Consider the following 288358-nt stretch of genomic DNA (forward strand, 5'->3'; position numbering starts at 1 on the left):
TTTGTTCCTGGCTGTAGAAAAGAAGATGTTATTTTCTGATCTAGACTATTTCATTACATCAGCGACATTCTTACCTGGACGTGTTGAACATGACAGAAGATCTGACCGAGAACGAAAAGGATCTCCTGACTTGGAACTTGCTCGGCATTCTGCGCACCTTCTCTGAAATCCTTCAAACAGTCCTGGGACGTTTTCACTTGGGCGCAGGATACATCTGAGACTTTCGTTTGCGCGTCACGTGCTTGAGGCGAGAGAGCGGCAGATGCGGGTAGGGCTAATTTGGCTCTCAGCGAGTTCATCACCTCCCTCATCGTGTGGGCATATAACCTGGCGACGTGAGCCCAGCTGTCTCCTGTCAGCCAATGAGAACAGCTGGATCCACAGAGCAGCTGCAGGACTCGGAGCATGAGGACCGAGAGGCAGAGTTCATAGGAAAATGTCCTCAAATCCAGGAGGGGCAAGAATTCCACATACTCCAGCGAGAACGGCACATGGAGGCGACGGGAGGTGATCAGCTCCTTCAGGGCTCCAAGCAATCTGCCCCATTGGGGGACGGAACACCATGGCATGGTCTGGGCTAGCGCCACCAGCAGGCCTTTACTGAACATGCTGATGTGTTCTGACTGGCGCTGGTCCAGAGCCAGACAAGACAACATGGTGGACTGGAGGGCGTCTGACAATGCGCAGCACTCCATCCACGCCAAAAGGCCCGTGCCGTGTCCGTACTGGGGAAGGTTCAGACCCGACCACTCCTAAAGATGATGGAAAGATCATTGAGTTGTTATAACCCCTGACATATCATCACTTCCGACAGAACTCCCACCTGCTCAGGAAGATCACACACTGCCAAGAGAGACGAGGGCACTTCATTTTTGAAGTGTTCACCCCACACGGGTTTCAGGTGGAAGAACACCGTCCAGTCCAGGCCCCTCATCTTATCGTAGAGCCAGAAGAGTGCTCTGGACCAGCGACTTGGGGTAGCTTGCACCTGGGTGCCGACCACCTGTGCCAGTGTGATCAGCACTGAAGTCAGAAGCTCTTTGCTCTCTATGGACCAACGGTGCTCCCAACACCTTGCACCAGACAAACAGTCAGCAAGAAAACAAGGGTCAACGAGGCGTGATTTCACTTAATGGTGACGGTCCATGTCGGTAAGCAAATTAGAAATGATTTTGTTTTTACCAGGGGTGTCAAAATTAGTGCGTTAATTTGGCGTTAGTATTCCAGTCGCAATGTCAAAATGTAGCAGAAATAAATTTAATAACAATGCATATATTTGCGGAGACTGGGGTCAACTTGTATTGTGACTTCATGTTAAAGATTAGACAGCTCTTAATATGAAAAGAAAAATTCACTCAGCTGTCACCAACGTCTTACAAATGCAATCTAGTGGCAGAAATATAACCAACACAAATCAAAATCACTCGTTTTTTACAGTACAGTACATCTTTTTAATGTTAACTCAATTTTATGAATTATTATGAAATGACTGTATCAATGACTAAAAGATGCAGTCATATTTCTATTAGTTTAACATTTTTCCCCACTTTTCTGTTAACAAGAGTATGATTTGTTTTTGTTTTATTGTACATTTAAAACAGATATAAAATTTTAACTATTGAAGTCATGCGATTTATTACGATTAAAAATTGTACTCGCCTGACACCCCTCATTTTTACATATACACATATTGCTGGAGTCGGGTCAAAACCTCATAAAGTCACAATTTGGTAAATGTAATATTTTTTCAAAAATCTACACTTTTGGTCAGTCCACGTGTGTGGGTGTCATTTTTACAAATTATTGACCAACTAAAAGTGCTGAACATAGCTTGTTCCCTTTGATGATGAAATGTATTTTGGCGATACAAGGTTTTAGGCCGACGCCAGCGACATATACCTTTCATGCGACCAAAGGACACTTGCATATTGCCACATTTGTAAAAAAATTGCAATGACTTGGGTTTTATAAAAAACATTCTCAAGAAAACACTCAAACTGAACCAAATACTGAATATATTATATCAATTCATTATTATATTATTTTAATTAATATAATATATTAAAAAAATAACTATGCCATTACTTTTCAACAAGGTAAAAATGTAATGTATTTTAATGCATTATTTTAGTAGTTGAATTCAAAAAGTGAAACTCACTTAGATTAACTACAGAGAGAGTGAAATACACGATTTTTCCATTACAGTATGTTGCATGTGCCCCCACTAGACTAGACATAGCATTCTGATTAATATTGCATTTGTGGAATATGGATTAAGCAGCAAAATCCATCAATTTTTTATCAATCTTAGGCAGCAGCTACTTTGCAATTTGCCATCAACTGACAATGACATCACAGTTGCTCAGGGCTCAGGTAACGACCAATCACAGGGCAGCTTAAAAAATAAGGCGAGCTGTGATTGGTCATTACTTGAATCCTGAGCAACTGTGATGTCATTTTCAGTCATTAGCAAGAGGTAAAATGGCCGCCTCCTGAGATGGATAAAAATGGATGGATTTTGCTGCTTTATTCATGTTCCACAAACACAATACTAATGAGAATACCGTGGCTGTTGACTCGTGGGGCTGCATGAAAATATTATTGTCAAGAAAATTCCTGGGTTGACTTCACTTTAAAAACAAAACATTTTGTTAATTACCGGTATAGCTTACAGCTAACAAAAACCCACAATTTACAGTCTAAAGACATTATACCATTACATAAGAACCAATTGACTTTAATTAGTTTGCATTTTAGTTTTTTTTTCTCAACCTTAATCTGCATATTTTTACAATTCTATTATATTTACTTCTCCAAGTACAGTATTGTATTTTAAGATGCCTGCTGTATTTACCTTTTTATTGTTTTTTTTCTTGGTTGTTAATTTCCATTTTTTTTAACATACTGTCACCACCTCTAGTGCTACACAGCTGATATCGTTTCCTGACAGTTTTAATTGAATATTTTCACTTAATGTTGCCCACTTGTGTGTCTATTAGTTTACCTTGTTTTTATTTTTTTTTTTCCTGTTAGATTTTGAAGTGAAGTCGGGGTCCATAACACAACATTAAAATTGCTAAAATGAAAGCTCTGAAGACCCCTACCTAGTAAAGCACGTAATAATAATAATAATAATACAGTCACTAGTCATGTGACCAACCTGAGGGCCTGGTCGTGCAGCTGAGCCAAGACGAAGAGCAAAGGAAATGGTGAGCAATCCAGCACCCAGTGGGCTGAGGAAGCGGCGGCCACTTCCTGAGCATCCACACACAAGGCAGCATGGAGCAGTTCCAGGCTTAAAGTGAGATCAACGGAGTTGTTGCCTGAAGGGAATATAAAGCACATGCTGAATTGGACATCTGGCATCGGAAAAAAAAGGAAAAATAGAAAACAAATTAAATGATTCATAGTCAAGCTAGAAATGAGTGAAATTACTTTTTGTTTTTGACAGGTTATCAATTGATTAGCATAACAAAAAAAGACGATATACGTGATAAATACACTGACGTGCGAGGGCGAGGTTAGGCAGGACGAAAGTGTTGACAAGCTCCTGAGGTGACAGAAGCGTCTCTTTTTCTTCTCCACCTGTCGCCACTGGCAGCATCAACAGAGCCACAAACTTGAGAAACTGTTCCTTTTCATTGTCTGACAGTGACCTGCTGCTTACGACTTCCTGTAGACACCTGCAGAGTAGCCGTGTTGGATTTCTTCTGCCGTCGCGTTCCTCTTTGCTTTCCGCCCAACCTGCGAGTCCGGACAACTGCTTCAGGATCTTACTCATGAGAGAAAACGCCCCTTTATTGACGAGGGCAGAATGGCAGCAGGATCTCAAAGTGGCCTCGGGGTTCTGGAAGGCAACTCTGGCGACTAAAGACACCGCCGTGCTGAGGTTGCCCTCCGCCGTTGGAGCCCCGCCTCCTCCCTGGATGATGCAATTGAAAGCCATGTTGAGCTCCTGCTCAAAGCTGGCGACCAGAGCGGAGCTGCTTGAGCATCCGAAGAAGCCCTTGCTGGATGATTGGAGAACGGCAGCCAAAGCTTTATTCTTGTCTTCCAAGGAGAGCGCGGTGAAGACGGCCGTGACAACTTTGAGCAGCCTCCTGCCCCGGTTCACATCAAATTTTTCGCTGCGGAGCTGACTTGTGAGGGTGGAGGCAAGTTGGATGAGCGCGTCACACCGCTGGAAGGCCGCTTGGTTCTTTTCGAGGCACTCCAGCCACTGCTCATCACGGGCCACCCAGCTCTTCTCGCCGGCAAACAACTCGGTGACATCGTGAAAGTCCTCCAGCCGGTGACTGATGATTGTCACGGCAACCCTCATACTAACCTCACATGAACTCTCTACAATAGGGAAAGCCATTTCCGCCAGTAAACGGCTGAGTTTATTCTTCTCAGCTTCTTCTTCTCCTGTCATGTTGACGTGTTTGAGAGCCGCCAGCATTCTGAGGACACTTTGCTGTAGTTTAAAAGTGGCGTAGCTGACAGGGGAGCTCCTACACGCTTTCAGCAAGTCACGGTTTTGCCACAAATGGGTGAGATCTGACACACTCTTTAAGGCTTCACGCAGGCTCAGTCTGCTGGGCTGAAACTGGGATGGGGTGGAAGAGGCTCTGAGGTCTCGCTGAGACTCCTGTATAAGCTCTGAAGTCAGCTTGTCACCGTTCTTCTCTCTGATGCTCATGGCTTTGGATAGAAACTCCACCTTGTCTTTGATAGGAAGGACGACTGAATGATCCGTGAGGAAAGTTGTGTAAAGCGCATCAAGACAATTTGAGAGAGCATGGAAGCAGTCCTCCGGTTTAGATATGACATCGTTCACATCCGTGAGCGTGTGAAGGAGAATGTCTAGGACGTCAGTGTTGTTCGATAATACTGATGAGTCCAGTTTCAGCCTCTTGGCAGCATGATGAGTCAAACTAGCAGGCTGAGAAGTAAGACGAGCAACCTGGTTGGCAAACGACATTTCAATGCTATCCTGTCCCTCTGCAAACTGCTGATCTCCGCCTTTCCACAGTTGCCACCACAACTCGAGAAAAAAGTGGACATCATCTTCACCCACAGGGTTGCTCTTCAAATGTTCCGACCACCGTTCCAGCTCAGAACACATTTGACGCAGAGGAAGACAAAGTAGAAAACGAGCAAATGTGTCTACAGCTGACAATGATTTGAGCAACTCTATCAGGAGAGTGTAGTTGACCTCTGGGAGGGGGTTCTGCAGAGGGAAGAAGGGGCTCTTCCTCCATGCCTCTTCCACATCCTCTTCATGCTCCTTGCTCAACAACTTCAACCACACGACACAAACTAACTGTTTCTTCCAGGAAGTAGCCTTGCTTTTGAGATGACCGCCAACATCCTCCTCGCCACAGATTTCCCTCACCGCGGCCAGGACTGGATTGCACACCTTAGGCCAGTCACATTTCTGGAGGGTGCTCAGGGACGACGGCAGACACAACTTTTCAGCCAAGAGGAAAGATCCCTGAAGAATGGCCCAGTCTGAAAGAAAAATGACAGGAATTCAGGCATTTGTGCTACAAAGGCTACTCAAATTCTTACACAAACTGTTAATTTTAAATGAATGGTGAATAAACAGTATTTTAAAAAGTGGATTTGCGTTTCTCAGTTATACTGAATATTTAAAGACAGTGACATACATGTGGTAGAAAATAATTTGCTTTTGTAGTGCGAGATTGATCTGGAGGCAACATAAAAACAAAACAGATTTAATATGTTCTCCCTGCAATACTGAGACAGTAATAAATGGTACTTAAGTGAGACATCAGTCATTCCTTCCCTTTGCAAACACATAAATGTTAATAATTTCCACGTTTAAGTACAAAGTGTACCATGCGTCATATTGTACGTAAGATAGTACGAGCACTGAATTAATAGACAAACAAGATAAATTGCCAAAAAGTATTCTATATAATTGACGGTAAGTGTCTTTAGTTGTGTGCTTAAGTACATTTACTCATGTTTTTTTTGTCTGAATAGATTAAATACGTCAAAGTAGATCTTCGTGACAATTTTACCTTTATCCATGATCATGTAGGTTGTTGAAAGTGGCGTCAGTCAGTATTATAATTTGAAGCCAAAATGTGTCAAAACACAACTGTAGTTAATTCCGTATCACACAAACAGGATCTTTACTGTCATCTTCATGACACAAAACACTCAAATCGTAAATAATGTCAACATTTCAAGTATGCGGGAAAAGAAACTTCCGCTGTCTCTACTAGTCAACAAGGCCAGACAAGGAGCGATTTCAAGTGCTAGCACTTGCCTACAGCGCTACTCTACTGCTTCTTTGAGTACTACAGCGAGGACAACGTACCCGGAAGTACTGCCGCCAATCGTCTTTTCTTTTTCTTTTCTTTTTTAAACAAGCAAAGGCACTACTGTAGTGGATTGTAATGTTTTTATTCGAAGTGTACCGGCGTACCATCATGTTTATCACCCCTTTCAAATACTACACACACCAAACTCATTGTCTATCAAAATCGCCACCCCCCTCCCCCACCTCTCCAAAATGAAAGTGAAAATAAGCCGATACATGACGCTTGTAAAGCAAGTCGGGGACGTTTTACCCTCAGAATCATGTGTTTGCTAAAGCTATTAACTTTATTCTTATTTCTATGTGTGGGTAAGTGAGTCAACGTTTAAAGTTTTTACTCAAGAAATAGATTTTCGTACTAATTCGTGAGTCTGCAAGACTGCATAGACTGTCATTCCATGCCGTGTTTGTCTTTTCCTCAGTGTCGTAACTCCACTAGACGGCCGTTTGAGCATTTATTTATTATCCTTGATGTCCATCTGAAGGTACTACTGGTACTAGTACGCCCACAAGTAGGACTTTGTCATACTAAAATGACAACTTAATGTTCCTAGCGAGGCAAAACTGTGCAATAATTGACAACTGTGGGCTATTTTGTCGAGCTGATGTAAAATCCTACTAGTAGTATATATTACTAATATCGAGCACTTCACTGGTAATACGAGTAGCATGCATATATCAACTAGTATACAGTTTTGTGACTGGAGCGGCCCTAATAGTGGGTCAAAGGTTATCCAAGTAGTGAGCAGAAATGTCATAAAATAGTGACTGGTAGTAGTGGAAACACGTTTGGTAAGACGCAGTACTAGTGTGTTGACCAGCTTGACTTAAGTGAGTACTAGTATGCCGCCGCTCTGTGAAAACAAAGCAAACTGTTTTCTTTAAAATGATAGGCGGCACCAACTGATATTTTTGTTTTTTTGGGCAGGTGTCCAGGATGCAAATCCTCTGACATGGCTGCCCTGTACGTTCAGTGACTATATTATGGTCGTCAACAATGATGGTGTGCGTGACGTTCAGCACCTGCAAAAGTCCAGCATCCTGCAGTTTGGTCAGCCGGGAGACAGTCCTGTTAACCCTCGCGTCGTCACTTTCCTTGTTATTGGTGAGGGCTTTATTATTTATATCTCAGCAATACACCTTGAAAAGCACTTCTTGACTCTGTTCTCTGTCAAGAGTCCAAACTGGACCTTCGGCACTATGTGGAGGACATGGAATCGGATCTTGTGGCTTGTGACATTCATAGATCCAACACGGAGGGTGTCCGGGTGGAATGGCCGAGCCAGAAGTCCCATGAGTACAACTCTTGGTTCGCCGTCACCCTGACACACACCGAAGGCTTGTTCACTGTCTCTGGAGTCCTCAGGCATCCATGTGAGCCCCCTCCTTCGGGACAGCAGGATGTCCGCAATTGGCCTGCTATTGTGGACAGTCAGACCCTCATTACGAAAGGTATCAGTCTACAGTTAACTGTGATGTTACTGATTATCATTCTGCACAAAATTGATGCACAAGAACTGTACGCAAAGAGCCCACATTATCCGCCATTGCTTTTCACGGACATGAGTGCTGTAACTGTTCGCTTTCACACAGAGACGCAACATCCCGCAATCAGATAATTCGATGTATAACAACTTCAGTGCCAACATTTAAAATAGACATAAAATATGCTTTCAACGCAACAGGGTGGCGAAAATCACTCTCAAGTGCTAAACCTGGAATACCGTTCTACACAGGTGGTGTTTTGCTCCTACAACAGTGGGTGGAAAATTCCCTTGTTGACCTCTTTATTTGTTTGAATGCAGTGGACAGGGATATGCTACAACCAAAATTATAACATTTGCTCCACAAAAGTATATGAATGTATTTCCGACAGTGTATTCTCTTCGGGTTGTAGCGTTTCTTTCGACTGAACTGCTTCTACTACTGTATATAATATACTGTAGATGTTGGACTTTTTCAGATTTTAGTTTCTATGTGCGACCATGCCAATGTAATGATTGGCAGCCAGAGGACTTCAGAATTGATAATGCTGGCCAATGTAATCTGAAGTATGTTAGCAATTGGACTGTTTCTTTATCCACTCAGGTTTCCAATTCATCCTCCATTGGCCAGCGAGCTGTATTTTCCATCCTCTGATTGGTTGGTCAGAGCAAAACTTGTTAGGGATTTTTCTTTTTAGGCTGATGCTGATTTTGATATTCTGCAGAAAAAAATTCCCATAACTGATTAATTGGCCACTTACTGGTAATTTAAAACAAATATATGTGACCAACTCTAGCTAAATGGTATGCATGTCAGCAGGTACAGTTTTGCGTAATTGACAAATATAGATCAGGTGGTAGAAAAATTCCATTTGGAGATTTCTCTAAAAATAACCTCCTTAAGGTCTCTGTTTTCATTTCCCAGGAGGCCAAGGGTTAAAATTGTAGTCAAAAGTGTAAAAAAAATAAGACACTAATGTGCATCATTAGCTAACGTGTTTTTAACTGACTTGGAGCGAGCTCGTCTCAGGAAACCTGCCTCGAAATAACCCGGAGTTCCTCACCTCTAATGTCATTTCACAAAAGATTGATATAAATGCATATAGCAACTAATAAAAGTCGTCAGTACACCATAATGTCACCCTCCAGCACAAAATCAAATGGAAGACAGACACATGTACCGCCATGTTGCCCAACATCGGCGGTAGGTTTACCCGTCCCGCAATTGCCATTCATTTGCTTCTGGAACACAAACGTAACACGATCGCTAATCCAAAATTGTCAAACAACTGGGACAACCACGTCATTATTCAGGAAAGATGATAATTATGTTGAATTGGAGTCAGAGCTCCAAATGGTGGACAAACAAGTGCAAGGGTATCATTCTGTGCGACTCCAACACATATTGACTCATGAAAAATTTAGAATATTTTGGCGTTTATTCTACAATTTTTCATTGGATTATGATTATTTTGAATTAAAAAATAATAATTCCAGATTCATCTGTTGGTTACAGCCAATTTTGATTAGCAAAGCACGTTTGTAGCATTTTGCACATATACATGCATTTTTAATCAGCATATCTGGTAAGTATAACTTATTTTATTTTATAGTTTTGTTTTTGTCAAGATTCAGATTATGAAAACTTTTTTAATCGACATTGGGGCAATTAGTGTAACAGAGAGCAATGTTTTATTTTGTAACTGCCATACAAGTGGAAAATATATGATCTGCTATTGATTACAAGAAGATCAATATCTATCCTAACCTAATGACTTGTCACATTTGCATTTCAGTTGCAGTGATGATGAAAACACAAACGCCAACGGTGACATCAGGGCTGGGGTTCCAAAAAAAGCTCCACTGCCAGTTTGCTGTGGACCACAAGAGACCAAACGTGAGCGTGCAGTGGCGCCAGCAGTACCACGGCAACCGGCGCATTCTCTTCAGTCATGCCAGCCACTCTGGGCAAGTTGAGGGGAGGGGAGTCGGACTGAGCAATCTCGCAGGTGGCGACCTTTCTTACAACCTCCCCTTCACTCAAGTCAAACATGCGGGGACATACGTGTGCACCGTGTCAGTGTTTCCACTGTCTTCCAGCCTTGATATAAGTCTACAAATTCAAGGTGAGGACATTACACAGTATACATAATTTTGATTTCAGAAATCTGCAAAATTATGCTTTTTATTTATGTGTTTATTTATTTCCCAGAGTCCCCCCAGGTGTCCCTCAATGTTGGTCCCACACTTACATTGCAAGAAGGCGAAGAGAAGAAGCTGATTTGTGAGGCGGAGAACTACTACCCTCTGGACGTGCACATAGTCTGGTATAAGCAGGACCCGGCGTCCTCCGGCCAGAGGGTCGGCGCTCCTCTGCCGAAGGCGCTCGACAACATCCTCCTCTCCAGTCACAAAAGCAACATGGACAATACCTACTCGCTGTCTGGTTTCTTCTACCTCCAGGCTTCGCACAGACACTCAGGGCGTCAGTTTACATGCACAGTCTCCCATCAGTCTTTGCGGATGCCCATTAAAAAAAGTTTCATTCTGACAGTTGAAGGTGAGTCAAAGGAATGGTGTCACTACACGGCTGTGGCAGCAGAAGAACATCATCTTGTCTCCATTTTGTCCTTCAGAACCTACCGGCTGGTTGTTCATGCTCACTGTTTGCAGCGTTTTGCTCATATTGTTGACTATCTTGTATTTTATGCTAAGATACCTCCACCAAGGTGAGTGTCGATTGTTTCGTCTGACGCATCACCACAAGTGGCTGTATGGGCTGAAAGATATTAAAATGATTCACTTTCTTTTCCCCACAGCAAGAAAATATTCACTGCAGGTAAGATGAGATTTTGAATACAGTTCGGTGTTATCAAGTGACAAAAACAGAAATGTCAGTGTATGTTTGTGTGTCTGTTTTGTGCAGAAAAAGCCATACTGATTGGACCTCGCCACAGAGAAGAACACACAGAAGCAGGCAAAGCATTTTCCCTTCATTTTACCAATATAATTTTAAAAAATACGTTTGCATGGAGAGATTACTGCTAAAAAAAAGAAAAGAAAAGAAAAAAAAGCAGTGTTTGGCAAATCTTTTCCTCCAAGTGCTATCATTATGACTAACATAAAAATACAGAAAACCAAACAGCTTTTAGTCCTAAAATGTGTAGTTATTTACAATTTTTGATTGTATTATTATGTGCAATTTGAAAAGTAATAGTATCATATAAACTGTACTTAAGTAATGATTCAAATGAAATCTACTGCATATAAAAGCAAAATAAAAAAATGTACCTAAATAAATGTGTTTAAAAAAAATACAGTTCTTAAAAGTTGCAATGCAAATGTGTGAATTTAAACATTAAATACAACAGGAGGGATTATTTCACATACCACTAGAGAATTGCTATCAAACATATGGCCCGTGGGCCAGAACAGGCCCGTCAGTGGGTCTAATCTGGCCCGTGAAGACAGAACACAAACTTCAGTTTTTTAGGAAAATTAACTGTTGTTGCTTATTTTGTCCACTGGAGTTCGCACTGACAACCACTCAAATGACATTCTGAAAATGTGGGTCTTACTCAGGATTTGATGCAAATATTGTGTGCTCATTTTTATTAAGAAATGTACCATTACTCTGCAACAAAATGAAAATAAATGGGAATATTTTCTGAATGTATGTGTAATTATTTGCACCCCCAAAAAAGGACAAATATTTTTCACCTGTCATTATTATTTATAGTTTATGAGGCCACGGACATACTGATCTTTCCCACTTGAGATCAAATTTGAATGAAAGTGGCCCCTGAATTAAAATGAGTATGACACCCCCCGCAGTAGAGGGAGCCACTCTCCCACTAGTCAAGCCAAGTGGTACCACACTGATGAAGAAGGTTTTTTTTCTTCAATAAATACTTCTTTTGAAATGCAGTTTTCCCTGAAAATGTTGCTTGAGCATCAATTTGTAAAATTTTGGGGTCTTTTTACATTAAGTGTTGTCAGGCCCTTTTCACAGACATCTGTAAAAGGATTAACGAAGGGGTGACTTCACTTCTTCACTTTCAGAATCTGTTTAAGATGTTATAGCAGCAGATGCTAATGTTATAAAACTGTATTTTAATGGGTGCAATTCTTACTGCCTTAGACTGTGAAATATGTCCCCTGCGTTTACACATCAGGAGCTTTTGCCTTTCTTCTGTGTGAATGTTTATTGGCGTGTGCTAATATCAACGGAGCATAACAAGTTCTAGAAGAGATAATCTGCCTCACACCTTCATTAAATAAACACACCAAAAGTCTTCCATGCGGTTCTTTACTATCAGATAAATACACGTCATAGTCCTTTGGGTCCACTCGGTCCAGATGGACATGTATAAGACATCTGTGTTATCGCATCATAACGTATCCTAATTGTTGTCGTAAGGGGAAGCAATCGCCATTCCAGTGTCACTTAACATGAGTGTCAATGACAGCAACAGAGTTCATACGGCTTAAACATAACTGCCTCATTGGCTACAGAAAAAAATTGCATGGCCACGAGACGTAGGACATGCTTTACAGCTCGGACCACCACAGTGAAACAAATCAATTAGAGGTGTCAAAATTAATTGATCAATTGACAACTAAATGATCATCAATTTTCTTTTATGTCTGTAGTGCTTTGTAAAAGCAGGCTAATTATCTTTTGTGGTTAATCAAAACAGGATGTTGCAATAAGACAAACAAATAAGATATAGTTGCTTTTACTTTGGCAAACAATGCACAACATTTTTCCCAATTTTTTGAGACATTACAGCCCAAACTGAATCCTAATGAATTCATGCAAAAATTGATAGTCAGTTTACGCTATTGTGAAAATCATCATTATTTGAAGCCTAGGGCTCGTTTTTCATGTGCAGTGCAAGTCTAATGCAAAGCAGTCTTAACTGTGGGTGGAATTTTTTTCTTTTAGTATTTACAAATACAATTTATTATTATTATTATTGTCCTTGACTTTAAACAGGTAGAATGGCATGGAAGACCAAAATTGCCAAATTTAAAAATAAATAAATGACAAAATAAATGAATAAAAGTGAAAATAAAAACGGATATAAGAAAAATGAATTAAAATAAATAAATAAAAAGAATAGAAATGGAAATAAAAACTATATATATATATATATATATATATATATATATATGTATATATATATATATATAGAGAGAGAGATATTAGAGCTGTCAAACGATTACATTTTTTAATCAGATTAATCACATCTTAGAATTTTGATTAATCACGATTAATCGCTTGACAAAAAAGGCTTGTTTATCAACATTTTTTCCCGCCAAATTTGAAGAGCACCAGGTTATGTGTTAACTATTTTGACATTTAATGTTTTGAGGACGTCTTCAACATTTTTTGATCCACTGCACACGCTCATCCTCCTCTTTTTCTAATCAGTTAATTACTTGCATAATTTAAAATGGGGAAAAAATGACCCCAATATTTTGACATGAACAAATATTCCAAATGTGATACGCAAACATTTATTAAATGCTTTACTTTAATGCATGTAATTATGTTTATTGCTCAAACACAACCTGTTCTACCTTAAACATAACCATCCACTGTCACGCTAAAGGATTATCTATGGTCAAAATTAATAGTGTGATTAATCTGCGTTAATTCATGATTAATGCAATATTGTTTTGTGATTAATGAATCAGTTATTGCTTTAACTTTGACAGCACTAATATATATATATATATATATATATATATATATATATATATATATATATATATATATATATATATATATATATATCCCAAAATAATAAAAAAAAAATACAAAAATAATTCAAAAAATAAAAATAAATACAACAATAAATATATAAATAGAAATAAATATCAATCAATAAATAAAAACGCTCTGCTCTCACATTTATTTATTTCATACTGCAGACGCTCAGTCAGGTCGAAATGTTATTCAAATGAGGGGACGGTCTTAAGCGTGTCTTGGGTTGGGCTCTGCCGTTGCAAGGGGTGTTTTGAATGTTGTCCCCCATTGTGGGATGGAATGCAGCTGACACCCAGCCAATCGAAGCGGCTCCCCTCATTCCTCTTAAAATCAGGGCCGTGGTAGCACACATTGCAGAAGCAGAAATTGACTCACTGGGGTCCACGCACTAAGTGCGTTTATTTTGGTAAAGTGTAAGATCTCCCCTAGCAGATGATATAGTTGGCCACACATGTGACATGGGCAATTGGAGAACAACCTTGCATCCCCGATCGTGTGTAATGTGGCATCTTTCCAAAAATATTCGATAGTGACAGCCCGACTATCAATCGATATAACATTTGCAGCTACTGTCTGTAATATCATTGTTAACCTGTTGCAATTGGGACATACAATTATTTTTATTACCTGGGAAACGATAAACAGAATAAAACTAAGAGAATAAAAAGTACATTCATTAACACAGTGTACACCAACTTTCAAGTAGAAAATTAGGACATCTGAATGTCCCTTTCTGCTGTGAGCCTTAGCACAGCAATAAACCGAGAGTAAGTGTTGACCAGTTGCAGATGTTTGCGTTAGCCGGTTGCCAGCACCAAGTGCCTCCATGCAGGGCTGAGGCACAATGTGTGCAGCCCATGCCGGTTCTCAAGTGTTCAGAGAAGACAGACAAAGCAGAGCAGGTGGGAAAGAAAACACCAAATGATGCAACAATAATTGGTCAACTTGTAGATTTCCACAAAACTGTTTAAATGTTCCAGATCATGGCCAAATGTGTTAGTATCAAGGTTATTTTAGTTAACAAAAACTAACAAAAAAACAAAAATTAAAAAAACAAATTTATTAACTAAATAAAATAAAAACGAAAATGCTTTTTAAAAAACGAAAACTAACTGAACCTACATTTTATATTTACAAAACTAACTAAAACTAACTATAATTATAGCAAAAATGTCCTTCGTTTTAGTCTTTGGTAATCAATTTAATGCATGAGCCTTTGGGGATGATTTATTTTGATATAAACCGGAATAAGGACATTTGAAAGTGTGTCATACAAAAGTGACGTCATCTAGCTGCAGCCAATAGAAAAGCACCTTCAGATGACGTTGCTCCCATGGTGTTTTAAGTAATACACACTTTAAATAAAAATAAACTAATACTGAAACTAACTAAAACTAAGTATTTATGAAATAACTAAAACTAATAAAAACTAACAGAACCACCCTGAAAACTAATTAAAACTAACTAAATTTAAAAACCAAAACTCAAAACAAGATAAAAACAAAAGTGAAAAATTCCAAAACTATATTAACCCTGGTGTATGCACTCATCATGGCCAATGTGAAAATTCTGGAATCTGCCTGTGGGAATTCTTATACATTGATAAAAGAAATGTTATAAGATCTGGGAGATGGCTCACAATTTTTCTTGTAGTTAATCCCAAAGGTATTGTTTCAGTTGAGAAACGTCTCAGCCCAAATCAGAGGGAACAGTCGCATGTGCTTCTCTGCTGTACTATTTGAAATGCTGTCTTCCCTCGTTGCTCGTTAGAGAATGTTAGAATTACCTTTAAATTGGCTTCAAGCCTCCCTATCATGTTTCTCGGCTTTGTATCTATCTGCTTACCGCGTTTCTCTGGTATGGTTGCCGAGACTAATCCTCACCAGTATTCACACAACGGGCAGGACGTGACAATGAGAAGACAAAATAGGCTCAAATGTATTACCAAGTCAGCAAGATAAGTTAATAGGTGATGTAAACAATTAGCACAATGTGCCTAGATAGAATACGGCAATTAACTTTGATGTATAATTGTGTAATTTTGAACAGGAAACGACATCCAACGCCCAATTCACACGGACTGCGGAACGGATGCAGAGCGTTTTCCACAAGGCCGCCGCAAGGAATAGAAAGCATTCAAGTCTGCGTGTCAATTCACACCAGCTGCAGTGCGGTGCGTATGCGTGCGGTTCAGAAGCGGCGCTGCAGAAGGTTTCCGCAAGCTTTCAATTTTTTCCGGATTCCGCATGCGGATTTTCATGAAGCTGAAGAAATTACACGAGCCGGACAGGAAGTGAGGCGTCGGCATCAAGGTGGAGCCGGTATATTTCAAAATAAAACCATTTTCGATTTTTTTTTTTTTTTTTTTTTTTGCTAGCTACGTTGTATTTCAAATGTCCGACACGAGTCGGACATTTGAAATACAAAAAACAACAACCTCAGAATACATTAAACATGACAAAATAACACTATTTAAACACAAACCTTACCCATGGTCCCACAAATAATGTCCAAAAAGCATGTCATCGATGTGACAATAGAAAAGCATGGCTATTGTTTACAAATAGGACTCTCTATACACTGTTGTTATAGTGTGAACTCAACTCTCCAGCATTAACCCCCGTAATCTTGTGGTCTGGCGGTTGCTGATTTCCGGACATGGACAGCTCACGCAACACACGCGGTGTGAAATGCAGGCCGTGCGGATGCCGTACGTAAAACTTTCCGCAGTCAGTGTGAATTGGGTGTTACTTACTGTACCGTATTTGGACAGGCTTCCTCCCACATTTCAAAGACATTCATGTTAGGTTAATTGAAGACTCTAAATTACCCATGGACGTGAATGTGTTTGTCCCTATAACCCTATAAGCCAAACGTATCATATTAATTACAATACATTTTTAGCCCTCTATTTCATGAGTATATTTTTTCCCTAAAACCCTGTCATATATGATCTGACTTATGCATTTCATGGATAATCCATTAGAGGGCAGTATCACCTAGATGATTGGCTTTTCCAGCGACCTTGCAAGATCACCTATACTTATTAATAGTGGGAAGTATCCTTTCAGATTTTTGGAAATACTAATATGTCTGTTTATTATTATATTTTTGACAGCTATGAATGCACAAATTAAAAGCATTGTGACCGGATGTATCAAATATGACACAAATCAAAAGTCATATGTGGAAGTTGATTTTCACACCAAATTTTTTTTTATATATATATATATATAATAAATGCTCTATTTACAAAGAATATGAATTTGATCTCATATATTTCGTTGTCCAGGCTGGTTAAGTGCAGTGCAGTTGGCTAGTGACCAGTCAAGGGTGTAGCTGGCCTCTCACCCAAGACCAGCTAGGATAGGCTCCAACTCACCCGCAACTGTAAACAGGATAGATGGTTTAGATGAGGATTTATGGATGGAAAATCCTTTGCAGTCAGATTGCATACACAACACAAAATTCAGAGTTTTTAGTCTGCTGGACCTGAAAGCCACTTTCGCTTATTTGTTTGTGGGTCTTGCTGTTTTGTTTTGTTTTCTTCAGTGAAGTATGACAGCTATTGGAAAATTTGCGTCATGTTTTGTGTTTTAATGTGTTGTGGGGTCTTCATTGAAATTCTCATCTTCCCTTCTTCCCACTTGCTCTGCCCCTCTTTAAACAACCTCTTTAAATAACCACCCTCTGTAATGATACTGCTTCACTTGACTAACTCTCTTCTCTGAGCTGTTGTGACAGATTTGTTATAACACTGGTGGGATTCTGAAGAAAAGCTTGTGTGGAAAAACAAAGCGGCTAATTGCCATCTCTGTTCTGTTCTGTTCTGTCTGGTGGACCTCTGCATACGCACTGCACTTTGTGTTCCTGCCAATTTCCCTGGTGAGGTCATATTGCAAATCTCTCCAAAGTAATAAAAAAAAAGGGGGGGGGGGTTGGCGACAGAGAGCTCAAGTTAAAAAAAGAAAAAGTTCATACAGTTTCTGGCCTGCCTGGATAATCTCATTCTAGCCAGCAGCTCTGGTTATGGACCTTTTTCCAGCTAAATGGGAGCAAAATATAAATGTGATTTATTTGTTTCAAACCAGCACATATTTAAGTCTGCCCATAAAAAGGGTGTCAGAGCCATGTCATTGCATAACTATGCAGGAGTTGATTAAAATGTTGTTTGCAGTTCTATTCACATTAAGAACATCTTGCTTCTTAAATCTCATTCACTCCTAGCCATTTTCACTGAAGCGACCTCCTTCGCTCCCGGCTGTTTTACTGAATTTTTGACTGATTTTGCAAGGTCCACAGAATATTGTGTTCTATTGATATAAAAACATGGAACCTACCATAAGAAAGATTAGAGTCTCTTCTTTCATCAGGAAAAAAAGTATATTTGTATCTGTTTCCTTTTTGCAGCAATTATCATTAGAATATAGCTAAGTTTCTTCATTATTCACAAACCTGTTGAAAACACTGGGGGAAAATAGCTTTTTTGCAACATGACCCTGGTTGATCTCTTATACTCTGCTGCCACTTGCTGGACGTTTTTTGTAATAACTATCATTGCTTTAGGTGACTTCTTCAGGTCAGAGGCTGCATCAAAGCCTTCTGTATGCTCTAGCATAAAAACATACAAATACGTTTTTGGGTCCATGGCAATATTTAAAATAGAACGTTTTTAGGCTGAGGTCAAATTTTGTTGTTGGTCCATATAATGTGAATGTGAATGGTTGTTTGTTTGTCTAGGTGTACCCTGTAATTTGCTCGTGACCAATTCAGTTCAGTTATTTTGAGGGAACAATACATTTATACTGTTTATATACGCTGTATACTGACTATTTGTCTTTGTGTCTATAGTTGTCCATAGATAAGATATAATTAAATATATGAGGGGTGTACTCACTTTACTGTATATGTGCAATAATACTGTATATGGACTGAGACACTGGATAACATTTTATTTGGAAAATTAACTGTGCACTAAGTGCCCCATATTGTGATTAATGACTGCAAGCTGCATTGCTCGCCTTGTGTTTACATGAAAACTGCTGGTAATTGATCGTGACCTTCAGCGACTCAAGTGCTTTTCACCCGTTTACTCGTCCTCTTGTATACACTTCTCAGTCCCATTTTAAATGTCTTCAGCGAGTGCTGTTCCCCTGCAAGGCAAGGTCACGCACACACGTGGCACTTTGTGTGCACACACTGGCTTTCAAAGTGCCATTGGCATCCACGGAAGGAAAAAGTCTGAGCGTGAAGTGACTCCATGGTTACAACGTTCTGCTTTAGAAAGTGTCGTGAATGACACAGTGACAAGTTGTGTGTTCACCATCAACATGCAATTTGATCCTCCACAATTTCAGTTGAGCCGCACCACAAACATCACACATTTGTATTCATTCATTCTTGTAGCAGTTTTTCTAACCAATCACTTTTAGGTGCAGCACATCTCTTTGTCATGTTGTAGTTGTGCTCTTATTTTTTGTACTACTTGTAAGGAGGTTGTGATTTGGTTTACGTCTACATTGAAGGCTGGAGAAAGTAGTCAACACAGTCAACTCACCACCAGGGTTGGGAGGGTTACTTTTAAAATGTAATCCATTACAGTTACAAGTTACCTGCTAAAAAAATTAGTTAGTAATGTAATTCAAGTACCATAATATTAAAGTAATGTAACTGGATTACGTTTAGATTACTCCAATATTGAGTATGCTCATGAAGACAAATTAAAAATAAATATCACCACAATATATATTCTATACAATGTGCCCCTGCTATTTGCGGGTGATAGGGACCCGGGCAGCCTACAAATAGCAAAAATCTTTGTGTAATTAAAAAGCATGTAGGCTATTGGTTGATTGATTGATTGATTGAAGGCCATATGCTGTTTTCGAACTGTCACTGAGAGCAACCACACCTCACAGTTTGATAGATGGATGGATGGATGGATGGATGGATGGATGGATGGATAGATAGATAGATAGATAGATAGATAGATAGATAGATAGATAGATAGATAGATAGATAGATAGATAGATAGATAGATAGATAGATAGATAGATAGATAGATAGATAGATAGATAGATAGATAGATAGATAGATAGATAGATAGATAGATAGCTAGATAGTCATCCAATAAGGATGACGATGTGTGACATCAACTGCAAAATTAACTTTTATCCCAGTCACAAGTTTAGCCGTGATTATATGTTGTGTATGAAGTTTAAATAGTGAATTGGTGGGAGGTGTAACTCACATTATGGTTGTAGGCTAGCGGGCTAGCTAGCAAGAAGCCACAGCGCGTAGCATGCCGCTGGACTCTCAGCTCAAACTTTCGCTCCGAGTAAGTTCCAGTGAATACCGGTCGCCATTTCCTCCTCCCATCCGTGAAGCTTTTTCAAACTGCCCGCGTGTGGAGGACACGACTCATCAGTTTGTTCGTTCCCACCTCCCCGACATGGAGCACTCGCAGGGGCATGCACGTGCTCTCTCCTTCTCTCTCTCTCTCTCTCTCTCTTTTGCACTCTCTCTCATCGTAATTGTAATCCCTCAAAGTAATCCCCATTTTAAATAAATGTACCTGTAACCTGATTACATGTTTTTTCCTGTAACTTTAATGGAATAGTAAAAAAAAAATTGCAATCTGATTACGTAACAGCGGTACATGTATTCCGTTACTCCCCAAGCCTGCTCACCACTCACGTCAGTATAACTCCTAGGAAATATGTTGACCTCCCCTTACCACTAAATCTGTTTTTCCTATTAAATTATCAAAGAAGTCTGGTCAGCTCTTCTCACATTTGAATTATAACCACCCCCGGAATGGTGGTCTCTTCCGAACAGCACCTTCATGTACACTATAATTTTGAAGCAGATGTCAAACTGCTACTTAAAAGCAAACCACAGCTGACTTTGGAGGAGGTGGTACCCAGGATACATTGAGATGGAGGGTCACCCAGTTTCTGTTGGGTAAAAAATCACTCATCAGGCTAATTTTTTCACTTGTGATGACAGACACATTCATTGCTTGCCCCAAGGAAATGTGCAAGCAAGACTATCATTACGGTTATTTATGCATAATCAGCAACCCCTGAATGACACAAAGGTGTCTAATCTGTCGGGATGAAGATAATTTATACAGACAGAAATCATGGTGATTTTTTTTTTAATTGACATGACTCAATGTAAAACTACGACAGCGTATTAGGGCCATGTAAATTTGTTATAATTTTTTTTAGAGGACGGGCGCAATATTCCGCGAAAATAACTCGCAAATTTGCCACTTTATATAGTGGCAGATTTGCGAGAAAAAAAAAATATTTTACGAGAAATACACATAGCGTACTACTCGACTGTTAGTGCCAATACTTCGGGTTTCCAAATAAGGAAATAGTAATTGCTTTAGCATAGATTAACCATATCATTTTAAGCATTTGCCTTTTGAACCGTTGTGTACGGCCACTGGCCAGCGACAAACCCGGACGATCAAGCATTTAAGTTCTCGTACATTTATGTTTCCAGAATTATTATTGACACATTCATACATTTTGGTATTGGCATTTTGGTATACATGGTATTTTTTTGTACAAGTATCTAAATTGATGTGTCGAATCTGCTGCTCTCTGTCATTCACTTGCGTTAACCTATGGTATGCTAGCATCTGATTGGTTAGTGTTAGTCAGCTGATAGGGGATCAGGAAGTGTTGTCGCTCTGAATGAAGAGTAAAGTTTTAATTTAAGAATGAATCCGTCTCCATCCTGCCTTTTTTTTTTATAAACAGTGTCCCATTAACCACCAACGAATCCTCACATGATTAGACTATAGCTACGCTACGTGTATTTCTTGTAAGTTTCTGAGTTTTTTTCTCGCAAATCTGCCACTATATAAAGTCGCAAATTTGCGAGAAATTTTTCTCGGAATATTGCCCCCACACTCTAAAAAAAAATATTTATATGTGGCCCTGATACACCGTCGTTGTACAACACTGTCTTTCAATGTTTGTAGCAAGCGCATATCCACTATCCAAGTGTGTTTACATGAGTTTAAAGGCAGTGCAGAAATCCTTGCAGTCTGTTTAATCATGATGACGTACATTCTTCTCTGCGGGACATACCTTTTAATGTTTATGGTCAGTCAGCAGCAGTCAGGACTGCGTGTTTTCATATGCTGGCGTGGTCATGTAAGAGAGTGAAAAGGAAGTGTTGGTGTGTGTGTACCCTCACCCTCCAAATTAATGCATATTATGAAGGATGTGGGTAATGATGAAGGAAGAAATTACAGAGGAAGAATGTGGTTAGTTTGACAATACTGTTGCACTCTCCCCAGCTTTGGAGCCTGTTAGATTCAGTCTTGGTTGAGAGGGTGAGCAGTGGTGGTCAGCATGACAACATATGAGCTTACAGTCACATTCCATTTATATGAATATACAGCGGAAGTGTATACAACACTGTTTAAATGCCATTTTTTTGTAAAAAAAAGCAATCAGATAGATTGATCTTTATTGGCCAAGTATGTAAGAACACACAAGGAATTAGTCTCTGGTAGTTTGAGCCGCACTAGTACTAATATTACAGCAACAAATGAACATTTAGGACATAACACATAAGTCGAGAGAGTCGTTAATCAATGTATGGACATCATTATTCGGTAGACCTGAACAATGAAGAGGTGGTGACCAGGATTTGGAGGGTCTGAGAAGATTTGATTTGCCCTTGTATTAGTTCTTACAGTGAAGTCGTCAAGAGTGAGTAGGAGAGGAATCAATGATCTTCTTGGGAGTCCTAACTCTCTGTTGAAGTCTGATTTTGTCTCTTTTATTTGTGGTAGCACCAAACAAGACAGTTCATGAATGAACACAGGATTGATTGAGTGGCTGCTGTAAAGCACTGTCTCATCAGATCCTGCATGCGGCAAGCCGTGCTTCCTCAGCAGTAGCAGGAAGTACACCCTCTGCTGTGACAGACAAGCATTCCCAAGAACTTGAAGGTCTCGACGGATTGACGTAGAGCAGTTGCACAGTACGAGGGACAGATGTGGCAAAAGATGTTTCCTGAAGTCCACAATCATCTCTACAATCTTGAGCGTGTTCAGCAAGTTGTGTTGGCCGCATCAGAGCACCGGTCACTCCACTTCCTGTCCATATGTCAACTCATCGCTGTCATTGACGAGTCCGATGACTCTAATTTACTTCAGGAGTTTGAAAGCTGGGTGCGCCGAGGTGCAGCAATTAGTGTAGAGTAGGCTTGCCCAATCCTGGTCCTCGAGGGGCGGAGTCCTGCAGGTTTTAGATGTTTCCGTAGTCCAACACACCTGATTCCTATATTCAGCTCATCAGCCAGCTTGATTACAATCTTGAGCTTTAGAATCAGGTATGTTGGAGGACATCTAAAACCTGTAGGACTCCGGCCCTCAAAGACCAGGATTGGGCAAGCCTAGTGTAGAGGCAGAAGAGCAGCAGAGTGAGGACGCATTCTTAGGGGCTAATGGTTTTACATTTTAGGCCACATTCATGGTTAGAAAAGTTTTTATAATGTATCTTGGTAGAAACCCCCCCCACTTAAACAGGCCAAGGCGGCTTTACAGTATTTATGTAGCACATTTGATACACAACGTAACTCAATGTGCTTCATATAATCAAAAGTCCAGAATTTAAAAACAAATAGTATAAGACATTTAAAAGAAAAAGGAAATAAATAAAAAAGAGCTTTATACAATTACTATTAAAAACATGAAGTGGAAGAACAACATTTTGGATTGCAAAAATGCTTATCGTAAGGGGGTCATAATATTAAACCTGTATTCAAAAGCATTTGCACTTTGGGCTGACTTAATTTCTGTTGGCAGCGATAATATGCATGCAGCATAACAGCTAAATACTGCTTCACCGTGTTTGCAATAAAACTCAAACCTCAGAGCCTTACTGGGTTTATAGTCAATTAGCATTTATTTAATGTACAGTATTCAATGATTTATAGACCAGGGGATATATATATATATATATATATATATATATATATATATATATATATAAATTATGTCATGTTAGCTTTGCCCTGCTCCTTATGTGTCGGCTAACATTTGCCACCTTTGTGTACTCAGCTGCATCTCACCTTTGAGATGAGTCTGAAGGTTTTGCTGCCCAGTTTCATTTCAGTCTAGCTGGATGTGTGTAAATCTTGTCTTGGGTGTGTTTTTTTTGCAGGTGTGTCATTGCTTCTTCTTTCTTTTTGGAGACTGTCCGCCGTCCACTGGAGTCAACCACACCTCCCACAGATCAGTGGAACCAAAAACAATTATTTGTTGTTTTCTGTGCACCACTTATAACATAGATCCACATTCATGTTCACTTGAGAAAGTATTTTTTGTTCAAATAAAGCAACAATATGTCTATATCATACCATAATAATAATCAAAAATAACTTTCTTCTTGACCTTACTGTTGTTATTCCTTGTTGAGATATTGAAGATTTGAAGATATTGAAGTCAGCTGGGATAGGTTCCAGCTCACCTGCGACCCTAACAAGAATTTTTCAAACATATTTTAAATCATGGAAATACATTAAAATAAAATAAGCACTTCTGCACCACGTGTTTAGAATGTACAGGTGTTTCATTTCCATTCTTCTCCTCTTATGTGTTGTTGCAACTGCCGCTCTAGTGATTTCAGAGACATCTTAAAGGCATCAAAAATTAAAACATCCCTTTTCACCTTTTGCTCGGACTCCGATATCATTGTTTTTGTCCACATGTTGCATATTTTAAATCCCTTACAGATCTGCATGTGACCTTCCATCATACACTATGGATTCAAATGTTCCCCCATTATCAACACACACTTCTGGAGGTCAAAAATCGTACTAAACTAAAACTATACCCTACAACCTATTCTGTTTGTAGTTCCAGTAATCGTGTTAGATAAACAGAAAGTATGTTTTTGTCAAAGTGAATCATATTCACGTTGTCCAAATAATCTCAAATTCAACTTGGACGGCAAGAGACATTTTTGACAACATCTTGGGATTTGATTTCATCCCACACTGATTCAGGCAGGTCATTCATAGTACCCGCTGACTCATTGTTACTGGAAAGAAGGGCTTCTCAGAGTGGGCCCGCAGTAGTCCTAATCTAAGCGCCTCAAGGGATTTCAGTAGTTTCATTTTACAAATAAACTCAAACTCATTTTGATAGCTCAGTGAGTCATGATCGAGTCTCAGCGTGAGTCACAGAAGTGCTTTACAAGAATATCACATCATGTTTATACTACTTTTATGAACTGTGTTTGATACAAAAAAAAACATATAAACAATGAAAAGTCTATTTTTTAAAGATAGATTTCATGTCACATTGCAATTCACATTAGATCACAGTGGTCCTTTTTATTGTATGCAACCAAAACACCAGCAATTTGATCTCATTGTGGTTCACATGTTACATGAGTGTTTTGTGACAATGGGGTGGGGTGGAGGGTGGGGGGGGGCTGGAGTGATAAGACGGCTAAGTCTTACCAGGGCTCCAAACTACACTACACTGACATATGAGACAGAACAAATGCTTGAGACAGGGTGGTTTGTGATGCCATTCCGAGTAACAGTTCCCATTAGTTTTTAAGCCTTCATTGACTTTGTGGTACAGATTGACACCCGTGTATTGCAAGCATGAGACTCACATATCGGAAAAAGAAACCTTGATGACTGATGAAGCAAATACTTCATGACCTTTGAACTCCTCTGGTTCGTTGCTGTCTGTATCTCAGCCCCCCACTCCCCTGACTTCCTCCCGCATGCTCACAGAGGGAGTGAGCGAGAAGGGGGAGTGGGTGGGGGGGTTACAATATTCCAGTAAATCAGTGACGGGACGACACGACACGTTAGGGGTACTGTTGGGATCGGGCCTTACTGTTTTAGACACTCGTTTTACTACACACAAATACACGCATATATGTCCATGCACAAATACACACACTCATTGACATAATGGATTTCCTAGCCCCTTTCCCTAACCCCAACCATAAAAAATGATTGCCTACCCCTATTCCTTACCCTAACATCAACCATAACCCAATTCAAAACTAAATTCTAAAACCAAGTCTTGACCCTCAAAAAGAGGTCTAAACACGTGGGGGCCAGCAAAATGGCCCCACATGGACGGATGGGACCAAAACTCTGTGAAATCCTGAAATATTGGCCCCATCATCTAACAAACGGTACGTATACGCGCACACACACGCGCACCCCCCCCCCCCCCCCACACACACAAGCACTCACTCACTCACTCACTCACTCACTCACTCACTCACTCACTCACTCACTCACTCACTCACTCACTCACTCACTCACAAAGGCTATCCCGTGTGTTGAATGTTTGCTCTGTCGGAGTCCAGTTATAAGGGGGCGGGATCGCTGGCCATCTATCTCATCAAACACTGACATCAAACATGAGTATAATGGAAAAGTACAGGTAATGAAATCGAAGTGTGAGGTACTGTACATTTAAGCAAACAGAGACATCATTTAAAGCCACCCTGATACACTTGAAGGGATTTACCGTCATTGCACTGAAAGCTTTTCTCGCTCGACTCCAGTTGCACTATTTATCTGAACAAAACACTGTCAGGCCAAGTGGATGGACAGATAATGATGGCAGAATGGCAGACAGAAAGCAGACATAACAGCAGCATGGGCAAGGTGTTTATGCTGACCGTTTGACTAAAATAAACTGATAGCGATGGTGCTTTACATTCACATTGCAAATGAATGTGCGCCTTATTGTATTTAAAGTTATATGGACTATTGAATTATTGCAAAGCTACAATAAGAATGGAAAATGGGCTACGGTACTTCATTAAGGTCTTTTTTGATTTATTGTCTGGGTGTGACTCTCAAACATGGTTATTTATAACGGCATCTATGCAATTAAAGTGTGTATTTGTGATAAGTCGTCACAGAGAATGTTGTCCTGCTTAAACACAATAGTAGCGTTAACCAAATTAAGCTAGCATTAGCACTGTAAACACTCCGTTAGCAAGCCAAGGCTTCTACACTAGTAGCAATAGTTCTAATAATTCTAATAAAGAATTACCATAACACTAAATGTATCCGTTTAAATTTTTAGATTTTGGAAGGTACATTCAATTAAAAATCAAAAAGAGGTGATAACGTACCTGCAAAGCGTAAATGTTGCTAATTCTATGTTGATTATTAATCATGCCAGCTGCCTAAGGTTCCTCAACTATGCATCTCTTTGCTAATCTTATACCTACTTGTTAGCAAACAAGGAATGAGCATTTAAAAAAATATTTATTTTCCAGAGATGGATATTCCAAAATACTTCCAGAAAAGCTCTGAAGACCAAGCTAGCAGGTTAGCGCGAGACTGCAGCACCGCAAATGATTGTCAGTTTTGGTTATTTATTTTACACAGTGTCATGCTCAGTGATGTATCAACATATTGTCATAGGTTTTTCTACAAATGTCCCACAAGTGAGAAATCTGAAAAAAAGGAGGATAGTCTTTCCAATAGTTTACAGAGTGCCTATAAAAGACCCCCCCCCCCCACCCCAAGCCAACCACTCTCCCCTCCCTGAAATTTATTACCCTCCCCATGTTTCCTCACTCCACTGCCATCCTCCTCCTCCTTGTTCCCTCCCCTTCTGCTCCCTCCTCCAGACAAAAGCATTGCTCAGCCTGCACGTTTAAACAAACCAGAGCCGGCAGTGCAGAGCACACACACACACAGACACACACGCGCACACACACAATGTCATACAGCTGTGATGTGTAACACAGAATGAGGCTGAGGTAAGTTCGCTGCAGCTGTTAGTGAGGATTACCTCATCGCAGTGTTTTATGGCAGTTATGAAACATAAGAAGAGTTTATGTGAGTCTTTAAGAAACACATGTTGCGTTTTCTTTGGTGTGTTGGGGCGTTGTGTTGTACAAAAGTTAAGTGATCCTCTGAACGGGAGACCGTAATGCAAATCTCACTAATCTACAGGAATTGTCTGCAAAAGGTCAAGTCTTCTTCTTGTTTCTGTCTTGTACTCTTCCAGAGGACACGTCCACACCTGAAGAGCAGAGTTCTCTGGAGAAGAGGCGGCTCATGACAGCATTGAAGGAGACATTAACCAGATCAGACCTTCATCCCTCTCCCTCACCTTGCACCTTCTGTTCGTCAGTCCCCTCCCCTCCAGCCGGTCCTTCAAAAACACTGACGTCCAGACTGAAAGATCCTCAGCAGACTCAATGGAAGCAACAATCTTGGCTGAGATGGGAGACTTGTGTCATCCTCGAGCCTCCAGCCCCGATGGGGAGACGGTGTGTGAGGCTTTGGCCCGTCATGAGTGCACTCTGAGGGAGGCCATCAGGGAGATCCACATGGATGTCAGTGGCTTTAAGCTAGGCGTGGAGCATCGCCTGGAAGACGCGGTCAGCCTGAGTGGGACTCTTGGGCGAGCCATGACTCAGCTCCAGCAGGAGAACCGAGAGCTCCGAACTCAGCTGCAAGCTCTAAGCCGGCAAGTGGAACTTCTCAGTCAAAACGGCAAGAACCATCTCAATGACATCCAAGCCAACCACCGGGAGATCAAGGAGGTGATATACAGGAAGTCTCCCACTCAGAATGTCATCCATCCCTGCACCCAGGGGAGTCCGGCACAGACCTGCAACGGCCACAACGCGGCATCCGCACCTGCGACGTTCTCCTCGTCCCCCAGCTCCGGCAGTCCTCCAGTCGCGTCAAGAGTTTCTGCCATTGTCACAGGTCCTGTTTCCAGTAGTAGCCCGTCCACTGGCCGCTTCTCCAGCCGGGCCACATTTGCAGTCTCCAGCAAAAACAATGTAAGTCACCAAACATTCATATTTGAACACTTTTTATCTGACAAACAGCCCACACATAGTATGTTGCATTGAGCACTTCATAATTTGCAAGCCAATAATTTGAGTTGTGTTATGACAAGAAGCCATATTTGGGCAAATGCAAAATCTAGTAGCATTTTTATGTCTCTTCTCCACATGTCTGCAATTTAATTATATTTCATTTTATTTTAGTCTAGCTACTGCACATTCTTCTCCAGGGAGCATAAGTGCCCCTGCCATTGCGTTATTGCTCTTTGCCATATTTGTACTGACTGACCACAATCGAGTGATGACAATTTACCAAACAATACCCCTTTGCTACTGTAATTCTAACTCCAGTAATTGCGATGCAATTTTCCAAACTGGGAAAGGGCTGTTGTGGTGAAGAGGCAGATTTTGAGTGGAGCTGGTGTTGTGTTTGTGTTGTGGTTGCACGGATGTGTCAGTGAGGTTGGAAAGCAGCACTTCAGGGTACTGCAGTTGCATGTGAGCTTTTTCAGTCTTGAGTCAACTATGTGAGACTATTGTCAAGCATTGTTGCCATGATCTGTGTGTGACTCCTGTTTTTCATTCTAAAATAATGTAGCCGTCAGATTCCAATTCAGGAACACTGAAACCTGGACTGTCTTTAGTGGTTTTCTGTTTCATTGTCATGTTGCGTTTGTTTATCTTTTCCAAACAGTTCTATCTTTACCAGATAAACAGCTTCCGTGTAACTCTACATTATCACGTTGCACACTTACTTATTCACTAACAAGAACTGTCATGTTTCTCCCTGCTTTGTTGCACACAAACGTCACATATTTTTTCTTAACCTTTTCAAATCTTCAACTCTTCTCATTAGCCCAATTTCAATCACAGTCTAATAAGAAACTAGTACATGTCTGACTTTCCACTCTTTTTCTCCCAGCTTAAGTGACCATACACTATTATAAATAGTTGAGGTCTGCCCGGTTTGTTTGCAGTGAAAGCTCAAAGCAGATTTATCATCGTTCTCATTATTTTATATATACTTGGTAACTTTATCCGTGTACAGTATGTGTATTGTATTTGTGTAGACTAAGTACCTTGCATAGCTTGGCATATGAAGTAGGAAACTTTCAGAGAGAACAGTATTGCGTTTCATTTGGAATTTTGCATCTAAAACCCCCCAGTCCATCCTGAAAGTAAGACTAAAAAACGGTACAATCAGGCATGAAAATGGGTCAGATCTGAAAAAGGTGAGAAGGACTAAGGACCAAAATTGTGGCCGTTAATATCAAACCGGGGACATGCAATTGTGCATATCCGATGAAAAAATATTTCGGGTTGGTGTGGGGTTAATGTTCAAGATTTTATGGCGTCAAGAAAAACTGTTTGCGAAAATGCGAACGTCTTTGCTACATTTATCGGACCGTGGATGGATGTTGAAAAAAGAGCATGCGCTGCATTCAGGTTGGGATGGGTACCTTTTGCATTTGAACCGGTTTGGTTCCAATTGTCGGTGCTGGGGTATCGATACCGGTACTGAACAATACCAATTCTCGGTAATTTTGTTATGTTGTTTGTGGTCATAAATAATAATTTATTTTATAATAAAATAATAATAATAAAAAATATCATTCACTTTAACAGCCATAAAAAAAATCGAGATATAACATTAATAAAGTATAAATAATACAATTAATTAATAAGCAAAGTTCTTTACAATGAACAACATAAAGAACAAAATTAAGCAGTAATACAAGAACAGACGCTAAATAATTGTATTAGTGTTATTTTGGTTCTTTGTGCAGTTTTTCAAGAACGTGCATGTGCACGCAGCGCGATGAATTCGATCCCAACTTGGAGTGAAATCTCGCAAAAAAAATAACAGTTGGAAGAGGACATAAACGACAAAGAAGAGAATAATTGGGACTCGGACTGTATCCAACGTGGTATGTAATGTTTGCTAGTGCTACAGGTTGGCCACAAGATGTTGCAGTTTTATCGTTACCCATGAAATTATAGATATGGTATAAGTAATATATTGTAACAATGGTAAAGGCACACACCTTATAACATGATTTATGATGATAACGGACATCTGCTATGTCCGCGGTGTGGTCCGCGCCGAGGAGAGGCAGGTGTCGCTACGGTGCTCCCCGCATATGGCGAGCCGATGGCGGGGACTTCCGAGCCGCCGCTCGGCCTCAGCACCAGGAAGTCCACGCAGGTGTGGGGCACCACCCTCAAGCAAAGTATGCTAGGAACCACAAAACGCTTGCTTATCAACCCAAATCCCAAACCCGAAAATGCATTTTAGCGTAGCGTGAATAAAATCTAGCGCGAGTGGGTGACGGCAGTATGCTGGCTGTGTGTACACTGCTGCGTTCAAGTGAGCCATAGAAAATTAACAACACATCCCAGTGTAGACAGCTACAACTTAAGACATGCTTCGGAACGTGGCACCGTTTGATTTAACGTGGATCGGTGCCGTCTTCGGTACCGATCCCACCCGGAGTTCACTGATGCACTGACTTTCTGGTTATCCACCCGAACCCCCCTACCCACCCCCCACACCGAAATATTCTCTCATTGGATGTGCACGATTCACGTTGGTGACCTATTTTGGATTCAAAACGGTGAATTTCACCGAAAGGCAAGGGATTTTCATGCCTGTACAGTCCAAAGGCAGAGATTTGAGAACAAGGGAACAGACAATCAAAACAGGGTAATGATGCTGTTAAATTCAATTCAATTTTGGAAGTCATTTCTGTGGTCAGAAATTACAGAAACGAAAAGAAGTGCTTAATTTATTTGTTCACGTATAAAAATGTTCTATTTTAAATATTGCCATTTTCCCAAAAACGTATTAATATGTTTTTAAATGTTTTTTTTAATGCTCTAGCATACAGAAGGCTTTGATGCAGCCTCCGACCCGAAGACGACGCTTAAAGCAATGGTAGTTATTACAAAAAACGGCCAGCAGGTGGCAGCAGAGTATCAGAGATCAATCAAGGCCATGTTGCAAAAAAAGCTAATTTACTCACAGTTCTAAACAAATTTGTGAATATTGATGAAACTTAGCTATATTCTAATGCTAATTGCTGCAAAACAGAAACAGATAGAAATATACTTTTCTTCCCTTGATGAAAGAAGAGACTCTGATTTTTATTTTGTTTTTATAGCAATAAAGCACAATTTTCTGTGGGCCTTTCAAAATCAGTCAAAATCAAGTAAAACAGCCAGGAGCAAAGGGGGTTGCTTCAGTGAAAATGGCTGCTCATTATCAATCACCACGACGGAGAAAACAGGACAATAATACATTTAAATAAAATTTCCGAGCATTAACTGAAGATGTTTATGAACAGAGCTATAACTAGAGGCCAATATTTGTATCAATGGTCTTCGTTTCCTGTTTCACAATCCACCTTGATCATCTATTTGTATGGAGTGAAACGGTTTTGTCATGACATTCTTAATGTCTTGTTAAGTTGAACTCTTTCAGCTTTACCTTCCAAAATGATGCAGCAAGACTACAACTAAGAATTTGATTACTTGAGGCAGAAACATGGTCAACACTTCATTGTTGTCAGTATCAAGCAAATTTTAATTTCACCTTTTAAGGTGACTGTTGCCTCACTGTATAGCCTTTGTGGCTACATCACAGGAATGCTATCTACTGTGAAATCATGTGGCCAAAGCAAAACAAAACAAGGGCACCTTTGTTTCCGTGACTCTGTGGGAGATCCCCCTCCTGTCGGTCAAAAGTTGCACGGGAGTGTGCTTGGCTACTCTTATTGGAATGGTTCATTTCATTGGGGGGGTTTCTCAACAAGATTGCCAGTCTTGCTCTTCCCGTCTGGAGGATATGTGGATGACGTAGATGCAGTTCACTTTGCTGTTCAGACAGGTCTCTTAGGCTTGAAACACTGACAGTTTTACACACAGACTGCAAGCATTCTTCAAAATGATGTGCACAGGCCTGTTTGTTTCCGGCTCACACACAAAAAAAAGGTGGACATTTTAAATTAAGTTGATTTGATGTGTCTGACGATTTGATCAATAACAACCAAACCCATATCAATGCACACCTTTAAATTGATTACTGCAGCAGGGTAGGGGTGACCTCTGATCTCCATTAGCCTTCAAGCTAAGAGTTGTGATAAAGTAGAACACAGAATGTGAGCTATCAGAAGCTTTGCTTGTTTGGCTTGACAGAAGTTGTTTTGAAATCAAAGTACAACATTTCTACACAGACATTCTGGAATTTTACCGAAGTCTTCCCAGAAGGGCAAAGGGAGCATCAATTCTATAGTTTCAGTTCTTATACATGGCCAGATTTTTCCCCTTCTCTGTATACTAGTGATGCACCGTATATTCCGCCACTGAAAATTTCCGGACAAAAATTGCTATTTTTGACATTTTCGGCATTCGGACGAAATAAAATTAAAGCCGAAAGAATATGGCCGAAATAGGTTGTGGTGACGCAAGCGAAAAACCGCTGCAAGCAAGCATCTGTTTGAATTAAACAGTGAAAGCGGGGGTGAGTGTCCGCCTTTTCTTCTCGCTGGCTTTTCACCGTGTGTTTGCACTGGTCGGTCGCAGCAGCTCCCGTGGTTATTGCGCACACTGGAGAAGAGGGGCGTCGCTTGGTGTACAACATTTAAGTGGGTCGAAAAAAGACAGAACTGCCATGTACTGCAGTACAGGTAAGCCACTCTTTCTCCCGCAGCGCCTTCCCCTTTTTTTTATAAGAGCCCCTCGAACTTTTTCACCGGCATCTCGCCGGCCATGCTAAATACTTTAGCGAATGCTAGCACTATTGCTTTCAACTGTTTTAAACACGAAAAATTACAACTCACAATAACATTTGGATGTAACAGAACATAAAACATAACATAACAGCTTTTAATAATCCAGAAGAGAAAATTCACTGTGTATAGTGTAGTTTTATGACATGCCAAATTCTTATTTAATTTGCTATCCCCATTATTTTGCCAGACAAACACATGAAACACTTTTCCCCCAAAACGCTGAGTCCATTTACATGACCCCCCCCCCCCCCCCGAATAATCTAAATTGATTTAAAATTAATTAACATGAAGACTGCTAATCCTGTTAATACAACTGAATGCTTCAGTCTGAACAGAAGTTTATAAGGTCTGTACACAATTGTCATGACATGATCAGTCATTTTTAAATTTGGCCCATTACCCATTGAAAAACTCTTTATTATTATTTACAACTGTTATCAGATGATTTTGACGGCACTCTAAATCAATAGGTTTTCTTATGTGTCACACGGGTCCAGCTTTAAAGTAGTGTGTAGGGTACTTGGCTATTTTCCAAAAACATGTCCTGCCCACCCCACATGCGTTTTGTCAGCTGGGATAGACGGGCTGGAGTCTATCCCAGCTGACAAAACTCAGTAACCCTGCAAATGATAAGCTATACCTAATGGATGGATATGTGTGTTCTTTGGACAGGTTTTCATTAGCATAACGTCAACCGACCGATAGAAAGTCAAGATTAGCCTTCCCAGGTCAGAGGGCTATCTACTGGTCTCAATCAGAATAGAGTTTAGATGCTCTTGATTTCTGCTTCAGTTACTTGCATTATATGTTACATAAGAGCTGATACCCTGAGAAGGAAAAGTTGAGCTTGGGGGCAGTTTTTATCCATCCCTTAACCATTTCTCACTATTATTACACAACTCTTATACCTGATGCTTATCTACGCACATGTAGCATACACTAGCTTGTCACTAGCTAGTCGTGAAGATGGATTGGTTGTGTTCATGTAACTTTAATGTACTGATTTCAGTGGAAAAATAATTCTTTACTTGGTGCTGTGCAGACACAGAGTCGCCAGCATATGGTCTTTGGACTTAATAATTAAAAGAAATTGGAAGGTATCTTAAATACATCAGTAGGCGATGGCAGCCGCTCTCAACCATTTGGCCAATACAGATCTTTCAATAGTCAGTAATTACCTTAATGTAGTGGTTCATGGGAAAACTTTCATGCTGCCGGCATGGGATCGATTTCTATTCAGACTGTTGGTGTGAATGTGAATGGTTGTTTACCAAATATGTGTGTAGTCTGCCTTTTACCCATAGTCTGCCGGTTTAGGCTCCAGTTCACCTGTAAACCTCAACGAGATAGAGAAGAGGAAAAGAAAATGCATGGATGGCTTTTGTATAGCCTTGGCCAGTTCTGGTGGTTGATAAATGGACTTTGCTACGCCAATCAGCTATTTTGTAGCAAATACTTGATACTGTAGATGCTGCATATTCACCATTTGTCTTTTTATACAGTATGTAGATCATTTGGTTTCTTCTTTCAACCATCACCTCTCCAGGATAGAGACAAACAACTAAATGACAGAGAAGAATCAATCACATACTGTAAGCCAGCAGTGTCTAACACTAAACTGCATGTCAGTGACTTGGGTTTTTCATCCATCCTCCATCCATCCATCCATTTTCTATGCCATGTGTCCTCTTTTGGGTGGTTGCAGTTGTTTTTTTTCTTGCAAAAAGAAATTCATAGTAAGCTGAGGTGTCTTGATAGTGAATAAAAACAACACTCACTATAATGATGTGTGTCATGATCTAACCAAACCGAATGATAGACAAAAAGATATAGTGAAGCCTTCAATTGGCCGTCGACCATTTGAGGGTGACAAAGTGAACTTGGATTGGCTCCAACTCACCCGTGACCTAAATAAGGATGAGCTCTATAGAAAATGGTTGGATTGTACAATTAATTCAACACTTTATGATTTGTAGATAAGGCATTTTAGACTTTCTACATAAAGAACAAAGGATTGTATTCTACAGGTCAGATTTTTGAATGAAAGAACACTTGCTAGGTGTTTCAGTCATGGACAGGTTCCACTGCTGAGCAGGGAATGAGCGGTAAAGATATTAATCACCATAAAAAACAGAAATCTGACATTTCCAAACTGTCTGTAGAGACTCCCCATATAACTGCTGACCTGGGCCAAAATTCATCCATCCTGTCTCTGAGGCCACCCTCCCCCTTACCTATGAGATTGCCAAATGCATCCAAATGTCAATAAACTCACTTTTACGGCTATACTTGTATATACAAAAATGTGTAAAATGGAAGAGAAAAAAACACACCTAAGCCTATTTTGAGTTTTGATTCGCAAAATGTCATGCCAATAAGAATCACACAAGGGTGGCCATTGTGATAAGTTAGAATCAAATTGAATGGCAAAACTGAGACGAGCGTGGATGTGTGTATACTTGGGAGGTGTGGGTGGGGGGCAGAGGTATGTGGCTACTCCCTGGCTACCCTCGGCTCTCTTAATGACTTCCAGACAATAGGCTGAGTTCCCGTCATCATCGCTGTGGAAACAAGTTAATAACTGACCTGCCGGTGGGACACCTTGAATGCCTTCTGGAGCCACTACTGCGAGACAACACCAATATATCCAATATCGTCGTGGTCAGCTGCATCAGTATACTATGACCTTTTCAACAACTTCAGTAAAAGTGGCAATAACTGTGAGGGGAAAAATGACTTAACAATGTCTGGGGTGAACTGAAGCTTATTGCGAACATACCTCTGTGCAGACAAAAATCAATACATTCATCTTCCAGATCTAAAAACACATCACTTAGTGATTCCAGATGGTGGCCTGCTATAGAAGTATGACTGTTTCCACTTGATTTTTGACTCGACTTGTGACCGCATGTGCATCTTGTCCAACTTAAATGTGTTTGGCCTAAGGGCTGATGTGATGTCAGCACTTTGTGGCCCTAACAACAAAGTCCTCTCCAGCTGAGTGCATGAAAAATAGCTTTGTAGTTAATCTCAGTCACGTGGCTTCACATCAGGCCTCAGTTTGTCAAGTGGGGGGTACACTCAAAGCGAGCATGAAAACAATTTAGAGAGGTGCTGATTAGTGATCTCACCTGCTGTGGTTTTTGGCAGGCATGAAGATTTCGCAAACATGTGGTGGGAAAGAGCGTAAACTCTGCTGGAAATTAATAGGTGCCTCAGCGTGGTTGTACTTTGTTGTGTTTGGGACTTTTTGGGACTGGTTGAACTGAATGTAACATTTAACCCTTCTCAGAAATATACAGTAAATAACACGTATTCACCCTTCTGGGGCAAGCTGGAACGTATCCCGGCTGGAAGGCAGACGACGCGATGGATGGTCAATCAAAAAGATAATCAACCTCCAACTGAACCCACACTGTGAACTGCTACACCATGACTGACTACATGATGATTACATGATTCAAGTAACCATTGAATCTCGTCTCAGGTCCTCCCTGTGTGGACTTTGTGTGTTCTCCCTGCGCTTGTGTGGGTTTTCAAGCGGTATAAAAAATAGGTTAGTACATTGTACACTGAAAACTTCCAAAAAGCAGGCTAAACGCATCGAAAAACTCACTAAGCCAACCAGTATAGGAAAATGTCATGAGTCAAATGAGAGAAAACCATTCATATTGCCAGGATGCAACCCTTATGGAATTAAACAAGATTTGTACAGTGGAACCTCAATTTAATGGACTAATGGGGGGAGTTGTCATCTGATTGTCTGTTAAATTGAAGCACTTTAAAAAAAAAAATGTGGTGTGCTTTTGTATTCAGCACCCCTGCGTGAATACCAGTACTTAGTAGTTAGTAGAGACATGTTTCCCTGTAATTACAGCTACAAATCTTTTGGAGTACAGTATTTCTCTACCATTTTTGCACATTAAGACAAGGGGGGGGGATGAAGCTCAACCTTATTTGATGGAGATCTGGACTTTGACCAGGCCATTCACTTAGGCCAACACTCAACAGCAATGTCTTGATAGGTTTGTCTTTGTGCCATAGTCTTACCATTTTGTGGTGATTGATTGAACAACGCTCTTTTAGATGTTCAAATCTTGTGATATTTTTTTCAGAATTTTAACCAAGCTCTTAACGTATCCACAACTTTATCCATTACTTGTCTGGTGAGTTCCTTGGTTTTTATGTATGGGGGACCAAAACTGCCAAAATTAAATATAAATAAGTACATAAATGACTAAAAGTGAAAATAAAAATTTATATAAAAAATGTAATTAAAAAAATTGAATACAAAAAATAAATATAAATGGAAATAATATATATATATATCCATAAATACATAAATAAAGTAAAATTGAATACAAAAATAAAAATTGAGATTCAAAAAATAAAAGTATAAAAATAAATGTCGAGATAAATGCAAATATAAATATATTTATTTATTTCATGCTGCCCACGCTCTGTCAGGACGAAATGTTATTCAAATGTGGGGGCAGTTCTAAGCGTGTCTTGCATTTCGACCTGACAGAGCGTCAGCGGCATGAAATAAATAAATGTGAGAGCAGAGCGTTTTTATTTATTGATTGATATTTAATTATATTTTGTATTTATTTAGATTTTAGATTAATTTTTTGAATCTCGTTTTTTATTTTATTTTTTATTTTTACTTTTATTTATTCATTTATGGATATACAGTGTTCCCTCGTTTTTCGCTGGGGTTAGGTTCCAAAAAATACTCGCAGTAAATGAAATCCGAGAAGTAGTTAGCTTTATGTTTTACATTTATTATGACTGTTTTAAGGCTCTAAAACCCCTCACCACACAATTTATACGCTTTTCTCATCGAGGCATTTTCATTTCTCACATTTCTCTCTTGCTTAAACATTTTCAATGTTCAAACAAACCTTCATCAATTTGATAAAATAGGTACATTAAAGTAAAAAAAAATGCATAAAAAATGTCACCCAAAAAAATCCGCAATACATGCACGAAAACTGAACCGCGTTATAGCGAGAGAATGCTGCATATATTTTTTGTTGTTTTTATTTACATTTATATCTATTTTTTGTATTTAATTTTTGCATTATATTTTTTTATATCCGTTTTTTGTTTTCACTTTTAGCCATTTATTTTATTTTATTATTTTTTTTTGGGGGGGGGGGCAGTTTTGGCCTCCATATTCATGATGCTATTGTTCACTAATCTTCTCTAACAAACTGCTGAGGCCTTCCCAGAACGCCTGAGAGTAAATTACATATAAGTGGACTCTATTTACTAATTAGGTGACTTATGCAGGCAATTTATTGCACTGGATTGCATGGAGCTGAATCCAAATACATAACCACACTTTTCAGATTTAAATTCACTTAAAAAAAATTAAATTGTATGTCATTTTCATTCCACAGTTATGTGCTACTTTGTGTTGGTCTGTCACATAAAATCGCAACACTCAAGTTTGTGATTGTTTGGTAACAAAATGTGAATTTTGCTAGTGCTTGAATTGACTGATAACGACGTGCAACTGGTCGTATGCATTCATTCTTTCTTCACCTCTGTTACGATTAGACGCCATTGAGAAGGGCTTGACAAAATTAATTGTGTACTGTACCAAAATCAGTGCAGCGTGTCTGTGAGTTGTGTACACTACAAGCGCTTGAGTAAATGCTAAATGGAGTGCACTTATAGCTTTATCTACACCATATGGCGCCCAAAGTGCTTTACAAAGAGTAAATAGTAGCCTTTGATATGAATAGGTAGATATGATGCAGCTTCTTTTTTTTAGCTTCATGCCTACAGCAAGGCTAAGCTAACGGCTATGTGGTGGTAACATGATCCCTCCTATCAACATGGCTGCCTGCCACATAGGCAAAATTGTTAGCCTAATCTAGTCTGTATCTATACGTGCTCTACAATGTGATCTAGCAGCCAATTCTGTTGCTAACAGACTTGGACAACTGCTGTAAAAATGTGTGTTTTTAGTGAACTGGACACTATTTCCTGCCCATTAAATCCAAAGTCCGTAAAAACCGGGGTCAAGGTTAGCTCAAGGTTCAACTGTTTGTGTTAGGCAATGCTTTTACGTGAGCGAGGCAAGCCACTCCTTCTTTTCCCGTATCCAAGAGGGTCCACGTTTGTCATACTTTCCTGACCTCTCACCTAGCATGTCAGACTCCCCCTTAGCTTATTGCATCACTGCCAGGAACTGAGAATCACAGGAGTGAAGGCTGGAAGGAGGGATGTGGACTGCCAAGATAGCCTAGATAGCGGAGTTGCACTCTATTGTTGCCATATGTTGGAGATACAGTGTACTTGTAGGGAGAACTGGAGTGGAAAATGAACAGCAAGGAGGAGACACAGGGCCCAATCTGTTCTGTACACATCATGAACTAACCTACAGTACACAATTTGGAAATTAATACAAGCATTTCTAGCAATTTCACCACCGTGAAGAGCTTTTTCAAAGCTTTAAATTACACAGAAGCGTAATAATGATAATGAAGCACCGATTTAAAAAGAAAGGCTGCAACAGATGCTATCACGTTTGGAGACAGAGGTGAAGCAATCTTCTGGGGTAAAGAAATGGGGTCAGAAAAAAATACCAAACTTGGTAAAATGCCACAATAGTGATATTGTCATTTATGTTTCTGCGGCATAATAAAAATGATGAAAGTAGCAGCTTTGTCAGTGGTTAGTTTGGAACCAGGAATGCCTATCACGGGCAGCAGAGACAAAAAACTGAAACATTTATAAACGGCATATCAACATGAAACTATAGTTACGGCACATTATGGGGAATCCCTCATCAGTCTTAACCTATGCCAGCATAGTTTAGAGATGATTCACAACAAGCCTGAGCCGGCCCAAACTATGAGTTCTATCAAAAAAAGAAGCTTAAAGTCTGTCATTAAGTATGAAGAGATTTTGTTCATGTTCCGCGGATGATCCTCCACGTCTCAGTATACATTCGATAGAAGACCGCATATGAAATACCAGTAATAATAATTCTTATTACAAGGCTGCACGGCAAGAGGGCTTCTCCTTTACCAACACAAACATCTGTAGGCAAAAAGCTCCGTGTGCTGAGCTCCACGTTTATATATCTAGCACATATTTTCCATCTCAATGCAAAGTGTTGCTAATTCCTACACTTATTTTTCTATGATAAATTGTAGGTTTGTGCGAATCTATATTTTTTTAACGGTGATTAGAGAGTGTTGGATTCCTCTTTACACTCCTGGGAGGAGATTACGAGACCACGTCCTCATTTCCCCTAGTGTGATATCTTCACAAGAGTGTGTGTGCGCATGTGTACGTGTATTCTTCAGCTGTAGCTACTGTTAGAAAAAGGAGGAGGATTAACACTAAAAAAATATAGATGTACAATTATACTTTCTGGATGACACATTGATTATCACATATTTATATTTTCTTCAACAAGTAGCCTCCCTCATCAAACATCCCCCCGTCGTCCCAGCTACGAGAAGCCCCCATGCCTCCATGGAGATACCTGTGACAGCTAAACAATATCCTCTGACTAAACAGGATGTGGCACTCACCATGTACCCTCATACTGCCTGTTTAAATAGAAGGGTTGCAAGTAATCCCGTAGCAACAGGAACTATTGTGACATTTGCAAACAGTCTGCTACATGTTTGGTCTAAACTGGAGATACTCTGAAAGGGATGGTTGATTGATGAACGTAATTAAATGAGATTTGAGACTCTCGAAGTAAAAGTGTTTGCAGAACATATTTCATACTGGGAATGACATGTTTATACAAAGACTTACCCATTGTACTTTAACATGTAGTTGAAAATGGTCAAATTTAGAGTCTTACAGATCGGGGGAGATTTTAATTCATAAGTACATTTTATGTACCATTTTTTTCTGTAGGAGAACAAACTTTATTGCATTGAACCTGGTAAATACCAACTTCATAATTGACAGACTCCAATCTAAACTGACGACCACAATCATTTCAAATGTTGGGTCAATACGATTATTGTTTGTAATGAAGAAGCTGGTTGATTTTGGGATCATCTTGATGTCATGAATTATACTATACTTTTAGCTACTAGTCAACAGATGGCAGACACTCCAAAAGTCTAATCAGAAGATTTAATGATTGTTACCAAAACACAGCTTCATTTAAACAAACACAGAGCACAATGGATTTTTGTATTGTAAACCATGCTGATGCATAATAAAAACAATACTGGATTGACCCCGGGGTAACTGTAATTCTGCCAAACACATTTGTCTAATTAAAGCATATAATTATAATTACGTTTTAGTGTAACTACTACACTCTAAAAAGAGAATTCTTAAACCAATTTAAGATTACAAATTGAATTGTTGACCAACTTTAAACAATGGCTTCAATTGGTAACACACGATTGAATTAAGATAATCTAAAGTGAATATATTAACCCTATAAAGCCAAACGTATCATATTAATAAATACAAGACATTTTGAGACCCTCTATTTCATGAGTACAGGGAGTCTTCAAGTTATGGCGGAGTTCCGTTACTACGCTGGCGATGTAACCCAAATTTCGAATTAAGTCGGATCTCCCCATTAAAGTCAATATTTACATCAAAATACGTACAGTAATTAAAACAAACATATTTGCGCGACCCAGAAGAGCCGGAAACAATATTTTGTGTTTCCGCACAGATATTCATTGCTAACGGATGGCAGAGCTGAGCTAATTCAAACTTAAACACGGATATGTGACACGCCTGATGGCGAGCCGACCTGCTGATGGTCGTCTGTTGCTGGAGGTAACAACAACACAACTTTAAATGCCTTAAAATGGCGTGATGACTGTGAGAAATTAACGAAAAAGAAGGTGCTATGGATGAGGCACGGGCGCCGTAAAGTCGGAATGACGTAAGTCGCGTACGACGTAACACAAGGACTCCCTGTATAAGATTTTCATTTTCCAATTAAAACGCTGACGTATATGATCTGAAACATGCATTACACGGATAATCCATTAGAGGGCAGTATCCAGAGGGGCCATCCATCTGATGGCTTTTCCAGTGACCTTGCAAGATTGCCCCAATTGAGAAAGGAGAGACACCTATACTTATTAATAGTGGGAAATATTTTTTCTGATTTTTGAAAATACTAATATGTTTGATATGCCTGTTTTATTTTATTTTTTATTTTTTTACAGGTATAAATGTATTAATTTAAAGCATTGTGACCGGATGTATCAAATATGACACAAATCAAGTATTTTGTGGAAGTTCATAAAAAAAAAAAGTTTGTTCAAAAAGACCAATAAATACTCTATTTACAAAGAATCAGAATTTTCTCTCACATATTTCATGGTTCAGGCTTTATAAGGTTAAGTTTAATTTATTATGAGTTCATTAAACTTGAATTAAATTAATCCAAAGGTAATCCAAAATTCATTAAATTTAATACATTCACTTTTGATTACCTTTGGATTAATTTAATATATTTACTTTGGATTACCTTTGGATTAATTTAATTAAAGTGAATATATTAAGTTTAATGAACTCATAATAAAACTTTATATATTCACTTTGGATTAACTTAATTCAATCGTGTGTTACCAATTATTTTTTTTTTTAATTGGTCAACAATTCAATTTGTAATCTTAAATTGATTCAACAATTCTCTTTTTAGAGTGAACCAAATGAATGTTGAATATAACATTTGAATTGAGAGAGATCCCATCACGTAGCAATCATCATGTGTGTGTGTGCGTGGGGGTGTGCGTGTGTGTGGGGGGGTGTGCGTGGGTGTGTGTGTGTGTGTGTGTGTGTGTGTTGGGGGATGTGGTGGGACTTGATGATAAAGTATGACGTTCTGTAACAGTGACATATATTTTCTTTGGCTTGGGATAATATATATAAATATATGTATATATATATATATATATATTATTATTATTATTATCATTATTTTCACTTAGTCACTTTTGAACATGTAAACTGTGCTTAACGATGACTTGACTACTAATGTGCTTTCTCTTTAAAATCATTTTTTTTCCATTGCAGAATTTCCAGTTACTTGTTTTATTTATATGTTCAATAAATAAACAAAGGAGCAATTACACATTGATAGCGTTTCACAAGGGGCAGGCAGATGCAAAAGCATTTCTGGAAGCCTTCTGGAAGTATTAAAATTGGACGCCGTCCACCATCTATTATACTTTCTAAAATAGCTTGATTGTACTCACTCTAGTAAGTTAATCAGGACACTTTCCGAACTCATGAGAGGATAATGTTGGCACATGTGATGGGTGTGGCTGCGGCATTACCTCAGGTGTCCCGTCAGTCGTGTGTTCCATGTGAAGTGTTGCAGCATGTTCTGCCAGCAAATCACAAGTGCAGATAATAGAGAGAGTTTACAGGAAGTGGAGCAGCTCAGCTATCGTGTTTCCCCCCACTCTCTGACCCATATTGGATTTTAGGGAAGCTCCCCTTCCCACAGAACAGACATTCAACAGTTTGTCTCCCTCCTCCTGCTTGATACTCAGCTGTTTCCACTTCACCACCATGTGGCTCCGTCTCACTTCTCATCATGCAATACACAACTCTATAATTCTGCCCCCCCCCCCCCAACCTTTAATGAATAATGATTTACTAAGAGTCCTTGCTTGAGGTCACTCAAAATGACACAATGACTAAGTTTGGTGATTGGCCAACTGTGGTGTACAATATTAAATTGGTTTAACATTTATAGTTGTTGGTCTGACAAACATAACTCCACATCACTGGATAGTTAGCAACAATTGTGCCTTTGCTATCTGAAGCCTGGTTCACATGGCAAGATTTTAAAATTGTTGATTGATTTCCAAACTGTGAGCATGCGACGGCACACGTGACGAGAATTTTTTTTTTATGGGAGTAACCGTGTGTGGTGTGCAGCCATACGGCATAATCAACACATCACACACGAACCAATTTCATTCATGAATGTTTCCTGGTTAGACGGGAAATCTCGCAAAACCTCTCAAGATTAAACGTGACATCAGAGTAAACAAACATGGAGGACCAGTGTTGAAACTTCCTGGTTAGTTTTTTGACAACCCCCAAGCAGCACACTTCACAACGGTTGATTTGCAAGACCCCGTGGAGGGAACTTGAGCAGGGTATTTTGCTCAGATATTTTTTAATGCGAGAGCTTGATGTCAACCATATGGAAAAGCCAAACAGATTACCGGTACACTTTGTAATTGAAACACATATGTACATTATGTTACATCATTTATACTTCTGAGAAAATCCAATGCATACTACTGGCAATATGGCAAATGGCCAGAGGTGGGCATCGTCATTGACTGGAATTGACGATTGATGGAAGTGCCCACCTTTTGGCGTGTGCTTCAGCACTTTCAGCGAATGCTTGATAATGCGAAAAATACACGGATTGAGAAGGACCGTGTGCACTCACCGCGATCGTAAGAAAAAAATCCTGCTTCACTCGGTGCTCAGTCGGTGCATTTTTTCAAGGCTTTGCTTTATCAAGCATTCACTGAAAGTGCTGAAGCACACGCCAAAAGGTGGGCACTTCCATCAATCATCAATTCCAGTCAATGACGATGCCCACCTCTGCAAATGGCAATAATTATTTGATTTATCTTGATCTATTTGTGTTTCCCATATTGGTGTGGATGATGGTATATAAGTACAGTAGTGGCTCTGTGTTCCCTCTTTTATTCTGCTGGCAGTTAAGCTGAATAGGTTGGGCCTGCTTCAATGCACAGGCCCCTGACACGGATGCTTTGATTGTACGCATGGTGACACTGCAAGCCCAGTGGTGAAATGGTCCAGTAATCTCCGCCAAACACATTCAGCTCCACTCTGACAGTTTCAAACACTAGCAGCTGTTAACTTACTTCATCACGGCTACCTGCGGTTTTACCACTTGCGTCGTCTTGACGTGGTGTAACGTTGCGAAAATGTGCACAGCTATCACTTTCTCCATTGACTCCTGTAGTGCCAAAGCGGTATATAATCATGGGAGTGTTTGACATGGAGGTCCGCGCTCCAAAGTGCTTAGCTGTGGCATTTATTTGAAAGATATTACGTTTGACATCAGTCACTTTTGGTTTGATCTATTTTGGCAGTTTGCATGTTTATTAGAAAGAGTCGCCACAGCAGGGATGAAATATAGAGCACAAGCTTTTCCACTTAGAAAGAAGCCTGGCTCAAACATTGAATGATTAATTCATGTGTTTCATTACGATGTGAATGTAGTAACGCAATTTGTATGATCCAAATATGACGCACATGCAACATTCTTTCCACATTTCATCCATCAATTGCATCGCTGGAAGACTGGATGACTACACAAAATCTGGAGTCTACTGACAGTCCAAATTGCATCAGTTCCCCTTGTTTGCAATGAAAGTCATAGATGACTCCACACTCCCTTAAAAACAACATGGTAACTGTGTAATACTATGTGTGTGTTTCAGAGTATTGAGCGAGAGGAGCCAATTGAAGTGGACCCGACCCCGACTCATGCGGGCCTGGAGAACGGACACACTGCATCAGGTGTTTCTCATCATGCTAGTACAATCTGTTCTCAAACTCAAAGATCAAGCAAAAAAGTGACGTCAGGCTAATTAAGTGAAAGACTTAAAAAGAAAAAATCTTTACCGATTTTACTGCTGAGGGTCATTTTACACGGGGATGTTGAGTGCTAGCCTGTTAAAGTAGTTGAGTAATGTTTTCTGTGGTTCTGGGAGAAATTTGTCAAGTCTGGCAGATTAATCCCAGACTATTTCACAGTGATGTCATCACTGTCAGTTCTCTGCTAGTTCTCACTCTGTTTGGTCAGAGAGGCTCAAACAAAAAAACTGTTACTGGACTCAATGATGGGAAATGTCAGTACTAGTGAAGATTCAAAATGTTTCCATAATGATGACATTTAATTCAATCTGATTTCACCATACAGAAGAGCTCACCTTTCTCTCTGTGGTGCTTTAACATACAAGTGACCCAATATATGAGTTTTTTGCGAAATGAGTCATTGCATGGCTGATTTTTGTTGCTTTGACTTGAGAGCAAAAATGTGAGATACAAGAACTGCTTGGTGTCTGTAGACTTAATTCAACAACTCACTTCACAAAAAGCAGGGCCAGTAGTGTGGTCTTCTAAAAGAGAAGGACAAAAAAGGACCAATAGGAAAGTACCGGTAAAAGGTACACTTTACCTTGTGGAATATAGATTTATCAAATCAATGTTAAGACAACAACATAAAAAGTGACACTGTGTAATCTTTAGCACCATCTAGTGGTGAACTAATAATTCATTCAATTGAAAAAAACATACTATTGATTTCAATAACATGCAAAAAATATGTTCTTCTCACATCACTATAATTTTTTTTATGTAATTGCAGGGCTGGGAATCTTTGACTGTCTCACGATTTGATTCGATTCCGATTTATTTGTTTGTCTGTGATTCGATTCAGAATCAATTTTCGATTCAGAGAACGATATTTGATTCAAAATGATTTGATTGACAATGATTTCTGCTTCAATTTATAGATGTGCAAAAAATCGGTACAGTCTGGTTTGCAAGACAGAATGGGCAAATGGAGACATTAAAATGTCTTATTTTAAAAAATAAAATAAAATTATTGACATTTATTAAGTTTTGAATTGAGTGAGAGTGCCTTTTTCCACAAAAACAGTGTGTGAACCACAACTGCTACTCTATGTAGCTAGCTATAAATTTGATAGCTTTTACAGTCTATTCTGCCCTCTCTGGGCAGACTGAGTACAGTTTAGCAGAGAGCGAACAGTCCCTCAAAAAGAGTTTCACCCTGTTCCATTGTCACTGATCATGTGGACGATTAAAGCTGTGACTTGTATTTATTTCCATAACTCAACACAGTACAGTACGTTATTCCTGGCTCATAGACACTCTCGGTCTACCTCGGCTGTAGTGAGTTCTCACACTAATCAGTCCACCAAGCAACATGAACTCAAACTAACAATACTATTGTTACAATATCAAGCCGTTTATTACACTCCAGTTGAGGTTAACTGTGAATCCAAACACACAAAATGAAGAAAATTGCACACAGTACACACTTAAATGCAAACGCACTTTGTTTAGCTTGTTTCCCAAACGTATAGCTAGCTGAACGCTAACGAACAATGGAAAGTGCCATTGACTCGCTAACGGTAATTAGCGTGCATCACGCGGCACTTTTATCACTCAAAAGTACGGCTATTCATACAAAACGCTTCAGTAATGTAAACAGAGAAGCATCTTAACATTACTCGCCGACATATGGTTTTCCTACGCTGCAAAAAAACTTTATTGGCATAACTTGATCATGACTTTTTCCTTCTACTCTCTAATGTGGCTAGCACTTAACAGTGTATCAGAACGCGTGGAACCACACTGCCCCTAAGTGGCCAAATTGTGTACAACATGAACAGCGCTCCCAATAAAGGAACACAGAAACAAGGACAAGACAGTATAAAATATTTTAAACAAAATCGATTTGGGGACATTTAAAATCGATTTTGAATCGTTCTAAATGAGAATCACGATTCTTATGAGAATCGATTTTTTGGGCACACCCCTACTAATCATGTTACATGGCTGCAGTCTCACCTTACCAGAAGCTAACATGTTTCGCCGCCATCTTCCTGCTACAAATGCTCAAAGGACAACTTCGCAAACATAGTTAGCCCTGGTGGTGCTTGCATCTAATGTCAGAACCAATGGGTCAACCACCGCTTACCTTCCATAGCTGGGGCCTGCAGGTGGTCGTGGAGTCCCATGATTTGGGCTCCCAATGCAAGGTTTTACAATTTTCTTTTTGTTGTTTTTACTTATTGATCACAACAGCAGATTCACAAATGAATGAATGTCACATGGCCACTCCAGTAAAGCAGACTAGATAATGGACTGGCTGTATTTGAATGAGACTTCCTACGGTTACGGGTCAATGAGGAAAAAACTCACACTATTGCGCGCACACACACGATCCATAGATTCTATGTTAAATACTCCGCTTCTGGAGCCGCACGTGCCATTGTGCATGCACCCATCACATGAGCTAAGCTTTGCAAACAACATCATTCAAATACGCAAAAAGTTAATAAATGATTAAGACACTTAAATTACGAAGAGTAATGTATTTCCTTAAACAATAAATGACTTTGTGGGACTTTGGACTGAAGATTTTCAAACTAGATGTTCATCAATTACAGGCGGGCTGATGTGGATTCCCTGGTATTGATCCAATTGCCTTTCATCTAGGTCTAGGTCAATAGTTGTTCATTTCTGAGCAATGGTTTTTGAATTAAATACTTGAGCAATGTTCCCAGGATCTATCAACATGGATTTCATTTTAAAATCAAATCTCTTTATTTTATTCTAATCAGAACATTCCTTGCTGGTACATGGAAAGACGTCTCCACCCAGAGACTTCCCACATGAACACGCAGCCCCAGTCGCCATGCGGATGGCCCACTTTCCCATCACGGCCACCACCAAGACAGCAGAAGTCAAGACTTCTCCAGACTCTCCCAGTAGCCCCACTTCTTCTAGTCCCCCTCCAGTCTCTCCAGTCGCTTTCCCTCCCAGCCAATCAACAGCCAGCGCCATCCAACCGCAATCAAGTGCAGACTCCCCAGTTCAACCAGGTAACTCTGTGACAACCACAACAAAGTATTGTATCTACTTGATTAAACTCCAGACTAAACATTTGGTTTGCTGTTAGTGTCTTCTGTGAAGACGTGGACCCCCACACCCATCAGAGCTCTGGGAACTTCACGCCTCCAAGGTGAGGTTTACACGCAGACAGAAACTCACAGTTACTATTGATATCAATGATTCACTGTGACTGTCTTTGCAGAGAAGACGGTTTCTCCCACTGCTAAAACTGTGACTTATGCAGGCTTACCTCAACATGACAAGTTAGTTCAAATTCAAGTAACATTTCAATTCTAAGCTTGGGTTTGGTTAGTGTAAGACTGTGTGTTCCCTGCAGAGATGACAATGATGAAAGCAAAGAGCGATCTTTCGCGCATGGAGGAGAAAGGAGGCGAGAGCTGGTGAGGTCACAGACTTTACCAAGAAATATTGGAGCTCAAGCTCGGCGGGCAGTCTTTGAGAGGTTGGACACAGACATCAGTAACAGGTAAATAATCAGATACTGTTTATGCGTTGGGTGGTATGAAAATGATGGAAGTGTAATGACAAATGTTGGCTTGTTGATTGTGCAGTCGCCCCAAACTAGTGGAGTCCAAACCCAAACTGAAGCGCTCCCAAAGTTTTGGAGTTTCCAGCGCCAGCAGCATCAAACAAATCCTTCTCGAGTGGTGTCGCTCTAAGACCGTAGGCTACCAGGTAATGTGCTAACTAAGTATCATCATTTTGGGTGGGCAACCAGCTATGAAATATGTGAACCCACATCGAGTGAGGCAGTGGTTTATTTGACGACGTAAATGCTGGTCTGCAGGCTAACAAGCTAGCTGACTAGAGGGTCTTGCTAGCCTGACGATTGGCGTCACCGTCAGCCAATTAGTCACCGCCTCATTCAGTTTTGTGTTATGTGTAAGTCCACATAACAGAAGCACTTTAGTTTATTAAACAAAGCGGCAGACATTATTCAACATGTTGCTCACACTACAGTAAGGTGACCATATTTTCACAAATTAAAATCCGGGGCACAACAGTTTTGCCTAAAATCAAATATACAATACAATTCTCACCAGGAACTATTTATAACTCAATTTAATTGCAAGTTAATCTGGTGACAGGTAGTTGTGCTAATATTTTAGAAAATGCTAAATGCTATCTTGGTTGAGAGCTCAACAGATGTAAACAAAGCAATGCACTCACCATTATCCAACCTTTTTTGCTCGGTCCTGGTAGCTATCGGAAGCTAAATGTGCTGTTCACCTCGCGCCAGTCCCACATTGTAACATTGGAAATATTGTCAGAAAAGCTCAGCTTGCGTTGGGTGTGACCGGCGACTGCAGCATTAGGCTAGTAAGACTACATTTCCCATGATTCTGAGACACGGAAGCAGGAAGTAGTTCTAGTTCCAGCATGACGAATACGCGCCTGCTAGCGATTGGATGCCAATTTGAATGAGGACGCAAACGTGAATGTGAAAGTAAATAGGAAAGAATTTAACAGCTCAATTACTTTTTAATTGGTTTATTATAATCGCTATGGAAACTATGTGATTGACATACACATGGCCTTGCAATTGGCTTGCTGACTGCACTTAAAAAAACAACAACGAGATATTGAAATGGACCCTGCGTAAACGTGGGACTAAATTATGGTGCTGGTGAAATCTGCTGAGACTTGGGACACAAGGCTTAAAAAACCACGGGACTGTCCCCATTAACGGGACATATGGTCAATCTTTAGTTTCAACAACCGACCTCTAATTTTTAGCACTGCAGATGAGAAGCAAAATTTAAGTATTCATATGAGTGTGACCACTGCCCACGTTTCTATTGTTTTAGCTGTTTAGCAACCCAATAAACTTAGTGATAATTTGTTAAATTAAACTGCACTGCATGGAAATAAAAGTGGTTGGGTCCAAGACAGTGCGTGTTCTTGTAAATGTGTGTTTCTGCGGGTACAGAGTTTGAGGCAGTTTAGGTCAGGGCTAAGCGTTTTGACACGTTGCTGCACTGTTACCCAGCAGCCCATGCCAGCGGCTCCATGTGGCTTTAGTTATTGTCGAATTACTGGCTAAGAGGAAACACTCTATTGTTCATCTGATGACCTGACATGTTCCATTTCACTCAAGCATCATGTGCACTTGAGACCAGTCTGCAATCAGTTAACATTCACTCTGAAGAATCATGCACATTGAAGTTGAACTTGAACACATGAAAGGGGTTTTCCTTGCGCCCAACAATTATAATTTATGACCTGTGAAATAAATGTCTAGATGATTCTTTTTTAATTATATGAAACATTCTTGGACATTTTTTAAATAGCAGAATTCATTTTGTGATGCTGATTGGCTTCCACATTTCAAAACTAAGTTAGCCTTTGGAATTAATGCAGTGAAGCAATTAGTAGAGGCTCAAACTACGGAAGAGGATTAAGGCCAGTGAAGAGAGAAAAAAATGTTTGGCAGGATTCTGACTTTAAAGGGACAATTCTGACTTTAATCTCAATATTTTGACTTTAAAGTGAGAATTCGACCTTTAATCTCAAAATTCTGACTTTTAAGTGAGAATTGTGAGAATTCTCACTTTAAAGTCAGAATTCTGAGATTAAAGTGAGAATTCTCAGTTAAAAATCCGAATTCTGAGATTAAAGTGAGAATTCTGACTTTAAAGTGAGAATTCCGAGAATAAAGTTATAATCCTGCCAAACTTTTTTTTCTCTCTCTTTACTGGCCCTAATCCTTTTCAGTATCAAACTGTCATCTGTAATCTCCTTCTTCTTTTTTTTTAAACAACTACTTTACAGGAAAATTTACATGTACGGTAACATTTTAAAGAGAAGCGTAGTGGAGATGGAAGCAGAAGGTGTTTGCAGAGCAAAACTGGCATTTTATTGATTGGATTCTTTCAGCAGGCAGCATAAGAACTGCTTGGTAAAACTAGACAAAGTGCAATTTCTGCAGAAATTGCGTGGGAATGCTGAAAAGATGAATGCTAAGATTTGAATGTATGTGCTTATGAAGTAAATTGAAAGATAAATTATGTGAAAATACAAACTTTTACTTGTAGTTAAATGACAAATTAATGAAAAGAAAACTTGAACTGCAATCTGTCTAAAGTGGGATTTAATCATTTCAGAGAAATTATAATCCATTTCCTGATCTGATAGGCAGTTCGTATCGAACCATCGGATGTACTAAAATGTGGTCCAAGCGGGGTTTGAACCCAGGTTCTCCACCATGGATATATTGGTGATGTACAGTCGGAGGTGAGATCCAAACCTGCAACCTACTGGTTACTGGACAATGCACTTTACCAACTGTGCCACCGAGCAGTATCAGACACCTGGCAATGATGATCAGTTTTATGTATGGGAGTGGGCGTGGAAAGTTCAATGTCAGTCCCATATGTAAATTTGTGTTTGTTATTTAATGAAATGTTCAGACAGAGCAGCCAATGTCAATAATCATTTCTAGTTGTGATTGTATCACATGTTTCCTCTCTGTCATCACTAGCAACATTTTGTGATGGCATGGCAAAACACACACACACAATTGCATACATCTGGGACTTTTACTTTGAAGATCAGCAGACTTGAAAAAGCGATTTTTTAAAAATTCACAAAAATTAAGATGAAAGTAGAGCGGAACTGTTACATCCATCATGTTTATGTGAAAGTGGGGATAGTTTTATAGCCAGACTTGTCTTCTTTTATCTTCCATTGACAATTTTTAAACTGTCAGTTCTTTTCTTTTCTTTTTTATGTTGTGCACATACTTGGAACAACCTTACTTAGCAGGCGTTCATTGTCTCTCTCTATCTGCAGAACATAGACATCCAGAACTTCTCATCCAGTTGGAGCGACGGCATGGCGTTCTGCGCTCTGGTCCACTCCTTCTTTCCCACAGAGTTCGACTACGAATCGTTGTCACCGGCCAACCGCAAGCATAACTTTGAACTGGCTTTCGGGACTGCAGAGTGAGTGGCAGCATTCAGACGTATTGTCCTCAAGAAGTACACTAAGACAAAAAAAAAAACAAGTTAACAACAATAAGGCTTTATTTTTTGTATTTTTTTTTAACACACCAACAAAATTTGGTAACGTAGTGAGCCAGTTACACCTTAAATGCTCACTTTAACACAGAAATCACAATTCTCCGTCAGACCAAAGTATCACTCTCTTCCACAAACATTCGTATCAAACCTCCGTCAAAGAAATGCCTTGTGCTGTCTGCAGTTGAATAAACAAATGCTCAGACGACTATTTTAGACAAAACCATTGCTCATTTGCTTCTTCATCTACTTTCCTTAAGTGGTACCTTAACTTACGAGTGACCCGGCCTTTGAGTTTTTCGAGATTCAAGCCAATTTTTTGCGTTGATTTGTAAGCAAAAAATTGACATATGAATGCTAGATTGTGACAGCAAACTGAACTCACTTCACAACAAGCAGCAATTTGGCACACAGTGAAATATTCTGCCAAAAAGAGACTTTCAGCTGTTTGTTGTCACTCACAGTTGAAGTTTACTGTCAAATAAAACCTAAAACAATGAGAATCGCACATTGTCTCAAACAGTCACTTTGAATGTCCGCTAGTTTAATGCTAACAGACAATGAAAAATACAAAAGGCGGGCTGACGAATAGCATCTATTTTATATGGCAGTGTTATAGTGCTTTAAGCAGCAGATATTTGAACACAAACAGTGCAACAACACATGCAGACAGACAATATAATAATACACACAGGCAGAAATGGCTATAGTTACTGCAGTTTACTGAGTAATTTACGGGCATATTGTCATTTTTAACTAATGGATCAGAACCAAATATGAATTCAGGCATGAGCATAGTACAATGATTAAAATACTTTTATTGTATTTATTAAATACAGAATGCAGCGCTCCTTCAAAGTAAGCTGGTAAGAGCTGTGCACGCTACTGGGGCCGATCAGTATATGAATTCCGGAGCAATATGCAAGTGAACTTCATATTTGAAGTGGGAAATATGGATCTCTATGGAATTCACGTCTTAGGAAAACGTCACATTCCAGGACTTGCAGGCATCCTCACAATTCAATGGGTCACACCTCTTCAGTGGTGGCGGCAGTTTTCATCGGTTATGTGGGTAGGTGTGTCAAAAGCCTAGACAGGAGAATCGCCGCTCATTGAAAGTGCATCAGGAAGGCGCGTAAGAAATTGACTTAAGCGTGTACAGGAGAATATCGTCAACCTCTTAAAATAATTGCCCAAGTCATTCCCCTAAATCATCTCCTCATGATGCAAATGGCTAAAAAAAAATGATGTTTCTTGAAAAATATGAAAAAATGACTTAGGCAATTATTCTACAGTAAGAAGGCGTCGATATGCCCCCTAGTGGTGAAACTCTTCTTCGTTATACTGCCCGTGGTGGCCAAGGTGCAATTGGGAATGATGAGATGAAATAGTTTTGAGCTATAAAACATGGTCATGAAATTGAACTCGCAACAGTAATATAATTTTTTTCTTTCTTTTTTTTTACAAAAAAATGAAAGGACCGGCTCAACGAATGTATCATAGTTGTCCCCAGATTTTGAGGGCATACATGTATCCACAGAGTACCAACAAAGTATTCATAGAATTGTTCATTGGCTTGTTTACATTATGTTTCTTCACATACACAAGATGTGTGCAACTGATGTAATTATTTTACTGCAAATCTGTAGTAAACAAGCCATCCATCCATGTTCGGAACTGCTTATCCTCATTGGGGTCACGAGCGTGCTGGAGGCTAACCCAGCTGACTTTGGGTGCTAGGAGGGGTACGTCCTGAACTGGTCGCCATTCGCAGGGCACAAATAGACAAACAACCACTCACAGTCCCATTCACACCTATGGACAATTTAGAGTCTTCAATCAACCTACCAACCATAATGCCATGCTATATTTTATATGAACCTCACCTAATTAAGCTCACATTGATGTACCAGTATTATGAATATTCATGCTCTGTTATTTCTCTGCCTTTATTGTCTCCAGATTGAAGGCAGGCTGTGACCGGCTAATCGAAGTGGATGACATGATGATCATGGGTCGTAAACCAGATCCAATGTGTGTATTCACCTACGTTCAGTCCCTCTACAACCACTTGCGCAAATTTGAGTGACACTACATCCACTGCATATTGGAGGCGTGACCTTTTCCACCGCCACATTGCCACTGAGCAACATAAAGGCATTTCCTCTCTGCCCAGGAGACAAGTCAAAGACTGGGCTGCCCTCGTGTGGTAAATTGGAGAACGTTTGTTCCTATTTTGGAGGGCTAAACTCATATTAGTGATTGCGTGTGTGTGCGCGTGTGTGCGCGTGCGTGTTAATCCATCAAGACAACACGTTATTGAGTTTGCCTACTATATTTAGTTAATTTGTTGCTTGTAAACCTTTATTATTCCCACATGTTGAGTATGTTAACCACTGACACTGCACAAGAAGGGATACGATTTGCAACATTAGTGAAGAACTAAAATGTAGGCAATCATTTTTAAAAGATGATTGATTATGAAATGTATTCAAATATTGTAGAGAATAATAAATTGAATGCTTTTTAAATGAGACTGAATGATGATGATTTATTCTCACACTGTATGTAATGATGAGCATTTAATAAAACCGTCAGGTGAAAGAAAAAATATTTTGTTCTTTTTTTTCCAGATTTTACTTCTTATTAAGCCCAATTTGTTACAAATTAGATATAAGATGACATTTACTAGATAGATAGGTAGGTAGATAGATAGATAGATAGATAGATAGATAGATAGATAGATAGATAGATAGATAGATAGATAGATAGATAGATAGATAGATAGATAGATAGATAGATAGATAGATAGATAGAATATTTATTATGTTTATACAGTGTATACAGTATATACATTTTTATCTAACTTGATCAATAACGGTAAAGACATACTCTACTCATTATTTATTTTTGGGTTAGGGTTAAAAATCGATTAATTAAATCAATTAAATAATTAAGTAAAAATTGTTTATGAGAAAAAACAATCTTACAATCTTGATTGTTAATACAGTATTGTCAATCTATTATGGAACTTGCAAGACAGCATGATTTGATTCTCAGTAACTTGAGATTAAAGTGAGTGGTGTTTTAATACCTGGATTTCCTGTGTGTGCGTGTGGGGGGGTGCATGTGCGTGTGTGTGTGTGTCTGCGTGTGTGTGTGCGTGGCGGGGGTTGCGGGGGAGGTCTCTGTGGGTATAAGAGGTGGTCCCCCATCCTCTAATCATGCATCAACTGTCAAAGAATCAGTGGGTGACAATGGCTTTGTTCACGGATGTGGATTTCTCATTAGTAAAGCAGAACCAGCAGGCTGATGTGGTGGATTTGACAGGGTTATTTGGGGAGCACGAACATAGTAAAGGTAAGCCAAAACAACATCTGCAAATGAATTGGTATGTTTTCAGAATTATTGGAGGGGTATCATTTCAATTCTTATCATCCCATACTGTACATATTGAAGACCATCAGTTAAAATGTAAGAACATACTGGGGAAAAAATATACTTCTAAATCCTACGTAAGGCATAGAACTATCATAAATAATTACAATTGATTGACAAACTTCTTTTCCCTTTTGCTGAAGACGTTCACAATGAGAGTGCCCCGTCCGCCACAGAACCGGATCGAGGAGCCTGTCTGAGCGAGGGTCCGAGAAAGAGGAAACGGACCATCTTCAGCCGAGCTCAGCTGTCCGAGCTGGAGCAAGCCTTTGCTGTCACTCCTTACCCCGACATCACCCTCAGGGAGAGGCTGGCCACGCGCACACACCTGCCCGAGAGCAAGATACAGGTGGGTGAGCTCAACAGGGGTCTCTTGTCATAAAGGACTGACTTCAACTGGCTGGCCACAACATTAGGTACACCTGAGTTGTCTAAAGACAGCACAATATTGAAAAAAACTTGCATACGACTACATATCGCTACACTTAAAGCTACAATTATGCAATCAAAAGAGAAAATCGTGTTTGTAAAAGAGGAATTTTTGATGGCGCTTTATTACATTATATATTATATTACTAGATCAGGGGTTTGTAACTTGCGACACTGGAGCCACTTGTGGCTCTTTGGTCCCTCTATCCTAGTGGATCTCAAAAAGAAAAACAAAACAAAAAAAGAAGAAATTATTTTTTATTGACATTTTTTTTTTTAGATATAATATTCTTTAAATTAATTCATGATTTTGAGAAAAAAAATAAAAAAGAATAATTAAAAATTCACAAAAATTCACAGTCCAAAATTTTTAATTGTCAGTAAAAGAGAGACTAAAGGTAGATTAAAAAAGTTTTAAAATAACCTAAAAATGTCAAAAATGTGACCATACAATGTCCAAAAAGGAAGAGGAAAAGTAAAAAGAATACCATAAAATGTCCATGAAATTGCCAAAAGGGTCAGAGATTGATTTAAAAAGGCAGAAAAGAAAATGTTCAAAAAGTAACCATATAATGTCCACACAAAAAAAACTAAAAATAAATCCTCAAAATTACCACTAAATGTCTTTAGAATTGCCCAAAAAAGTAACAATGATTTAAAAAAAAAAAAGGCCAGAAAATAACATTTTTTAAAAGTAACTATAAAATGTCAAAAAACAAAAGAAGAAATCCCAAAAAATATCATAAAATGTCCACAAAATTGCCAAAAAGGTCAGAAAATTGGTAGCAAAAAAAGTTAGAAAAAATAATGTCAAAAAGATATATAAAATGTCATTAAAAAAGAAAGAAAGAAGAGAGGTAGAAAATTACCATAATATGTCCAGGAAATTGCCAGAAACTTGACAGAACGGCAGAAAAGTCTAAAAATTTATGAAAAACAAAGTATGGAAAATTACCACCCCAAAAAATCCAAAAATGGAAGACGAAAGGTAGAAGAAAATGAATCTCTATGTAATTCATGCTGCTTTCATATTTTTGTGTTGTGGTGCAGCTCTAATTGGGGCCCTCTGTACATTAGACAAACCCTACCCACTGTTTACTTCATTACAATCTTCAAATTATTTGGCCTAAGACGGCTCTTTTGACCCGAAAAGGTTGCTGACCCCTATACAAGATGCTGCTGGTGTACCTGATAAGTGACGTGAAAGTACATTACACATTTTGTCTTATTATTTTGCCTTCGTGACGGTCTGCGTTCTGCTCATTGTTACTACCTGCATCATCATAATGGTGCCAAAACAACAAATCTATTTGTGACATTTTTGTACAGCACAAAGCAGGTTCTTCCATTGTATGTCTGTTTATTTTTCATGTAGTTTCCATTGGTGATTGATCATACATTAGAGCGGTGACCCCCATGACATGCGGAGTCCCCCAGGGCTCGATTCTTGGACCACTTAAATTTAGCCTGTACATGCTTCCACTGGATCAAGTCATTCACAACAGTAATGTTGCCTATTACGCAGACGACACAGATTTACTTAGCAAAGTAAAAGTCCCAGATGTACTTACTTAGCAAGCTGCCTTGCCTTGATAAAAGCCTACATACTTATTGTTATGAAATCGAGTTGAGACTGAAAATAGAAATCTTCCACAGGTGTGGTTTCAAAACCGAAGAGCCCGAAGTATCAAGACTGGAAGACTGCCCAAGTCCAGCAAACATGCTGGGACAAGTCGGGGGCTCGCAGAACCTTCTGGGCTGGTGACCTCGGCTTTCCCTTCCCCAGCCACCTTGGCAGACATATTCCGACCGGAGCAAAACCAGCCCTGTGACGACATCCCACAATTCTACTCTGACTGGATCCAACTTTACGGCAACCAGACACCATCCACCTCATCACTCCACTCGCAGCCCCCCCGTGGCTCCCCAAAACGTTCGGAGGCTCATCTCTGGGAGGAGGAACGTCATCAGCGGCAGCAACTGGGAGCGACCCTCCCGACTTTTCTTCCTGGTTCGTTTTCACACCCCATCAACAGGCAACCCCACCACTCTGCGTCCAACCACTCCTACCAGGCCCTCAGGAACTTCAAAGCCCAGAGCCTGGTTCAGTCTGGCGCTCATCAGGCTATATACGGGGGCGGAGCCGGAGGCCACGTTTCTGTCGACCAAGTCGTTCCTTCTCACTCTCAGTCTGCGTACTGGGAGGTAACTCAGGGACAAGGACATCATCATCATCATCATCACGCACAAATGGGACCACAGACTTCTATGGGTTACATCTCAGACTTGATCTACAATGCTGCTATTGTCACCAATTTCCTGGAGTTCTGATTAAGTGTACTGTAAAAATCATTTAATTTCCCTATTATGTCTTATGTGTCTAAAAACTCCACTTGTTTCATCAAACTGAAATGACATCTGAAATAATGTATGATGTTCTTGCTCTGCTCTAGTGTTAATGCATGAATTATTTAAATGTAGTTTGATTTCATTTCCTCAGAAATGTATATTTATTTATTTATTTATTTATACCAAATGTCATGTCATCAGTTAAAATTGTACTAATACTCAACTTGATGAACTTTAAAGTGTGCAATAAATGACGGCAAATTCAACAAAAGTACTTCATCATATTACTGTGCAACCTGCAAAATTTAATGCAATCCATCAAGTGACATTGGGTGACTTTCAAGCTCTCCCAGGAAATAAAATTTAATGAATTCAAACCAATGTGATGATGTTTTGAGGAACATTTAATCACTGTACTGTAAATTACTATACTCACATACAGAAAAGATATCTGCAGCATAAAAGGAGCTGTAACATATCTATGAGCCCCGAACGACCGCCAGAGGCAGTGCTTAATAGTACTCCTCTGCTGTTAAGCACCGCCCCTGGCGGTCGGAGAGGGATGAAATAGAACTAAATACAGTACAAGAAAAGTAAATCAACTCATCCTTTCACAGTGTCTAATGGCCACATAAAGAGGGTGTTAGAGTGATACTGTTACCATTTACATTTACTTTTGCCTTGTAAAATCAATGTGTCTATTTGATATAATTACATAACTCATAGTGTACTAAGCAAACAAACAAAAAAGTAACTACTGTATGCCACTGTAGCTACAAGTTGGATGGTTGTCATGCATTGCCTTCCCATTCTGATGGCATCACAAAAAAGACAAAGAAAAGGTAAAACATTCAACATTAGAACTTTAGTTGAGTTAATCATTCAGATGAGTACAGAGCTGAAGTCTCATGACAAACTGACTTCTCATATGTTGGTTTGAACTCCAAGGGGTTTTATTTTCATGGCCGCCATAAATCCGTGTATATCTGCGTGGATGCGGGTTAAAGCAGGTTTTGTTTAATTTGCAAATGAGCATAAAATGACATAGGTAAAAGAGTTAGGTCTGCGCCGCTGTGTGAGTAAACACAGCCGACATCAATCATGTGTAATCAAAGTGGCTCCTCATATTCTTTTTAAATGGAAGAGTCTAAGAGATCAGCTTGCAAATGTCACATGACCAAACTCAGAAAACAGGTGAGCCGTGATGGCGCTCAGTGCTTATATAGTGTGGGAAGGATAGGGGCCAAAGTGCGTCACTGGGCCCTGTTTTAACTACATCCCAAAAATCTGCACAGTTGAGAAGTTGCAAAGGATTTCTACGACAGTGTATTTGGACCACGTATAAAAAAAATGATTAGAGGGCAGGGTCAATATTCCGAACTTGTAAATTTGCCACTTTATAAAGTGGCAGATTTGCGCCAAAAAAACTCAAAAACTTACGAGAAATACACGTAGCGGAGCTATAGTTTATTGTGAGGATTCGTTGGTGTTTAAAGGGACACTATTTGTAAAATGAAAAGGCAGGATGGGGACGAGTTTTCGCAAATTTGCCAATTTATAAAGTGACAAATTTACCACTTTATTAAGTGGCAAATTTGCGAAAACTCGTCAATTTAATAATTTTTTTTTTTTTTTTTTATTGTAATCCCTCTAAAAATATATATTTAGTCGTGGCCCTAATACGCCATTGTAAATTTCTCTCAAAAGTATTCAGTATTAAATTGTTCTGTCTGTGCACGTTTTCAACACTTATCTTCCAACATATTTTATTTAGTAACAAATCATGAAATTAACTTAAAGTAGCACTAAGGAACTTTTCAACCTTAATAAAATGTTTTCATAACTCTTCTGATGAAACATCGACTTACAAGACTTAAAACTAGTTGAATGGTACCTTTGCCATGGCCTGAGGGGGTCTGTATCAATTTTACTGACACTAAACATTTTTGAGGAGGATGGTAGGAACACTGCCGCACAAAAAACTACAAATGTGCTGACTGCTTTATGGCATACGTCACTTCCACCTTTACTCATTTGTTACAAAGACGGAAGTCAATTTGAATGTCGTCAGCTCAAAAATGACAATGCGCTTGTCCTCATGAAAAACGTGGTCTTCCTTCAGGCATAACGTTACCGACTTTGTCCATAGGGCGGCGCCATAATCAACGTAAACTGAAAGTTCCATAGTGTTGCTTTAACAGGGTCATTAGCATGTTTTCAATTCAATTGAATTCTTTAGCAAGAAAAAAAAGATATGAAAGTCAGCAGCGCTGGAATTCCTACACCTCGGTTCTTGTCATCTTTATAGGTGATATTGCATCCAAATGAAATTCTGATACACTCAACTTGTCTTTGAATATAGTTAATATAACAAATATGAAATAGAAAAACTATGGTCGAGCAGAAACAGCAGCGCTGGGTCGTGTACTGTAGCCACTATGTCTGTCTCCTGTGGAATCAGGAAGTCAGGCGACCCCTTCCTTATGAGATAATGAGTTATAAATCAGTGCCAGCCCCTCCTTCTCAGGAAGCGCGACTTAGTCTATAACTTACATGTCTTTATGTGATTGCATTATTATTTAGTGTCATCAGTTTTATCAAACAGCTAATGTGCATGTGTGTGTGTCTGTGTGTCCTATTGTGCAATGAAAGCTGCAGCATATGAATATACCTATAATAGGTATTGTAATCTTCATTGCAAGATGAAAATGTTTTATTAATATTATTATTATTACATTATTTTAATTGTATGCCCTAAATAGAAAACTAATTGAGAAGGTAGCCCATAAACACAACACTTTCACGGTAAACCTGCTTTTCTCCACTGTGGAATCAAAGCTATACAGTATATTGTTTTCACAGCAGTCAACTCTTGTTATTATGATCTAAGATGAACTGTGCCGTGTAACTATATATTACAGCCCTCTGAGAAATATTTCAAAACATTCTGATTAAAATCATTCCTTGAGCAGGGATACCATAAAAGAAATAGTTGTTTTCTAAATCTCTCTACTCTGTAAGTATCATGAGGGTTATAATACAGTAGGCAGGCGGAATAAACTAATGAAAATTAAAGCCAAAGCTTTGGGGTCTATCAGCTTACAGGTCCTGTAATTATGCTTGGATTTAAGTTTTGAAATATTACATGAGAAGTATAATACATACACGAATATGACGGACGGACAAGACAGTCGTGCAGTGGACAGTGATCTCCGCATATCACAATCATCTTTAATACCAAATAATCTTTCAATAAACCTTTAATCCGGGTGTCAAATCTCAGAATTCAGGAAAATTCTTTTTCCCCTCCAGATGTAGTTACATCTTTTAATCCTCCCATTTATGTGATAGAACCAAACAAGAGGACACCGTCATAAAAATATGGCAACAAATAAATAAATAAATATATATATATATATATATATCTAGAAGGGATCAGAGAAGACTGATCATCTGAGTCTTGTTTGAACTGTTTTTAAATTGTTGATCATGGACAGTAATCTTTTTGTACGTGTTGTTTGTGACATCTGACATGAAACATGCACCGACAGCTTGTCAACCAGTTTAAATATTTGAGAAGGGTGAAAATAAACATAGATTTGTGTGAATATCTTTGACATGGGGGAACCTGGTTAAAAATGCACAAGGTCAGACGTGCACATAACTATTTTGGTCTGGTTCTCAAAGGTTGTTGCTTATTTTTTCCTGACCCACCAACCTCACTAGTCACTGGCAGTGGTGGTTCAAGGATTTTTGTATGATTAGTTTTACTATTTATTGCGTGATTAACAGATGTAGCCAACAGCAATAGCTTGAGAAATGTTTTCATTGTACTGTGTAACTTTATACGGCCCTTACCGGGGAAAAAATTAATAGAGCTGACGAAATAAACATGCTTTGGTTGCAAGATACTTGTAACAAATGGAACATACAGTAATAAAAATGATCTTACCTAATAGAATATGACATCGGTAATGGGTCTCAACACACATTTTTCACCGGACTAAAACTAGACTAGACTAAAACCCTCTTTATAAACAATAACTAGGTCTAAATCAGGATTCATTTTCATCGACTAATGAAGACGAGACAAAAATGTACTTCACTTCATAAAAACTGGACTAAAATCTATGGATATTTTAGTTCATGAACAAAAACGAGACGAAAGTTATATGTACATTTGTAAAATCTTTTCTCTGCTAATCCGTCACAACTGTGGCACTGTCATGTGATACACAGTGACACCCCCTTTCAAATCTGCAGCTAGCAAGTGCAACATGCAGAAAAACATGGAACAGACAGGCGGTGGATTCACGGTGAAGGTAAAAAAAAAGAGAGAAAAAAAAGAGGAAATTATATTGTATTATATATTATAATAATTTAACATTAATCCAACGGCTACAACGTTCCAACAATACTGCTAATGTGACCGCTACCTAATGCTGGCTAACTTACTGGTTCATTGCATGGAGCCATAGTAGCCAGTGTAATTGTGTGTTAAGTTGCTTTTCATCAAAAAGATGAGAGAAATTATATGATTATAGTTTAGATCCGAAATAGCTTTAGATCAGAAACGTTCAACATAAACTGCTGACAAAAAATATATACAGGGGTAAAATTTTTGTCCTGACTAAAACTAGACTAAAACATTGACAGTTTTTGTTGACTAAAACTAGACCAATAAAATTATGTTTTCTTGGATTAAAATGCTACATTTAGAGTCGGGTAAAAATGGACTAAATAAAAACGGGATGAGGTTGGCTAACTGTGATAAAAACGAACAAGCGTGACTGAAATTGGACTAAAACTGAGACTACATTTAAAAATGGCGGCTAAAATTAACACTAGTATGGAGATAACCTGTTTTTTTTTCTGAAGCAACTCAATCAACTGCTATCACCATCATTCAACACATTTTGTAATTACTGACACTTTAAAAGGTAAGATTGATAAATAACCAGCAAATTGTAAAACAAAACAATGGCAAAACAACAACAAAACAGATACAAGTATGTATGGTTTTATTAATATGAAAATGAAAATCATTTTATTTTGATGTATTCATTAAAGTCAAATATTTTGGCTTCTGTGAAAAGATGGAGATAATAAATAAGTTAGTAGTAAAAAAAGAAAAGAAAATGTAATTTGAAAATGAATCACAGTAAGTACAACATGATGTATAAAAGGAGCATTAAATAATCACAGCTGGTGTAAAATCACTACAGAAGGCATTAAACAGAGCAGACATTTTATAGAGACTGTACAGGACAATATCTATAAAATGCCTGCTGTACAGTGTACAGTGAGTGAACGCCAGCTTTTCGCGATTCACTATTCCTGAATTCACTTCTTGATTATAAAGGAGACTTGGATGGGAGATATAAAGGCAGAATCAAATTGTGGTTATTGTGCTCTTTTGGTAATACAGGTAACGGCTACAAGATGCTATTTTTTTTCTGTTTGTTTATCGAACATATAAACCAGTAACAGAAATATTGTACAGTAAAAAGATGTAAAAAAGAAAAGAGCGTTTAAAAAAAAACATTTTTTATTTCATACATAGTCATTATCCACAGTTTACATGTTGAAAAGGGAGTAGGAAGAAGTAACAAACTTATAGTCCTACCCCTTATCGGAACAACAAACAAACAAACTTGCACATACAGTATAAACAACTGCACTTATACATGCATACAAATGCCAACAGCATTGTGCATTGAGTTCATAAGACAACACGTTTACAGATGTATAAATCAGCACAAAGGCTCACACAGACATTTTTCATTGCAGTCTATTTTCTACATTTGTACTGACTTATACCGGATTTAAATATTTTTGTTGTACTTTGTTGTTTTTTTAAACACAGCCTGTGATTCACACCTTTTCAGGTTAATTCCAAAATTGTTTCACAAATTTACACTCATAATAGAAACGCCTTTGCTTAATATTTGTTCTCGTTTTGATTTTTGTTTTTAAATAGATTTTTAAGATGGCGCTATATTAGCCCTGGCTAATAGCTAAGTAGTAATTGGTGTCAAGAAAGTATGTCAAATAGATACATCTTGAGTGAAGGACTTTGTATATGAGGGAGAAGCTAAATTTAGCTGGGGCTGTTAGCAGAAGTTATGGAGAGTCATCGCCACGTGTGTATAATGATGGTCTGCTGAGTTGCTAGTGAAAAGCTAAATCATCTGTCAGTCATTTATTTGGAAGTATAATGGGTTTGACATGGCATGACATTGTGGTATATTCATGGTTTCAGCAATTATAGGCATTTATAGTTTTGTATGGCTTTATTTCTCGTAAAACACTGGACCAAAAAGCAATAACCATTACTGCTCCTTTTATTCCATTTAGAAATTCTGATCGTTTTGGTCCACTTTTCAATTCAATCTAAAAAAAACTTCCAAAGAAAGTGAAATGTTTAAATGTGAATGCTCTGTGAGCGCCAACAATGCTTATACAGTATGACCTTATTAGAAGGCTGCTGTTAAATAGAGCTTTTCTTTGCTGACTTTGGTGTAGTTCCCTTGTTTGTTACTGCTAGGGTTCCCCGAGTTCCCCCTCCATGGTCCGGACCAGAACGTACAGCTCAGCTAGCCCGACTACAGATGTTGCGATAACAGCAGATATCACTCGCTGGGAACAAAAAATAGGTCAGAATTAACAGGCCTTTTTTTTTATTACAGAAAAAAAAAAAAAGTCATAGTTTGCAGTAGCAGATTAATACAGAACAAGACAAAATCTTACCGCTGTGGTTTCTGTGAATAGGTACTGACTGCCCATATAGGAGCAGGCAAACGTAGCAACTACTGTCACCAGGAAGTTGAAAACAGTCACAACCACAGCTTTGGCTGATCGCACTTCAGAAAAAAGAAAACAGAAAAATGTGTACTGTTCATAATGTATCATTATATGACACAGACAAAGGGGACATATTCAAACATTTGTTTCACTATTTAAAACATGACCAGATGCCTTAATAGCAGAGGTGGGCATCATTTCGGGCTGGCGCACATGGGCTCTGGGCTCAGTCCGTCCCTCGTTGGCGACAGCAAATCGACGTCGAGAACGTACTTTCGACATCACACGCAAGCAGGCACATGGACAAATAAATAACTTATAAGACAAATAAAATAAAAACAAAGACACACAGTGTGGTGATTGGTGGAAAAACAAAAACAAAACGGGACAATGTCATTGCAGTCTGTGGGACCGAAAGGTATACAACACCTATTCGTACTACCATCAAGGAAATTCTTGACGCTGATTGGCTGTCGCAGACTGACTGGGCTGGCTTGAAATACTAACGGCAGTTGACTAACGATTGATTATTGCCCACCTCTATTAAAGCAACACTAAGAAACTTTCCGTTTACGTTGATTATGACGGCGCCATATGGACAAAAGCGGTAATGTTATGCCTGAAGGAAGACCACATTTCCCATGAGGACAAGCGCATTGCGTCGTTTTTGAGCTCATGCCAGCAGATCATTGACTGTCCTTTTGTCAGGGTAGCTTCCCTTTTTCTTTTTTGTCTCCTCAGACAAAACTTGTCAGTTGTTTTGCAGCTTCTGCCATGAAAGCAGTAATCGTGCGTAGACGTCCAAATCGACTTGTTTGTAACGACTTCGTAAAGAGGGAAGTGACGTATGCCATAAAGCAGTCAGCACGTGTAGTTTTTTGTGTGGCAGTGTTCCTGCCATCCTCCTCAAAGTTGCTTAGTGCCAGAAAAATTTATACAGACCTCCTCAAGCCATGGCAAAGGTACCATTCGACTAGTTTTAAGCTGATGTTTCATCAGAAGAGTTGTGAAAATATTTGATTATGGTTGAAAGGTTCCTTAGTGCTACTTTAACGATGCCCACCTCTGCTTAATAGCATGTTCTGTGGCATGCTTTCAACAACCCTTGTTTCTATTCCATAAATGTAAAACATTGAAACAACATGAAATGGGCCGGTACCCTTCTTGGGCCACATGATGATATATTCTTATGTAGTTGCATAAACTACATAATTGTATTATATATTCCATATTATACCATTTGTAAACTCAATACACCATACAACAGGAACCGCTCGGAAACTGAGACCTTCCCCAAGCAATTACAAAGAGAATTTTTGCATAATATGTCCCCTGAAGTGATGTGAACTGTACAACACACTAACCTTGCTGTCCAAAATCTGCCAGTGTTCCATTGCGGTTCATTTCCTGCACAGGAGTAGAAACATAATCATTAGGCATGAGTTTACAGTGATGACATGGGTTTGGGGGTTCTAGGTGCAAAATAATTGGGGAGTGGGGGGCAAAAGCTTAAGAAATAGGTAGTAAAGGTAATTTAATTTACATTGAAAGGTGCATTGTGGAATGTTTCACTTTTTATTACTCCTGACTGCCACGTCTGGCCTAAAGTATAACTGCAGCCTCTGTGTCAAGCCCGTGCATGGTGCACGTGCGCTCAAATAAACTCTGAGTCCGAGTTGGAATTTGGGCTGTGCTCGAGTTGTTTTTTTCTGTTTCCATCCCAATTGTGCTGTACGCTCGCTAACACAACACTACATGTCCGCACCGACCAAAATGACGTCACCCTCATAGATATAAACACTAGATGTCTCAAGGCGGAGTCGGCAGTTTTGTCACTGGTTGGTCATCTTAAGACGAGGCTACTCGGGTGCACTGTGCTGTAGTCAGTGGTAAGGTGGATGATTTACGCACTTAAATACTCATAACTCACTGAATTCTTGACGGATTAACAAACTGATTTATTACAATCCTTACTAACATGGCTATAATTCAGGCTGAATTTTGTAATTGCAGATTTAAAAAAACAAACAAACAAACACGATATAGTTGTTTGTGTCATCTCTTGTAACATAACTAAAAACACAAATGAAAACCGGTTGAGAATTTGGGAGAGTTGAGCAATCAGCAACTATTTCAAAGTCCGTGCTCCATTGACTGTAATGTTAAGGCCTAGATACACCAATCCGACGTCGGGAGTCGGACAGCGTTGGGCCGAGGCATGCGCCGTCTGATCAGTGTATAAATTACTGGTCGTGAAGTGGGATCGAGTGGGGTAGATGCCACGGACTTCCGACTTCCGGGTTTTACACATCAGCGTCGTTTCCGGCCACTGCTGGCCGAGTTCCAACACTCACACCCCCACCCCTGCACCCCACAATCGTCTCGGCTATCTGAAATGCTTCGGACACTGAGACAGACACGACACACTCGCAGCCTCGCACCTGTCGACGGGAACGCGCAACCGAGGGGCACAAAGGCACAAGTACTGGGACGCGGCCCACACGTCGCAAACCGGAAACAAAGTTGATGGGTGAAAACCCGGAAGTCTGAAATCCCGCCTCCTCCGTTGGAATACGTCGGGGGAGCGTTTCCAGCAAATTCGACATGTGGAATCAGCGTTAAGGGAATTTGATCACTGTGATTGGCTGTTAGCTAGCGAATCAGCGCACGGGGCAAGAAGAGCAAGTGACAGCGCGGATAAACAGTACTAAACTCAACTCAACTTTATGGTTTTTCAGGACAGCACACTTGAATATTAAAGTCCCCCATGAAGAGGATATGATCATATTTCAACATAAATTTGGCAAGAAGATTTGCAAAGTCGTTTAAAAAGTCCTTATTGTATTTTGGAGGTCGGTAAATGACACAGTACAGCACAGTGACAGTTTGGCCGACTTCAAAGAAGGTGGCTTCAAAGCTGTGATCGATGTGGTAAATAGACATCGTTTACATTTAATTTTGTTTTTTTAAATAGTCGCCGTTCCTCCACCTCGGCCCGACGTCCTTGGAGCGTCCAAGTAAGCACAGCCAAATTCAATCATAGTGGTGGACTCACCAGCGACAGTCCAGGTCTCCGTCAGGTAGAGGAAATCCAAGTTGTTGGAAAGGAAAAAGTGCCTCGAAATAAACGTTTTGTTTGTCAATGACCGCGCATTTAACAGCGCAATCCTTGTGGGAGCAGCAGTGGTGCATGGCCCTTCCGTCCGGCGGTCTCGAGGAAGCTCCTTCAGAAGCTGGAGGTCGGCACCGCGTCCAGAACACGGAGGGCAGCACGACCAAAGCTTTTCGGGTGAACGAACGATCGGTAGCAGCCAGGAGTCGACAGGGTACAGGATACGCCACAACGGAGTACAGCCATGCGTTCAGGAACGAGAAGGGGACGAAGCTTGTTCCAGCGCCCGTATTTGCTTCCCTAGATGGCCGCCGCGGTCAACACTGGTATGAGTTGTTTACGTTTTTATATCCCGCCGCCGTAAACAGGTTGCCAGTTGCCTTTAGGAATGATGACTACCGCCGCCGATGGTACGGAGGGAAATTACTTCTCGTGCATGTGTTGAAGGTTCGTAATAGTCGGTGTTGTGAGGTGTGTATTTACGTAATTTTTCTACACGACTTGTCGACGTCTGGGCCAACGCCACGGTCGGCGTCGGTCACATTTGGCCGAAGTCGGATTGGTGTATCTAGGCCTTTATGAGTACTTGATCAGTCCTGTCCCAAAACGGCTGCCCTGTGATGGGTTGCTTTGCATTGGCTCACAGTGCACATGAGCCATCTAGTGTTTGTATGGTCACCCTCCACCCTTTCCCACCCCCAAGAAACTGTGGGGTGTTTGTCCCACTGAAAGGAAGATACAAGCTCATAGGCGCAGTCACAGTTAAAAAATCAGGGCTCTTTGTACTCATCTCGGCATTGATGGAGCATGTAAAATGTAGAAAAAGCTTTAACATTAACATTTTAAACTTCACAATATACCTACACACATATATATATATATATATATATATATATATATATATATATATATATATATATATATATATATTTATTTTTTAAATCTTATTTCAGAGTTTCAACGGGTGGATTAAACTAGACCACTAGATGGTTGTTTCCAAAATGTCTGATGTATGAATTGCATTTATTTCTTTATTATATTTTTTATATATTATTCCAAGGCCCACTCAGAGTGTGGCCGCATGCGGTCCACCAGTTGCCCATCTCTGCGCTAGGGTAAAATATTTTAAATGCATAATGAGAAATCCTGTCCCCTTTTATATGATCACAATATTATTTACCTGATTGTTTACATTACGAGTCATCTTGTTGTATTCCTCGTTTGCTAGTCTGGCTTTAATGATTTCCAAGCGTGCAACCAGCTCAGGGTTCTGGAAGTACAAAATCATCACATTTGTGATCACTGTTCAGTTAGCTCACTCTTTGCTTTAAAGACAGCATTCACCAAATAATTTGTGTAGATGCTGAAACATTTCATCACATATTCACTTATTGCTGCAACACCAAAAAAACGGTCTGACTTCAGGAAATTTTTCTGACTGGGTCAGTTGAAAAATTAAAATAGGGAATTAAATTTTTTGTTAAATATTAACATTTCAAATTTGATCAAGTTCAACTGTAATCGACTTACTCTGGGGGGCTTCACAACCTCCGGCAGGTGCAGTGAACTATCCTCCAACAAGTCATGCAAATAGAATGGATGCCCTAGTGGGGAAAATGAGCAAATAAAAGAATAAATCCACATACATACAAAAGTAGAAATCTACATTATGTCATTCATTAATATAAGCCTGGGCGCCACTTCGGAGAAACGTACTTTTGTGCTTTCTTTTATTAAAAAATATGCTAGCGTTGTTAAATTAAAACAAATAACTGTGTAGGGGGTGGAGCTTGCAGAGAGGGGAAAATAAAAGAAAAAAACATGCTTGGTAAGACGTTACCTTTATCCTGAAGGAACTTTTTCAATTGTCTAGCTGTACTAAAGGCCAGCGTAATTTTTCCTTCCTTTTCAAAGAGAGCCTCCAGTTGCGTCCTAAGCTCATCAGGCAGAGAGGAGTCCGTCTGTTCCAACAGTTCTGACACCCTGCTTCTGAACTGATCTCCGATCACGAACGCCGAGGCCATAATTTTATCGAACGACGAAAAACAACGATACAGCTGTTTTGTTGGAAAGCGGACCAAGAGATCAATATAATTCCATGCAAGCAGCCATGTTTTAACCCGTGACCACATGACGTAAGGCTCACGTGATCACTTGTGTAAACTAAATTTTAAATTACACATTCAAGTACACAGCATCATTTTATAATGTTTTGTAGGTTGTTTTATTTGATTATGTGGGACGAAATTAACGTTCATTTTTGTTGGCAAATTAATTTCATAGGTACCACGTCTCATCCACGTGAATGTTTATGGTGCCTTCAAGTTTCCCCGTGTTTTAAAATCTTGATATATATATTTTTAAACTTTTTTTTATACACTCAGAACCCCCACACAAACCCTGTCAAGTTAAATCGTACTCAAAGAATGCAGTTATGGAAGGTGTAACTTGTTTTTGGCATGAACCATCCCTGCATTATTATTATTATTAAATATTAAGAATGAAAAATAAATAAGTAAAATGGAAAAAATCTTAAGAGTTCTTCACAGACCTAATAACTAAAACGTTTTCTGAACAAGTAAGTTAACTACAGACGTCAAGCCGCACAGTGAAGGCTGTCGAAACATGTCAGTGTAAAGGACGTTCGTAATAAACATATAATCCAGTTCGTACTATTTTCTTTGTCCCTGAAGGCAGCATCGGTACTCTTTACGTACGAGCGTGTGTGCGTAGCAGCGTGCCACCCAACACCAACAAAGATGGCGGCCTGTGCGTTGCGTAGAGGTCTGCTGAGCACTTTCAGTAAATACAACAAAAAACACGCACATAGATTATTAAGTGTAGCTGACAGCAGGTTCGAAACGTATAGGCCACAGTTGGAATGCCGAGCCTGCGGAATGTACGGTGTCGCTCAGCAGCGGAGGTTCATGTCGTCACGGTAAGACACACCGCCAGTGTCCTCCTCCTGTCAGTGCTAGCAAGCTAAAGACCTAGCTCTGCACGACTTTCTAAAGAAGGTATTGTGGGGGGGAAAGCCAAAAACCGTTGTCATGTGTTAACATTTACATGTGGTAGACATATTTTAAAATAATTTATAAACATGACATCCCAGGGGCTGTAAAATTTTATAAAATTGTGGCGTAGCTGTTTTGTGGCATTCATTTCATTGGCATTTCTCCAGCGCTGATTTGGTAATGCCTGAACTGAAGCACCTTAACCATGTGTTTTCCCAAAGTTCCTTTGTATTAACTTCTTTAAATCATACTTTTACCAATAGCATTGATAGTGGTGGTTAGGTGTTTCCCCCCCATTCCACTGCCCAATATATTCAAATATGTTGGTCATGCTGTTACATTCTATGTATAGTGTATCTCACATGTGGTTGTGAGCGATCTGTAGAATTTAGTGATGGGCGAGTACCAATACCAGGTATCGGTATCGGGCCGTTACTTACTGGTCTAATTTAAGGTATCAGGTACTCGTGGAGGCTGCCGGTACCAGCCACTGATATTGAAGGGGGGGAATCTGACATCAAGTCCTCCTCTGCAATAGTTGGCACTATACTATGGCGTATTTAAACATAGGCGAATCATCATCTGCATCATTATTGTGTTAAATGAAATTCTAAACTAAAATTCTTTGCATACTCATGTTAATACTTGGGCTGGCCACCACCCAAGAAGTTTTCAAGAAAATGTAATAAAAAATATCAAAAAAAAAATAATAATAATTGTGACCAGATATACTATGTATGTAACATTAGCTCGCCGTCACTCACTTGTGGATCATGAGGTTAGAGGTGACGCAAGTAACAGGACTGAGAACCCATCCCCCAGTCCACCCAAGTAGATTTCAAATCTGGGCAACACGGCAAAGAGTCAATACTCATATAATCAATCTGATCAATCAAATCATCAATCTGAAAAAAGAGGTGTTGAACATCACTACTAAAAGTAAAGCTAGTGTCTACCTGGGTCTTTTATTAGCCTGATGGCTTGCTAGGCTTTTAATAGCAATAAAAACCGAAACAATAAATATCTTCTGCCTGTGTGTGCGTCAGCCTCTTAGTGGCAGTGTGGTGCCTTGCATGCATGGAGTAAATATTTAAAATGACATAAGAACTCAACTTTATTTAAACAACCGTAGCTGCTTATAAACATTATAATCAAAGAAAAATAAAGTGCTGAACATTGTGATTCTGAAACAATTATATATATATATATATATATATATATATATAGATATAGATATATATAGATATAGATATATAGATATATATATATATATATATATATATAGATATAGATATAGATATAGAAATAGATATATAGATATATAGATATATATATATAGATATATAGATATAGATAGATATAAATTAAATTATATATAGATATATATATAGATATATATATATATAGATATAGATATAGATTTTTGAAAGAACTCTAAATGCACCATGTTACTTGTTCAACAAATGGGATTTTTCCCTCCCTGAGGGTGCTTTAGTCTGTTTGATGACACACCAGTTGGAGTCAGCTGTAAAACTAAACACACAACAAAGAATTACATACATTGATTGTATATTTAAATACAAGATATTGCTTTGTTTTAAAAACATTGCCAGTGCTAATGCTTAAATCAATGTAAAATCCTATTGACATGCTAATCTAAAATTAGCATAGACTTCATATGTGTGTGTTATTCCTTCAAATAATGAATATTCACACACAAACACTGTAGTAACACAGACAAGTAATATAACAATAAAGGCAATAAGGCACCTATTGTATTCTTCCCAATCTGTGAAAAACGAGTTATTAACTCATTCACTCCCAGCCATTTTTACTGAAGCAACCCCCTTTGCTCCCGGCTATTTTACTGGATTTTGACTGATTTTGCAAGGTCCACAGAATATTGTGTCCTATTGCTATAAAAACATGGAACTTATCAAAATAAAGATTAGAGTCTCTTCTTTCATCAGGAAAAAAAAGTGTATTTCTATCTGTTTCCGTTTTGAAGCAATTAGCATTAGAATATAGCTAAGTTTCATCATTATTCACAAATCTGTTTAAAACTGTGGGGAAAAGAGCTTTTTTGCAACATGGCTGTGGTTGACATCTTATACTCTGCTGCCACCTGTTGGCCGTTTTGTAATAACTACCATTGCTTCATGCGTTCTTTTCAGTTCAGAGGCTGCATTAAAAAAAAAATCATAAAAAACATACAAATACGTATTTGGGAGCATGGTAATATTTAAAATATAACTTATTTATATATTTTTGGAAGCAAATGAGTTAATTGGCAATTGCGAGCTTACGTCACAAGTCCAAATGGTGGTCTTACTTGGTGAAAGGAAGCTCTCCACTCATTGAAAAGCATTGGATTCTGCATCGTTGTAATTTGATTTGTGAGGATTATTTTGATTTCAAAACGTGATGAAATGTCATTTGACTACTGCAACAATATGCTTTCTTTGTATGCTAGTCACAGGCAAAAGCAATGCAAATACGTTGTTTGTAGGGATGCACCTTAATGAACATGGTTGGCCAAAACCGAAACGCCGCAAAAAAATTATGCCAATTTTTACTATCATTGCATTTTTTATAATTAATTAATATTATAATATTATTATAAAATATTTATTTAGCACTGGCATTTTAACCAAGCACAATATATATTGAAATGTGCCCAAACCGCAGACATGTTGGCTATTGGTACATTAAACACCAAACGAGGGTTGAGCATTTTCTGGCAGTGCGATTGCAGCTTATAGTCAATGTAGTTCGCACAGGTCGGCACGGATGCGTGCGGCGGAACAAGGAATGAATAAATACATTTGTTCGTACCAGCTAATCGTCTTTGGGAACGGACTGCAAAGTCACACACAGCGTCCTGTACAGGTCTGTCGCCACCCGGAGATAGCGTTAAGTGTTTCCGTGTTTAAAACTGTTGATAGCAATAGCGCTAGCATTAGCTAAAGTATTCAGCACGGCCACCGGGATGCCGGTGAAAAAGTGGAAGCGTTCAAGGGGCTCTTATAAAAATAAAGGGAAGGCGCTGCGGGAGAAAGAGTGGCTTACCTGTACTGCAGTACATGGCAGTTCTGCCTTTTTTCGACACCCTTAAATGTTGTACACCAAGCGACGCCCCTCTCCACCGGTGTGCGCAATGACACCGGTGTGCGCAATGACTTCAAACAGACGCTTGCTTGCAGCGTTTTTTTGCTTGCGTCACCACAACATCCTATTTCGGCCATATTCTTTCGGCTTTAATTTTATTTTGACTGAATGTCGAAAATGGCAAAAATAGCCATTTTCTGCCGAAAATTTTCAGTGACCGAATATTTGGTGCATCACTAGTTGTTTGTTTTTCACCCCGTAAAGGATGCTTTCGCATTGCGTTGTATTGCAGAAATATCATAAATCATAAATGCCCGGATGTTCGGAATTGTCGATGGAGCTCAATCATCACTCATCGTTAATGGAAACATCACTGACACATTTGTGAAATATGTCAACAGATATTGAAATAGAGCAGTTGAGTTCTTTCAGTGGATCATCCCTTTAAACCCATGCTATGTGCCAGACAGGGAAACTCTGTGAGATAACGCATTGTCTTTGTTATGGTTTGCGTCCCGTCACATAATAGCTTTACTGTCTTGGCAGCCACCAGGACTATGCGTATTGCTGCCTTCATGTGACTTTTTGTCCTGCAACAGCCAGTGGAGGAATGAGAACATAGTTTTGTTTTTTGCTTTAGCTTTCTCAAGGTAGTAGTGTTAAAATAATTCATAGATGGGCATTTGACTAAGCTGAATTTATTGTCTAATGGGAATTTATCATCAGTTTCTTTTTGGGTTGTATGAAAGCTCCCTCTGTGGTTGGATTGACAGCAATGATTCACCGCCTGCTCCTTTTTCTAACTTGATCTTATGCAACTTGTTTATGTCATTTTCTTTTTGCGGGTCATTCCTTGAGAAGTTAACTAGATGAGCATTTCAGAGCTTGTCATTGTTCATATTTAGCACTGGCAATATCACAAAGTGGTGCTAAAAAGAGCTGTGGTCTGTATGCAGGAATACAGTACAGCTACATGCAAAGCACAGTGACATAAAATAAATCAATAGTGAATAAGAGAGTGTGTGTTAAGTTGTGGTGTTCCGGTCAGTGTTTTATTAGCAAACATGACAAGGAGCAGCAATCTTGGTGGAATTTTCTAAAACAAACAAAACAAACTTACTGTAATTTGCACTGCAAATCCCCCACAACAGATTAATTCACGAAAATAAATTGCTGACTGAATTACATGACCTTTTCCACGTTGTGACTACAGGTCCGTCCACATTCAACTCAAGTATTGACGTAAAAGAATTAGCTTGAATACTACTACTCACGTTGTTCAGCGAAATATCGGCTGTCTTGAGTAATGTTTTGACGAATGTCTTCATTTTGCATGGAGATATACGGACCCGATGGAACCGAGCTGTCATGTTGCTAGTTTTATCCTGCAGATTCCCATTCCGATTAGTGAGATCGTCTGATACTGGTTCTGATACCGATCACATGGATTTAACTGCTAATTTTTCAATTAAACAGCTGCTCACTAATGATTGTTTTTTAATAATCAATCTGTCAGATTTTTTTCCCATGAATTGATGACTCTGATTACAAATTGTATCCAAATTTCGATCCCTTTATTATGCAAAATGCAGGACATTTTCTCAAATTAAATACACAAATTATAGTTCAGTTCCTCGTGTGGTGCGACCAATAGCAAAAAGGCTTCTAGAGAAAGTCTGAAGCTGGAGTAAACTGAATGAGCTTTACTGTCGTCTTTCTCTTAATAGTATATTTTTTTAAAGCTTATGCTTTTCCAAGGCACAAACAGAGAGAAGCAATGGTAAGAAACTGATCTTCCACAATCTCTGGGAGTCTACAACAGGAGGTGTCACGCGATTAAATTGGACCATCATTACATTGCTATTTTGGGTGTGTTTCAAACATATTGGGAATTACTGGTAGGCTTTAACAAAGTGGGAAATATTAATACTTTCCACTGTGCAACGTAAGCAACATTTACATCAAACTTTATTCACTTTTGTTTGAACTGATCAAACACCAAATTGAAATATTTTTCTGTTTGCTTTACATTTTCATCTCTTTATCTGCCGTGAAAAGTCTCGACTTCAAACTAGTTCATCCTGATTTATTACTTGGGGCTGCCAAGTAATAAAATCCACTTTGCTACCATTGCTTCAAGATGTCTGTTTGACTCCCCGTACCCATGTCTATATGTCTATATTGTACTTGGGGATCTTGCCACCTCATGAATCAATGAACGGTGCATAGGTCTACAATCGGATCATCTTGCCGGATTTTGAATAATTTTATCTTCTTATATGTGACTACTTATTACTTTGAAAACACACAAATGAGCCAAATTTCCAGAGGCTTAGGGTACTACTCCCAAAGGCAACCTTTTGTTATGTGCAACAGACTATCCCACTCACTGTCCCGCTGTTCGAAGTTCCAAATCTATGAATTCGTTTAGAATCGTTTAGAACAGGGGTGCTCAAGTTGGGTCCTCGAGAGCCCCTATCTAGCCTGTTTTCCATGTTTCTCTCCACTAACACACCTGATTCATGATCAGGATCGTTATCAGGCTTCTGTAAAGCTTGCTGGTTAGCTGATCATTAAATTCGGCTGTGCTACAGGAGGGAAACATGGAAAACAGGCTGAATAGGGGCTCTCGAGGACCCAACTTGAGCAACCCTGGTTTAGAAGATCTTGTTTTGCATCTAAAAACATTCCCACCATACTGTATTGGTGAGCTGGTGTTCACTATTCAAAGCAAATGTAAAATTCATAACACAATGGTTGATAGGTATGTGTTGTGATGTTTAGCATTTTATTTTATCTCAGCTTTTTCCTGTAAATAATACTTTTGTATCGTCCAATGGTATGAAACTAACCTGAAAGCAACAGACTGTAGTATTAAATTAATCCCTACTCGAGCTCTTTTGTAAAGATTAGCTTTGTAGGGAGCAGAGAAGTATGCATGTTTGTGACCAGCTGGTGTTGTTTCTGTGGGTCCGTCCGCTTAAGTATGTTCTCTATGTGTTTGTGAAGGCGCAGCATTGGTGAGCTAATGGAATTTGTGACATCTGACAAGTCAAGGTGTTCTCCGCAATCTTGTCAAAGTTATGATTGAGATTACGACTAGCAGCAAAGGCTCAATGAGGAAGCGGGTTTTACACTCCTGTAGGGATCATGTAGATTGTTTCTATAAGAGGGTATCTTCTTGAATAAACAAAGAATTGTCAACACTTCTGTGAAACAATGGAATGAGAAGAAGACATAATAACAGGAAAATATTTCATTTAAGAGGGTTGTTTTCACAAGGCTGACAGTTTACATGACAACAGTGTTTTGGAGTGTGCAAGGATTCTAAATGTACGTAATTGAGAATGGCCATGGAGACTCATGTTCAATTTAGGCATGCGGCAGTATGTCACAACTAAAACCGCAATGGTGGACCACAGCACTATTGTAAAGTTTTTGCTTTTGAACATTCTTTAGCAAAGTGTACATCTACTGTACCTGGACTGTGTCCACTTAATTGCATATACCGTGTGTCAGTTAGACATTGGGGTATGGACAAAACCGTTGGTGTGCTTGCACTTAATGTTTATTTGCAAAGCAACATCGCCATCTACTGAAGAAACATAATTTCTCTGCTCCTTTTTAAGGCTTGTGACCCCACAGTTTGCATTTACTTAACTCTGACTCTGTAAACACTTGCATTCCCTTTATCGCCATCCAGTGGATGTAAAAAAGTGACACACCCGTGCTCAAATGTCAGGTTTTTATGATATAATAAAGAGATGAATCATTTCTAAACTTTTTTTCCCTCACCATTGTGACCTATAACATGTACAAATCAATAAATAAATAAAAATCAAGACTCTTAAGAAATAAAATTACTTACTAAGATAGCTGTTGTTGCACACACACACCCCCTGTTGTTTTTGTTTTTAAAATCACAACAACCTGGCATTTCAACAAGAGTGTGTTGACTTTTTATATCCACTGACTGTACAAGGGAAAGCTATTAAGGTGACAAAAGAAAATATATTCCTTGTGTTTTGTTTTGTTGTTAAATAACAAAAGACCAAATTATATCCCACTCTTGGGGAGGGGGAAGCAGAACTATGGACATCTTTATGAGGTCAGGCCAAGTTTATATTACCCTCTGATTACTGGTCATCGCCAGTCTCGGGCAATATCGTTTGAAAATCTAAAATGTTGACTGCAGTACTCAAATTGCTGATTTTTTTATTTCTGTTCAGCTGTAACAGCGTTTTAAGATTTTTGTCAAATATCAATTTTAAGTATTGTCTTTAGGTTTGTTTGTGTTTGCTTTCTTATGTCCTCCAAGTCCTTTGATTTCTGTTTAAGGATGAAAGAGTGTAGGATCTTGCGTAAAATGGAAAACATTTCAGAAACTGACATAATCACCATCTATTGGCCCGGCATACATGTACTGTTTTCAGGCTTGACAGGTGTTTTTGACAACGTTGTCTGAAAGTGAATGTTTTTTTAAAGTTACTTGAACGTAGAATATTCCATTTCGAATCGCTACTGCCACCTGCTGGCAAATGAAACTGCACATACCGTTATTCACATACACACCACGCACATTACGTCACATCCGCAGACAGGACTCGGGAAAGTCTAACCCGAATCCAGTCTGAAAACTATTGGCCAGAAGTTTGCAGGAGTACCCATTGTGAACAGCTACGGTGTTAATCTACTAATTAGAAGGCACTTCAGTCATAAATGGTCAAATAAAAAGCTTATTGTAAAGCTATTTTTGGGGAAAAAGTTCCATATTGCAACTTTAAATACTGTACGTAACTACTCATTGTTTTTTTGTCAAATTCCAAAAAGAAAGACCATAGCTGCTATGTTTGTACAGGCAAACTATTTTTACTGTGTGGCTCTCACCCCCAAATTATCTTTTTGAATTCTGAAATGAGTTAGACGTAAAACCAAGCCATTCTGTATTGACGTTGCCTGTATTTGGCAGGAACAGGCCTGAAGGGAAGGTTTTGGAGACCGTGGGGGTGTTTGAGGCTCTGAAGCAGCACGGCAAATACGAGACGGGACAGGTACAAAATTCAATAGTCATCTAATGTTTACTTGCCACACTTTGGATTATTTCAACAAACACATTCTAGGTCCATACTGACACAATTTGATTTTTCACAATTTCATTTTAGCATTGTGATATAAAGACTTTTCAAACACATTGGTTAATTTTTAACACATTAGTCAAAGACATTCTATATAATTTGTTTTATGATGATTTGATGTGACATTGTCAGCTCACACCTCTTGGTTGTTCTTAGCTCTTTCTCCACAGTGTCTTTGGTTATCGAGGAATTGTCCTGTTTCCATGGCATGCCAGACTGTACGATAGAGACATCACACCTCCCGTGTCTGACAGGTAAACCTCACCTATTCTAGATGACTGGTCTCTGATCAATGAAGACTTTCCGGAGTTTGCGGGTTTAGGCTACACATTACTCATTTGTAAGCAACCCTCACATCTATTAATATTATTATTATTTTGCTTCTAGCAAACCAGAGCCTCCTGGTGCCCATGGCTCAAAGGAAGTGAAGGGGAAGACTCACACTTACTACCAAGTTCTGATCGATACTCGAGACTGCCCTCACATTGTAAGTCACCATGTTTAGCAATTTTACATTTTCATTCAGAACCATAGAGGAATAAAATTCTTGAAGTGTTACATTCTTGCTTTTTTTTCTGGAAAGGGTATACGGTATGTCTTAACTAACATCCAACGCAGTTTTGATTACAGTAATTTCTGGACTACAAGGCGCACCTGACTATAAGCTGCGTAAGCTAAATTTGGAGAATACTCGAGTTTCTTACACATATAAGCTGCACCCTACTATAAGCCGCAGGTGTTTTAATGTTACCGCACCCGGTTCCTGCTACTTTCTTTTCCATAATGAGGGTGCAAATTGTCTCGCTCTCGTTCGGTCTCTCCTACTGCATTTGGGCTCACTTGGTTTGTTTTGCCTTGCGCGACGCTCTTGCGCCTCCTTTATAGTGCGCCACCTTTTGATCTGATGGATAAGCCGCACCTTAGTATTAGCCGCAGGGTCGAATGCAAATGAAAAAAGTAGCAGCTCATAGTCCAGAAATTACTGTAGTTACTTTAAAATGAATCTTACCTTACATTGTAGAGTGCCACATCTCATGAATCACATTGCATTGTGTGGAATTTTCTGACAACTCGTGGCTGCACATTGCGAACAACTCAAAACTGTTTCTAAGCTTGTGGTTTCAACTGTATCTTTGCTTTGTCATTGTCTACGACCGCATGCAGGCACCCACTTTACTTATTTCTACATTGTATTGATAAGTGTTGCTTCTTGTTGCATTTGACAGTCTCAGAGGTCTCAGACTGAGGCGGTGACGTTTCTGGCCAACCACGATGACAGCAGAGCGCTTTACGCCATCCCGGGTATGCACCTATGACATCTGTCATCTATCTGGCTTCTGAATTACACTGCATGATAAGAAAGAAAGTCCAACTAAAGATAAAGATGCAATAATCCACCTTGGTGTGAGATCACTATACATTTTTTGGGGCGTCTCTCTTTCCGGAAGGTCTGGACTATGTGAGCCACGAAGACATCCTGCCATACAACTCTGCAGAGCAGATCCCCATTCAACATGAGCTGTTTGAACGCTTCCTCATGTACAACCCTGCCAAATGTAAGCATTCACCGCCAGTCGATGGTCTCTATTTAGCTGCCAAGAATGTTTTTTTTTCTTGTGTACTTCCTCATTTTTATGACTTGGTCATTTCTCTTGTCTGCTTTGATGTAATGTAGCTTTGTTCCTCAGTTAACTTGTCCTTCTCGGTCCATCGTAGCTCCTCCATTCATTGCCAGAGACACGCTAAAAGCGTGGCAGGAAAAGAACCACCCCTGGTTGGAGCTCTCGGACGTCCACAGGGAGACCACTGAGAACATCCGGGTCACCGTAATCCCTTTCTACATGGGCATGAGGGTAAATAATGAATATGCACTACAAGTCGCATGGTAGAAGCCGTTACTGGACCCTCATGTTACCATTGTCATGGTGGTGCTTTGGGTTTCCACTCTCAACCTTTAGTGTGTGGCAGTGGAAGTCTAATATCTGTCTATCTCTATCTCTCTTTTCAGGAAGGTCAGAATTCTCATGTATACTGGGTGAGTAGTGGAAAATACACAACTAATACCCAGATGCATACAATAAAGATAAATAACATTAACTTCCTTTGAGACAGTTTAATGCATCTACTTTGTCGTAAACCCCCCATGTAAAAAAAAAACGGGGGGACGATTTCACGTTGGTTTACATAAAAATAAAATAAAATAAAACAGTATAATTCATAATTTCACTTCCACCACTTGAACTGAATTGTGCAGGTATAGCTTTTTTTAAGATAGCCTAACTTAATTTGATCTTTTACAAAGAAAAGCTTACCTTTTAATAATGCGTATGGTCAACTTTTTTAGCCATTGTAATATACTGGCAGTGTGTGTACTAACTGTGTGTCATCCTGTCAAGTGGCGATACTGCATCCGTTTGGAGAACATGGGCAATGAGGTGGTTCAGCTAAGAGAGAGACACTGGAGGATCTTCAGCCTGTCTGGAACCCTGGAGACTGTCCGAGGTCGAGGCGTGGTTGGCAGGGTCAGAGAAACGCTCACTCACACTCTGACTGACACACAATGGGTTCATAACAACAATTCCAAGGGCCTAACAAAATATGATCAATTCACGTCATTGTATTGGTGGGGGCCCAAAGTGATTTGTTTTTCAAGGGGTCCGCATTTTGAATTCATACAGACCTGCTCACTGTTATTGGCACCCCTTCAATTTTTGCATGATCTCTACAATATATCTGGAAATGAATGCAAATGTACCAAATTTATATCATCAGGACCTTTTAATTGGATTTCCAAAGTAATTCCACAAAGGAAATAGTTTTTCAACTTGCATAATGTAATTCCAAAGAAGAAATAGAAAACACAGCATTAGCAGCAATAATGGCACCCCTCTTTGATATTTGGTTGCACACCCTTTGGCAGTGATGACGGCTTCCAAACGCTTCTTATAGCCATCTCTAAGCTCTGCTGGTATTTCCCCCAACTCTTCCTTTGCAAATTGTTCAAGCTCTTGAATGTTTACAGGTTTCTTTTATCAATGGCACATTTCAGCTTATATCAAAAATGTTCAATCAAATTGAGATCAGGAGTCATTGTTGGCCATTATAAAACATATTTTTTTCCTTTTTTAACCATTTCTGTGTGCTTTTGGATGTGTATTTTGGGTCTTTGTCATGCTGGAGGACCCATGACCTTCGACACGAACTAGGTTGTCCAACACTTGGTAGGGCATGTCCCCCTAGAATGTGTTGATAATTCTCTGATTTCATGATTCCTGTGATACGATCAAAGCCTCCAGTACCAGATACAGCAAACCAGCCCGATATTTCTATATGGATCTTCCACCATGCCTAACTGTAGGGAGGGTGTTTTTTTCCCTTGGAAGCTTCATTGTGCTGTCTGTAATAAAACTGTTGGCGTGCATTGCCGAAAATCTCTATTTTTGTTTCATCAGTCCACAGAACATTCCCAAAAGAATTGTGGTTTGTCCGGTTAAACCTTGGCAAAGGTTAGCCATTCTTTTTCATGTCTGTCTCAGGCATGGTCTTCGCCCATGAAGCCCTACTTTTGGTTCAGTGTGTGGCATTTAGTACTTCTTGAAACCATGATCCCAAACTGTTCCAGGTTGGCTTTCAGGTCTTTGGATATTTAACGTGTTTTTTTCCCCCACCATTTGCACCAACCGTTGAAGACTTCTGTCATTAATTTCTCTCGTCCCCCCATGTCCATGGAGGTTCTTGACATTTCCATGCTTGTCAAACTTCTTAATAACATTACACACTGCTGAAACAGGACTACCAAAATCTTTGGAGATGGCTCTATACCATTTGGAGGTCTTGTGTTTGTGAATAATTGAACTGCTGATGTTCTCAGACAGCTCCTTTGTTTTGATGATTGTTACAAAGCAGAAGGGGATAACAGGTGGCTTTTTAAAACATCAAAGTTATCATTCATTGGTTAATTCATGTCAATTGGGCACAGACAATTTAGAACAGGGAATTCTCTTTTATGATTTAACAAAGGTGAGTCACAATGTGTTTCCATACTGATGTACAGGAAAGGGTGCCAATACCAGTGACAGGACGTTTTAAGTTGGGTTTTTTACGGCCATTGTTTATTGTTTTTTTATCATTTGATCTTTTATATAAAACACAAGTTCTCCATAAAAAAAATACGTTTTAGTTAACTATTTTTTTTCAGACGATATTCCACATTATGTGCCAATAATGGTGACCAGGACTGTAAGTTGTCTTTTTTCCTGAAAGATGCTCTCCTTTATCACTTGACTGGGGCTTTGCCAGAACACAGTTATTTTATCACATAAAAACACAACACCCAAATAAATGTTATGAAGCGCTTGAACACAAGCGAACACGTTTTATTTATGTGCCTCTGTTTCTATCTGGTAACAGTTCGAGCTCACTCAGTTTACTTCCTTGGCTATTGTTCTGTTTGATGAACCAATAAGGATTTGCTGCAGAAATATTGAACAGGGTTAACATTTACAATTGGCCAAACTTTTTCTGAAAAATAACAACCCACAACACAGGATCTTTTTTCAATCTGGTCCTTCTGGGTTTCTTGTGTGATTGAAGGAGCCGGTGTTGTCCAAAGAGCAGCCAGCATTTCAGTATAGCAGCCATGTCTCTCTACAAGCCCCCAGCGGTCACATGTGGTGAGTTTTTGTTCCATCCGTGATGTAAACTCCAACGTTGAGTTTTCAATGCAATACAGTACTCCTTTGTGCGATTAACATCATTGCCTTCCTATTTTTTGTTGTTCAGGGGAACATTTCGTATCGAGAGGACTGATGGCTCCCATTTCGATGTTCGCATTCCTCCTTTCTCCCTGGAGAGCAACAAAGATGATAAAGCCCCCCCTGCAGGCTACACATTCTAACTGCGAGCAGTCGCCCCACCCTATCGTTTACCTCTCTGCCTTCGGTATCAGAAAAATGAGTCGGGTTAAGTAAAGGGACTATATAGCATTTATTTCCAGATCTTCCAAATGCACACCTACATATCCCATCTTCCTTGTTGAGTGAGTACAAAAACACATGGCAAGGTTAACTTGATTTAAAGCAGACTCAACCTGCATGGGGAAAAAAACAGGGAAGTGTGGGGGGAAACATTTGCTGCAGAGCTGGTCATGCTTGGCATTAAATATCTGAAATATTGACCAGTTTGTGAGCCCTTACATCTGGGGTTGTGTTCCCAAAGAGAGCAACTGCAACTGTGGAGCATCATACATTGACTTCACTCTGCTGTTTTTGAAAACACAATGCTCACAATGTGTTGATTCCTGTTTTTCCCGTTAACATTTCTTCACACGGCTTTTCTGTTCAGTTATGCCTATCTGGTCTTTTTAATAAGATGGTTGTATGAACAGTTTACAGAATAAACACATTACACTTTACAACCTTATTTAACAGTTACCAGTTTAACAGTCATTTTCAAATGAAAAAATAATTATTTAAAAAACATTTTGCAGATTGATCCTAATCTAGTGTCGTTCAAATGTGTAAAACCCTCTTTAAAAAGTCTCAATGAAATAAGCCCTGTGTTTTCTGATGTGACAGCAGTCAACTTCTCCAGTGAGTACAATGCAGGACTTTAATTATACATGCACAGATTCGAGATAAGTCATACTTGGATATTGTTTCTTTTGTTTGAATGGAGTCTAAATCCTATCCACTGGGAATCACTGAAGTATAAGAAGACGGTGTGTCAAAATTGCAGCAAAAATTTCTACATGTGGCAGTAAGAAGCAGTGTTTGTTTTGGTTCCATTTTTAACAAGTGCACCATGGATGATGCGAGCAGGGGGCAGCAATACTCCCGCATTGTGTGAATGTGAAAAATCGATATTTTTATCCCTGCAAAAAGTGACGTCTGCTTGTAGACACACAGAATGTCTTGCATTTAGGCCAACTGCTTGACATTGAAAGAGACAAGGACTCTTACATAATTGCGTTTTGATAAGTAATTTGAAACTCCTTTGGTTGGAATACTGTAAATAGGATTGTAATTAAAGGCAAATAAATATGTTTTGAAAAATACTTACCTGACTGCCGCTTTTCTTTATAAATACGTAAAATAGTTTTTAACATTGTGATACGTTTTGCGACCACCAGGTGTCATGTCATTGCATACCGTATTTGTAAGACCATGTACATGTGAACTGTGATTGCATTATTCTGACATTATGGTCACTTTTGATCAGACGTGGCGATCACGTACTCGCCCTTTGCGTCATCTTAAATAAAAGTAAGTAGTAAGTACATATACTTGATGTAAACTGCAGGACCACTCAACTGTGACGCAGACATGTAAACCACTGGAACACAATGCTGCCACATTCAAATATTCTCTGATTGTAACAAGTTAGCTTTTTCTGGTGTCTTGACACTATAACTGTATAGCATGCAACATTATTGATATCAATATTTTGGAGGCTGCATACAGAGCTCAAGGAAAGTACCTGCACCCCTTCACTTGTTACACAATTACAGCGAAACTGAAAAACAAGGGTTTTTTTTCCTCCCCATCAGAATTCTATGGAGAATAACAAAGTGCTTTTTTTTTTTTTTACCAGAAACTTTGCAACTGTATTTAAAATAATCAAATATTTCACATATACATATGTATTGGTTTCATTTTTGTGGGGGAAAGGGGGCGGGGGGTCTCGTGTATTGACAAACATTGATTTTGGGGATTTATTTTATTTTTTGTTTTTCAAGAGTATTTTTTCTGTTTTTTTACCCTGTTTTCAGATATTTTTTCCGGAATTCTTTTTTGGGTTTTCAGAATATTGAATGAATGAATACAATACACGTCCGTAACTGTATTTTATTTCCTGGTCTTGTGATAGGCAACTTGTTGCTAGGCAGAGTTCATCTGCTCAATCAACGCTGCCCATAGGCTAATGGTGAATTAGCATTGCTAACCACGCCCGCTGCTGTTAGAAAACCTAAACTAGGTAGGTACTTGGCACTGGACAGAAACATCACACGGAGGCGAATTTCGACGAGTTGATTTTTTACACGTATATTATGACATCACAGAGGAACACCGTAAGATAAGGCCTATTATGATAGAGTAACACCCCATAGTAAAGAAGAGTCGCCACTGATTTGTGTTCGTTAGTTCTAAAAGGCAGCGTACACCTGGTTGACAGGTTATCTGTTTGAATATACATTCTACAGCATATATCATTCGAACCCTTAGAAAGCCATCCTTTTGTAAAGAGTAATGGGGTAATAACACGCTGGAAACTTGGCGGTGCTCTCTGCCTGAAGGCGGTTGGGGGGCGTGCTTCGAGCACTCGTAACGGAGAGGTTGTCGTCCATAATTCAGTTCCAACCCAAGCAAGGCAAGCAGGCAGGTACTCCTCCGATCCTCATTGGACAGACGTTCAGCGTCGTTGCCACACGTCTACACCCTTCTGTGACAGGCGACTGGTGAATTCCGCGGCCGCGGGTGAAACACGAGAGTTGGACATTGGCGACGAATAGACAGTCGATGGTGAACCGTGGACGTAAACATTGCCATGCCCTGACTGCTTCCTGCACCACCACCTCCTTCTGTACTCTGCTCCAGGACGGGGCTCTGTTAAGGTGGGTGAAATGAAGGGCACAACAGCAGCAGCAGCAAAAACAACACGTCGTCCCCGGAGGTAAATCAAGGTGGAGACGCGGTGAAGTTGTGTTTGGGACAGGAGACTGCGGCGGTGTTTAGTTGTGCTGTGTGACGGGTGCGTGTTGAGCGGCCATGCTGCAGGCAGCATCCTCCGACCTCTTCCCCACTTGAGCGGCATAAACTAATTCCTCCTGTTCTGCTTTGATATTGTTTACTACTCTACGTACGACAATGCTCTATCCATGTGGATTAAATCCGATTTAATTGCTGGCAGTGCTGCATATGCCCCCTAAAGTGTCCAGACTGTAAAGATGTGATCAGCTGCAGGCGCTCTGATGGAAACATCCAGCAAGGCTGCCTCTGCTTGAACGACTGCCCGGTGGGATCAGGCTTGTTGTTCACATCTTCCCCTCACACAGCACCATGGGGGGCAAACAGACCAAGGGTCACGATGCTGGAGGAGCCAGCCCTCAGCACAGCTGGAGGCGGACCCCCACCAAAGAGCGAGGGGACCTTTTTGCATCCCTCATGCTAAGGTCAGGGGACAGGCTGAGCCGTGGTGCCACCCCGCCTCCTTACCAGCGGCGAATCGGAATGATCCAGGAGATGATGCTGATGGCCAAGCAGGGCAAACACGACGAGGCCACAGAGATGCTGAGGACACTACGGCAGGTAACTCGAGTTCTCGTTCAAATGGCAATATTTGCGTGACTGGCGTGTAAATCCTGCATGGCGAGGGGTATAACATTAGTCATTGCTAACCAAAACAGTAGCACCAAATCACATAATCTTATGTGAATTGAAGTGTGGTGTCTTACTAAATGCAAGAATGACCCCATGATTAATTTGCATATGAGAGCACTAGATCATGCAGGAAGAATAAAAAAAAGAAAGGCCTTTTCCCAGACAAAATCCGATTGACTTGATTGATTCAGTGACGGTGACTGATATTGATCAAATAGTGTGTCGCAATCCTTTAGTCTATTAAATGTTTAAAATAGTGTGTCTCAATCCTTTAGTCTATTAAATTCCTTCCAGACTTGACAGTGACTAAGTGTGTGAGATGATGCAATGACCCTTGTTGGCGCTTTGACTGAGCAACAGTGTAAGTGCTCAACTGGTCAGTTGTGTGCAGTCTGACTGCAGTGGAGCTGATTTCCAGGCTGCCCTTATTTGGCGAGCTTGTTTCTCGCTGCACGTCGTCTGCTTGTTGCTGCTCTTGTGAAAGAGTAGAGGGAAACCCCCTGTACAGACTGAAGGCATCTGGTGTGCCAAGAAACAATTGTAGGAAAATGAAAGACCATAATTTGAAGTGTTGAATTGCAGAGAAGGGCATTGCAACAACTACAGGAAGTATAAAAACAGGTTTAGCTCACCTGTATGGAGCAAAATCGTTTTTTTTTTAACTTGGCCTTAAAATTTCCACATTTTGTTTTATTTTATTCCACCAAAGTGTTGGGTCCAGTGAGTGTAGACGTTCAATTTTGAAACAGCAGTCATTAAGGGCCCAGTTACACAAGACAAAAACACAATATTGTGCCCTTTTGGCAGTTTGATTACATGGCAACGCTATTGTGGAGCCTGAAAATATAAACGTTTAAAAATGGTGGACTACACTTTTAAAAAGTAGTCAATTAATGTGAAATTAATTGGTAACGTAAAGGGAAAAAGTGGCGTGAGTTGGTCATTATTCTCAGAATTAATATCACCAAAACTTCTTCAGATCAAAAGTTATGAACATTTTAGTGTACAATGTGTCAAAAAGTAAAATGTATCTACTGTGAAGCTTCTATGGCTCAGGTTTTGTTTGTGAGTAAAAATAGAGACCTGACACTAAGATGTATAGAATATTGTTACCTTGAGTATGTTAGCTTGCTTGCTAATTACAGTATTTGAATGCTAGAAATAACCCAATTTTATTTTCTGCTTTGAATTTGTGCACAGTCTTTGCACATATTTAATCAAACGATTACACTCCAACTTGTGCCTTACGTCTATTTTCTATTTAGAAATCACAAAACTTAATTGCAATATATAACATCCATATTTTAAAACATGTGTAGTACCGTACATAAGTAAATGGGCTGATGTAATGACCAATGTTTCTTGTTCGTACTTTTTTTTCTCTTTCAATATGTTAGTGTCAGTATTATTGACAGTAGATTGATCGATAAGATTACGTGTTTACATCAAAGTTCAGAATGAGTCAATTGGAGTGATAGATAATTTGCACTTTTACATTCCCTTGTTGACATGTACGTATTCTGGTCGGGGAAACGATATATTTGGCCGTTATCGACCTTAGTCTCTTCTGTTGATATATTGGTGGGTTTCCAAGGAGTTTCAATTTCAAATTTGGATCAGACTCTTTTAAATGTTAAGAATGACTGAGGTAGTGTTTGAAAATACGAAAAATGTTGATCAGTTTTCCCAAGTTCAAGCTGATGTACATGAAGGTGTTGTTCACACAATGTCAATTTTTCTGCTTCCATGGAGGACTAACTAAGGAAATGAGTAAATACTCACATCTGAGAGGCTGAAATCAGAGGATTTGAACTTCCGTCTATTCTCTGTATCATTAATCCTCACGGGTATGCTGGAGCATGTCCCAGCTGACTTTGGTAAAAGGCGGGGTACATCCTAAACTGATTACCAGCCAATTGCAGACAAACAACCATTCACACTTACTTTCACCTGAAAGGCAATTTAAAGTTTTAAGTTCTTACACATCTAATATAGTACACAGTATGATTCAGTTGTTATGTTTGTAAATGGGCCATTTGGGATTGAGCCCTACGAAGTCTGCCTAGCAACGGCATGCTAACATGTAACGTAACCATAAAAAACTAATACAAGGTATATAGTGTTGCTGCTTAAATGTATTCCATCAATTTTATAAGACTCTCATACCAACATTGCTGAAAGAATAGAAACTGACAGCGCATCAGACATTAACAGAGAGCGCTGTAGTTTTCCTGACATGTTGATCTTTTCCTAATGACCACTAATGGATCATTCCCAATTATTGCTGGAGACGGAAATGTCTGTGAGCTGGATGCACGGCAAATAACACATTTAACAATGAGGTGGGATTACAATTTAATGCTGTGTTGTCTGATTTGGCCTGAGGTTTGTACATGCATACGGAGCGAAAGAAAATGTGACGCTGGTTACTAGGTTCCCTTGTATGTTGCCCAGGAACAACGGCAACCCTAAGTAGACACTGATTAATCATGAAGCAGGTCTGTTAGCAGCTAATGATGAGGCCACCTTCTTAATCACTGCACTGCAATGAAGCCACAGCTACCATCTCTACGCCACTTCCTTCTGGGTCTCAAACGTGAACCATAACATCCGCTTGTGTGGGAACCTCCAGCTTTTAATTTAGACTCCCTCAGTGTTTGTCCCATTGGGTTCTTGTTTGCTATCAACAACAAAAAGAATGACCGCTTTTCGGCCCTTTGGTGCAGTGACTCATAGAAGCTACTTTAATTGTGTCATACAATAAGATAACAATTCACTTGTTAAATGTTAACAAAATCCATCAACAATGCTTTTTATTATGATTACAGATGATTCCCTTACCCGCTATAACTGTAAAACTATCACACAAAACAAAAAATACATTTATTTATGTATCTAAGCACCAAATTGTTCAACTAAACCGTATCATTTTGTCTGAGTCCACTAACACATTGTTTCCCACAGATTTGAAATCTACTTGGGTGGGGGGCTTCCTTGAGGGTTGGGGTGGGGGTGGACTCGACTCCTGGTGTTCTCAATCCTGCTACTTGCGTCTCCTCTAATCTCATGATCTAGTGAGTGACGGCGAACTAATGTTATATGCTGTGTATTTGGTCGCGACGCATTTAAAAACATTTTTTTATTACATTTTCTTGAAATCTACTTGGGTGGCCCGCCCAAGTATTAACATGGTGTGGGAAACTGACATCATATGAAATTCTGTAAATGGGCTGAAATAAATTAGCATGACTGCTACAGTAATTATAAACATGCAAATAAATGACACTTTACCACTAAGAGCAACAAACAGAGCATGAAATTCAATAGGCAAATATTGTTGCTGATCTTTGGGAGCAATTAATATTTAAATGGAAATTCTTGGTACTGTACTCACTGATCTATATATATGACTGGATAGCCGACAGGCCAAGACTTTTGTAGCTGCGAGGCCGCCATATTACCAAGAAACGTTTCTTGGCATACGATCCTATACATTAACAGTATGGAATTTGGAGAACATTTGAGACAGTACCTAGTAGAAACAGCATGATTTGTGATGTTTTAAATTTATTAAACATAAACAAAAGGACTTCAGGCATTTTACAACTTGCCTTAAATAAATGTATAAATGATATGCTTAATGATGTTTACAGGGGGAAACTTGTATATTTTTTCATTAAAGAATTCTAACTGTAATTTAACAAAAGATGCCTATGCTAAATCCAATATTGGGGTCTAAGGATCTGAGCAAAAAAAGAAGTTGGTCTTCAAAGCAGCACATACCGTCCACTTATTAATTTTTATTTAATTTTTTTACTTGTTCAAAAATAGTGACTACCCCGCTACAAACCCCCCAGCCCCCTGCCCTGTACTAACTGCCTACGAGCTGTCTGTCTAATCTGTACTTATACCGTATAGTTTATACAGTAGTCTGCTCGCGAGATGGGAGGAGCAAAATAGCCGCCCTTTGACTTCAATGGCTTGCACGGGCTATCGGCTATCTAGTCATATATTCAGATCAGTGACTGTACTACACTTACTCTGAAGGGGCATCCTCTTCTTCTTCCTCTTAATAACCCTGCATCTGTTCCATTAGACGGCAGTGCTGCCCATCATGTTGTGGCAGATTGAGGTACTGCACAAAAGGCACACAACTCTAAATTTGGAGTTTTGCCTGAACAAGGTCATAAGCAAAAAACGATTGCTTAAAAATCTGCTACATAGTTGGGATGTGAAAGACAAACAGTGGGGGTTCACTGTAAATATTTTTCAAAATGCAATAAACATATTTGTTAAATGTTGTTGAAGGTTGTGGCTAGGGGTTGACCCAATTAGTCAACATATACTTTACCACTTCACAATGATGGTTTGAGCCTGAAGTCAATTAATCAGCAATCACTTATTTTGGCATCAACAACATGGATGTCTGCGCACTGTGCGCAGCAAACTAGCAGCGGAGAGCCTTAAATGCATGTAAATGTATGTATTACTAAAAATTAGACAGGTAGCACATAACCTTCAAAATATGCTATAAGTCTACCCTCAAATATTTTTAAAATATATATAATAAAACGAGGATGAGCGGTGCTCGGTCAACAACTTCTTTATTGTGAAAATGAAAAGTTATTGTCGATCGTATTTACACCCCCAAAAAACAACCAGCTAGTGCTAGCGACCCTGCAGGTGTGTTATGTGATTTGGAGTTAGAGTTACTGTATCTAAGTTTGGTCACGGTGTCTGAATGTGATTGGATGAGCAGGTTGGGGGTAGTGGGGCGACCACAAACTTGTATTTGAGAGCTCAAGGCACTGGTAGAGAGTTGACTACCCAAAACATTTTTACGACATCATCGATTACTCAAAGTCAACTCGACTATCATTGCCTTTGCATTGACCACAGAAAATTAGAAGTAATTCAACCTCTAGTCTAGTTGTTGCATACAATATAATAACCAGTTGTTTTGTTTCTGTCTTGAGCTACGTTCACACTGCAGGGCGTGATGCCCAATTCCGATTTTTTGTTAAATCCGATCTTTTTACGTACCGTTCACATTACAAAAACAAATGCAACATCTAATGTGAACACTACGCGCCCGTGGTGCGACTCGCACCCAAAACGTACACCCAAAACAACAATGTCACGTTGCGGTGTTTGCAGAAGTAAATATTGTCCCGACTTGCAACGTTTTACCGCCAGGCAAACCACTGAGGCAAGCGACTTTTATCAGTGTCATATGCAAATTTAATTGTGCCAGCGCACGCTACAGATTGGTGGACTGGTGGACTCGTTTCGTGGACGTGTTACGAGTTCGATTCATGTACCTTGTCTGCAAACATTATGCAAATTTAGCTGTGCGAACGCCCGCGCTCCTGGTTGGTGGACTGTTTTAACGTTCGCTCCTGGTTGGCTGCTATCCTCGGCTTCCTCTTGCGTCAGTTTTGAATGTGCTGTTTGCAAACAGCAACAGAAATCCGCCCGATTTATTTTTTCATCTCATGTTGCCAGAGTAGCGAGGCTGGAAGAGGTAATTTGGAGGAAATGAGGGTACACTCCTCAACCTCCTCATTTTATTGAGAAGTCTACCGAAGATGACGTCTCGTCATCGCCGGTCGTGATGAACCGTCTGCAGGGCTGAATTTCTGCTATCACCACACGTCAACGTCATGCTACATGTTTCAAGTGTGATTAAATTAAAGACAAATAAGGTAAAACTGTTACTCAAAACAGATTTATATTCACAGATGTGTCAGTAGTCTTCCTTCCAAGCACTCTCTCCCGCCAGCGCAGAGCGCATATCAGGCTTTTGATGACGTATTAATCGGACGCGTGCGGACGAGTGTTCAGTGCAGACACATCGCATACATATCCGATTTATATCCACATACGAAAGAGGCCCAGGCCGAGTGTGAAAAAATCGGAATTGAGCTGCAGTGTGAACGCAGCCTTGGTGGCAGTAGAAGAGCGGTGCATGTGAACATGGTACTAGGTGTTTTACGGACTGATTCTGCATAGTGTTGGTTGCACTTGAGATAAATAATTCAGGATGTTTAACATGCAGACATATTTCATCTCCTGGCCTGCCACCATGCAAGTCACAGCATTACTGTAGCTGGAGCTATGAGACTTTCCTGAAAGCAGGTTTGACTTCATTAAGTGCTGTGCAGTGCAAATGCTGACAATCAAGACAAAAAGCATGCCTGACTGCGTCTCATGGTGATTAAACGCTGATTTGTGCACAATGTCTTCATCACGTAACCATTTTATCACATGGGCGCGCTAGGTAACCTTTCCCATACTTTCATAAAATAAACACATGTGCAAACATCACTGACAGCTACATTACATTTGATTACATTAGCCTACCATAATACATGGACATTGAGTTTGTGTAGGACAGTGTGAACTATACTGGAGCATACAAATAACATTAGGTAACCTACATGTGCACATAATGGGATCCTATACAAGGCCGCTGCAGAGAAGAAAAAAAAACTGCCTTTACAAAGAAAGCTATGCTACATTTTGATAAACACTTATAGAAGTATTAGTTTGGGAAATTTAAATGATGGCTAACATTTATGGTTATCAACAGACAAAGATCCATCTAAGTATTTAGTTGGACTCCCTGTCATCTGATCCATCTTTGGAGTGTAAGTACAATTAAGTCAACATGGACTTTTTATAATGTTCTAATTTGAATGTTTTCAAATTTAAGACTTCAGCATGGAATGGATGGAAGAGATCAAGATGATTGATAGTCATAATGATCTAATATCTTGTATGGTAGATTAGATGAATACCAGGTGAGTATGTGATCTTTAGTAAAGGTCATTATGTGCTGCAGTTATGGATTCTACTATCCACCTGGTCTTTCTCTGTCTGTGTCATTCTTTATGTTCAGACCAACACTTTGATGGTAACCCTCTCTAGTGATGAAGGGTCAGGTCATGCTTTTCTCCCCTTACCATAATTAGTTATTTTGCATTACTACTTGGTCCTTGGCATGTATATTTCACGAGGGTTCAGTTAATAATGTGCTACATAAACCATTTGCACACTCTACACACGTGAATCAAATTGATTGCACCCTGCACACAGTGCACCGATTCAAGACACTCTGTGACGATGTAGTAAAAACAGCCCCATATCATAACCGAGCCTCCTCCATGTTTCCCAGTAGCTACAGTATTATGGGTTTTCTCGTGTGACAATCTTTATTTAGAAAATGCATTTCCATGGGGACAAATAACACCATCTTAAAATAATGACTGTGTTTACCATTCAGTCAAAGCTGCTGTCATTATTTCCCGTGCCTCACAGAGCATTCGGCGGCATAGAAACAAACGTCAGTGAGTCATACCTTTTCTCGTAGGAGACTGAGCAGCTCGCCTCCTCTGGCCCGCTCTGTCTTCAGGGCGTGAAGACAAGAGCTCTGCTGCACAAACACACGCACACACCAAGACACTATAAACTTGTTCAAATGACCCATAAATAAAGCACATTTAGTCTGTTTTAAAATCGATACAGTACACGTCGCCTGTATTTAATTTATGTATGCATCTGGTGTTTTTATGGGAACAGTTTAGGTGAAACTCATGCAAGCCTTAAAAAGGTTAGCCCGCTCATATCAAGGAGAGATTGTGTGATGTAACAGAGAATGAAATTATCATGCATTCAATTATTGGGAACTCTTCTAAAGCCTGGCTGCCTTTCGTTTCAAGTGAGGCATTATACAGGCTTTTTCAATTGAGGCCATCATATTCATCATTCATCATATCAGTGTATAATGTTTATTTTGTCAATCCATAATAACCATCGATCCTCTGCAGTGGATTTAAACCAAACCATTTGCATGACAATCGAACATCTCCATCCACCAATTTGGTTGAAAGCTTCGGAAACCTTTTTGGTAAATATCAGACTTGCACACAGCAATATGAAGCAAATTCTAAACTGAGCATTAAATGTGATTAAGATAAAAACACTTTTTACATCTGTACACATGCTTTATATGAAATAAGACTGCTGCATTTAGCACAGCAGGCACACAGCATGAATGACACTCTGGAGCAACAGACAGCTGTCATTTCAATCAAAGCTGCCCTTCAGTCGTGAAGGATTCTTAAGCACTGTGCCATGGCCGCATCAACCACATGATCATTATTTGCTTTTTCTTGAGGGTATTGGCAGACGGACATTTTCTATTTACCAATGCCAATTGTTGAACCAGGTGTTTTCTTTCTTTATTATCACAAATTGTTTTTAACTTGTCAGTTTTACTAGGTAACTAGAGAGTACTTCCATATTTTATTAAAACAATACTTAACAATTTAAAATGGTATTTAGCCTGTAGATGTCGATGAAAGAGTGAAGCGTGTAGACTCAGTGGTCAAAATGCATGCAAGTACGTAATGCACATTGAATGGAATGTGCACAGTGGGGGTAAAGAGAGCAAAGATGATTGATCAACTGCAGGTGGCCCCACACAGCCATTACCAACTGAGTCCGCATCACTGCAGTCTGTCAATCACCCGCTTCAGTCTTTCATTTTCCTACCAGTCGATTTTCAAAGAGCAGTTTTTCTGTTTCGGCATCTTAGAAATGGTCTTTCCCCTAATATAATTGAAGGAAAATACAATATAAGAATAAAGATGAAATAAGGACATTATGCCACAAATCGACCCAAGGATCGTTTCTATTTTGTGCCTCAACTACGCTGAAGAGTATTTTAGGTAATCCTAACGGACGTCACGTTGAATATTAATCCTAACCAAAGGTCACTTTGTTTGAGATGTTGGTTTATTTTCATTTGACTTAAAAAATAATAATCCATGCCTTCATATCCTCAGCATGCACTGGGATTTTACATTACTAATAGAGTGAGGACATTAGCTTTTTGAATGTACTGTACTTAATACACGCATGTGCTTCATATATCCTCTTTGTGTATATTTTATAACAAAGCTGCCTTTTAGGATGATTTTATTTTATTTTTTATTTTTTAAAACAATTTGGTTTTGTGCAAACCTCCTGTCTAATAATGCTTGGATGCCATATATGCATCCTAAATTTACAACATAGAATAGGATAGGTAGGTAGGATGTGAATTGTGAATGAAAATGTGATTATATCCTAGTTTTGATTGACACTGCCGTAGAAAAGCCAAAATGTAAAAAAAAAAACAGTGTGATCAATGCCCACATATGTTATGTGCTCTATGTGCTTATATTTATATATACTGTGACAGTGTGTTTTCTTTTCATGTTCAGTGACTCATGAGGTTTCCTTACTGTATGTGTGTGAAATGTGTTGCATAACTACGATGTCTTTTCTTCCCTGTAAGATGGCTGATGGTGTATAATGTGCTGTAGCCAATATATGTTGTGTGTGTATGTGTGTGTAGGACCTGGGCATGGAGTCGACATCTCTGGATGATGTATTGTACCGCTACGCCAGCTTTAGAAACCTTGTTGACCCCATCACGCATGACTTGATCATCAGCCTGGCTCGATATGTACACTGCCCGAAGACGGTAAGACACACATGCACACGCATGCATACACATTGACATGTATCGTGTACTTCCCAAATATTGCCAATCACACCAAAACCTCCTTTGCAAAACCAAATGGGCTCAAGTGATTCATTGCTATCAGCTGATCTCTTGATTCATTTCGTCTGACGTTATTAGATTAGAGAATTGCTCTAAGTGGTTGTGTAGCAGTGTGTGTGCGTTCATGAGGGAACTGCAGGTTTTTGTGTTTGCTCATTCATGTCGTTTGGGATGTCGCTGAGCGAGAGTGAAAGCGTGACAGCAACCCCACCAGAGGAAAAATGCGGGAAGGAAGAAGGAGTCTTATGCTATTACTGGCTAGTGTGTGATGGTCTTACAGGAATGCCCCAACGCTGACATAGCAATTTCAGCATGGCGGCATATGGTCAACATGACCTAAGAACAACAAATCATCAGGGTCATTTAATCGACATAATGCTGTGTTTGGGCCAATATTAATTGAATGTAAGACACTAATATTGAAATATAAGTGGAAATTAAAATGTTACATCACAATGAAATGTCTTAATTATGTGTGTGCACTGTGCAGGTGAGTGTATATAATGGTTAGGGTTAGGGTAGTACAATTGGCTTGGTGCCCTCACCAGGTGTGAAAATACCAATGAGGCTTTTGCTGTCTTTGTGTGTGTGTGTGTGTGTGTTTTTTTTACTCAGAAAAGGAAGCCGTACTCACCTTTGACCTCGCATTTGAGGGTGACGAGGTGAGCAATGGCTCATTTGCATTTACCTTTAATTTTCCCATACTACGCAGTCATTTGCCCATCCCTAATGGCCTATATTATCTTAGTAAGTACTTTGTTTTAAGATACAAAAAACTGAAAGCTGCCTTTGACATTGTAGAAAAGAAAGAAAACTTTCCTTTGAATTTAAATTGTGTTGAATATACCAAACAATCACTTCCGTATCATCAATACAATCAATATAATCAATGTAATGCTGGATCTACAGATGGAAACTAGCATTGTGCTAAATCTGGTGCAGCCATCTTTTTAATGTTACTGGACACTGTGCTTCTAATAAACTCAACTCAACTCAATACAACAGATGTCTTGGAACCAAGGTTATTTTAGTTAATGAAAACTACCCCCCCCCCCCCCACTAAAAAACTTTTTTGTTAATGAAATAAAATAAAAACGAAAATGCTTTTTTAAAAACGAAAAATAACTGAAACTACATTTTATGTTTACCAAACTAACTAAAACTAACTATAATTATAGCGAAAATTACCGTTTTAGTCTTTGGTAATTAATTAAATACACACCTTTGTGGATGATTTTTAAATGTGATTTTAAGTATATTTATTTCAATATTAACTGAAATAAAGACGTTTGAAAGTGTCACACTGAAGTGATGTTTCCATTTTACCATGGTGCTTGTTAAATATTGTGTACAAGTAATAGACATTAAAAAAAATAATACTGTAATTAAAAAACAAAAACTAACTCAAACTAAACGGGAAAAAAAAATCTTTTTTTTAAATAACTAAAACTAATTAAAACTAACAGAACGACCCTAAAAACTAATTAAAACTAACAAAATTTAAATAACAAAACTCAAAACAAACTAAAAACTAAAATGAAAAGTCCAAAACTATAATAATCCTGTTTGGAACAAAAACATTAAATTATTGTGTTTTGTATATGTGCCAGTGTGATTTTGTGAAGATTACTATTAAGGAAGGCATTAATCAATCAACATTAATCAAACAAACAAACAGCTTTGACCTCACAAACGTGTACAACAAAGATATTATATTGATTTGTATTCCTTAATCATTCATTAATCCCCTAAGTGAAACTGTTCACAAATACTGGAATGTACAGGGGGGTGGCTATGGGTGCTAAATTTTCCCTTGGTGCCCAAAGTGCCCTTTTGCCCTTTAAAAAACGAAACAAAACAACAAAAAAACGTTCTTGTTTGTGAAAGTCTGTCTGTGGCCTTTTAACAGTAAAATGCTTTTTTCCCCCCTCAATCATTTCGTTTCAATCGTTTTATTGGTTGAAAAATATAAGATAAGAAAAAAAAAAACTCCAAAGAATATATCCATTAACATTTGACCTTACGATCACAAACTTGAGTTTATTTTGTTGAGGTTTTATGTGATAGACCAACACAAATTATTATTTATATTATACGGTTTTCACAATTGTAAGAAAATATAAATCTGCAAATTGTGCTGTGCATTTGTATTCAGCCCCTTGTACTCTCATACCACTAAATGCAATCCGGTGCAATCAATTGGCTTCTGGGATCACCTAATTAGTAAATAGATTCAACGTCTACTAGTAAACAATAGCACCATAAAAAAACTAGAAACTTACCAGACAGGTCAGTTGCAGAGAAATTTAAAGCATGGCTAGATTATTAAAAAAAAAAGAAAAAAAAAAGCTTTGAACAGCTCAAGCAGAACTATCGGAACATAAAAACATGCCAAACATTCTTTGTAGTGAATAAGTAATTTTCAAACGAAGTTAAGGAAATTGTTTAATTTCCTTTTATACATTTAGTCAGGAATTACTCTAGATTTTATATATTTTGATGTTGTAGGTGTTATATACCTTGTCACTTAGTGTTACCCGTCCCGTGACCCTAATCATAAAGCTGTCAAGTTTGGTCATGCTTAAATTTAAGAAATAGATTCACAGAAACACACTGAATTGTGCAGTGAAAAATATGTGATATTAGCAGACTAGCTTGGGGGGGATGGAGGCAAAACTGGATGTTGAAGGAGTACAAAAACAGAGCGAGGGATGGGAGAGGGGTCATTGGATCTTTTGAAATGGATGGATTGATCGATGTGTATTCTATCAATAATTCAAGAGGCCAAGAAGAGGAAAGCATGTGGAGGTGATGACGCATAAAGGCAGAGAGAAGGCATGGGAGAAGATGAAAGAAAAGCACAAGCTCCAGTCAAATACCACTACTGCTGCTTTCAACGGCCCAAGATCATTCTCATTTATTTAATTACAATTCACTTGCTGCAGCTTTAACAACACAAAAGCATTTACCCTGAGTGCCGGCGGTATAAATAATATGTCTCACTCAGGCAGACACACGATACAAGAACGTGTTAAAAGGTTGAGATTTGAAATGACAGACGGTACCTGATTATAAAATCACAATACAAAACCCCACGTCTGGAAAAATCGAGTTTACCAGTACTATTCATTTATTGGATTAACTGTCTTTGTTTTTATGTCTGATTTGTACTTTATGTGGAGCACTTGGCTGTTTTAAAGTGATCTATAAATAAAGTTAAGATGAGTTAACTATCAGGCTATTTAGTTGAACGCAAAGCAGATGTACTTGCAGGATTTGAACAAACACACACAGACTAACAAAATGAAAATTTTCTGGCAGCACATCTGCTGATCTCTCATGACACTAAATGAATTTCTCTAAACTTGCATTCTTTTCTCTCCATTGTCTCTCCTCTCTTCTATCTTGTGTGAATTGCCTCTGCTAGATTTCTCACAGGTACGAGCCATACTCATTGGTGTGTGAAGTGCTGCTGTCATGCACGGTTCACAAAAGATACACTGTGTGATACCAGGCATTTCAGGCTCTGTGTGCCAATGACGCAGACATCATTCTTCCTTAAGCTAAAGTACACAAACTTTCAAAAGTATTCAAACAGTGGGTCCAATTCATTTCCTTTTGCTGAATGAAAACATTTGGGTTTGACATCAATACAGATGTGACATCAAATCAACATGTATTTGTGTTGTGTGTAATCAACTTGAAAACTATCCACAGGTGAAAAATTAACAATTAACTTTTTGCTTCCAAAAACGTATAAAAACGTTTCTATTTTTAATATTGCCATGGTGCCAAAAACTTATTTATACATTTTGTATGTTTTTATGCTATAGCATACAGCCTCTGACCTGAAGAGAACGCTTAAAGCAATGGTAGTTATTACAAAAACGGCCAGCAGGTGGCAGCAGAGTGTAAGAGATCAACCAGGGCCAGGTTTCAAATAGCTCTTTCCCCTTCTGAAAATTCACAGATTTGTAAAGAATGATGAAACTTATCTATGTTCTCATGCTAATTGCTGCAAAACGGAAAAATATAGAAATATACCTTTTTTTTTACGGTGAAAGAAGAGACTAATCCTGTTCCATGTTTCTGTAGCAATAGAACACAATATTCTGTGGGCCTTGCAAAATCAGTCAAAATCCAGTAATACAGCCGGGAGCAAATGGGTTTGTTTCAGTAAAAATGACTGGCAGTGAATGAGTTAAGAAGCAGAAAAAAATGGAAACCCAATCACAGCCACAGCCAACATGTGCTTAGCCACTAAAACTCTTATGAAGGTCTTGAAAATGGAAACCACTGGTGGAGCATACATCAAACAGGTACACCAAGCTCTGTCCTAGCCGGGGTCTACGGCTCCCCTCTTTGGTGGAGGTTTTCATGCATGCCAGATCCACCGCACCAGCATCTACCGAAATTCAAACACAATCTGCTTCTTCCACTGGCCGTTGAATCGGTGGAGGCTGATGTCTGTGGATCTCACTCTGCTTCATCTATCCTTCCTTCCTTTCCTCAGTTTTTCCTTTGGTCTCTTGAGGTCTCCCTAATTTGTTGGATTTTAGATGTTTCTGGAGTTGGTGAAAGATTCTGGTTGGTAACCCGATGGGTAGTAGGGGATGTCTGGTCGGTGCTGGATTCACTTTTCTTTCTTTTCTTTGATCCTTCCTCGGGTCTCTTGACATCTTCACGACTCTAGCGGGATTCTGAAGTATTCGATTTAGGTGAACGGTATGGGATTTTTAATAGTTTTTAGGTGAATTATTGAGCACACACGCACATACAAAATAAAAGAGCAATGATGATGACATGTCGAATCGGTAAGATTATTGAATGAACAATACTGAGATCTCTCTCAACCCCCCCCCCAAAAAAAAAGGGGAACACCAAGGACAAGAGCTGCAGTTGATGACAAACGGGCCTCATTCACTAATACATAAATGTGTAGACATTTTCATAATGTGTCATGCTCGTCCCTGCAGACATGTAGTGTTGTGTTAGCTAGCGTAGGACAAAATTGGGATGGAAACTAAAAAATAAAACCAAGAAGCACAGCCCAAACTCCAGCTCAGATTCCAAGAAAACTTAAAAAAAAACGAAGAGTTTATTCAAGTGCACGAGTTTGACTAAGAGGCTGCAGTTACACTTTAGGCCAGAGGTGGCAGTTGTGAGTAAAAAAAGTGACAACGTCTGCAATGCAATGTCCCCAAAACATTCATAACTTTCTTAATCATTTCAAAATGTCTGTACTGAAAAGCTTGCTGAACATAGCAACTTGCACCATATAATCATGATGTCAATAATTTTTAATTAATACCAAAGTTTAGTTGCCTTTGATCTTTGACAGTTCTTGAAATTTTGTTCAGGTTTGTATTTTTGTAGCATGCAGTAGCAGTTGATCAACACAAAAACTTTGAAACCTTTGAATAACCAGTTTAACTATTCCGGATGCATGATTAAAGCACTCACACAATCTATCCGCTTTTTTCAAAAGCGTAAACACTGTTAAGATTGAGACCCAATGTGATACCACAAAAAACTTGTAGTTACATCAGCAGCAGCCCGTGAAAGACAGGAGTCAAGTATTACAAACTATTGTTTGCAGAAAACTTAATGAACCAAAGAAGGCCGACACCAGAAGATGCAAACCGCACATTTGCCAGAAGGGTTTTGCCAAAAAGATGAACCTTTACTACTAAAGTAATGTAAAGGTTTAGTATGGAGAGAGCCAGGATCTGCTCATGATCCCAAACATACAAACTCATCTGTTAAACACAATGGAGGTGACGTCATTGGTTGACTAGCCTTTGTCGATACAACAAAATCAACTCGTATACTGTATGTACTTAAAAGTTTTACATTGCCATTTTAAGAAGATTAAATTGCATCTTTAATTGTAAATGAATGTATTTAATGTTGCAAAGCATGAAGCCACAGTGATTAATTAGTCAACCAACGCTCCGTGAAGCATTGAAATCCCCATTTTTGCATGAACGTGTGTGTATCACACCCCCCCCCCCCCACACACACACACACACACACACACACACACACACACGCGCATGCTTGGCTGACAGATGTATTTGCCAATTATTTGCTCCAATAGTGCATAAATCCGGCTTTTCATAATCTCGTCTCTGCAGTAATGTCATGCCCATTATGCCTACCTTTGTCAATCCCCTATGAATTAGACAACTCGCTTACTAGACTTTGATTGGCAGCATCACACTTTTATGAATATGGATGATTACTTCAAACTCTATTGTACGAGGCCACATGTAATTTATATTATTTTGAACACATTCAGGGTTTATTCCATTGGTCCAAATAATAATAAAATAAGTATTTTTTTCCAGTGGGTCTTGCTTAACACGTTTTACCATTTTGGCAAGTAAACCAACAAACGTTGATCAACAAAACTTAAATAACAATAAACAAGCTTGCCAACCTTATCTTTTTGACTACCACATTTGGTTGTAAGTTCAATTTGTGCTTATCAACTTTCCCATGTGATAGCCTGTTGTAGATTAACAATATAGTTACACGTTTTAACAGATTTCCCGTTACTCTCCTATTTAGCGTTTCAGGTAACTTTCAAAAGTTCTCCATGACTTCATATCGTTTGTGTCCAATAGGAGGGCGACTCTCTGGGGGCCATGGAGAAAGTTTGTCGTCAGCTGACCTACCATCTCAGCCCCCACTCCCAGTGGAGGAGACACGGCCTGCTCAAGAGGAAACCCCAAGCATGGTCAGTACTTGGCAGTATTTTAATGACAAATTGTCAGTTATCCTTTTTCTTTTTTTTCTTCTTTTTTTTTTTGCTCTGGCCTTTAATTTCATCGATTTCTTACAATTGTAACTTTACTCATTTACTCCCAAAAATGTATAACTATGTTCTATTTTAAATATTACCATGCTCCCAAAGACGTTTTTAATGTTTTTATGCTAGAGCATACAAAAGGCTTTGATGCAGCTTCTGAACTGAAGAGAATGGTTGAAGCAATGGTAGTTATTACAAAAACGGCCAGCAGAGTGTAAGAGATCAACCAGGGCCATGCTCCAAAAAGATCTTTCCACTTCTGGATATTCACAGATTTGTGAATTATGATGAAACTTAGCTATATTCTAATGCTAATTGCTTCAAAACGGAAAAAGATAGAAATATACTTTTTTTTCCTGATGAAAGAAGAGACTCTAATCTTTCTTTTGATAGGTTCCATGTTTTTATAGCAATAAAACACAATATTCTGTGGGCCTTGCAAAATCGGTCAAAATCCAGTAAAACAGCCGGCAGCAAAGGCAGTTGCTTCAGTGAAAATGGCTCGGAGTGAATGAGTTAATTATAATTGAATGGTTTAGTCCCTCACAAATTGTTCAAATGTGTATAGTTGTAGAGGCTGCAACTTTCCGGCATGCTTCTTCCAACTTTAAAGGTGTATTGAAGGATATTTTGTCCCTGCGTCTTCCAGGTAATGATTGTTTCGCGATTCTGTCAATCAATCTGCCGTAACAACGTCATACGTGCTCGTTAACTCATTCACTGCCACTGGCGGCTATAGACTTCAAAAATTCATTTGAACTATTTCTATTAGTTAATTTTTGTTTCCACTTTTGTTAAGAGTATGAAAACCTAGAATTTTTTTAATTGTACATTTAGAACAGATATAAAATTTGCAATTAATCGTGAGTTAACTAGTGAAGTCATGCGATTAATTACGATAAAAAAATTAATCGCCTGACGCACCAAATTTTTAATAATCTTTTCTTTTTTAAATTGTGTCGGGCGATTAATTTTTTTTATTGTAATTAATTGTATAACTACAATAGTTAACTCATGATTTTTTATATCTGTTCTAAATGTACAATCTTTTTTTTTAGGTTTTCATACTCTTGTTAACAAAAGTGGGGGGGAAAAGTTAAACTAATAGAAACAGTTCAAATAAATTTGATTCTATAGCCGTCAATGACAGTGAATGAGTTAATAGCTGCGCATGCGCACTTCAAGTGTTTGTAGCATGTACCTGGTGAGTTTCGGATTCAGCCATTCATCATTGTAGCTCCACCGAGCTCACCACGTACTTTGAAAATAGCTGAGAGCCGCAAGAGGACATCCATCTAAGAAGTGAGGCCCGCTGCAGAGACAGATGAAGATGATGATGAAGATTAGCTTGCATGTTAGCGACATTTGAGAGGCGTTTCCCCCAGACGAGCAGGAGAGCTGGTAGCATGGTCTTCCGCATGCACTTTTTTTTTTAAACGTGACACGTTTGGTTTCTACTTTTCGAGAAAATCCTTGAATACACCTTTAAGCTTTCCTCTAAACTTCAAAGCGCAATCAAGTTAGCGAAAGGCAAAAGACAGGTCGCCTGGTACATTATAGTCTTGGGAGGGCTCTGCTTTATCTGATCTTTCAGGGAATTATGCTCTTTGTTAGAGTAAGAGCCTTACTAATCATAGCTGATGTGTAACAATTTTAAATAAGCTCCTTTGAGCCAAGAATTTTATGGGCAGGCTTTAGGAAATGTGTACTTGTGGGTTTGGTCAAATTTGGGGTAAAATGAGGTAAGATTTTTTTTTTTTGCAAGCTTGCGTGACAGAGAATGTTGATTTGTGTCCCACCACTAAAATCTCATAATTTGCCTAAATGGTTGGATACTCAGTTAAGATCTTAATTTTCTGTAAAGAAAAAAAAAAAGCTTAATTACAATATGTATGACAAAAAAAGAATTTTAAGTGGTTAAAGGGTCACTTTAATACTACAGTCACACTTCCTGTGACCTGCAACTATGTTCACCATGTAAGCATCCTGATATGAGCAGATAGTAGAGAAACGATATAGTGACAGTAATCACAATATCAGATTAAAAAAAGAAATATTTTCTGATTATGTTAAATTATTCTGCACTGATGAGCAGGATTTAATTAATTCAGTGTTGCAGGTGTTAATGAGCGACAAGACAGGGCTCATTTAACTCCAAAAGCGTCATGAGATTGTTTATGGGCCAAACAAGTACAAATGTTCTCTTTTCATTCTGTAAAATATATGAACGTAACATGATTTATGTCCCTCCCTGCTCCTCAATTATCGCAATGGCAAAGTTTGCTTTGTATTGTAAAGCTTTGTAAGGACAAGTGGCAGCATTCTTTTTTCACACTGTTTGCAAGTGATTGACTTAAGTCTCCTAATTTTCACATGCTTCCATGGCAACACTTTGTAAATGAGAAAATACATTTGAAAGCAGTGTCGTGAAATTATAATTTTATTCAAATTTAGTGCTGATGAACTAGAGGATTGGTAGGCTAGCAAATAGCAATGTTAATGACTTCAAGTTGATAGCATTTTTTTTTTTTTTAGGAGGCTGTCATTCTGTTTACACGGTCATCTCTGTAATTAATTTTTTTTGACTAAAGATAACTTTCAGAGCACTATGAGTGTTGTGTACCACTCAACCATGACTCTAAAAGTCTTTGATGTAAATTGAAACATAAAACCCGATTAGATTAGATTGCACACGTCCCCATTGTGGGACTAATGAACGTTATCTAATTTAAATTGTAATTTGCCATGGGTAGAATTGTACTACTGTTTATTTGCATGGGTCCAAAACAAATTGTATCTGCTGGAAATGTTTACTAGTATCCCAAATAGTAGCTGTTCTCATGTTGATTTGGCAAGCACTGAAATGTTTCATCTTGTTGAAGGGCTGAGTGATCATAAAAAAAACTCAACAGAGTTTAGGCATGACATCATGCAACAATGCGCCAGGGGGGTAGTCAGACCTGTCCGCACACCTCAGATTTAGGGGGCACGTATAATCCTTGGGGGGAAATTATCATGAATACCTTACAGACAGTACTTCATTTGCTCCATATTTTTTATGTTACTCGACTCTGTTCTCCCTTTGTGACAACTGCTGGCAAGTATTACCATAGACAACATTTACAATACATAGCCTGGTAAGCCACACCCATTTTCTTTTTGAAGTCCGGACATAGACAGCGATTCGGCTCCGTCCGAAAACAAGACAAAAACAAGACGACCCAATCATATTCGTCTATTTGCGTGACGTCGTCTTTGTGAGCAAACGTCACTCTTCAGCCATCAAGTTTTTCCCGCAACAACGACATTCAACAACATCGTCATTCACTACTGTCTCTCTTCGGCTAGTAACCATGTGGGATTTTTACTTCATCTCCGCAAAAATAAATAAATAAATACTTCAACGAGTCGCTGTTCTGACATCACGTCCGCTCTTCGATCATTGGTTCAGTCCACTGTCTGTTAGTTTAGGTTTGCCCTGCCTCAGAAATGCGACAAGATAGGGCGGTTGACCAGACTCGCTCTCCGGCAAAGCTGCGAGTGTGTCTGGTTTTCCAGGCTAGACCCCATTAGGGGTGCAGCAATTAACCAGTTTTACGATGTCAGGATTAAATAACGTAGCCGTTCAACAACACTGGTTATTTCCGCTCACGTGCGGCGCTTGTATAGTTCATAGCTCTTCTGTTTCTACGTGGCCCATTTAGCGGGCGCACAACAACACAGGGCTCAGCTTTGAACGCCGCCCGGGTAGAGTTGCGTACCCGGCGGTGTGGTTAGGGTTCCGGCCTGGACCGGGTTGAGTGGACGAAGGGAAAGGGGAGGCCATCGTCGCCGCTGGGAACCACCGAACTCTGCGTCGCCACTGGCCGACCGCCGGCCGCCTCACCAACCCCCGGGGCTCCGATCCGCGGCAGGGCGGGATGCTTCCGCGAGCCCCACCATCCACGGCCGCCCGCTGGAGAGGCCATGGGCCGAGACTTTTGAAGCCGCGGGGCTGCCATCTTAGGACTCCCAAGAAACCTATCTCGATGCCTACATGTGATGTGTAGCGGTAAACTGCACAAATTGCCAGTTTAAAGGCTGTGAACATTTACCTGTAAGTATGGTTGAAATGGAAAGAAATTGAAAGATGAAAGAAAAAGAGAGTACATACCGTCCATTTGTTATACATAGTGCCATATTAATCGAAAAACCGTAAAACCGCTGGGTTTTTTTTCTCGTACACTAAAATCTGAAACTGTTGCACAGCACCCCTAGACCCCATTTTAAGTACATCGTGGCAAACTGAAGCCATTTGTGACGATGCCTCGTTCACTTGCTTCTTGGAGATATTTCATCAACCCAGAACTCATTGCATTGAAATTGAACCGTTGCTATTGATTGTACTGTCATTGTAACTCAGTTTTGTGATAATTTTTGTCAATTTTATGGCTAGTAGATTTTTTTGGGCTTCCGATCCGATGCAATTTTTTTAAGGCGTGCTCTTTCTGGTACTGATCCGAAACGATCCCTTTTTTTGGAGTGGAAGGAATCATACACGGATTGAATGGATTGTTGTATAGGTCCGGTAGCGCCATCGCTGTAATGTAGTGCCGAGAAGGAAGTTGGTACTTGGCTCCAAAAAGTCCATTATACAACGAAAGCTAGTGTTTTCCATGAAAATCTGTAGTTGATCATCGAAACGCACTCACTCTCGGCCTCCGTTGGTCTATGATGACCATGAAAGAGAATCCTAAACGTCGGCTGTACTGGAACAGCACCGTCTATGGCTGAATGACAGTCCCTATCACACGGGTCACACTTGTGGGTGGTCTCTTTGGTGCCGGCCTGCCGGGTCAGTGACGGTTCCTCCTGTGGGGCCCTTTTCCCATCTGCTGCAGTAGTCAATCTCTTCTAGCCCACCTCGAGCGGTCTGGCCAGAGTGTCTTTCCATTCGAAGTGGTGCTTTGCAAGCTCCTCCCAGCTCTGTGGTGATCTCCAGGGCTTTCATGTCTCTTTTGCAGACATCTCTAAAGCGCAGCCGTGGGCGGCCAACATCTCTTCTACCAGTCGCTAGTTCTCCATTGAGGATGTCTTTGGGGATTCAGCCATCCTCCAGGCGGTTTAACGTGGCCTAGCCACCAAAGCCTGCTCTGTCTGTGTAGAGTGGACATGAAGGGAAGGCCGGCGCAGGACAAAACTTCGGTGTTGGGCACTTTGTCCTGCCAAGATATGTCCAGAATGTGGCGAATGCAGCGCAAGTGGAAGGAGTTCAGTCTCTTCCTGCCGGGCGTATGTTGTCCACGTCTCACTCCCATAGAGCAGTGTGCTGATGACGCAGGCGTTGTACACTGCCATCTTCGTCTTGACAGAGAGTTTATGATTCTCCCACACTCGTGTGGTGAGGCGAGTGAGAGTGAAAGCTGACTTTCCGATCCTCTTGTCGATCTCTATCAAGGGAGAGGTTGTTGCTGATCGTGGACCCCAAGTACGTGAATTGATTCACGACTTCCAGCTCGTAATCATCGATGGTGATGGTTGGTAGTATTTCCATGCCAAGCCCGAAGTCTTTGCATGCTTGGGAGAAGCGGTCCATCAGGGTCTGAAGCTCTTGCTGTGTGTGGGTTGCAACTGCAGCGTCGTCTGCGAACAGCATGTCTCTGATTAGAGCCTCACGTACTTTGGTCCTGGCTTTCAGGCGGGCGAGATTGAAAAGCCTGCCGTCAGATCTTATGTGCTGATAGATTCCTTCTGTTGCTGTGCTGAAGGCATGCTTCAGGAGCATAGCAAAGAAAATCCCAAAGAGGGTTGGCGCAAGTACGCAGCTGTTTCACTCCGCTGCGTATGTTCAATGGCTCTGAGACATTGCCGTCATGCTGCACTATCCCCTGCATACTGGTGTGAAATGATTCAATGAGGCTTTGTAACAACTCGTGCGTATACTTTGCCAACAACGCTGAGGAAGGAAATGCCCCTGTAGTTGCTGCAGTCGCTTCTCTCCCCTTTGTGTTTGTAGAGGGTAATGATCTTGGCGTCCGTCATGTCCTGTGGTACAACACCTTCCTTCCAACGTTGACAAAGGACATCATGCAAGGGCAGCAGTAAGGCGGTCTTGCAGTGTTTGATCAAGTCTGGGGGTATGCCACTGCCTGATGCCTTGCCAGCGGCCAGTTTATCAATGGCTTTACTAAGTTCATCAATGGTTTGGTCGGCGTCAAGTTCGTCCATGGATGGCATTCAGTCGAGCATCAAGGGCTGACCGTGCCACGGTGAATGGTTTGGTCGGCGTCAAGTTCGTCCAGGGATGGCATTCAGTCGAGCATCAAGGGCTGACCGTGCCACGGTGTTCTGTCTGGAGTAGAGGTCGCAGTAATATTCCACCCATCTCTCCATCTATTTATTCTTTTCCGTGATAATCTCCCCAGTGGATTATTTGAGGGGGGTAATCTTGCTCTGAGCCGGTCCAAGTGCTTTCTTGATGCCATCGTACATACAACGGATGTTCCCTGTTATGGCAGCTGTTAGGATGTCTTGGCAGAGCTGTGTCCAGTACTCGGCACAGCGCCGAGCCATCTGCTGAACTTTGCTTCTCACAGCTCTGAGTTTCTGAAGATTCTTCTCGTTTGGGTACTTCTTGTACTCAGCAAGTGCTGAGCGCTTGGCTTTAATGACGGGGGTCATCTTGCTTAGCTTGGCATCAAACCAGTCCTGTGACTTCAAGGTCTTCCTCCCAAAGGTGGCCAAGGCTGTACGATGGATAGTTCGCAGCTCTTCCCACTTCTGCCTAACAGATTCTCCTTCTTGTGGTACAGCTAGTTCCTTCTCAAAGGTGGAGGCAAATAGTTCAACAAGTTCTGGTTGGGCCATTTTGCTGGTGTCGATCCGTGCCTTTCCAGGCAATTTCTTCAGCTGCAGCTTGACCTTTCAACACACCAATGAGTGGTCTGTCACAGTTTGCAGTCTGAAATGAACGGGTGATTAGCACGTTCTTCAGTGAAGTGCGCTTGGTCAAAATCAAGTCCAGCTGGTGCCAGTACTTTGAGCGCAGATGCCGCCAGGAAACCTTATTTTGGGGCTTGAGCTTGAAGAACGAGTATGTGGTATGTGAATTGTTCAGAGTTGGGGATGTTCCTAACAGTTGTTGAGAGATTGTCATAGAACTTGTCCTTTGCCTCTGGTGTGGCTGTCACTGTTTGGGCATAGACGCTGACAAAGGTGACGGGCCTTGAGTGGAGTTCAAGCGGAGGGATGAGGAGTCGGGCAGAGCCATTGCTGCCTGGTTCCGCCATCTTCAGCAAGGTGTTTTTCACAGCAAAGCCCACTCCGTGTTTTCTTTATTCGTTACTGCGCTTTCCCTGCCAGTAGAACATGTAGTCCTTCTCTCTCAGTGTGCCAGCTTCAGCCAGCCGTGTTTCCTGGAGAGTGGCGATATCCACTTCCAGTCTCTTCAGCACATTGTTGATGATGGCAGTCTTTCTGGTGTCATTGATGTCCTTGAGGTTAGCAACGAGTCTTGTCATCATAGTGCAGACATTCCAAGCTCCCAGTTTTAAAGTTGCTCTCTGTCTTAGTTTTTTTGTCTTGCCTGGTGCAAAGATTCTCAGCCTGCTGTTTGGATTTCTTCTCATCCCCATGCACCCAATGAGGAACGCACACTGTGGCGGGACAACACCTTATTAGCTGGAGGCTGCCGAGCTTGAGGCGGGCGGTAGCTGTCCAAGAGAGCCAATGATCACTCCCACCATAGGGAGCAACGCTCTACACTAATTGAGCGATGGCTTATAACCAGTAACTGTCATTCCCCGTGTTTTGTCTACGCCAAAGGCGAGGCTGGAGTGTTCTCTCCAGTGATCCGATGCTACGTTTCAGTGTTAGGCGTCGGTAGGATTCAAGCCTGGGCAGGGGATATGGGGGGGCAAGATGTTGCCCATACAGCATGCCCCCCCCCCCTCTCCATGTCACTGATGGATCTAAAGGAACAGCAGGACTGCTACAGTTTGGCACCAGTGCCGTAGTAGGAGCTGCCAGAACGATGTTGGGCACAACAAAGAACTGCCTTATGGGCTCCGACTCCGGATCTTTCCTCAGGGTTGACTCCCGAAGCCTTTCCCATGACCGGGTATACCGCAAGGCAGCGGAGGTTTAAGATCAGGGTTTACCTCCCCCTAGATGGGTTACCTTCCCAGGTTAACAAGCCACCATCTTCCCGAAGCATCTAGTTTTAAGGCACCAGAGATCCACCCTCGCCCCTTCTCCTATTAGTAAAAGCACTTCCGCCGGGCTTACATGTATACACTAAACCACACGCGCAGACTAGGAGTTGGACTTGGTTGTCAGAGGCGTTTTGAGACGCACACCGTAAGGAGCATTTTATGAGCACTGGGAGCTTACCCCATTGTTGCTCCTGGCTGTGACAACCTTGGAACCAAGGTTGCGTTTAAATGCAATGAGTTTGAGAATCCTCTGTGTGATTTCCTTGGACCTGTCGCCATTTTGAGGTAGCTTTTCTCTTCTTTGAAATGCCTCTGCAAGTGTTTGCTGCTGTGGCTTTGCCGCCTTGTGGTTGTAATGGGCTCCACAAACGGGAGACGTAAAGCGACAGCGAAATACGTACCTCGTCGCCTCCCAGGTCTTCAACACACGGGACGCGATAAGCAGCCGCAACGGCGGCAGCAGAGGTCGCTCTTTTGTTACAACAGATTTGATTGTCTATTAAATTGGAGGGAATCTAAATGTTTTCAATGTGAACACAAACGTTTCACTACAATACGTAATTCCAGTATGAAGATCCATCCATTTCCTGTATAATTTATTTATTATTATATATTTATTATTATTATTAACTGTTACAAAAACGATAAAGAAAACTTACTGGACAAATTAACCCTGTACTAAGAAGCTCTCATGCACCGGCCTTTATGTTGACGTCACGGAAGTATCGTACAAAATGATAGTTTTTTTGTTTGTTTTTTTAAACAAAATGATAGTCATACACTGCTAAAATGATTTCATCCATTTTGCGGGATAGCCCACTGTTTTGCATGCCCTGCGTTCATTGGCTCATCAATGAAACCTTCGCTGACTGGTTGAAGCACCGGCGGCAGCGACAAAAGTTGAACATGACGTCGCGGACCTGCGTAAGCGCGCGATTTTTCACATGCACGAATGTCGCATGTCGCCTTGTTGCCCTGCTTCAATAGGAAATGAATTGAGAGCGAGAGACGTCGCCTCCTGTGTGCAGAGTCCATAAATCTCAAACTAGTCCAGATGATTCTTTTGTAAGTTACAAATACAATTATTAGTAGTATTAACCCATTAAGGGCGGGAGCGCGCAAATGTGTTTCGAGCGCTCCAGCACTCTTCTCCCTTTAAAGCCAGGAGAGCGGATAAATCATTTTGTTTTGTTTTGACCAATTTTTGATCTCTTAGCCGATGAAATGCATCTGAATATACACATGAGGGTGACGTGGGCCTCGTAGCATGTCCTGGAATTTTATTCAAGCATTTATGGCTTACGCAAGTTATGAAATAAATTATGCGATTGACGACGGTGCGGAGGAATTCGAATCACTGTAACCAGTCGACATTGTATTGTTAATAAATATGTTTGTAGACAATGAGGATGTTGAAAAGTTCAGCAGCTTTGTAACAGAATGACGACGAATAATTACCACTCGAGTCCCCAAGGTTATTACTATGCGCTACAGTGTTGAAGGTAAATATACCCGCAGATGCGACATTTGTTGAAAAAAAAAATATTGAAGGTTTATAATAATAAACGTATGTTACGCCACAGGTGTAAGCTCTGAAATGATTTTGGAATTATGTTTCTACCTGCTTCAGGAGCTGAGATATCAATTATTTTTAATATTGTTGAATTTCCAGGAAAACTTCAGGTTTTCGGGGGTGACTCTGAAGTCACCCTTAGGTTTTAGAGACATGTTTTGCCAGGCGCTTTAGGCTTTAACGTGTTAAAGTAAGCTCTGCTGGTTCCTCCATTAGAAACCGCTTGTTTACAGCAATTGCATTTTGCGGTTTGATTGCATTTTATTGTGGTGAAAAGGACAGCAAGACATCACATCCAATGCAAGCAAATTTCACCTGACCTGAGCTCTTTCTTTCTTTCTCTGTTTGTCTGTCTGTATGTCTGTCTGTGTCTTTCTTTAATATAGCCATATGGTTAATATTTACTTGTTGTAATGACCTTGTTTCTGTCGACTGTGCTTGGCTGACTGGCTGGCCATTGCTGTCTCACTAACAAATCGTATTGATTGCCTCCCACCTACGGTATGTGCAGAATGACTCAGGATGTTTGCAACACTCTGTGCTTTTATAGCCGGATATATATAGTGGAACGTCTAAATCAGAATACCCAAGTAAATGTACAATTCATAGCACAAAAGGCGTAGTGTAAATGTGTGATGAAAAATGGAAAATAATTTTTTTTGCTAAGTGGTAGCATACAGTCAACATGGCACACATGTTGAGATTTATAAAATATAATAAAATAATGGAATGTTTGCATTGAATTTTTAAACATCTGTCTCAAGCATCCTCCCTCCACATTTGCATATTTGTTACCGTGTCTGTTAAGTATGAATGTATCCTTAGAAAAATATCTGTCTGACATAAATTGAAAGGTTACATTTATTGTCCACGTTCGTGATGTGAAAGTCAATGCAGTTGGGTGAGACTGTCGTCACACCTGAAAGCATTCCTTTGACTTCCTATGAATAAATGTAATTGAATTAAATGAAACATGAAAGGATTCTTCAGTCACATCCACAGCACAACAGCATTATTTTCATCTCACTGTGACTCATGTAAATTCCCTGTGGAACGCTGACCCCTTGTCGCTGTATGAATCATATGGTGTTACCCAGCTGAGCCTCCTGCTGCTTACCCGAGTAGCACCTTTTTTTTTTTTTACAGTTCCATTCTAGATGATGTTTTTGCTAATATTATCGTAATCTTTCTGCACACTGGATAAACCTGTTTTTATTTATTGTTTTTATTTGTGTTTACTGATGACACCTCTTTAGAGTGCATTAACTGTAGGTCACTCATTTGTTTCTAATCAAACAGGAAACTGCAAGTGAAATCATTTTGTGTGACCACGGCCAAAATAATTCATAATCTTGAGGGTTTTTCTTAGATGTGCTTCAGCAGGAGCTGCCATTGATGACAAAGGTGCAGTGTCTGTATTAGCACGCTTAAAGTAGATCATGACCGCAGTTGTGTGCCATCAATTTATGGCTTGTTTGTCGAGAGGCCAGGAGCCAGATCAGTGTTTGAGCGCCAGTGTAATGGTATTTGCTATATTGTCATGTGGGAATATTTTTTTAGTAAGATTCTGACACAGCACAGAGCAGCTGTCAGCAACTGTACATCCTTCTTAAGGCACAGCCAATTTTATTTTATGTATTGCTTATTGTGTATTGCCTCTTACCATGATTATCCCCTCTGATTATGTAATATGGTATGGTGAGGTGTGTGTTAAAAGTGAATTTTCCTCACGGATCTGCTCCAAAATCAGTCTGGTCAACAATCACAAATGACAAAACAATATTTACATCCTTTTTTTCAGTGTGCAACATAAAACACAATACTTGATAGTGGCATGAATGAGGCAATAGTCAAACAATATCAAAACGATTTGAAGCTAGCGTTCTTGCCAGACTCAAATGAAGGAGCAAGTAGTTGTGTCATTCACCACAGTCAAAATGACAAAACAAGTTGGCAACTGCAATGTAGTTACCAAATAGGCTAATGGTTAGCCTAGCATCTTCTATTCCTTCTTCTATGCATTTTCTGGTTATATTGTTGTTATTGTTTTATATAGGCTGGATGGATGCCTTAGTGGCACTCTGCTGTTTCTCATAGGCCAATTTTGGAATTACAACTGGTTTGGGCGTCGTGTCATAATTAAACGGTATGTGTGTCATATTCTTTGTTGGTCAAACTACGCTACACTATAAAAGCAGTAAATACATAGCCTACTTTCAGGCTTTTGTCCTTGATAGGCATCTAAACTCTGAAATTCCTGGAGCTTCCCATTGAATTAAAAAAGCTCAAAGTAAGTCACAACAGTTGGACAGTCTCCATTTCTCTGAACTATGGCTTGAGTCATGCATGCGTGTGTTTAAATTAGTGTACGCTTACAAACTACAAACGTTAAGTCTCTCATGTCCATATATGAACAAAATGAGCACAGTAATTCCTGATTTGGGTCAACTGGCATAAACTTGCTATTTATGAACAGATTAAATCAAGGACAAAAGTGTGACAAATTCTGCAGAACTTCCCATGAATCCAACGTATAGCTTTCTTTGACAAACATTACAGACAAAAGACTCATGTGGAACAATGATCGGAGAAAACATATTAATTTGTCTTCTTAGAAAATTAACATATATAAGAACATATTTGACAGTAAAGTCGCCCATGTTCTCTCGCCTCCACTGTCCAATCAAGGAGAGGAGAAGAAAGTGGCTTGGGGAGCCAACTGACTGCATGATACATGATCTTGGAGAGACACAGAGGACGCAGCAAACCATCCAGAACACAATAGGATACAGCAGAATTATGAAGTTCACCTTCAAAGTCACTGAGGTGTCATATACTACAGTTTGTAATATTAGATCAGTGTCTCTGTCATCGGCAAGGCGGCCCTGGGTCATCGACCTTAATAGTCTATTGCCCGTTTTTCATTGTACCTTTTCTACAGCGAAATAGCCTGGCTCTGCCCTTTGTGGTCACTTTTTTGTTACACTTTTACGTGGTTGCAATGGAAGCGTTGCTCAGAACCTCTTTTAACCTGGTTGTCAAATGCAGGCCGAGGAGGGCCGTGACGTCATTGTCCTCTTATTGATGATTGATGTAGGCGTTTCTTAAAGTGATGAGGCAAAAAAACTCCACTGCACACACCCATTTCATGTTTTTTAACGAGCGAGACGCAGCTGGCCGCCAACCAATCATAAAAATACAGTATATAAAGTACACATTAGTGTTGTTCCGATACCGATACTGGTATCGGCAGAGGCCCCGATACTGTATTAAAACAGTGGTATCGGTGAGTACTAACAAGTAACATGCCGATACCATTAATTTTGACGCTAATATAGGATTTGGGATGCAGCATCTTGTGTCTTGCTCATGCACGACATTAACTGATGTGTGACATGTTCACTGCATGCTGAGCTAACCTTGAATGCTCTGAACCAATTGCAGGACAGCTTTTTCATGTTGAGAAAAAAAAAACTTTGGTATCAGCATTGGCCGATACTGCAAAGCTCTGGGTATCGGAATCGGTATAACAACACTAGTACACATATATTTTATTGTTTGTTTTTGACAACAATACCTAACTCATTCACTCCCAGCTATTTTCACTGAAGCAACCCCCTTCGCTCCCCGCTGTTTTACTGGATTTTTACTGATTTTGCAAGGTCCACAGAATATTCTATTCTATTCCTATAAAAACATGGAACCTACCAAAATAAAGATTAAAGTCTCTTCTTTCATCAGGAAAAATATATATTTGTATCTGTTTCCGTTTTCCTGCAATAAGCATTAGAATATATCTAAGTTTTTTCATTATTCACAAACCTGTTGAAAACACTGGGAAAAAGCTTGTTGCAACATGGCTATGGTTGATCTCTTATACTCTGCTGCCACCTGCTGGCTGTTTTTTATAACTACCATAGCCTTAAGTATTTTCTTCAGTTCCGAGGCTGTATCAAAGCTTCTGTATGTTCTAACATAAAAAAAAAACATTACAATTTTGGGGGGAGTGCAGGACAAAGTATTAAACATATTTAACTCTTAAAATAATTGCCAAGTCATTTTTTGGAATGGGCTTCTTATATATGTATAATGTTTCCGCTAGTGCATTATTTATAGATTTGTTATTAATTTTTTAAGTCAGAAGCACGTTTCTACCATTTCCTCCTGACGTTACCTCAGCATTTAGGAAAAGTAAGGGAAAAAAAGGTATTACATGGATAGGCAAAGCTACTGTTGGAAGGGTTTGCAGAAGCATATAATACTTTCATCAAGTCATTTTTGATTCCCTGTTGAGTGAGTGCGACATGGACACCACTTCATGTAACTGTTTCAAACGTTGTTTGCCCATGTTTGGTCTGACAGTTCTATTTAGTGGTTAACTTCACCTTCATTTCTCCATGTGGTCAAACACGTCAGTTATGAAGGCGATGAGTTGTACCGGATTGTTGACAGCAGATTCATCATCTCTATTTGATGTGCAAAAAACTTGATTCATTATGACAGCAGAACTGTAGATTACTGAGTGAGGATTTAATAATAAGATTCGATTTTCTTTCCCACACCAACAGGGATTATTATGCAACATTTTTAGAAATGCTTTACCTTCACCTCAGTGACATTACATCTAGACATTGCTTAAGCATGCAGAGTGGTTTGCATTTAAGCATGTAAAGATCCTTGACAGACTGTCTTTCCGTGTGCCTTGCCTATAAAATAATGTTATTTTTCTACAATAAATCTAGAAATAGAAAACATATGAATGTTCTTCATAATATTATGTCACACTAATTATGTTTGTGACATTTTTAGTGGCTGTGGGTGTATCTTTGTGGCAAAATATCCTAAATCCGTCTGTCTGTGGGTGTATTTTGTCACAATGAGTTTACGCAAACAACGTGTAAGAGACTGCTGTGAGTAAGTGTGAGTGAGATCTAGAAGAAAAAAAACCTTGAAAACAGATGTGGGCTAAAGGTGCTGTATTTAGGGGGCGGGGTAGTGGGAAGCTAGGTTTTTGACAAAAACATTGATAAAAACTGAAACAAAGTATAGTCTTTCATTCCTTCATCAGCAAGGCATGCACAAATGACATTCGAAAAATGAATGATAGAACAAGCCTTTATTCATCCCAAAAGGAGAAAATCAATTGACACATAAAATTGCACATTTTGGATGCTTGCATGCATTCGGTAGAGTGAACATCAGAGTGAAGGGTGCACTTGTGCTGACAGTTGAGTTGGATTTGGTTCCTCATGAATACCTGCATTTATATATTCTTTCTTGTTTGCAAGTGTGGTGTTGGTGAAGTATGCCGTTTCTTCACCCAGGGCCGTAGCCAGGAGAAATTAAATTATAATTTTTACCAAGGTTCTTAATGTTTGACTCTCACTTCAGTAACACAAATGACTTTTAGGACATACAGTTGAAACTAAATATTTAAAAAGTCAAACAAATCCATCCATACTTGAATTTTCATTTCGCCAGTTTAGTCAAACCAGACTCATCACTCTACCAGCGAGTGAGTCTGAAGGACACAGTCACCATCAAGTGCATTTCTAATGTTGCATTTGAAGAAAGACGGACTTTTCCCACTTCATACCAGGAAGTGTGTACGGGAACGCCCTCTTGAACTCGGGAATCCCACTTGCGAAGTCGAACGAAAATGTGACCTCACTCACTCTATGGAAACACAGACCGTGAATGGTAAAACACAATTTACTTGAGTATAAAACTAGATAGCTTTCTTCATTCATAAATATTCAACATAACTTCACGTGGCACCATGTTCGTGACATTATGCGGGTATCTCTGGGCATTCAATTATATGGTGAACTACTGAGCTGTACGGAATGCTTATGAAATAAGATAAATAATGAAGGCAAGTTTGCTGGAAGTTAAAAAGTATTTTGAGGACCAAGAAAAAAATATATATTTATTTATCACTATCCGCCATTTTGGTTGTTTACTTTCGCCTCAAACACTTTTAGGTTGGCACTGGGAAAATTCAACTGGGTTAATTCTGACTTTTGACCTTCCCCGAATGCATCATCAGAATACATAAGGAAATCAACAATTAGGACGTTGTTACCATTATTATATGAGCTTTCAATAGCAGCCACTAATTACTGAGTGTCTGAAGTTGCCGCAAGTTCAAATTTAATTATGGAATGCTTTGGCACTTTTACCTTTTAAATTGATCAAATAATAAAAATAAATCAATAAAATAAATGTGTACATAGTTGTTAACGTCGCAAACGCATTCTGTGTAGTGACGTAGAATGGCCACTCGCTCTCTGCCGAGCAATGCGAAACGGGTATAAAGAAAGCAATTCATTCAAGCAGCACATTTCCCGAATGCTTCTGAGTGTTGTTAAAAGGACAGGTGATGTAAAACAGTAGTAAGCATGCCCCCGTCCAAGCTTTTTGGGGGAACATGTTGCGGGCATAAAATTCAAATTGAGTGAATAGTTACAAAAAGAACCAACGTTCATCAGTTTGAACATTAAATATCTCGTCTTTGTCATGAATTCAATTGAATATATTGCAAATCATTGGATTCTGTTTTATTTACATTTTACACATCTTAACTTGATTTTGAAATGGGGTTTGTATATCTACAAGAATGCGATCACCTGCCCTGTTCATGTATAGATTTTATACATCAAACATTCATAAATTATACTTACATTGTTTTAAGATTCTGCATGAACAATAAGATACCACCATATCAAACTTTAGTTGTGAAGCTGTCGGCTAACAAATATTAAATTGCACATTTTTCAACCACAGCAAGGATCCATTTTCACAGAACAACATTTAAAACTGCCAGTGCACAATGAAATAAATGCCGTTCAGTCACAGCAGCTGCTAAGAACCACACAGTATTGTATTAGCATCCGAACAGACGTTGAAAGGATGAGTGACCGCGATGGATCAACAATCTCTTTAATGCACACAGGATCGGTCTCTTGTCAGTCGTAACCTCATCAAGATAATGAACGTAACTTTCTGTTTAACCTTCTGATTTCTTCCTTACGCAACAATCATAAATGTAAATATCTGTGTCAATTCACATGCAAAAATAGAGGGAAGGGAACACTGTAAAAACTAAAATCTTAAGTAAGATATAATTTCTTAAATTTAACCTAAATGTGTGCTTATTTTGTTTAAGTTATTTTTACTTAAAATGAAAAGATCATTGTGCTTATTTTAAGATACTTATTACTTAATTATCTTATTTGAGCAAGCAGTCTTGGCATTGAGTGTTAACAGCCAGTTTTAAGCACTGTGAGGATTAAAACAAGCATTTCAAGATGACAACTAACCAACATCAAAGGCCCTGAACTGGGGTTTTATGAATTCAAGATTTTGCATAATCTAGTAATAAGATAAAAGGAAAATAATACAAGTATGAAAACAGACGAGTGCAATATGTTTCATTTCGTTATAATTACTAAGCTCATTTTTCCTTCTTTCACTACCAGCTCAGTGGTCTAGTGGTAGAGTGCCTACCCTCAGTCTGGAAGGTTGTGGGTTCAATTCCTGGCTGGGTCATGACAAAGAAAATGGGACTTGTTACCTCCCTGCTTGACTCTCAGGCTAAGTTATTCAAGCATAAAAAATACTAATTTCAAGAAAATAGTTCTATTTATTACAGGTTGAAAAAAGTTGACATTACAATTATTTTCAAGACCGCAGTGGTTGATATGGGCCTAGTATTATTTTCTTATTTTTCAAAATCTTGCAGGTAAAATTAATAAAATAATTTTGCTTATTTAAAGTAATAATTTTATTTTACTATATTTTTTCTTAAATTTTCTACAATCCTTTTTTCAGTGTATGTAAAGGTATCCATCCATCTATTTTCTAGAGCACTTGTTCCGAGTAGGGTCGAGGTTGAGCTGGATCCTATCCTATATGGCTAATTTGCATATGTATTTAATTTGACATTCACTTTGTGGGTGCTGCTGGGTTTTGGGGGGTTTTCAGCCCATGAAAAGTCAAGTGTTCCGCTCAACCTTTTCATTGAGCAGACCAACCCTTTGTGTCTAGCTCACTTAATTCTCTGCCAAATCCAGTTGTCCCAATGGGTTTATTTATAGCGCAGACCATGCAGTCGGAGACTACACTTTTAAGTGCTACTCAGAAGCCATTTTTCATCTGCAAAATTCAGCATCTTAAGCTCTAAATCCCCTTCGTGGCAAACTGTCTACATGTCCCCACAGTTATTCTCAGCTGCCATATTTCTGATTTATAAATGTACTGTTTCTATTAGCAATTGAGCCTCAAAGCTTGACCTATAGACCGTTTGTCTCATTAGTCTCATTCATTTGTGTGCTGCCCAAAGATTCCTGCTATAACTCATACAGTATGTACAGCAGTGGTGAGCGGTCATAATAAGCTATGATTGCGATTTTATTGAAGGCCCAAGCCCTTTAATAAAATCATTGAAAATATTTATCAGTCAGTGTCCTCTATTATACAATACCTTATTATACAATACCTTAGTTCTACTGCTTTGGTCTTAAATTCCTGTTTAATTTGTCCTGTTTGGTGGAAAGCCGACAGCTTGTTTCGCGCATGAGCAATGAGAAATCAAGTTGTTAGTTCCGAGAGGTTGTTTCTGTACGTACGCCTTTTGAATGGCAAAAAAGCTGGCAGTAAAGAAGCATTGACAACGCGCATGCGCATAATTGGCTTATTTGACTTATTTGACTTGTTCTCTAGTAAACAGTCAGTGATTGAGAAGAAGGCCAGCAAACACCGGATTTTTACCCGGGATGGGAACCATCGCCAGCAGGGTAAATTTTTTAAAATCCTTGGTGTCCTGGAGGTCTTTGGGCGGCCGTATCTCCTACGTCCTACCGCGGACATACGGGCATCCCCAGATTTGTCTCGATGAGACCTTTCCAACGGTGTATGGCCCGGAGATAGAGGGCCGGCAGATGCCAGATTTCATGCCCAAGAAGGCTCCAGCGTTCTCGGCCGTGCTCCGCAGGCCCACGGCCCACTCCGCGGTCCTCTGGCCATGCCCAGGAATGCTACAGCGAGGATATAATTTCAAGCGGTCGTCCTACTGAAGTAGCCTAATCATTACGAAAACGGGGAAGAATTTCGCCCCTCATTTTCAAGCAAGGACGTATTAGAAACATAAATGGCTGTCCACAGGTTAGCAAACTTTATTGTTAGTTGAAATCTCTTGCGGCTCTGCTGCGATGTCATTTTTTCCTTTCCCTGTGAAGCCCACTTCATGGGCATGAGCCAGTTCCAAATATTGTATATTCAAACGTATTGGCAAATTTGTGGGCGTGTGATTTTGTCATTTCACTCACCACAGAGCTGGTTACATTACAGTGTGTGTGCATCAACCTGCGTCAGTCCTGAATATTTTCACTTTAATTTTATACCTACACATTGGTATGAAATAATAATTAAATTATATTTAATATTTAATATTAAAATTAATAATAAAAATATCCCCAACATTTTTATGCTCGCGCCCAAGCAGGCGTTCGCATACGTGTCACTACAGCATGCCCACTCTAAAAGTTCATGGTCTACAGTATTCTTTTATACTCGCCAGACACTTCATTAGGTACACCTGCACACTAGACCTGTAGCAAAAATCCAAACCGGTGTGGTTAGTTTTGAATAACACTGTCAGATGTTTAACTTCACCATGTATATTAACTGAACATTCATGTGTAAGTCATATATACTGGAGTTGCAGTCGTGTACTGTAATTGTTTAAGAAGTAACAATTGTAACTCATTCAAACCCAAAAACGTTTTTACACGTTTTTAACACTTTGTCCTTCACTCCCCAAAACGTGTTTACACGTTTTTTAAATGTTTTTTTTTTTTGCAAGAGCATATAGAAAGCTTTGATGCAGCTTCTGACATGAAGATGTGGCAGCTTAAAGCAATGGCAGTGATTTAAAAAAAAAAAAAAAAAAAAAAAGGGGGAGCGGCCAGCAGGTGGCAGCAGAGTATAAGAGAACAGCCAGGGCCATCTTGCAACAAGCTATTTTTGTCAGTGTTTTTTTTTTACTAAGAATGTGAATATTGATGAAATTGAGCTATATTCTAATGCTAATTGCTGCAAAACAGAAACAGATACAAATATACTTTTTTTCCTGAAAAAACAAGAGACTCTTTAATCTTTCTTTTGGAAGGTTCCATGTTTTTATAGCAATCCAATAAAACAATATTTTGGAGGCCTTGCAAAAATCAGTCAAAATCCAGTAAAACAACCGTGAGCAAAGCGGGTTGCTTCAGTGAAAATGGCTGAGAGGGAATGAGTTAAGGAATAAATCGTGTCATGCAATTTGTCTGTTTCTAGTTTGAAGGCGGTGCTGTCCACACCTCCATCCAGCGGTGCGCTGGATCTGTCCGGTATCCCTCTGGTTGCTCGCGACATGGAACGTCTGTGTGCGCACCTCCAGCATCACGCTTCCACAGTGGTTAGCTTGGAGCTGGGCTTCACCGAGCTGACCGATGAGGCCTTCCTCCTGCTCGTGCCCACTCTGGCTGCCCTGCCTCACCTGGAGACGCTGGCAATGAATGGAAACCGGCTGACCAGGACTATTTTGAAGGAGCTGACCGATGCCTTGAAGGTGACTTCAGTGTTGTTGTTTGCTATTTTTAGAGTATTCACATACACATTTCTGTGATTCTTTGTGCAAGAATCACATAAACAGTATTTCTGTGCTGATATTTGAAGACGGATTATAATAACATTTGTTCCAAAGCACAATTTTCCATATCACCCTATATTTAATAACCACTACTTATGCACTTTCCAAAATACTGATTCATGTTAATGATTACATTAATTATCATCAATGATTTAATAAGGTAGGTAACATACATATCACGGTATGAACCTAAAACCTTCAAGGTAACAGTATATATACCAGTCATGTTCTGCCTGATTTGTGTTTTGTTTTATCGCTGTCAGCTGTCTCTTAAGGCTGCGTTCAGACAGGCATATCTGAATCGGATTCCTCCTCAAATCTTGATTTTTAGGGCTGACTGTCCAGACTGTGTTTAGCAAGTGTTCAAATCCGATCTGGCCCTGTTCAGATGGAGCCACATTATTGACCCATCTGACAGGTTGCTGTAGTAACGACGTCGAACGGAGGCGGCGCCCAGCGCGGATAGTGTGTGACGCTATTTACCGCTCCGTACTTCCCGTTTCTCGCAAGCGTGTTAAACGGTTTTATTTTATTTTTATTTTTATTTTTATTTTTTGTTGTTTTTATCGACCATATGTCTTTGGCTACAGCCGGGCACTTATATTCGCTATTTCCGGTTGCGCGTGAAGAACTGACGCGGTAGCGAGACCTGCTTCAGCGCAAGTAACGTAAACTGTCACTGTATTTCCGGTTGAGCTTGACGGGAGCTGACGGGGCAGTGGAGCCATCAAGTTGTTGACAGCCGGGCATGCGAGAAACCAGCTGGGCAGCAGACCGATTGGATATTGACAGCAAGGGCGCATTGGTTTTTGCAGTCAAATCTGAATAGATTGAGACGCATCTTGTCCAAATCGGATATGAAACTGCATCCCGCATGTAGTTTCAACCCGTCCTGCAAAAATTGGATTTCATGTGCTTTGTGACTGTTCAGACTGCAAAAGAGCCATCCACTTTCAATCTGGATGGGCTAAAAGTCGGATTTGGGCTGCCAGTCTTAACAAGGCCCAAATTATTCTTTTTTCCTTTGGGGGTGCGCAGTGAGCTGGGAGGTGTGAACAAGGTGGCGCGAACCTGGGAGTGATTGCCAATTAGCTCCAACCCTTGCAGATGCGCATCTGGGAGTGACTGGTAATCAGCTCCCAGTCTGAAGAGCTGTTTGCTTGCCAGGGAGATACCGGTGTTCAAAATACTAATGTTTTTCTTGTATCTGCTTTTTGCCTTGCATCTGAGTTTTCAGTTAATCTCTTTTCCTATTAGTTTAGAACATAACACTCGGTTCTTCAGTTTGTATCCCTTTTTTTCTCTCTTTCATTTAAAGACTGTTAAATCACTTCCTTGCTCTTTTCCGGGGTCCAACTTGTCACAAATATTCACAATATCACAATATAAACCCAAGTGCAACAATTTTATAATGAAAGTATGAATGAACTCTGAATGAGTAAGGGCTGAGTGGTCCTTAAGCAAAGCTAAGTTGTTGTTTTTTAAAGAAGAAAAAGAAGAATGTAATGTTGAAAAACATTGATTGTGCAGACCTCAAAAGTCAAAATCAAAACTCAGCACTCAATTCTACAAACTAGTGACATTTCTGATATTATGCTAATAATATACTTTGAACCTTATAGGCAGCTCTTCTCCGCAGACGTAAGTGATCATTTATTCAATCATTTCCAGGTGTTGCACTTGTCCTATAAATAGCTCCTACGTCATACTAATTTATTGTTCATAGTTGGTTATTCTTTGCTATCACGCGGTTCCAGACAGACCTCAGTGAAAAGTATACTATAGCACTGTACTCTGGTGTTTTGTGACTGATCTTTTCCTCTTAATTACTTCTCATCTTCCTTTCATGATGACAATACTTGTCAGAAAAGTACATCTTAATCAATGACATGGAGGAGATGATTAATACTTTTAGAAGAGCGGCTCCGCGCCATATTTAGTCACGCTAGCTATCTTAGGGTGACCAGATTGTCAAAATGAAAAACCTGGACACTACAATTCAGCTGAAAATAAAATACACAATAAATTATTATCAGGTACTATTTATAACAAATTGAATTACTAGTCAATCTGGTGACCGGTGCTTGTGTTATTATTGCTTTAGCTAATGCTAAATGCTATCTGCTATTTACCTTGCGCCAGTCCCACATTTGTAACATTGAAAATATTGCCAGAAAAGCCTTGCTTGTGTTGGGTTTAAACGGTGACCACATTAGTGTAGTAGTAGGACTACATTTAAGATAGTCTTTCATTACTAAGTAAGCTAGCCAGCTGTAGAGCTGGAGGAGTTGCCCGCACTGTTGACAAAGTCAAAATGGCAGTCAATTCGGTGAAAGAAAATCTCTCCGCTCATTGAAAAGCATTGGACTTTGGATCATTGTAATTTGATTTGTAAGGATTATTTTGATTTTAAAAAATGTGATGAGATGCCGTTTGACTGCTACAACAATCTGCGATAGTCACAGGCAAAAGCAATACAATCCGCCGTTTGTTTTCACCATATAAAGGAAGCATTTGTATTGCATTGCATAAGGGAAGTATCAGAAATGCCCGAATATTCAGAATTGTCAATAGTCAAACGTGCGTGAAGCCATTTTTACATTGAGGAAGATGCAATGACATCAACAAACGTTATTGTGAATGGTTGGTAGAGTCCAAATCTATACCCTTGGCCAAATTGATTGAAAATAGTACGCTAAATACTGCACAACCCTACGAATGTGTTCATTTCATATTTATGAAATATGCGATGTACTCCAGGTTCCCCCACATCCATGTGCTATTGAATAGCTAAACACAAACAAAAATAATTACCACAATTCCACTACCGGTAGTTCAAGTTGGCTTTTCAGAGCTTGTCATAAACAGATTTAATTTCCAGAGCATAGATTTTTTATTTGAGCAAGTATTTGTAAATAATGCTGATAGTCAAGTCTGTCAGTTTAAATATGTAGAATGTTATGATATTTTGATACCACTTTTTGTTGTTGTTGTTGCTGTGATTACATTTTAACTAGGGGCCTTAGGCGAGTACAATTTTTCATCGTAATTAATCGCATGACTTCAATAGTTAACTCATGATTAATCGCAAATTTTATATCTGTTCTAAATGTATAATAAAATGTAAAAAAAAAAATCTAAGTCTTTATACTCTTGTTGGCATAAAAGTGGAGAAATTTTAATCTAATAGAAATATGGCTGAATCTTTTAGTCATTGATACAGTAATTTATTAATAATTTTTCTGCCACTAGATGGCATAATTGCATTTGTAAGACCTTGGTGACAGCTCAGTGCATTTTTCTTTTCATATTAAGAGCGATCTATTTTTTAACATGACTTAACTTGTGAAATTCTGCACATTTTCAAAATTGTGAAATATAACATGACCCCAGTCTCCACAAATACATGCAATGTCAAATGTATTACTATACTGCTAAATTTTGACGTGCGCATTTCTGCTGCGTCGCGACTGGAATTCCCCCAGTACACGCTTTCCTAGTAAAGGGCGGTCATTAATCGCGCGTTAAAAAAAAATTGTGGCATTAAAGGAACTTTAAATTAACTCAAAATGAATGCATTTATTTGTTTTTACCTGAGAAAAACAGTGATAAGTATCGGTATTTTTTATCCCTACAGGATCCCAACAGTTTCCCAAGTGTGACATGGATCGACCTGGGAAACAATGTGGACATCTTCTCCCTGCCACAGCCTTTCCTGGTCAGCCTGAGGAAGCGCTGTCCCAAGCAGGGCAACCTGCCCACCATCCTGGAGTTTGGCGAGAGTCAGGCCAGCGAGCCCCCCGAAAGACTGAGAGGTATCGGCGAAGACGAGGAGACTGACGACACCAACAGGACTGAAAGCATGGGAGATCTGCGGTCCGAGGTGGAGGAGGAGCTGGACGGTGAGCTGGAGATTGAGGAGATGATGGAGGAGCTGCTGGACTTCGACAGGGAGGCGCAAGGGAAGGAGGACGAAGACGAAAGTATGTGGACGGTCGAGGAGCAGAGGAAAGCGAGGAGGAGGAGACATGAAGAAGAGCTGGTGAGGAAAGACAGGCTGGGTCGGACGGCGGTGATGGCGCAGGACGAGGATGACACACAGAGCCACTCTTCCCCGTTGTCTTGCTCCAGCCAGTCACAGCACTCCTCTGCAGCTGCAGAGCCAATGAGAGCAGAGGAGGATGATTTTGACAATGTGACGGACCAATCAGAGCACTTGACCTGATTGCTGCTCCTTTCTCCTCTCTGCTTAAATGATTTCTCCTGCTGTGGCGAGGTACACGTGGCAGGAGGCAAGGGAAAACTTGCTCCCAGCTTGAACAAGCCAGATTTAACCAGCTGAAGCAAGGTGGCAAGCGATTGGACAACAACTGCCCTGACATAGGATTGTCAGTTATAAATTACAGAGGGAGCCTAATGCATAAAACCACTACGTAATTAATAAGCTTTTTATTGTAACTAATCCTGTTCAGGGTTTGAATCAGGACCTTCTGGTGACATCATAGTACCTTCATGTGCCTAGAATGTGTCCCATTAATGGTTAGGTGTCTGTGTTGAGAAATATTTAAAAAATAAAATAATATCAGGCTCTTTAAAGACTGTTGAAAATGCTATCCACTTTAAATCAATGGATAAACAGATAGATTAGAATGACAAGAATCAGAAGTTAAAGTTAGCTTAATGAGATTGGTGGAAATAAAACGAAGTACAAGGGAGTCCTCAAGTTACGGCAGAGTTCCCTTCCTATGCTGGCGCCTGGCAATGTAACACGAATTTCGACGTAAGTCGGATTTTCCCGTTAAAGTCGATGTTTACATCGAAATACTTTGCACAATAATTTAAAAAAACATTTGCGAGACCCGGTAAAGCCGGAACCAATATTTCGTGTTTCCGCACAGACATTCATTGCTGACAGACTGCAGAACGGAGCTAATTCAAACTTTAACCTTAAACCTGCTCGATGGGCTAACCCAGAAACAACAACACAACTTTAAATACCTTAAAATAGCGTTCATATTGTGGGAAATTAACGAAAAAGAAGGTGCTACGGACCAGGCACGGGCGCCGTAAAATAAAGTAAACCACGTCGGTCGCGTACGACGTAACTCGAGGACTCAATTGCAAACAGCTGATTGCTTACTGCCCTCGGCTGACAGTTTATAATCACATTCATGCATGCTAGCTTGTGGATTTCAACAATTTGATTTTTGCAACCACGTTACCTGCATTCAGTTCTCAAATATATATATATTTTTTATATATATATATAAAAATAAAATAAAAGCATATATAGTGTTGACTGATATGTTAGGTTTGGATGTAGTCTGCTCGTAATTGTGGACTTCAAACAGTAATTAGATCCCATCCAGATGGGATGTTATAGGAAAATAACACTGACAGTTGTGCTGATTGTAATGCTTCCCAATATTAATCAACCTAATATAAGCTACCAGTACTCCACGCTTTGATACAATTAAATTGAGTAAGGTGCTCATTGTACTTTATATAAAACAAAAAGTTGAGACATTTTGAATTTGGTAGATTATTTCTATTGTAGCAATACTTCTTGTCCATACTTTTACAGTATAGCATTGAAAAGCCTGTGCCCCATTTTGCATTTGTGGGATGAACAGCAAAACTGAGACTGTGCATTGCAATGTAAAACGTGCCAAATATTTACTCTATGGTGATTTTAAGGAATATAAACCAGCTTTCTAACAGTATTAAGCATAGTGGAAAGAAGTGCTGTTACAACTAAGAAATAGACATCAAATACCATTTTCGGAACTTTTTGTAACATGGTTTTATTGTTTTGGAATACGTCCTCTTACTCTACTCTTACACTATATAGTGCATAGGATAAGCTTCTTTCATTAATTGTTCTGTAATCATATTCTAAAATAGTTACGTTGTGTGTGAGCTTTATGTGTGCGTAGATTCCCAAACTTTATGGACAATCTAGTCATCAGTTGTTTTCAGCCTTGTTCACAAGAATCTGTCAACCCCTTGAGGTTGATCTATCAGGAAAATTAATGTTCCAAAAAGAGCCACAATAGGAAAACTGTCCGTCTTGGATTGGTAGCAATGTTAGGTTCGCAGAGGATTACTGCTGTACGTAGCTGATGTTATTTTGTCACCAACAAGTTAATGTGCAGAGAAAAGAGAATCTTGAATCCAGTACTGACATCGATAAATTTGAATATTAATGCTGCTCTTATTGTTCTTGTTTTAATTGAAGAACCCGATACTTGTAGATCAACACTTTGTCTAAAGCTTTATCATACAGTCGTGGCTTGTACATGTTTCTTCTTTTTGTGGTTTTTACTTAAATCGTGACAAATCAAGTATTTCAGTGCAGTTCCCTTTTTCAATGGGCTGGAAAAAAAGTTGTACAATTCCAGTGATGTACTCTACTTGAATCTAACTGCAAAGATTATTCCCTTTAACATGAGAGGCATGCAACCGTTTCCTGTCAAAATGTGTTCACAGTGAGCCCTTTAAAAGCTATTGAACGTATCCATTTCGAATCGCTACTGCCACCTGCTGACGAAAAATTAAACTGCACATACCTTTCTTCACATACACATCACGTCACATCCGCAGACAGGGCGCGGGAAATTCTAACCCGAATCCAGTCTGAAAACTATTGGCCAGAGACTTGCAGGAGTACCCATTGTGAACAGCTAAGGTGTTCATCTACTAATTAGAAGGCATTTCACTCATAAATGGTCAAATAAAAAGCTTGTTGTAAAGTTATTTGGGGGGGGGGGGGGGGGGTTCCGTATTGCAACTTTAAACAGTGTCATGTCATGATTATGATAAATATTTGTGAAAATGTGCATATAGGCCTACTGCAGATCAACAACTGGTGTGTTAAGCCCTTTTCACATTGCATTTAGCAGTATTACGTCAGCACTTCCAAATATGGGCACACTGGAAACTGGTCACTGCTGTTGCCAAGCGATTCGTCAAATTCCAAAAGTCATATCAATTAATTGCCTCTTAATCGACGCAAGAGACTCTTATCCTCAGGTTTATTATTGTTTTGACGATGCGGGTGAGACAGTTGAGTAGAGTTTTGCCTTTATGCGACTGTCAATCAAATATGGACCTCTTGTGTTTGCGAGCATGTCAGTTAAAAACCTGCTTTTAATTTACTTGTGTGGTCCATATTCAGAGGTGTTGAAGTGCTCAACTGTCTTGAGAAAATCGGGGTCCAGTGCCTTGTGCAAGGGCTCCACAGCAGTGCTCAGGAAGTCAAATTGCCTCTCTGTAGCAAGCGATCCCCACCTGTCATTTATTTTGGAATGGGCATAGTCCAGGAGTAAACCGCCGCCACCCAAAATGGTCTCAAGATTAGATAAGCGTTTCTACGTTGACCAGTCAGTCAACCGTCTTTCTACCATTTGGTGATTTTTTCTCTCTCCCATGCTGCATTTTGTTTACTCGTTTCACCAAGGTGGCTCAAGGCACAGCAGTTATAACCTAACCGCGTTCATCACCACAGACAAAATGACTAGACTAGTTTATTATTGGAAGTGGTGAAATGACTGTGATGTTTACCTCAGATGTACATAGAAGGTATGTGAAGGATTTATGGAATGGGTGGTGTCACGATGCACTTAAGGTGCACAATCTAACGAGATCCTATGTAAGAGCTTTATTAAAAATACGACCTATCATAATAATCATGTTCAGTTTTGATGTACACTGTCATAAATCAACGATATTTTGTTGCCCCGTGTGGGTCTATTTTACAGTGGTATGGACCTTGGTGTAGTGCTTGGACCCAATTAGAATGTGCCACAACCTAATGAATTGTGTAAAAGCAACATTAATTTCCTTTGCACTTTTGTTTGTGTATTTTCACAATCTACCACTCACCTCTGCTAGAGTATCTATACAGCTTTTATCTTTCCACTGCTCATACTGATCTTTGATTTTTGTGCCACATTCGAGAGCTACTGGAAATGATGCCATGTATTATTATTGATAAATTGTTACTCAATGGATCTTAACAATAAATAAGATGGCAGGAAAACAGACAATGTCTTGCTAGTCTTTCATAGGGCTTATGTCGCATATATTGTACAGACAAGTTGACAACCATTCACACTCACATTCATAAAATTGGATGATATATGGAGTCTTCAGTTTTCCAAACTGGAATGCAAGCAAAGCCCAGAGAAACCATGCAAACTCTACAGTGAAGGTATACATTCTCTAACACCAACCACACACCGCATAGGTCCTTAATAAACAGTTATAAAGCAGGATAGCTCATTTAAATCAGCAAGTATAGTAAAGAATAATTTTTAAAAAATTACCAATTTTTATTTTGATTTATTATACAGTACATCCATCACGTTGAACGATGAAAAACGAATGTTACGGTCTCTCCCTCCCTCTATCTATCTCTCTCTCTCTTTTTTGTCTTGGGCTGACATCTCGTGGTAAAATGTAATAATTGCAGTTGAGAAAAAAACGTAAATTAAAATAATTTTTGTAACCGGTTAACTAAGCACTTTCATGTTAAATTCAACCATGCTGTAGAGAGTAATCTGCTATTCTGATTAAAAGATGATTGGAAATCAAGCATGTTGTCTATTATGGTCAGATCATATGACCACCCAAAAAATATTACTATTATTATTATTTTTTTTAAATACAAGGTAAATTATGTTATTTTATGTTGCAGTTTATTTAACGTTATCTTGCCACTGATGCAGCAGTAAGCAGATTGAAATGAAAACGTCACATCCGGTAGCGGGTCCCCCCTTTTTTTTTGTTTTCCCGTATCCGCCATTTCAGTTTTTGAACTTAGTTGTCATCGGCCGTTATAGTATTTGTGAAATTCTGGCCCTTAAACTTATGCTATTTCTAACAGTTGGATAAGAGTGGTATCGTTAAGGCACCAAGAATCATTTTGTTTTCGCGCCTGAGGTTTTGTGGCAGCAAATTGATGCGCAAAGGGCCAGCTGCGGATGTCGTGTGTTTACTAAACGTGCTCGAGGCGCTAAAGTTTTGTATGAGTTGAAGGCTTTGCGTGTGGATCGCGGGAGGGAGAGCAGGGAAGGCCCAACGACGCCTCGGCTTCGGAGTGCTTATCATGGCCGGCAATTTTGACGCGGAGGACCGCTCCAGTTGGTACTGGGGTCGCTTGAGCAGGCAGGAGGCTGTGTCGCTGTTGCAGGGGCAGAGGCACGGCGTGTTCCTGGTGCGGGACTCCATCACCAGCCCCGGCGACTACGTGCTCTCGGTGTCGGAGAACTCCAAGGTCTCGCATTATATCATCAACAGCATCAGCAATAACCGACAATCCGGTCCAGGTAAGACTATATGATGTTATATCCCCACCTGGGCACCTGGTTTTATAAGGAAGGCAGCTCGCTTGCATGACTTGCACCACTGGAGATGCACATTAGTATCAATTCACCGTTTAAAATATAATCGGCTCTGCTATTATATTCATTCAAACCACACTGTCGTTTTTTGTTTTTTATAACTAAAAGTGTTCAAACTTTCTTCCATGGGCTGCATTCAGAGAGAGAAAATACAAGGGCCACTATTTATTTATTTTTACTTTTGATTTGTTACTAACACTAAACAATAGATGTATAATAAACCACATCAGTGTACGTAAAGCAATATAAGTACATATAAATGAATACATGAGACATGTATATTATATACACATATATAGGTTATTCGGGGTGTAACAAAAAACAATATGAATCGGTGTAGGTGCATCAAATTGTTCCACTTTAAAATACATTATATCAAAAAGTAATTTATTGGAGAGATACTGTATATCTTTGAAAGATATGATGTATAATAAACCACATCAGTGTATGTAAAGCAATATAAGTACATATAAATGAATGCATGAGAAATGTATATTATATACACTTATATAGGTTATTCGGGGTGTAACAAAAAAACAATATGAATCGGTGTAGGTGCATCAAATTGTTCCACTTTAAAATACATTATATCAAAAAGTTATTTATTGGAGAGATACTGTATATCTTTGAAAGATATGCCACGTTTACCGTAACGTACTGACAAATTATTTTGCATTGTAAAATGTCAACAAGAATCTCATTCTCAATGCCTCATACCCTCTCAAACTGAGCCGTACCATGTTAAATCGAATCGTAGTACCACTGAATCGTTCCACTTTAAAATAAACAACCATAGAATAGTAGTGTACTCCATGTGCAGTATTGAGATTGTTATAGAATTGTCTATTGGAGAGATGCACACTCCTAATAGATAGATGGGTAGATACATATAAATATATTTACACACACACACACAATCGGTAAATTGTGTATAGCAAAAAACAAAATATGAAGCAAAAGTAAAGGATTTTTCAGTTTAGGGTGGCCGGTTTGCAACTGAAATGGAGCAGCAACAGAATCCCATCTCCACATTCACAGCCAAAACAAGAGCAATCTGTACCAAGATGATCTTGACACTGTGCAGAAAGTGGAGCAAACAATCGCGTCTTACTAAACGTTACATGATTGGTCGAAAACGACGATGTGAAAGTTGAGAATGACTTTCTTCATCTGATCCCCTGCCTTGCCACCAGTGTTTGAAAGAAGTAGTAGAATGCTGGCAAACGACTTATTGTATATGCCATGGCTGCCGAAAAAAGGCTGAGCTGTAGTTTGAACACTGTTGTTTCAACTATAAGAAACGTATAACGCTAGATTAGGTTTTGAGCTAAATGCTAACGTGGACTGATTGGGGTCTGTTGCTTTGTACTACTGGCTCCACTCATACTGACTGGAAGATGCTTTCTTTTTTAGTTTATAAAGTTGGATCATAACAAGTGTACCATTTTTTTTTCTATCTTCCATTCCAGCAAGTTTGTCGTATCCAAGATTCCGTATTGGTGACCAGGAGTTTGACGCACTCCCTGCTTTGCTGGAGTTCTACAAAATCCACTACTTGGACACCACCACCCTAATAGAACCCATCAACAAGTCCAAACACACGTCTTTTATCAGCATTGGCCCCGGTGGTGCCCCTCCACCTCGCCTGGAGGATGAGTACGTCCGAGCGCTTTTCGATTTCCCTGGCAACGACGATGAGGATCTCCCATTTCGGAAGGGTGATATCCTCCGCGTTCTTGAGAAGCCCGAAGAGCAGTGGTGGAACGCTCAGAACTCTGAAGGTCGAGCAGGGATGATCCCGGTGCCGTATGTGGAGAAGTACCGTCCGACGTCTCCGAATTCGGCGGCTGCTCCCGGTGTGCCTGCTGCGTGCCCGTCAGGAGGAATGGGGATGCTAGGGAACTCTGACGGATCTGCGGCCCAGCCCGGTGCACCACTAATGGGAGATCCCAGCCAGTATGCCCAACCTACCCCCCTCCCAAACCTCCAGAATGGACCTGTCTTTGCCAGGGCCATACAGAAGAGGGTGCCTAATGCATATGACAAGACCGCCCTGGCTTTGGAGGTAACTCTTTTGCACTGGTGCGCCCTTCTTCTTTTTTTCGTGGATGCACCAGCACGAAAGTTAGGTACACCAAAAATGTTGACTGCATCACATTCAACACCGCAGTTTTACAGGTTTATATTTTTTAATAAAATAAAACAAAAAAGTATTTTAGACTATGTTGACTATTCTGGTCAACAAAGTATTTTATTTTAATAAGTACAATTCCACAAGATCGGTAACTTATTTTTAAGACTTGGCGTTTGAAGTGCTACTGCAGTGCAGTAACGAAAGGAAAGCAGATTATTGACACAGGTGGGGGGCTGCCATGTGATATAGCTGAAAAGTTGTTTCACAATATAAGTAATTCATAGTAGTTGATATTGGTAAGCACTGTTTTAGGGATGTCCCGATCACTTTCTTAGACCCGAGTCCGAGTCACCTCATTTTGAAGATCCCGAGCCGATACCTCAGCATTGTATTAAAAAGATACTTGACTCTTTGAGCCATTTTCAGCATTGAAAAGTTCATATTTTGCCCAGAATGACTATGATAACTTCGTTATTTTTCATGTACAATTAATATCTTTAAAAACAAATGTTTTCACTTGCTGTCAAGTCGACTGGAGATGACATCACCTGTGCTGAGGAAGTAGGTAACGACCAATCATGGCTCACCTGTTTTCTGGGTTTGGTCAGCAAACTGAGCCATGATTGCCTACTTCCTCAGCACAGGTTATGTCATCTTCAGTCGAGAGCTAGTAGTAAAATTAGTTTTTAAAGGTATTAATTGTACATAAAAAATTATGAAGTTAACACCTTAATTATAGACAATATTAACTTTTTACTGCTCAAGGAGTCAGGTATCCCTTTAGGGAGGAAAAAAAGTGTTTGTATTTAGTGTTTTAAACAAAACTACACCAACACCTTTTGTATGGTGAGTGAAGCAGTGGTTAAACTAAGTAAAACATTCAAACTCCGACTTTTTTTTTTTTTTTTTTTTGCATATCTATGAGTTACTCAAAGGGCTATTATCAACCAGTGTATTAATTTTTCACAAGAGCTTTATTTTAGAGAACCTACAAAATTTGCCCCACCTTGGTGGGTGTGACAATTAGTGGTACTTTAACTTTACTGTAGCCATTTTAAAGCATGCTATACTTAACACAAATTGATTGGCTAACCTAATGTTATTCTTTAGGAAGAAAATATACAGCATATACATGTGCGTGAAACGAGCACAAACGCAGCAACATACGAATTGTGTAGTTTTTGGTCCGTTTCTCGTTGGTGGGGGGGGGGGGGGGTGCTTAGTGAACTCCGGATGACCAAAAAAAAAAATTGCTAATAACTGCAAAACACTAGCAGCACAAACGAAACTTTCTATTGTACAAACTGGGGGTGTTAAAAAAATCGATTCTGCAATATATCGCGATATTATAGCGCGCAATTCTTGAATCGATTCGATTCAATTCTTGCCAAATCGATTTTAAAATTAAATTTTTTATGGGAATATTCAACAAAACGTCTTACTTAGGGTTAGGATTCACACATTAAGCATGGAAGAATGTTATATTAATGGAACATTAAGCCTTAATATTTTATTTCAGTGCTGTTCAAACATGAAACAGACTGCAACCTGTTTGCTAAATGCAGTGGCTCAGTTATATGCCTGAATTTTCAGATAAATAAATAAATTTTCATACAAATTTTACAGTGTACATGTTTACTGATTAGTATTTTCCAAATTTGAGTTTAATAAAATCACAATAATCAATTTATAGATTTGTATCGTGATTAATCGAATCGAATCGTGATACGAATCTAATCGCCAGGCAATTCACACCCCTAGTACAAACAACTGTTTCCCTCCTTGGCGCGGGGCCTGTTGACTGGATTTTCTATTGAGTTAGCCTATAAACATTTGAGTCCGCCCACACAGTTTTTACAAAATGGTTTCCCAATTTAAAAAACACATTTAGATTTAATGATGCGCCGTCTTATGACGTTATGTTATATATGGGGTGTCGAAAATTACAAACACTCAACCCACAGTCAGTCGGGGCAGAGCTAAACGGTTTGGCGAAGTTGCTGCAAGGCATAGGAATACATAATCACACCGCACAAGATGGCACGCGCAATTAGCACCGTACAGTGTTTTTCATTTCATTTTTTTAAATGCAAAAATTAATTTATTGTACTTATGACTTCACCGCCGTAAAGAAAGTGCAAACTACTTCGGGAGTTAGTTCTTTAGCTGCTCATTGAGCTGACATGTCATGCGATGTCATACATAATGACGGGTCAAATTCTGGATTTTGTGCAGCCAAGTGTTAAAGGTGTATTTTCCGTGGGTAGGTTATTTGAACTCTCAACTGACCTCAAATTGAGAGCGGCATTGCGTGTGTACTGTAAGTGCCTTTAGAGCAGTTTGTCTTTGTATCAGGTGAGAGTGTGATGTCCAAACAACAAAGTAACCTGAGCTCAACTCTTGGTCACTGTGGCTGAGCTGCCCAACTGTCCGGATGCAGCCGCAGTGCTCCTACTGAGCAGGCCATTGGGTGGAGGAAATAGTTTTTGGTTGGGGAACGAGACCGTTTCCTCAAGACTCTGTGAAGTTGGAGCATGACTCAGAGATTAGTTGAGATTGCTGGAGACACCAGCATAACAGCTATTGTTATATATCTCAGTAGTGTGCATAGTACAATTACAAAACATTCTCAACAACTCATTTTATTTTAAAGAAGCTCCGCTCAAATGTGGTAGCTTTGACTTCATTTAGCAGGTCATTTTATCAGCTTAGTTTTCGTACATTTCTTTCGTAAATTGCTTCAGTGGAGTGAACGAAGCTTCATTTACAGTAACTTGGAGCTGAGCTCACTGCATTTCACCAAGTAACTTGCCCAACATTGGTCCTGTTGGACAATCTAGTGATACCGCTCCCTCTTTTGTTCAATTCTTCTGGCTTTACCTTATACACGGTTGCTTGTTGTGCTTTCTCCAGTAGGTCAGAGAAGTGACTCAGCATGGATACGCTGTTAATTATTAGCTCACATTTCCTTGTCTTGGATGTCTTTGGCGTCAGACTTTTGTCTCTTAGTCACTCTTTTTATTCAATTAGTGTCAATACTGTGCAGTTTCTAGTAATGCTCCGTTGAACTGAATCATTTCTCTATTGCAGTGTGTTTTGCAACAATCAACTCCATTTGATGTATCTTCTTCTTCGTCAGCAGAAAACTTCCTGCTTCTTTTTATTTTGCGAGTGACGGGTCGTTTGGATAGTGTCCATTCTTTTCGCAGAATCGGAAGTAACAAAAAAAAAAAAGAAGAATTGTGGGATATATTGGCGCGAACCAGTGGCGTAAACGGTGTCGTTAACAAACAGCGTGACTAACCATGTTTTGAACAATGCATATTTAACGCCTGTTTAGTTAACGGCAAGTTAAGAATTTAACCGGCGGTTAGGGGTTAAACAGTGGTTAAAATAACAGAGAATTAAACAACCGGTCCCAGGACAGTGAGGTTTGTCGGGTAAAACAGCCACACCCTCTTAGCCACTTAGCAGAATCAGTGTGCTCTGCAGGATATCCTCTTGGGGCAAGCAAGTGCAGGAAACACCTAACTTGGTCATTTCACTCTCACTATGAGTGTGGTATGCACTACCGGACAAATTATGAACCCCTGTAATAATTCAAATACTTTTTCTTGGTTGAATTTAGTAAGGCCTTCAGAGGACTATATAAACTGTTCTCCATTCCTGTTAGTGTTTCACCCAGTTCACACTTATTTCTAGGGATGGGCAAGTACCAATACCGGCCTTATTTTAAGATATCAGATACTCGTGGAGCCTGCCGATTAGGGATAGACCAATTATTGGCACCGATATTCAGCATTTTGACGAATATCGCCATCTGCCATTTTGAAGAATCATATGGCCGATAATTAGTGGTGCAACAGATCCTTGACTACTAATAAACGGTATCGGCACTGAAAAACCCATATCGGTCTATCGCTAGTGTCGATACGAGCCACCAATGCTTAAAGGAAAAAAACATCACAGTGATTAAGTCCTCGGCAGTGGTTGACACTACGGTCACACTTCACTACACTACACTGTGACAGTTTGACACATTGGTGAATCATCAACTTGGCTTTGTTCACAATTCTTTGTCATAGTATTTTGTTTTTTAAATATAGAAAGTACTAGAGGTATCACTGAATACTCAAACAAAAATTATCGTACCGATATCAAACATTCCTACTCATTTCTAGTTCTTTCCGTATTTCATTATCTTGATGCTCACAATTTGTCTCCCTCTCCAGGTGGGCGACATGGTGAAAGTGACTAAAATAAACGTGAACGGCCAGTGGGAAGGCGAATGTAAAGGCAAGCGCGGCCACTTTCCTTTCACACACGTCAAACTGCTGGACCAGCACAACTCCGAGGATGAACCCAGCTGAGACCGGACTGGCGGGTGCAAACTGGACACTAGATTAGTTAGATTGACCCTGCCTCACACCCTCGTTTACCCTTTGCCCGTCATGGTCACCACCTCACGTCTGCTCTACCTGCAACCAAGTCAAGTTCCTCACAATCACGCTCAAAGACAACCAACAGACCCCACCGCATATTTCTGACAGCCCCTCACCACCGTTTCCTGCTCTGACTGACTCAATGCAAAATGGACGATGGGCTGGAAAGGCTTGTCCAAGGATTTTGTAACATTTTATCCTCATCACTATTCAGGACACCACTCACCGCACAACATGGCCATTTCCTCATCCTGTGTTTGAGCATGTAGATAAAAACTCAGCACTGTGTCATTTTTAATCCTCATGACTGCATTTAAGAATGTGTGGAAATAACAAGTTCAAAGGTAAAGACGTTTCTGAAGTCACTGGTTCCAACGAAACTGGTGAATTTAGCTCTGGGTCCAGCCCCCCCTCCCCTCCCCCTTTCTTGGAAACACTGCGAGTTCAGAATTTCCCCAAATCTTTAGTATATGATATGTTTTGAACATTTATTTTTATTTTTTTACAAAAATGCAGCCTTTAGCAGCAGTTGGGTGCCCACCAAGGTGAACAATTATGTGATTCAAATTAGCATTGTTCAGCCTTGGCAGAGGTCCGACTGCTATTCTAGCTACTATTCAATTCACAGGATTAAGACAGCAGCATGAACAGAGCATAGCTCAGTTTTCTTATTGGCAGGATAGTTATTAATCATCACAAAAACTTTGTAAACCTTGTGACTTACTGAGCTAACGTCAGCTGCCTGTTGACCTAGTGAGTGTTGAGTTTTACAAGGGCTCAGGTAAAATGTAGCCAAATGACCTAAGAATGCTGAATTCAATCGGTCAAGTAAGCCAATTTAACAATGTGAAGGATTTATTTATTTTGGTTGCAGAATGATTTGATTTCTTGCCCGGTGAGAATAAGAGCAAGTATAAAAATATGTAAATCAGTCACCAATTAACTCAAATTTTAAAACTGCGATGGATGGTGGCCAGTCTGGGATAGCTAGGTTAGGCTCTCGTACGTCCGCGGCGAGTCTGAGGACATGTAGAAAATTGATAGATCAATCTTTAACAACTCCTTAATTGTATCACTTAATGCTACTGTGTCAAATACATTGATCCTTCCCTGTCCCAAATTAGTCCTGCTTGCATTTACACTTTTTTCTTTTTTTTACTGCAACATTGTCTGTTAAATCGGGCTGAGCTTTTGACAAAATCTCTGTTTTGCCATTGGAATATCAATTGGTTATTGTTGAATGGCATCTTGTTCTTAAGATTACTTAAAAACTGAATCATCATAAATCATTCTGTTTCTACTTAGTACTGTCTCAAATGTTCTCCAATTTCGATACTGTAAAGATATAGGATCGTATGCCGAAACACATTTCTTGGGGATGGTAATATGGCGGCATCAAAAATCTTGGCCTATTGGCTATCCAGTAATATATACAGATCAGTGGCATGAGGACTGTAAATTGAATATTGCCTTCCAGTTTAAGTCTGTCGCAGTGCTTTGGACACTAAGAATTGTTTAGGCCAGCCTCAATTTGAAGTCAAGTCAGCTGCGACAACGGTTGCTTCTGAGGGTCAACTTCAAAATAAAAGCGAAGTAAAGCATTGATAATCTATGACGGTGTATTAGGACTACATATATATATTTTTGTAATATTCAGAGAAAAAACACATTTACAAGAAAAAAACTTGAATATTTGTGACAAAGTGGCAGATTTGCAGGAGAGAGAAAAAAAACGCAGAAACTTGCGAGAAATACACATAGCGTACTCGGATGTCACAATTTCTAAGTGTGCAAAATGCCTACGGTGGAAGAACTCGTTAAATAATACTTTTCAGTCGGGTTTTCAAATAAGGAGCTAGTAATAGCTTTGGCAGAGATGAACCATATCATATTAAGCATTCGCTCTTTGAAGTAATTGGCCTTTTTCAGAGGACAAAAATCACAAGATGGGAATTTTAATGGCACAAATATCAAAGGTTTTTTCTCAGAATTTTTTTTTTTTGTGCAAATTTGCCACATGTAGCAAATATTTGATTTTTTTTTTCTCATGAATGTATGTTTTTTCTCTGAATATTACACGTCTGTATATATATTTATATGTGGCGCTAACACCCTTGTCCATGTATCCATGTACCAGTATTACTTGTTTTGCTATTATTTTGAAGTTGACCCTCACGGTGAACAACCCTTGTGGCGGTTAGCTTGACTAGGCTGACAAAGTGCAAGTCAGAGGTGGGCAAACTGACTGTGCAACACAATTGTTAAATATGAATTGAATGTATAGTATTGTTTTTAATAAGCTGCCTTTCTATGGGGTAGATGCCACGGACTTCTGGGTTTCACACATCAGTGTCGTTTCCGGCCACTGATGTCCGCGTTCCAACATTCACACCCCCACCCCTGCGCCCCCCAACCGCACGTTCCGGCCCATCGGTGGGAGCGCGCAGGGCGCCTCAACTGTCTGAAACGCTTCGGACAGCTGACACAGACACACTCGCACTCGGCGACGGGAACGCGCAACCGAGGGGCACTAAAGCGGAAGCGCAAGAACTGGGACGCGGCAAATAGGAAACGGAAACAAAGCTGATGTGTGAAAACCAGGAAGTCCTGCCTCCTACGTGGTATAGACCCCATAGCCCTGTTGTAATTAGGGAATTTAAAAAAAATCTTAAAAATGAATATTCTGTTATATTAAAATGACATATACACATTAACGATAGACCTTGCCAAGATGTACCATAAATTAAGTTTAAGTTCATCCCTGAGGTATGTGGGTCAGGAAAAAAAATGAGCCCCCTCTGCTCATTTGAGAATGCAAAAAAAAAAAGGATGTGCACCCTTGCTTATAACAGCAAATAATTACACAAAAAACTGATGACAGCCACAAGCTAGTATCAATGTAATGTATAAAAGACTCCAGTCAGGACACTTGTTGGAAGAGAGATGAAAACACAACTCCACTTCCTTCCAACTCTCAACTGTATATGATGCTTTGTGTGATTTTCATCACTTACTAAACTATCATTTATGTGTCTTGGTAGCTACCACAACAGATTGCTGTTGTCCATCTTGTTAGTTGTCGGACCTTAGTAAAATCGAGCTTCACAATTATGTCAGGGGGAAAAGGAAATGCTATCTGCTTTTGTCCTTTTTCCATCTTGCACCAATTTGCCTATTGTATTCTTTAGTTGCATTAGCCTGTCTTTCACCTGTGATTACTTATCTTTTGCCTTTTCTTTACATTTTGTTTCTTTAGTGACATAGCCTTTTCATTTCTAGCCACCAACATTTGTGATTTTAAGAGTTCACTCAACGGCCGTTTCATTTCAAGTCCCTTCCTCTCAATTTACCCCCCCCCCCCCCCCCTGCCTGAGACAATCATTACTTTACTACATGCGTGGATTGGATTGACGATGAATAGATAGACACAATGTATGGAGGTTTCTCATATTACGGCCCACATTCTGTCCCGCACACCAATTCACCTTCAAGTGGCACTTGTAACAATATTCACACAGATCACAATCATGTACCTGTTCTTTAGACATTAAAGGAGACGACTGAACTGAAACACTTATACTGCTTTCACACTAAGTTTGCAATGATACATGTGCTCCTTTTAAAAAAGAAAACAAAATGTGACCACTCTCCATTACCTCATTTCTAATATTGTATGTTGTGTCCAATTGTGGCATTCAAAACACGTTCTTAAAATGGCATCGAAACTGATTTTGCGGGCCAATTTGCAACGTGTTCTGGGCGCTGCATGCAGCAGTTGCTTAGTTACTGAAATGAAGCCACAAATTAAAGTATTTTTAGTGATCACACAAAAAGCCAGTTTCCTTCCATGCAAAGTGAGGGGTGGCAATATGCCACTGGGGATTGTTAATAGCGGTTGTGTAATTTTATTATAACACTATATTCTTTTAAGACAATTGTAATTAACTTTTATTTTCTGTAGCATGTGATGTGTTAATATACTAGTAAATAAAGTGAAATTCATGACAGTCTCCCTCGTTTTTGTCTGATCAGTGATTCTCAGTGTGGTGCTAGCACCAATAGTGCTGCGTAGGCTCCCTCGAGCATGGTATGTAAAAAGCTCACTGAATTAAATGTTTAAACAGCATAATGTGGCAGTAGCTCAACATTTTTCTTATTCCACTATCATACATTTAATCTTTTAGAACATGTTCACTTTAATTATGCGCAGTAGTATTTATGTTGAAACGGAATAAGGTTACAGTGGCTTACTTTAAAAAAAAAAGTTAACATTAAAAGCCTACTCAGACGAAAATAGATCATTAAAATTGTAAACATTTTGAAATTGTTTATGTTGGTAGAACAGAGCAATGCTGCCTCAATGACGAAACATTTGAGCTACTGTTTTTGACCATTAGATGCATCAAATTTACCCTGAAGTATTTTAAATGATTCCTACAAAAAAAGTTTCATTTTATTACTTTGAAATAAATATATATTACTAAGCTTTCCAACATTAATTAAGGAAATGTATACCTAATGTTAGTCTCTGTATTTCCATTTGGAAGAAAAATAGATGTTAAGTCTCATTCTTATATGTGATGAGAATGTGTTTCTCCGAATGTTATTGAATTCAATTCCACTTCCTGTAATTCACATTCAACTCAACATCCTATGGGGTGGGAGTCAAATCAAATTCATCTAATGAATTGAATTCTGAAATGTTCACAGCACTGATTAAAGGAGAGGTATAAATTGCAGCATATTTCTCACTTGAAGCAGTACTTAAGCACATTGTACTGCTTAAAATTGTGAAATCCCAGGTCACTTTTGTAAAAGAGGAAGAAAAATAAAAATGAATATTATGTTATTCATTCATCATCTTGCCAAGATTACTGTATCGTAAATTAAAGTTCCACTCTGAGGTTGGTGGGTCAGGGAAAAGGGAGCACCAAACAACACCCTCAAGCTCTGGTGCTCATTTGAAAACCATGCAAAAAAATAAGTATGTTGCACCCTTACTTATAAACACCAAATAATTACAAAAATCCTGTGATGAGAACCACAAGCTAGGATCAATGTAATGTTTAAGAGACTCCAGTCAGGACACTTGTTGAAAGAGAACGCTCAGAATTTTTAACCTAATCAAACAAAGGTCAACAAACTTAAAATGAAAAGGAAGTCCCGCTAGAAACATAGCCCAAAGGTCCACGGATGTCTGCAAGAGAAGTAACGCCATTTAAGAATTCATCAGGAGACATATGCAGTTACATGTAATCCCCATGCACATTGTCAGCATGTGAGGTTTCCCGGATCGCGTATATCTAAATATATATTTGGGGTATAATATTTGGGGAACGCACGCAAGCATAATTACACACTATCTTCGTTTAAAGTCAAACAATGCGTATCGACGTAACAGAGCAGACGAATCAGGTGCGTGAGCGATTACCCGGATGAGACTGGCCGCCATCTTTACTCCATCCCCTCTGTGCTGCCGGTTGGGCGGAACACCATCGAGTAGACCCAGTTGGTTTCTAGGAACCGCTGACAGACCAGGCAGACACATTATCGAGTTCCCCCCCTTCCCATACAAGTCTCTTTGTCACTTTTGACGGATCCTCACGAGCGTTTCTATTTGCAATGGCAGAGCGAGAGGAATGCGTGTACCAGGCAAAACTCGCTGAGCAGGCCGAGCGATATGACGGTAAGCACACTTTGAGTGGGACATGCTCACCGCTGGGTTTCCCCCTTCCTATGCTTGCTAACCGATGTTAACAGAGTGCCAGTGGAGCTTCGCGTAGCGTTTTGGCTACCATGAATTGTATCTTGGCTACATGGCGAGTGACACGCTGATGTGACTGGAATAGACTGCGCGCGCCTACTGCTAATGAACGGCATTGCCAACAGCTGTCAAAATCGAAAGGGGATTAAACAAGTGCCGTCCAGAGGCTAGCGTTAGCGAAAGGGCTACAACAAAATGGCGGATCAGTAGAGCGTGAGCTGTCAGGAGTTGCCTCCCTGCACCACCGTACCTCCGCTACCCACAGCCTTGCTTTTCAACGCACACTGTGGCTTTGTGAAAGTGTTATTAATTATTGCCATAAAGTAGATTGTGGTTTCGAAGAAAGTTAGCCGCCGCCCAAAGTGCAACGTATGGGGAGTGGGCGGACAACTGTTGACTTGATGGGCTGTTCCTCTCCTGTTCTCATGGCCGCGCAGTTCAGCTCGATTGACGAAAATGACTCTCTTCTTCCTCCCTTTCTGATCTTGTTCACTCCCGTTAGACCGTCATGCCATTAGTGGCCTCATAGGGGCTGTTTTTAGACGCCTGCCTGTGCGACAGTTATAGGTTGCTTAGTAACGTTAAATGAATGTGCCGTGACTCACTCACGGGATTTGGGAGCTGTGGGAGACATTGATTGATTGTCGACTGACTACATGGAAACCTGGCTGGAATGTGGTCAACTCCATGCGGTTGTTCTGCAACAGGTTGCAAGTTTTTTTTTTTTTTTTTTGCAAGCACGTTTCGAGACGTGAAATATCGTAGCAGATTCTGAACTGAGGGTGTTGCCGCCACGCTTTCGCTTAGTGTGGTCATTCGGGTAATGCAGGTTTTTAGCTCACTGTTTGGCATATTGGATGTACTGAACCGTTTTGTAGGCCCAGACAGTTGTCTTCTTACTGACATGTTTAGTGAGTCAATCTTTTTTTGCCCCTAAATTAGAAGAAATGCCAACATGTATTTAAGTTTGTAGTCGTAAAATGTATAGCTTACCCCCCCCCCCCTTTTTTTTTAAACCATGGTGAAGCTGCAATATTACCAGATTGGACTTGTATCTCCTCCTTGAAAGGCTCTGTAAGTTATTAAAAAATTGTTGTGGCTTGTGTAAAATTTCACTTAAGTACAGGCTAATGAAATGTAAGTCTGTTTTGGCACATCAAAACCATCATTATGTAGTGGTATGATTGTGCAAACCTTTGTCTTACTTCAAATATAACTGCTTGACCCAAATCACATTATTTATTGGGGTTGATTGATAATCACATGTGTTTTCAACCAGTAGTGAAATAATAGTATGTACATATTTAGTTCGAATGCTCCCCTCTCACATAGTAGCACTAAAATGACATGGTGGGGCACAGACAAACCATGTGAGGAAAATCAACCAAGGGGATCTCATCCACACTGAGAGGGTGGCTCGGGTATTAAAACATGGACATGAGACACAGGGGATTCTCAACAACTGAACAAATGTGTTGAAATGAGTGTTGCTTGTGTCTTGTCAACAGAGATGGTGGTGTTTATGAAGAATGTGGCGGGCATGGATGTGGAGCTCACAGTGGAGGAGAGGAACCTACTATCAGTGGCTTACAAGAATGTGATTGGCGCTAGGAGAGCTTCCTGGAGGATAATCAGCAGCATTGAACAGAGAGATGAGAGCAAGGGTGAAGAAGAGAAATTGAAGATGGTCCGGGAATACAGGAAAACGGTAAAAACAAAACATTACATTATTAACAGCCCTCTCTGTTAATTTGTCCTGTTGTTGCAAACGTGCTTCACAATTCAAAATGTCTGGTTATGTACTGATGTGAGATCACCAGCTCCTATTAATAATACACACTACGAGCTGCTACCGAACAGACTGCATCTGAGTCATAGCTGGCAACTTGTCCTCTCGCTTGCCTTTATGAAAGGAAATAAGAGCTGCCTATTACTCAGGGAGAGGCCAGAGTGTGTCATAGAGAGGGGAGGGGCTGTTGGATTGCAGGCAATACTTTATTGGGTGATCCTGCTAGAACACTTACACTTTAACCAATAAGACATTGACATTTTTAGAATGACAATTTTTTTTAAATAATAATAAAAAATAACACAGGCTGATGGTTCAACTAAATTGAGGATTAAATTATACATTTGTGTATGATTGTGCTTTGTGTGGCAGGTTGAAGATGAGCTTAAGTCAATCTGTGGTGACATTCTGGAGGCACTGGAAAAGCACCTACTCCCCTCCGCTGCTGCTGGAGAGTCCAAAGTCTTCTACAACAAAATGTAAATGCGTGTGTGTGGTCTTAACTGTTCAAGAGAAGGACATTTTAGGGGTTTTATCTGTCCACATTTTGTCAATCAAATTTGTTGTAGCACAATCTCCGGTATCATTTATAGGTGTGACTACAAGCATGACGGCCACATTTCTTGATGTCTGATTTCAGGAAGGGCGACTACCACAGGTACCTGGCAGAGTTTGCTACAGGCAACGGCAGAAAGGAAGCAGCAGAGCAGAGCTTGGTGGCCTACAAAACCGCTACTGATCTTGCCACGCAAGCGCTGCCACCCACGCACCCCATTCGCCTTGGTCTCGCGCTCAACTTCTCTGTCTTCTACTACGAGATCCTCAACTCACCAGATCGCGCTTGCAGGTTTTTCTTGTGGCTGTCCAGTGTTTTAATATTGCCTTGCTAGTTCATCAATTGGCATGAAATCAATTCAAGTCAGATGGGACTAGAATGAGAAATTGTTTCATATTTGTGGGCAAAGATCATAATTTGAGATAACAAAGGTTCTGCATTTTTGCTCAGGTTGGCAAAGGCTGCGTTTGATGACGCAATTGCAGAACTGGACACGCTGAGTGAAGATAGCTACAAAGACTCCACACTGATCATGCAGTTGTTACGTGACAACTTGACATTATGGACTTCAGATATGCAGGGAGAAGGTGAGATGCATGTTGTTACTATAATTTGCCTCAATCTGTTTCCACAAATTGATGCTGATAGATTGGGGGGGGGGGGGGGCATGCTGCCTGCTCGCTGCCTGCTCGCTTGTTAGCACCTTCTTGTGAAAAGAGCTCACGTTAAAAAGCATTGATGTTCAACTGGAAAAACATTCCTACATGTATGGTGCCAGCAATTCATTGACAAGGATTTTGTGCCAAAAATGGGAGCGACTTGGAATATCCCCTGAGCCCCAAGTCAAATTTTTGCAGTTTTTGTCAATAGCTTAAATTCACTTAATTGAAACACCATCGTTGCACATTACATTCTAATTTAGGAATGTATTCTATTTTGCTGGAATAAAAGATGAAGTAAAATAATATACCTGTAAATTTAATCATGGAAAAAAGATATTACAAATAGGGGTACATTTTAATAGCTTTTTATGTGTGTTTAGTGATTTGCAATTCTACTCAGAAATTCTTGAGCACAACCAACAACACTCGCTATACCTCAATTCTTTCAATTATTATATCCTTCCCGCTTATAAGCCTGTTTCCTTCATTCAGAAAAGGCCCTACAGATAAATTGTCATACATGTCACAGCTGCATTAAAGGCAATTTTTTTTAAAATCAGTCGTTAAGCAAGGCAGGTCCGAACAACATTGGCAACGCCATTTTAGCATCTTTTCTCGTCGGCAGTCGGGGTAGTGCCAAACAAACAAAAAATAAATACATAAATAAAGATAATCGCTTACCTCTTCGGGAGGGCAGTGGCAGGCAAGAATTGGATTGTTGTTGTAAGAGCCTGCATGCATGGCCCCCAACAATTTTTTTTACTACATATGAAGGTGAAAGGCTCACTTCACTGGTGTTTAAACTGTTGTTTTGGATGTCAAGGACATGATTAAAAACTCCACAAATATTACATTCCAAAGTAAATTTTGCAGAGGCAGTATGTGGCTAAATGATTTTGTTTATTCATGAAAGTAAAGTATTATAATCATTTATGTGTTGCACAAACATTGACATCAGCAAAGATGAGATGAAAATATTGTAATAATATAAATTAAAAAGATTCTGACTTGTCAGTGAAATAAGTCAGGTATTTCATAAATGTAAGAAAATACTTTTAAATTCACGGGAAAAGTACATTTTAAGAAAACAGTAAGGTACAAAAAAAAATTCAGCCTTTAAAAATTTCGTACGCATTTATGGGAAAAAGATTTACAGTGGTACCTCGGAGTTTGAACATAATTCGTTCCTGCGAAGTGTTCAAAATCCGAATTGTTCAACCTCCGAAAAAAAGTAATCCCATAGGAAATAATGTAAATGCAATTAATCTGTTCCCAAGCTCCAAAAACAGAAAATTCCTATTTTCATTTTTATTTATGTTTTTTTTACATTTACACCCTATACAGATTTAAACAATAAAAAATCCTTTACTTTTTTGTTGTTGTGGAGTGATGGCATCAGTGGTTGATAAATGCTATGTTAATGTTAGCTTTAGTTCAGTGCTGTGTATTTTACATTGGGCATGTTGTTAGACTACTAAGCGGTCCTTGCATGCGTTGTTTAACAGTTGTCAGGAACGTTGTTGAACAGCTAAGGGGGGTCCTCGTGCCAGTATTTACAGAAGTAGTCGCGATAATCTCCTTCCTAATTTTACTGTGGTTTGTAGCACTATGTTTTTCTTTGCTGCCACTGGCACTGTTGTCTTTCTTTGGGCCCATGGCGAAGAAAATTGTTGTGAAAAAATCAAAATGCACTCGCGAGTATGGAGTACTACCGCAACGTCGACATTGCTCGATTTCGCTCGACTTTACTCTGTTACTCGTTTTCAAGGTATGTTCGGCTTAGCTTGCTTTGCTTGGGTGTTTGAACTCTGAAAATGAGTTCAAACTCCGAGGCATTTTTATTTATTTTTGCTCAGATTTTTTGGTTGAGTTCCGAGACGTTCAAACTCCGAGGTTCCACTGTATATAAAATAATCGATTCATGGTCTCATGGCGTGGCGTCACGGCTATCTGAAATGCTTCGGACACTGAGACAGACACTAAACACTCGCAGCCTCGCACCCGTCGACGGGAACGCGCAAGTATTTGGATGTGGCCCACACGTTGCAAACAGGAAACGGAAATAAAGTTGATGGGTGAAAACCCGGAAGTCGGAAGTCCCGCCTCCTCTTTCCTCTGTTTATGACTTGGCAGTGCCTCACCATCTTGTCTTTCTCCATCCTCCTCTTTTTGTAGAGTCCTAAAGGAGAAATTTAAGTGTTCATTTGCCATGTTAACTCTCTTTGTAAGTGTTGCCCACCTGAGCCATGCTGAATGTGTGTGTGGCTGTTGTCATTTCCTCTCACCAATCACACTCGCACCTACAGTAGTCATACCTGCATGTTACTCACTAGATTTTAGGAAGGAACACTCACTCGGTGCACTACTTCATGTCTGTATTATTATTATTATTATTATTATTATTATTGTTGGCACACTGGATCACTTGTGAGTGAAACACACACCACATTTCGCCTTTGTAGATATTTTCAGGAGAAAAACAAAAAAGTAATTTGGATGAAATTACGGATGAAATTACAAAATCGCACACAATCCACCCGACCTGTGACACCCGAGTTTTTCAGATTTCACAACAAAATTTCCAGCCATCCATTTTCCATACTGCAAACGCTGACTACATCCTCAACTTATTGCCAGTCAGTCACAGGGCACATAGAGAGCCGTGAAAAAAAGTATTTTCCACCTTTCTGATTTTGTTTTTCTTCTAACTTGTTGTGTATTCAAGCATGCTAATGTTTCAGTTAATCAAAACAATTTTAATATTACAAAGACAACCTAAGCAAATATAAAATGTTCTTCATTAATGAACCCCTTCAGTCCTGTACTTTTTCTGCTGGGCAAAAATTATTTTTATTTTGGGGTTATCATGTTTTTAGTTGTTATAGTGGACGTCAGGATAATATGACTGTAATGTGTTGTAAATTTAACAAGCTTATATGCAACATTTTTAACATGAACATCATGCAAATCAACTTGCAATTGTGATTGGTTAGTCAAGATCCAATCATGAACCCGAAGTGTTGACATCATCCAAATTATTCATTTTATTGGTTTAGGCATGTGAATCTGTCATTTCCACTGGGAACATCTACCGGTCAGAAGGGGTTGGGGGGTCCATCATTTGGACTTGTTCACTCAATCCCAACATATCTGGCCCTGAACATATTTACTGATATTGCCACTCAACTGGCAGTTTAGTCATACCACAGCATCTAATTTGGATTGCACAGCGAGCTTGTTAGGCCTATTCCGATGTCGATTTGCTGGTGTTTTGGTTTTCTGGTAGACAAGAATTTTTATTGTTCCTTTCACAGCAAGTCGTCCGTGTCCGGGAGTAGCAAAACAGCCCCAGACCATTACAATGCAACCACTTTGTTGGAGTGTTTATCAAATGCTGTTAGTTTGACATCCAATGTAATGGGCCGTACACACATTCCAAAAAGTTCCGGCTTTTGCCTTGTCAGTCCACTGAATATTTCTGAAAAGCCTTTGCTGACTTGAGGTTAAGAGAAGTCATATGGTCAAATTTAGCTGTATTATTGGATGTGTGTACCCCATAAAAACATTTGGTGTATTTTACCTGGAAATCTTAGTGGAACCATTCAAGGTTTGAACTGCTTGACTTTGGCGAGTCTACTTGGTTGTAAAGGTGGATGCAACATCGTTTGTTAGTGGTGCAAAGTTGTTTGTCACTGACAGTACTTTGGTGTCTGCTGTTGCAGGAGAAGAACAGACCACAGAAACACTGCAAGACGTGGAGGATGAAGCACAGACTTAGAGAAAGCTTTGCCACTATCAGCCAACAACTTGTGACCCCCAAAACTCAACCCACTCATCACACTCCTTCACTTCCTGGTTTGTCTTTTCCCTTCCCACTCTTCTCTCCATCCTCTGCTACTCCAGGACCCAACAGGGCCTGAAAGTTGATCATTTTGGTTATCTTTTCTTTTTTTAAATTTTATTATATATTAGCCCATACACCACTACCACTTCATTCAGTCAGGAAATACAATGTTAGAGAGACAAAGAAATGCCCCTGGGTTTTGTTTTTTTGTTTTATTTTCTTCCTGGTACAAGCGGTTTTGAAATGTTATCTTTGTTTTCTTTATTGTTTGTTTCTTTTTGCTTTTCCTCAATATTTTTATCATTTGCTGGATGTATTGAGAATCTTTCTTAATGTAATTACAGAAATTAACTTTTATTACTGAAAATGTTGACTATTAGTTAATGGGAGCTATTTTCTTTGTTTTTAGTGAATCAATGTTAACTTTTTAATGGGCACTTTGGAGAGCTGCAAGTGTCTTTTTTTTATGTTGGTTTTTCAGAGGACGTTGGCAATGTTTGCGATATCCAAGTGGGGCAAAGAAGTGCTTTTACACCGTAGTCTTTTTTCCCCCCTCTTCTGTTTTATGTTGGACTTTACTTTGTGCTCAATACTGTAAGAATGCACATATGCCTGAAGGTTGCATTTATCACTTGCTGTTTGAATTAAGGGCAAGTATTAGTTTGGCCCCGCTCATTAATAGAGAGCCCAAAAAAAGATGATTGTTTTTGCTAGCTAGTATTCTTTTCTGCAGCTTTCCCCAACTTTGTACTAAAGCTCCTTTTGGTTGAGAGCGTATTTCACTGCAAGTTCTTTTGCTTCTCTTCTTGTTTTGCTGCATCATGTGTAACTTGGAGCTGATTTGTACTACTGGATATCTGGCTGGAGCCACAGACAGGGAATCTGTATTGTTCTTACTGAAACACGGCATGGAATTAACATTAAACAATCTAAATTAAAGAGAGCATTCTGTTTTGTTCTTGTCAGAATGGCATTTTAGAAATAATTTGTTTCATTGTGTACGTGATAGTGTTAGATCCGTCTTTCCCAAGTGAATATTAAGCCACATAACTACTTAAAAACAATTCATGCAACAAAAAAAAAAAACAACTATGCCATGTTTCACTATTGTCCATTTTCAGGCAGTTTTGCACAGTTGGAGAGGAAGACAGGCCAATAGGCAATAGCTTTTTTGGGTTGAAATTTTAAAGATGTTTATTTTTTCATTAATAAGAAAGCTACAGTATAGACAGAAAGTGTGAGTATGCGCGGTAAAGGGAGCGAATGACCTGCAAGGAATTTAATTGAACCGGGGTCGCCTGTGTTGAGGATGAGCCTGTTTTTTTATGTTAAAGAGGAAGCCCCCCCCCCAACAAAAAAACAACAACATAATTATTTACTATAATATGGTCGATGCAGACACACTAATCTAAACACGGTATTCTGATTAATATTGTGTTTGTGAAATATGAGTTACGCTGCAAAATCCAGCCATTTTATCCATCTCAGGAGGCGGCCATTTTGCCACTTGCTGTCAACTGAAGATTAGAAATCATAGTTGCTCAGCTAACGACCAATCACAGCTCATCTGTTTTTGGAAGCTGAGCCGTGATGGTCGGTAAAGTGATCGATTGCTGGACAAATCGGTAAAGTTGGCACGTAGCTAGAAGATCACTCAATAAGTTGGTCAGTTGGTTGATCAACAGCTAGATAGTTGTTTCTGACTCGGATACAATTAGATTGTGCATGTCTCACTGATAATGTAGTGTGAGCATCATTTGGACTTGTCCAATCAGGCCTACGGGAGACGTGTCGATGGTCAGGTTACCATGGTAACGTATGCTGGCCCCCCCCCCCCTTTTTTTTTTTGTGCACTGCTTGTATTAACGTGAAGCCTGAAGAGGGCAGCAAGGTTCACCTAATCTTGACTGGACAATAACTCAGACCATCCCCACTACTGTGCAGTGTCCTTTATGCTACAGTAGCTTGGTGTTGAGTGAGGTCAAAACATAAGCACAACGACTTTACATTATTTTCCCTCCGGAGGGTGTATTGTTGCTTTAAGTGATCTAATCGACGGCCTCGGGCCTCCATCGACTTCCTGTGGAAATTGTTGCAGCATGCTTGACAAGTCTTATTCAAGTGTATAACTGAAGAAACAAAACGTCAATGAAATATTATGAACTTCCTCTGCTGCAGATACAGTCAATATAAATAGCCAAGGTTATTTTCAGGTGACATTTGTGAGATTTTCTCTGCCCCAGCTCTTGCGGGAGAGCTGAGTGTGCATGTGGCATCTGATTACAAGGACTCAATTGCAAATGTACAGAACAGAATGCACTGGATCACCACCAACCTTTCCTGCCTTCCAGATCATCATTCCATCAGGCCATTGGAACAAAGCTCTCTGTGTCGGATATAATAATGATGATAATAATAATAATACAGTGCTGCCCTCTTGTTATTCTTACTCTTTTTTTGCATAGTTTTCCTTTTTTTAGTGTTTAAAACCATCAAGTAATTGTAAATGAGAGGGGAAAACAAGTGGACGTAAAATGCAGTTTATAAAAGGTGGTATAAATGGTGAGGGGGGAGCACTTTTAAGCTATCTGGCTCTGTGTGAAAAAGTAATTACTGGTTGGGCCATGTAGAAACTCGTGATTTTCGAGCATGAACGGCCTTTTTAAGGTCGTGCCACAACATTACAATCGGATTCAAGTCCAGACTTGGACTGTGCCACTCCTAAACATTGAATTTGTTTTTTGGGGTTAAACTAACCCCAACCCAGCGAACACCCATCCCAAAGATCAATGAAAAAGTGCTGTTGAGATTATTCCAAAACCAGCACTGCCAGGATGATGGAAGGGTGGATGGTGAATGGATTCCACTGAATTATGTAATGAATTTAGTAAATGTGTAAAAATATATATTTTGGGGGAAACAGCACCTCCTGCTGGATCATATCGGGCACTACTCTGCCCCTAATATAGATTTTCCACTGGATCGATAGCATTCCCACAACTTAAAAATAGCAACAATAACAAAACACTGCCAGTAACATGGTCTATTTTAGACTAGCTAACTAACATGATTATGATTTCGCTGTTCATTGGCGTTTTTTACAGGCGACAATATGCAGCAGTTAGTTGAATTTTGTGGAAATTTACTTGAATTTGCTCTCGTGTTATTTTTGTTTTTGTTATTTTTGCAACGAGTGTTTTTCTTGGAAGTCAATCACCTCAGACAAGTTATATTTAAAAATAAACCTGGACATTAACACACGTCTGCTTCAAGGCAGCGTACCGTGCGTGTGCGTGCGCGCGCGCGAAGGCCGCAGGTTTCCTGTTGATGTCAAGCTGTCAAGAATGCCTCCAGTCAGGGTCAGAGGTCGAAGGATGTGTGTAAGTGTTATTTCCCCTCACCAGCAGCAGCATGCAGCGTAGTGCAATTGCAGTTGCATAACACATTTCTACATCTGGAAATAGAAGTTGGGTGCTTGAAATGTGCAAAGTTTCAGTTGAAAAGAGCAGATACGTTGGACTACTTTGTATCAGAGTCTTATGATGAGCAAACCAGGGATGGAAAAGAGTGACTTTCACATTCTCCGGAGTCCATACAAACTGCCACTAAAGAGACTTTCTTCCATGTAACTCTTGTCTTCTGTCGTCAGACACACTGATTACATTCCGGGCACTTGTGATAAATGTGCGAGTGTAGCAAGTGTTGAGCTGTCTCTGTAGGCACACGCGTCACTTGCTTTTTGTCACTGTCGTCTCATTTGCACTCTTTTCAGGGGTGTTTGTTTTTGGCGTGCGTAGCCACGCCCACCACACTGCATGACTCAACATCCCTCTCCTGTCTTGTCCTGTCCCATACTGTCCTATTTGCAACTCAATGAGTCTCCTCCTCCCAGCCCAAGTGTAGATCAATTCCGATTCCTAAGAAATGCTATTTTTGTTATATACAGTACACAGTTTTTATGCTGTTAATGTTTTCTCTCAAACTGTCCCCTGTCAAACTTTGTTCAGTTTGACTGCAATCCCGCTAAATATCTATCTCAATAAAATACAAATGAGAATAGAGGGAGCATAACAAACTTTGTTCCATGCTTGGGCAAGTTTCTATTGGGAGACAGATGGAAATTTGGGAATTAATATTTCCGTTGAGGATGGCAATCTGTCTAAGCCCTGATGTAGCAAAGCAGTCCCAAACAATGCTGCAAAACAATATTTCACAGTCAATGAGATTTTGATGCTGGTGCGCTTGACCTATTTTTTCACACCCACAGATCGCAATGTGTACGTTTCATCTTTCTACAGAATAGTCTGCCAGTAGCACTTCGAGAGAGAGAGAGAGAGAGAGAAAGAGAGAGAGAGCGAGAGAGTTGTGGCAGAAAGGGGAACTACAAGAAAAATAATCTTGACAAGTAGGTTTTGTATAAAAAAAAAAGATATCAAATTAAGGAAAAATATCTTACTTTATCTTAATAAGACATTTCAGCTAATATTAAGAAACAAATGACCCATAACAAGCTCAAATAATAGTTTGCACAAAATGACCAGCAGAAGAGCAATACTTGTTTTTCTTATTTTAAAAAGTAAATCAATTACACAATTTCTCAATTGAGAAATTAGGGAATAACATGCCACTTAAAGTTTGAAGACAGCTGTTTTTGTTTTCAAGCACATTTCACATTATTAACACAGTCATGCAACAATCAAATGGCTGCTGAACCAGAACTGCATTACTTGTAAATACATATCACTAAAATCCATCACCGGCCTCGTGGTAGTGTCTACCCTGTGACTAGGAGGTTGTGGATTCAATCCCAGGTTGGGTCATACCAAGATGATGAAAATGGCACTCAAAACTTCCCTGGTTGATACTCAGCATTAAGGTTTGGAACCTAATGTTCTGCACAAGAAAATATGTCCTAGGCTAAGCATTATTTGCTATGTAAATTTCCCAATTAAGTTGTCAATTCTCAAATTAAGAAAAAAAACATCATCTTTGGGTGTTCATGTTCCTTTTTGTCTCTCTGTTCAGTCTTTTGTTTTGTGTCTCGTTATGTGTAACCATGTCCGCCTGTGTGTCTTCCCTTCCCTTGTGTGTCATTCTATCAGTGCCCTCAGCCGCTTGTGTCTTCCCCAGGTGTGTCTTGTCAAGTAATTAGCAGAGGTGTATTTAGTTTGTGGGGTTTGTCCAGTTGGTGTGGGTGCATTGTCTACATTATGTGTGGGAGTTCGTGTGCCAAGCCGTCTTTGTCACCGCCAAGCCGTCTTTGTCACCGCCAAGCCGTCTTTGTCACCGCCAAGCCGTCTTTGTCACCGCCAAGCCGTCTTTGTCACCGCCAAGCCGTCTTTGTCACCGCCAAGCCGTCTTTGTCACCGCCAAGCCGTCTTTGTCACCGCCAAGCCGTCTTTGTCACCGCCAAGCCGTCTTTGTCACCGCCAAGCCGTCTTTGTCACCGCCAAGCCGTCTTTGTCACCGCCAAGCCGTCTTTGTCACCGCCAAGCCGTCTTTGTCACCGCCAAGCCGTCTTTGTCACCGCCAAGCCGTCTTTGTCACCGCCAAGCCGTCTTTGTCACCGCCAAGCCGTCTTTGTCACCGCCAAGCCGTCTTTGTCACCGCCAAGCCGTCTTTGTCACCGCCAAGCCGTCTTTGTCACCGCCAAGCCGTCTTTGTCACCGCCAAGCCGTCTTTGTCACCGCCAAGCCGTCTTTGTCACCGCCAAGCCGTCTTTGTCACCGCCAAGCCGTCTTTGTCACCGCCAAGCCGTCTTCGTCGTAGCCATCGTCACAGCCAAGTCATCGCCAATTAGCCATTAGTCTAAACTAGTAGCGACCAGTCTAGTCACATCCTGTCCAGTCATGGCGACCAGTCTAGTCACATCCTGCATTTGGGTCCACCATCCCTCAATTACTCATGTCCCTCATGACACCTGTTACTGTTTTAAAGGGGCTAGGTTTATATACTAGTTTTAAGAACTCCTGCCGAGAAAATTTTGCTGACCCCATTGACAGACTTAAAATAGGAACATTGGTCTAATCTTTGCTTATTTTTAGCATAGCTTTTTTTTTTTTTGTAGCTGAACAGTCAGGTGACAAGCCATCTGGGAAAGAAGAAATAAGTTCCGTAGTACATTTATAGTGAAGAAAATTTGAGTATGTAGAATGTGAATGTATAACTGCGTACACTGCTTTGGTATCAAGTTTGGGAGGATTACTTTAAAAATATATTCCATTACAGCTACAAGTTGACTGTTTATAAAATTAGTTTTTATGTAATCCAAGTACCATAATATTTAAGTAATGTAATGTAATTGATTACTTTTAATTACTTTGTATGTTATCAGATGTGATTAATCGAGGTGCAGTGCTCATTAGGTCAGGGCCACTAGTTAATGAAATACGGAATTTATGACATATGATACTCATATTTTGTGTAAAAGCGCTAATGAGAATACATCGTTGGTGGACGCAACACACAGTGCAAATTGCTGGAAAGCAGACGACTCAGGAAGTTCAACTTTGGTGATGTTTATTTAAAAGCGTCAATCTGTTTATATTCTCGTAGACGTATGGCGGTAGTAAACCAACCCCCCCCCCCCCCCCCCCCAAGCTACTTTCATATCACTGATGTGTGCATGTCAGTGTGTGTTTTGGTGTCAAGGCCTTTGTAAGACTCATTGTCAGGCTCAGGAAGCAAACTGCTATGAGAGCACGCGTCCTTTACAAACTGGTATTAGGACAGGGTTTCCTCCTGAACTAGCATCCTGCCCCAGACATTCGCAATACCCGCCCAGTAGAATGAGTAAGTGTTCCGTGACGTATGCGTGTTTGTGTGCGTGTGTGAGAGCAGTCCTATCAATTATCCGAAAGGAGCCAAGAGGAAATAGGATAAATTCCCTTGCCTGCTATTCTGGCCTCATATTTTTTCCTGCCACCGTTAATGCTCGATTCCTGCAGTGTCTCAAACGTATTTCTTCAATGCGTGAACTTATCTTCCCATACACACCCAAAGTCCAGTAAGAATCACATCCTCTGCATGTGACATTCATCTTGAGCCAGGGCGGCCCAGCTCCACATCCTCCCTATGCTCCCTCAGCCCGAGTGCTCACATTCTCTGTCTGCTGGCGAAGGGAAGCTGGCCTCAGTGAGGCTCTCCACTCTGCAGAAGGTAACAAGCCAGCGCCAAATCTCTGCATTAGCACTCACACTTTGCACACACTCATTTCTATTGCCCTTGTGATTCGGTCTTGAATCAAATGTTTTCATTCTTGCATGAGGCAGGTTGACACATCTCCAGTGTTGCTCTTCAGCCGTTTCATTACGATGGTCATCTGATAGCATCTCTGCTTGAGGAGAAGATTTGGAGACTTGAGTCCTGGGAATTATAATTTTCCTTGTCAAGGACACATCGGCGACGCAGAAGCAAAGACCACAAGGCGCAAAGATGGAACTCAGGATCCAGCTCATCCCGACGGGGGAAATCATTCACGCTCCTAGGAAAAATGGGGAAAACTACTGCCACAACTGCAAGGTCAGTTCACGCTCCGCGGTCAGATCTGAGGCCGGCTCTCGTGTCACAGTTTTCCTCTCAGCCTTCATTCCGCTCACTTTTGTGCAGCTAAGTGGGTGCAAATGAATGATGACAGGGCCAAGGTTACACTGAGTTCCTCTGGAAATTCTTGCAGCGCTAAGTCCTGCCACATACTGTTGACAAATTCACTAACTGCAACAACATCAACACTAGAGCTGCTTGTTATTACTTGGATTTAAAAGCCAACAACCTTGGAAAAATAATGATGTTGTTCCTAAGATGAGTAATGTAATTTAATTTCACTGAACAATGTCATGTTAATGCATGCAGGTCAAAATCCTGCAAGTTTGCTTAAAATGTAAAGAACATGAGTGCAACATAGAGTGGTAACTAGGGATGGTCGATACTATTGTTTTTCTCCCAGATCAAGATCAGGACAAGTACTCAACTCTTGGGAAGTCACAGATAAACCACTCTAAAAACAGTCAAAAGTAACTAAATTATGGATCAGAAATGGACTGATCCACTTTATGGTTCAATTTGACCCAACTTTCTGGGTTGTTTTATACAAAGTGACCCTTTTTTTTTTTTTTTTACCCAAAGTTAGATGAAATTAACCCAAGTATATATATTTATATATATATATGTATTTATTTATTTTTTTCTGGGTCGTTTTATAAAAAATAACCCAAAGTAGAGGATCTAACCTAACTTTCACTGTTGATTTATACAAAATTACCTTTTTTAAATGCAAACCAATCCAGAAAGCTTAGTCAAATGTATGATCTAACCTAACTTCCTGGGCTGTTTTATAGAAAACTACCAAATTTTTTGACCCAAATAGATGATCTGACCCAATGTTTTGGGTTGTTTTATACAATATGACCCAATTGTTGCCCCAAAGTTGGGTCATATTGACCCAATAGAGATCTATCATTTTTTAATTTTTGACCCACAATAGTTATTTTTTGACCCAACTGTTTGTTTGTTTTTACATACAACCCCCCCCCCCCCTCCCAAAATGAAAAAGCAATGACAGATCATTTTAAAGAAAGACTTATTTATCCCAATGTAGCATTTTCCTTAACTTAAAGTTGCATTAAATTAATGGGAATTTTCTATTCTTAAAATTTGTAATTTCTAGTTCCTGATTGTAAAACGGCCACCAGTATGGGCCGCTGTTGCGAGTACCGATACCTTGAAATAATGCGATACCTGGTATCTACTCGCTCATCCCTAGTGGTAATTGTGTATTTCTTATGGTAAAAGTGCCTAGGTAGAGTAAATTGTATTATTTTTCATCAATATTTCTTTCTTGATGCTGACAATTTTGCATACAATGAGAACTTCTGACTTTGACTAGATGGCTATACGAATATGGTGATGAACTTGTTGTATTGTACCCTAGTGATGAGCATTGCCATTAGAATAGACCAATGTGAACAGCGTCAGCAGGAATGGACAAATCAGAACACATTATGGACTGAAAATGATTATCTATGTCGTAGTCACAAAATTGATGAGTACATGACTGTGTTAAGAAAAAGTCCACAGCTGTATCCTCCATAACTACTGTACATCTTCATTCAAAATAGTTGTTTATTTACAGTAATTTTCTTGTTTTTGTTGCTAGAAGGAACTGTAATAAGCCAAAAGCATCGTTAAATAAGAATATTTTACATGTTATAGAAGGAAAAACTACAGATATTATCGGTTGTAAATATGCTTGGTAACAGCTGAGAGTGTTTTTTTTATGATGAGTCAAAATGTAAGGAACAGAGCAAAGAACAAAGCTGTCAAATATAGGGTGGAGTCACAAGCATCCACCCATCAATTAATTTTCTATACTGCTTGTCCTGTTTGGGGTTGTGGGTGATATCGAGCCTCTCTCGGATGAAGTGAGAGGCGGGGTACATCCTGGACTCATCACCACTATTCAATCAGAGGACAATTGTCATTTGGAATGGACTGGGAATTGCGTGTGTGCCAGTTGCATGAACGTCAGCTAAATGAACCACTGCACAACCACTGGCGTAATATTTAGCAAGGAAAATGAAAAGATTGAATAGATGGACATCTTCAGAATGATCTTTGCTGTGTTTTTACTGCTTCTATCTCTTAACCCTGTAGTTTCATTTATATTTGTTGACATTGCAATGCATTGTGGCTTGATGTCAGTTGCCCCACTCTCACCCTGGTCCTCTTTTATTTGCGATAGACTGCTGAGAAACATGAAATGTGTTCACCCTTCCCAATTTTAAATAAGCATGAAATCTTCACCACGGCAACTGCATTAAACAAACTCCTCGAAAAGAGCTTTCAATGAACAAGTGAACTTTTTGTGGTGACCTTCCGGGATGTGACATTTTGTCAAATATAAGAAAAAAAATGTGTACAGTTATTTTTTTCACACTTAGAAATCCACTAGCATCTTCTGCTTATCAAGAGCCTGATGTCATTTCTCAAGCTTTTTTTGCTGGACAGAAATGTCTGTGAGTTTTGAACGAGCCTTTTGGCCAGTGTTTCTCTTGTGTGAGTCAAAAGTCACAACAACATGCTGCACATAACATGAACAGCCATGTTAAGAATGAATCAATACACGGGGAGGCATACAATCTCTGACAGTAGAGCAAAAGAAAATAAGGAGAGAGAGTTTCCAGACCGTATGCATTTCTTATAAATTACTTTTATCATACCATTCCCATGCAAGAGTGAAAGGAGAGCTACAACAGTCCATAGATTTTGGCTTGAAGACAGTAAATATAGTAAGCTCTTTGGCACATTTGGGAGGACAGCACACACAAAAAAAAGACAGTTGATGTCTAACATCTATTTACAGTATCTAAGGAATGAGGGGAGTGGGTTTTTAAAATCATCTCCCAGTGGGAGGATTAATTTAGAATGTACAGTGTAGGAATGTGTGCTTAATGAAGCGTATTCATGGGAGCCGTTTAGAGACAATTGGGGAGGTGTGGAATGTACTGGAGCTCGGATAGGAGGAAACGACAAAGAAATTCCAGTACATTGCCTCTTTTCCCCCCCTCTGCATTCCTCCTGGGTCATACACTGTATATCTGAATGTGTGTGCAAGGTGTGTGTGTGCGTGCGTGTGGGAAAGCTTCACTTCTTTCATGCTGAATCAATCACTCCCCCCTCTGGCAATGATAGTGCATTACAGTCCAGCACTGGTAATGATTGATTGCTATCTGACCGATTGAGGTCACCTTTACAGGGTAGGACACTGGTTACATTATCGGCACATACTTGAAATGCTGGACTGAAGTTGAATTCACAATCACGCTATTGAAAAAAGACAAGCTGCTCTTTGGAATCATCATATTATCACCACATCATAACATAATTCATGTTTTGCACTCAGGATAGGGAAGTCCTGACCTTGCTACTTTTCAGGGGAGCTATTTTGATAGCGTAGCACGCTAGAGTGGATCTGTGACGAAGCTGGGTATTATATCATGTGACATGTGGATAACTGCACTGTAATATCCTGGTAAATATTACTTATACATTACTGTAATGTAAAATAAGTCCATTGTACAGGCTGCGGAAAGGGATGCCGTCAAGCTGAAAAAAAGAGTCCTATTGGGCCTTTTTGGCCTGTGGAACTCCGGAGGCAGCTGATGGGTACCGGCTGGCCAAGTGGAACGCGGCTTCGGTGGTCGCTGAGGGGCTGTCGTGGTTGACACGCCTCTACAACATCGCATGGACATCGGGGACAGTACCTCTGGATTGGCAGACCGGGGTGGTTAAAAAGGGGGGCCGGAGGATGTGTTCCAACTATAGAGGGATCACAGTCCTCAGCCTCCCTGCTAAGGTCTATTCAGGGGTGCTGGAGAGGAGGGTCCGTCGGGAAGTCGAATCTCGGATTCAGGAGGAGCAGTGTGCTTTTCGTCTCGGCCGTGGAACAATGGACCAGCTCTCCACCCTCGGCAGGGTCCTCGAGGGTGCGTGGCAGTCGCCCAACCAGTCTACATGTGCTTTGTGGACTTGGAGAAGGCGTTTGATCGGGTCCCTCGGGGAGTCCCGTGGGGGGTGCTTTGGGAGTTCAGAGCCCCCTGATATGGGCTGTTCGGTCCCTGTACGGCCGGTGTCAGAGTTTGGTCTGCATTGCCGGCAGTAAGTGGGATTCGTTTCCAGTGAGGGTTGGACTCCGCCAGGGTTGCCCTTTGTCACCGATTCTGTTCATAACTTTTATGGACAGAATTTCCAGGCACAGCCGAGGCGTTGACGAGGTCCGATTTGGTGGCCTCAACATTGCTTTTTGCAGATTAGGTGGTGCTGTTGGCTTCATCAAGCCCTGATCTCCAACTCTCACTGGAGCGGTTCGCAGCCGAGTGTGAAGTGGTTGGGATGAAAATCAGCACCTCCAAATCCGAGACCATGGTCCTCAGTCGGAAAAGGGTGGAGGGGCCTCTCTGGGTCGGGGATGAGATCCTGCCCCAAGTGGAGGAGTTCAAGTATCTTCATGAGTGAGGGTAGGTTGGAGCGGGAGATCGACAGGCGGATCAGTGCAGCGTCTGCAGTGATGCGGACTCTGTATCGGTCCGTTGTGGTGAAGAAGGAGCTGAGTCGAAAGGCAAAGCTCACAATTTACCGGTCAATTTACGTTCCTAGCCTCACCTATGATCACGAGCTGTGGGTAGTCACAGAAAGAACAAGATCCTGGATACAAGCGGCCAAAATCAGTTTCCTCCGCAGAGTGTCCGGGCTCTCCCTAAGCAATAGGGTGGGAAGCTTGGTCATCCGGGAGGGACTCAGTCGAGCCGCTGCACCTCCGCATTGTGAGGAACCAGTTAAAGTGGCTCGGGCATCTGGTTTGGATGCCTCCTGGACGCCTCCCTGGAGAGGTGTTCCGGGCATATCCCACCAGCAGGAGACCCTGGGGACGACCCGGGACACGCTGGAGAGACTGTCTCTCGGCTGGCTTGGAAATGCTTTGGGATCCTGCCGGAGGAGCTGGTTGAAGTAGCTGGGGAGAGGGAAGTCTGGGCTTCCCTGCTAAAGCTGCTGACCCCGCGACCCAACCCTGGATAAGCGATAGATGATGGATGGATGTACAGGCTGCAAAGCGGGCTACTGTTTAAATGGCTACAGGAACTCTTACAAAATTCTCATCCGACAGCAATGACATAACCCAAATTTGTACCCATGTCAGAATAAACGGTTAACTACTGCAGTACTTATGTCATAATTATAGTAATTACATCGTATGTATGAAAATCACTACCTGGCTATAAAAGTATGAGAAAAATATGAAACAATCAAATGAAAATAAACTCAATTTTAAAGTGCAACAAGGAAAACAAACCAACTTAAAGTAGCTCCTTAGGTTATCAAGCAAATAGACCATGAGTGAATATTCCTTTTTTTTATTACAGTAATATTGCACTAATACAGAATATTAAAATTAATCTGTTTTTATATCAAAAATTGTGGTGTACAGTGTCTTTTTAAAAGCTTGTACCCAATTACAAATGTGTCACTTTTAAGCATTTTCTACAATAATTTACATATTATACTAGTTAAACTAGGGGCTGACCAAGGGAAGGTTAACATCTATAAATAAATGCCCAAGGCTAGCGAGCTGGCTAGCAAAACAATTAAACAAACTTGCTAAAAATAAAATAAAATTGAGTTTCGCCGCCAACTATCCATCACCAACAAGTGCCAACCTTTGTCCTTTGACCGTTTTTTCCTTCAGCTTTCTTTTTCTTCCGTTTTTTCGCGCCGCTGAGATAACTTCTTTTTGATGCCATTACAGTGTCTGTTTTGGTAAGTACTGTCGCTAACAAGAAAGGTAGATGGGTAGCTCTCTCACACAGTTAGTGCCGTTGAGGCTCTACGTCACCAACTGTGTGACACAAAAACACCAGCCACTGCTTATCATCACAGGTTATTTTATTTATATCCTATGTTTATTTTTTTAAGCATAAAAGGCATGTAATAAACAAATATTAGAGACAGATACAGACAGGACATTTTGATCATCTTCAGGTAAGACATAGAGCTTGGGGGCCCCCTAGTGCCTTGGGGGCCCTAGGCAGTCGCCTACTTGGCCTTTAGCAAAAAACGGCTGTGTAAGCAGTTAAAAAATTGATGTTTGGGATGAAGGCCTTAGCAGAATTCAATTATGTTCTAATAATGCAAGGCATCATTTAATTCAATTTAAGGTTATCCACAGGTTTCATTATTCAAAAATTTAATGGAACAGAATGTTTCCTTTTATTTATTTCTCCTTTATGTGATCGATGTAACTCTGCAGAGGGCTCTTTGACTCACCTCTTTTGGGCATGCCCAAAACTTTATAACTTTTGGCGTGACATATTTAAATGGTATTGTGAGGTGTATGATCGTATGTTTGAACCTGAACCAGAAGTTGCATTATTTGGGGTTTCTCTTTCGCCACCGTTATTTTCTGCTCAGGGCCAAACAGCATCACTTTGTCGCCAACTGTTAAAGTGAGTAACTGTTAAAGTGAGTTGAGGAGCTTCATTTAGACAAAAATAGTCATTTAACACATTCTTGTCGAATCTTGTGGCACCTATATAGATACAATACCTTTTTATGAAGAAGGTGTCAATTACTACTGGATTTTTTCTATTCACACAGCTCTCTAACCCCTGCAAATAGCGGGGTTTCCCCGTAGGGAGGAAAATTGTAAAAATTGTCCAAAAATTTTTTTGGAATATACCTGAAAATCAACAGTAAGAAAGTATGGCATATGCACTTTGTTACTTACCAGTAAAGGTAAGCTAACCACTGCTAGTCCAGATATTTTTGCACACAATGTCGCAAAAATAGATTGTTTTGGATTTTCATGGTAGTCCTTACTATTCAGATGCTATTCATGCTAGGAGTATCTGCTTGGTAATTGTCATTATTTATACCCATCGTTTGTCACAACAATTCCGACTTCCGGTTTTAAGGTCATCATTACACGCGTTCTTCTTCTTTTTTTAACTATAGATTCATATTTTGTTGGGAATCGCAGTTAATTTGGAGTAAGGCGGTTCTAAAGTAATGTACGTGTGAACATGAACGCAACTGCAGGACAGCAGTAGTCAAGTACTACCGCTGAAAGGCTCAGCCTCAGCTGCCTGCTTGAGTGTACTTCAACAATGACGACATGGTACGGGGTTCGCTAAAAATAAACCGCAAACGCATCACAGCCGCCGTGATGGGTTCTGACCGATGTTCCTGGTTTTGGGTGTAGGTTTGCAGCCCTTTAGTGAGAGAGAAGGAAGGGTGTCATTTCCACACCACTCCCATTGAGGCTTTTGGGGAAGTTATGACACAATCGTCATGTTTTTTTGTTCTTCACGGCACAATTTATCGCAACACCTCTGAGATATTTATGCGACTTTTGTGAGGGCGTGTATGTGCTAGAGAGGGTGAGCGTGGCGCTGTCGCAGAGTCCCGCGTGTGTAGCCGAGGGTGGGAATGGGTGTGGGAGCGGTGGGAGGGTCAGGAGGAAGCCGCGGGCAGCACTGACAGACACCAGGCACCGCAGCGACATATTCGCGCCGAACTGGATCGACTTTGTCAGCTCTTCTGCTCCGAGGAAGCCGACAAAAACGTCACCTCATTCGACCTCGACTTTTTAAGGTACGTCCTGCCCACGCGTGGCACACGACTCGAGTTAGCATGAACTGCATGCACGGTCGCTGCGTTATGTTAAATGTGAACTTTCGCCAACGTTTCCTGCTTCGTGGGGAAAAGGAGTTGCCACTTCAAGTACACGTTTGTGGCATTTTGGAGGCCGCTTCGAGTTATTTCTGACATCGCGTCGTGCTTGTGTGTGTAGGCTGAATGAACGGGTGGGAACGTGCCGAACGCCATTTATATTACAGCACTTGAACTCTGAACAAAGTTCGTGGACAACGATCTTGTATGTAAATCCTAATCAGTTCGATTAATTTTAGTTCGACGTCGAACCCATGACAGCAACATTGAATTCCTGTGATCTTATTCAGACGTTCATTCATAACGTCTTGCTGATTAACTGTGACTTCATACGGTGTCATTCATCGCCAAGTGACTCCGAAAATCTTTGTTCAACTACCCAGATGACAGATTACTGGTAGAGTTGTGTCTATTTAAAGGATTAAGACCAGCACGGTTTTGCAGACATGGACTGTTAGAAATATAGAATAAACATACTTGAGTTCAGAATGGCGGGTGCCCCTTCAGGGAATGCCATTTCAGTGTGCCATGCAGTCTTTAGTTGTCTTTTTATAGAGCCAGTCAGAGACACATTGAGGCTGTTAAAAAGCAGCAAACCTCACGTTTTCTTTTTGTGGGCATGTATTTCTTTATTAAAGCAAGAATATATTTGCTAACAGACATCACACATTGAGGCTGGATTTTCCTGAGAAAGTTTCACAGTGGGTGAGAATAAAAAATAAATAAATAAAAATAGCAAAGTGTCTGCCAGACAGTGCAACCTGTTTGAACCCAAACCCATGGCACTGAATGAAAAAGAAAAATCCGCAACCTGCGTAATGATATGGTATGTCTGTGAGATGTATGTTACTTTACAAATCTCAAATTCTCACAGTAAAAATCTGTAGAGTAAAATTGACTCCATTTAGAGTGTGACCAATTAAACTCAGTTTTAGAGTAATGTTTACACTGGGAAGAGAGAATTATTTTTTTTAAATAAATAAATGAAATAAAAGTCACTCAAGGGTTGAGAAACGAACTCACAATCTTCAGCTTGAGAGACTGCCACACTAGACCAGACTGCAACTCCTACTATTTGCTTATATCCAAAATGAGGTCCAAAAACATATTTTTTGGTCTTGGAGTTACAAAGAATCCATCTGACCTGAGCAATATACTCACACACAGCAGGAGCTACGTAGCTCAAGGGAGTCTCCCAAGCTGAAGGTCGTGAGTTTGTTCTTCAACCCTTGAGTGACTTTTATTCATTTATTTTCAATTCTTTTTTTTACCCTCTTCCAAGTGTAAATAATACTCTAAAACTCTGTTTGGTCCCGCTCTAAATAGAGTCAAATTTGCTGTGCACTTACCAGTATTTGCAGATTTGTGTGTGTGTGTTGCAGAAACACTCACCTATTTACAATATTGGGTAACGTGACAAAAAAAGTCTGTCTACAGTATTTATTGCATTGTTGCTTCTCTTTAAGTGAGACAAGGAACAGTTACAGCCGGTCATAAAGCTGCCAAAACCGCCCCACAAAACTAGTTGTCCCTTCAACCAAGCTTTTGCGTCGCCAAACTTTTGCTGTAGCTAAAGTTGCAAGGCAAAAGTTGCAATACAAAATTAGAAGTGTGAAGAAAAGCGCCAGCATGGGTGGGAGAATATTCCTCTCTGCTCAATCTGCTTGGAACAGCTGACCTGTTGCCTCAAGGTCATGTGGAGGGCAGGACTTCTTGCATTGAGAGCCTGTCTGCAGCTGCCGCCTGGAACTAAGATGACAGGCATTCGGCTGTAAATGTGATTTAATCCTCTTTGAATGACAATCCCTGTTTGTGGATGATAGGTGCTGAAGCAGGGCTGCGTGGCACGAGCAGAATGATGCCGTTTTGATCTGAAAAGACATCAAAGTCAGCAGCAGTTTGAACAAAATTTTTCATTTTCCAAAACTTTCCCCCCTCTGGTGAGGATTGTTTCCATTGCACTGCTCCCCCCCTTTCCATTGCCTCTTGGGGCTTTTTTTGTTTTACAATCTCAATGCACTGGTTTTTGGTGATATTTGTAACAACGTTCTGGCTTAGCCCAGCTGTCGGCCTACTTCTGCATAGTCAACTAGTTATGTACTGTTCCAGTGCAAGCACAATAAAAATGTCCGGTGAAATGGTTGAATTGGTTCATTTAAGATTATTATGATGTCTGAATTATGCATTACAACGGCATCTAAGAAGTTTATAAACAAGCGACAACATTTTCTGGAGCTGCCGTACGAACCGACAAACTATCTCTTATTATTGCATTCAGTTACTTTTGGTTGATTTTACATGTTCTGTTTTGTAATGAAAATACTTCTGCTGGAATTACATTCAAAGTTAAGTTTCAGGTGGCTGCTGAAGCGGGGACACCAGTCTCATTATTACCCCCCCCCCCCTCACCTCAAAAAATCAGTTTACCACGATTGATAGTTTCATAATGACCTAGAAGTGTTTTTCCATACAAATATTTACGTAATTATGACTTTACTACTGCATTAGCTCATGTCAATTAATGATTAAATTCAGTTTATATTGCCACCTCATGAACTAAACTGCATGAGTTTTATCCTGGGGACTTCCCCGTTCTTTTCTTGTGTAAAGCAAAGCTGGTCCCAAACCGATTGAGCAGATGATCATTGCCGCAATTGAGGATTTTAAAAGTCATGGCTTCCTGTTTGAGTCTCGAGTCCTGTATGGGCTTTGTGAGTTCTCCCTGTATTTGCCTGAGTTTTTTTCTCCTGGTATTCTGGCTTCCTCCCACATCCCCAAATCATCTTTCTAGTGATCAATCTGTTGTCTGTTACTGTGGCCGAGCTCTGAATGCTGCAGTAGTATTCTCCACAGTCTCCACTTTGCTGTAGCCGTCCATTTTCATGCTGCGATATCTCCTTATTTTGTTGTTTTATTTTTATTTTGTTATTTATTTTTTCTTTATTTCTATTTTATCTCCTTGTTGTGGCTAACGGGTACGTGACAAGGATTAAACAGAAGAACCTAATTGTTTTTCATTAGTGCTTTTTAGCATGCCCTTTTATTTTTTTACTCGTGTTTAATGTATGTTTTTTCTTTCGGTTTTCTGCTTACTCCATACAACTTCCTGCCTATGTCCCTCTTTTCTTCTAACATCCTTCTCTATTGTTGAGGCTGTTCCTTCTTTTGGCATAAGTGTCAGAAGAAGGCCCCGGAAAGCCAAAGCAACAGCAGAGCATGCGGCCAGAATCTTTTCATGACCGCTGAACTGCAGTCTGGCGCAATATGCTGATGTAATCAAGTTTTGTGTAACCTGAGAGATATTTCTCCTGAAGATGTTGTATAACGACTTAAGTAGTACTCATTTGGTGTGTGTTTTTTAGAGGATAATACTGTAAATTGTAAGAAAATAATCTTTCTATCCTATTGCTCAACGAACACGTAAACGGTTTACAATTGCTAATCTGATTAGATTCACGTGAGGTTGAAATCTTGTGAAATCTTGCGAAATTAAATTTCTAATAAAAGAAAAAAAAAGTTAACTTAAGACTTGCATTGGGGTCCTCGGTTTATGACTAAGTTCTGTTCCTATGGCAGTGGTCTTGTACCTATATCAGAATTTAACCACCGATGCATTGCTAACTACTCAAACACTGAGAACTAGGGAGTGCTTTTGGATCTTTTCCCCTGATAACAGAAGCGCAGATAGTACACTAAACCATGAATACGACCAATAAGTTAGAATGTAACAGCCGCCTACACGATGTATGCTTGTGGCATTTACACTAAATGATATGTTCCACTCCATATGGAAAGTTTGACCGCATGACCTCAAGTGCAGAACTACTCTTGCTTAGGCAAGTCTGTGAGCAGCAGCATGCAAAAAGGTTTAAGTGTTTGGATGATGTAGCAACATGACAATGCAGACAAGAGAAAGGGTCTCGTCCAGTGGGGGGGGGGGGGGGGGGGGAGAAAGACAAGTCAGACAAAAGATTAAATGTGCTTCAGTCAGTTGTGTGGGTGTGTGCGCGTGTGACAGTTTGTGTGTGTTTGATATTGTTTGTGTGTATGTAAGCTAGTGAGATTGGTAAGATTTAGCCTGTGGAGCATCGAGTCAATTCTTTCCCCACATCCTTAAACTAGCGCAATGGTGCAGTGAACCCTGCCCTGGTGGGAATAAATGATAGATTGATAAATGTATTGCAGCGCTAAGCTAACTGCTGTGGGTTTGGAAACCACCCTAGAAATGAGTCCAGATCTACACTAGCCTCATTGCCAAGTCTGTCTCTGTTTTTCTCTCTTTAAAGTTGGTTAAAGAGGCCACAACTTATGTTAAATTGGCTTGGTGCCATCTGGAATTAAATTTAAGATTTTTTTATATATATTTTTAAATCTTATTATAGAACTATTTCATTATTTAACAATTTGGCAATGGCAAAGTAACTAAAAACAAGATATTTTAAATAATTTACAGTCCAAGGCCCAACCTTTTAATCGACAGCCGATTATTGCCCTTCAAACATCAGCCAAAACACTGTCAATTGGGCCAAATGGCCGATTATATTCCCCTTAAAACTTTATAATCAGAACCCCCCCCCCCCCCCACCCCTCCAGAATGCACCATTTTGCTTGCGTAGCATTAGCAACTAGCAAGTGTGTAGCGTATGTTTTACTGGACGGTTATTCTGTTGTCTCTAAGTGTCCTTTAAGCTGTTTAATGACATCCCAGTTGGAGTTAACTGTAAAAATAAACACAACATTAAGAATTATATCCACTGTATATTTAAATTCAAAACATGCTTCATTTTAAAAACATCGCTAGCCTAGCACTAAAAGGAAAGGGAGGATTTTATGCATTATGCATTTTTTAAAATAATCGGCAGATTTTAATCGATGAGGGGTATTTTTTTCTGCCAAAAATCGGTATCGGCATCGTTCTAAAAAAATGCATATTGGTCGGGCCCTAATTTATAGATGCTGTACTATAAAAAAAAGATAGATCACAATATTGATATTTTGTCCCACCTTAATAATTTGATCCTCTCAACTGTGAGGCCGACTTGCTTACCTCATGCACCACCTGCCAGTGACTCATATTTATTTGAAATACGATTAACCTTATACTTTGGTCCGCTGCCCACACATGGAAGAAGGTAGGTGGTCTAAACAAAAAAAACAAAAAATCCCACTGATCTCATAATATGAACTGTATAACAGCTCAAAATAGATTTTCCACCTGTAAATGTAGCATTAAATAACAATTTATGCTGCCTATCCAAAGTGTCTGTGTTGTGATCAGCTCATCTGTGAGAATCCTTGTAATTATGACATGGTCATAACATGCTGATCTTTGCTACTCGTACCTGCAATTACTCTATGTATCTAGCCTCCCTTGCCTTCCCAGCCATGCTGTCAGTGCCATTGGTGTTGACACACCCAACCACCAACCTCTGCTATAAGACACCAAAACCTCAGTATGTTGATAGAACACAGAATAAAGTGTTTGTTTTGGTTGGAAGAAATGGTGGACTTTCCTACTCAAGCAGAAATCGTCAAACGTCACTCATTTTTAGGACATATTGAATTAAGAAAGATGGCATTTATTAGTGGGTAGATCTTTCTTTGTACATACTTTTAACTTAACATTTTTCACATTTGTGGACACTACTTATGTTTGTCCCACATGGCATACATCTACCGGTACTTCAAAAGATTTCTGTCCAACTACTTGATGATTGATTTTCTTTCTACTCATTTAGCAAAATGTGCTCTTTCCTTGTCAGTGTGCATATTGATTGTATCTTCAATCTTCTCTTTTCGTAAAATATCTTCTTAGCCTATTTTGGGACTGTGAAAGGTTTTGTAGATTTTGCGCCAGAATGCAGTGTGTTGCATACAGCAGCACTTTCCCTGTAGACACTGTTGCAAATTTAGCTTCACAGATAATGCCATGTGCTGTACAGGCACTGTGTGCTATGCGAATGACATCTTCCATGACATATGGGCACAGCAGATGTCATAGTAAAAGTAATTACAGCTACCCAGTGGCAACACTTATTTTGTCTGACGGGTAAAATTAAGCTATCTTCTGGAAGTTTTGTTTTTTTAAAAAGTGGAGGTCATATTTTATTATTTAGGGATGTGGTATCTATTAGCATGGAGGCCACTATTTGGGAACATGCATTACATCATGCAGCAGATTGCCAATTTAGCACAGTTTTATGCACACCTTACGGAGTTAATTTTTCACTTGCAATGACTAAAGTCAACTCAAACGACTGATTACTTTTGCAAGTACAATCCAATTAGCAATGGAAATAAGCTCTCGAGTTTTTCCACACACACAATGCTTTGTTAGCATGCTTGTCAATCATTCACTCAGGTGTTATGTGCTCACAGGTTAAAAGATGTAGTCGCACCATACACCCTTCACCCAGAAGGCGTTTTTTATTAAGCACTCGCTACAAAAAAAAAAAAAGAAGAAGTAAATTACAACAGAAAACATAGTTTATGTTATTTAGATCATTTTAGACACATGCCTTGTCCACCTAAAAGGCATTCATAGCCTTTGCTAAGGTGACGGGCAGGAAAACTGTGCCCTTATAAAGGCTGTAAGGGCCTCTTTTCTCACTGCGTTCTTTTTCGTTAACCTTTAACTGAGACCTTCCAGAGTCCTTTGATAATGTCAGAACAATTTGAACAGGTGTGGCCTTGGACGTGGCGAGAGAGATTGAGAAGACCAGGCGGGGTTGAACTAAACAAACAAACAAAACAAAAAGGAAACATGCCAATATAAAAACAAAAATTAATACAAGTACATTTGATGAACAAGATAAGCATCCTGGGAGAAACTAGACTTGGACGGTGCATGCGGGTCTTTGTGCTTATTGGTGTCAAAGGTGTGGGCATGTTTGTGTCCCAGAAAGTGGCCTAGGTTTGGGCCTATCAACTGGTCTCATCCTGTCACCCGCATTTCCTGAAGTCATTAAGTCACATGGTTGGGAATGGAGTCTCAATAATCGATTGGAACTGGGACCAGCATTTAACATCGTCTGCTGACACAAAGAAGTATCCCCCATAGACCACCCAGCAAAGAACAAGTCCACGCATGGCAGTGGCGGCTGCTGGTCATTCTGACCAAATCATTAAATGTATTTATTTACTTTAATTCAACTTCCCTATAACCTGCCGTGATGTGCAGCTTCTTAGCAGGTAGAGCTTCTAACGAGAGTACACGACTGTGCGACTGAGTTGGTTGGGGAAGGGAACCGCAGAGTGACGCCACACACAATGCTAGTCGTTTTTAACTAAGTCGCTGGTGATCGGTCTGTAAAGTCAGTTCAGAACAATGGAATAAAAAAACATGCGGCGGTGGAGTTTTTATATTTCAAGATCGGTGACTCACTTATTTCACTGTCAATCACAGAGGCATTTCATTGCTTCTGCTCTTTCTGGCTGTGTTGCGATGTTGCGTAGTGTAAAAACCTACCTAGTATATACCAGGGATGTCAAACTCATATTAGCTCAGGCGCCACATGGAGGAAAATATTTTACCAAGTGGGCCAGACCGGTAAAATCATGGTATATAACTTGAAAACAATTGGTGTCAGCTATACACAGATTTGCAGGCCAGCCCTAAATAGCGGGGCTCAACTGTAACTATATTGTTCAAAAAGCCGTCAGACGCTCGGACATCGATCACATGATTTATCAAGATGGAGTTCATGCGTCATTTAGCACAGTAGTTGTTATAGCTTTAACACTTTTATTGAAGCAGCATCTGGATGAAATCGAGTTCCAAGTACTTTAAAATAAGTTATTTCCTCGCAGACGAGCTCTTGGCAAGACGCCACCATTTTTACGTACGGAAACGCCGATGTTACGTTTCCGTCAAGACAGAGCATGCGCATACCGGGCGCAGCCTCGCCATTCCCATTGGAGTGTTTACATGACGCTCGTTCGGATTGACGAAAGGAATATACCAACCCTGTGATTCTGAATGAAATTCCATTCGGATTCAGCCTTTTCATTCCGATAGAGGTGTTTATATCGAGCGTTTTCATTCCATTTGGAGGTTCGGATTCATTCTAATTAGAATACATGGCTCCATGTAAACTCGGCTAATAACCGAATGAATGGATTGAAATCTATCATATTATGTCATGAGTAATGAGTATACAGGACACGTGCAAGGCACAGACACACTGCAAAGAAGAATATGTCTGTGTGTAAAAGCAGTTGGCTATTATCAGTGTAAATGTCAGCTGCTAATTGGTCTGTAGTTATCAAGGGTCCACTTAATATCATTTTTTTTATCATACCACAGCTGTGTTGCCGGTAGAAAAGCAGCTTTGTTTTTGCAGACAAACATCCCCATATATGGACTTCTTGGTATAAATAAGACCAAGATGGTGTTTGTCCTATAAGGGAGGGAGAAGAGGATGGAGCAGAATAATAGGCATATGATGAAGAAAGAGACTCCGAGGATGGGGTCAAGGAACAGGATGGTTGGAAGATGAGGCAAGGAACCGACTGGGTTGCACGAGTAGCAAAAGACTTGGTAAGGGGGATGGACAGGTTGAATGTTCCGTGTTTTGAGTTCCTTTTGAACAAGTTGCCACCTGCCCTATGACTGGATTAGCCTGTTTGTGTGTGTGTATTATTTTTCTCTCACTGTGCCTCTCTTACTTGGGAAGGGGTGGGTGGGAATTTGTAAATTTTCCAATATTACTTATAACTCAAAACATACAATTTGCTTACAACTAACCTATTCTGGGCTTTAGCCAAGTCTAAACCAAAGCAAGAATAAATACTTTTTTTTTTTAATCCCAGAACCCCAACTCAATATTTAGTTGCACAACCTTTTGAGATTCCTGTAACTCTCAAGGAGACTTAATTGTGCACCTCTTAATAGGTATTTTGGCCCACTCCTTATGAACAAACTTCTCAGGTCTGACTTGTGTCTTCTCCTGGTTGAATGTTGTCGTCAGATGTTCAATAGTCCAATGTCTTGCATATTTTCAGCTGTGTTTTGGGCCATCATCCTGTTGGGGAGGACCTGGATGTGAACATGACACTGGGAAGAACATTTCAGAATGTCTTCAGATAGTCTTGAGAATTCATTGTGCCTTGCATGGATTCAGGACACACGAGTCGGCTTTGCATGCAAACTTTTTTAAATGTATCATTCTATTAGGGCATGGGAATAATTCAATGTCAGTATGTATTATAGATGTGATCAATATCGAAATTACCAATCTTCTCTAATCACCTTTATTAACTCTTTGACTGCCAGACGTTTTAAGCATTTTGACTGATCTTTCAAGGTCCACAGAAAATGTTCTGTTTGGACTATGGAAACACACATACTACCAAATTAAAGATTGGACTTTCATCTTTCATCAGAAAAAAGAAGTTTGTTTCTACCTTATTCCGTTCTTTAGTAATCAACAATAGAAAATGGTTAGTTTCACCCGATTTCGCTTGTTTTGGACTCAAATACGGAGAAATCAAGCTTTTAGTGAAACGATATTATTTCATGCATTCTAGTGAATTTTACACTTCTTTTTGTCCATGAATGATGCCACAAACACCTAAATAGTGCTTTACTTCTATAAAACACTACCACCAAGAATGAAAAAGTGTTTTTTGATAGCAAAATACGTTTATTTACATTCAACAGTGTAACAATTTGACAACAATTTGGCAAACTATTTACAAATGTGTGCAACTGTGGTGCTATTTACAAATATGTGGATGTTTCAACGACAGTTTTTCTTTTTGTGTAACACTCTCCTGCGTGCAAGGAGACGCAACAGCATTTGCACAACAGATTGCCTCTTCGCGTGCTCCACTTTCTTGCAGGCCGTTTTTTCCGGGGAATAGCAAGTATATACTGCAGTGTGTGTTGCCATCAAGTCTAATATCAGGATCATGCTACGGTTACGTTATGGTGGTGTTACGTCTGGCTTCCTCATGTCCTTCAGTTGCTATACCGAGTTGTAAGAGATGTTCTGATCCATTTTATACACTCCATTCATGGTGGCATCGTAGTCCAGAAACAGTGTCTTCTCCGTGATCAGACTGTACCCGCTCCTCCGATGAATATGCATTGGACTCGGGGTACTCTTCATTGTCCGACAAAATGTCCGCATGTGCAGCTCCGGCGTTAGCAGCGCTAGCCGGTGATGCTTTATGACGTGAGAATAAAGGCCGCGTCCAACTGTGGCGTCCAACTGTGGCGTCAACCTCGGGATTCACCATCATCATCATCATCATCATCAATGCATTGGTCGAAGCTTTTCGACAACTCTCGAATGTCCGATTGTGTAGAAGTACCCGGTCGGTTATTGTGCGCGTTTTCCGGCGTTAGCAGCGCTAGCCGCGCTTAGCCGGTGAGGCTTACTACGTGATCATAACGGTCGCGTCAAGGCTTCCAACTTTGGCGTTAATGTTACTGTTACATAAATAAGTGATTTGAAGATACTGAGGCATTTTTTGTGGACGCAATTTGGAACCTTGGCTGATTAGCTACTAGAAATAGTCCGACAGTATTTTTGACAGCTAAAAAGCGTCAATAGCCGGCAGAGCCATGGTGACCCAATTAGTTATCGTGTCATGTAAAGTGGTAGCAGCAGCATATTTTTTCTTTAGTTATAACTTGGGTTTAGTTACATTTTACATTTTATGTTCCAACTTCCAACATGATGATGATGATGCCAAGCAAACATTTCAATGAACAGAATGAATTTGCCTGAATGAAAATTCAGTTTCAGTTTTCGAATAGCCAAGCAAGAGGAAAAAAGACTTGAGGCAGAGTTATGGATTGACACAACCAACAGACTCTCATCCAAACAGACATCTCTGTAAGATTCAAAACACTCAATTTAGCCTAGAGATATGTTTTACTGTGTTGTTGGAGGAAATGCCATGCATGACCAAACTGCTGCCCCAGTGGAAAAGTGAGTGTATGAAAGTGTCGTCCAGTCTCCCTTAATTTCATTTAAGGCGTAGTTTTGTCTACGGTCTGACTGACAGAAAGACACACGCGCGCACTGTAATCTATTTTGCAACATGTAGGAGGGAGGCATATTAAACAGGACCAGCTTGACTTGGGGTAATCCCCTTGTGTAAATATATATTTGTGCCAGAGTTGTCATAATTGGTTGTCAGAAGTCACAACATAGACACACACACTCAGCCTCTTTTGATATTCAAATTCCTCCTTGTCTGACCGCTTTCACAATTAGTCTCTCATTTCCTGCCTTGCATTCTCTTTCTTTCTTCTTTACTCACCATTTTTGTCTTGCTTTCCTCACTCATATTTGCAGCCCGCATGGTTTGCATTCTTTTACTCTGACATCACTACCGCACAACACCGCACTGCCATCTACGACATGAATTTTTTCGACTACTTTTCTGGGTTCTTTCTTTTTTAGTCCTTGCATGCCACCACTCCTTTTTTTGAAAATTGTATTTAAGACATGTCTTATAATTGCAATGATTGAGTGATATTTAGCAAACAAACTAATTTAATTATTATGCTGTCAAAAAAGTAAAAGATGAAAAGTTGGTGATTATTGATGGTGGAGGAGACTGAGACAGGAATGCTATGAGAGAGATGAAAAAGGAATGACTGGCTAATGTCGACATTTAGTTGGCTTGAGTGTGTTTTGTTATTGTTGGAAGTAGGTGCACTTGAGATATTCGTACATTTTCATTTGCAGTCATGGGGTTAATCCTGGAGTCTCCTCTCACAGGCTCACATATCTCACTTTTGACAGTTTTACAAAAATGAGATGAAAAGGCAAATCTTTTTTGCAATATTATCTTTGAGTTTATGATTCAAAGAATGTTATTGTCACACCAACACACATTTCCACATGGTATGGCACAAAATATGATACCTCAGGTCTTAGGTTAGCTCACTAAGTCCTAAAACGTATTCAAATAAAGAAAGAACAACAAAATAAAATAAAAAATAATAAATGACTAGTGAGATGCTCATTTAAAATTTTAACATGTGCAACAATGTATATGTGTGGATGTGTTTGAGCGGGTAAAAAGACAAGAGCAGAAACAACCAGAGCAAGGATATTATGACTTTCCACACAGCTAGCATGTTTCATCAGGCACTTGCTCTGTAGACAATGACTTCCAACAACAACAATAAACCACGTTCCCTGATACTAGGTGTGTCGTCTTAACATTGCTCAGCTGTACAGCCATATTGTTTTTGGTTGATGGCCAGATTCTGTCCACTGGGACAGGGGCTTTATTGAGGCGCAAAGTGATTATTAAGCATAATGTAATGGAGACGGGTGGGGTCGTTATGTGCTTGTTTTTTCTTAACACAGAGCATATCAGTATTTTAATTTAAGTTAATAAAAATAAAAAATAAATCCTGATTTTTGTCTTGAAACTTTTTCGCTGTCGTGTTTCTGTGTCTTTCTTACGACGCCATATCAGGGCCACGTATAAATGTATATTTTTTTAGAAGTTGCAAATTTACGACTTTATAAAGTGGTAAATTTGCGAGAAAAAACTCGGAAATTTGCGACTTTAAAAAGTGGCAGATTTGCGAGAAAAAACTTGCGAGAAATACACGTAGCGTACCACTCGGATGTTTGTGCCAATACTTTTTGGTCGGGTTTTCAAATGAGATATTAATGGCTTTAACCATATCATGTTAACTCTTTGACTGCCAGACATTTTCAGAAAAGGGATGCCGCCAGTGCCAGCCGATTTAAGCATTTTGACTGATTTTCAAGGTCCACAGAAAATGTTCTGTTTGGACTATGGAAACACACGTACTACCAAATGAAAGATTGGACTTTCATCTTTCATCAGAAAAAAAGAGTTTGTTTCTACCTTATTCCGTTCTTTAGTAATCAACAATAGAAAATGGTTAGTTTGACCCAATTTCGCCTGTGTTGGACCAAAATACGGAGAAATCAAGCTTTTAGTGAAACGATATTATTTCATGCATTCTAGTGAATTTGACACTTCTTTTTGTCCATGAATGATGCCACAAACACCTAAATAGTGCTTTACTTCTATAAAACACTACCACCAAGAATGAAAAAGTGTTTTTTGATAGCAAAATACGTTTATTTACATTCAACAGTGTAACAATTTGACAACAATTTGGCAAACTATTTACAAATGTGTGCAACTGTGGTGCTATTTACAAATATGTGGATGTTTCAACGACAGTTTTTCTTTTTGTAACACTCTCCTGCGTGCAAGGAGACGCAACAGCATTTGCACAAGATTGCCTCTTCGCGTGCGCCACTTTCTTGCCGGCCGTTTTTTTCCGGGGAATAGCAAGTATATACTGCAGTGTGTCATCAAGTCTAATATCAGGATCATGCTACGGTTACGTTACGGTGGTGTTACGTCTCGCTTCCCCGTGTCCTTCAGTTGCTATACCGGGTTGGTAGGAGATGTTCTGATCCATTTTATCCACTCCATTCATGGTGGCATCGTAGTCCAGAAACAGTGTCTTCTCCGTGATCAGACTGTACCCGCTCCTCCGATGAATATGCATTGGACTCGGGGTACTCTTCATTGTCCGATCGAATGTCCGCTTGTGCAGCTCCGCGTTTTCCGGCCTTAGCAGCGCTAGCCGCGCTAGCCGCGCTTTGCCGGTGGGGCTTACTACGTGTTCATAACAGTCACGTTGGCGTAGAGCTCGGAGTCATCTTCATCATCATCATCAATCTGCATTGGTCGATGCCAACTCTCCATCGCCCGATCGAATGTCCGATTGTGTAGAAGTACCCGGCCGGCTATTGTGCGCGTTTTCCGGCCTTAGCAGCGCTAGCCGCGCTAGCCGCGCTTAGCCGTGAGGCTTACTACGTGTTCATAACAGTCACGCCAAAGCTTCCAACTTTGGCGTAGAGCTCGTTGTCATCATCATCGTTGACATCAATGCGCTTTTTAGTATTGATTGATGCTTTCCGTCTTTGAAAAAAATGCTCAAGCTGAGCTGCTTGTAACCGGTTGCTTGGTCAAGCCATTGTGGCTTGGATCAGCCATTGTCTCCTCAACACTCTAGCTCCGCCTCACGTCTTCTACTGACGCCCACGGTGGGCGGCCCATCCAACCTTGTGCAAAGAGAGTCATCGCTGCCCTCTAGGGGCCAAAACGAGTCTTTGACTAATCAGATCAGCCTGATACTTTCAGCACAGCTGCCCAAGGCTTTCCTGCACCCGTTTTTGAAAAAAAAAAAAAAAAACATAGGGGACGTCTTTTAACGTCCTCGGCGCCCTTCCCTAGGTTTATGCTAAACGTTTTATAACGTTTATGGCAGTCAAAGAGTTAAGCACTTTGAAACGTTGGGTACTGCCAGCGACAAAGACTCCTCGCTTTGCGAAGGTCCACACCCTGAGGCTCAAGCATTTAAGTTAATTTGTTAAAATAAATATTTACTTGTACATTTATGTTTCCAGAATTATTATTTACACATTCATACATTTTTTTTTTTTTTGTACAAGTATCCAAGTTGATGTGTCAAATCTGCTGCTCTTAGTCATTTACTTGCATTTACCTAAATGCTAGCTTCTGATTGGTTAGTGTTTAGTCAGCTGATAGGGGATCAGGAAGTGTTGTCGCTCTAGTTGCTGTGAATGACGAGTAAAGTTTAAAGAAGAATCCATCCTGCCTTTTGTTTTCATTTTATAAAGTGTCCCATTAACCACCAACGAATCCTCACTTTAGACCATAGCTATGCTACGTGTATTTCTCTTAAGTTTCTGAGTTTTTTTTTCTTGCAAATTTGCCACTTTATAAAGTCGCCAATTTATGAGTTTTTTCTCTCAGAATATTGCCCCCAGCCTATAAATACGTGGCCCTAATATGCCGTCGTACTTTCTATCTCCATATCAAGTGTCTTTGTGGCACTAAAATTATCCATCCATCTTTTATTCCACAATTCTTGTTCATTCTTGTTGGGCGTGTTGCCAAATCAATCTGACATAAAGTCAAACACACGACAACCTGCCTGGATTGCCAGTCATATAAGGCACAAACGTTCACGCTCAGTACTGTCACTAAGTAAGAACTTAACCTGCTTGGAAGTCAGGTGAATGAACCACGACACTGTAAGTGACTTTGATTTTATTGTATTTATAGTGCAAACCAAAAATGTAGTGATGCAATGATTTAAAAAAAAAAGGTCTTGTGATGATTTTAATTGGAGACAACAAGTTTGGTGGTTAACAGATGGTGCCATGCGGTACCACAAACAAATGTCTAGTTTTATTCGGTCTAGTTGTTATACTTCTTGTGCATGGCTATTCAGTTGTTTGGTACAGTTTTCTCTGCATGGACTATAAGGAAGCTCCAGATGCCACCATCTTGCATGATACATTATGTATCCAAGATGTCTCAAATTGTGTGTCCTCAGGCTCTCTATTGCCGTCATGTATACAAATGCATAAAGACTTTTGGTGTTCAAAATCATGTTGCTTCGTCTGCACCTCATTGGTGATGCTGGTGAAGCCTGGCATATTGGCGTGGCATGATGCTACATTAAGGAGATTAAGATGCATTCCCAAGCCTTACTTTCTTGGTCATATGGCCAATGGAAAGTTAATGTTTATATTCAAGATTACTCTAAACAAATTGCCAGAGGAAGTGAGACAGGAAAGAAGAATAAAAGAAGTGGTGAGCAGAAGAGAGAGAGAGAGCGAGAGAGCGCAGCAGGAGAAAGTTCCCACTTCAGATTTTCCCACAGAGTCAAGGTCACGTGTGCTTCACTCAAAATGATCAGTGGGATTTTAGGTTTTTCCTGTCCTCAGTCTAAATATAATATTTAATTCCATGTTTTCTTTTAGAGCAATGTGAGGGCGGCAAATAGTGAGACAATGGGCCTTTTGTACAAAATGACTTGATGTCATTTCCGTAAGGGATGAAGTGGCTTACCCTCTTCCAGTTTGGCAAATTACCACAGCCACACGTGTATACGTGTAATACGTCTTGAGTAAACAGCCAAGTATGAGCCTTTTAAAAGAGGTGTTTTTTTTGTTTGTTTTTAGGGATAGCGAGAGATACCCGGCCTTATTATTGTAAGGTAACGGTACTTGCGACGGCTAGATATCGGCCACCCTGTGTCTGTTTTGATCATATATTTTGGCCGAATTATTGGTACCCATTTTTTGTTTAAAAAAATGTTATGTTTTTTTTGATGAGGATAATGAAACTAGCTTTGATCAATTTGTTTAGAAGAAATCGGTATATAACTTACTATTCTGCAAACGCCTCTGTTTCCTTTGCAATAAGGACACGCACTCCTTTCCTCCCCCCATGTCTTGGTGGGAGTCAGCAGAAGAAACAAGAGACAATTTAGATAACACAGCTGGTATATGATCAGCTCGATCCTGTTGATTGGAATCAGCTTGCGTTGGAAGAGGGAAACCTCCAAAACCTGCAGGACTTCGGCCCTCCGCTGATAAAGAGTCTTCTAAGAATGCTCAAAGCGAAAAAGGCTCCAGTCAGCGAACCGGAAGTGCGCTTAGAACACACTCATTATGTAGTGCTTTTTGGTCATCTGAGAAAAACCCTGCATTCCGGCTGGGAGGACTCACACTGCATATTGTTATTGGCCAGCCACTGTTATGTGGAGTCAGGACGCATAAAGCGCCAGCCCAGAGAAGATCTTGAGTCGCGTGCAGGGCCGCAAAAGCTTTAGTGTAGCTAAATGTCTGAAAACTACGACCAATCATTACTAAAATTCATATGCACATCCCTTCTCATGTCCACGTAAAAGGTCTCATATTATTCAACTTTTCCACATACTAAAATAATTTTCTAATGTATAAAAGACATGTCTGTGACCTGCATTAGTTAAAATTGACTGTGGATCTAATATTTTTGCTGTCCCTAAATCAGCATCAGTGTCACTTTTATGTAAATAGCTGCACCAGGCCACGTCTAGGCCATACTCTTCTCTTTCGAAGGGACTGGGATTTCGGCTCTGGTAGCCATGTGCTAATGTTGTGAATGAAAACGACTTGGCGGCCATGGCGAGCAGAAGCAGTGTGGTACAACCGTACCAATTTGAGCCAGACAGACATGTCTTTTACACATTTGAGAACTACTTTATTATGTGGAAAAGTGGCATAACATTTTACCGTAAGAAAAATTTGCATAACGTTACTACAGAGACTATGTTGTAGCGTTAGTTTACGATTGTTTTGGCAGTGGTTATTTTGCTGTAACTGGCAACTCTCCTGCGGGCGTTATTTTGCTGTGAATGTCTCCGATTTGCCGTGAATGCTTGTAGACATTTACAAACGGTTATGAATAACACAAATGCGCACATTTAGGCTACTGCGCGGTCGCAACGTGCAATCCGTCTCGTCAAGACCACTTAACTTTAAATCAGTTAATCAGGGGTGTGAATTTTCGTGCTGACATCGTTTTTACATACAGACTTATTACGCAAGTGCCAATGTTCAGCCCATCGGTCCCTTCAAGGCTGGTTTGACTCGTTGAAAGCTATAAAAGTGATAAAATGGATGTAATGAAACAATATTTGTATTGTCCCTATGGTGACTCAAAATTTATCATGCCTCTCAAAGTCCACCATTTATTATTTCAAAGCTGTTAAGAGATCTACCCAAGTACATATGGGAGGAGACAGAAACATGATTTACATGGGGCCATAAAATGCAGTCGGGATGTGATTATTTTACGATACATCATCTCCACGTGTGCTTTTGATTGATAGGCAAGAACATAATTTAAAAAAAATTGCAATAGATATTGTCGCTGTGGCTTAAATCTGAATCACTAAATATTACAACATGCTATTTTTGAAAAATCTAAACAAATTTGCTGTTTATCTGCACTGGTGTGATATATGCTTTAAATCATGACATGGGCATCCCAAACAAAAAAGGGACAAGTGATGCACTTTATTTAAATGAGCTCAGGAAGGACAAAGATGATATACAGTACGACACTCATGTGACTGCACGTCTGGGGTCTATCCTGTACATTGGAACAACATCCAGAGCAAATGTAAGGGCGTGGTCAGATTTTATTAGAGCTGTCAAAATTAATCAATTAATCGACAAGTAATCGATTATTTAATTATCACCAACTATTTTAATAATCAAGTAATCGTTTGGAGAGATTTATTTTTATTAAAAATCTCTCATTTCAGCTTATCAACAGTAAATCATGAAAGAAGAGTGATTATCTTCTGTGTTTAATCAAAATAAGACATTTGCAAACATCTGTTTTTACTTTGGAAAAAATGACAGAACCGATAACATAGTGGAACATGGACCCCCCCCCCACCCCATTTTTTGTGTGTTGTTTTGGGGGGGGGGGATCACTATACATTATACGCTATTCGAAGTATGAAATAAACCAATCACTGGTCAATAAACAGTAATCAGGGACAAAATGCTTTTGTAATACACTAATGCAAAATTTAAATGAATGAAATTCTAAAAATATTTTGATAGTGACAGCATTAGATGTTCTATCACATTATCCTCAATTACTACTTTATCAGGGTAAATTTATGTGAGAGTAGATTTTGGTGACTAGCTATAACCTGCATTAAGATATGTAGTATAATTTAGTGAAACTTTTACCAAATTTTTATTCTTGCAAGGCTTTCTTATACCATGAGAAGTATTTTTAAAATGGTGTATAAATAGATTACTTTTTTTTCTTACTACTTACGTCCATACAGTGTCATAGCTCCTGCTCACTCAAAAACTTATCCTATCATTGCGACATTTGCAGTACAAAGTCACTAATGAAGTCAGGCTCCAGAAAGTGGAGAAGGAAGAGTTAAACACTCTCACAGCTGAGCAAAATATTGGTGGTCAAGCTCCTCCTCCTTCCAACTCAGCACAAATATATACACTCAATTTTAGTCTGTAGAACACTCACACAAACACAGACACCACACTTTGCTTCCAGTTAACGTGCTGAAAATTGATGTTGGCCACAGCCAGTAGCAAATGTGAATGTTTTGGGTTAACAAGATGTATTGTACAGCTGGGAATCACCTATCTCGACTTGTATCTTTGCCTGTTCCCTGCTGTCTGTCCACAGTGTGTGAGAGCAAGCGTGAGTCTGGAATACATTACTCCAATTCCTGCCGCGGAGTCTCTGATTATACTGGGATTGGGGGAGAGAGAGAGAGAAAAGTTGAGGTGTGCACATTTCAATATCTCACTCTGAGGTAGTCGAGCCGCGTTTAAAGTTTGTTTTCCTTTACTCCTCCTGGGCACAGAAAAATGTCAAATTCAGGCATCAGCAAACCCTTTCAGGTCTTCTTTCAGCTTGATTTAGCCAGTCAGCCACAAGAGGGCAGTGTGGAAAGCAAAGTGTCGTTCATTTTAAGTTTCTGTGTGCGTGTGTGTGTGTGCGTGTGTGCGTGCGTGTGCGTGTGTGTGCGTGTGCGTGTGTGTGTGTGTGTGTATTGCTCTATGATTAAATGTGAATGTTATAACTGCAGTACTAGTAGTATTTGTCTATATTTCTAATTTAGTGAACAGGTTTGGGTTAAATATGATTAAATTTGGACCATTTTTCTGTTGAAACATGGCTTTTGCTTTTCTGGACGATCCTTATTTTCTCTGTCTCTGTCTCTGTCTCTCTCACACACACACACACACACACACACCCACACACACACACACACCCACCCCCCCCCCCCCCCCCACACACACACACACACACACACTCTGAACTTTTTCCAAGTACCACTTTCCACGCCCACTTCCATACATATCATTACCAGGTGTCTGATACTGCTCAGTGGCACAGTTGGTAAAGTGCATTGTCCAGTAACCAGAAGGTCATAATTTCTCTCTCAATGTACTTCATCAGCATGCCACATGCATTCAAATCTTAGCATTCAACTTTCAGCATCCCCACGCAATTTCTCCAGAAATTGCACTTAGTCTAGTTATCACTGCATTTGTCTTACCACATTAGGAACCTAAACTAAAGACAGGTGAGATTTTAGCTTGATACAGCATTAACCAGTACTGCACTGGTTGAATTATATTTATAGGCCTATTCTCTTAGATCCCTAGGAAGGAGAGTCATCCTAATGAGGCCTATAAAATGTGTCTTTCCTGTTGCCACTTGACAGACCTTTGAATCTGCCGCTTTCAGCAGTTTTCAACAATGAATTGTCTTCGTAATGCATCGTTAAAATCAGGGCTCCAGACTGCCTCTGAATGATCACATTTTTATATTTGGTCCTAAAAGTCGAGACAGTGTGAGTGAATTTTGCAACCAGTCACGCGTTATGCAGCCTGTAATTAAGCCATTTTAATTTTGTTGTTGTTGTTGTTGTTGTTGCTGATGAGCTGGTTTTCTACTGTTAAAACTGACGACATGGCAGCGACCAGACAAGAGCTAGTTTAACAGAAATATATTTTTGTCAGTTATTCGGAATCGGTTCAGGTTTGCAACGTTCACAATGAGCAACAAACAGTCTGCCGCAAAGTATGTTTAAGGCTGTTGAAACCAAAGCGGGTAGCATTTACACACTGCAGCAAATGTTCTGTTCACAACATAGGAGCGAAAACTCCTGCTAAGAAATGGACATGATCAGAATAATTTCAAGAAAAGAAGCCCATTAATAAGGGAGTTGATGGCTCTAGCCTCAATATTGTCAAAGTTGCCCGGTGATGCACATTGACTGGCATTCTGTTGAATGTACTCAGAAGTACACTACTTTGTCAAGTGTCTCACATTTTGCGCGATTACTCACAATAAAAGATCATAGCTCACAAGCTTAAACGTTGCATCATCAATAGCTCCTTAGGTGCCCCATCACAAAGGCTTTTCAGTGCAGGGGTGACATTGTGACAAGGCATGCGATGCAAAGGAATAGGAATAGACCGATTACTGGCACCAATATTCAGCATTATACAAATATCGGCATCGGCTATTTTGAAGAATCATAAGGCCGATAATAGATCAATATAAAAAAATTGTTAACTTCAGGGAACTATTTATTTACATTTTCAGTTATAAAAGATGCTGTTTACCTTGAAATGAAAACTAAGATAAGTGAAAATTAAGATATTTCATCATTTTGCAAAACCTTATTTACTGTAGAAAGTGTGCTATGTACTTGTTTAAGATTTTATTTCACTTTTCAAGACATGCTACTGTCCCTGAGATACCTGAAGTTTTTGTTAGATTTTTAAAACAGAGATGTCTATTGACTAAGATTTATTTAGCTTTTTAAACTCCGATATCTTTTAAATCCTAAAAGTTGTTCAAAAAACAAAAACAACAAATTTAAGAGTTGGATTTTTGGGGGCAAAAATCTGGATTGGCAGTTCAGACTTTTTAAAAGATCGGAGATCGGTGATCGGCCAGAAAATTGTGATTGGTGCACCCCTAGTCTCTTCTTTCATCAGGAAAAAAAAGTACATTTCCTTCTGTTTCTGTTTTGCAGCAATCTGCATTAGAATATAGATACGTTTCATCATTATTTACAAATCTGTTTAAAACTGTGGGGAAAACTGCTTTTTGCAACATGGCCCTGGTTGCTCTCTTATGCTCTGTTGCCATCTGCTCTGCGTTTTTTTTGTAATAACTACCATTGCTTCAACCGTTCTCTTCAGTTCAAAGGTTGCATCAAAGCCTTCTGTATGCGCTAGCATTAAAAAAAAACATTTAAAAAACGTATAAATCCGTACGGGACACTGGTAGTATTTAAAATAGAACATATTTATACGTTTTTGGGAGCAAATTAGTAAAACAAAAGTTAGTCTGGAGTCCTGATGATATACTCCATGTAATGCATTTGCTGTTTAGCTTTAAATGCGTTATTGTACATTTATGTACAAATTAAAATGGTTACCGGATGTCTTACTAACATGACTATGTAATTCTACCCCAAGAATCAAGTCTAACAGCACACTTGACTCCTTATTTTTTTGTCTCGTGCAATGACTGTGACTGTTATATTGCCCCGGCATACTGCTGGTCCAATGGAAAGTACTGATTATGTTACCAGACAGTTAGGGGCGGAGCTAGTAGACTGCACATTTAGCAGTGCCCTGAGTCTAAAAAAGTGTGACATGCAAACTGAGAAATGTACACTAGCCCCCACAAAGAGTGATTAAATTGCATTTTACTTCATGGAGTCAGCACTTCATGGCCAAGCTGTTGAATGACACTTGTCAATTTTTGCGTGGAGCCATATACTGTATATTGCACATCATCATCATCAAACACAAATACCCCTCGCTGCCACCCCAGTGTGTGTGCGTTGGCCAAACTACTGTAGTGAACCCTTGTCATCCTCCATGTTCTCAAAAACACATGCTCATTGGCTGTAAAATGTCAGTTGTTATTAGTGTTAACAAGCAGATGCTTTACATGCTGGGGCCTTTGATGTGCCTGTGTGTGTGTGTTTAGGCAAATTCCATTCCCTTTAATCTTATGCTAATAATCTTGGGATGTGCTTCTTACAAGATGATAGCGAACGAAGAGAGTAATAGTTGAAGGAACGATGGAAAGTTTCCCATCCTGGTGTATGATGGCCAAGTTGAGGGGGAGAGGAAAGGGTGACCGGGGTGGGGGACGATTAAGCAAACTGCGGGAAGGGAGTGGAGTGGCGTTATATGTCACCCAACACAGCGACTATTTCCTCTGGAGGGAGGGAGGTAGGGAAAGGAAAATGGGTGAATAAGCGAGCAGCGAGACGGCGTGTATCAGAAGCAGTAAGAGGAGAAGCAATGGCAGCTGGTTCTCAGGACGAAGGGGAGCACTTCTAAAAACAAACTGCGCTGAATAGTGCTGAACTCGGATTTACAGCTGGACTGCCAGATTAGAGGAGCCTGGAACGTCGTCCGGATCACTCAATAGCAGGAACAATGAAGTACAGAACTTTGGTAAGGTTTCTGTTGAGCAAAATATGTGAGTCTGTCTTTTTAAAGGGTCAGTTTGTGAATTTTTGTGACATGGAATTTTATTTTTAAAAGCACTGAAGGTAAGTCACTCTCTTTTAATATAATTGCCTAAGTCATTTTTTTTTTTGCACTTTTTTTTTTGCACTTTTTTTTTGTGCCTAAATCAGCTCATGACATAAATAATACAAAAAAATGACTTAGGTAATTATTTTAAGAAGGCATGTAGAGTATCTGTATATATAAATTGGTCAGACTTGGAGGATGGAGTTCATTATGTAAAAGAGGAAACTGATGGCTTTATTAGTGAGGATCACTTTCAATTGTGTTGTACACTAATTACATAACGCCCTTGGCAGAGTGCTCTTGAACTTGTGTGTCAGGTGAGATAGAGGTTAAAAAGACACCTTGTTTATACTATGGTGATGCACAGTTGCTCACATCTCCATCTCTTTCTCTTAACTTCTCTTACATTAATCTTATTCTTACTCTCTGTGTGTCACGTTCATGTGTTTTTTGCTTTGTTGATGTTGTGCATGCATTTGTTGTGCTTGATGAGAAGGCGTGTTTTCATCACAGTGCGTTTGTTTGGCACCGCCCACCGGGCGAGGCAGTCACATGGTGGCGTTGTGTGGCCAGGCAACATTCTTTTTGCAGTCACCGAGAGTGGAAGCAAGTATGTTAATGAAAGAAGTGTGTTGGTGTGTCAATGCTGCAAGTTTTGTCTCCTGTTTATTTATGCTGACATTCTCTCTCAGCTGCACATGCTTCTACAAGGATCAGTTTCCCAAAACTCCTCTGCTTCTCAAGCTTTATGCATGTTGAAGATGGATTCTTGTTCAATTTGTCAGAGAGATTCCTGATACAGTTGTCATTACTTCCTGTTGGCCCGCTGACTTAAGATCAATACAGTAGTTGGTTTATGTCTACTAGTCTTTATGCAATCCGCTCTTCCGCAACTCCCTCCCAACGTAATTTCCCCTCTGCTTGGAAAACGACAAGCTGGCTTCAGAATGGTTTGTCAACTAGATGGAATACGAATGTAATTATACGAAAACTTCAAGCTGAATATCTATGGAGTACCGTTGGGGAAGGGTAAGTTAATTGAGTTTCTCAATTCTTAATGTCTCTTAATGATTAATTGAACATTTTAATGATAGGCTAGAAAAGGCGGAAAGTCCCCATATGTGTGCATGTTTTTAATTCATAGTGGTAGTCAGGGAAATCGCCCCACAGCTCTGTGAACAATTTTTGGGGGCAGGAGAGAGAAAAAAGCCAAACCCATCTGTCTTCATTAACTGTGATTGACCACCGTTTTTTGGAGAACTGACTGAATTCAATTTCATCTGCCACACCCTGGCCAGATTACCACCAGATTTGTTGAATCAAGAAATCAATTGCACGATACCTGTCAGACAACTTGAAATAGGCTACAAAATATTTTTGAAGCTCTGAAGAACAGTGACAAATATGCACAAAAAAAAACATCACAAAGGGCACAAATACACTGTAACTCTTGGAGGTTTTTATGCTAACAGTATATTGACTGTCAGACCTGGAGCTGACATAATTCTGCCAAATAATGACTTGATTCATTCAGGCAATGTGGTGAAGTCATCTTTTCGCTGTAGGATCAAGAATATTCTGTGCATGGTATGTTGTCACGAGTTGGCCCACACATTGATCCTCAGGCTAGCAGTGTTCTCTTGAGCAACCCACGTCTACCACCTGTAGGACTACTTTCCACAGTCCATTCAACTCACTGCAACTAATAATAATAATAATAATAATAATAAATCAAACATTATTATTATTATTTTTTATGTACCTCTTTCAAAACAAAACTAGTCTTTGACATCTAAACATCGCTGCAGCACCTTTGGTCTATAGACCAAGCTGTCACAGCCCAGTTGGAAATAAACCCAAGATATAGCTCACCCTAGGATGATGCCATGGCTTGATTAAAGGCAGTGTCCAGAAGTGTAGAACCGGGGTTGTGAAACTGAGAGCGTGAAATTGGAGAGTGTGTACTTGATTCAATTTAGTGCCAAGTCTATGCTCTCACAGTGCGGAGAATTGGTAAAATTCCGCAACAGTTAGCTGCGGGGATTTTCAATATCTTTATGTCGACATCAAAAGCCAGTTTCTGACTGATAAGGAGCTGGCCATGAAGGCCTATACTGTTATTCATTGACCACGTCCTTCATTTATTATTTGGATTTGTTTTGATGATTGGTTTAGACGTATGATGGCAGAGATGCCTGAAAGAGTGGACTTTTTCAAAGTTATGCCAGCCGTAGATGGTACGCTGTTGAGCCATGAATCGACCGTCTTCAGCCACGTGGATGACTGAGTGGCTACTTGTCCTGCTTCCAGCGAGGATAAATTATGAAGGTCACGAGGCAGTGAAGTCGAGAGAGTAGCATTGGTTTGATAACATTGTTTTGCCCATATCACCACATATATGTCCACAGGCACAGGTTAATGCTATATGTTTTTTTAAAAGGTTTTCTTTACCTGTTTTGGTGATCTAGGGCTGTGCAATATGGCCGAAAAAAGTAATAAACCCCAGCAAACATTTATTTAAAGGTTTCACTTATTCAAAAATAAATTATCTGCAAAATGTTTGGACAACAATCATGTATAGTGATTTGAAATTAAACTTAAATAGCTTGTGCAAAAAAATAATAATATTGATATCATGTATATAACTTGCTTATATGCCACAATTAAGTAGTGAGTAACTATTGTAAACACGTCTTGTAAACCACCCATTCAGTATTCTGACACAAATTACAACTCGCGTTTGGCTATAACATAACTTAAAAACAAAAGCTTTTAATAATGCAGAAAACAAGAGTGTGTTCATTTATATGCACCTCGATTTCATGATTTAGCAAATTTTCAACGATTCGACTTTTAAAATGATGAATTAGTCGAATGGATTCGATTTAGTGCCCAGCCCTAGTTGGATCAATATTCCATCCATCAATGTACTTTCTGAACAACTTATGCTCACTAGGGTTGCACCAGAGTTACATAAGGCAACCATGCAATTAAATATACATTTATGTGATGTGAGCGAGTAAATGCACGCACAGTCTTAAAAAACAAGCAAACCTCTTCCCTCTAAAAGGAGTGTTGTATAAATCATAATGCAGAGTACTAAATTACGAATGTAGGCTCTACCTCTTTGCGTCTTCTAAGTTCTAATCTGTCTCCAGCTACTTTGTTTGCTACACAGCATTCGGAAAGTATGACATGTAAGAACCAGGAAGGCACGCACCTGGTGTGTTCCTGAGATTTTGTGTTTGTGTGTCTTGTGCAAACAGGAGGAGGTATTTTGTGCAGCATTTTGGTTAGGAAAGCCAAACACTAAAAGGGGTATTGGAAACTATGAAGTAATGGCGAGAGAGCGAGAGGGGCGATATTGAAGTCATGACCTCATCTTAACATGGTATATTGTCGTTCTTGCACCTTTCTTGGCAAGGTGTGACTCAAATGATCTATTATGAGCTGCTCATGATGGATTTTATTTTTATTTAATTTTTTTTGGACAGTTAAGAGACACATTTTACCCCATAAATCAGCTGCTTTATGCAAGGAAGACACATGTGGATGTGTTGTACTGACATGAACTGACCTTTAAATCACATACTTCTGCTTTTGTGCACACCTCCTGCATTCACTTTGTTTTGAAGATAAGCGTACTCTATGTATTGGACAAACGAGTGACAAACGTATATAGGCTACAGTTTTTGTGTGATTGCATACAGGTAAAAAATTTAGCTGGCTAAATGTCATGCTATGCTTTGATAACAGTGTCAGCGTTGTGTAAACGAGCAAGGGAGACGTGTCAGCGTACAAGCTTTTGGTCAAAAGTGTCGGCAAACAAAACGTTGATGGAGCACTCGCTCATTTTAGTCCATGAGAGAAGAAGAACAAATGGTAAATTATGTGTACAGTATTTTAGCGCTTCCACTGTTACAGTGAGCGTAGCTGTAGAGCGTAGACCAAGATTGGACGAAGTGATGATCACACGGGACACAGATGTTTTTTCCATACCCACTGAAGGGCCAGACTCTGAATATATACCGGCATAGGAGAGTTACAAGATGATCCTTTATTGGTTCCTCAAAAAGGAATTTACAATAAGAATATGACTGTTGTTATGATTTGGTTTTTCAATGAAAAGCAAAAAATACATAAGCAATTGTTGTTAATTAATGAAAATAAATTAGCAGTTGTGTATGCACAATTCTCTAAGATTTTCCATCTTTAAGAACAGTATTGTTACTTGGAGAGGGAAATGGTTGTCCAGCACACTGACTACACGTGGGCACAATTATTGGGACGCATCAAGTCATCAATCAGTCAAACAGGTTAGCCCAGTGGTCTGAAACCTGCGGCTCTGGAGCCACATGTGGCTCTTTAGTCCCTCTCCTTTGGCTCCCTTTGGATCCCTAAAAAATTTTTAGAAATTATTTTATATTATTATATTATTTATTTTTATTTTTAGATTAATTAATCTAATAAATAGATTGATTTAGATGAAAAGTGAATAATTAAATGTTCAAAAAAATCTCATTCAAATTTTTAAGTTTTTAAGTTAAAGTAGCATTAAGGAACTTTGCAACCTTAATAAAATATTTTCATAATTCTTCTGATGAAACATCGACTTAAAACTAGCTGAATGGTACCTTCGCCATGGCCTGAGGGGGACCTTATAATTTTTACTGGCACTAAGCAACTTTGAGGAGGATGGTAGGAACACTGCCACACAAAAAAATACAAATGTGCTGACTGCTTTATGGCATACGTTATAAGCTAACCCGGACGAAAAGACAGTCAAGGATCAACATTGGCCCGGATTTCACTCGCTGGAGTGAGCTAAAAAAAAACAATGCAATGTGCTGGTCCTCATAGGAATTGTGGTCTTCCTTCAGACATAACAATACCGCTTTTGTCCATATGGCGTCTCCATAATCAACGTAAACTGAATGTTCCTTAGTGTTGCTTTTATTCATTTGTTCCCAAAAACGTTCTATTTTAAATATTGCCGTGGTCCCAAAAACTTGTTTATACGTTTAAAAAAGAAAAAGAAAAGTTTTTTTTATGCTAGAGCATACAGAAGGCTTTGATGCAGCTTTTGACCTGAAGAGGTCGCTTAAAGCAACGGTAGTTATTACAAAAACGGCCTGCAGGTGGCAGCAGATAGTAAGAGATCAACCAGGGCCATGTTGCAGCAAGCGCTTTTCCCCGATGTTTTTAACAGGTTTGTGAATAATTATGAAACTTTTTCCTGATGAAAGAAGAGACTCTAATCTTTCTTTTGGTAGGTTGCATGATTTTATAGTAATAAAACACAATATTCTGTGGGCCTTGCAAAATCAGTCAAAATCCAGTAAAACAGCCGGGAGCGAAGGGGGTTGCTTCAGTGAAAATGGCTGGGAGTGAATGAGTTAAGCACATTAGCCCATGTGCTTAGTTCCTGACACAAGTTACGCACACGTTAGAAAATCTTACGCTTCCAAGAACAAGAAGACAGAAGTCCAAAATGCATTATTCTACTCATGACAACACTAAAGGAAATAATATTTATGGCACGCTCACAGCCTGTTTATACCTGGCACGTTGCAACTACTATCCTCTAAAACCAATATTGATAAACTGATTAATTGATTGGTACATTTGGCCAAATGCCCAACAATCTATCCATTTTCTCCTGTTTATCGTGTTTAGGGTCACGTGGAAGCTGGAGCCTGTCCCAGCTGACTAGGCAAAAAATTTGTATCCCAAGACTTTTGTTCACACTGTATGCCATATTATTATGACACAAACACACACAGCTGCGGAAACTTTGTGCTCCAAAGAGATGTGTTGTGTCAAAAAACAATAGGTCAGACGAGCACAAGGGATCCCATTGAGAAACAAACAAGCAGTTATTACACATGTGACTGTAACATACATTCATGCAACACAGACTCTCTGATGATTAGAAATTACAGTGACATTGTGACAGTATTTTGTCACAGCTATAAAAACAGTATTTACGACACATTCTAATATGAGCTTATTAAATGTGAACATAAATTGCTTTGATGACTAGGCTAGCCAAACCAACAATGTCTAAATAGAAAATTGTGTGAGTCTGCTAAATCAGGCACACTGTCATTTAGATATTTTTGAGAAGTGCTAGTGTGTGCTTTATTGAAGCTCATAAAAATAGCAGGCCAGGCTAACTGGTCATTTTATGCTGTAGCGCTAAGGTTAAGTTGCATCTTGTGGCTCCCACCATGCTATGAAGCACCATGGGGCACATTCTCTTTTGAAACGCAGGATCAAACGTAATCATGCAGACTTGTGTGAAATCGGGTCAAGGTGTTGCATATCTGCAAAAGGGTGATAAATGTGATAAAAAAAACAAATACTATTTTTGGCTTTATCTGAACATGGTTGTTATAGTTACTGAAAACTAACAAAGTAGCTAAAACTAAAATAGAAAAAACATTTTCATTAACAAAATAAAACAAAAGTGTTTTTAAAAATTATTACGGTAGCAGTATTTATTTTGGTATTGCTATACATCCATACGGAAGAAGGAAGGTCGAACAGTCGTTTGAGAATTGCAGTTTGCTTTATTCCACAATACTTAGTGACTTAGTGAATTCAACGAAATGAATTTAAATCTAAATAAAACCAGACTATAAGGAACCGTTCTAAACTCTTATATCCCTGCTTCTGAATATGTATTTTTGTAAAATTTCAGAAGAGGGAAAGTGCTAGCTAAACTTAAGTGTTACCAGATATCCTCAATTTAATTCTTTACACCCTGCAGTTGTAATTAATAATATCTCTCCTCCCTCACGCTTTCTCTTCCTCTTTCCTCTTGTCTCTGGGCTCTCCCCTATGGGACAACAACAACGAATGTACCACTTGTCACAACAACACCTGCTCTACATCGTATGTGTGAATGTGTACTGTTCACTTTGGTCCTGTCTGCTACGTGCTAAACATGGATGTGGACAGCTTTTGTAAAATTATGAGTAAAACACAAGCTTCCATTTTAAAATATGGCCTCTTGGATAGACGTGTTGATGACCTTAAACATGTAAGTGTTTCATTCTAACGTAATTTTTGTATCTTGATTGATTTTATCCTCTATTTTTATTTTCATTAAATGGTTTATTTATTGCAGCTGGGTTGGCAACAACTTCGACTATTACTTAAAAGGCTCCTCGCCAAAACACCAGAGGAAGTACAAACTGAAAATTTGACCTCAAGCCATGGTGCTTCCCTGAAATGTGAAGCTTTACATATTTAAATTTAATTTAAAAAAAAAAGACAACTGAAAAGTTTTGATATTTGGATATATTTTAATTTCATGTCACGTTATTACATCTTCAAATGTTTATGCTTCCTCTGCACTGTATCAATACTAAAAAAAAAATATATATTTTTTTTTGGTTCAAATTTAATACATAGGTGCTACTTGTGATTTAGGCTCTGTTGGACAAAATGCGAGTGTTTGAGAGTCATTTGTCATTTCGTTTTCAAAACTTGGATTCTAGTAGTTCATATATGCTTGACATTCTTCTCTTCATGTCTCCTCTCTTGGAATAGACATATTGTACTATAAGTGATGATGTGTTACACAGCTTTGATTATTGCATTCAGTCGGTCAACCCTGCCTTATCCCTCTCTGTCCTCCTCTAGGTGGTGGGTACTGACGGGGTGCGGGCAATGATGGAGTCGGCCCTGACAGCAAGAGACCGAGTGGGTGTGCAGGACTTTGTCCTGCTGGAGAACTACACAAGTGAGGCTGCGTTTATCGAGAACCTTCGCAAACGCTTCAAAGAGAACCTCATCTATGTAAGTGGAAACCACTTAAATGACAAGTTAAAACTAGAAAGTGAGTGAAAGATAACCAAATGTGTTTGTGCTCAGTAATAATAATTGACAGGTATGTTTTTTTTCAAGGCCGATACGATACCAATTATTAGTAGTCAAGGAGGTCGACACCCGATATTTCAAGCCGATATATATTTGCCGTAAAAGAGAAAATATTAGTGTCAAACTCCTACACATTTACTTTTTCTTCTAATTTTAAACATAAAGAATTGACAGCTTTGTTAAAAAAAAAAAAAAATCAGCATGTGTTAGGCTAAATTAATTACTCAGCAAGTAAATTGTTCCCTAAAGTTTTCTCCTGTAAATAAAGTTTTCCAAAATGTCAACATAATTTCTTAATTGTATTATTTATTTAATTAAAAAAAATAAAAAGTGCAGGGAGTTCCCAGTATCGGCATCACAAGTGGAAATTTAAATAAATCCATAAATGAAACGTTCCCTGTATCTCACTGAGCGACAAATGCATGCGAGTGTAGCTAATTTGGTGGTTTTCGTCAGGGTTCGTAAGAGATTTCAAAAGATCTTCGCAGACAGTGGAAAAATTGTCTGAATATGTTCTAAATGTATTTGCAACAAGTAAAAACTGTCTGTGCACATCCTACAAATCCTGATTAAAACCCTAAATGTGCTACGTTCGCAAGCATTCACCGCTCAGTGAGATACATGCCAGCTTTATCAGCCTTCAGATTCGTAAAAAGGCCGATGCCAATATTTGTCAAAATGCCAAATCGGAACCGATAATCGGCCCGGCTGATAATTGGTCTAAGCCTAGTCAGCAACCTCTTTATATAATCATATCAAGTGAAAGAATGTTCAAAACAAGGTCTAAGCATTTATGCCTCTACACCAGTAACTAAAACAAACAAAAAATCCTCCAAACTAGTTCATTGCACACTATTCGTAGCCTTCAAATGTCAGGTCTTGACATTGGTCTGGTCGGAAGAGGCAAATGAGGTAACAATTTTTTCTAGGTTGGTGTATAAATTTAACTCCAGTTTCATAGATAATATAATACTGAGCTACTAAGGTCGCCTGTGACACATGATGTGGAGATCATACATTTACTGTAATTGGGTTTTGTTGCTGAGGACAATATATCCATATCTGGTTATTTTGTTTTCTATTTTTTTGTCCTATTTTTTTCTCACCTTCTCATTGATCTCATTAGTATATTCATCTAAAATTACTTTGTAAATAAGCTACTGTAATACCAACCTCCTCCACAATGTCTGTACCATGACAAGCATCATTGCACCATCAAAATCAATTATGGTTGTTAAGATAAAATATTTAAATGCTATTTCTAGATCTAAAGTTCTCTTGTACTGATGTTTATATAAACTGTACTTGAATGTAGGGCTGTACAATTAATCAAAATTCAATTACAATTTCAATTATTACACCACAATTACAAAATCATCATAATCGTAAAAAAAAGATTATTAATACAAATTTTTGAGTTGTTTACATTTACACATTTGCACCTTTTCACATTTTTTAAATAACTAATTTAATACATTTTGTTTCATCCTAAATGAACATGCATAATTCAAAGAATTGTCTTAATATTTTGTTGTTTCTTACATTTAAACATTTTCTTGTTTTGTACCAAAAAATAAGTGATCATTCCACTGCACAGTGCACATGCTGCACTCCAACATAAACAAATAAATATATATTATTATAGATATATATAATTATAAATTATTTTTGGTTCAAAAGGAGCTTATAATAATATTTTTTAATTAGTCTTAAATGCTTAAATATTTTCTTGTTTTTTACAAAAAAAAAATAATAATTTGAATAGTCGTGATCTCAATTATTGCCAAATTAATCGTGATTATTATTTTTTCCAAAATCGAGCAGCCCTACTTGAACGTGTATTTGCTCCCAAAAACTTATACATACGCTCTGATTTAAATATTATCATGGTCCCACAAACGTATAAAAAAAAAAAAGCCTGGTAGTGAATGAGTTAAACTGTATGTGACTATATCTTGTCTTTCAGACTTACATTGGCTCAGTGCTGGTGTCTGTTAACCCATATAAAGACCTGGAGATCTACACCAAGAACCACATGGAGCGATACCGTGGGGTCAACTTCTATGAGGTCTCACCACATATGTAAGTTTTTTTTGTTTTTGTTTTTTTCGGTGGTACTGCAAACCTTCTTAAAATCCCTTCAAAAATGCAGGGTGTCCTCCATTTGTGACAATCCCGACATTCAACGTTTTGAAGTTCGAAGCGGCACGTGGCTTACCCTTTGTGTTACCACTACTTTCTAAAATAGTAAATTAATTATTATGATCCTCCAAAATGGCATAACATTTGAACCTGCCTATAAATGTGGTCAGACTGTAAATATTGAAACATTAGCTCACTTTGCACTCTCAATTTCTGCTTAGAGTTTAGAAGATGCCATGCCACAAGTCAAAGTGTTTATTTGAAAAGTCACGGGAATGCTGAGGAAACTCGCAGTAAATTCTCCCGAGACCATTAGGTCAGCTACTAAACAAACATTTTCTTAATGGAGGCTGAGGTGACATCAACCAAATATTCTCCCATTAGCTCACTCGCTTTCTGATGTGGTGCTTTTGACTTCATCACTTTAGTGCAAATGTTTGCTCCCCCTGAGTGGAAAGGGAAAAAAATGGTCAAGTCGAGATGGAGAGCCAGAAAGACAAGGTCAGGGAGTTGTGGAAAGAAATGTAAGCAAATGATACGACTAGAGGTTCGCCCTTTGACAGGGAATTCCTCTCAACTGAACGTGACCCCCAGCACACGGCTTTCCACAATATTGTACATACAACCCGAAGCAGTCTTGGCCAAGATGCTTGATATCGTCTTTCAATTACTCAGCTGTCAAGGATGTGTCCAAACAGGCTGAAAAAACACATCAAAGCAGATCATGTATGAGCAAGAAGACATTGCCAACTGATAATGTAACTTGGACCGCTGTTTAACCATTCTGGACCGTATGGCATCATGGTGGACATTTATTACACTGGTTTTCCAAGTTCACACAAACACACGCAACCCCCCTCCCACCCCCATTTAGTTAATTTTATTTTAGACACTTGTTTGCACTAAGACATTTTGTTAATTTGTATTAAGATGCAAGAAAGATGAATTGTGTGATCCCTCCACAGTTAATATCACCCGAAGCTTCTTTATCGCTACAATTCCTCAGATTTTACAGTATTCAAAGAAATCGTCTGGATTTGGTAACTTTTGAATCATAGAAAAATCTGAGATCTTTTGAAATGTATCGTTCTTTCATTCAACCATCAAGGAGCTGTTGTCGTTCAGTCTTTTGTTAGAGAACACCAAGTTGTGCAAAAAGAACTGAAACATTCAACAGTTGCAAATCAAAAGGTTAGATAAGGTCAAATTAAATACCTGTACATTTCATCTAGAAGACCAGTATCCCTCACTTTTTTGTGTTTAGTGTATTGTCATTTAGACGAGGGATAATTCATCTGATCAATTATTCCATTACGCGTTATTTTTTTAGAGCACAGTTCCCCCATCCAAAGTGTCGATATTCATTTTTGGTGGCAAAAAAGTCTTTCTCCATATTTTTTTATATATTTTAGCAATAATTCACTTCCACGTGACGCTGTGTCACAAACTAACAAAAAACACCAGACTGAAAGATAGTTGAGTTCACCAACACAATAAAAAGTACCTATAGCTTACTCATTCTTGTAGAAAAATATTGTAGTATAATAATTAGGGGTGTTAGAGAAAATCTATTTGGCAATATATCGCGATATTACAGCGCGCAATTCTCGAATCGATTCGATATGCGGCCGAATCGATTTTTAAACATACATTTTTTATGGGAATATTCAACAAAATGTCTTACTAAGGGTTAGGAATCACACATTAAGCATGGAAGAATGTTATATTAATGGAACATTAAGCCTTAATATTTTATTTTAGAGCTGTTCAAACATGAAACAGACTGCAACCTGTTTGTTAAATGCAGTGGCTCTGTTATAAGTCTGAATTTTCTGATAAATAAATACATTTTCATACAAATCTTACAGTGTACATGTACAAGTTTACTGATTAGTATTTTCTAAATTTGAGTAAAAAAATAAATAATCGCAATAATCAATTTATAGATTTGTATCGGGATTAATCGGTATCGAATCGAATCGTGACCTATGAATCGTGATACGAATCGAATAACAAAAAACACCAGACTGAAAGATAGTTGAGTCCACCAACACAATAAAAAGTACCTATAGCTTACTCATTCTTGTAGAAAAATATTGTAGTATAATAATTAGGGGTGTTAGAGAAAATCTATTTGGCAATATATCGCGATATTACAGCGCGCAATTCTCGAATCGATTCGATATGCGGCCGAATCGATTTTTAAACATACATTTTTTATGGGAATATTCAACAAAATGTCTTACTAAGGGTTAGGAATCACACATTAAGCATGGAAGAATGTTATATTAATGGAACATTAAGCCTTAATATTTTATTTTAGAGCTGTTCAAACATGAAACAGACTGCAACCTGTTTGTTAAATGCAGTGGCTCTGTTATAAGTCTGAATTTTCTGATAAATAAATACATTTTCATACAAATCTTACAGTGTACATGTACAAGTTTACTGATTAGTATTTTCTAAATTTGAGTAAAAAAAAAAATAATCGCAATAATCAATTTATAGATTTGTATCGGGATTAATCGGTATCGAATCGAATCGTGACCTATGAATCGTGATACGAATCGAATAACAAAAAACACCAGACTGAAAGATAGTTGAGTCCACCAACACAATAAAAAGTACCTATAGCTTACTCATTCTTGTAGAAAAATATTGTAGTATAATAATTAGGGGTGTTAGAGAAAATCTATTTGGCAATATATCGCGATATTACAGCGCGCAATTCTCGAATCGATTCGATATGCGGCCGAATCGATTTTTAAACATACATTTTTTATGGGAATATTCAACAAAATGTCTTACTAAGGGTTAGGAATCACACATTAAGCATGGAAGAATGTTATATTAATGGAACATTAAGCCTTAATATTTTATTTTAGAGCTGTTCAAACATGAAACAGACTGCAACCTGTTTGTTAAATGCAGTGGCTCTGTTATAAGTCTGAATTTTCTGATAAATAAATACATTTTATTACAAATCTTACAGTGTACATGTACAAGTTTACTGATTAGTATTTTCTAAATTTGAGTAAAAAAATAAATAATCGCAATAATCAATTTATAGATTTGTATCGGGATTAATCGGAATCGAATCGTGACCTATGAATCGTGATACGAATCGAATCGCCAGGTACTAGACAATTCACACCCTTTATTATAATAATAATAATAATAATAATAATAATGGTTTAAGAGAATTCAGTAAATATAAACACAGCTGAAATGATACTGAGCTACGGATTTGCTGTTAGCTTGTAGCAACTATTTATTTGAAGATGTGATTCATCACCAATCAATAGTGGACCAAACATCTTTTCTGCCCAACCATGCCCAATCTGAATATGCTAACAGTGAAAATGCCAAGTAAATAGTTTAAGCAGATGCTAAGTTGTCTGTCCATGAAAAGACCTTGACACGTCTCATCTTTTCCTCCACTTGTCTAGCTATGCAGTGGCAGACAACTCGTACCGTTCTATGAGGACAGAGAGGAAAGACCAGTGCATCCTAATCTCTGGCGAGAGTGGCGCTGGAAAGACAGAAGCATCGAAGAAAATCTTGCAGTACTACGCTGTGACCTGTCCAGCCAGCGAACAAGTGCAGACCATCAAAGACCGCCTTTTGCAGTCCAACCCAGTACTCGAGGTGGGATGCTAACCCAACGGACCAAACAGCAAATATCGGGTTGCACCGCGGGTCTCGTGTGTTTTTTTGCGGGGAAACTAAACAGGGGTTGCTTGGAGCAGAGAATAAGAGGTGCTTCTTCTTCACTAATGACAGAAAAAAAGCTTGCTGTTTGACTAGTGGTTGTGCTATTACATTGGCTGCTAAATGCTATCTTGGTTGACAATTCAATAGCTGCAAAAAAGTACACTCACCAGATACGGCAAGTTCTTCGTTCCCCATATTTCAAGCCTGCTCCCGACCACTATTGGAAGCTGGCTTTGTTGTATACTTCCTGGTCCCGCATTGTTTTTATTTCACCAACGTAGTAAGTACATTCTCGATGCAGATTGGCTGCTGGTGACACAATGCTATGAAAAGTTGACATCCGCAAACCACGGCAAAGAAGCTAAATTTTGGCTTCAAACACTTCATCCATACTAGAGAAAGACCAATATGGTTTTTCAAAGCCGATACCGATGCAGATTATTAGTAGGCAAGTGAGGCCGATAAACAATATTTGAAGCCGATATTCATTTTTTGGGACATCCAGATTTTTTTAAATGCAAATACCAATCTTGACTTTGTTGTAATGTCTTAAAACATGTTTATTGAACAAATGTTCAGGCTTTTCAGCTGTAGAAGGTTTTTCTTTTTCTTTTATCTTATCTAATTTTTTCAAACTATTATTATCTTAGACAATAGACTTCATCTTAAATTGAAAAAAAAATTCAGGGAGCTCCCAAGGTTATCAGTACGCCTTAAAAAGTTGAATGGAAACTTAAACAATTAAATACCATAGCTCTCTATAGTTTTCTACAGTAAACATTTTTTCCCCAAAGTAAAAAAAAAAAACCTGAAATCTTAAATGTTCACATTACTTTGTTTTAATGTCGAACAAAAACAAAAGGTTCAGAAGGTTCTCAGGGTCAGCAGCATCTCTTATAAAGTTAACTGAAATTTTAAATAAATAGTTCCCTAAAATTAAAATAGTTTTAGATATATCTTTTATAGGCTGTCAGATTTTCAAAAAAGGCAGATACCGATATTTGTCAAAATGACCAATATCTATCCGTACCGAAATGCTCATATTTTTTTATAAGATTTTTGCCGCACACTGACTGTGAGCTTTGTAAAGCACTGTACTTGTAGGACTTTCTTTTGCCGTTGGCTGAAGAGCTTGCATGTTTAAAAATCGACTTTAAATCAGCTCTGTGTGTGGTGTTGACAAATTGTTTTGACTTTTTTTTTTTTTATGTGTGTGTTATGTGTTTGTGAAATAATTGTAGCTACTTTTATTGATGTTGGAATGTCATGTCCAGGTGCTCTCCAGATGTGTGTGTTTACTATAGCTTTTCATTTGTAGTTCAAAACACTGCAAGGACCTTGTAGTTTGAATTTCCTTCTTTATGGTACTTTTGTCTTTTTACGCTGTATTTTAATTGCATCATACCTCTTCTCTTACTCAAAGTGTACTTTTCCTTTACCCTTTCTGTGTCCTTCCCTCAGGCTTTTGGCAATGCCAAGACATTACGAAATGACAATTCCAGTCGCTTTGGCAAGTACATGGATATCCAGTTTGACTTCAAGGTGAGCAGGATGGTCTGATGTACATTTAGGCTCGGCAGCTATGTGAAATTCATTTAGTTGATGATTGTAAGCGTCTACTATCATGCTTTATGATGTAATCACTTCACTCCTCCACTCCTGCATCCATGTTTATGGTCCCTCAATATTTACCCTGACCTGCATGATGCAATTTAGTATCCCAGCTTTACTCTATCCTCCCGTACCTCCTCACGCTGCTCTCCCGTGTGTCCCTGGCCTTTGTCCCGTCGGCAGGGTGCGCCGGTGGGAGGTCACATCATTAATTACCTGCTGGAGAAGTCGCGTGTGGTTCACCAGAACCATGGCGAGAGGAACTTTCACATTTTCTATCAGCTGATTGAGGGAGGCGAGGAAGACCTGCTCAGACGTCTTGGCTTAGAGAGGAATCCTCAGCAGTACCAGTTTCTGGTCAAAGTAAGAGATGCACTTGCCTTTTTGTGAAACCTCCTGAATGTTAACGTCTATACTGGCGTCACGTTTTGATTGTTTTATTTCACATCTATTGCATATAAATACAAATACTTCTAGCCATAATTGACTGTAATGTCTCTAAAGATGGCAGATAAGTTTTTGAGAAATTCCATAAAGTTGATGTGCATACTTTGGAGGTGAAATTACATTATAATCGGCCGATTATTGCCCTTCAAACATCGGGCAAAACAATCGGCCAATTGGGCCAAATGACTGATTGTTTTCCCGTTAAAACGTTATAATCAAAGAAAACCGAAGTTTCCGACGCTGTAAAAGTGACCTGATTGCACCATTTTGCTTGCGTAGCATTAGCTACGAGCAAGTGTGTAGCGTATGTTATTCTGTTGTCCCTCAGCTTCCTTTAAGCTGTTTAATGACATCCCATTTGGAGTTAACTGTAAAACTAAACGCACGGCAATAAGAATTACATGCACTGTATATTTAAACCAAAACATGCTTCGTTTTTAACGCATCGCTAGCCTAGCACTAATGCTAGCATTCATTGAGGATCCCATTCAAATGCTAACAGGAAGTTAGCATCTACTTGTGAGTGAATGTTTTTCCTTCAAATAATGAATATTCACACACAAATGCTGCGGGAACACATATCCGCAGGTAAGATAACACAAATTTAGTTAGAATTCAATCGCAACTTTCTTCTGTTCTCACTTCAATGCGAAATATCTCGCCAAAAAATTAATAAAAATAAATCCAAAGATTTTATTCTGTGACCACAGCTTTAGCTTTAAAGAGCAGTTGGTCAGTAATTGTGTGTAGGATTGCGCGCGAGCATGTTTGTGAGAGAGGGAATCCTAGTGGGAGTTTGCCTTAATGGGCTTTCTCTCAGCCTCTTTCCTCTGGGGGCCAGTGTGCCTTCAGGCACTAATGGAACCCTTACCTCGGCACACGCATGCACAAACAGTAAGTGAAAAACACCTCAGATGTGTTTTTGTGCACATTAGTGTTTACATGGTCACACATTTCCGTCCCAACTGATTATTGGATGTTTGTGGACACTTCTGACTTTACAAGGTTTAAAAAAAAGAAGAGAAAAAAAGTGATGACATTGTTGACTGAAATGTAATTACCGTAAACAGTAATTTGATATATTTTTGTGGTATTCACAAGTGTGTACGTGTGTGTGTGTGTGTGTGTGTGTGTGCGTGTGATCACTAGGGTAACTGTCCCAAAGTAAGCTCCATCAATGACCGCAGTGATTGGAAGGTGGTGAGGAAGGCGTTAACTGTGATTGGCTTTAACGAAGATGAGGTTGAGGTAAGGACATTGCGTAAATCATGACTGATATTTGTTTTATTAACACCGGATGGTACAACACCTCCAAAATATTAGCAACTGAAGAAACGTATGACTGACCATAATTTAAGGGCAAGTTTGAGCATGTATACATTGTTTTACAGCCAAGGCACTATATTATTCAGGGATTTCAACTATTGTGAGGCGTTTTCACGCCATGTCGAGTTGCTTTAGTAATGCAAGGCACAAGAGACTTCTTATGTTACAGAATGACCTCTTGAATACATATATCTGTCATCCACAGAAACGGTGTGTGGCTTTTTTTTTTTTCTTCTTCTTTTTTTAAACGTGAGAACTTGTGCTTAGTGAGCGAGTTCTGACAGTTTCACGGGTCTGGGCTCGCTTCCAGACCTGACAGTCACTGTTAAAAAACAAAAACATTTAAGAGTGAGAGAGAGAAAGAATATAAAGTATGCCTTCCGCTGTGGGAGCATACATCTTATGGGGATTGCACACCCACTCTTTTGGGGAGGAGTAACAATCAAATCCACATGATTTAATGGTGACATTGTATGTTGTATCTTGAATTTGGAAGGCACAAGCTTTTTTAGGAAAACTATGTTTGTTCATAATGATACATTTCATCTTATCACTTTTAGTTTATTGCCTTCCCATTTATATCCTGTTTCCTCCACAATTTCCTTTCCAATATTCCGTGATTGCCACCTACTCCCTCCGCTTGTTGTACCTCCTCCACATTCTCCTCCCACTATGCATTTTTTTGTGTAGGAGTTGTTGAACATAATCGCCAGCGTGCTCCACTTGGGGAATGTTCAGTATGGTGGTGAGGACGGCATTGCTTGCATCACTTCTGACACACAGATCAAGTACTTGGCAAGGGTAAGATACTGCAGAAAGCAAGTCCATTGGCGCTCAGACAAATTGATAGAGACCTGTGTTTATTTTAACTAATCTCACAAAGGAAGTACAGTATGTGTATCCATCACAAATTGCCTAGGCACTATTATCATTGAATAGGGGCTAGATGGGGGTTAATCCACGTGAAAGATATCTGATCCGGATTGGTTAGTTCTCCATAACAATGTTAGCCCACGATCAAACTTAACAGTGAGCTTTCATAAATCACATGGTTTCACCAAACACTGACGCTATGGTGTCATATCTATCTTTCTGTTTGTCACTTGTGTATCTGACAAGCTGTTGTGCATGCTAATGATGTTATGTCTCACCAGTTGTTAGGAGTAAATGGGGCCGTGCTGACCGAGGCACTTACGCACAAAAAGATTATCGCCAAGGGAGAGGAGGTAGGATTAGATGCACATTCATTGTAGTACAGGTGCGTGATGAGCTTTTATATCTTCGTGTACACTGTCGATGTGTCGTTATGCCATTTTTTGCCCTTCCCAACAGCTGATCAGCCCTCTGAACCTTGAACAGGCATCCTCAGCTCGGGATGCTTTGTCAAAGGCAGTGTATGGGCGCACTTTCACCTGGCTTGTCAACAAGATCAACACTTCACTGGCATACACGGTGTGTGTTACACTTAAATTGCACACTTAACATTGCGCACAAACTATTGTACTTTGATAAGTCGTGCGCATACTCTTATTTTTAATGTTACGCCAGAGCTCCACCTTGTGGACATTATTTTCAAGGTCAATACAAAGCCTGTACTGTACTGTATTTCATTGCCATGTGCAGCAGAAATTTCATAATACCAATATACTCTGTATACACTTATATTATGAACCATACATTGTATATATTCCACACATGTAGAACTTTCTTACCATCCTAACAAATTGGGACTATCTTCCATAATATCCGCCATCTGCTAGTAAACCTGTCCAGGTTGGCTGTAGTTTTATTTATTTATTTACTGTATTTGTTGGACTGTGTAATATAAAAGCTACATGAGCAATGAGCTGAAAGCTGGTAAAGATGGGCAAGAATTTGACAACTAATCCTTTGTTTATCCAATATTAAAATTGTATTCAATTTGGCATTTGTTAATGTTAGAGGACTGTTGTGTTTTACAGGATGACTCTTTTAAGCACTACTCTGTCATTGGGCTGCTGGACATCTATGGCTTTGAAGTCTTCCAGCACAACAGGTAAATGACTCATCGCTAGCTGGAACCTAACCCTAACCCTAAAGGCTTTAACATTGGTCAACTAACTAATGGTTAATGCAGTAACTAATGATAATGAGTACATGTCCCTTCAGCCTTCTCTTAGCTTGTTTGATGATGCTGTTGGCCCTGGTCCTCATGCTGTGGTAACAGCCAATGCGAGTTTTATAGATGAATTCAAGTCAAAAAAGTTATTTGCAATAATATGATCCATGTGCCCCCACTTGTCTAAACACTGTATTCTTGTTAATATTGCACTCTTGGAATCCATCTCAGGGGGTCAGACATTTGATCCTGCACCGTCACCTACTGTTGAGTGAAATTGACATCAAAGTGCCCTCGGGCTTGCGTCATGGCTCACCTGTTTTCTGGGTTTGGTCACGTGACGTCAATTTTTGTCAACAGTATGGGGCGGTGCAGGATAAAATATCTGCCCTGTGAGTTGGATGAATACGGTGGATTAATCTGCTTAATTTTTATTCCACAACACTATGGAAAAGAAACAAAATGAACTTCACACACTTCACATTTCCCCCTTTGAATTGATGTGGCTGTTGTGTTGCAGTTTTGAGCAGTTCTGCATCAACTACTGCAATGAGAAATTGCAGCAACTCTTCATTGAGCTCACCCTCAAATCAGAGCAGGAGGAGTACGAAGCCGAGGGCATCACGGTCAGTCCCCTTTTACTCGCACGCACACACAATAATTAAATTCTTCTGTCAGCTGATTGGCAGATTTTTTTTCCTTCAAGTTATCCAAAAAAGGGGCAAACGTTTTTAGAAGAAGCACCTTAAGAAAGCATGTCATCATCTCACGTGTTTTGAAGCTATGCAGACTTTCTTTTATGTGTTAAGTGTAAACAAAAGGACAATATTAATTAAACAATATGTTTGTATTAATTTGTGTTGATTTCATGTATGGCTTACAATGTAGATTTTTATGATGACCAAAGCTAGTCTTTGGGTTTAATTTAAGCAAAAAGATAGATTAAGCCACAAAAGTTCCCTCCACATTTGACATCAGGACTTAGTTTGGCTTTAGTGTGTAACTTGCCTGCAACTGCTGCACTCAGTCAATAACGCCACACACTCTTTTTCATGGCTCTGTGTGTAAGGTAGTGATGCTGGATGGGTGGTTGAGGTCGACCTACAAAGTTACTCACCTCCGAGGTAGTATAATGATCATAACGGAGGTGGTGCACCATCATTGTATAAGGAGAAGAATGGGAAGTTTAACACCTAAGTGTCACTGGCCCCGCCCATTCGTATTTAAAGCAATTGTCGCTGTCATGCTGATATCAACACACAGAATAAGGGAATTTAATTTATTTAGAATATTATTTTATCCGATACATTGTGTGTTGTTGGAGCTGTGACTTTTTCTCCTGAGACCGTTTGAGGTCATTGTTGTTAGTCACCTGACAAATTATTGTTTGGTGCATGTAGGTTTCTCTGCATTAAATTTGTCGGACAGAGACACTTAAAAGTTGGATGACATTTTCTTCATTTTCAATGATCTCTCAACAATTAATTTTCTTTCTAGTGGGAACCAGTGCAGTACTTCAACAACAAGATCATCTGTGACCTGGTGGAAGAGAAGTTTAAAGGCATCATATCCATTCTGGTGAGAAATTCAAACAAGAACGCTGTATATTGTTTTTACTAAGATTAAATGTTGATGTCAACATCCTGAATTTGCTTAGTTTTGGGCGGGTGGGGCACATTCACTCTGCCCCCAGTACTGCAGGGCTAATGCAGAGTATGTATTTTGTTACCACGCGTGGAGCTTAGGGGTTGCAACAAGGTATGGATGCAACTATACCAGAGTGAGGGAAAAAAAGGGAGCACACGTGAAGAGCAATTGTATTTTCATTCGAGGAGGCAGCACTTAATCACCGAGCCAAATTATACTCTATTATTGGAGCCAGATCCCACATCAACATATGTGCCACTTAATCCGATTTAAAATTTTGTTAGCTGTCATTATGTGCACTACATCCCTGCTTTTACCTTTTGTCTTTGAAATGGGAACGCTTCCATGTTGTAGCTGTCACTTGAACATGGTGAATCTTCACCTAGCCTAGCAGGTGTGTCATCAGCTGGGAAACATGATGTGAGGGTGGTATTTTGTAAATTTGCCCTATTTTTAAGTCACAAAATAATTTTCAGTAATGTCCCATTGAGAGCAAAATCCTCATAACTTCATAAAAACAATTGTCTTAAACTCGCATCAAGAACATGTTTAGGTACTGATAACCCTTCCAGTGATTTGGGGTCAGATTGTAGTACTAATCGCTTCATGCTTTTCTTCTATTCCTGTTACAGGATGAAGAATGTCTGAGACCTGGAGATGCCAGCGACATCACCTTCCTAGAGAAGTTGGAGAACACCGTGGGAGGTCATCCTCACTTTGTCACGTCAGTTCTATTCCTACATTCCTAACATAATATCCCTGATGTTTCCATACTTGTCCTATTGTGCTTCACTATTTGCTTCTTGCTAATTGCGACAGACATTTTAGGGCACTTTCATGTTGAAGTTGTATTTATTTACATATGTGCTTTCCTTGCAGTCACAAGCTTGCTGATGGAAAGACTCGGAAGATAATGGGTCGCGATGAATTCCGACTGCTGCATTATGCCGGAGAAGTCAACTACAATGTTAATGGTACATATACTGCGCACAAAAATTTAGGGATAGTCAGCTTTTGGGTAGAATTACAGGATGACACTAAAATGCACTGTAAATTTTACATGACAACCTAATTTGACTGCATATCTAACAGTTTCGTTTTCCATTAATTGTTGTACAAATGTTGTTGTCTTACAAGTAGCTGAGCACCAAAATTCACAGCAGTTGTTTGATCCATAAATTAACCAATATAACATGACCTAAAATATGGTTAAATGTTGTTGTTTTTTTATGCATTCAAACCTCAACCTAAGAATTCATCTGATACACTTAAAAACAAGAACTTCACATGCATATCTACTTATTTGTTTTGTTTGGAAATACTAAGCTAACTAAAGGAGAAAAAAAACTTTAATTAAAATACTAAGAATTAAAAAACACAGGCTTCAACGTGTTGTAGTGGTGAGCATATCTGCCTTCTGCCTGTTTTGGGGTTTGAATCTGTTCTGACCTTCATGTAAGGAGTTTGCATATTCTCCCAATGCTTACAAGGGTTTTTTCTGAGTACTGCAGCTACCGCCCACCTTCCAAGCACAAGCTTCTTTTTTAGGTTAATTGAAGACTTGAAATTGTTCATAGGTGTGAATGTGAGAGTGAATGATTATTTGTCTGTGTGTGACCTCCACTTGGCTGCTGACCAGTCCAGACTGTGTCCCGCCTCTCACGCAAAGCCAGCTTGGGTAGGCTCCAGCACACCGGTTACCCTAAGCAGGACAAGAGAAAAAGTATAGAAAAAGGATGGATGGCTGACTGGAATTGGCAAATAAAACATACTGTATAGTAATATAGCGTCCAAAATTGTACTTGGTTAGTATGTAATCCATGTATCCAACTTCAATTTCAAATGAATCCTGTCTGCAGGTTTTCTGGACAAGAACAATGACCTGCTTTTCAGAAACTTAAAAGAGGTGAGACTGATTGACAGAACCGCAAAAAAAAAAATACAATAATTTTCTGATTTTGTAAGTGAAAATTCCTCGTGTGTTTCAATTTGAAGGTTATGTGCATGTCTGAGAACAAGATCCTCAACCAGTGTTTCGACAGGGACGAGCTGAGTGACAAGAAACGTCCAGATACGGTACGATGCCTCATTCTCATGCATCCCAACATACTTTCCCACCGCAAAACAAGTAGAAATGTGTTCCGTCCGTATTGAGTGGGCAGTCAGATGGGGACTCTGTGCTGCCGCCCACTCACTGAGGAATGGCCTTCACATACACACCCAGTGGCTTGATCATGGTACTGTCACTAGCTACGGAGGGAAGAGTCCCTTTCCTCCACAATAGCCAATGTTCACTCGCTGTGTCACCACTTGCCTGCCTTCCTTTTTACGTCAGCAACGCTCCCTCACTGTAACCCCATCCAACTTTGAATTGCTCTCGAATCTCTATTTATCAACTTTTCATGCCCAGTCGGACCTCCCGTCCTCATCCCTTGTCTGTCCCGTTTTTGTCTGCCGTTCCAGGCAGCAACCCAGTTCAAGACCAGTCTGGCAAAACTCATGGAGATCCTCATGTCCAAGGATCCGTCATATGTCCGCTGCATCAAGCCCAATGACTCCAAGCAAGCAAGTATGAAGTCATATCTTGTTTTGTTTTGTTTTTCAAATGTAGAATGTTGTGGGTGAAACTATTGGATTCAAAATGTCTTGATAACTGAAGGTATGAGTTCATAGATATCTCACGTTATCACTTCTCTCTCTGACTATAATACTGTGAATTTTCTCTTAAATAATTAATTTCTACCCATTTACAGATGCAAGGTAAAGGTACTTATTTATATACAACGTACAACGTACAGCGGCATTTGTACTCTGCAATAAACACACCAAAAATAGTGTTTTTATTTTATGATTGGATGAGAAATGGGCCTTTCTTAATTTTAAAGTACCAGTCAGAAATTTGGACTCTCCTAGGCATGCTAATAAATAAAAAGCTGTTTCCAACTTTTGACTGCTATTATATATGGAAAATATCAGGACTGCGTAGCAGAGCTATGTCAACTCAGCAATTTGCATTGGACTCTCTCTCTCTCTCTCTCTCGTACAATACATTTGATGAAGTGAAAAGCTTCAAAAGTATTATGTCAGCTTCATGTAACCACTCTTGTAAACACAGTTAGCTAAAGCAGCTTAGCAGCGTCTGCAAGCTAATATTTTCCTCATAGACGTCATTTTAATCTCGCGTTAATGCTAATTCCAAGCAAAACACTTTGTTTATCAGCACGTCACTGGCCAGAGAGTAAACTCTCCCTGTAGTCACCAATATACTGCGCTGGCCTTTGTCTGCCCCTACAGTTGTCCTTTTGTTTGTTCACACTGTTTCTCTTTGTCTCTCCTACTGCTGATTTTTGCTTGTTCATTCTTTCCAACAGGCTTTACATTTTTCTCAGACTATTGTGACCCGACTCTAACTCTTCTACCCCCACCTCTTGTTGCCAGGCCGCTTTGACGACGTTCTGATCCGTCACCAGGTCAAGTATCTGGGGCTGATGGAGAATCTGAGGGTGAGGCGAGCTGGTTTTGCTTACAGACGGCGCTATGAGGTCTTCCTGCAGAGGTGATCAGAGGACATTTTTTTTCTTTTATTGTTAGGATACCATCCACCAATGTAAACTACGTTAGCCTGAGAAGAATCACAGACAATTCTCTGTTTATGCTTCCAAATGGCGTGTATTCAAAGCTCCCCAATGTTCTTTGAACAATCGATTTAAATAGTCAAAATTTTCAGTGATATGAATATTACATTTCTTTTTTTTCTCCCTGCTGTGAAAATGTAACAACATAATTGAATTTGCGGAACATTTATTTTATTGTGATACTTTATAAAAAGATTTAGTGTATATGTTCTGTTCATGAATAGGTGAATAAACCTTACTTTTTGACATCCATCACACTCACTTTATCGCAGGGATTCACATATGTCTCTTTTGCACAATATATATATATTTTTAATTACAAATCATTCTGTTTACTATATTAAATCTTTTGTGTTGTGGTATGTACATATTTGATGGTGTTCTTGATTAATATCACATTGTTCTAGCTGTACAAATTTATTATTTTATTCCATGTAGATACAAGTCGCTTTGCCCAGGGACTTGGCCAAACTGGGAGGGCAAACTGTCTGATGGAGTCGCCCTATTGGTCAAGCACCTGGGATACAAGCCTGAAGACTATAAGTTGGGCAGGTCATTAACACACCCTGACACACACACACACACACACACACACACACACAGATAAGGAACCAAATGGCATGGTCAGAAACATGTGTAAAAGCATCTTGAGTATGCACTTTATATGAAATTATGTATTGATATGATGACTAAATTTTTTAAAATTAAACTCCACTTTGCAGATCAAAAATTTTCATCCGTTTCCCAAAGACCTTATTTGCCACTGAGGAGGCCCTTGAGACCAGGAAGCATAGTATTGGTGAGAGCCGTTTGACATTGCCAGCCACATTATGACCACTTTCACAACGTACACAATATTGAAGTTCTTTACAGCTTTTTGCATGTAACCATGTTCTTCTTCTCTGTAGTCATATTTAAGAAAGGAACATATGAGAAAATTAGAGTTGCATGCAATAATTGGTTTTAGGGGGAAAAAAATATTACTTGCCGAGATACTGTAGCACAAGCACTTCCTTTAGACCAACTGGAAACTTCTTGGAATAGTCTAGTGAATGTGGTTGGTTCAATAAGTATTGCATCATGAATTAAATCTGTCTTTTTGCTTTTGTGCCCTCCCACAGCCACCAAGTTGCAGGCAGGATGGAGAGGCTACAGCCAGAAGTCCAAGTACCAAAAACTTAGAACATCAGGTATGAACTAGTTGAGCTACCCTTTCCTTCTCCTGACATAATTTACTTGTGCTTTATTTAACCCCTATAAAAATGTCTTGTGTTTTTCATCAGCTATCGCCATTCAGGCATGGTGGAGGGGGGTTTTAGCCAAGAGGAGGGCCAAACGCAGGCGGCAGGCTGCTGACACCATCCGCAGGTATGCACAGACAAGTCAAAAGAGGCTAGTGTATGTTCTATCGTGGCATATTCATCAAGTCAAATAGTGTTCCCGCACTTTTTGCCTAAGTTCAACGCCCACCCACGAAGAAGAGGTCGTTAAAAAAAAAAAAGTGTGTTGGTAATCTCTGAAAAACCCGCAAAATATCGGAGTACAACACAAGGTAAACCCCGCTATGTATTTATTATTGACCCAAATAAAAATCTGCAATAGCGTGAATCCGAAATAAGTGAACCGTGAAGTAGCGAGGGTCCACTCTAAACTGTAAGGGGCGGCATGGCTCAGTGGTAGGGTGGTTGTCTCCCACCCGTGAGTTTGTGGGTGATGCACTTTGTCGTTTATTGAATGGGACAAAGACACAGATGAAAACAATCCTAAACACATTGCATGTGTGTGACTTTCAGCTTAGTACACTTTTATCAAACCAGTTTATTTTGTTATCTTTTATAGTTTTACAATTCAGTGCCATTTTTCTTTGATTAAATACATGGAACCAAAAAATAAAGGCAACTCATGTCCATAGGGAAATTTTATTTGATAAAGAGTAAAGTGAGTCACGAGCGAGGTCATGTCATGAACTGAACTTGTAAGTCAAGGTACCATTCCGTCTTAGGTTTTCTTTTCATCACGTCCAGGTTCATCAAAGGCTTCATTTACCGCCACAAGGAACGCTGTCCAGAGAATGAGTATTTCCTGGACTACGTGCGCTACTCCTTCCTCATGAAGTTGCGCAGGAACCTGCCAAAGAACGTTCTGGACAAAAGCTGGCCAACACCACCAGCGGCTCTTACAGAGGTAGGAGTTACAGCGCACACGCACCCCCCCCCCCCCCCCAACACACACACAGCTCTCAAGCATGTAGGGGCCTCTTTGGATTCTCGTTTTTGTTTAGGACATTTCCTGTCCTATCCTACTCAAGATGACCTGAAAGTACTTGGAGGATAGGAGCATTCGAATTCTACAAATGTTTAGGAAAGGTCACCTTTAAAACAATTTTAGCAAATGCTACTGATGAAAGAATATTACCCACAATTCTTTACGACGATTTAAAGCAACAGGTCAACGATGTAGTTGACAGATGACGTAACATTTCATGATCAGGACTTTAAAAAATAATATTTAAAAACAAGAACACTTATTTAGTAAAAATAGTAATAAAATGTTTTTGTCACAAGTGGATAGTCAATGAAACCAAACAAACGGAAATTAAATTATAAACAACTTTTTATTATTTGAAAATGTGCAATTCCAAAATCAACAAAAATCATCACATATCAACAAAAACAACAATTACTATCTAGTTCTGTATTTTTTTTTATTTTATAAGTTCCCTGGATTGGCTGGCAACCAGTTCAAGGTGTACCCCGCCTAATGCCCAAAGCTTGCTGGGATAAGCTCCAGCGCCCCCGCGACCCTTGTGAAGACTAAGCGGTTAAGAAAATGGATGGATGTTTTAAAGTCCGTAAGCGAGAGATTTTGTCAGCAATACTTGCCGTCACACGATGACGTCAATTAGGAAAAGTGAAGTCGAACGCCCGTGAAAGTGCGCTGTCCTTTCCTATGTTCCAAAGGAAGCACCTTTTCATTTCTCCTTGACCCGATGACGTAATCCAACAAGGAAAGAAGAAACATCCATTATGGACCATATCCAAACAAAATTATGTTGTAGGCAGGAAAATCTAGCAAACAAACCCTGGGACTTCATATACACACTATCAGGGTAATAGTTTTGGATTTTTCGTTATAGTTTTTATTAAATTTGTCATTATTGTTAGCTTTACTCCATTTTGACTTTTGTTTTCTAAAATCATCAAACTTGTCTTAAAAATGTAAGATGTAGTTTCAGCCATTTTTTTAAAAGCACTTAAAAAAAAGTTCCATTAATATATATATATTTTTGTTTTGTTTTTGTTTTTCAATTTTAGGTTTAGTTTTCATTAACTAGCCTTGTACACCCACCGTCTGTGTTTTTAGGCTTCTGAGCATTTGCGCAGGCTCTGCATGCAGAACATGGTGTGGATATACTGCAAGAAGATCAGCCCTGAATGGAAACACCAGGTGTGATGCTTTTCGAGTGGGCAGTCACATTGTGTGACTTAGAATTTCTGACCATTTGCTTTATTTTTCAATCTTTATGGCTAGATGGAGCAGAAGATGATGGCAAGTGAGATATTTAAGGACAAGAAAGACAACTACCCTCAAAGTGTGCCCAAGCTCTTTGTCAGCACTCGATTGGGTAAGTGTCTTTAACATATTCACATGCTCCTCACAATATCATGTGCTGACTCGTCAACTCTGCTCAGATGGTGAGAACATAAATCCCAAGGTTTTGCAGACTTTCGGAAACGAAAAGCTGAAGGTTGGTTGAGTTCAGGTCAATTCAGACTTCCCGGTTGATTCAACCGCTTACTAATCCACTCTTGTTTCCAGTATGCGGTGCCAGTCACAAAATACGACAGGAAGGGCTACAAGGCCCGTCCACGCCAGCTGCTTCTTACGGCAAACTGTGCCATCATTGTAGAAGATGCCAAGATCAAGCAACGCATTGACTACGATGCTCTGAAAGGTCAGAAGTCAACTGACAAACGATTTGTTTTCCTATCAACAGCCTCTTGTTTATTGAAACGTTCCTGCGCAGGTATCTCTGTCAGCTCTCTTAGCGACGGCCTGTTTGTTCTGCACGTGCCCAGTGATGACAACAAACAGAAGGTAGTGTACATAAGCACTGGGCTCCATGTGTTTTGCTTTAACACAATACCTTAATATTTGGGTTTAAATTCCACAGGGAGATGTGGTTCTACAAAGTGACCACGTGATTGAGACCTTGACCAAGATCGCTATATGTGCTGACAGAGTAAACAGCATCAACATCAACCAGGGCAGGTAAGAAATTAGGGAACCATTTGTGATGGGTGAGAGCACACATTACATCATCGTCAAGGTTTATTCTTACAGTATAGGTGACAAAATGCTGTTTACATTTTATTTGGATCTCACAAGGGCTGTTGTGTTGGCTGTTTGTTAACATGATGAATATTTTGTTGCCTGAAAATGCAAGTTGTTATGAATTGGTCTCAAAGGTTTTTGAAAATGACATTTATTCTATACAGTCAAACACCTGCATGCTTGCGGTTTGACACATATCTTGTTTTTTGTTTGTTTCATTTCCTGTTTTGTTTTTTTGCCCATACACCACCACCCCCCCCCTTTTTTTTTATATTTATATTCTGTCAGGTTGTCTAAACTTTTTCCTCCGAGGGCCATATTTAGAAAAATGAATGGATGTAAGGGCCATTGGTGTTTTTTATTATTATTATTATTATTATTTATCAAGCACACCAAAATAAGTCAATCAAGCAATTGCTTTATTGTTTATATAGTACACAAAATCGGAAGTGTAAATTTAACTACCATCGTGTTCAATTTAACACTTTCCCTGAGTTGATGTAGTATATATACTTCCAAAAATGTAAAAATGTCACTCTTTGGTAGAGTGAAATTATAACGCCCATAGTGTTATTTGACACATAAAAGTTAACTTTTTACACTTTTAAGTGTTATCTGCGGTCACGTCAGTGTTATGTTTTCATATTGTCAGTGTTATTTCTTAACACTTAAAATTGTTATTTCCTTTCATTTTTTGGTGTTAATTTCTCGCAGTTTTAGTGTTACTTCTTGACAAGTTTTTATTTTCCAACCCAAAGTGGGACTTGAACCTAGTACCTAGCGCTTGGGGGGCAACAACACAAACAAGTACGCCACGAGATGGTACATGTTCGTTGCCGCAAAAAAATTTCTTGCAGGCCTATTTCCCGCACGACTCTAAATACAAATTGCCAATACAGCAAAATATCCGCTTCGTTTTTAGTTTTGCAGAAAAATAATGAACATAAATTACATTACTCATGAAAATCCAGAAACTTTTTGTTTTATGTCTTGCACGCTTTTTCTATGTTAGAACAAAATAATTCAAGAACTGTATAATGTCATCCTTCCATTATAAAACCGAATAATCCAGATTTAGAGCTGTTCTTAAAATCCAGGGGAAAAAATGCAGTTACCTTGTAGGAGAAAAGAGCCCGAATGTATAAGGTAACTCAGCCTGGAGTCAATTAGTTTGACTCACTGAAATAGCACCACCCGTAGAACTTTTTTTTGCACTGTGTGTTCAAACAGCCAAATCAACACCTAGTAACTCAAAGTAATTAACTCTAGATTTTTAACACAATTTAACACTACAGAATTTAAAAGTTTTATTGTTGTTGTTGTTTGGAAATCTGCTACTTGAAAAACTTTCTATAAGGCGCACATAGTTAAGTTTACAAAATTTTGGGGTGGTCGAGACCCAGAAAGCCACCAGAGAATATCAGCCCCTGCACTGAACGGTGGCTGTCTTCTATCTCTACATTTTCAATCATTCATTTTCACAATTTGGACCTTGACACAAATGGAGGAAACCATTTTGGCTTGTCAAAAGTAATTATCTTTATTCAATAGTCCGTCAGTGTTAAGAAGAGAATTGTTGTTACTTGTTTAATAGCAAATAGTTCATTTAGTAATAGTTCATATTTAGAAAATCTCTACAGTATATAAAAAATTTTATTAGTAGCAGATGTCATTTTTAGTATGTGCCGAGGGCCGCTTAAAATTGGAGGGTGGCTCACAAATGGCCCACGGGCCATAGTTTGGACACCACTGTTCTATGTTTTTGTTATGTTTGTCTATTGCTGTTAACCTAGATAATGATCAAATCACATATTATGACTTAACTGGATTTTTGCATAAACACTTTAATTCCAAAGAGTGCACATCCTTTTTTCTTGCTACTGTATACAACCCTGGACAACAAGCAGTTGATGTCACTGGTTCATATTACGGGGTCAGTGGCGAATGTTTTGACATTACTGGTATCTTTAAAGTTGTCCTGCTTTCACAATTTCATACACCTGACCTAATCATTATTGTGCTTCCCCTCCAGTATAAAATTTGCAGTGGGCCAAGGAAAGGAAGGGTTCATTGACTTCACACCTGGATCAGAGCTATTGGTGGCAAAGGCTAAAAATGGGCACCTATCTGTGGTGAGTTGTCAAATTCTTTATATTTGAAGAATCGAATCAATGCATGGCTTTGCAGTTTTGTCAAGTGTCTGCCATTATTCGCTGAAACACGTGTAATATAAAATATTGCTTTGGCGTCATCCGGTGGAATCTTTGTGCCAAGCACATCTATAGGAAATTACCAACATTTGTGGTGGGCACATTTTTGTTATTTACAGCCAAGAAGCTCTTATTGTGGTCTTACTTGAAATTCAAATTTGTTTCTCAACACAGTTGATAGCAAACTATCTGATGAAAGTCACTAACTTTGCATCAGAATGGAAAAGTCCGTGTTGTCACTTCTGTTTTGTCCACTTGATATGACCTTCGTGTCTTCTACATTCATTTCAGACGGCTCCTCGATTGAACTCCAGATGATGATCCAGATCCTCTGATAGCACACACGCGCACACACGCGCACGCAATGTACTCTTCCAACTTCCAATCACTTGACCTCAAGCCCCGCTCTGCTTTAGCCAATCAGGTGGCAGCTTGTCACCATGTTGTGGTGGTGTACGCTTCTGATTTCATGATAAACGATCCAGCAATACTAATTGATATATTTATGTTTATATGTTATATTTTTGGGGTTAATACTGTTGGAATATTGTAATTTTATAAGTAAGGCCAAGGAATAACAGATTCCAATGTGTTGTTGTTGTTTTTTTTAGGAACATTTGTTTTTATTTGTGATTTATTTGGGAACAAATTCATGAGAAGAAAGAGGTTATTGTGGAGAAATCAGGATGTTATCTTTTACTTTTTTCCCCCCTGCCATTTTTCATTCTTTAATTTCTCTCTTGGGCTTTTCATAATAGTTTTGAGAGTCTGCTTGCATGTGGACAAACGGTTTCGGGATGGTGAACAACTCCAATAACACACGTGGTGGACATACTACTGAACTGGTCATGTGTTGTCCGACACAAAGGGAGCTGATAATGAGGGACAATGTAGGTTCACTGTAAGCACATGAACAACTTGAACTTTGTAAGTGTGAGGTGAGGAGAGGGCAGCGAGATGTGAGGGCCTCGTCAGACAGCTGTTACTCGCCTTGTGCTTGTGCCTTTCCCACTAACTAATACGTTCGATGTGTGAGCATTGCTCTCCATAGTGGCGTACGCCGCCTCCATCCTTCCAAAAGCCTTCGCTTCTCGTGCCTCCTCTCTACTTTGGAACAACCTGACTGTAGCTTGTGTCAGGTTTGCAGTTAATCCTGTCTCAAAGTGAGCCTTTATTTTACGCCTCTGTGCCTCTAAAGAGACTAACTTTACCATTTCAAGCCACTACTTGAAAACGTGTGCTGGTTTAATGTTAAATGGCTATTGCACGTAAAGAAAGGTTGAATGATTTTAAGCCACTTAAGTTAGGCTTATTTAATTTAACATGTTTTTCCTCTTATTTAATTGGCTTGTAAAAGGTCATTACTACAGTTGAAGAAGTCAGGTGACTGTTGAATAGTGAATTGTGAGCTGTTCCAACCGTTCTAACTTTACTGTTAGGCCCAACATTTTTCATACAAAGGCCACATTTTGAGTTCAAGGGAATTTTTATTTGATGAATGGAAATAAAAATTTGTCATGGGCCAATATTACTTTGATAGTTTGATAACCATGAACAAAAATATTGTCCTGTCACAGTATTATGCTCTTAAAATTTATTTTTTTGAATTGAGTAAATAAAAACAGCACTTTTTCCCTATTGAACAAAATCTTCTTTTTTTTTACACAATATAGACAATTTGGTATATTGAAGGTGCTCAATGCAGAAAACTGAATTTTGATCCTCTACTGCCACATGTGGCTGAAAAATGAAACTGCACACTCCCTTCTGCACATCCACAATGCGCGCATGATGTCACATCCGCAGACAGACAGCATGAAATTCAAACTTGAATCCAGTCTGAAAATTATTGGCCAGACACTTGTGAACAACCAAGGTATTAATCTGCTAATTGGAAGATGTTTCAGTCATAAATGGTCAAATTAAAAAGGCTATTGTAAAGATATTTTTTAACTTTTTTTTTAAACAAAGAGCAGCTTTAAGAAGCATGTACGATGTTAAAATAAATAAATACATAGAATATGAACATTCATCTTTTTTAATTCTTAGTAAGTCACAGTGACCCACCACTGGTGAGCTATTTTTAGAACAGACCTGCTGGCTACTCATGTTGTCCTTGGAGGTTAACTAGAACCCAATGGTATAAAAAAAAAATTTTTAAAGGATAATGCACATTAATTGAAGTAACAAAAAGATAATGTCAGTTGCTCACCCGTCCTTCTGTGCTCAGCCAAGGAGGAGTTAAAAAAAGAACAACTTGCTTCTAGTAATTAATGAGGAAGCTCTTTGATTGGCCTCTGCAGGCAGCCAATCATAATGCAGCTGTCATTGCCTTGCTGAAAAGCAAGTTAACTGTGACGGAAAATTTGAGCGTTTATCGAAACCTTGATTTCTTAAAGCAACGGTAAACCGTCAAACTGGTAATGGCCCATGTCTAATAAAAAAACAAAAAATCGGCATTATTTTCATTTGACCGTTTGACCCAAAATTATGCCTATAATTATTTATACTCTTCCTCAATTCAGGCAAGTGGAATTGTCACGGTTTTGCTAAGTCGCCAAGATTCTTTAGAAGGTTGACAGAGATGAAGTTGTCTAAAAAAATCATCGCATTTTTCATTCTCTCCAATAAAACTGCTGACTAGCGGTGGTTCACCTCACCTGCACGATCTCCATGCGGGCAGTTTGGGTTCAGCTCCCACTCACTGATGGTGTGAAGGGTTGTTTTTGTTTTTGTTTTCCTATGAGCCCTGTGAGTGAGTGGAGATCACTTCAAATGTAGCCTGGATGTGAATAATTTGGGCCTTGACTGTAAACGGCCTGATTTTTATGAAATATGTAGTGATTTGTCTTTTGTAACAACAACGAATAAAACAGTTCTTACAAATGATGTTTTAGAGGTGATGACAAACAGGATGGCATTTTATATAAGCTGGCTTTTCTTCACTTCACCTAAGATAGCTTTTAGCTAAGAGGACCCAATTTCAACACAGTGTTGAAATAGGTTGAGTTTGTCAAATTTGGGGAAAGGGGAACGTCCCATTTTAATATAACATTTAAATCTTTACACATTTACAGTGAGAAAATATTCTAATGTATACATAGCCGCAGCTCCCACACAGTAGTTATGAAGATTGATATGTGTAATCGAAACTCAGCCAAAACCTGTTTGCCTGCGAGAAGGTTTGAACCTAATGCTCAGTTTGAGAGGGTCCCCAAAGTGGTTGCCAAGGGTTGTTATTTTTGCAGACTTCACTCCGAGGTGGGTGCAATATGCCAAGACTGTTGCTTCACTTAAAAACCAAAGAACCATGAGATTTATGATCATTATCTGTTGTATAATTTTGAATCGTTTTTGTTTGTTTTGATCTGATTTTATTTGATTTCAGGAGGGAGACTTGTACAGTTGTGTTTGGTTTTAAATGGGATGTCCAAGCCAAGTTTGATGATGTAAAACATTTTGGGAGACAAAACCTTTAGAATAGTTGAATGTGCCTTGTTGCATAGCAATATTATGAGACTCGTGAGTCATACGGCCTTGTCTGTTAAGTCTGCCAGAGCAACATTTGATTGTGTCACTGCTTTGCAAAAAAAAAGTCATGTGTAACAGCTATATTGATACCAAATCCTAATGCTTTTTTAAGATACACTTTTTTTGTCAGCTCTATTACTGTATGATCCAAACTAATGTATAATTATGCCAGCACACTAAGAAACGTACAATATTAAAGATGTGGTGAATAAATTTGACATGTTCAGTAAAACCTTGCTGCTTTCTTTAACTCGTGTGTGTGTGTGGGGGGGGGGGGGGGTGCGCGTGCGCGAAATTGTCCATAGGTGTGAATGTTTGTGTTGACCTTGAGATTTTTTAATGAATGAACGGGTCATTTGTATTTTTTCATAGTTTAAGTGAGCTTTCAAATTCCTCTGTAACCTTGAGATCCACTAAGACTATGTGTAAATCCTTACAGAACTGCTCACCCTTTCTATAAAATAGATATTTGATTCCCTGCTAGATACCACAAGAATTCTAGCTCTCACTCTCCATTTCTAACAGAGTCTTGTGATTTTATTGTAGCCATTATTTACAACATGTGAAATGGCAGGCGCCAAAACAAAATGCAGCTTTCAATATTTCTACTACTCTAATTATTCTATTTGTGTCGTTAAGGAAAAACTTACACGCAAAGCACGGTGGCCGATTACATAATGTCCCAAATTCAGCAAAAATAGGCTCCAGGCCACCTGTGTTTTTCAGGTACACGCAACAATGGAGTAAAATGGCCGCTAGGTGTCGCCCTAGAAGTGTTTCTCAAGACTGGCAAAGTGTCCACATTCACATCCTTCTTAGAAGTTCAACTTCGGTGTGACATTTCGAGTCAAACGTGAGTCCATTTATAAAACACGTGCACGTGCATGTGCTCGTATCTATTTGATTTTCCTAATGTGATGAACAAAAGTTCGTTAACCTCCAACTTGGCAATATAAACAGTGGGGATGATCTCTAATAGACGAAAAGACTGTTTTAAGATACTTTGACTACACCTTAGTGCAATACAGTACAGTATTTGTCATTTAGCGCATGCATTTGCAGAAAACGAAAAATGGTCAACAAACCAAATAAGGTAAGTGTTTCTTGTCTTTCCCCCCAGAGCTGTATAATAATTGTTATAATCAAGTGCATTTTTATGCTCTATATGAGTTGCAGAATAAAAACAATTCTCTTTTATCAACTACCAAGTGATGTTTACTCAAACGTCCTATTCTAGCAACACTTACAGCTGAGGAACAAAGCACGTGGAGTTTTGGCGCGCTCTGATTGGCTGAGGTTTGCCTCTAGCACAGCCCTCCGCCAATGGGAAGGCGACGTTGTTTGTGCATCGCCGCTGCGGCCGCTATATAATGTCGCCAATGACAAGGGAATGGAGAAACTCGCTAAAAGAACCACCACGCACGTCCCACGAGACAACTTTGACCTCGACCGGCTTGTCGTCGGACTTGTGGACGCGAAGAAGCGGATTGGGCTGAAAACGGCGATCTGTCTTTGTTGCTGAAGCCGCGCACATTCAGGTGGGTTGCCGCAACTGAGGATGCTCTGACTCACTCACACTCACCGCATCTGACTAGAGGAAAGGCTGAAACACATTTTGGTTATTCTCTCCACCATTCCACTCAATTGTTACATACAGATATGATAGAAAATATGAATGACACCGAGTGTCGTATTGTGTTTGATATGTGGCAAAGAACAAGGACACTGATATTTCTATATAGCTCAGATATAATGTTTAGTCTTGTTTTCCCTTTATATCGTCATTATTTTTGATGGTCTCTATGCTACAGCGTGGCATCGGAGTGCAACTTATTCACGTTTTTTCCCAGTCAGACAACATTTGGCGACTTTTCCTTTCCAGTTTGTTGTTCCGGACAGCTGAGCGCTACTTAGTGATTCACTGGAAGTAAAGTTACTCAAGATCACGTCGTACAATTCCGGATAGTAATATACGTGTCGAAATAAAAGCCTAGTTTCATAAAGAAAAAATATAATTCAGCACTCGTGTGTGTGCCCCCCCCCCCCCCTTTTTCTATTACTTTTTTTTAACCAAATGAAGATAAACGACATTGCATGGCGTGGACATAGTTATTATAATTAAACAAAACTCGCTTTTATTTCATAAGCGGAAAAGCTTGTTTACTGGACACCTAGACGCTTTTTTTTGTGCGGGGCGCGAGAGACGCAAATAATGTGAGGAGGGGGCGATAGGCAGTCCAGTTCAGACTAGTTTTGGCGTTCTGACTTTGTCTTTATTATCGTGGTCGTGATGATGATGATGATTGATGATGATGTGCTGACTTGCTCCAAAACAACACCAACACATCTTGAAATGTCTTGCACATAGCCTACAGGCTTTTACTTTCTTAGTGACGACTGACAGAAGTTAGCGTTTAATGGAGGAGGGGGGGGGGCATTTAATAGGCAATGTGGAAATGTATGAGTCGACTTTTTTTTGGGCTTCAAACATACAGTTAAGACAGACAAGAGAAACAAATGTGATTCACTCACAAATGTAGCGCTTATTTTTGTTTCGTATGTATCCTGTTTAGACGCACACGGTGTCCTCGTGTAAGTGTTTACGTTCCGTACATGCCATACAAAGAAGGACGTGATATCAATTTCAAGCTCCCAAACAACAATCTCGCGCCGTGCTGGTTCGAACCGGATGGAGCTGGTGTTGCATTCACGTACTATCTGTTTTTCGAATGTCGAGAATTGAGTCACTAACTTGGAAACGGAACACGTTCGGGTGTATATAGCTTTGAATTATAAGCAATGAATCTGTCTTAAAGTGTTGTCGTGGTGAGGAATCAGTCACCTAAAAACAACTGTCATCACTTTTCATAATATTGCTGTAAACTTGAAAATTCCGACAGTCTTTTTAAACCCTACCAATTTAGACGAATTCAGTTGTTGCATTAGTGCACATCGACGATAAATGTTTTTTTATCTATAAGTAAAATTTGATCTGGGGGAGGTTTGTCTTGAATCAGAACAGTTTGTACTCTCTACTAGTTGAATGCAGCATCCTCACGTGCAGCCAGCTGCTGCGTTTCCTATGTCATTAGCAGCCAATAGTCGAAGAGCTATTTTCACCACGCTCCAATCAGATGTCTCAAGGGCGGACGGGGTTTACACGCCCACAGCGCTCAGCTGTTAAGCAGTCTCCCTCTGTGAGTCTGTACATCAGCAGCTTGTGAAAGGAACAAAGGCACCAGGATGAGTCACTGCCATTTTCTCAAAGCACCTTTACTGTTCAGAGACCCACAGTCTCTTAGAACAGACTGATGTTTTTCAGAGGTGACAACTTTCCATTGAGTACCAAAATTTGCAGGTCTTGCACTATCACTGTTAAATTATAAATTTAGCATTTAAAACAAACAAACAATATGTGTCACTTATGAGGTTAGATTTCCAATTTCGGTGTTTTTTATACTGTATTTAAAATAAAAAGTGCAAAAAAAATAACATATTCATTCACCCCCTCTATTCATCCAGGCGACTGTAGCCTCCCTTCCTCCTCTCCTGTCAGACAAGTGAAGTATCCCCACCTCTCGGTCGGGATGGCTCCTACCTTGGCCACGGCCTTCAGCCGCCGTTGGTGGATGGCGGTGACGGCGGTCATCGAGAACCTGCTTTTCTCTGCGGTGCTGCTGGGCTGGGGATCCCTGCTCATCATGCTCAAGTCAGAGGGCTTCTATTCCTACCTGTGCAAAGCACCAGGTGAGCGAAATTCTGTATTACCGGAAAGTATCAAGTAGCAGCATTATATATATAACTTTTATATTTATATATATATATGCTAGCTAGCTAATTAGCACATTCAAGTACGGTATGTGTCTATTTACATTATTTTTGTGTTATTAGCCTATAACTTGGTTAATTTACTTGTGTGGCAGAAAATATATAACATTGCCTACACAGTTGGGTAATAAAGGTTTCATGATTGCAACAGTTGGCGCCTGGCACATATGAATACTTATAGGCAAAACTGTAACTGAATTAAAATTTGAATAACTACGAAGTCAAAACAAAGTCATTAGACTTTGATGTTCCACTGTGTTCTAGCTGCTTCTGTTATTGTCAGATGTATTTCAGTTCCTCTGCATAATCATTCCTAACTCTCCACATCAGCACTAAAGAGCCCCAAACGTGACTATTTGAAAACAATGTGTGACCATTGTCATGTGAAGGAGTGACACAAAAGCGGATCTGAAGTGCTTTGGGGCCTTTTTACCACACAGATGATCCTCTTTCTTTTTGTTTTCTCTTTGTGCTGTGATGAAGAGGAAGCGTGACCACACCTTAAGTGTCTTTAGAGACCCACTGAGTGGGGTTTTTGCTGAGCTGGCGTGTCGAAGTCTCATGATAAAACACACACAACGACACTTTGCTCTGTTTCAGGAAACAGAGCACTGAAAACGGAAAAGTTGGGCAAAACAAACTTAGATGACCAGGCTCAACATTTCAAAAGCTTTAGCAACAATAAAACTACATTTGGCCCTGATTAGCCTTTTGGCAGATTCTTTTCTGCGGTGGAGACCTTCTGAATATGAAAATATGTGTTTGGTGTTCATTGTACCATATAGAAATGTAGGTCAGATAAAGTCAGTCAACAACAGGCTGCAGGGGTGCTTCCTCGTCTGCAGACTTGTGTGAGTTGCTTGCTTTGCCGCGCAGTTAATAACTGTAGCTACACTAAATAAGGCCATTCATTCAAGCAGCCATTTTAAAGGGGAAGTGATGAAAGCGATGGGATAATTTGTGCATATGGTCTGGGCTGAGAGACTGCACATTGTCATCAAAGTGTAGAAATCATACCAGTAGATTTGTGTTAGTATTCACAATCATGATCCACTGGTGTTTAATTTGAATTGATTACATTTATTTCAGGAGATCAACCAGTATGGATTATTCATTCTAATAGGACCTTTGACCTTCTCAACAGACTTTAATCAGCTGTTTTCCCCGTTTACAAAATAATCAGGTCAGGAAGAAGCATACATGTTTATCTGTAGTTGCACTATAGTCGCTGTCATTGTTGAGATAAAACTCTATCTTGTTGTCCTACTCGGAATTTGGCTAAAAGCTGACACCCAAACCCGAGAGAGGGACAAAGGGAAGCGAGAGTCGCTTGTGTATCACGTTGCCATCGAAACTATTCATGGTTTGCAAGGTCTGACCACTGATTCTGTCAAATTTGCACAACAATGTTCGGATACTCCCAGGGCCAGGCTAATCACATGGAGAAAAAGCCTCTTTTTGAAGAAAAAAACCCCCATCAACTGTCTTTTATTTACATGAAGGGATATTTGACCACTATTGTTTTAATCCAAAAGCATACAGGTTGATGGTAATCATAAAACCACGTTGGATATTAGTACAGTGTAGCCCCCAATTGTTATTGTATCTTACAAGGCCTGGAAATTAAAATGGTCACATAATGAATTGTGTTTGAGTTTGGAGGTTCCACTGTAAGATTCATGTTTAAAGAAGGTATACAGGTATCAGCTGGAATTTCCTTTTTATGGCTTAGAAACTTCCTTAAAGGATGTCAGGTCAATACTGACCACCCGTACTCACACTCCAGTAAGTGTGTGTCTGTGTGTGTGCAGCTGCCATGATGGAGCTGTGTGTTGTTGTTCATATGAAGATGTAAAACCACATGAAGTAAGAACCACATTTACCAAACTATTCCAAGTAGAATCCAGACGGCTTAAAAACAAAAAAATACACGAAATTTCATCTCAGGGGGTCAGACAAACATCTTGCTGTAGTGAAAGTGAAATTATTTTTCAAAACAATTATTGTATGCACATTTTTCCCATGTCATTTCATCGATTTTGGAAAACAAGAAAAAAATGGTTTGCAAGCGCATTTATATGTAATTTTTAAATTGATTTATTGAAGTTTCACGAAAACTAACAAAATAACTCAAATTAAAATAGAAAAAAAAAAATTTCATTAACAAAATTAAATCCAGACGAGTGCTTTAAAAAACTAACTAAAACAAAAATTTTCATCTATAAAACTAACTTATAATTATAGCAAAAATGTCCTTGATTTAGTCTCTCTCAATTAATTTCATACATGATTGTTGATTGTTTATTATTTTAAATGTACTGTATTTATCCATCCATCCATTTTCTTAACCGCTTGTCCTCACAAGGGTCGCGGGGGGCGCTGGAGCCTATGTACTGTATTTATTTGAAGTAAAATAGTTATTAGGGAATTGCAGTTTGATTTACTACACTTATTACACTTAGTGGCCTTTTTTAGTTCATCTTGCACATGACAAATACTTCATAAATGAACAAATCCACTCTGAAAACTAATTAAAACAAATGGAATAAAAAAAACATTGGTAAAAATCATATAAAAACTAGCTATAAAGGAAATATTATATATATATAATATTATAAACCCTGATTTGGCAACGGTAAATGTCAAATGACTTTGCTATTAGGCTAACAATATGTAGCGTTCCTAAAAGGTGACCATAGATGAGAAGAATAAAGCTTCAGATAAATGAACCATCGCAGATTCAAAGCAGCATCTTTTAGTTCATCTAAAGTTTCTTGTTCTTGTGTGACTCATAAAAACTGCATAGACTTGGCTGAAGCTGCACTTGACGATGTGCCCTCAGCATGAAGATAAAGAAAACTCTCTGATGACGTTTATTCCCGTTTCCCCCATGGCCAAAAAAAGTGCAAACTGCTGAGTCCTTCTGTTTTGTTTTCCTGACAGTTTGAGCCCGAGCAGCTCGAGGTGAACGGGTTGTTTTTCTACGTCAGCCCTAGCCCGCCCGGTCTGTTGATGCAGTCCAGTAGGGCAGATGAACAAAAATAGAGCACACGTGTCGAGTGTCGATTCCGCTACTGGGAAGCGGGCGGGCGTGCGTGCAGGCAGGCAGGCAGACGTTCACCATTCTGGGAGCTTGTTGACTCGCTCGTGTTGTTATCCCGGCTGTGTGTTTACGTGACCGTTGGATCACTTGGCATTTTTGTTCAGCAGCTCAGCTTTCAAGAGAAGGAGGGAGAATGCCTCCAGAGGCACGTTCTAATAATAATAATAATAATATAAGTTAATAGATGCATGATGAGAAAAGATTGAGAAAAAACTAAGCAGCACAACATTGGAGAAGTATTCAGGTACGGAATTCTATATGCATTCAGATGTCTCAGTGGCAGATTTCCCTTTCATTTCTGGTTGTTTTCTCTCCATCCAGACAACAACAGCTCCAACTCCAGTCTCTCCAACACGTCCGACGCTGAGGCGTCCGACGCCGAGGAGTACTTGGAGATGCACGGCTGGCAAATCTGCAAGGACCAGGATGAGATGCTCAACTTGGCCTTCACCGTGGGCTCCTTCCTGCTGTCCGCCATCACCCTGCCCATGGGCATCGTCATGGACAAATACGGCCCGCGAAAGCTGAGGCTGCTGGGCAGGTGAGCTGAGCTGTGACATTGTCCAATGAGCGTGTCTACTTTACATGTTGACATGCAATGACTTTGCGTTTCCAGTGCCTGCTTTGCTTTCTCCTGTCTCCTCATCGCCTATGGAGCCAGCGATCCCAACAGTATGTACAACCACTTATGCCAATACATCATATGTCCACAGTTGATGATATAGACCCGCTATGGTGACACAACATCTGTCTGGTCCTCTAGATCTGTCCATCCTGATCTTCTTTGCATTGGCCATGAATGGATTCGGAGGCATGTGTATGACCTTCACCTCTCTGACGGTAAGAGCGCTGCTATGATATCTTATTTATAGCCGTCATGAAAATGCCAACGGGATTGGCCAGGTCGTGAAGTCGAAGCAAAATGCCAAAAAACACCAGTCTAATTTGATCTCTACCAAGGACCTTGTGAAGTGGGATGTAAATGTACAGTAATTTCTCAAGAATAACACACACTCAAATATAATACACGCCATGTAGGCCTACTCATGAATACTGCATTTCCACGATTTGTTGGTTGTTACCTACTCTGTAGGGTTCAGATAAGTTGGCTACAAAAACAGGATCCCTGCCTTGAATAGACGCAACCGCCGTATCCTGAGCCATTTACCACTCAGACATTTGCAGACTACATCCACCAAATTGTATTCGAACTCTCAATGAGTAGTCCATTAGCACCTTCTACTGGTGGAAAGTTGATACTGCAGTCAAGCTTTGGGGAATGGGAATCAGCTTACTGCGTCCTGCTTGTCGTGAGCTTCAGCTCGTTCTGCATGGTTAGTTTAATGACCATCGCCTGTTACTATGTGGCGTCTCTGGTATTGTTGCTCAAAAATTGAAGTTTTATCTGCGTAGTAATTTGTATTTGACATTTTCAAGTTCTCTTAAAGCTGCCCCAAAATATTTTTACGCTAGACTTTTTATTTGACCATTTATGACTAAAACATGTTTTAATTAGTAGGGATTAGCATTTATCTGTTAATAATCCGAACTGCTGCAAGCCTCTGGCTAATACTAGGATTCGGGTTTGAATGTCCCGCCCCCTGTGGATGTGATATCATGTTCACATTGTGTAAATGTGAAGAAGGGAAAATGCAGTTACATTTTTCGGCCACAGATGGCAGTAGCAACTCAGTAGCTTCAAGTATGGGAAACCGGAAATTAATAACTACACGCTGATGCACACGCACTGATTCTTCCGTGTACGGCATCTGTACTGGCCTCACAGAACCTTTCTGCTATCCAGGTAGTTAAACACCTCAACACAATATGTCTCTTGATGCCAGGATGGGTTCCGACCCTTTCTTTGTATGTGAAACTATAGCAACAAATATAGAAAAGTAAATAAATGTACACGAGCCAATCATTTTATGCTAATCACTGCTAATCTGTGCAAACAAACATGATGGAGCGTTCTACAACGTAAATAGTGCGCTTGTGAACAATTTCTAACGCATCAGCTTTACATCTTCTTAACATCAATTTACCGTAACCTATATGTCAAATACTTACAGGGAATGCCTTTTATGGACTTAAGCATCAAACACAACTCGACAACAACTTTTTCACTTCGTTCCATGATTCTTTTTTTATGTGAGCAGGAAGCTCATACTGTCTTCTTGCGCCAAGTCGCTCTCTCTCTCTTAAAGGGGCAGCGCCTTCTTAAAGGAAAAATAATTGGACCAAAACAATCCATCTTAACTTTCTTGCTACATGCTATTCGTTACCAAAATAATAAGAGCAGGGGCAAAACAGCATCAGGAATTATATGACATTATAATGTGTGTAATTAAAATAATTAATTACATGTGTGTGAGGCATATTATAAATTCACGGATGAGCGTTTCCGCTGTCTAGAAATCTTCAGATGATAAATCCAATGCCATTTTCTATCAAAAGGACGCGGTAGCAATCAATATGATATGATAACAGCTATCAAATAGCATGCAATGCTCTGAGAATCAACGGGAGTAGCGGAAATTGTTTTTAGCTTTGCTTTTGTTTCTTGAAACTACGTGAAGCTCCGAGTATATAACAAGGAAGTAACCGTGAAGTCCGGAAGACCAAAAACGCTCATTTGTCCTTAGTTCTGCATGAGGATTGTGTCAAAATTACCACATTACATTACACACATTACATGATTTCATATACATTTGTAATATTGGACATCAAATATCAAATTGGAATAAAAGTACACCTTTTTTGCAATACCTAGGTACTGGTAGACATCTATACAATGTGACAACACCCCCCAACCTATGTAAAGTACACCGCTTTGATTTTGGATGATTTTTGTCTGTTTGTTTTTTGCCCAAAAAATGTGTGTTATTCTCAAGAGATGACCAATATCGGTGTGTTATGTGCGTTTGATTTCCACTAAAAGTGATGTGAGTGGCATGGTCTCCAAGTTCACTCTGAGTGCTAGTGCGGATACCGAAGCAAATGGAGGGTTGGGAGTGGATGAGAAAAGCCCGAGCCGAGCTGAGCGGTCAGGGTGAACCGAGATAAAAGTGCTGCATCACAGGAGAGGCCACGTGAGAGCCAGAGTAGAGAGAAGCACGTAATCTATTATTCACTGCTACTCGGCTGCTGTCTGCTGGCCCAAAAAAGACCTCCGCTCATGAATATTTAACCTGCAAATGAGCAGATACTGTACATGGCAGCAGCGTGTGTTGCCAACTCTGCAAGGATCTCAAACCGTTCCTGCACAAACTGCATCTTATCCATCATATTTGACAGAGCGTGTCCAACATTTTTGCATCAATGTTACTTGCAGGCTGAGCAATAATAATCCACTTTGTCACCGCAGCAAGGGAAGCTAACGTTTATTTATACGCCTGTATGCACCCCCCGCCCACTCTTCGCCGTCCCCTGTTCAGGTTGCCGTGCAAGTTTTTACCACCCTCACTTGTCCCGCTCTTAAGTCTGAGGTTGTTTTTGTTCCTCTCCAGTTACAGCCGGTCTGTTTGCAAGGCTGCTTCCAACTGTCAAAACTGCCTGATGTGCATATGTAGATGTGTGTTTAAACAACATCCCAAGCTTTCAGCAGGGTGAGTTCCCTGTCGCTTGTGTTTATCGCTTCATGTCCAGATTATTTCTTTCCAAGAAAAATAGGGGGGGGAGTAGGGGTGTCAAACAGCCCTGATGTTGCGTATGAGTTTTTCTTAAAGCAGAAGTCAACCCCCCAAAAAATGTCTTGACAATATGTTCTATACAGCCCTACTAGTCTAAATATACGGTATTCTAGTTAATAGGGGTGGGAATCTTTGAATGTGTTACGATTCGATTCCGATTTTGGGGCCTGCGATTCGATTCAGAATCGATTTTCGATTAAGAATGCTTTTTGATTCAAAATAATTTGATTGGCAATGATTTTTGCTTCAATCTATAGATGTGCAAGGAATTGTAATGATCTACTCCAGTCTGACTCGCTAATGCTTATTAGCGTGCGGCACTTTTTTCACTCAAAAGAATAGCTCCACTGCAAAAAAAATAAACTTTTATTGGAATAACTTGATCATGACTTTTTCCTTCTACTCGGTTTTCCGTGTCCTGGCTGAGGAAAACAGGAACTTCTTGTCTGCCTCTTAACACACCTGAGAGACTCTTGAGCATGTGTAGTATCTGTGCACTATATATGAAACTCCCCCTCATTCTCTCCCCTGGCACGTGTTGGAGCACCTCTTGCTTCCATATATCCACTCTGAGGCATTTCCCTTTCGCATGCGCTATCCACAAGATGGAGGCGGAAAGGGGGAATTGGACAGAGAGAGCAGTTTGTGGTTTGCTCCTAGACCAGCGCAGATGAAAGGAAATATGTAGAAAGGATGAAGAGAGAATAGTCGCTGATATCAGCCTCGTGTGGATGAGACTTGGTGGATGAGTGCGACTTTGGCAGGCATGTAGGTCACGCCACATTGGGTGCGGGTCTGTGCAACCTGGCGAGCTGGAGGGGCTACAAAGTGGCCCTTATTCGCCAATATGTCAAGATTCCTTTTCTTTTACTTTTCGTCTTCCGTTTTTGGATTATTTTCTTTGTGTGTGTGTGTGTGGGGGGGTGTAACTTTTCAAACTTAGTTTTCCATACATTTTATTTTTAATTTTTCTGTCAAATTTCTGACATCCTTGGTAATTTTATGAACATACTGTATTTATGGTCATTTTCTGCCTCTCTTCTTCCTTTTTTGGACATTTTATGGCTATTTTTAAACATTTGTTTCTGCCTTTTTGCTACCAACTTTCTGACAATTTGGCAATTTTGTGTATATAATATGATAATTTTGTATTTCTTATTTTGTTTTTGGGCATTTTATAGTTACTTTTTGAACGTTTTCTTTTGTGACCTTTTTTTTTTTTTTACATGAATTTTCTGATTTTTTGGCAATTCCAAAGACATTTTAAGGTACTTTTCTGCCCCTTTTCATTTGTTTTTGGACATTTTATGGTTACATTTGCTTTTCTGCCTTTTTAAAAGTAAATATTCAGACTTTTTGGGCAATTTTGTGTACATTATGTGGTAATTTTTTGCTTTTCCTCTTATTTTCACTTTTTGAACATGTTTAGGGATTTAAAAAAAATCCATCTACCTTTTGTCTCTCTTTTTCAGACAGCTTAAAATTTGGGGGAATATTAAAAAAAAAATTGTTTTAATGTAAATCATCAATTAATTTTAAGAATATGTTATCTAAAAATGTTAAATATGTAAAAAAGATATATACGTTAATTTCTACTTTTTTTTTTTTTTTGAGATTCACAGGAGTGTGATTGAAGAGCCACATGTGGCTCCAGAGCTGCAGGTTGCAGACCGCAGGCCTAAATCATGTCATTGTTAAAACGTTGGGGGCGATAGCCAGTCTGCAGTGTGTCAGCTGTTGTTTGCTGATCTTCCAACTCAGCTGGCTGCACTTTATGATGGATGGAACGGAGACGTATGCTGTGCGTCAGGTCAGGACCGGTCCGAGCTGGTTCTCAATAGCGCATTGGCAAGCGGCAGAATTTCCACTTGCTGCAGCAAACCCTCTTCCTTCTTTCGTTTCCCTCTTCGATCCTCTCAAAAGACCTCGCTCTTCGTTTCCTGTTTCAGCCCGCCTGCTGCATTTAGGGACACTGCTTGTATGGTCATTTTGTAGTCACCTTTGTGACACACGCTGCATTTTCTTTTTCAAAGCTCAGCATACATTCTTATCCAGAATTGCAAAACGTCTGTGGACATTGAAACTCTTGGCCGAATCAGCCATTTGCACAATTTAACTCATTGTTTTAAAATGCTTAACTCATTCACTGCCATTGACGGCTATAGACGTCAAAAATTCATTTTAACTTTCTATTAGTTTAACATTTTTTTCCACTTTTTTTAACAAGAGTATGAAAACCTAGATTTTTTTAATTGTACATTTAGAACAGATATAAAATTTGTGATTAATCGTGAGTTAACTCATGAAGTCATGCCAGATGCTCTTAATTTTGAATTGTAATTAATCACATGACTTCAATAGTTAACTCACGATTAATCATACATTTTATATCTGTTCTAAATGTTAAACTAATAGAAATAGTTCAAATGAATTTTTGACGTCAATAGCCGTCAATGGCAGTGAACGAGTTCATACGTTCCAACACCATACCAGGCCAAATTAGAATGTAGTCCAGAGAGCATTTCAACATTTTTCATCAAATCTATAATTCCGTTCTTCACATTTCATCAGCTAAAATAGTTATTTTGTTAGTTGGACAGCCTACAAATGTATTATGTTGGCAAATATAAAAATACCGTTGGTGTTGGGCTAGAGATTTTTCTAAATACCCGCGTGGTGGGCTGAGCTCTTTACGACAGCCGATGTCCATCTGCACCTGACACTAATCAAACCCAAGCATCGAACCGTGATCCTATTTGCATGTGACTTTTTGGGAACCAATATGGCTGTCCAAACACTGTGTCCATCAGTGTGTACACTTCCACTCTCTGCTTGGATACACTGAGCACAGAGCTAACAAAAGAGCTATTCAGGGAAGGTGCAACAGCGACAGTAGGTGGGTTGGCAGGGCCGCTTATCTATGCTGTCTCCATTTGTACGCCAGATGCACATTCTGGTATTTATTTGCCCTACAAATGAGATTCATGAGTGTAATCAAGTGAAATGTGAACACAAGACGGGACGCATGGTTGATCTGCTTGCATACTGTATAGTGTTTTTCAAATGACTGGTTTTGTTTGTTGAAGCTTTTTGGGTGTGTTTTTTTTTTGTGTTGGAGATTGCGTCTGGGACGCATCAAGTATTACGCAAAAATGGGTTAAAGTAAGGAAATTTATAATGGATTCAATCGGTCCCAGTTTTACTTTTGGTTATTTGCCGCTTGTCTTTCTTCATTAGAATTTTCAAGCTGCACCTAATTGCACCTTTAGAAACTTTTTTTTAAAAACAATAATTTTTCTATTTTAGGCGTGAGTTTTTGTTATTATCGTACATGACAAAATACTATCTTAATTTGATTGTACTTGGCTTGTGAATCTCTTCTCACACAGTACTAAAACTCGAGATCGCAAATTATTTTGTGCTCAGCACATCCAGTCGGTTCAAGGTGTGATTTTGCAATCAGCAGTCTCAGCACCTGACCATGCATGACCCACAACCCCCCCAAACAAAAACCACTTGGCGCCACCTTGTTTCTTTTACAGCCTTTTAAGGAGACGGGGTGGCAAACGTGCTCTGTCACACATCACAAGGCGTGGAAGCCAGTCTGGACACGCTACAACACAAACACTTTTTTTTTTCAGGCATGGTTCCACTCATGTGATGTGGTTGTTTTCGCCCACTTAGTCCCTCTGAGAAATGACTGCCAGTGGCAACAGGACTTCCTTGAAATGAAATTCTACTATAGTTGCTTTGTATCTGGATTGTTGACTGATGATTTTCTAACTTTGGTATTTTCTCTCCCAGTTTAATTGTCATTTGTGCCATCATACCAACATTTGTTCATCACTAGAACAATAACAAACAAAATAATGAGAGCATTTCCCCCCTCACTTTTCTGACCAATGTGGGTCCAAGTTGTGCAATCTAAATACGAACCCCGCAGCACGCTGGATCGAAATGAGCCAAACAGGACAATGAGTGGTCATTAAACCAGCTGACCAGCTCAAGTATGCTGAGCTGGACACACGCTGAGCAAGACGTTTGTGTGTCCTCTCCATCAAGTAGGCCAAAGGTTGTGTATCTTATCCCGGCGTGAGTGGGCTGTCCCCAAATCGATCGTAACTGCATTGTGATGTCATGTGTATTATATCAACAAAGTCATCTGTGTGATGACGGTGAAAGAATTAGTTTTGTTTTGCTAAATATGATCCATAAAAGTCCTTCATTTGTTATTGACTTCTTGAAGAGGGCTGTTTACAGTGAAGCATATTTTGAATAAGAACAGTATGTGCAGAGGGCCATGATGCAAGGCCAAGGAGTTGTCTCTCTTTGGATTCAAATGTGGAAGAAAAACAGGGCAAGATTGTTTTACAATGCTTAGCTCATTCACTGCCATTGACGGCTATAGACGTCAAAAATTCATTTTAACTTTCTATTAGTTTAACATTTTTTTTCACTTTTGTTAACAAGATTATGAAAACCTAGATTTTTTGTATTGTACATTTAGAACAGATATAAAATGTGTGATTAATCGTGAGTTAACTTGTGAATTCATGTGATTAATTCCGATAAAAAATAATAATAAAAAATGTAATTGCCTGACGCCCCTAATTTATAGTAATCTTTTTTAGGCGATTACATTTTTTAATTGTAATTAATCGCATGACTCCAATAGTCACGATTAACTCATTCACTGCTATTGACGGCTATAGATGTCAAAAATTCATCTGAACTATTTCTATTAGTTTCACATTTTTTTCCACTTTTGTTAACAAGATTATGAAAACCTACAATTTTTTATTGTACATTTAGAACAGATCTAACATGTTTGATTAATTGTGAGTTAACTATTGAAGTTATGTGATTAATTACAATTTAGGTTTTCATAATCTTGTTAACAAAAGTGGAATAAAATGTGAAACTAATAGAAATAGTTCAAATGAATTTTTGACATCTATAGCCGTCAATGGCAGTGAATGAGTTAATCACAAATTTGATATCTGTTATAAATGTACAATAAAAAAAATTAATCTAGGTTTTCATACTCTTGTTAACAAAAGTGGAAAAAATGTTAAACTAATTGAAATAGTCAAAATTTTTGACATATATAGCCGTCAATAGCAGTGAATGAGTTAATAGGGATGTGCCCTCCACTGGTCATTAAGCAGCAGGATGTGTGTTTATTGTGTGTCATTTTCTGGGGAAATAACACACGGGTTACAAAAGGTCAGTTTCAAGTCAGCCGGCTCAACTTCAAAGGCAAATTGCCGCCTCCTGTAATAACTGCAAAGCTTAAATGATGCCCTAATGGCAGTACTGTACTTTGATCCACACTTTGGTGCAAGAGTCCGATTGTTTTCATTGGATTATTTCCCAAATATTCATTGCCACTATGATTACATAGATCCGTGAAGTTGCAAACATTATACACACTTGTATATATTACTATACTTCCCCTCTCCTCAAGATGCTTAATGATGTGTTCTTGCTTATTTGTCAGCTTCCCAACATGTTCGGAGACCTCAGGTCGACCTTCATCGCCCTGATGATCGGATCGTACGCCTCCTCTGCTGTTACTTTCCCCGGCATTAAGGTAACTACGGCTGTCACCAAACTATACAAACAAAATTCTGCCTTTTCACATTAAAAATTGTCATTTCTGATTGACACTGTCACAGAGGTATTACTAGTACTGATACCAGGTATCGGTATCGGCCCCTGCTCTTGTGGCCGTTTTCGGTCAGGAACTAAAGGCTTTAATGGTTATTTTACTTTTATTGACTGCCACAGGGGGCTCCGCTAAGAGAGCACATACTGTGAGTCTTTAGTTGTACTCAACAATTTAATTCTATTAAATAGTATATTGTCATTGACTACTGCACTGCTATGAGATGAACAGCGGAGAACGTGAAACTGGAAACGGAAATATAAAGCAGCCTTCCAAATTAAAAGCATGGATTTCAAAACAAGATATAATTAAACATCACACACTAAAAAGCTTGAGGAATTCTTAACATGGTAGATATTCCAAAATTACTTGAAACACTATTGTATTGAATTGAGTTCTTTGCACTTTACTGTATTCCTTAAAAATAAGTTGTACACCCACATATTTTGATTGGGACTTTTTTTTCCCCCTTGCCACTGGATTATTTAATTTTATTTATTTCTTTTTTGAAATTCATTTTATTGTGTGCTTCATGCAAAATGACTTTTATGAGCAAATTAAAAAAATATAATTGCCATGAATTTCAAACAATTTTAAGGCAATTTGCTATAATTGGGATACATGGGTATTTAAAAAAAATATGTCATTGTTTTTTGGGGGAAATTGTATGTATCATAAGTACTAACGGTATCGGCACTTGGTATCGGTGAGGACTGAAGATTTGAGTAACGGTATCAGTCAAAAAAAAAAGCGGTGCCGAACATCCCTACTAGTAGTATTGTACTAGTATGATTTAGGTCTACAATTATTTAATGCCTCTCTTGCAGTGTCAATCAAAATAATACATCAGGAAATTGATTTTGCATTACATCTGATTAGATGGTGCTTTTTTTTCTTTCTTTCTTTTTTTGGGGATGTGATCATGATCACTAATGCTCCTCCATCGTTTGTCTCGCTACCTTTAGGTGATCTATGACCTGGGTGCTACCTTTATCTCAATCTTGCTGGTTTGGGCTGGTTGCGCTTGCCTGGTCTTCCTGAACTGCTTCCTCAACTGGCCTCTGGAACCTTTCCCTGGCCCAGAGGACATGGACTTCACGTAAGAAACATGACACACACTCTCTCAGACACACGCAAAGGCAGATATGTGGCCCTCTAAAGGACGTTATATTAGATGAATGCTCCCGTCTAGTGTCTGGTCAGATTCAAATCTGTTTGTTGCCATGTTACTGGAAAGCAGCTATTATTATCCTTTTACAGTCGTGAGTAATCTCATATTTGAATGGCGACATACACACATCTGAAAATGCCACCTCAGTGCAAGTTTGGTTTCTATCCAAATGTTTCGAAATTTGTATGCGAATTTTGTGAAAATGCACAAAACGGACAGGCGACTTATGCCCGTTTCCATCCGCTCTTCTTTTGCGAATATGCGCCGCGAGATGACGTTGTAGTGACGAAACTTTGGGACAATGGGGAGTTTCAGGTGGGAATGATGGTTTTGACGGACTGAATGGAAGTCGTTTGTCTTGTTGGCGTCCCTCCCGCAAGTAAGTGAAGTGTGTCGTTACATTGAGAGCTGATGTTAATAAAGACATCTAAAATTACATTAATGTTTTTTTCTTTTTATTAATTATAAAAAGAATCGTGTTTCTTCGTCTCCCTAAACATATCCTACTTTATCATCCGCCATTTATTGTGACTACAAACGTGCGTGTGACGTATCAGTCAAAACGTGCGACATATATCCGGTCTTGTAGTCGCTTATTCGCAAAATCTGTTTCCATCGCCAAAATGCGCATTTTCCTTTTTTCAATACGCTTCAAAAACCACCCCCTCCAAGCTTAAAAACAGTTTTGCGAATTTTGGGCCTTTTTCGAATTTCTGGCGTTTCCATTCCGTTTCTTTTTCGCAATTCTTGAAACCCACCTTTAAGTGACAACTTTGACATTCTCCCTCCCACAGAGTGAAGATCAAGTTCAGCTGGCTGGGATTTGACCACAAGATCACAGGGAAGCAGTTTTACCGGCAGGTGACCACCGTGGGGCGCCGTCTGAGCGTCAGCAACTCCATTAAGCAGCAGCAGCCGCCGTCCAATGAACTGGCTTCTCAGGACGCCAGCAAGATGTGCTTGTCCACCGTCGACCTGCAGGTCAGCTGCAAGCAACAAGAAGAGGGTAAGGCAAAATTTTTGTAATTTGTCCGAAATTCTAACTGCAAATAAAAATTAAATGAGTTGTATAACTTCGGGATCCACTGCGCAAATTAATTTCACAATTAAAAGTGTGACATACTTTCCACATGGATCATGTCTCATTAAAACTCCACAATCCGGAAATTAGGGCCAGTCTTCGACTTCCCAGAATCATGCCTCTTTGGTGGTTGCTCACAAATTGTCAGTTTACACATGGTGGGCGTGTCAAAAGTCTGGACGGGACAATTGGCGCACCTTGAAGGTGTGCATAGCAGACACGTAAAAATCTTTTTTTTAAATGACGCAAGCACGGACGGGATATTATGACTGTTAAGTGAGCAGTGAAGCGATCCAACTAGTTGTGATGTGCCCTTTGCCAGCATTTGAAAATCCATCAGAGAGCGAAACGCACACAAAAAAAACATTCGTAACTATGAATGAATGGACCTTGTGTGCCAGCTTTGTGTAAATACAACAGAACAAAGGCTTTCACACATCCCACAGTTAGAGAATGTGTAACATGTTCTTTACACAAATTCATGGTTATGTGCATAATTTGACAGACAGACAAAAGTCCTGTGACGTATTTAAACTCTGAATAATACATTTGATTTATAGTCATCTATTCGAAATTGTGTGCACACAACAGACGTCAGTTCATTAAATTGCCAAGTTTACAATTGCCTATAATAACAGTTTGTTAATAGCTTGCTGTACTTTTTTTTTTTTAAGTGGAAGTCAGCCTTAAACATTTATTGACAATAATATGTTATGTGTGACCTCACTAGTCTAAACATGACATTCTGATTAATATAAAATTTTTGGAATATGAGTTATGAAGCAAAATCCAGCCGTTTTGATCCATCTCAGGGGGCGGCCATTTTGCCACTTGCTGTCGACTGAAGATGACATCAATGTTGCTCAGGGCTTAGGCAATGACCAATCACAGCTCACCTGTTTTCTGAAGCTGCGCTGTGATTGGTTGTTAACTAAGACGAAGTGGCAAAATGGCCGCCCCCTGAGATGGATAAAAACAACTGGATTTTGCTGCTTAACTCATATTCCACTAATGCAATATTAACCAGAATACTATATTTAGAATAGTGGTACTGCATAGAACATACAATTAAATATATATATAAAAAACATTTCGGTTGACTTCCACTTTAAGGTGTGACATACGTGTTGACTTAATAAGTCATGTTTATAAACATCCACTTGCACTATTGAGAGCTTGAGTCCGACTCGACCCGTCAGCAGATATTAAAGGAGGCGCCAGCGATGTGACCTCGCTCTCGACTTGTCATTTCCTGCGCAGCTCAGACGTTCATGAGGAGTGTGTTGAGCCCCATCTTCCTCCTGAGCGTCATCACCATGTGTGTCACCCAGCTGCGCCTCATCTTCTACATGGGCGCCATGAACACCATCCTGGAGTCGCTAACGGAGGGAGACCTCAGCACAGGTGTGTGCGCACTCATTCTTTTCGCACAGCTTGCTAGCGGTCCTCCTTTTAATGTCTAACCACTCGTTTCATGCACTGAATGTTTGTTTTTAACCACTTGACGACGTTCTCGCTCACTCAGCTAATCTGTTGCTTCTGCTTAACACCCCTCCCCGTTTCCTCTTCTGTCCGTCTCTTGCTCTTTCCTCTCGTGCTGTCATGCTGCCTTCCTGTTGCTGTTGCAGTGGAAAGGATGCAAGTGGGTAAGAGACTCGCAGCCAACCATTACAAAAGTCAAACAGCAGTGCTTTTCAGTTCCCTTCCTCGGCCGGCCGTCTCAATGTTGTGAAAGCACGTCTGACTCAAAACGTGGTCATAACCTAAAAAAGCGCTCGTGACGTGACGTCAACCCAATCTGCTCGTCTGCCATAAAAATCAACACTACTTTAACAACAAAAAAACTTATTTATAACTTCAGTTTTCACTGTTGTCTGTCTCTCAGTAAGCACGTACACGTCCATCTTCGGCGTACTACAACTATTGTGTCTGGCAACCTCCCCTGTGATTGGCTACATCATGGACTGGCGACTGAAAGAGTGTGAGGATGAAAATGACAAGTGTACGGCGAGGTGAGATGTAATCAAGACATATCGAGCTGGCACCTTCTGTAGCCAAAGAAAACAAATATAAATCATACTCTGGGATATTTTCAACATTTGGTGAATCTTCTGACTTGATATGACACAACAAAGTGAACAAATAAAATTGAACTTGCTTAATTCTTGACTATCAGGGAGCCTGGCCAGCCTCGTCAGACGGACAAAAAGATTCAAAAGATTGTCAACTCCACCCGAGCCTTCATCTTCACCAATTTACTCCTGGTGTGCTTTGGAGTCACTTGCGTCATTCCCAGCCTCCCACTTCAGGTACATACACATACACACCCCCATACACATACACATACACACACCCATACACATACACATACACACCTCCATACACACCCCCATACACATACACATACACATACACACCCCCATACACGTTCACATACACATACACATGCACACCCCCACATACACACCCCCACATACACGTACACATACACAAACACAATTGGTTTTCTGAAAAGGCGTCACAAAGGGCTTCCAGATGTCCTACCATTTTCCCCATCTGTATTCCAGATGTTATCCAATCCTTTGTTCCATATGGGTACAGTATGTCCTTACATGTTGTGTTGAAACGGAGAGATGAAGGACTTTCATAGTTATTTAGCGACATCTAGTGGATCAAATTCACATTGAAGCATATTTTTCAGATTTGATGGAATCCCCATTTCTTGAAAATGGGTGCCTGTTCTAGCGTTACTTTTATCTGCCATTTTAAAATTTAGTCTTAGTTTTAGTCCACTTTCAATCTGGCTTGGTAGTTTTTATCATAGTTATTCAACTTCATCCCATTTTTATCAAGTCCATTTTTAGTCGACTATAAATCCAGTATTTTAGTCTTTATTTTAGTCTAAGGAAAATTGTATTAATCTAGTTTTAGTCAACAAAAAGGGACAACATTTTAGTCTTTTAACCTTTCACGGTAAATCTACCTCCTGTCTGTGCTGTGTGTTTGTGCATGTTGCACTTGCTAGCTGCAGATTTAAAAGGGGGTGTGTCAATGTGTGTCACATGACAGTGTCACAGTGACACATTAGCAGAGCCAAGATTTTACAGTCATATCATTTTTGTCCATGAACTAAAATGTCCATAGATTGTAATCCAGTTTTTATGAAGTGAAGTACATTTTCGTCTCATCTTCATTAGTCAACAATAATGCATACTGATTTAGTCCCAGTTATTGTTTATTAATGAGGGTTTTAGTCTAGTCTAGTTTTAGTCAGTGAAAAATGTGAGTTGACGAAATTATTTTTGTTTAGTTTTTGTTGGCGAAATTAACAACTAGTATGTTCCTTCATGCAAACTATTGCAACCACTAACCTGCTCGTTAATAGAACATGTTTTGTTTCTTTTTTTCAGATTTTGTCATTCGTCCTGCATACAATCGTAAGGGGCTTCATCCACTCTGCTGTTGGAGGCCTTTACGCTGCCGTGTAAGTTTATGATATGGTCTGTTATACTATATCGTCACCCTCTTAAAATTATTGCCTCAGTCATTTTTGATTTGGTATTGAAAAAAAAAAGAGAAGCTTTTTAGGAGAGGAGAGCGCGCCCTCTGTCGGCTAAAGGCAATACATGAATTCCCTGTAGCAAACAGTCAGAGACTCATGGATACAAGTTTACCAGGAACTCCTCAACCGCCTGTAAAATCAGTGTTTTTTCTACATAAAACCTTGTGGCGTCAGTGTTAATGTTTCTGTAGTAAACCAGTTAGCACGTTAGCTAAATTAGCATGACATGATGCATAAAGTAATTTCAAACATGGTGGTTTTAACGCCACATGTAACATATATAACCACATATAACCTTGTGGCAAGTAACATGATATATAACCTTGTGGCTTACAAGGTTATATGTGGTCAAAAGCTCGAAGGCGTTCAAAGCTCCGCCCCCAACCCCGCCCTCCACGTTAAAACACTGTCAAATAGTTGAAACTGGAAAAAAAAAAAGGAGAGCTAAAACTGAAAACCAGAGATTGAAGCTAAAAACCCGTGACACTCGGGAAAAAATTGAGACTGTAAACAAAATCTGCAGATTGGCATTGAAAAAGACATCATAATACAAAAATTATGCTTAAATAAAATTTTGTTTTTTTATGTCTGTATTTTATTTTTCAATACAATCTTTTACAATGCCAATACTTGTTTTAATGTCAAAGCAGGTTTTTCCCACAATGACATTTTTTTTTTCAATACCAAATCTTATTGTCAGTGTTGTGGCTCCATTACTATAACAATACATTTACAAAAACATATTTAAACTTATCAATCTGATTTAGCGTAACATGTGTTTTAATAATTGTAAGTGCAATAGGCAGCAGACAACAGTGGCTTTTAGTTTTTTATTTAAACCTTAAAAAATCAATTTTTAATACCTCTGAATCGATTCAGAATCTTTTTAATATTACGATCAATGCATAAAATTAAAAAAAAGACTATCGTTCCCAAACTTCTCACCCCTATCGAACACCCTACTAACTATGATGTTGTTGTTTCCCCGCAGGTACCCATCCTCTCAATTCGGCAGCCTGACAGGCATGCAGTCTCTGATCAGCGCTCTGTTCGCCCTGCTCCAGCAGCCTCTATTCATGGCCATGGTGGGGCCGCTGGAGGGAGACCCCTTATGGGTAAGCAAACCCATAGCCAAATACAGTATACGATGATCACTAGAGTGGGTGGTTGATTTTAGTTTTATAATCCATGGCACGTGTGACAACTTGACGTTGTCTTCAGGTGAACGTGGGCCTCTTGGTGCTGAGCATGCTGGGATTTTGCCTGCCCTTCTACCTGCTGTGTCACAGCCGACACCTCCAGCGCCTCAAAGACGAGCGCGATGACGACCCAAAGATTTTCGTCAAGCTGGAAAACAGCAACAAGATCGAGGCTTTCGTCTAGACGCGGACGACGTCCACAAACTCGATCAGTTGAATCACACGGAGGACGAGAAGAAAAGAGACTAGGCAGGAGTGGCAGAGGTCACTCGCCTCTTGTAGGAACTGCAAACTGTTGCTGTTGTGCCTCTCTGGGTTTGAACATGCACACGTTCACATACACAGTCATTACTGGCTGACTGCGTTTCCTGCACGAGTGCACAGTTTCACCATCACTGACATTGAACTCTGTGAGAAAGTGGATTCACACAAACACATGCAGACACGCACGTCATTTCAAGTTCCCTGGTGGTACAAATGCATCACTGATGTAAGCAGTTAACAGACTGGTGGTGATAAGACATCCCCGTTCAACTTGACATTTTATCCAAATCATATTTTGCATTGTTTTTGCTCCCGTTAAAATAAATGGGAAGTAGAACAGCACACCTGAAAGGAAAGTGCGCAGATTTAAGAGAGGGTTAAATGAGTATTGGGCTTTTAAGCCGCCACGTAAATATATAACCACGAGGACTTTGCTTTGGGACTGGTGTGCTCAGACGTAACATAAAAGTTGGAGTCCATTTTCACGTATAATAGACATGTCGAGTGAGGGCATTAAAAAATTCCACAGACAGCAGAATTGGTAGCAAATCAGTGGTGACATCATGCAGTGGATGAAAATGTTTCAAACTGCCGCCTCTGCTGCATACTTTGTATCACCACCACCACCACATTATATCCAACTTTAAACATTTGCTCCTTTTCTTTGACATGTTTTGCAGGATATTGGAAAATCATTGTTGATTATATGTTACAAAAATGGCGTGTTAAAGAAAATCAGATATGGAAAAAGATGCTGCATGTGTCAAGGTTGACGCGGTGTGGCGGTGGATGGAGCACCACACCATTTGCTCGTGTGGCTTAGCTGTAGCGAATAAGCGCCTCTGTGAGATGCTAGGCCAGCACACTGTCTGTCATGCAACATACACACGTTTACATTTTCAAGGTACTCAATTTCATAATTGAAAAATTGGAATGCAGAAAAAAAGCACCTTGAATCACTTGGCTGTATATTTCCTTGGTTTTCGTTCCATTTGTATTGATGTGAATCCTCACTGTATAAAACAACTCATTTACGCTCACCACAGTACAATCAAGTCTGAATATGAGCAATAGAATCCAAATAGTTGCAAATGTTTTGTGATGACGATCTGAAGATGTGTCCTGTTTGGCACCAACTCACAGAGGCACTTCAAAAGAGTGCCTCATGCTGTATGTGCAAATGATGGAAGACTACACAGGATGTGTCTCACCCCTTCGCCTTCCATCTGTTACTTCCATCTATCCGTCCATCTATCCGTCCACAAATGACTTCTAATGTCCGAGCTGAGAGAGCAGCCTCTGCCCCGTTAGATGCTTCCCATGAACGACTCTGTGAGAAACGAATGGCACACGATGCACTTTAGACCCCCTAGTATGGACCTCAGTTGTGTTATTTGTGAATCGCAATTTGCTCCCATATGTGGCAAGAACAATGCTCGGCTGCTGGCTGGTGGTGCATGTCGCCAAAGAATGTCAAATCAAAATATGGGAATATATATATATATATATTTTTTATAACACCTGTAAAGAATATATTTCATAGCATGATGATTTTGTTGGATTTCTGTGCTGGGCACAATACGAGTCTTGTCTCTCAGCTCGGCAGGGTGGAGGATTTCCCAAGTTCATAAATGCATGCAAACTTTCTTACATTTCAGTGGCTATATTTCCGTGACCGGGTTTTCTGCCGGCTTTTTGCACAACATGCACGGGTGCTATATTTATGTGAATGTGACTGCTGACATAATTTTGTCATTTGAAGCCTCTCGCAAATGCAGAAATTTAGAGAGAGAAGTAGGAGAGCAACTTAGAATAATTGATTTTTCACGTTAATATAGCCATTGTTTGTTTTTCAAAGGAGAATTTTTGTTCAGGCCAGACTTAGTTCATGTGTCCGCTGTGGATGCAAGACATTTAAGGTAATTTTGACACTCTTCTTCTGTTTCAGCCAATAGCATACTCAGCTTTGATCCACAAACAAGCTTTTGGACTCTTTAAACACATTTGTGTGCACAGAAATGTCCTACGATCGGATGTGTCTCAAGTTAACTGTCACATACCCGTTCACAAACTTCTCCTATGTTATAATGGTTACACCCTTATGTTGATTTGGTTGTTAGAATGGATTTTAATCTGTATTTTCCCTGGCAGTTGTACCTTTTAACAACTCCCCAACTTTTCTTGATTCCATCACCTTTCTGGTCTGATGTCAACTCTGCAAATGACTTTCCAGTCTGACTGATGGATTGATATATTGATGAACTGTTTGTCCGCTGACTGTCAATCAAGGTGCCATATATATTCCCTGCTTCTTGTCATGTTCGTAATGATCGAGATCTGAGCTGATGCTTCTTTTCTTTTCTTTTTTTACTTCCCAGACATTAATATTTTTATGAATGATTTTCATTTCATTTAAACTTCGTAGTTGTTTTAAGTTTTAGATTTTTTTTTACATTGTATATTTTATTTTATTATCACAATATACATTGTCCTTGTAAATCATGTAAAAATCAATGAAAACAATAAAGTGACATTTGTATACAGTGTGTCATTTAAATGCAAGAAATGCGCATTTCGGCACTGTTGAACAGCAGAGGCAAATTTGTTGGCCCGTGCTCTTGGTAAACCTTAGCAACAACTTGTACCATGCACTGTGAAGTTGCTTCAAGAACATCGAACGTATTTGTGTCTTACCTCATCTAAACAGGTTGGACCTGACTCTACCGTTCCCGTACCAGTTGGATCATGCGTGCTTGTAGAACCAGAACCGGTCATTGTGTGAACATTTAATGTATAATTTAATGATGGAGACCTTTTTATAATGTTTGTAAACAACATGCACCACACTGTAAACCCGAGCGTTTAAAATAATCAAATAGATTCTAAGTACACAATACTCAAAGATTTATGAAAACTACTACTAACTTAACTTTTTTTGGTGTTTTATGACTAATTTGTACTAAAAAAGTTTTGATTAAATTGAACTATACTAGTTTTTGGGTAACTTAAAAACATAAAGTAGCTGATGTTTCATAATTTATTTTACTTATTAATTTGTCATTTTATTTTAGCCCTTTAGTTGACATTGTATATGATAATTTGTTCTCCATTTCCTATCTGGTTTAAATAAATTAATAGGAATTTATGTTAAATTATAAACATATGCTCATAGCAGGCGGCATGGTGGCCAACTGGTTAACATGTCTGCCTCCTAGTCCAGAGGTTGTGAGATCCAATCCGGCCCTCTGGCCTTCCTGGCTGAAGGTTGCATGTTCTCTACGTTTGTGCGTGGGTTTTCTCCGGGTACTCCAGTTTCCTCCCACATTCTAAAAAATATGCATGGTATGTTAATTGAACACTGAATTGTCCCTAGATTGTCTATGTGTGCCCTGCGATTGTCTGGCAACCAGTTCAGGGTGTACACCACCTACTTCCCGAAGACAGCCCTGGGATAGGCTCCAGCATTCCCGGGATTCTCGTGAGGACACTCAGTGTACTTATGGTTTGGACTTCTGTTAACTTAATCCAGTGGTTTTATAACATTTATAAGTTAGTAAGTGAGAATAATGGAGTTGCTGTAACAGAAAGCTTCTAAGTAACCATGTATCAAAAAAATTAACTTGGTGTAATCAAACCATTAAAGTTCTGCAAAACTTTAACTTTTGAGTTGATCAACTCAAAAAAAGTAAAGCAACCGATTACCTAACTTTTTTTTTAGTTATGCTAACTTATTCGAGTTAACAGTGCAGGGTGCAAGAACGCATATAAGCGAGAATGAGTTGACCCAAAAACACTAGCATAAACTTGCCATGTTGCCAAAAATCCCATTGACCAGGTCAAATAAATATTTTAATTAACTATTATTTTGCAAATATACATTTGATATTGTTAAGTGAAATGCAGAAATAAAATGTGTTCTCTGTAACAGTTCATTGATTTCATAAATGAATGCAACATTACACTTTATTATTATTATTATTTAGGGGTGTTAGAAAAAATCGATTCGCCAATATATCGCGATATTACATATTTCTTGAATCAATTTGATATGCGGCCGAATCGATTTTTAAGGAAATATTCAACAAAACGTCTTACTTAGGGTTAGGATTCACACATTAAGCATGGAAGAATGTTATATTAATGGAACATTAAGCCTTAATATTTTTATTTTCAGTATGGTTCAAACATGAAACAGACTGCAACCTGTTTGTTAAATGCAGCTATTATTTATTTATTTATTTATTTATTTATTTATTTATTTATTTATTTATTTATTACTAATTAGGTACAAATAAAACCAAACAATAAATGTAGTTTTACCCTCACTTTAGTGGTCAAAATGGTTTTGTGGCCTCCAGTGTTATTTTCTCTGAGAGACATTCAAAATGGCTCTATGATGATGAAAGGTTGTTGACCTCTGTTCAAAAGGGACAGATTTGGAACCAAACCTCTGTAATCGGGCTTGTGGAAGACATTTTCCCACTGGTATGCATAAAATGTTTGGTTGGGTTGTCTTTACCTTAAGTCAGCTCTCACGCACTATCCATTTGACTCCCATTTGAGCAACAGAAAATTCAATTAATTAACCACTCCCTCAATTTGCATGTCATGTGAACTAGGTCTGAGTTGAGTTTCCACCACATCTAATTTTGAATCAGCTTACCTGTTGAAATTTAAGTTACCGGCAGTCCTACCCCCCAGCCCCCCGAATCCTGGATATTCAACAATATTGTCAATGCCTACTAAATAATTGATATCTCAGCTCCTGAAGCAGGTAAAAACATAATTCCAAAAACATCTTAGAGCTTACACATGTGGCATTCACACAAACCTAACTTTATTATTATAAACTTTCAGTAGTTAAAAAAAAATCAACAAACAACTGTGTCACATTCAAGGGGCTTGGGGGCAAAGGAGGCGTTGTAATACTTTTTCAAGATAGTATAAGAATGCTGGGAGTCCGCTGAAAAGACACTGGCGAGGAGCAGCTGTGCTTTTGTAAACCCGCTGTGTCCAGAATATTCTGTAAAATAAATTATTCGAAGGACCTGTTCACCGATCTCCAGTCTGTATTCAGAAAATCAACATTCTTCAACGAACACGCGGAAGACAAAGAGTGTCCTCCAACAAAATGGTGACCCAGACGTAGGTTCTGGTTGAGGTGTTTTTCAACAGACAGAACTTCTGGCGCCACAGTAATTGAAAGGTAAGAGGACATTGTTAGAAAACGAATCTTTGTTTTCCCGTGTTCATAATGTTGATTATCAAACTCAGACAATGAGATTGGTGAAATCAGGATTTATTTTCACATAAGCTTATGGACACATGAAGTCGGCCAAACGCCGCCATTGTTCTGCCGCATGTGTGTCGCTCCTCCCCCGAGCAAGTCACTAATATCCTCCTGTGACTTTTCAAACCCCTCCCCGTCTTCTTCGTCCAATCCTCTCCTTCCCAGACAGTCACATGATACATCAATACACGTCACCAAACTTCCCCCTCCTTTCCAAGATGTTGTTTTCAGAGCCGACCGAGATGTCCCTTCCCCCTTTCACAATGATGTTATGCAGAGATCAGATAAGATTTGAGTTGTTTTTCAGAGCAGACCTGCTGGTGCCTAGTAGAACAAAGGGATCTAATTAACACATTCGCTCTGCTCTCAGTACTGTGAAGAGAAAGCCCTTCTGACCACATTTAAATTCTCACACAAAACTATACTGAGTAAATCAAAGCAATTTTGTCCACTTCTAAATAGTAATATTATAAATCAAACCGTTATAATTAAATTAATTCATTTCAATCCTCCTTTTGGACTTGAAAGAGTCCAACATACAGAATAATTAATTAATTTCACAGAAAAATTCCAGCGGGGATCTTCATCATCGCAAACGGCAAGCGCAACATTAAGCAATGGTTGTGTGGGGGAAGTAGTTATCATTAAAACATCCCTTTAGCAGGAGAGGAGGTAGTTTAGCAGTCATATGGCATTAAAGAACAATTTGATGCATTAAAAGATTTTTCAGTGGAATAAGCATAGTGTATGTGAGGCTTAACACGAAATGTTGTTGTTCAAGAAAAAGTGTCGCGGTGCATCGGCAGACGGAGATGCGTTTCCACTTTGAAGCCATCTCTGGTTTGTTCTTTGTTGAATGAGACAATGACATTGTCAGCTTTTTGCAGAACCCCAGGGTAGATTGCCTGCAAATGTGACTCAATCGTTGTGGAATGATGTCCCCAATAGGGGCAGCTGGACACTGGATCAGTAGACGTTGTTTTCCCAGTCTGAGGTGGTGAGATTGATGAGCCTGGGATGGATCCGGCAGCCTTGTTGACCAGATGTGGAATGTCGTCTCCCCCTCCTCTCTGTGCAGCGAACTGCACAAGATGTACTCTCCGTCTTCTCGTGGAGTCCAGTTCACCTGGGTGCAGAACATTTTCAGTTAGTCACTCATAAACCTACATAAATTTTATTTGGAAAAAAAACACCTGATAGTTTTTGTTAGTTGGGATTAGTAAATGTTATTTGATTAAGATCCGTAGGTCCTGCGCTGTTGGAACAGGAAAAGGTATATTCTTGTGACATTGGAATAGAGCCCAGCCTTTGATTGAATTGACATTCGCCCATTCATTAATACAACAGAAAGAGCTTGTAAATATTTATTTTTCAAATGGGTTTCATATAATAGTAGGTAATGTTTTACCACGATATTTACTGTTCTAAATTTGCATGACTGCCTTTAACCATCCTGAAAGGAATCATTTTACTAGCAAATTATATATAATCTCAACCCAGAACATCACGCCCGGCCGGAACGTGAACACCCTGGGGAGAGTCTCATATATATTCATATCATATCTAATCTTTTGCAAACACTGGGCTCCAAACATTAAATTTTTCAATTGTTTCTGAGATAAAATATATAATATAATTACCTTCATTTGGCGATATGCTTCATTATTGTCTCCGCTTCAAACTTACTTTTCTGTCACAGCTTGATCCTCATTTGTAGATTTCTCACATTCAGACTGTGGATTATCACTTCAAAACCTTTTCATTTTTTAATCTACTAATTCATCTACATTAATTAATTTCTTACACATGAACTATCCTGTGTACACACCCTCCCTTTGACAAAGATCCACTCCGATCTTTTCAAACACGTATGGTATATCAAAGGGAGGACACACCAAGACTCCGTAGCTCATAAATAAGGAATACCAGACTATAGCTTTCCGCAAAAGACGTCGTAAATAACACAAGACTTTAAATCAGGCGATTGTGAGGTAAACAAGAGAGCTTCAGGTCACTGCAATTAAAATGAGCACAAACAGATACAATTTGAGACACTGGTATGTGAGGACTTTGGGGTCATGAAAAAATAGAGGTAACTACATTAATCTAATTCAGGATACGAATTACACAAAACTCCCAAATATCTACCTTCTCAACGAGTAAAACAAACATATTATAATTAGAGCCGAAAATAACACAACACTCCTACTTCGAGCAAACCGTCAATTATTCCTAAAATACTAATCAACCCCACCTCTTCTACATAGTAGTGGGTCATATAAAACACAACAGTAATACAAAAACCAGCAAACTCGCTGTTATTCATTAAATTCCCATTGTACCAATTCAGAACCTGATTCTCCCAAGAAAATAGGCAAAAATTTAGTAGGCTAAACCCAATAATCATCAAGTAACGGAAAATAGAGTAATTAAGATTGAAATAAATTTTACCAATCATCCTATTTCAAATTCACATATGTTGTTTTGAATTTCCTGAAATACCTTGCTATAGATCACATTTCCCCATCCGACACATTAAAATGCCTTGCATACAACCAGCGTACCATATCAATGACCGGAGGTGTCGCATCCCAGTCGAGACCACAAGCTTTGAGTAGTCAATGTTCAGTCCTGGCCAGCAGATGGCAGGGTGGCGGATGTTTCAGGCAATGTTCAAAGCAGGCATTGCGATGTTCACTGGAGTCAAAACAGCCGTAGGGGAGATGTCTCTGTAACGAGGCTTGCACACAGTCACTGGGCATTGTGGAATTGAGCACCATGATTGTCGGTTGGCACAGGGGAATGACTTTGCTGCGGCGTGAAGCTCTTTGACCTCTGCCACGTCCACCCAGATGCTGGAGGTTGCTGTCTGCAATCGTGGACCCGATGACACATTTCGGCCCTCCCGGGAGCTCACCCGACCAATGAATGCCCCTGCTTTATCCAATGCACTCAACCGACAGACGGAAGATGAGATCATAGCAAGATAGTTCACTTCCTGCTTTCTCAAAAATGTTTCAACTATACCATAGCTTGTTTTTTGGGAATGCCCTTCAAAATAGCTACTAGAAATACTTGCAAATACAACGTATCAGCAGCTGGGGCGCATCCCGTTCGCAGGTTGTAACCAGTGAGGGCCATCAAACCCCCATCTGCTTTGGAACTTTAGCATCAGTTTCTGAAATGATCAAAGCCGAAAATAACACAACACTCCTACTTCGAGCAAACCGTCAATTATTCCTAAAATACTAATCAACCCCACCTCTTCTACATAGTAGTGGGTCATATAAAACACAACAGTAATACAAAAACCAGCAAACTCGCCATTATCACACCAGTCTTATCTTACTCAAAAACAACACCAAACATACAGTTAAAGATATTGAAGAAAAACAAACAAAATATCAATATGCACATTTCTCATTCACAATCACAACCCACCAGGGTAGCCCCCACCTTTGGTATCTAGGTCTCATACAATTACTCAACAATTCTCCCAACTTCTCAAACTTTTGCAGGCACATACGCACACACTCTTTATTCATTAAAAAAATAATAAACGGGTTTGTTCTGTCAATTCGTCGTCTGCAAATCTTGCAGCATTTGAACCGCAGTCTTGTACGGTGATTCAGTAAACGGGTTAATAGCTTCAAACAAATCTCCTGTGAGCGGCTCAGCATACGCCGGTGGAGAAGTTATCTTAGCATCAAAATCAGCCACTGTATCATCACCAGCTTCTATCAAAGCCACCCGAGCGACTTTAACGGAACTGCTCAAAGCCAACATTCTAGCATTTCTCATCATTCGATCCACTTTTTTACAATTTCGTCCGTACGATTTTGTCCAGCGATAGCCGTTTATTCACGCATGCCAATTCCACCACTTTCATCAAAGATACCAAGCAAACCGCGGATGTCAACGGTGGAAACCAACCTTTGTCACAGCTAGCCGTCATCCAATCAATTAATATTTTTTTCAATTTTCGTCGATGTTTTTCGGGCATGGCTCCGACTGCAACCTCGGAAGCATTCTTAACTTGTTTATCCAAGAATAAATTCCGACTATGAACCGGAAGCACTTTTAGGTCAAACCATTCGGTGTCGCGGTCAAAACCGCCCTCCATTATTTATTTTAATTATTCACCACTTTAGTTATAATACTATTCAAGTCATATTAATATTTATCAATTCAGTGACGTCTCACTTGTAGTATGATAGTTCAATAAGTTAAATTTATTCGACAACGTTACTCATCCCTCACCTCAAAAAAAAAAAACAATTTCACAAGAACAAACACAGACGACCACAAAAACGTACCCACATCACAGACATTGAACATACATAAATAACGAATCACGTAATCTCTCAATCAAACAGACAGCGGTACAAACCCAATCCCACTGCGTCAACCTGTCCGTACCCTTAATACTGCTTAATTTTCAGCAGCCGCGCATTTTAAAATAACTTATTACGTGCTATCGAATGCTCCCCAGAGGTAAAATTAAACACACTGCGTCATCCTGAACCAAATAAAACTGCTATGAAAGCAGGCGCGTACCATAATCTCTAGATTGCTTAGCGGCAGAAAACCCCCGCGTCTATCCGTATCCCTCTCAAAATTCATAAAAATAACCATTATGGTCTATCGAATCCTTCATAGCGGAACAAAATTAAACAAAATAAAAACGCTTACTTCATCCTGTCGTCAAAAAATGCTTCTTCAGCAGCGCATAAATTTACAGGACAGCACTTTCACAGTGCTCGACCCCACGTACGTGTTATTTAAAAATAGGAAAACACCCATTCATCCAGATCTCATGTACAATGCAGTTAAAATTTATCAGACGAAAACCGTCGCAGCATTCTCAACAGACAGGACTTCCCTACGTGGATAAACATCTCCACTTACCGTAATTAATCAGTTTGAGATGTTTTTCAGAGCAGACCTGCTGGTGCCTAGTTGAACAAAGGGATCTAATTAACACATTCGCTCTGCTCTCAGTACTGTGAAGAGAAAGCCCTTCTGACCACATTTAAATTCTCACACAAAACTATACTGAGTAAATCAAAGCAATTTTGTCCACTTCTAAATAGTAATATTATAAATCAAGCAGTTATAATTAAATTAATTAATTTCAAACATTTATCCTCCTAGTTGATTTTCTATCTGTTGACTATACTCCGAGACTTTTAATTTGATTTGTGACTAAATTATATATGAGATCTGGGTAACAGTTATTAGTAAATCTCAAACACAAGGTCGATTTCGTTCTGTTTAATTATGGAATCCTACAAATTGCAAATCCATTGTTTTTAGTTTTACTAAGACATTAAATAATACAAGGCAATTTCGTTCTGTTTTAGAATCATAGAAACCTAAGTCCTTGTATACGGAGTAACGTTACGAAGAAATGAGCGCATAAGAAATGACTGAGTGAAGAGAAATAAGGGGAATAAGAGAATAAGACGTTTGAGCGGTTTTGATGGAATCTGAGTAAAACCCAAGGTATTTTCGTTCCGTTATGGAATCCTAGAAATAATAAATACTTGTTTTGCTGAGAAATTAAGGCTTGGACATTTTTGTCTGTTTGTTTGTTATTATTATTTTATTTATTTTTTTTGGGGAGGGAATAAGCAATGTTTTTGAATGAATAGAAGGCCTATTTAACTGTGGTACCACAAAATGACGTCAATGAAGTAACTAAAATAAAATAATAAATAAAACACAATAAAGGGAAAAATTCTTAGGGACAGTGAAATGGTTCAATTTACGGCAAATACCAAACCATTCTGAATAAGTGTGTGAGAGGGGATGGTGTGCGTGCGTGTGTGTGCGTGGGTGTATGAGTGAGTGCGAGAAAGTGAGTGAGAAGGTGTGTGTGACTTTAAGGGACTATTATTTGTTATAAAATGAACAGGGTCAATTGTATGGTTATCAGTGTATAGTGCATAGCTGTTACGTGTGTGTGTGTAGACGGAAAGTGTGGTTGTGCCTGTTAACCCATTTACTGAGTCCCCATATGGGGAGGCTTTTCAGATGCTGCAAAATGTGCAAGCCCCCATATTGACTGTAAATGGGGGAAGCCTCAAAGTTGACTGGAATGGTGACAGTTCTGATAGTAGCCCTCGGCTGCGAGAATCTTTGGTACAAGCCGCGGCTGACGGCTTGGCAGCAGGCGTAACCGCCTCTGTGAGACAATTGGAGGAAAAATTGGACAAAGTGTTGCATATGAATGAAGGACCACAGGAGAAACTGAACCAAGTGAGAGCTCTCGGCTTGGAACTGACTAGACACTCTGAAGTACCCCAACTGATTCGCAGCAAATGGCGTACAATTCTTACACGCTTTGAAAAAGCTGCTGACAATGAACTAACGGAACAAAACCGTATATTGAAGGCTGAACAAGATGACTTGTTTAGGCAACAAAAGCGGGAAATAGCTAAAGAAACTTCTAGTGCATTGATGAACAGCTATCATATTGCAGATATTCAAAATCAGCTGGCCGACCTAAAATGTGCAGTTCAGACAGTGATAGCCACACACCCTGATTCTGCACTTGTCCAAACTCAAGCCATAAGCATGACCGGACGTCTCTCAGACAGTACTCCCCAAAAACCAGTGACACGTTCTCAGACAATTTTTCAAGCCCCAATGATGGCAAAAGTTGACCCGCTACAGGAAACTCTGCCATGGTTTATAAACCTTACTTGCCCTCTGACTTAAGTGTGTTGTTGCAGAAACCTCCCCCAATGCAGGTGGGGGGTGAGAATTGGTTGAGATCTGTGCAGATAGCGGCTACAGGGCAGATTTTAACAGCGGGGGATGTGCGCGCGCTGTTGTCACAGGCGTGCCCTCTTTCTCAACTAGAAGTGTTGATGAATATTTCAGGGATGTCCTCTTTAATGGATGGTGAGGCTCTTTCACGTAATAAATACCTGACACTGTTTTCGGCGCTTGATACACTGTTTCCTATTCCTGAGCTTGTTATTTCAGACTTGTTGTTCACTCCAAAAGCTGACGAGGAGGCTGCGGCATTCATTGACCGTGCCCTTGTAGAATATTCTTTGAAAACTGGACACTTGCCGACTGACTCTGCGCTTTATTCGCAAGTTTTTAGAACAGCGGTGCTAAAAGGTGTCCCTAAGTCTGTTGTGCAGGCCACGGAGGTGAATCCTGATCTTCCCGGTGCAGACCACACCCGGTGGCTGTCTCATAATTCTCTCGTTATTCACAGAACGCTCCACAGCGCCAAGCTCCACCCCAGCAGCAGTATCCGCCTGTGCCAAACCAGCAGTTCTTGCCGCCATCTGGTGGACAGTTTCCGCAATGTTGGGGCCCTGAATTCACATGCCAAGGTCTGCAGGAACCTATGGTTGAACTGATGGTGGGAGGAACTTCTTTACCATTTATGGTCGACACTGGAGCTCGTCACTCCACCATTATGACATTTCATTAGTTGGATTCAAGGGAGAAGAAACTATCCTGCATATGACAACTCCTGTACACACCCAGTGTTTCACACAAACTTTGCTTCACTCCTTTGTGTACGCACCGAACTGTCCAGTGAATCTTTTGGGAAGAGATCTTCTCATAAGGACTGCTCCGTTGATCCAGTGTAGCCCGGACGGGCTCACTCTTCAGTTTCTAGATGGACATACTTATTACTGCGCTGGTGACTCCGCCTCCAACGTCTCCACCCAATTTCCAGTGGTGCCTCAACACTTCATGACCTGCGCCACTGCTGACATCTACTAGGCAAAGATTGACACTGATTCCTCCGGCTGGAGGGATGCTGAGAATTTTTGGACTCTTTGGTCTTCTTGGGTTCGTAATCTTAGGTCGTATGATATGGTATCTGAATGTATGCATTGCACTCTTTTCTATGACAGATATGGTGATGAGATGTACAGTGAAGCGTTTCGACCGATTGATGACAACGCCTGGGAGTTGCGTGTGGGTGATCTGTTTGCAGGCAAACCCGTTGTGGCTTATTCAGTTGCTCTGACTGAAGAACAATCACAATGGTATAGGATGGCAAATCCACCTGATCCATCTATGCCTCCGTGTCATCCTCATGTTTCCCTGATGGTGTCATCCCAGCACACGGCGAAAGATTTGGGTCCATTTGTCCTGTCTTGCACAACAGCAACTGATTGGCAACCCTCTTTACATACACACTTGCTGTATTCCAAATCTCTTGATGCCTATTGGATTAAATCTGATTTATTCGCATCCATGTCTGTTTTAGAACACCAACTTTTGGACCGACATCATGGAAGGGAAACATCTGACAGGCTTGCTGGTGACATGTTGCAATCCTTACCTACTACACTGTGGTCTACTGACCCTACTGATGTGGGCCTATGTAATGTTACTCCAGTAACTTTTAAAATTAAACCCGACTCCATTTGGGTACCACAGTACCCCATGAAGGAAGAAAGACGAATTGGCATCTCAGTAACTATTGAAGGGTTACTAAAAGCAGGGGTTCTTTGCAAAATTGATAGGTCTAACTACAATACTCCTATACTCCCAGTAGAAAAGAAAAATACTGGTAAATTTTGAATGATGCATGATCTAAGAGCTATTAATGCTGTAGTTATGACCCCTACACTGCTGGTGCCCAATCCTCACTCGGCTCTGTCACAAATCACTCCTTTACACACTCATTTTACCTGCATTGATCTTGCTAATGCATTGTTTTGTATTCCTCTTGACCTGTCTATGCAGAAGTATTTTGCATTTACGTGGAATAATGAGTGTTACTCCTACACCCGGCTTCCTCAAGGTTTTGTGTTGTTTCCTGGCCTTTTCAATGCTTACCTTCGACAGTTGCTGTCACCTCTCAAACTTCCTCCGGATGTTCTTTTGGTGCAGTATGAGGATGATCTACTACTAGCTGCACCATCCGAGGCGTACTGCCTTCAAGCTGCACAGCTCCTTTTGAGCCATCTGGCTTCGGTAGTTTTGAAGTGCTCCAGAGGCAAACTCCAAATTGCCCGACCTCAGGTTTCTTTCTTGGGTCGTCTCGTCTCGAAACATGGAACAGGTATGTCTCCGTCAGACAAAGATGACATCTTGCACCATCCCAAACCGACAAATGTCAAACAAATGTTGGCTTTTCTGGGTCTTTGCAACTATTCCAGACATCATGTTCCGGATTTTACGGAACTGACTCATTCTCTCAGACAATTAGTTAATGAAAAAGGAATGAGAAACCTGTCACATATTCTTTTTTGGACTCCAGCCGCTGAAAACTCTTTTGTTCTGCTTAAACAGTTCTTGTCATCAGCTGCGGCTCTTGTCATTCCTGACTACAACAAGATGTTCTTTCTGGATGTTTCTGAAAAAAACCTGCAGTGTTTCTGCTGTTCTTTATCAGAAGGGGGAGATAGGAGAAAGACATGTTTGCTTTTATGCATCGTCATCCTCTTTGTGCAGCCTTTGCTTCAGCATTAGCTCGCCTGATTCAGAAAACATCTCATATTGTGTTACATCACCCGCTGACAGTACGTTCATCACACAGTACAATGCCGTACGTAACCAACCAAGCATTTACTATGACAGGGGGACGACAGAGAAAGATTGAATCAGTCCTGACACAACCCCACATTTTGTTTATACATGAAGGAATTAACATGGCAGAGGGCCTGTTGGAAGGACAAACCCATTGCTGCACTCAGCGAATTTTGGAAGAAAACTCAGAGAAAAGACCTTTACGACACACCACTGGACGACCCAGACTTGACGTTATTTACGGACGGCTGTTGTTTTAAGGGCAATAAAGGACTCCAATCAGGTTTTGCTGTAAGACAAATGATAGGAACAACTTTTGACATGATAGTGGCAGAGAGACTCACAGGGCCACAGTCAGCTCAACGAGCAGAAATAGTGGCTGTAACAACTGCACTAAAGATAGTGAAATGAATTAATTTAATTATAACTGTTTGATTCATAATATTACTATTTAGAAGTGGACAAAATTGCTTTGATTTACTCAGTATAGTTTTGTGTGAGAATTTAAATGTTGTCGGAGGGGTTTTCTCTTCACAGTACTGAGAGCAGAGCGAATGTGTTAATTAGATCCCTTTGTTCTACTAGGCGCCAGCAGGTCTGCACTGAAAAACAACTCAACTCTTATCTGATTTCTGTATAACATCATTGTGAAAGGGGGAAGGGGCATCTATGGGGCTCATAAAACAACATCTTGGAACAAGAGGGGGAAGTTTGGTGACGTGTATTGATGTATCATGTGACTGTCTGGGAAGGAGAGGAACGGCTGAGGATTGGACGAAGAAGACGGGGAGGGGTTTGAAAAATCACGAAAGGATACTAGTGACTTGCTCGGAGGAGGAGCATCACACATGCGGGAGAACAATGGCGGAGTTCAGCCGATCTCATGTGTCCATAAGCTTATGTAAAAAAAAATCCTGATTTCACCGATCTCATTGTCTGAGTTTGATAATCAACATTATGAACATGGGAAAACAAAGATTTGGTTTTCTAACAATAGCACAAGGAAAGACTGTAAACATTTACACTGACTCCGCGTATGCACATTTAGTGGTGCACACCGCCATGGCAGAATGGCAAAAAAATGACTTCATGACTGCAACAGGGACACCTATTAAACACCATCAAGACATCTTTGCGTTAAAAGACGCCTTATTACTGCCTAAAGCAGTAGCTGTGATCAAATGTAAAGGACACTCAAAAAATAATGATTTTGTGTCAGCAGAAAATGATTTGGCAGACAAAGCGGCAAAGGAAGTGGCGGGCTACAGCCCAACATTACAAATGATGGTGAGCGAAAGTGAATTAGGAGAAGGACAAGAAGTAACCACAGAAACAGTTAAGCTGTGGCAGGAAAAAGCAAGTCCAGAAGAAAAAAGTGTGTGGATGTCCAAAGGGGGAGAAAAAGATGAAGCAGGTATATGGCGGAAAGAAGGTAAATGTATTCCATCTCAGAAACAATTGAAAAATCTAATTTCTGAAGCCCATGGAATATGCCATGTTGGTGTAGAAGAAACATTGAGACGACTACACACCTGGTGGCATCTTTTCATGAGACAAATTGTTAAAAGTGAACTGCAGCACTGCAGTGTTTGCAATAGGTATAACAGTATGCCTACATATAAACCTCCTCAGGGCACTCACGACCCGGACGTGACTGCTCCGGGGCAGGTGATTTCGATGGATTTCACTGACATGATAAAACCAGTGTCAGGATATAGATATTTGCTGGTAATAGTGGATTCCTTTTCAGGATGGCCAGAGGCATATCATTGCAAATCTGAAACATCAAATATCGTGATAAAACATTTGATTAATCATTATATACCATCACATGGGTTTCCTAGAAAAATGTTATCAGACAATGGAACCCATTCCAAAAACAAACATCTACAAGCAGTAGAAAAGGCATTGGGATTAAAACACATTTTGTTCAGTGTATTATCCCCCATCCCAAGGACAAGTTGAGCGAATGAATAGAAATATTAAAGAAAAATTGTCTAAAGCACAGGCCTCATCAAATTTGAATTGGCTACAAGCTCTTCCTGTTGCATTAATGACTATGTGAATGTCATTTAACTCAGCAAAAGGCTGGACTCTGTTTGAATGTCACACCAACAGACCTTTTCCGGCTCCAACAGCTCCATTAGAAGAGACGCACGTTCCAGGACCTCCAGAACTTAAACAACTAACATTTACTAACTCCCAACTAACAAAAAAACAACCAGATGCTCCTTCAGAAATAAATGATTGTGAATATTTATGGTTGAAAGTGTTTTAACGAAAATGGTCTGAGCCCAGGTGGACTGGACCCCACAAGATGACGGAGAGGACATCTTCTGCAGTTCGCTTGCATGGGAAAGGCGACACATGGTTCCACATCTCGTCTACACGACCCGCCAGATCCGCCTCAGGCTCAGCGATCCCACCACCTGACGACGACCGGAAAACCACGTCTACTGGTCCAGTGTCAGCTGCCCCCTATTGAGGACATCATTCAACAAAGATCGAGTTCACATATACGGGCAGAATAATCCCGGTGACTCATCCTGGGACCAGGCAGTCTACCCTAAGGTCCTGAAGAAGATGACAACGCCCTTTTTTCTTCAAAAAGAGAGGGGGGGGGGGGTTGAAGATAGTATAAGAATGAGAGGAGCCCGCTGAAAACACACACAAGCGAGCAGCAGCTGTGCTTTTGTAAACCCGCTCGTGTCCAGAATATTCTGTAAAATAAATCCTTCGAAGGTCCTGTTCATCGATCTCAAGTCTGTATTAGGAAAATCAACAATCTCTCTACCCGAACAACACGAACACGCAGAAGACAAAGATAGTCTTCTAACACTACGCTGCCCTTAAAACATACAAATAAAATTAAAATTAATAATACACGGTCTTTTGTTGTGGCTAGCATGCCGGCGCTGCCCTGCACGTTGCTGTTTCTTTCAAAGCAAAATTATGAAACCAGGAAAGTGATTTCTTGACTAGCATGACTCTTATTTCTTTCTTAGGCCGTGCTGTGCTGCATTTTTTGCACGTCTGTCCGGAGTAAATTTCCATTATTATTTTTTGTAAATAGTACTGGCTATAAAAATCTTACTTGAATTCACATATGAATTAATATCAAAGTAATGAATACAGTTTCTATTACATAGCGTCCTGGGCAGACATACTGTATGGGGTAAAGGGCTTTAGCTATGTATATATTTAACATGCAGTCCATATTGATTTTATAATGAAATTTTAATTGATGAATCATGAACTCATTTACTCATGAATTACTGCAAGGAAATGTTTAGTGCGTGATGTCTAGTGTCTCATGCTTTTACAATTTTGATCTTTTATTAACAGGTTAACTTCATCCTTGGGATGAAACTGATCCAGACTGGGTACCCAATAAAGACTTGGGCTACAGTCCATGAAGCGCACCGCCCTCCATGTCTGTCCAGCGTCACAAGCGACTCCAAAACAGAAAAGCAAAAATGGAAAAGACAGAGGTTGCAATGACTCTACTGGAGTTAAGCCATTTGGAATCCACAGCAGATAATACAGAAGAGGTGTGTGATGTGTTTCCATGTGCAGTTGCTAATGAATTAGAGGCGGTACAGACTGAAAATGCAAGACTTAAAAAAGAACTTATGAAGTTAAAAAAAGAAAATCAAAGTGCAAAGAATGTTATACAGAAAATGAAGGCAAACAATCCTGAAGATTTCGAGGACAGCCACAAAGGGAAATACTACACAGGACTTCCTAGCTTCTATACTTTAAGGGCTGTATTTAACCTCATTCCCCAGAGATATCGGAAAACAATAATTGTATCTTGAACAAATTTCAAAAGCTCATTATGACGTTGCTGCAACTTTGTCTTAATATGCCCATTATTGATCTGTCCTACAGATTTGGTGTGTCCACAATATTCATAGACACCTTGAACATCTTATTTGTAGCATTACAGCATTATATTAGCTACAGGCCACTATGCCTTTGGTATTGACAAAATATTTTGGCAGGACATGCATCATAGATTGCTTTGAGATATTTATTGACAGACCATCCAGTATGAGAGCAAGAGCTCAAACATGGTCAAGCTATAAACATCACAACACTGCCAAATATTTGATTGCCGTGTCACCACGGAACTGTTAATTTCATATCACGTGAGTGATAAGTATCTGACTGCTAATTGTAAATTTATGGACAACATCACCCATGGAGATGTGATCTTGGCAGACCGAGGTTTGCCATACTTTTTTTGCATCTCATATTTTTCTAGGAAGATATGATTATCAATTCAGCTTATTTTTTTACTTACATTTTTTTTAATGTTAATATAAATGTTCAGGACCAAGAATAATATCTATTGTTATTGTGCGTTAAACACAAATATCAATGTCCAATATGTTAAAATAAATAATAAAAGTAATGGCTACGTGTCAATTTACAAATAATTGGAAAGCATATTACTTTTTTTTTTTTTTTTTAATGAATGTAGTTTTATATAAAGGACCAACTTTTTAGTGTCTATTCTACGTCACCGTCCTACTCAGGAGTGGATGAAATTTTAAACGTTTCGCCTCCCCAATGTTCATCAGTGAAGCTTAGGTTTCTTGTGATGCTGAGAAAACTGCAACATGTTTTTATTTTTATTTTTTTCTCTTCTTCAAGCAGTCATTTCTGATAACCACACAAAAGCTGTCACACAGCTGTATCAATTATTTACGTTTGAAGTCCTGCAAACTTTGGAGAAAGCGTTCCTTCCCGTACCACTTTCCTTCTGGGTCACTCTTCAACTTGACATATTTGAAGTGAAACCAATCAAATGGTTTGTGAGTACAATTTTCCGCATCGCACTTAATCATGCGTCCAGATTCTGGGCCTTGACAGAAACAATACATTGATACCTTAAAAGAGGGTTTGTTTTCACTATTACTATACTAAGTGGAATAAGAAAAATGGAAGCAAAAATGGCCTAAATATTTGAAATTTGTTAAAATTGGAACGACGGGAATCGGATGAATTATGTGGAAGTAGATAGATGCCAAACAATGGGAGGAATAAAAAAAAAGGAATAACGTGTGAAGGCCACAGCCTTCACACAATGATGTTATTTGTAGTGTTATAGACCTGTATGCGATTATAGCCCATCACGTTGAAGCAAGGGTTGCACTCACTCGACGGCTGACCAACGATCTCTTCAGATTCCATCTGTATCTAAAAGTATTAGCTGAATTTGCACATTTATTGATCCCTCTGTTAAAAGTCTAATTATGTTGGTATGCCATTAGGCTCATTTTGGTTGATGCAACTATATCAACAGGACGTAAAAATCCGCATTTGTGGCTTGAATCCGGTAGAGGGCTGATAGAAAAGGTCTTCAAAAAAAATCCACTGACGGAAAAGGCCTTTTGATATTGATTAAAAACAAAAAATAATTTTTTTTTGTCATCTAAAAATACTTGTAAACAACAGTCAACCAGAGTGGAGCGTAGAGGAAAACAAAGGGGATAAATGCAAAATTTAAAAAAGTTTCACTTGTCTTTTTTAATGACTTAAGGTACCTGTGCGAGATGTCGTGTAAACAGTGCCTCAGAGCTGTTGCTGTTTCCTGTCACTAGGTGGGGATAAGGCATCAGAATTTTATTTACCTGTATATAGAAATGTAGTCGAAGTAGTAGTGGTAAAAGAAGAAACCGAACAATGAACATCAGGGACAAGTATTTAGTTATTAAATGCAAACAATAATAAAAGCACTTTATTTGCTGATTTTGAAATGAACTCGCGGTCTGAAATAAACAGCGTTCCCTGTCGGCCAACCGGGAAATTTATTGTATTATTTCTCGTATTATGTCTCCAGACTGGGTCTGGTCTGGAGACATAATACCCATAGTGGAGATGGAGTCAAGTTTAACAAACAGAGGGAGGGTGAGCTAAAAGGAACTGTTTGTTGTTTTTTATATAACGAAAACAGTGGTGGTTTGGCCCACAGCGTATCTCAGCGCATCGAAAGATAAGATTAAAAAACACACAAAAGTGGTAAGAGACAGGGACCTGCAGGATATAAGAGGCCAGCATTGACACCTTTTGTAAAAACAAGGTCCAATGTGTTGCCATATGAATGAGTGGTACAGTTGACATGTTGGATAAAATCTGGACTAAAAAGAGAATCTAAGAATTCAATTGCTTTTGAGTGTTAACTAGTTCAACATTCAGGGTCGTCACCATCACACATCATTGGTGCGTGTAGACTTAAATTTGTCAAAATATCTGTATTTCAGTCTGTTTAGTGTTTAGTAACAATTAATACTACAATTAAGATGTCGAGTTTAATAAAAAAAAAAATATATATATATATATATATATAATTTAAAACATTTAAAAAAAATTAATACTTTTTTTTAAAGCAGATATCTGCCTCCTACAAGAAACCCACCTACAAAAATCTGAAGAAAAATTACTTATTGATAAGAATTTTAGCCAAGCGTACTCTGCCCCTTATAACAGTAGACAAAGGGGAGTCTGTATACTCATACATAAGAATTTACTCTTTACTCTAAATAATACAATAACAGACCCAGAGGGCCGATACATTATTATTCAGGTGACTATATTTAATAAAATATATACATTTGGTAATTTATATGCCCCTAATAATGATGATCCGGCCTTTTTCCATGAATTTTTCTCTAAGCTGTTTGAATTAGCAGCGAACTCTACTATTATTATTGGAGGAGACTTTAACACAGTCTTAAATCCATTAATAGATCGTTCTAATAAAACAACATGTATAGGCGATTACAATCTACAATAGTAATAGGGGAATATATGGATGACTTTGGCCTCGTCGACAGCTGGAGACTTAACTCTATTGCTGATAAAACTGTTACAAAAATACATCCTATTATTATTAGCGGCCATGCACCAGTCTCCCTTTCCCTACAAGTTGATGATACCTTTAAACCACCACCGACATGGCGTTTTAACATCTCACTGCTAAACGACGCAGAATTTGACAGAATTATAAGAAAAGAATGGGCAGACTTTTTGGAAATAAATGACTCTCCAGACCTATCTCCATCTCTTCTCTGGGAAGCTGGGAAAGCAGTAATTAGAGGTAAAATTATATCATATTCATCTTATAAAAAGAAACAGGATCAAAAATTAGAAAAAGACTTGGAAGATAAAATTAAACAACTGACGGATGAGTACGCAATAAACCCAAATAACCAAATATGGACTGACTTACAAAATACAAAAATACAGTTAGACGATATGTTAACTAAAAAGACAGAGTTTATAATACAACAATTGAGATACAACAACTTTGAATATAATAACAAATCAGGTAAATTTCTTGCAAACCAACTTCAATGTAATCGGGAAAAATCGCTTATAACGGCTATTAAAGGGACAACTGGTGAATGTACACAATCACCAGAAGAAATTAATCAAATTTTTTATAATTATTATCACAACCTATACTCAGAAACGAATAAGCCTAACCCAGAGCATATTCAGGCATTCCTCAGTAGCTTAACTATACCTCAGTTAATTACTGAATATAAAGATATGTTAGATGCACCACTTACTATAAACGAGTTGTACAGTGCTCTAGATAGTATGCCAAATGGCAAAGCACCTGGCCTGGATGGTTATCCGGCTATATTTTTAAAGCACTTCTGGTCAATCCTTGCTCCACTATTCTTAAGAGTAGTAACAGAAATTAAAACTAATGGTCACATACGCCCACACATGAATACAGCAGCAATTAAACTTTTATTAAAGCCAGAAAAAGACCCCACCCTTCCATCAAGTTACCGTCCGATTTCACTAATTAACACTGATATTAAAATTTTCACTAAGGCTTTTACATCTAGATTAGAAACACTAATCCCGACAATCATTCATAGCGACCAAACAGGCTTTTTTAAAGAGCGTCACTCTACTAATAATATTATTATTATTATTATTATTTGCAATATTTATTGAACCGCTTGCATTAGCCATACGCCAGGAAAGAAGGATTCAAGGAATTCACTCTGGGGTAACAGAACATAAAATTAATCTATATGCCGATGATATTTTACTTTATTTAGAAAAGCCTGCTATTTCGTTAGGGGAAGTATTTAACTTAATAACTAAATTCTCACAGTTATAAGATTATTCTATTAACTGGACAAAATCAACACTTCTACCTATTACAGAAAATTCATGGAACCCTGCAAGCCAGGACCCACACTACTCATTTCCTATAGGTAATTTAAAATACTTAGGCATAAAAATCTCACCTGAATTAACTGATTTAATTCATTTAAACTTTACTCCACTTCTGGATAGCATTTATAGTGACTTGGAGCACTGGAATAATCTTCCTATTTCTCTAATAGGATGAATAGCCACTATTAAAATGAAAGTTTTACCCCAAATAAACTATTTTTTTCTCAATGATTCCATTTAAACCTACGGCTAACTGGTTCCAGTTGTTGGACTCAGCCGTTACAAAATTTTACTGGAATAAAAAAAAGCAAAGATTAGTCTATCTACTCTTCAGAAAAATAAATCCAAAGGAGGTCTAGAGGCACCAAATTTTATGCACTACTATATAGCCAACCAGCTACAATATATTTTATGGGCACAACCCAACAGAGATACTAACTGTTGGCTGGAACTAGAACAGAAGGATTGTAAGAACCTCAGACTCCTAGATTTACTCTTTATTACAACATCGATTAAGCGACATAACTGTTTTAAAAATCCAATGATTTCCGCCACCCTGACTGCCTGGTGGAAGGCACTAGAAATTACAAAAGCCCAAGTGGAGCCCTGTGGGCTTTCTCCCCTATGGCATAACCCCGACTTTCAAATTAACAACCAATTGTTTTATTTGAGTGTGTGGAAGCAGAAAGGAATTACACATCTCCACCATCTCTTCTCAGATAATATGTTTATATCATATACATCCTTGCTCCAAAAATACAAAATAAAAAACGGAAACTTTTTACATTATTTGCAAGTTAAAAGTATGATAAAGAAACAAATTCCAACACTTCAGGGTACGCTCCAACCGCCTGTTTTAGCTAAAGATATTACCAAGCTTTCTCCGACAACAACAAAAAACCTCTCAAAAATATATAAGTTACTTTCATATACTGATAAAACGTCTTTACTCATCTCGAAATGGGAAACAGACTGGTCTATAGCTCCGGAATCTGACTTTTGGATTCAAGTTTGTGAAAACGTTTTTAAAATGACAAAACACACAAATTTACAACTTATCCAATATAAAATTATTCATAGAACATACATTACTCAATATATGATGAAGAAAATGGGACTCTCAGAATCCGACATTTGTCTCCAGTGTTTACAAAACACTACAGACACTTATTTTCATGCTTTATGGTTATGTACTCCGGTTATGTGTTTCTGGACTAAAGTCTTAGAAAAACGTTCCGCTGTCTTGTAGGATACCGTTCTCTCCAAACTTGTGTTTGCTAGGTGACTTAACAACAACTGACTTACCACATAAACAATTTCAAATAAATCTTGTTAACTGGAAAAATAAACAAACTCTGAATATCGACCAATGGTCTAACCTCCTCATAAATCACATTTTAATGGAAAAAATATCTGCCTTAAATAAAAACCAAATGTCAAAATTTAAAGAAACATGGTCTACGTATACAGAATTTTTTTAACCTAAACCTGGTTACTTAATTCTGCCCGTTAGCGAGAGCCACAGCAGCGTGATAACTTGCATTGATGTTTCTGTATTTGGCAATTTGTAACTAATGGTTGTGTTTTTATAGTCAGGAACCCGGCTGCTGCCAGCGGGATCGAGCGGATTCGCCTCCGATGGGCACTAGGGGTTGATATTCGGATTCACGGCATGCCAGTGGGTTAATTCTGTGGGTGCTGTCCCACCCTGGCTGGGCGTGGGCGGGTCTGCCCCTCTGTTGGCTGCTGGGTGGCGGCTGCGTCTTGGCCGTTCCCTGGGTCTCTTGGGGGGTGCTGCGTTGCGGGGCTCTCCCTGGTGTCTGGGGCGGCGCCGCTCCGGCGCGGTCCGTTGCTCTGGGCCCGGCGACGCGGTTCGGGGCCTGTGGGCCGCCGGGGTGCCCCGTGGTTCCCTCTCCCCTCCCCCTTCCTCCTCCTTGCTGCCTCTCCCTCCTCGCCTCTCCCCGCCCGTCCTCCGCCGCCCTGTCCCTTCTCCCTCGTCACCCTTCCTCCTCCTCTCCCCCTCTCTCTGCGGCCCTGCCGCTGCCCCCTGCCCTTCTTGTCGTCTCCTTCCCCTCCCCGGGCCGGGGGCTCCATACATGGCCCGGGTCTCGGTGCTCCGGGGGCCGGCGGGGGTGGCTGGGGTTTGGTGTTGTGCCCGCCCCGCTCCGGTGGACGTCCTGGCGCCTCGGGCGGGCCCCAGTATCCGGGGGGCGAGCCCTATCGCCCCGCCGGGCTGGTCCCATATGCCCGCCGGTGTCCCGGTGGGGTGGGTGGGGGCTTGGTGGGCGGGTGCGCCTCTTGCCCCCACCCGTTTGGGGGGGGGGGCCCCGCTGGTCGCTCCTCTTAACTCACTACACTAGGTTTGCACAATACACTTTTATAGACATATAGGGCACATAACACACTTTGGGGGGGTGGGGTAGGGTGAAAACACCGTCTTCACCCTACAACTCCCCTCCAATTTTAATGCACCACACAACTGGGGGAGGGGGGGCTTGTGGGGGTGCCATCGGTTGGGGACCGCGGTATAGAGCAGTGCTGCGGTCCCCTGTCCGTGTCCCCCCCCCCCCTATTTTTTTTTTTTAATGCACCACATACACTCAGTGACATGCTTGGGAGGCGGGTGGATCGGAGCGTGGGAATATCATTTCCCTCGGCTCCGGTTCACCTGCTCCTAATTTTAATGCACCACACACACACACTTGTATATACACTAGGTGGGGTCACATTCACGGTTTAGGGGTAGAGTTCGCCAGTCGGCGAGCTGGCGGACTCAGTAACAGGGGTTAACTTTCACAAAGAACCCTGGGGTGACGACCGGGGCCTTTCCCCGCTGGGCCTGGGTTTCGGGGGTGTCGGCCGTCCTCCGGTGCCCCCATCTCCCCTTCTGCCCCCGGTGTTCCGTCCCTCCACGCGGCGTGGGGTGGGGTGGGCGCGGTTGCCCTCTCCGCTCCGCTGTCCGGCCCCTCTTCGGCGCCGGTGCCTGGGTGCGGGGGGTCCCTGGGGGCTGGGGGTCGGGGGTTGGGGGGCTGCCGGTTGGTCGGGGTGGGCTCGGGGGGAGCGGCTTTGTTGGGGGGGTGGGGCGGGTAGAGGGGTGCTGGGGGTCGGGGAGGTGTCTGGGGGCTTGGGGACCTGGGTTGGGGTGGATGGGGGGTGGGGGGGTTGTGGGGGGTGCGGGGGTTGTGGGCCGGTGGGGTGCCTGGCGGGCCTGTAGTGCCCCGTCCTGCTGCATTGGGTCGGGGGCGCGGGCCGTGTTCTGGTGGGGGGCGCTCCTGCTCCTGGGTTTGCTCTCCGGCCGGTGGCCCTGGCGGGGCCCGGGGGTCGTCCTTTGGCGCTGCCGCGGCCTGGGGGGCCCTGAGGTGTTGCGCTTGCCCTGTCCTGGCAGAGGTCGACGGCTCCCCTCTTTGGTGGAGATTTTCATGCATGCCAGATCCACCACACCAGCATCTATCGAAACTCAGACACAATCTGCTTCCTCCTCAGGTCATTGAATCGGTGGAGGCTGGTGTCTGTGGATCTCACTCGGCTTCATCTGTCCTTCCTTCCTTTCCTCAGTCTCCTTCGGTCTCTTGAGGTCTCCCTGATTTTATTTTTTTTGGGATTTGTTGGAATTTAGATGTTTCTGGGGTTGGGGAAGAATTCTGGTGGGTGGCCCGGTGGGTGGTGTCTGGTCGGTGCTGGATTTCACTTTCCTTTGTTTTCTTTGGTCCCCTCGGGTCTCCTGACGGCGGTGTTCGGTTTAGGTGAACGGTATGGGATTTTTTCTAATAGGTTTTTGGTGAGCTAACAAATACACGCACGCACGCACGCACATACACATACTCACCCACATACAAAAAAAAATAAAAAATAAATATATATATATATATATATATATATATATATATATATATATATATATATATATATATATATATATAAAAGAGCAATGATGATGACATTACCGAATGAACAATACTGAGCTCTTTTAGAAAAGAGAAAAAGAAAAAGAAAAATAATAATAATAAAAGAAAAACAAAGATGTCGAGTTTACAACAACACTCTGTACATGGCCTAAAAATGTTTCTTATTCGTCCAAATGCAAAGATTTTTTTAAATGTATTCTCCAAATGAACAAATGACTCAAACGTTTATATAAGTTATGCCCCACCCCGTGACACGAGATTTGTCCAACTGGTGTTACCGTAGAATATATTTCACGTGACCAATACTCCATTCCAGGCTGCTTTTACATAGCCACACGCGGTTCACTATAATTCTGAATTATTAATTCATAATAATTCATTCTGAATTCGTACTATACGAACTTACACATCGACACTGTGCGTCCGTCACTACTCTATTGAAGCCAAACTGCTCCATTTTGTGTCTGGTTACATTCGTATCACACAGTTTTTGTCAAAAATCTTTCGGCCTTGTTTAGCTTATCTTAGCTTAGCTTGCCGCCGAAAAAAAGGAGACGCGTTTGTTATCGACATATTGGCTCAACAGACGTCAAATGTGACCGAAAAGTGTCGTGAATATCGTGTGAAAATGTTGGCAATAACGAAAGTCAAGTACAAAGAGGAGCTTTGTGGCGTACAAGAAGAGAATGAGCGACTACGTCAACTGATGGACGCTTTTTGCAAGCAGCCTCGAGTTGTGTTGAACAGAGCAGGTTTGTCACTTATTTAATCAATACTTTTCAACAATATGTCTATTTTGAATGGATCCTTCATCCGGGCACTTTTTACCTTACGTTTACAGTTTTTCTCAAGTCGCTTTGGTACATGTCTCAGATAAGAATAGGTGCTCCTATTTTTGATGGTAAATATTATAAGAATGATATAAATAAGCACGTTTATTCTTTATTTTTGATTCGTTGACATACCAACAACTAGAATGGAGGATGGAAGCCTAGTAGATAATTTGATATTGTAAACAGAAGTGATTAGTTGGGCCATTGATTGTAACTAAGTAAAAAACAAAAAACGTTTTTTTCTTAGCATAGAATTAGCTAATATATTACATATAGCCACATATTTATGCTAATGGCACATTGACACTAAGCCCATTACAATGATTAAAAATACCCATTTAGGTTTGACATACACTAACTGTTGGCTAAATTGATTTCTCTCCCCTGGCTTTATTTGTTCTTCTTTGCTGCCCCCTAGGGTTTGAATAATTAAAAGTTCGTCAACTCCTCGAGGATGTTGTACAGCTGATGCAGATGCATGCATTTGTTAGCTTTTTGTCAATGAATGCCAGATTTCACAACTTGAAATATTTTCTATATTTATGTGCGGAACAATCAGTGTTACAGAGTATTGTTGAGTGATTTCTGGAACAAAATACAGATACGTAACATTTGCCAGCTTTGTTACTCTTTCACTCAGGTGGCCCATGTGATAATCGTAAATATAAAATACATAACATCACAATAAACAGTCTTTACCAAACCATGTGTATCTTGTGTCCCGCAGACGTCAGTGAAAAATATCTTTGTCCTGAGCGGCAGGAGCCAGAGTTTCCTGCCGTGAAAGAGGAGGAGGAGGACTTGGAGCCTCTTCGAGTTAAAGAAGAGGAGCAGCCACAGCCTCCCAACATAAAAAAGGAGGAGCAGCTGCCGCCATACATTAAAGAGGAGGAACAATTCACAGAGTTGCCCGTGACTGGTGTCCATTTGAAGAGTGAAGATGAATGTCAATATGAAGAGAACAAAGGGGCGGAGTCTCCAAGCAGCAACTCAAGACAACAAACAGAAGATGACGAGGACCACCGTGGAGGATCACAAGCAGACAGCATGTTAGCTCGAATATCAGATGGTGAAGACACGTTACACTCTCCTCAAACCGATGATTATGAACAGTCTGACGGTGATGTGACATGTCACGCTGCCAGCACATGGTGGAAATGCTGTCAGTGTGGTAAAACTTTTGGCTGCCAGTCTCTATTGAGAAGACATATGATCAGCCACACTGGTGACAAACCTTTTGCATGTTCGGTTTGTGGTAAAAAATTTGCTCGCAATGGAATCTTAAAATTACACACAAGAACCCACACTGGAGAGAAGCCTTTTACTTGCTCAGTTTGTGGTAAAAAATTTGCTCGCAATGGAATCTTAAAAATACACACAAGAAGCCACACTGGAGAGAAGCCTTTTACCTGCTTAGTTTGTGGAAAGAATTTTGCTCAGAAGGAACACTTAAACAGACACACAAGAACCCACACTGGAGAGAAGCCTTTTGCCTGTTCAGTTTGTGGTCAAAATTTTATGCAGAAGGGAGGCTTAGCATACCACATGAGAACCCACACTGGAGAGAAGCCTTTTGCCTGTTCAGTTTGTGGTCAAAATTTTATGCAGAAGGGAATTTTAGCAAACCACATGAGAACACACACTGGAGAGAAGCCTTTTGCCTGTTCAGTTTGTGGTAAAAATGTTGTTCAGAAGGTAAACTTAGAAAGCCACATGAGAATCCACACTGGGGAGAAGCCTTTTGCCTGCTCAGTTTGTGGTAAAAATTTTGCTGAGACGGGAAGCTTAAAAAGACACATAAGAACCCACACTGGAGAGAAGCCTTTTGCCTGCTCAGTTTGTGGTAGAAATTTTGCTCAGAAGGTAAGCTTAAAAATACACACAAGAACCCACACTGGAGAGAAAGTTTTTACCTGTGCCGTTTGTTGTCAAAGATTCCCAAGTAAGGCTAAAGCTAAGGGGCACAAGTGTGCTGGTGAGAATAGCAGAGATGAATGATGGTGCAAAGATCATGTCTACCGCTGAATGAACGAATGATCTGTGTACCTGTATTGTATGTGTCTGACTTAACCCTATTTTGAAATTGATTTTGTATATAAAATGTTACATCAACCTGACAAGGGGCTGCAGATTTAAACTCTGACCGCTATAATCTGGCATGTTTACCGGTAATTGGTCATTAATATGCATTGTGCCTTATATAATTGTTATATTGCATTTTCCATGTTTAATATTAAAGGTAATTACAATGACTGATTTTAAATCTACAATTTTGTGATCTATTTGTATTCGTAAATACTTTGTTGTAATTATTGTGTGTGCCAAAACACTCAAAACATTGTGTATAGTTTGTCCTTTTTTGTTTTTTTATACACTAGTATGACTCACTGTATATTTAAAAAAATAAAAAGGATGTCATCCATTATTACTGAAATAACTTTATTATTCATATTGACAAATACTCCATTCCAGGCTGCTTTTACATAGCCACGTGCGGTTCACTATAATTTGTTCTGAATTCGTACTATGCTAATATTGCTGTTTCTTTCAAAGCAAAATTATGAAACCAGGAAAGTGATTTCTTGACTAGCATGACTCTTACTTCTTTCTTATATCTTGCTGTGCTATTTGGAATAAGAAAAAATGGAAGCAAGAATGGCCTAAATATTTGAAATATGTTAAAATTGTAACGACGAGAATCGGATGAATTATGTGGAAGTAGATAGATGCCAAACAATGGGAAAAAAAGGAATAACGTGTGAAGGCCACAGCCTTCACACAGTGATGTTATTTGTCGTGTAATAGGCCTGTATGTGATAATAGCCCATCACGTTGAAGCTAGGGTTGCATTCACTCGACGGCTGACCAACGATCTCTTCAGATTCCATCTGTATCTAAAAGTATTAACTATGGAGATAAATATGGTGCAAAACTAACTTGTAAAAAAAAATTGTACCTGTAGAAAAAAAGTCTAAATTTGTATCTGTAAAAGTCGTGATTTGTACCTGTAAAAAAAAAAGAAAAATTGTATCTGTAAAAACAAATTTGTACCTGTAAAAGTCATGATTTGTACCTGTACAAAAAGTGTAAATTTGTATCTGTAAAAGTTGTGATTTGTATCTGTAGAAATGACAACTTGTAGTCAAAGAAGTTGCCACTAAGAGTAACAAGTGGTTTTTCTGCTGCTGTCCAGTCACGTAAGTTTTGCACCATATATCTCGCTACAAAAGGTGCAAAACTGATTCGTACTTGTAGAGCGCAGTGATTTCTTCTCGTAGAAGAAGAGGGCGGGCTCTGGAGGATTTGGGCGGGCTGAAGCACAACCTCATTGGTTGAGCGAACGACAGTGGGTTGAACTCAAATGACGCCCATGCACAAGTCCGCAATTCCAAACAAACAGAGTAGCCACACCAGTTTACGGGTCATTTTAGAAGAAGAGGACGTCCCAGGTGTGAAAATTTCAACATGGTTCAATATACAAACACTGTGTGGAACAGCTTAAACGTTGGTTGACATGCATTCACATCAGCAGAAGGTCTGCAAAATAATTTTCCATAATCCGGTTTGATGGAATACCCCCAGGTGTCATCTCCTGTCTCAGTGGCTGCTTGCTGGTGGAGTGGGTCATCCTTTTCACTGATGCTTCAACAGTGTCTCCAGCAGTTGTCTCCACCTTTTGAGCAAGATTTTGAAACTTATGAGATTCTCATTTAATTAAAAATAAATAAACTAACATTTGACCTAGTTACTTTTGTTAAAGTAGCTAGGTGACAGTGACACTGCTCACATCTTAGTGATACAGATAGACTAGAATTTCAAAAGCAGAATAGCCAATATTTAAATAAGAGTAATGTTACATTGGAAAATTTTACTCAAGTAGAGATTAAAAGCGCAGAAAAAATACTTGCACAAATATTTGAGTACTGTGTGTGATGAGTAAACTAAAATTGTAAGTGCCTTTTTTTTAAAACTTTGCAAAGCATACATTGCAAAATACTGACATTTATCAAGAAATTGTAATATTTAAAATAAAATGATTAAATACAGAGGATAAAGGTTTGAGGTTAAAATACCTGTCGCGGCTTAAAGATCCACTCTAAAAACGTTTTGTTTTCATTTTATTATGATAGTAAGAGTACAGATGCTTGAATATAATGTTAGTCAAATACAAGTAGCTGAGTACTGTCCACTTTTGGTTATAGGTTAAGGTTATCTTGTAAAACATTCAATAGGGTTCTGTAGCTCTATAGTAATTTTCACATCTAAGCACTAAGCAGCAGTTTGAGGTATTTTTTTTTTTACAGGTACAAGCTATTGATTTTATGTTTACACTGGTAGGCTTCAAATCCTGAAATAAAAATCGTGACTTCAATGTGTTCAGTTTTCGTGACAACAACATGAGATAAGCTAGCTAGCTAGCACCGGATTACGAGCTATGTTCGTACAATAAATCTTAACTTCATACTCAAACTTCTTTCTTTCTGCCCACTTGGAGTGCTCTGCATGTCAACCAACGTTTAAGCTGTTCCACACAGTGTTTGTATATTGAACCATGTTGAAATTTTCACACCTGGGATGTCCTCTTCTTCCAAAATGACCCGTAAACTGGTGTGGCTACTGTGTTTGTTTGGAATTGCGGACTTGTGCATGGGCGTCATTTGAGTTCAACCCACTGTCGTTCGCTCAACCAATGAGGTTGAGCTTTAGCCCGCCCAAATCCTCCAGAGCCCGCCCTCTTTTTCTATGAGTACAAATCACGGCGCTCTACAAGTACGAATCAGTTTTGCACCCTTTGTAGCGAGATATTTGGTGCAAAACTCACGTGACTGGACAGCAGCAGAAAAAACACTTGTGACTCCTAGTGGCGACTTCTTTGACTACAAGTTGTCATTTCTACAGATACAAATCACAACTTTTACAGATACAAATTTACACTTTTTGTACAGGTACAATTTTTTTTTGTACAGGCACAAATCATGACTTTTACAGGTACAAATTTGTTTTTACACATACACATTTTTTTTTTTTTTACAGGTACACTTTTTTTTACAGATACAAATTTAGACTTTTTTCTGCAGGTACAAAAATTTTTTACAAGTTAGTTTTGCACCATATTTACTTCCATAGTTACACCCTTATGTTGAGTTGGTTGTTAGAATGGATTTTAATCTGTATTTTCCCTGGCAGTTGTACCTTTTAACAACTCCCTAACTTCTCTTGATTCCATCACCTTTCTGGTCTGATGTCAACTCTGCAAATGACTTTCCAGTCTGACTGATGGATTGATATATTGATGAACTGTTTGTCCGCTGACTGTCAATCAAGGTGCCATATATATTCCCTGCTTCTTGTAATGTTCGTAATGATCGATATCTGAGCTGATGCTTCTTTTCTTTTTTTTTTTACTTCCCAGACATTAATCTTTTTATGAATGATTTTCATTTCATTTAAACTTCGTAGTTGTTTTAAGTTTTAGATTTTTTTTACATTGTATATTTTTTTTTATTATCACAATATACATTGTCCTTGTAAATCATGTAAAAATCAATGAAAACAATAAAGTGACATTTGTATACAGTGTGTCATTTAAATGCAAGAAATGCGCATTTCGGCACTGTTGAACAGCAGAGGCAAATTTGTTGGCCCGTGCTCTTGGTAAACCTTAGCAACAACTTTTACCATGCACTGTGAAGTTGCTTCAAGAACATCAAACGTATTTGTGTCTTACCTCATCTAAACAGGTTGGACCTGACTCTACCGTTCCCGTACCAGTTGGATCATGCGTGCTTGTAGAACCAGAACCGGTCATTGTGTGAACATTTAATGTATAATTTAATGATGGAGACCTTTTTATAATGTTTGTAAACAACATGCACCACACTGTAAACCCGAGCGTTTAAAATAATCAAATAGATTAAGTACACAATACTCAAAGATTTATGAAAACTACTACCAACTTAACTTTTTTTTAAATTGGTGTAACTTTGTATGCTTTTATGACTAATTTGTACTAAAAAAGTTTTGATTAAATTGAACTATACTAGTTTTTGGGTAACTTAAAAACATTAAGTAGCTGATTTTTCATAATTTATTTTACTTATTAATTTGTCATTTTATTTTAGCCCTTTAGTTGACATTGTATATGATAATTTGTTCTCCGTTTCCTATCTGGTTTAAATAAATTAATAGGAATTTATGTTAAATTATAAACATATGCTCATAGCAGGCGGCATGGTGGCCAACTGGTTAACATGTCTGCCTCCTAGTCCAGAGGTTGTGAGATCCAATCCGGCCCTCTGGCCTTCCTGGCTGAAGGTTGCATGTTCTCTACGTTTGTGCGTGGGTTTTCTCCGGGTACTCCAGTTTCCTCCCACATTCTAAAAAATATGCATGGTATGTTAATTGAACACTGAATTGTCCCTAGATTGTCTATGTGTGCCCTGCGATTGTCTGGCAACCAGTTCAGGGTGTACACCACCTACTTCCCGAAGACAGCCCTGGGATAGGTTCCAGCATTCCCGGGATTCTCGTGAGGACACTCAGTGTACTTATGGTTTGGACTTCTGTTAACTTAATGCAGTGGTTTTATAACATTTATAAGTTAGTAAGTAAGTATAATGGAGTTGCTGTAACAGAAAGCTTCTAAGTAACCATGTATCAAAAAAATTAACTTGGTGTAATCAAACCATTAAAGTTCTGCAAAACTTTAACTTTTGAGTTGATCAACTCAAAAAAAGTGAGGCAACAACTCAAAAAAATTAAAGCAACCGATTATCTAACTTTTTTTTTAGTTATGCCAACTTATTCGAGTTAACAGTGCAGGGTGCAAGAACGCATATAAGCGAGAATGAGTTGACCCGAAAACACTGGCATAAACTTGCCATGTTGCCAAAAATCCCATTGACCAGGTCAAATAAATATTTTAATTAACTATTATTTTGCAAATATACATTTGATATTGTTAAGTGAAATGCAGAAATAAAATGTGTTCTCTGTAACAGTTCATTGATTTCATAAATGAATGCAACATTACACTTTATTATTATTATTATTTAGGGGTGTTAGAAAAAATCGATTCGCCAATATATCGCGATATTACATATTTCTTGAATCAATTTGATATGCGGCCGAATCGATTTTTAAGGAAATATTCAACAAAACGTCTTACTTAGGGTTAGGATTCACACATTAAGCATGGAAGAATGTTATATTAATGGAACATTAAGCCTTAATATTTTTATTTTCAGTATGGTTCAAACATGAAACAGACTGCAACCTGTTTGTTAAATGCAGCTATTATTTATTTATTTATTTATTTATTTATTACTAATTAGGTACAAATAAAACCAAACAATAAATGTAGTTTTACCCTCACTTTAGTGGTCAAAATGGTTTTGTGGCCTCCAGTGTTATTTTCTCTGAGAGACATTCAAAATGGCTCTATGATGATGAAAGGTTGTTGACCTCTGTTCAAAAGGGACAGATTTGGAACCAAACCTCTGTAATCGGGCTTGTGGAAGACATTTTCCCACTGTTATGCATAAAATGTTTGGTTGGGTTGTCTTTACCTTAAGTCAGCTCTCACGCACTATCCATTTGACTCCCATTTGAGCAACAGAAAATTCAATTAATTAACCACTCCCTCAATTTGCATGTCATGTGAACTAGGTCTGAGTTGAGTTTCCACCACATCTAATTTTGAATCAGCTTACCTGTTGAAATTTAAGTTACCGGCAGTCCTACCCCCCAGCCCCCCGAATCCTGGATATTCAACAATATTGTCAATGCCTACTAAATAATTGATATCTCAGCTCCTGAAGCAGATAAAAACATAATTCCAAAAACATCTTAGAGCTTACACATGTGGCATTCACACAAACCTAACTTTATTATTATAAACTTTCAGTAGTTAAAAAAAAATCAACAAACAACTGTGTCACATTCAAGGGGCGTGGGGGCAAAGGAGGCGTTGTAATACTTTTTCAAGATAGTATAAGAATGCTGGGAGTCCGCTGAAAAGACACTGGCGAGGAGCAGCTGTGCTTTTGTAAACCCGCTGTGTCCATAATATTCTGTAAAATAAATTCTTCGAAGGACCTGTTCACCGATCTCCAGTCTGTATTCAGAAAATCAACATTCTTCAACGAACACGCGGAAGACAAAGAGTGTCCTCCAACAAAATGGTGACCCAGACGTAGGTTCTGGTTGAGGTGTTTTTCAACAGACAGAACTTCTGGCGCCACAGTAATTGAAAGGTAAGAGGACATTGTTAGAAAACGAATCTTTGTTTTCCCGTGTTCATAATGTTGATGATCAAACTCAGACAATGAGATTGGTGAAATCAGGATTTATTTTCACATAAGCTTATGGACACATGAAGTCGGCCAAACGCCGCCATTGTTCTCCCGCATGTGTGTCGCTCCTCCCCCGAGCAAGTCACTAATATCCTCCTGTGACTTTTCAAACCCCTCCCCGTCTTCTTCGTCCAATCCTCTCCTTCCCAGACAGTCACATGATACATCAATACACGTCACCAAACTTCCCCCTCCTTTCCAAGATGTTGTTTTCAGAGCCGACCGAGATGTCCCTTCCCCCTTTCACAATGATGTTATGCAGAGATCAGATAAGATTTGAGTTGTTTTTCAGAGCAGACCTGCTGGTGCCTAGTAGAACAAAGGGATCTAATTAACACATTCGCTCTGCTCTCAGTACTGTGAAGAGAAAGCCCTTCTGACCACATTTAAATTCTCACACAAAACTATACTGAGTAAATCAAAGCAATTTTGTCCACTTCTAAATAGTAATATTATAAATCAAACCGTTATAATTAAATTAATTCATTTCAATCCTCCTTTTGGACTTGAAAGAGTCCAACATACAGAATAATTAATTAATTTCACAGAAAAATTCCAGCGGGGATCTTCATCATCGCAAACGGCAAGCGCAACATTAAGCAATGGTTGTGTGGGGGAAGTAGTTATCATTAAAACATCCCTTTAGCAGGAGAGGAGGTAGTTTAGCAGTCATATGGCATTAAAGAACAATTTGATACATTAAAAGATTTTTCAGTGGAATAAGCATAGTATATGTGAGGCTTAACACGAAATGTTGTTTTTCAAGAAAAAGTGTCGCGGTGCATCGGCAGACGGAGATGCGTTTCCACTTTGAAGCCATCTCTGGTTTGTTCTTTGTTGAATGAGACAATGACATTGTCAGCTTTTTGCAGAATCCCAGGGTAGATTGCCTGCAAATGTGACTCAATCGTTGTGGAATGATGTCCCCAATAGGGGCAGCTGGACACTGGATCAGTAGACGTTGTTTTCCCAGTCTGAGGTGGTGAGATTGATGAGCCTGGGATGGATCCGGCAGCCTTGTAGACCAGATGTGGAATGTCGTCTCCCCATCCTCTCTGTGCAGCGAACTGCACAAGATGTACTCTCCGTCACCTCGTGGAGTCCAGTTCACCTGGGTGCAGAACATTTTCAGTTAGTCACTCATAAACCTACATAAATTTTATTTGGAAAAAAACACCTGATAGTTTTTGTTAGTTGGGATTAGTAAATGTTATTTGATTAAGATCCGTAGGTCCTGCGCTGTTGGAACAGGAAAAGGTCTATTCTTGTGACATTGGAATAGAGCCCAGCCTTTGATTGAATTTAATGACATTCGCCCATTCATTAATACAACAGAAAGAGCTTGTAAATTTTTATTTTTTAGGTAATGTTTTACCATGATATTTACTGTTCTAAATTTGCATGACTGTGCCTTTAACCATCCTGAAAGGAATCATTTTACTAGCAAATTATATATAATCTCAACCCAGAACATCACGCCCGGCCGGAACGTGAACACCCTGGGGAGAGTCTCATATATATTCATATCATATATAATCTTTTGCAAACACTGGGCTCCAAACATTAAATTTTTCAATTGTTTCTGAGATAAAATATATAATATTATTACCTTCATTTGGCGATATGCTTCATTATTGTCTCCGCTTCAAACTTACTTTTCTGTCACAGCTTGATCCTCTTTTGTAGATTTCTTACATTCAGACTGTGGATTATCACTTCAAAACCTTTTCATTTTTTAATCTACTAATTCATCTAC

At 39.6% G+C, this 288358-nt stretch overlaps 12 protein-coding genes and 2 pseudogenes across 21 annotated transcripts in view; 12 read left to right on the forward strand and 2 right to left on the reverse strand.

Moving 5' to 3' along the window:
• gemin4 (gem (nuclear organelle) associated protein 4) overlaps positions 1-6250 on the reverse strand; it is a 6954-nt gene extending 704 nt beyond the window's left edge. Inside the window, exons 1-5 of the mRNA XM_086081599.1 lie at positions 6030-6250; positions 3508-5493; positions 3161-3323; positions 824-1073; positions 75-752 (exon numbers count right to left, since the gene is read on the reverse strand). Coding sequence (XP_085937725.1) covers positions 75-752; positions 824-1073; positions 3161-3323; positions 3508-5493; positions 6030-6045 — 3093 coding nt within the window. The 5' untranslated portion in view covers positions 6046-6250. The remainder of the gene's footprint in view (positions 1-74; positions 753-823; positions 1074-3160; positions 3324-3507; positions 5494-6029) is intronic.
• A 245-nt stretch (positions 6251-6495) lies between these two features.
• On the forward strand, positions 6496-11487 carry LOC147170431 (tapasin-related protein-like). Its single transcript, XM_086080669.1, has 8 exons — positions 6496-6640; positions 7260-7436; positions 7508-7783; positions 9612-9941; positions 10028-10375; positions 10452-10544; positions 10635-10654; positions 10742-11487. Exons 1-8 carry the CDS (start codon positions 6595-6597, stop codon positions 10754-10756), a joined length of 1305 nt encoding a protein of 434 aa, XP_085936795.1. The 5' UTR covers positions 6496-6594; the 3' UTR covers positions 10757-11487.
• Positions 11488-27288: 15801 nt separating this feature from the next.
• smtnl2 (smoothelin like 2) lies at positions 27289-55455 on the forward strand. Its single transcript, XM_086081286.1, has 10 exons — positions 27289-27381; positions 27633-28419; positions 45677-45755; positions 48611-48871; positions 48949-49011; positions 49084-49144; positions 49219-49368; positions 49454-49577; positions 52695-52846; positions 54884-55455. The coding sequence occupies exons 2-10, from the start codon at positions 27826-27828 to the stop codon at positions 55008-55010; spliced, it is 1611 nt and encodes a 536-aa protein (XP_085937412.1). The 5' UTR covers positions 27289-27381; positions 27633-27825; the 3' UTR covers positions 55011-55455.
• Positions 55456-56040: 585 nt separating this feature from the next.
• sebox (SEBOX homeobox) lies at positions 56041-59384 on the forward strand. Its single transcript, XM_086081287.1, has 3 exons — positions 56041-56281; positions 56503-56708; positions 58445-59384. The coding sequence occupies exons 1-3, from the start codon at positions 56146-56148 to the stop codon at positions 59117-59119; spliced, it is 1017 nt and encodes a 338-aa protein (XP_085937413.1). The 5' UTR covers positions 56041-56145; the 3' UTR covers positions 59120-59384.
• A 4757-nt stretch (positions 59385-64141) lies between these two features.
• On the reverse strand, positions 64142-71177 carry vma12 (vacuolar ATPase assembly factor VMA12). Its single transcript, XM_086080651.1, has 6 exons — positions 70894-71177; positions 70584-70657; positions 70234-70323; positions 67306-67348; positions 65888-66000; positions 64142-65776 (listed from the first exon to the last, which is right to left on the reverse strand). The coding sequence occupies exons 1-6, from the start codon at positions 71075-71077 to the stop codon at positions 65681-65683; spliced, it is 600 nt and encodes a 199-aa protein (XP_085936777.1). The 5' UTR covers positions 71078-71177; the 3' UTR covers positions 64142-65680.
• A 598-nt stretch (positions 71178-71775) lies between these two features.
• poldip2 (polymerase (DNA-directed), delta interacting protein 2) lies at positions 71776-86365 on the forward strand. Of its 2 annotated transcripts, none has more exons than XM_086081451.1 (11): positions 71776-71991; positions 80145-80226; positions 80467-80564; positions 80698-80797; positions 81537-81612; positions 81759-81866; positions 82027-82163; positions 82319-82345; positions 82707-82832; positions 84904-84983; positions 85093-86365. In XM_086081451.1, the coding sequence occupies exons 1-11, from the start codon at positions 71813-71815 to the stop codon at positions 85205-85207; spliced, it is 1128 nt and encodes a 375-aa protein (XP_085937577.1). In that variant the 5' UTR covers positions 71776-71812; the 3' UTR covers positions 85208-86365. The 2 variants fall into 2 exon arrangements, with proteins under 2 accessions (XP_085937577.1, XP_085937578.1); XM_086081452.1 differs by having other exon boundaries at positions 80151-80226.
• Positions 86366-87281: 916 nt separating this feature from the next.
• lrrc75a (leucine rich repeat containing 75A) lies at positions 87282-132306 on the forward strand. Its single transcript, XM_086081528.1, has 7 exons — positions 87282-87686; positions 87760-87922; positions 88364-88616; positions 98092-98220; positions 104931-105043; positions 125219-125492; positions 129211-132306. Exons 2-7 carry the CDS (start codon positions 87828-87830, stop codon positions 129796-129798), a joined length of 1452 nt encoding a protein of 483 aa, XP_085937654.1. The 5' UTR covers positions 87282-87686; positions 87760-87827; the 3' UTR covers positions 129799-132306.
• Positions 132307-134357: 2051 nt separating this feature from the next.
• crk (CRK proto-oncogene, adaptor protein) lies at positions 134358-145560 on the forward strand. The gene is made up of 3 exons (XM_086080987.1): positions 134358-134902; positions 136447-137042; positions 141344-145560. Exons 1-3 carry the CDS (start codon positions 134683-134685, stop codon positions 141479-141481), a joined length of 954 nt encoding a protein of 317 aa, XP_085937113.1. The 5' UTR covers positions 134358-134682; the 3' UTR covers positions 141482-145560.
• Positions 145561-146995: 1435 nt separating this feature from the next.
• Positions 146996-155107, forward strand: ywhae1 (tyrosine 3-monooxygenase/tryptophan 5-monooxygenase activation protein, epsilon polypeptide 1). The gene is made up of 6 exons (XM_086080078.1): positions 146996-147239; positions 148826-149025; positions 149479-149585; positions 149747-149953; positions 150113-150249; positions 154047-155107. Exons 1-6 carry the CDS (start codon positions 147176-147178, stop codon positions 154100-154102), a joined length of 771 nt encoding a protein of 256 aa, XP_085936204.1. The 5' UTR covers positions 146996-147175; the 3' UTR covers positions 154103-155107.
• Positions 155108-161172: 6065 nt separating this feature from the next.
• On the forward strand, positions 161173-227154 carry LOC147170439 (unconventional myosin-Ic-like). 6 transcript variants are annotated; one of them, XM_086080175.1, is made up of 33 exons: positions 161173-161326; positions 161440-161689; positions 199996-200151; positions 202199-202314; positions 205824-206022; positions 207550-207630; positions 207883-208062; positions 209296-209394; positions 210163-210273; positions 210627-210698; positions 210832-210924; positions 211434-211507; positions 212091-212196; positions 213068-213148; positions 213850-213941; positions 214097-214191; positions 215077-215123; positions 215213-215293; positions 215681-215786; positions 216656-216773; positions 217291-217404; positions 217575-217651; positions 217974-218042; positions 218136-218220; positions 218877-219036; positions 220216-220299; positions 220384-220477; positions 220545-220600; positions 220672-220807; positions 220880-220950; positions 221027-221124; positions 223220-223319; positions 223689-227154. In XM_086080175.1, exons 2-33 carry the CDS (start codon positions 161603-161605, stop codon positions 223713-223715), a joined length of 3165 nt encoding a protein of 1054 aa, XP_085936301.1. In that variant the 5' UTR covers positions 161173-161326; positions 161440-161602; the 3' UTR covers positions 223716-227154. The 6 variants fall into 6 exon arrangements, with proteins under 6 accessions (XP_085936301.1, XP_085936300.1, XP_085936304.1 ...); XM_086080174.1 differs by having other exon boundaries at positions 161174-161326; positions 210805-210924; XM_086080178.1 differs by lacking the exons at positions 161173-161326; positions 161440-161689 and adding an exon at positions 169169-169312 and having other exon boundaries at positions 210805-210924.
• Positions 227155-228253: 1099 nt separating this feature from the next.
• LOC147170440 (large neutral amino acids transporter small subunit 4-like) lies at positions 228254-253028 on the forward strand. Of its 4 annotated transcripts, none has more exons than XM_086081064.1 (15): positions 228254-228466; positions 230451-230675; positions 234181-234400; positions 234476-234531; positions 234623-234699; positions 243052-243144; positions 244185-244318; positions 245185-245396; positions 246732-246875; positions 247100-247117; positions 247357-247483; positions 247648-247780; positions 248882-248955; positions 250025-250148; positions 250255-253028. In XM_086081064.1, the coding sequence occupies exons 2-15, from the start codon at positions 230516-230518 to the stop codon at positions 250414-250416; spliced, it is 1734 nt and encodes a 577-aa protein (XP_085937190.1). In that variant the 5' UTR covers positions 228254-228466; positions 230451-230515; the 3' UTR covers positions 250417-253028. The 4 variants fall into 4 exon arrangements, with proteins under 4 accessions (XP_085937190.1, XP_085937187.1, XP_085937188.1 ...); XM_086081061.1 differs by lacking the exon at positions 228254-228466 and adding an exon at positions 230133-230252; XM_086081062.1 differs by lacking the exons at positions 228254-228466; positions 247100-247117 and adding an exon at positions 230133-230252.
• Positions 253029-263155: 10127 nt separating this feature from the next.
• Positions 263156-264685, forward strand: LOC147170441 (uncharacterized; annotated as a pseudogene).
• A 4048-nt stretch (positions 264686-268733) lies between these two features.
• On the forward strand, positions 268734-270177 carry LOC147170442 (uncharacterized; annotated as a pseudogene).
• A 7541-nt stretch (positions 270178-277718) lies between these two features.
• LOC147170443 (uncharacterized) lies at positions 277719-280673 on the forward strand. Its single transcript, XM_086080979.1, has 2 exons — positions 277719-278167; positions 278976-280673. Exons 1-2 carry the CDS (start codon positions 278044-278046, stop codon positions 280244-280246), a joined length of 1395 nt encoding a protein of 464 aa, XP_085937105.1. The 5' UTR covers positions 277719-278043; the 3' UTR covers positions 280247-280673.
• The last annotated feature ends 7685 nt before the right edge of the window (positions 280674-288358 follow it).

This window comes from Leptonotus elevatus, chromosome 7 (assembly GCF_054856555.1).
Source record: "Leptonotus elevatus isolate MCC_2025b chromosome 7, RoL_Lele_1.0, whole genome shotgun sequence".
Classification (NCBI taxonomy): domain Eukaryota; kingdom Metazoa; phylum Chordata; class Actinopteri; order Syngnathiformes; family Syngnathidae; genus Leptonotus; species Leptonotus elevatus.

What these genes read in the sequence shown, in the direction of transcription:
- smtnl2 (XM_086081286.1), top strand. Translation starts at nt 27,826, where the DNA reads ATGGAAGCAACAATCTTGGCTGAGATGGGAGACTTGTGTCATCCTCGA. An exon ending in GGGAACTTCACGCCTCCAAG is followed by an intron (nt 49,012 to 49,083) that starts GTGAGGTTTACA and finishes CTGTCTTTGCAG; the next exon opens with AGAAGACGGTTTCTCCCACT. An exon ending in GGCTTACCTCAACATGACAA is followed by an intron (nt 49,145 to 49,218) that starts GTTAGTTCAAAT and finishes TGTTCCCTGCAG; the next exon opens with AGATGACAATGATGAAAGCA.
- ywhae1 (XM_086080078.1), top strand. Translation starts at nt 147,176, where the DNA reads ATGGCAGAGCGAGAGGAATGCGTGTACCAGGCAAAACTCGCTGAGCAG. An exon ending in GCAGGCCGAGCGATATGACG is followed by an intron (nt 147,240 to 148,825) that starts GTAAGCACACTT and finishes TCTTGTCAACAG; the next exon opens with AGATGGTGGTGTTTATGAAG. An exon ending in TCCGGGAATACAGGAAAACG is followed by an intron (nt 149,026 to 149,478) that starts GTAAAAACAAAA and finishes TTTGTGTGGCAG; the next exon opens with GTTGAAGATGAGCTTAAGTC.
- LOC147170440 (XM_086081061.1), top strand. An exon ending in CTACCTGTGCAAAGCACCAG is followed by an intron (nt 230,676 to 234,180) that starts GTGAGCGAAATT and finishes CTCTCCATCCAG; the next exon opens with ACAACAACAGCTCCAACTCC. An exon ending in TTACTTTCCCCGGCATTAAG is followed by an intron (nt 243,145 to 244,184) that starts GTAACTACGGCT and finishes CGCTACCTTTAG; the next exon opens with GTGATCTATGACCTGGGTGC.
- crk (XM_086080987.1), top strand. Translation starts at nt 134,683, where the DNA reads ATGGCCGGCAATTTTGACGCGGAGGACCGCTCCAGTTGGTACTGGGGT. An exon ending in TAACCGACAATCCGGTCCAG is followed by an intron (nt 134,903 to 136,446) that starts GTAAGACTATAT and finishes CTTCCATTCCAG; the next exon opens with CAAGTTTGTCGTATCCAAGA. An exon ending in AGACCGCCCTGGCTTTGGAG is followed by an intron (nt 137,043 to 141,343) that starts GTAACTCTTTTG and finishes CTCCCTCTCCAG; the next exon opens with GTGGGCGACATGGTGAAAGT.
- poldip2 (XM_086081451.1), top strand. Translation starts at nt 71,813, where the DNA reads ATGGCGGCCTGTGCGTTGCGTAGAGGTCTGCTGAGCACTTTCAGTAAA. An exon ending in CTTTCTACATGGGCATGAGG is followed by an intron (nt 82,164 to 82,318) that starts GTAAATAATGAA and finishes CTCTCTTTTCAG; the next exon opens with GAAGGTCAGAATTCTCATGT. An exon ending in AGAATTCTCATGTATACTGG is followed by an intron (nt 82,346 to 82,706) that starts GTGAGTAGTGGA and finishes CATCCTGTCAAG; the next exon opens with TGGCGATACTGCATCCGTTT.
- LOC147170439 (XM_086080174.1), top strand. Translation starts at nt 161,603, where the DNA reads ATGGAACTCAGGATCCAGCTCATCCCGACGGGGGAAATCATTCACGCT. An exon ending in GGTCATCCTCACTTTGTCAC is followed by an intron (nt 213,942 to 214,096) that starts GTCAGTTCTATT and finishes CTTTCCTTGCAG; the next exon opens with TCACAAGCTTGCTGATGGAA. An exon ending in GTGATGACAACAAACAGAAG is followed by an intron (nt 220,951 to 221,026) that starts GTAGTGTACATA and finishes TAAATTCCACAG; the next exon opens with GGAGATGTGGTTCTACAAAG.
- vma12 (XM_086080651.1), bottom strand. Translation starts at nt 71,077, where the DNA reads ATGGCCTCGGCGTTCGTGATCGGAGATCAGTTCAGAAGCAGGGTGTCA. An exon ending in GGCAGATTTTGGACAGCAAG is followed by an intron (nt 66,001 to 67,305) that starts GTTAGTGTGTTG and finishes TTTTTTCTGAAG; the next exon opens with TGCGATCAGCCAAAGCTGTG. An exon ending in TATTCACAGAAACCACAGCG is followed by an intron (nt 65,777 to 65,887) that starts GTAAGATTTTGT and finishes TTTTGTTCCCAG; the next exon opens with CGAGTGATATCTGCTGTTAT.
- LOC147170443 (XM_086080979.1), top strand. Translation starts at nt 278,044, where the DNA reads ATGTTGGCAATAACGAAAGTCAAGTACAAAGAGGAGCTTTGTGGCGTA. An exon ending in AGTTGTGTTGAACAGAGCAG is followed by an intron (nt 278,168 to 278,975) that starts GTTTGTCACTTA and finishes TGTGTCCCGCAG; the next exon opens with ACGTCAGTGAAAAATATCTT.
- lrrc75a (XM_086081528.1), top strand. Translation starts at nt 87,828, where the DNA reads ATGGTGAACCGTGGACGTAAACATTGCCATGCCCTGACTGCTTCCTGC. An exon ending in TGCTGAGGACACTACGGCAG is followed by an intron (nt 88,617 to 98,091) that starts GTAACTCGAGTT and finishes ATGTGTGTGTAG; the next exon opens with GACCTGGGCATGGAGTCGAC. An exon ending in AGCTGACCGATGCCTTGAAG is followed by an intron (nt 125,493 to 129,210) that starts GTGACTTCAGTG and finishes TTATCCCTACAG; the next exon opens with GATCCCAACAGTTTCCCAAG.
- sebox (XM_086081287.1), top strand. Translation starts at nt 56,146, where the DNA reads ATGCATCAACTGTCAAAGAATCAGTGGGTGACAATGGCTTTGTTCACG. An exon ending in GGAGCACGAACATAGTAAAG is followed by an intron (nt 56,282 to 56,502) that starts GTAAGCCAAAAC and finishes CTTTTGCTGAAG; the next exon opens with ACGTTCACAATGAGAGTGCC. An exon ending in TGCCCGAGAGCAAGATACAG is followed by an intron (nt 56,709 to 58,444) that starts GTGGGTGAGCTC and finishes AATCTTCCACAG; the next exon opens with GTGTGGTTTCAAAACCGAAG.
- LOC147170431 (XM_086080669.1), top strand. Translation starts at nt 6,595, where the DNA reads ATGTGTTTGCTAAAGCTATTAACTTTATTCTTATTTCTATGTGTGG. An exon ending in CGTCACTTTCCTTGTTATTG is followed by an intron (nt 7,437 to 7,507) that starts GTGAGGGCTTTA and finishes TTCTCTGTCAAG; the next exon opens with AGTCCAAACTGGACCTTCGG. An exon ending in TCAGACCCTCATTACGAAAG is followed by an intron (nt 7,784 to 9,611) that starts GTATCAGTCTAC and finishes TTTGCATTTCAG; the next exon opens with TTGCAGTGATGATGAAAACA.